The 273,376-nt window shown below is 40.5% G+C and overlaps 7 protein-coding genes, 3 long non-coding RNA genes and 1 other non-coding gene across 25 annotated transcripts; 4 read left to right on the plus strand and 7 right to left on the minus strand.

Annotated features, from left to right (window-relative positions):
* Positions 1–3,163: 3,163 nt before the first annotated feature.
* Trnam-cau (transfer RNA methionine (anticodon CAU)) lies at positions 3,164–3,236 on the minus strand. Its single transcript has one exon. It is a non-coding gene; the product is annotated as a tRNA-Met (tRNA).
* A 10,468-nt stretch (positions 3,237–13,704) lies between these two features.
* Positions 13,705–23,546, plus strand: LOC145458627 (CDC42 small effector protein 2-like). 6 transcript variants are annotated; one of them, XM_080337051.1, is made up of 5 exons: positions 13,705–13,876; positions 17,997–18,059; positions 18,127–18,225; positions 19,494–19,592; positions 20,650–23,546. In XM_080337051.1, exons 1-4 carry the CDS (start codon positions 13,874–13,876, stop codon positions 19,587–19,589), a joined length of 261 nt encoding a protein of 86 aa, XP_080193177.1. In that variant the 5' UTR covers positions 13,705–13,873; the 3' UTR covers positions 19,590–19,592; positions 20,650–23,546. The 6 variants fall into 6 exon arrangements, with proteins under 6 accessions (XP_080193177.1, XP_080193176.1, XP_080193175.1 ...); XM_080337050.1 differs by having other exon boundaries at positions 13,717–13,876; positions 17,994–18,059; XM_080337049.1 differs by having other exon boundaries at positions 13,725–13,876; positions 18,124–18,225.
* A 2,056-nt stretch (positions 23,547–25,602) lies between these two features.
* Positions 25,603–215,844, minus strand: LOC145458993 (uncharacterized). Its single transcript, XM_080337509.1, has 23 exons — positions 215,288–215,844; positions 43,622–43,764; positions 43,107–43,191; positions 41,865–41,961; positions 41,290–41,463; positions 40,208–40,351; positions 39,559–39,693; positions 39,174–39,276; positions 38,613–38,764; positions 37,998–38,110; positions 37,844–37,937; positions 36,733–36,901; positions 35,740–35,831; positions 34,746–35,097; positions 33,301–33,488; positions 32,651–32,812; positions 32,158–32,261; positions 31,653–31,830; positions 29,138–29,240; positions 28,976–29,072; positions 28,459–28,592; positions 26,329–26,472; positions 25,603–26,147 (listed from the first exon to the last, which is right to left on the minus strand). Exons 1-23 carry the CDS (start codon positions 215,320–215,322, stop codon positions 25,978–25,980), a joined length of 3,168 nt encoding a protein of 1,055 aa, XP_080193635.1. The 5' UTR covers positions 215,323–215,844; the 3' UTR covers positions 25,603–25,977.
* LOC145459036 (threonine synthase-like 2) lies at positions 44,284–53,646 on the plus strand. Its single transcript, XM_080337615.1, has 10 exons — positions 44,284–44,486; positions 44,741–44,851; positions 45,503–45,694; positions 46,267–46,419; positions 47,373–47,591; positions 48,175–48,323; positions 49,677–49,802; positions 51,031–51,170; positions 52,052–52,175; positions 53,411–53,646. The coding sequence occupies exons 1-10, from the start codon at positions 44,375–44,377 to the stop codon at positions 53,534–53,536; spliced, it is 1,452 nt and encodes a 483-aa protein (XP_080193741.1). The 5' UTR covers positions 44,284–44,374; the 3' UTR covers positions 53,537–53,646.
* On the minus strand, positions 60,761–63,822 carry LOC145459183 (uncharacterized). The gene is made up of 4 exons (XM_080337816.1): positions 63,482–63,822; positions 61,952–62,094; positions 61,762–61,887; positions 60,761–61,345 (listed from the first exon to the last, which is right to left on the minus strand). Exons 1-2 carry the CDS (start codon positions 63,737–63,739, stop codon positions 62,020–62,022), a joined length of 333 nt encoding a protein of 110 aa, XP_080193942.1. The 5' UTR covers positions 63,740–63,822; the 3' UTR covers positions 60,761–61,345; positions 61,762–61,887; positions 61,952–62,019.
* On the minus strand, positions 79,545–128,715 carry LOC145458997 (uncharacterized). 2 transcript variants are annotated; one of them, XM_080337513.1, is made up of 6 exons: positions 97,110–97,307; positions 90,033–90,227; positions 84,305–84,475; positions 83,377–83,457; positions 82,050–82,245; positions 79,545–80,499 (listed from the first exon to the last, which is right to left on the minus strand). In XM_080337513.1, the coding sequence occupies exons 1-6, from the start codon at positions 97,267–97,269 to the stop codon at positions 80,394–80,396; spliced, it is 909 nt and encodes a 302-aa protein (XP_080193639.1). In that variant the 5' UTR covers positions 97,270–97,307; the 3' UTR covers positions 79,545–80,393. The 2 variants fall into 2 exon arrangements, with proteins under 2 accessions (XP_080193639.1, XP_080193638.1); XM_080337512.1 differs by lacking the exon at positions 97,110–97,307 and adding an exon at positions 128,584–128,715 and having other exon boundaries at positions 79,547–80,499.
* On the minus strand, positions 136,925–140,622 carry LOC145458999 (uncharacterized). Its single transcript, XM_080337517.1, has 3 exons — positions 140,340–140,622; positions 138,994–139,183; positions 136,925–137,249 (listed from the first exon to the last, which is right to left on the minus strand). The coding sequence occupies exons 1-3, from the start codon at positions 140,407–140,409 to the stop codon at positions 137,144–137,146; spliced, it is 366 nt and encodes a 121-aa protein (XP_080193643.1). The 5' UTR covers positions 140,410–140,622; the 3' UTR covers positions 136,925–137,143.
* LOC145459023 (uncharacterized) lies at positions 185,583–193,915 on the minus strand. Of its 7 annotated transcripts, XR_013921257.1 has the most exons (7): positions 192,882–193,529; positions 192,219–192,346; positions 191,286–191,402; positions 190,581–190,687; positions 189,146–189,262; positions 188,829–188,935; positions 185,651–186,125 (listed from the first exon to the last, which is right to left on the minus strand). XR_013921257.1 is itself a non-coding variant. In XM_080337601.1 (5 exons), the coding sequence occupies exons 2-4, from the start codon at positions 192,236–192,238 to the stop codon at positions 188,872–188,874; spliced, it is 201 nt and encodes a 66-aa protein (XP_080193727.1). In that variant the 5' UTR covers positions 192,239–192,346; positions 192,882–193,912; the 3' UTR covers positions 185,583–186,125; positions 188,829–188,871. The 7 variants fall into 7 exon arrangements, 6 of the variants coding, with proteins under 6 accessions (XP_080193727.1, XP_080193723.1, XP_080193726.1 ...); XM_080337601.1 differs by lacking the exons at positions 190,581–190,687; positions 191,286–191,402 and having other exon boundaries at positions 185,583–186,125; positions 192,882–193,912; XM_080337600.1 differs by lacking the exons at positions 189,146–189,262; positions 190,581–190,687 and having other exon boundaries at positions 185,587–186,125; positions 192,882–193,564.
* Positions 215,845–220,546: 4,702 nt separating the features above from the next.
* On the plus strand, positions 220,547–228,749 carry LOC145459000 (uncharacterized). Of its 3 annotated transcripts, XR_013921253.1 has the most exons (5): positions 220,547–221,060; positions 221,191–221,338; positions 222,464–222,671; positions 224,505–226,230; positions 226,323–228,749. It is a non-coding gene; the product is annotated as an uncharacterized LOC145459000 (long non-coding RNA). The 3 variants fall into 3 exon arrangements; XR_013921251.1 differs by lacking the exon at positions 220,547–221,060 and having other exon boundaries at positions 221,096–221,338; XR_013921252.1 differs by lacking the exons at positions 220,547–221,060; positions 222,464–222,671 and having other exon boundaries at positions 221,096–221,338.
* Positions 228,750–243,969: 15,220 nt separating this feature from the next.
* On the plus strand, positions 243,970–245,902 carry LOC145459319 (uncharacterized). The gene is made up of 2 exons (XR_013921347.1): positions 243,970–244,811; positions 245,174–245,902. It is a non-coding gene; the product is annotated as an uncharacterized LOC145459319 (long non-coding RNA).
* Positions 245,903–254,279: 8,377 nt separating this feature from the next.
* LOC145459443 (uncharacterized) lies at positions 254,280–255,402 on the minus strand. The gene is made up of 2 exons (XR_013921419.1): positions 255,004–255,402; positions 254,280–254,573 (listed from the first exon to the last, which is right to left on the minus strand). It is a non-coding gene; the product is annotated as an uncharacterized LOC145459443 (long non-coding RNA).
* Positions 255,403–273,376: the final 17,974 nt, after the last annotated feature.

Raw genomic sequence — 273,376 nt, forward strand, 5'->3', positions numbered from 1 at the left:
CTATTTACGATGAATTGTTTACCTATGGTGAAGCTTGGCCCGTCCGCAGGCCTACCTCTCGTTTCGCGATTTATTTTCGAGCAATAAATATGCAAATAGTGTGATTTTCGGAGAAAAAAGATCATAATCTTGTCATTCATGAACTGAAAATCTATAAAAATTAGCCATAGTAAATGAACGTTTCACAAATTTCGTTTACTAATCCTGACGACAGGTGAGGTACTGCCTCACTTGCTTCTCCTGACGTCGCTGATGTATTACAGCTAAGAGTAGATATGGATATATACTACTGCAGAAAAATATGTTTGGATCCACCTGCCTACGCATGTGATCATGTGTTCTCGCATTTAAAGGAGCATAACGACGAACTTACGTTCTCGTAACACCAGTTTAAAGATCACGCTGAAATAATAGGCAACCAGCATGATTAATACGAGTTCTACAGTCAAAATGCGGCGCACACGACGAATCCCATATAGTTCGAATTAGTGCTACGATGACGTCACGTAATTTCAATTGTGACGTAACAGTTGATTGACATGTATGGCTCTTTGGAAATTAAAATCAAAAAAATAGGACCAATATGGCTCTTTAGACAAAAAAGGTTCCCGACCACTGCTCTAGATCTTTCGCTTTTAAAATACGCCCAATTTACAGAATTAAGTCTAACTGCATTCGCAATTATAAGCACAGTGGGTCAAAGTAGTCAAGAAAGCTACTCAGGTAGAAGTAAAAGTAGCGACGCAAAAATCTACTCAAGTACGAGTAGAATTAGTCCTTTTAAAAGCAGTCTTAAACTACTTGAAGTAGAATATTAGAATTGCCTGACTTTAAATCTACTCAAGTGAATAAGTAGGCTATACTTGTGAAAACGATCGTAATTCGTTGGTATGGACTGTCAAAAGCTGCAAATTGAGCTATGCGAAAGGTGCAGCGCTTGATTCATATTGATGCTTTCTAGGAGGTATGAATTTTCGACAGCAAGAGCATTCGTCCGCATCATGGGGTAATAATGATAGCATTGATATGGGGATGCGATACCAATCCTCTGTTTACTTGAACACCCAGATTTAGGAAATATCATGGTATGGCGCCCTCCCCCGTAGTTTAGTGGAAGAGCAATACGGAGACGCTCTGTCGGATACGGTGTCAAAACTTTGCGCGATTAGTAAACGTTATTAAAAAAATGGCTGATCGTAAAAATGCCATATAGTGTATCTTTATTTTCGGAAAATGCAGGCATTACTACACTTGCTTTTATACTTCAACATGTATGTTCTCCAGACAAAATAAACTAACTAGAACTCAAAGTATGATACTGGAAATTGAAAGAGAAATATAAATACTACTTCTAAAAAGCGAAAAATGTATTTCATGTTCTTTGTCCAGAAAGTTTCAATAGTGGTCTCCAAAAACATGTGTAAATTTTAAAAAAAAGTCATATTCCACTTTTCCAGATTAGTACACGCCATGGGCTGCTAGATTAGGATATGATAGGTAAATGCTAGATTGCGAAACGGTAGTTTCAAACGCTTGAACGCTTGATTGTGATGAAATGTTTCATATGAGCGACAATGCGGTGTGAGCGGAATCACGCAACCCGCTACCTAAATTATATTCACTGATACGCTCGTGAAATCATATTAGTCTACTGTGCCTTTCGTTTCACTGACATGCTATTTTAAAAATATTATGTCTATCCAATACGTACGCCATCATTGACTGCTTTTCATTTCTTACGCCATTATTGACCGACGGGCAAAAGACCAATAGATGATAAGCGCCAAAGTTTTCTTTTAATAAACAACAACAACAACAAGACTACTGTGCGCGAATCACGACGAAAATTCTGGCCTTTACTGAACTATTGTGTAAATGAAATGTTGATACTCCGTGAAAAAGCCCCGAAATTCCTCAGGCTATCTTTCTGATTGGAGGATTAAACTACTTCTACTTGACAAACTGAAAATAGTGAAAAGTAAGTAAGTAGGTCAGAAATCATTACGAAGTAGAAGTAGCGGGAAGTTATATCTACTTGAGTTATCACCCAAGTATTGGAAAACTACTTGAGTAATTCAAAAAAGTAGAAGTACTTCGTTACTGACCACCTCTGATTATAAGTTATAACATAATATTCCTGGTATCGTCTGAGGCCGTTGGGATGCTTCGGTCTAGTGCGCAGCACGGGGACCGCCATTTCGGCGGCAGCTTCTTCCGAGACAATAAGACTACACTATTTATATGATCTCGGACAACATGGGTTGTCCCAGAAGGATCATCGGCTATGAAACGTTGGCCTAAAATGATCGACGCATGTTGGCAGAAACCTTGGATATTGATATGACCACTGACCAGGCGCCGAATAGCCTACTCCTGCTTTAGCAATCCGAGCGTACAAAGCAAATGCGACAATATATTAGGCTTACCATATTTCGGAAATGAAAAAAGAGGACACTTTTTCAGAAATTTCAGACATGCAAAACTGGAGAAGAATTCTCAAAACCCGGTAAATTTTTCCCACTTCATGATCGGTTGACTAAAAAAAAAAAAAAGGTCATCACTTCCGCTCAGAGCTCAATAACACGTTTTTCACTCCACATTGCCAGGTGGATGACTAAAAAATAAATAAATAAAAAAAAAAAGGTCTTCATTTCGCTCAGACCTGAAATCACCGCTTTTCCCTCCGAAATACCCGCCGGAGCTTCACTTCTGCGCTAATTTGCGGCATATCACTCGCAATTTCCTCTATATCTGACCTAAATTTTCAAAAAAGAGGACAAAATCTCAAAAAAGAGGACAAAAGGGCGTCCTCCGAGGACACTTTCAAAAAAGTCAAAAAAGAGGACAAATCCTCTTAAAAGAGGACGTATGGTAAGCCTACAATATATGCAAGTAGCAATATTATTGACCGAGTTCATCCGTTTACTTTGAACCGTCTCGCGCACCTAGAAGACTGATTTTTCATGACATCGATTTTGGTACGTATATAGTGAGATAAGTCTCGCATTCACCGTAAACATAAACCGGCTCGCTCTTACCGGATGACTAAGAAGGTGATTAACATTCAAGTGGCTCGCGTAATGGTTTGCAACACCGCATATCGTCTTTTGGCCAAGGGTTGCCACTTGCCAAACTGCACTACGCCAGATCCCCAGCAAAATTTTGCCGCGAGTGAGGATCGAACTCACGACCTTGAGATTATGAGACTCACGCGCTGCCTACTGCGCCATCGAGGCCACATGCACTACGGGATGATTTTGATGAGTCGACCTCTGGGGGATGGGCCCCGCACGTGAAACCTCTAAATTTGAAAAATGATAAGTATAGGCTAACCTAATTTGTATTTTTCTTTTGAATTACGGAAAGAATGAGACAGTTTCTCTTCATGATTGCTCCAGGAATCACATCATTAGATAGTCGTCTGATATAAAATATCCTACTGTGCAAACTCATTTTAATTGCCCAATTTCCATAGGCTACTGAAATTCCTGAATTTTTTCCTATAATCTCTTCCGATGAAGGGATTGAAACCTCGCCACCAGGGCTTTGGAGCCGGAGCCCCGGAGCCGTGCATTTTTACCGGAGCTGGAGCCGGAGCCGGAGCTCTACATGAAATTCAGCCGGAGCCGGAGCTGGAGCTAGTTATTTGAGGGGTAGCTCCGGCTCCGATGTATTTTATAAGATGCTATTATATATGCAACTAAACCTTATTTGCTGAGTTCACATAATTCAACAGCAGGCCTTCGTGAAATTAAGAATCTTTTCCTCTTTGGCGCTACCTTTTCCGACTAACCATGTTCCTGGGGATTTAGGTGCAGAGCAGTCATATGTTTAATATTCATACATGAGTGCCGAACCTTGGTATGCTGGATATGCCTGTGAATATTGTGGGTATTCGGCATACCCGCAATTTCATCATCAGCACAACCTTGTAGGCCAATTGTACAGTTCTAAAATAATGATCACTATGTATTACACGAAATGGGAGAGAGGATAAAAACGTTATTTCGTTGCACATGTCGATATGACGAGCACGAGCCTAGAAATTCCATCTCATCGTTGCTATGAATCGGATGAGCAAATACTCGTTCTTTCGTGATATAGTTCTTTGGTCGGGCCGCGAAATTGGAAAGTGTTATTGAGTATGCAATTATGCACGCGAATTGGAATTCATTACTGCGCATGATCGTCATTAACTCCAGTAAGGATTTACGAGCGCGAATAGGGGATCGCAGAAGAGTAGCCCAAAACGCCGTTACACTCAGCGAACAATTGTCGTGGTGCGAGCTACTCAATGCGATGTCAGGACCCCATGGTATTTTATGCTGGAGACAAATTACTGATTTGATACGCGATTTCCAATTTGTAATCATCTGTTTCGCAAATTCATTCTTGATGTCTGCTTGATACTCCAGTATTCCCGGATTATCGCGCACAGTGACTTGTAAATGTGCAATGTGCATACTGCACAGTTTAATTCGTTATGGGCATGGAGCAATGTGCCCGGCACAGTGTTTAATTCGATAATTCGCTTCGTTTGATCGGGAAAATATTTTATTCCGATAAACTTGATCGACACCGGATGGATTGGTAACGAGTGCACCAAATATCGAACGTCAAACCATCGGCCATTTGCTACAAATCGAATTTCCATTGATCAGGTCGTGATGTCCGCCCATATTGCTCGTACTACCGTTACAATTGAATAATAATCGCTTATTTAAAGATTGAATTGAGCTGTATGGCTTAATGTTAACGAGTAGGGATGGTGTGAACGTGAGGTTCGCGTTCGCGTTCTGTGTGTGAACCTCAGAAATTTAAAGGTTCAGGTTCACAAACGAACCTTGGTAGGTTCTGCACTGTGAACCTTTTTCATATATTACCATTTTCACTTTATTATAACATCATTGGTTGAAATTTATTGCATTTCAACTTCGGGCTACTCCATCAATGGCGCTGGCAGCGTAAGAAATTACCACTAAACGAGCATGCACCTTGACAATCTCAAAAAATTTACGAGGTTTGTTACAAAAGTACGCACGAAATATCCAGTTTTCCGTTTGTGAATATTTAGTGAGTCTCTGCCTTGAGCTTGACCCGCAATCACACAACATCAAGAGTGATATAGTCAGCGAATGCAGATGCTTATTCAACCAATCAATGAAATTGATATAGTTGTCTGATGTAACAAGATGTAGCAGGCGTGCGGAGTCAATCCTAATTTCGTATTTTTATTGTATCATGAAAACCGAATCCATGCGATTGGGGTGTTAAGGGGGTAATATCGGTAGCAAGTATAGAAACCCGTTTTACACTTTGCTCAATATCAACGTAGTACAGACGCCAAATACATGGTCCGTCTGGCCTGGACCGCTAAGGCGTAAGCTTATATTCCCTTGCAAGCGACGGAAGATATTAGTTTTGTGAGACTATCATATCATTTGATTTTCCGACCTAGATGATACATTTGGCGACGTTTAAATCGTCGATAGGCTGAATACTCCAGCATTGTGGCATTATGTAGCCGGAGTCGTCACTAGGTATCGTGTACAGTACATTAATATAGGCTATCACTTCACTGAAATGTAGGGTTGGAATTAGCAATATGACGTCACGTGACGTCACGAGGTTCACGTTCGTGTTCAGTGTTCACACAGAACCTTTCAAAAAGGTTCGCGTTCACACGAACCTGAACCTTTCAGAGGTTCGCACCATCCCTATTAACGAGTACAGTGCCAGTGTTAAACGCCGCGTCAGAATTTTCATACTGTACAGAGCAATGGCATGGAGTAAAGTGCGGTCTGGTGCAACTATATGATGTTATCGACAATTGACAAGTATTCATTATGACGCCACAAGCCGACACGGTGGCACCTATGTCTTCGTTGCTGCATCCGATGTTACTGACGGCAGATAGACTCAAGATTAATATAGATAACTAACCTACGGGTAAATAAGTAATCTACTTAGACCAGGGGTCGCCAACCTTTTCAGCTAAAGGGCCACATGAAATGGACGAACGAGTGCGCTGCCCACTAGCCGCGTAAAATTTTCAAAGTTAATATTAATATTACTTGGGTAGCCTATATTGCGGGTCGACTGTATACCGCCCGCTGGGCTCAGTCTGCAAGGACAGGACTATTCGGCATCTGGACATATCGATGTCGAAGTTTCTGCTAATGTTCGAGAATCATTTTGTGCCTACATTTCATCGTCGACGATCTTTTTTCGAGCGCAAACACGAAAATACTTTCTCACGTAATTGCGAATATAGTTGGACTCAATCGGCTAAATCAGGCGTTTTTTTTTCATTTTCAGGAGGGGGTAGGCCTAGGCTACAAAGCAAGAAATAGAGTGACATTTAAACACGCAAAGCGGCAGGAAAAATATTGCTACTCTTTTAGTTTATTGTAATATACGACGATTTACTAAAAATGTGATTAGATCCTGGATCTGCCAATGAGTCGGAACTGATATTTTAGTCATCAACATCCCAAGTGTCGCGGCCAGACTAATCATATTTTTGGTTGGCCTTGCAAGTTCACAATCTGAGCAATTCAATTTCTATAATATAACAAGATTTCGATAATATAACGTGAAATTAGCTCGCGGGCTACTCAATCCTTCTCGCGAGTTGCCCACCCCTGATATAGACAGACACCTTCGATAGTTTTCAGAGCCGGAGCTGGAGCCGGAGCAGTGGTAATAATCCGGCTCCGGAGCTGGAGCCGGAGCTAGTGTATGCTAGAGGAAAGCTCCGGAGCTGGGGCAATGCAAATTTTCGGCTGCTCCGGAGCCCTGCTCGCCACGGAATACATCCTGTGATATAAACCTACATAATCACTATTTTAGAATAACTCCAATATGAGATGCTAGATAGAAATGACTAGGCTGAATATTATATGCTCATAAAATACTCTGTTTCTCAATATATGTTGCGACTTGCGTAAGTAGGCCCACATTCGCCAGCACCTATCTTCGTAGAAATATTTTCGGCACTCGTTCATATCAAATCGAAGATGCGGGTTTTCAACACAGTAAACACAGCTGCAAAATTCGCTTCGAAATAATAAAAGTCCACCCAATTTCTACATAATTATAGTATGATGCTATTTTCACGAACAGTCGTTTTATGGCTGTTTCTCACAAGCCTACAGTTAATATTTGCACAAGACACATGACCGTTGCACGACAATTGGGCTAATTTTGAACGAAAACATGAGGGGGTCCGCGGGGTCCGTGGAGATCCAAAATGGGCCCGTAAAGACAAAAAGGTTAGGAACCACTGATCTACACCAGTGTTTCTTAACCTTGTCGCCAGCGCCCCGAAGGGGGATTCGGATTTTGTAGTGGGCGGAAACCTCAGGGGGCGATATGGGGATCCCTGAAGAAAAATGGCGTCTCAGTAGAGCGTGCATTAGGGACATTAGAACAACAGTTCTACATATCCCTGAGTTCTCTGCGGTCGATAAATCTCGAAATTTTTCGTCACGCTGCGTGCGATATATATCTTGACAGGTTTGCAACGTATTTCCATAATTGCAAACAGGGCTTCGGAGCAGCCGTAAATTTGCATTGCTCCAGCTCCGGCTCCGGAGCTTTCTTCTATCATACATCAGCTCCGGCTCCAGCTCCGGAGCAGCATTATTATGGCTGCTCCGGCTCCAGCTCCGGCTCCGGCTCTGAAAACTATCGAAGGTGTCTGTCTATATCAGGAGTGAGCAACCCGCGGCCTGCGGGCCATATGTGGCCCGCGAGAAGGCTTTGAGTAGTCCGCGAGCTAATTTCCCATTATATTATCGAAATTATGTTATATTATATTATCGAAATTGAATTGATCAGATTGTGAACTCGCTAGGCCAACCAAAAATATGATTAGTCTGGCCGCGGCACTTGGGATGTTGATGATGGGACTAAGATATCAGTTTCGACGCATTGGCAGATCCAGGGTCCAGTCACATTTTTAGTAAATCGTCGTCTATTACAATAAACTAAAAAAGCACTCTACTTCGTGCCACAGCATTAAAATTCTGATGCGACGTTTAAACACTGGCACTGTACTCATTGCCATTAGGCCATACAGCTCAATTCAATCTTCAAATGTGCGATTATTATTGAACTGTAACTGTAGTAAGGCAAAATGGGCGGATATAACGACGTGATAAATAGAAATCCGATTTGTACCAAATGGCCAATGGTTTGACGCTCGATATTGGTGCGCTCGTTACCAGTCCATCCGGTGTCGATCAAGTTTATCGGAATAATATTTTCCCGTTGAAATGAATCGAATAATCGAAATAAACACTGTTTGTACATTTACAAGTTTACGAAACAGATGATTACAAATTGGAAATCGCGTATCAAATCTGTAGTTTGTCTCCAACATAGAATACCAACGGGTTTTGACCTATACTCTTCTGTCATTGTCTTCCCCTATTTAAGCTCGAAAATCCTTACTGGAGTGAATAACAATGATGAGCAGTAATGAATTGCAATTAGCATGCATAATTGCATACTCGCAATAACACTGTCCACTTTCGCGGCCCGACTAAGGGACCATCACGAAAAAACGAGTATTTGCTTATCCGATTCATAATAGCAACGATGAGATGGAATTTCTCGGCTCGTGCTCGTCATATCGAAATGTGCAACGAAATCACGTTTTTATAATCTCTCCCTTTTCGCGTAATACATAGTGATCATTATTTTCGAACCGTATACAATTGGCCAACATGGTTGTGCTGCGATGAAATTGCGGGTATGCCGAATACCCACAATATTGACAGGCATATGTCGCATACCGAGGTTCGGCTCTCATGTATGAAAATTGAACATTGAACATACGACTGCTCTACTATGAAATCCCCAGGAACATGGTTAGCGCCAAAGAGGAAAATATTCTTGATTTGGCGAAGGTTTGCTGTTGAATTCGGTGAACTCGGCAGATATGGTTGAAGCATATATAATAGCATCTTATGAAATACGTCGGAGCCGGAGCTACCGCTCAAATAACTGGCTCCAGCTCCGGCTCCGGCTCCGGCTGAATTTTATATAGAGCTCCGGCTCCGGCTCCAGCTCCGGTAAAAATGCACGGCTCCGGGGATCCGGCTCCGGGCTCCGGCTCCGGCTCCGAAGCCCTGATTTTTCTGGATTCCAGCCATTCAGTCATTAAATTGTCAGGTTACCCTAAAAACGCTGCACACCAAATTTGGTTCAATTCTAACAAGTGTAAGGCTCCGCAGAACTTCAACATCGGATCATCCGTATCATTGCCAAAGCCCGACGGGGGCCTGGATGTGCAACTGATAAATCGCTTCTCAAAAGATTTGGTGTTCTAAACTTAGAAGATATGAGGAAGCTAGAAATTGCCAAGTTTATGTATCAGTTCCATTGCGGTCAATGTCCCTCAAATTTCAAGGACTACTTCACCTCGGAGACAAAAGCGCACAAGTACAGCACACGCGCGTCAACGAAAAACAACTACCATATGATCCGGACTGAATACAAGAAAACGCATTGCTCTATCAAGTATGCCGGACCCCAATTGTGGAACAGCATCTCGCCGGCTATCCGACAGTCGTCGAGCATGTCCGCATTCTTGTCGAAATACAAGCAATTTCTTCTAAATCAATACGAGCCAGTCTTCAGGATTACCAGACCACGACCTAACATCGACCTCGCCCTCCGCCACATGCCACCCCATTTTGTCGCTTGCGTCTTATATTCTCTGCATTACTTTTCATTCAGTGTGCAATGTGCATGCCTCTTATTTACTTCGCCTAGGCTAAGGCTAGGTGGGTGTCTGATCTTAATGGCTACCCCAAGTTGTTTCGACACCTTCCTATCTTTTCATTGTATCGCAGTCTTGTGATGTTTTGAAACGATGAAAATATTAATAAACCTGACTGACTGACTGACTGACTGATCCAATAAAATTTGTAATTTATGCGGGAAATTTTTAAAAAAATTCAATTTTCTCTGTCAACCCCATGAAGTTGATGAGCTCTCTTCAGAGACGATGCAAAACAAATTTGACTCAATTTCAACTAGTAGAAGCGGAGTTATTGGAGTTTTTCGTTGATAATCCTCGAATTATCCACCAATCAAGGATACATCCGATCAGCTACATTTCGGAACAAATAGCACGCTGCACGCCACCGATGTTGCCTCTAGTGTCCAAATTGGACAGTGTTTATTTGTCGGCCTGGGCAAGAACTCGACACTCCTTGCTCGTGATTTTAGCCGCAATGCGGTATAGTAAGTGCAGGCATCATGTGCTGTCGTCATGGGTGTTGGAATCGGAGTTAGAGTTGGACCATTGAAAAATTTTGAGCTTTTTAAAATTAGATTTGGAAGTATAGCTACACAGTTCTTCCCAAATTAGATTACCGAATTATCACAAGCTTGGAAATTGTATTGAATTCCGTATTAGAAAGAAATGAGGCTACTCCAAAAATCAAGTTCAGCTTTAGCGATCATTTCAAATCAGCGTTGATTCTGATGAGCAGGTCAGCTGCACATTTGTAGCATTTTCGGGGAAACCAGAAATTAGATTGTAATTGACATTGAAGCATAAAAACATTTGACATATTAGATTAAGATTTTATTAGCCTATATGCATTTTTCTCGGATTAGATTACAAGAATTGTGACATAGTTGTCCAGGACCAGGTCTGGATAATCCTGGGTGGAGTCACATGACTCACATGACAGCTATTTCATTGTGTTAAATCTGGAAATACTGACCGACTGTGAAACTTTTACAATGCTTGAGTGGTGCTATTCCAACAAACAATGCATTCAAGTTGATAAAAGTCCCATCAGACCTTCAAAGCAATATATAGCCTACTGACTGCTGACCCTAGCCCTAATCAATTTGTAGCATAAGGGGTAAGCCAGACAACATTTTTCAGAACGTAATACAACAAAAATCATGTTCAGTTAATACCAAATCAGAGTTAATTCTTATCTATACTATATATATCTTTCCATGATGAATCTGATTGTGGTCACTAGTTTTCAGTTTCACGATTGGTTGGAAATCGTTATTGATATCAAAATATAACAAGCATTAAGCTCCTATCAAAGCTCTGCTCAAGATGGACAGTGCTAACTGCTAATAGTGAAGTGGGAATGTTTCAATGTTTATCCAGTATCATATCCTGTGACCTGTGAAATTGGTCTCCTGTGCAGTGTGCATGTGCCAATTCTATGTCGACTCGCCGCGGTAGCAGCTATTGAACGCTATGTTCCTATAAATGCAACCTACATCACAAGGATTAGTGCCATTTTATCAACCCTTGCAAGAATATAACACAAAGGAATCTCCTTCCTGGTGAGAATGAATTTACAACTTGCAACATGTGTTCAAACCTTGAAAGCATGTGCTGCTGGTAAAATAATAGTGAGTCCTGATAGTGACTTTATCAGGTCTGTAAATGTTTTGAGATTTTGACAATAATTAACAACTGAATCATTATATTCATATTGAAATTGTAAAATTATTTGTTTATGAATATATTCAATTGTAAACTGAAGTTCTGTGGCTTTTCAAATAACCAACAACCTTCAAAACATTGATTGTACTTGGTATTGGTGATACTTGTTTGTTTTATTGACTAACGCAGTGGTTCTCAACTCCGGTTCAGCGAAGCATTTCCAGGGGGTCCGCAAAACCAGGGGCGTAGCCAGCCGAGATAAAAAGGGGGTAGAACTGAATAAAGGGGGCAGAATGAGCCTCTATGCGTCATAACTTTAGCGATAGCGACTTCTGTATTCCGTACGCTTCTGAAAGCGCAACTAATTAGCGTATCTAATTACTGAAAGCGAGTTAGTAATCAACAGCTTGCACGGGATCGTGTTAGCAATCAACAACTTGCACGGGGATCATGTTACGATGCGCAGTTGCGCACGCCTGACAGTGCAGGAGATCTTATTTGTATTCAAATAAGTAATCGACCTTGAAACAATACCAGAACAACATTTCACGACGAACAATCTATACAGCGCAGAATCTGTTATATCTTCATTAATTTTGACATGATTCAATTCGTAACGTAACGTCTTCTCAGCGTTTTAATTCCATTCATTTCCAACATGGTGCATGTACTAATTGTACCGGCGTGTGAATAATGACTTATTCGCAAAGCGAGGGAATCTCAAATAAGTTTTGGCGCAGCTACTGAAGGCTGAATGCGTCCCGGTGGGATACCGATCACGAAAGGCATAATCTAGTATGACGTATAGATGGTCATTGAGGTCAAGACAGTGCACAATAATGGCGTCAAAAATAAAATGCGAATCGAATGTATTGTGTCTTCACGCTGTTTTGAGGAACAGGCTTGAGTTCGGCAAAGCACGAATCAGATGAGATTGATTTGAAACATGATTTCATTCAGTTATAAGTTGTTATTTTCATGTAATTAATATTCGTTAGCGTTTACAATGAACTGTTGATGAGAAAACAACGCGTGAACGACGCGAAAAATGTTGTTATTGCTCGACGACTGCATTCAGAATAAAGAGATTGAGCTGATCGCTAACCCTCTCCAAGAGAAAAATGTAACAATGCCCCTTTCACGCTTGCATAGACGCGCTTCCATAGACGAGAGATCGACGAGAAAACGGCATGTAATCAACGTCGGCGATCGGCGTCGCGCGCAGCAAAATGAAATTAGGCGATGACGTGAAGAAATGTTGTTATAGCAGTGGCGTTGACTTGGGATTTTCGGGATAGAATCGAGCCTGGAAGGGGGTAGAACGTTCTTCAATTCTACCCCCCTGTCTACGCCCCTGCGCAAAACCTCTAAATTTTTAAAATGATTGATAGCATAATTTGTATTTTTTTTAATTAGGGAAAGCATGAGACAGTTTCTCTTCAAAGCTGCTAAGAGTTTCGGACTCACATCATTAAAATGGTAGTCTGAGATGAAATATCCGACTGCAAACTCATTTTAATTGTCGAATTGCCAATAGCCTGTTGATGCTAACATATTGCTGTTTAGAGATGTTTTGTTGGGTTTGTAAAAAAATGAAATGTTGCAGATAGCACGGACAGGACTTTAAAATGTTTTCAAAACATTTTGGATTTGGAGTTGTCAGTCTCAGCAAATTAGTAAACAGTCATTTGAAATAGAAATTCCTGAATTTTTTTCCTGATCTGTTCCAATGAAGGAATTGAAACCTCGCCACTAAATCCATTTTCTCCTGTGATATAACCTCTAAATAACTCCGAGATGAGATGCTAGATAGAAATGACTAGCCTGGACGTGATATGTTCATGGAAAACTAACCCCAATAGCTGTCGTCGGAAGCGTTACCCGTTAATATTACATTTGCCACGACCTTATCTTTGTGGAAATGGATTTTTGGCACTCGTTAATATCAAATCGAAGACAAGGATTTTCAAGACAATAAATACAGCTTCCAAAGTCGCTTCGAAATAATAAAACTCTACCCGATTTCTACCTATAGTGTGATGTTATTTTCAGTAAAAGTCATTTTGTGGCTGCTATCACTAGCCTACGATTAATATTTTCACCAGACAGATGACGGTTGCGTGATTATTGAGCTAATTTTGAACGAAAACTTGATGGGGTCTACGGGGGTCAAAAAGGTTGAGAACTACTGGACTAACGGTAGTTCTCAGTATAATTGTTGTATTAACCTGATTTCTTCTCAATCATCACTTTTGTACTTCCTACTATAAACGTGTTTTTTGATATCTAAGTTTTATTAATGAATCGCGATACTTTTGCAGAATATTTATACGTGAATATTTAAGGAATATTCAAATTTTCTATCGCCCTACATGCATTCATCGGGATATTTATCACTGAAGCTGACGTTTTTCTATTATTAGAATCCTTTTTTTAATGGTGAGTATCGTACAATTATATGAGACATTTTGAAGTTATCTGTATTATTGTGTATACTCTTCTGCAACCAAATTTTCAATACCGTAGTTAGTTCAGTAACCTAAGTCATATCATTGAAATCTTGCGGACACAAAATAGATCATACCTTGGAGCCATGCGTACCGCTATCGGGCGATAGGCCTACCAGTCTATTATATATTGCCTGGTTCCAGATTAAATCTGCCACAAACCTATATTCAACGGCTTAGTGAGCTAAATATAGTTGAAGTTGAGATTCTTTGAGAATTTGTTGAATCTTGGCAAAATGTAAGACGAGCAACATGACGAGAAAAATATTTTTGTCACTTCTTTGGATAGGCTATTCTGTAATCTGTATGTGTACGCTAAGCTGCATCAATGTACGTGTATTGAATAGTTATATCTTACAAAATACAAAGGGTTAACTAGTATGATACTGTCAACAATGTGCGAGTCTTTTACAGTGCACAAAGAGTTTGATGATGTTCATCCATTGGTAGCAAATATTACCTACGTATATATACAAATACGCTGGAATACCGTTATTTGCCCTCCGTCATAATTTGTATCCCTAGGCCGTTTGACACTTGTTAGGTCCTCTATGATTTCATTGTGTTCTATTCCTTGTCATGAGTCAATAAATAGCCTGGCACAAAGTGAAAGTATACCCACTGTAAATATCTTGTAATCTTGTGAAATCCATTGCTATCTGCTTCCAGGATTGTTGTTGAATTTGTTGTTAGCTTGATCTATCATCGTAATGGCAATGTATTAAAGTTCATTTATATATATGATACAATGCAGTGTATCGTTCCGTAGTACCATTGTGAATTAATGAATATTTCTATATATTTCTGTCACGTGCAAGGCCTATATGCGTATGTGTTAAACTTGACACAATTTAGAAATATGTTACAAATTGTGACTGATTTGCTATTTGTAAGACTTTGTTTTTGAATATTAGTACATGATTCGTCATTGTATGTACTATGCATTGGCTAATTGTCTTCTGATGCTATCTTTGTTGCTCCTGAACATCACCTTCGGTTATTCAGAGGGTTTGAAATTAAGTTACTCCATATGAACTGTAAGCTGGTTATGATAGGTTATATTGTCACTCTACCTACATGCATTGGGATAATTTACAATTCCTGGAAGGGAAAAATTCATCACTATATTTGATTATCTACATCTCAAGTACATCTTGAGCAAGTATCTGAAATTATGCCCTGTTGTTCCTGACCAATACAGTGACCAACTGCTTTTAATTTACCATTACGTAGGTTGTGCTTGGAGTGCGGAATTTGTTCATGCTGTACTTTTATTAGACATGATTCACAAATTTTGTTTTGTATGTCTCAAGCTGGTGAAGCTTTTCCCTGTATTTTAACTAATTTGGTAATGCGTTATGCGTGGGATGATTATCAACAGTTTCGGACAACAAATTATATCAGTTGCACTCTCTCCAATTTACCTATTGGCTTCAGGCTGCTCGAACTCGGACAAGCGAATATTTTGCCTATAAATCTGTGAAATTTCGCAAATTGCGTGCCGCATTTCAAGAGAGAATGTCTATTATGGAAATGATTTCTAACTGGTGGTTACCACCTTAACATTCCCTTCATAATTATAGGTATTGATAATGCACAGCAGTCATTGTCATTTAGCCCGAGGCCATAACTTTGCCGGTATTCCAGATTTGAATGGTATGATGACTTTCACGAAATGGATAACTGACTAATCAGAGGTGACAGTGTATAACTGTATAAGACGTAGGCCAAACTTTTAGTTTCATTATCGTGCAAATGGCATTTAGGATGCTATGAAGCTTGGTCTGTTAATTGGTAAGTTATACTGCAGTTTTCATTTTTCTTCACCTCGAAAGTGTATAGAAATGGGAATAGGATGTTATACATTTTTGTCCTTGATGTTTTTGCTGTATATTCACCAACTCTGTGCATATGCATACCGTGAGTGCGTGATGGGCATATGTCAAGGGACATGGAAGGTACATGATATTTAGATATTTATGCAGTTTACTACAACAGCAGCTTTGAAAAGCAGTATGGCTATCATAAGTATTTGAGAAAGCAACATGCTTTAATCTGGATTTACATCACAACGAGGGCAGACTATTTTCAGCAGCAAATCATCAACGATGTTTATTCTTTATGCTGGGTCCATTAAATTATGACCGGTGCCGAGTTGACGTAATTCAACACACTGAAACTGCCTTACTATCTACCGAGGGCTTGTTTGCATTGAAAGGCCATGCACCATGCATCCATCCCAACAGGAAGCAATTGCTTCAACCATCTATTAACTGCGGACAGCTGTTACATATGCGTCTTGCGGTATATACGCCTTCTCTAGGATTTGTGTTATACTGTGATTGGATTTTGAATTTATGTTTGGCGGCCTATTGGTGTTCGTTTGTTATTCTTTGTGAATCAGTGTGTTCAACACAACTCATGTTGGGGGTGGGAAAACTCGAGTACGGAGTACCTGAGTGATTTGATTCTGAATACAGTCGAATTTCGAGTATCACTCGTTATGATGTCACGACAGTATGAATGACTTGGAAAGTTCAAATCTTTTGTACCTTCTATGCAACCGCAAAGAATATAACGGCAGTTCACATCACACTAAAGATTATTTGCTATTTACCTTTCCATATCTATTTCATTGCACTTTGTGACAATGCCGTGGGCTGATCATGACTTCTCAGATATGTCGTCCTCATTCTCACTAATGTATGTAGCTTTGTACTAAATAGTCGTACACTGGTTAACGACCAATGGAGGTCTTGAGGCTTCCACAGTGGAAAATAGAATCGAAACTCTAATTCCCGTTGATAAATCAACTCATAGTGACAAGGAGTGATCGGAAAAAGTCATCTCTCGTGACTTAAATCATTAGAATAATACTCGATTCAGATTCGAGTACTCGAATCATTGTGCTCCCAGCCCGACTCATGCATCTGTCATTATCATGTTTTTATTTAATAGTTTCACCTCGCCTGCATGATGCAAACACGAGGCCATTGATTTTCAGGTCTCTCAGTAGCTAGTAGTTGTATGTTAACTTGAACTATATTTTTTCCATATATCTCAAATAATATTTCCGAATATGCTTCCGCTATTTTGTACATCTTGAATTCTCGCGTATCCAGTCAGGTTTAGGTTTGTAACAGAGTGTGAGATCATTAATGGAATCCTATATAGACAGCAGTACGATGTGTTTGATACCAAGTTAGCATAGGCCTAAAGCATGGATATCTTATGTTTCCATCTCATCCTTTTGCTGTTACCTCAAGTTGCGTGACCGGGTATAGCCTAAACGAGGCAATTGAATAAGTATTTTGAATTTAAAACAGTAGGCTAATGAGCGTTTTGACTTGGTAATGACTTTTTGAAGTATAAGGTAAAGCTACTTCATATTTCATATTATATAGGCTTCCCTGGCTTACACAAAATATCTGGAGCTCCACCGATTATTGGTTTGGCGATAATATAATATCGATATCACACTTTGAAAGAAATATCGGTATCGGCCATTGTAGGTTAGAAAATATTAACCATTTTCGTGACGTCACAGCATGGTTTTAGGCAGTCAGATAACTGTAATCTGCGACTGGTAGACTGGGAATTCGATATATTTCGCATAGTTTACAGATGCCCGAATGTATCCTTTCTAGTTTATCTTATGTCAAACCGTAGCTGTGAAGCTGTTGAAATAAATGCTGTGAATTTTTGCATATGCGCCTCAAGCTAGATGCCCTAACTTTTGAATACATCAGGGCTGAAGTTGCTAGTTATCGTTTTTATTGGTCAGGCTCTAATTTTATCTCGTGTGATCATTGTTAACAATACTTTTTACCGAATTCAATACTTTAACCGAATTTAATGAACAAAGCATTTGTCCCTGTACATCTTGTTTTATTCGTTATCTTCCTTCTGTCATTAGCTGCTCGTTACATATATTTATGTTGAGTCAGAAATCGGCTGCCATGTTTGGTTCCGTTAGTCAAATCTGCTGCTTTAATGACGTCGGAATATAGGAACTTGAGTCATATCACCCTTCTATCATTGCTTTTCAGAAGACAGACATGGCAGAAATGTGGCTCTGCTTTCCGTGCTGTATGACAAGCGATAGAGGTGCTAATGTAAGTATTTTTTTTTATGATTTCATAGTTACAAATGGCAGATTGTAACCGGGTGTTTCTTTAGAAGCGACCAAGGCGAAAGAAATTGGATCCTAGCATGATCGGAGCGCCTTCAAATTTTGTTCATTTAAATCATATCGGATCCGGGGAGCCTACTGGAGCTGAAGTATGTTTTTAGAATTTGCAATCTACGTTGTGTGTATTGCTTATTTTTTGGGCTTGGCATAACCGAGTACTTGAGGAGTGATTTTGAGTAGTTGGAGTTATTTTTTCGACCATACCTATTTCATTGTACCATGTGACAGACGTGTGGGTTGATCGCAACTGCACAGATATGCCGTTTCCACTAACGAGTGTAGCTTTTAGTACATGTTTCTTATGCTGCAATACGACCAATCGAGGTATTACAGCCTTTAACAGTGGAAAACAGTATCGTTACTGGCAAGGAGTGTATAATTTTAGTACTAAAAATCGTTTCTACTCAACTGGAATGATAAGAATTAATACTCCAATCATTGTGCCCAGCCATTCTTCTTTTATGGTAGAGAAATCCACAATGTGCATGAGTACGTTGTTCCCCACGTTTCCTCTGTGTAATAATATGGAAACAACACTATTTCCTGTCTCATGGTATCATTCGAAAAGCATCCAAACGCAATTATGGTCACTGTCATACGATTTTAGATATTTAGCTGGATATTGAATTCAAACTGCTAGCGTTAGTATTGGTGGACATTGAAACTGCCAGTGTGTGTTGCTCAATATTATCACATCTCACGAGGCGAGATGCTGATGTGGTCATTTCTTTGCGTACGTAAGCCGATTTCATTGACATTTGGCCTACTGGTCATCTCGATAATAAAGTTGCAGTGGAAATATATCATTATGAGTATAGCTGGGCTAAATCAAGCACCCGAGTATATCTATTATGAATAGAGTATTAGGCTTTGGGTATTCGAGTAGGCTATCATTACGTTCTAACAGTCTGAAAGATGTGGTAATTTTAACTATGTACCTTTAATGCTAACACAAGGAATATAATGCCAGCTCTACAACACATTGAAGATAATTTGGTATTTTTTCGACCACGTCTGCTTCGTTACAGTTTGTGACAGTGCTGGGAGTTGATCACCTCTTCACAGATATATACATGTCATTTCGATCTGACGTGCATAGCTTTGTACTGCATGTTTCGTATGATGCGATATATATATATATATATACAATCAAAACTATAGTGTTCGCTGATAAATTAACTTCTTGTAATCGAATCATCGTGCTTAGCCTTAGATATCAGTTGATTACTTCTTGTAATCGAATCATCGTGCTTGGCCTTAGATATCAGTTCATTTCCTGTGAACTATTGAGAGTGTGTGTGTAATTCTGGCAGAATGTGTTGACATGAGGTATCAATGTTTGATGATTTTTTGCCAGATGCAGACGCATATGCAAAGTAAAGGAACTTATGAAGAAAAATCCGACGTTCACGTTCAAAGAAAATTGCAAAATGTTCACAGTGAAGGCTCTTAACAGGTAGGACGACTTGATTTCTCCTTTATTAGATAATTTTCTATGAACTGCCTTGTTTGATTGTCAATCAAGTATCACGTTATCAATACTGTTTTTGGAAGCAATGTCACGCAGTTAAAACTACATCTGTTCACTATAATGCATTGAACTATTGCGTCTATTATCGAAATCTGATAACATTTACATTATGTTTCTCATATTATAGCCTTCTTGTCTCATATTTGGGCATTGGCAGAATCTTGAAAGTGTTCCAGATTATCTAGTGACTACTGCGTAATTCTTTCTGCAAGTTGTGTAAGTGATTACACTTTTCTCGAGAGTATTGATCAACTCGAGCCGACAAAGACATTAATGATGTCATATGTTTGACCTGAATCTAATAGGTATTGTGAAGTTGTCAAGTACGATATATACATAAGCATGTTTTTGTCAGGTGACAATGTATGAGCTTTTAGTTAAGCTATTATAGATGTATATTACGACATGAAGATGTTAATGTCATGCAATACATTAGGTTTGACTGCGTTTATGTATAGCAAGTTTTCAGTCTGAATGTCATAACATACCCTATTTTTGCCCACCGCAATACAGCACTAGATATATGCTAATGTGGTCAAATTGGTCACTTGCAGCTTCTCAACTAAGTGAAATAGTTTGTGTTCCAGGCCTAGTTTTTCCTAAAAAATTAGAATTACTGAACTCACAAAAAATTGGTAATTGAAGTAAATAGGTACAAGGAAGAGATGCAACAAAAATCGAGTTCGTAGATTCTCATAAGCACAAGAATGGCAAATGTTTGTACACCAAGCTTCACTCATACAGTTCTCCTGTAGCATTTTCACGTAAACCAGAATTTGATTAGAATTAAAATTAGAGCATAGAAACATTTTACTGTCAGGATTAGAATTATATTACCTCACTGACTCACTCTAATTACTCTTATTAGAAAACTAGAATGATATCTATTATCTAGTTGCCCAAGTCTACGTCTGGGCCTAGTCTTGATTCAATACATATCAGTTCATCTGCGAGATTGTGAAGATTGCTTTTTATATTTCAGAACAAGACGCCCAGCACCGGACGAATGTATATTTATAATCATATGAAAATGGGTGTGCGCAAGAGCATGGTGCAATACAATAAAAGACAATTAACAAGCGAGCGCCCGCCTGGCTGAAGCGCCGTATTAATCCCATATAGAGTAATATGCATATGGAAGGACATAATGTTTCAACGAATTTGACGGTGAAATCTTGGATATACATCTGCAATCTGAATTATATATTCATATTGAAATGAACCCGAATATTCAATATGAATATATTATTCAATGGCATATTGAAGTTCTGCGCCTCCCAAGAAGCTCTCGAAATCTCGCAACGCGAATTTTAGTTTCGAGGTAAACGCTCGTATCATCAATCGGTACGATTCTGACGTGTTTCAAAAGATCATTGCACTATCGGATTTTAGACTTGCGGAGAGCGAGAAGAAAGACAATTCCGTTCTTTTTACTTGTCTATATTGTATTTTGTAGACGCGATGTCTTTCAAACGATCGATATGACACTGTTTTATGTGTTTTTTTGTCTCTAGTACCAAATTTACTGGTGCCTTCCATTCCGAGCGGGTATCAGCGTGGCTGTTATCTGATATTTTGATGACGCGTGACATGCATATTACCAAGTCGCATCATCTTGTTATTTGTTGCTCTTTCTATGCTGCAGTGCCTTTGGCCTTAATTAATATTGTCTTGGGGTTCCTGATTGTTGAAAATTGATAGTCTTGACTCGATAAGTTGTGGTGCGGCACTTGAAAATGGATGATTTTACAATGCTTGTCAACAGAGCTGGGCAAAATTAGGCTTCCGATCGAGAATCGGTCGTTCTGAAGTCGTAACAGTATAAATGATGTGTAAATAAGTACACACAAAGATCACAAAGCAAATAATGCCACTTCTACATCGCATTAGAGATGATCTGGTATTTTTTCGACCATGCCCTTCATTGCACTTTGTGACAATGTTGTCGCGAGTTTGAATTGACTTCACGCTTTGATTTTTATGTATCAAGACATGGTTTCCAATAGTAATTGTAGCTGCAGCTGCTCATGATTATGATTGCAATTTCTGCTCTCTATAAAATACTCTCACAAACCATTCTTGGTGTCTTCATGCAGCAACAATGTATTCCGGTAGAATCCTATTCAGAAGAAGCAATATATTGATCTTTGTTTCATTGTAGTAGCATCCGAAATTGAAATGATATTTTTGAAATTCACGACACACTCAAAGGCCATTTTTTGGTATCTTGATGCAGCAAAACTGTATTCTGCTAGATTCCATACGTATCAGAAGCAGTGTACTGGTATTTGTTACTTTAGTGGAGCATCCTAAATTGAAATGAAACTCTTGAAAAACAATGTTTTTACAGACTTGGGAGATGTTGAGTTGATGTAAAAAAGAGGGTGTCAAATCAATTCCACAATGTCACAGATATCTTAAGGTGTATCCTTGCAATCAAGAATACATATGATGATGGCTTTTGCTATTGTGTGTCGTGGTGATGATACCCCTAACAATTCTGTGATAATTACTGTAGTCCATCGCGTGGCTGCCATACATTGAATTATTGTTACTGATGCGCTGTCCCATGGGTTATTATTATCTGATCCTTTTTTGCTAATGTAAAATTCCTACGTCATTGAGTCACAAACAGTCTGTTGAGATGAAAGCTGGAAAATGAGTTTTGTTAACTAAGTGATATTGCTGATGTGTGAACATTACATTTTCGCTCATGACAACTGTGGGAGAATATATGAGTCATTTGAACAGGAAGTGTCAAGGGACTGTCTCAGTACCTGTTAAAAGGTATAGAAGTTATTTTTGTTTGCTCCTACCGGGATTGGGTTTTGTATCTGGAATACTTGACATAGTAGATGTTCAATTGGCATAAATTGATTCCACATTCTGTGACTTGTTCAAGCACTAATATGGCTTATCGCTGCTTTCTCAAATTAATACATCCTTTACTCTTTTACTGTTTTGTACTACGATAGCTCGCTACGCTGTAGATAATGTATACAAAATTTCAGTGCCTTATACAGCAGGATGACAACATCGGAATTAGCGATGCCTTTATACTGTCAAGCTTCTGCGTTGCCAATTTAATGTTATGCGACGTTTTTTTGCAAAAATGCGAGTGATCCTGTTCGGAATTAGTTACTGAAGCTCCATTGTTACCGATAAGAGATTATGTTATCATTTTTGGTATGATCTAATTCTTCCCATTTCTATTCCACGACCAAAACTGGCGGCTAACTTTGAATGACTTGCAGAAATGACAAATATTAGCTTATCAGTATTTATTCGCCTGCTTCCAATGACTATAATATCTTAAACTGCGTGCATTTGGAGGCTTTTCTAATACCTTAACAGTTGGAGTGATGTTGTGGTGTGTATTAGCGACCGTTAGACATGCTTAGCAGTGCTTCATGCATGTATTTAACACCGAGTACACTGTTGTGGTGTGACAATTTCAGCAGACCCCTCAATGCCATTTCGTTCATTTGAATAAGCAGTTTTCTACTTTAATCTTTCGTGTTTGAGCTTCTGACAATCCTCACTATTGAAGGTCCTATTACAACTTGCCACAAACATCCACATAAGCTTCGTTAATGTGTTTATTACTTGATATTATTCTAAAACTTTGATGTAATCCTTTCCGAGGCTTCGACTGCATTCTAATCGTCATATGCAATGGTAATTTGTGATATTTTTGCTGGAGTATGTATGTATCCCTGTTGCCTTGTGCCAATGTATGTCAGCATTTTCCGGCTTGCTGTTGGGTGTTCTTTGGACACGGCGCGCTGCATTTTATTTCGATTTGAGAACAGTATTTTTTGTTCACGGACCATTTTTTTCTTGCTAGCATATTCGGAATAAAAGATTATAGTGCGGAAACCGGTGTTGTGTGCTTTCTTACCTGAATTTCGGTTACAAACAGATAAATAGGTGGACAGAAGTACTTATAACCAGAGGTGGTCAAAGTAGTCACCGTGGCTACTCAAGTATAAGTAGAGCTAACGCCGTAATTTCTTCTCAAGTAGAAGTAGGAGTGGTGGTTCACAAGTAAGTAGGTAGGTATTCTATGCTTATCTTTGCCTACACAAATGAGGACTGTCAAGTAGAAGTACTCTAAAATCGTAACTACTTGATAAGTAGTGTGAGAAGGCAAAATCTACTTCAAAAAGTAAAAGTACTTCGTTACTGACCACCACCGTTTATAACCTATACGAGTACACAATCATCCAAGAGGCATGGTGTAGGTATGGCTACACTCATTGGGTCCCTCGACTTTGATTGCTTAATCTGCGGTCATACGGCGACGATCGAGATGTTCATTATATTCCTGACATTTCAACAGCTATTGGGGCCCACTTTTTCGGCTCGGCTTGTCTCATCTTTTGAAAGACGCCGCTCCCATGGATCGGATGGTGGGGCCCGAATAATCCACGGGTGCATTATATAGAATTAGTAGTGGTCAAACTTGGTAGGACATTTTATATTTCAGATCACAGTTGCAACTTTACAATCTCAGTTTGTTTGGTATTCATGGTGTTTCGACTACATCGGTCATTTTACACCAGGACGAATACTCCGTATTCACCGACTTGTAGCACGGCCTACTTGGCTTTTTGTAAGACACCGCCTACACGGATCACGTGGCGAGTACAAAGTCAATTGACCGCCCGGCGCTGAAGGGACGACTCGATTCAAGCTACTCGATATTTTGAGTCAAGTGAAGTCAAATTTTCGAAGTACCAGGCATGGTTCAAAGTCATTGCAATTTGCAAGATGACTGAAGTACAAATTGATTCACTTTTTATTCATCAAATAACGAAATTAGAGTTAATTATGATTGCAAAAGGGGGTTGTACTGGTCAGATACCGGGGCGAGGAGAATATGTAGCTTTTATTTCGCATCGAGTAGGGAGGATTTGTCCTCTTTTCTCAATAAACGTAAACTGTCCTCCGAGGATGCCCAAATGCCCTCCTTTTTGCTTGAATTTTAGGCGATTAGGCTGCGAAGATTGAAAAAGGTCCACCCGACACAAAATACTCGTGAAAATCATGTTTTTCTGGAACTGCCGCGAAGGTCGACAAAAAATAGGTTATTCCTAGCTTTGAGTCACGCCAAACTTCTGAAACGTCGAGTCGACTCATGTAAAAAAGTTGACCTGAGCCATCCGAACACTGGTCTATACCATGCTGATCCGCATATCCCGTTGTTGTTTTGCATGTTATCGATTTGCACGGTTCACAAATAAAATTTATCTCTTTCTCTCCTTAGTCTGTTGACTGGCTGTTACTAACGCAAGTCCAGTCTAAATAGAAAAATGAGGGATGCGAAAAGCTCGTCTCGTGCTTATTCTTCAACTAATTAGAAACAAATCTTCCGATTCCATAGACTACTCCTTGTCGCTTCGACATCTTCCTGTCTTTTCATTGTATCGCATTTTGTGGTGTATTGAACTGATAAAATTGCTAATAAACCAATGATGATGATGATTTATTCTAGTTTCATAATTCATATGCATCGTCCTCCAAACGACACCAGGATGGATAGCTGCACCTGGTCATACCACTTCACTCATGGGGTTCCTAAACCTTTTTAATAGTGGACCCCGTCATGCCTTGTAGGCAGTTGCGTTCGCCCTGGCATCCATGGATAGTAAGGAGAAAAAACGGGGATGAAGACTAGGTGTATTGTATCTCCGTCGTGAAAGCATCTCGATGGTTCAGGCGAAAAAGAATCTCATCTCTCTCTCTCTCTCTCAGCTGAGCACCACACCATTCCAAATTCGTAGACGTTACAAAATTTATATCCCGCCAATGAAGCTAAATTGACATCAATCTATCAAACAACACAACCTCCACTATATCAGTTTTTTTTGTGCTACTTTTCTTCAGATGTCCAAAACGTAGAGTAAAGTAAATTCAAGCAAGACAAGTCAAGCACTGATCACATTATTATACTGAAACCGTTCCTGTCGTAAAAGTCAAGTTTCTCATGCTATAATCAATTGCAAGCTGATATGATTTAGTGAGAAGGGCACGGCACCCATATATGGAATTGCAAACGGAATCGTACAATAAATAGCATCCCCATCCTATTAGCTACCAAGAACATCTTGTCAAATACTGAGACAACCCACCCAGTAGGTAGCTTTATTTGACATTGTTATCGATCTAGATAGAGCACTTGACATGAGAGTTTGAACGTAATGAACTTAGAAACATGAATCGAAGCAGGGTCAATCCAAGTCCTCGTATGCAGAAATTGAACATAGGCCTACCGTGTGGCAGTTGGTATCAACATAATCGAAATAATTCATATCGTATGATTGAGATTAGTAACAGGTTTGAAAACATCTCTTGGACCCTTGCGTTTGGAAGCTGCCGTCGACAGCCCTTCTAGTCGATGGCAAAGGTTTTCTTCATCAAAAGCAGGCTCATCTTCTGCGGCGCGTAGTTCATTGGCTCTCGAAGCATTCAAACTTCCTACAAGGTAGACAAGAAAAATTGAAATACGTTTGAGAAGTAGGCGTAATTGCCGATGGAATGACTTAGGTTTCATCATCTACTTAGGTGAAGTACACACATTTGTCTTGAGTCATGCGCAATGACTTGATACACAAAGTGACTCTAGATTAAAACTGTGACACTGACAACACCATCTTACCGACTGGGGTGATGACAATCTCCTTCCAGTGATACTCGTCAATATTAACGTGTTGGTTGATCCATTCCGATAGCAGCAAATCTTTCACAGTGTTCCTGCAATCGGGGTCCGGGTGTAATAGTCCTTGCAAAACCTTGGCGAGAGCTGTAGAATGATACAAGTGAGTTGAAATCACCCATCATAGCACAGTTGGATCAGTAGAGGATGTTCAGATTTTCCAACTTGGAATTGCAATTATAGCTACAAAGTTTCTTCCCGAATAACACCACAATTAGAATTACTAAATCCGCAAAAACTTGAAAATTGAATTCAATTCTGAATTAGTAGGCATGCAACAAAATCAAGTTCACATCATATCAAATAGAGCTCATTCTCCTAAGAACGAGGATGAAAAATGTCTGTACACCAAGCTTGGCTCGTTGCGCACTATACAGTTCCTCTTCAGCTTTTACAGGAAAACCAGAAATTAGACTATAATTAAAACGGGAGCATGGAAACGTTTGGCAAATTAGAACAGAATTAGATTACCAGCGCGATCTTCGAAAACATATCAAGTTAATGTGATACAGGATATCTTCTTACGAGTTGAAAAGAACTTTGTTTATAAACAATCTACCGACAGAAGGAGTTCGTGTACCATCTTAAAACAGTACATTGAGCTTGAGCGTTCTCTTGGCCCCGATTATTCGTAATTTCATGCGGGTGAAGTCATATTTCATGATACGATCGTTGATATACAACGTTCTTTCCAATTCTCTACTACAGCGGTCGGGAACCTTTTTTCGTCCGAAGAGCCATATTGGCCCTACATTTTCGATTTTAACCACCAAAGAGCGATACATGTCAATCCACTGTTACGTCACAATTGAAAATTTGTGACGTCCCCATAGCATCGAACTCACTACATGGGATTCGTAGTGGGCGTCACATTTTCGCTGTAAAAACTCATGATGGTTGCCTCATTAGAGCATGCAAAACTTGAGTTACATAGTTATTTTGCAAGTTAGTCTACATCTTTTCAATTGTATTACAGTGAAAGTCATATGATATGGCTCTAAACTTAAGATAATTACCATCTACAACAGATGTAGACAATAGTTAAAGTGTGAATACACTTTCGTCAGTTATACGAGATCGTAGGCTCGTCTTGATGCTCCTTTTTAATTTGAGGACCCATCATCACATGCGTACTGCGCAGGTGGAGCGAAACACGGTCACTACAGCAGTACATACCGATTGCAAGGTGTGATACGTCAGTGACGTGGGGTCAGAGACCGCAAGTGAGGAAGTGCATCACCTATTGCCAGGATGAGTAAACGAAAATTGTGAAACTTTTACTGAATATCGGTATTTTCTACCGATGTTTAAGTTGCTCCAAAAATTACGCAACTTGCATATTTATTGTTCGAAAATAAAGCGTGAAAGGAGATGTAAGGCACGTGTGAGGCCATGACGGCGCGATTCATCATAAATAGCTGAAAATTTTTAATAATCGAATGTAACGAAAATCTAAATATTGATCGACTTCTCAATTCTCAAATTATTCGACGCTACTTACTAATCAAGAACATGAACAGTGAATGTCACTTTTGCGGCAGCACATTTCTCGCCGTAGATCAGGAAGACAATATGTATTTGCAACCTGCCTTGTCATACCGGCATCGAGATGTCTGCTATTATCTTTGATCATTTGATCAATCAACGTTTCGTGCAGTTCGAAATTTCGAGGCGCGATGTCAGGTGCATTGAACTCGCGAGTGGTATTGGTAGCCGGCGCGAAAGCAACTGGAATTAGAGGATTTCGAAAAGAGGCCTCGAACCTCTATCCCTGAATACACCACTGGCTTGTCATGTTTATACAGCAACGACAACAATTATTCTTGCCCTGATAAAAATTTACTAAGCAGTTGCTGCAATATTGATAAATTAGGTACAAAAATAAAAATTTGGCAAAGAGCCATAAATTTTACCCAAAAGAGCCATAGGTTTCGGACCACTGCTCTACCAGTTGCTGACAATTACCTCTGACGAATGTCAGCCGAAAATATTCGGGTTCGTTTCAATATCAATATACTATTCGACTAGAAGTCTTTCATGATTGACCACCTGACCACTCGTCTGAAGACAAACCTTTTGTAACGCTGAACGGTGGATCGACTTGACAAGCAATGGTCTCTTCAACATCTTTGAACGGGTTTTCACCAAACACCACCGTGTACAGCGTCACTCCCAGCGACCACATTTCTAGTTCCGGCCCTCGGTACCTGCATAAATTTTCAAAAAAATTAAAAATACAAAAAATAAATAAAATTTTTTACCTAGTACAAGTATAAACAGCTATTTCCAAGACATGCCAAAACTACTCAGAGCTGAAGCCGAAAAGCAAAGGTCTGAAAATTATTCTAGTAAGCAGTTTTAACAAGTTGATATTCCAGGGGTTAGCAGGTAATCAAAGGTGGCTACTTTCAAAATAGCGATACATATTTTCGTGGTCAACGCAAAATGACTAATAATGACTAATAGGCGCAATCATCAACCATATATTTTTTTACGTGGTACAGGGGGGTATTTCGGCTATTTTCATGACAACCTCACTTATAAAAATCATGTCAACAACACTTCGACGGGTGCAAAATGATCATCATACTTATTCCCCAGCAACACTTCAGGCGAGCAATACTCCAAAGTCCCGCAAAACGTGGAGAAAACCTGCCCCGGCTTCATGAAAGTCGCACTGCCGAAATCTGCGACAATATATATTTTGATACAGGGATATTTGGGCACCGAGCCACCGAAAAAATCAAAGTACCGATTAGCTTGCAATGGAAGGTTTCATCGATAATGATGTTTTCATCTTTAACGTCTCGGTGTAGAATACATCGAGCGTGTAAATACGAGATTGCCGACACAATCTGAACAATAAGAATAACATGACATGAGAATCACATTTAGCACAGGAGTAGCAATCAGCAATGGAGTTGGATATGAATAACAGACACAACTTCCGGCAAACTCCATCAAAATATAAAACTATTTCTCACATATGCCTTAGTTAGTACTCAGACTCTACTGTTTTGTCTTTCGTTTGTCCTTATTTTCAGATCTTTAGCACTGAAGCAGTAATTAGAACTACACGAAAGTGTTATCAGCTTATCAAAAGTGCCTTGAACCGGTGGCACTTGGACTGGGCACAAGTGTTAACCTTTTCTTTAGTCATCAGGTTACTAACTTCGGGGTTTGTTTGGCTGTCCTTCGTTTTTTTGTCTGTGTCGATGGAAACTTTGCCTACAAAGGTAACTGTTAACATTGGAGCTGGATGTATGTGTGGTATTTTGAATCAATAAGCATTATTATGTGTCTGCTGGGTAGTCGCTGGTCTGCGGACTAGATTTATGGGGTCTGTGACGGGGCAGTACCGCATCAAGAAACTACAAAAACATATTATCCTTTGAGAATGACACTGTGGGTGGGACTACGACTTCCCCGTCTAGTCATTAGTAATTTTATTTTATGCATGGAATCGCCTAAATTAAGTCGAGCTCGATGTGATGACTAGGGCGATTTCTTTTGACATGTCAAAATAAGTAAAAATTAGGTCAAAATTGTAGCGTTAGGTAAAAATATGTCAAAACTGTTTACAAAGTTGAAAATTTTTCGCAACCTGCATTTCGTTTGTAGCGTAGATTTTGCCATGTCAGTGAACTTATCATTTGGCATTTTACAGCTTGTAGCCTACTTCACAGGCCTACCGTTGTATACGGCCCATTGTGGATCATAAACATTCGAATGAAACAAATAGGTTCATATGGTGTTATGCTCAACGTACCGCAATATCCCAACTGAAGGAAGACTGCGTGAGCATTGGAAGGTTCTTATATCAAGAAGCGCATAAAGAAAAATTGTGATGTAGACACCATTGTCAAAATGAACCAACACGGTGTGTCACCAGCAGTGCACGCACAACTTCGGTGTTGTCAGCCAACAACTGCTGCTGGCGAACGTTCTTTCTCCATTCTTGGCACTTACTAAGTAGGGACAGACACTTTCAACCCAAGAATGTAGGAAAGTATCTTTCGTTGTACTACATTTTTTTTCATGATTCCACCATAATGCGTAATTTAACTACTGGAATTCTTCATGGTGCTAGATTTTATTCGGTAAAAATTTGTCAGTTTTTGAGGCAAGAAAGTTTTTTTCAGGTCTAACTACTTCGCAAGGACAACCAAAAATGAAGACAAGTAGTGAAATTCCAACATTTTGTGGGGAAAACACCTAATTTGCATACGTTAGGTCAAATTTAAGATTTTTAAGGTAAAAAATGTCAATATTTTGATTTTTTAGGTAAAAAAAAAATCGCCCAAGTGACGGTCTAGCAGTCATCGACTTATGAAATTTTGGGGGTACGCACAACCAACCACCCACAAAACTTGAAGGGGTCCATGATCAAACAAGTTTAGGAGCCCTCGTGTTAACTGGTGTGTCTGATTGGAATATAACTCGCCGCAATAACATTTTTCCTCCAAATTTTGGATACAGCTACAACAATTATTATCTGTTTGCCGATAATATCACAATTTCGAAGAAATATTGGTAAAAAATTGTTATCAATTTTTTGCCGCTGCCAATGTTCTCTCAAATTTCAGACACAACCAGCGTATTAATTTGCAATAGAACTTGTCGCAATATCATTTAGCTTGCAATTTCAGACTTTTAGACTCGTGTTAACTGGTGTGTCTGATTGGAATATAACTCGCCGCAATAACATTTTTCCTCCAAATTTTGGATACAGCTACAACAATTATTATCTGTTTGCCGATAATATCACAATTTCGAAGAAATATTGGTAAAAAATTGTTATCAATTTTTTGCCGCTGCCAATGTTCTCTCAAATTTCGGACACAACCAGCGTATTAATTTGCAATAGAACTTGTCGCAATATCATTTAGCTTGCAATTTCAGACTTTTAGACTCGTGTTAACTGGTGTGTCTGATTGGAATATAACTCGCCGCAATAACATTTTTCCTCCAAATTTTGGATACAGCTACAACAATTATTATCTGTTTGCCGATAATATCACAATTTCGAAGAAATATTGGTAAAAAATTGTTATCAATTTTTTGCCGCTGCCAATGTTCTCTCAAATTTCGGACACAACCAGCGTATTAATTTGCAATAGAACTTGTCGCAATATCATTTAGCTTGCAATTTCAGACTTTTAGATATAGGTTAAGACGATTAAAAAGTATATGACGGGGAATCTAAATCTTAGGGTCAACCCTTACAACGTACAGACCGCTACAGTAAAGCAACATAACTTGCTAACCTGACGGAAAATATAACTAGACAAAGGCTCCCCGATACACCGATCGACCCCGTTGTTAGTCCGATCGATGAATTCAAACAAGTCCATCCCGTTGGTACCGTGTTTTGGCATCACCATACTGAAAAAGCTCTTGTTCTCGAAATAATCCACAACCTTGATGATATTTGGGTGCTCAAACCTGTGAGAGGAATGCGATTTAGTAACACCCCAAAATAAAACAATATAAACAAGTAGGGCTGAGAACAATGGTCCGAGTATTAATTCTAATGATTCGAGACGAGAGAGATGATTCTTGCAATTGATTCTTGATTGCAATGAGATGGGCATAGTCGAAAAACAACAAATTATCTTTAATATGATGTAGAACCGGTGTTATATTCTCTGCAGTCGCATTCAGGTACATATTTAAACTGAATACTTGACTTGAAGCCTAATACCTGATTCGGAATCAAATCACTCAGGCACTCGATAGTGCCCAGCACTATAGCATAGAATAGATAATTACTTTGAGAGAAAATCGATCTCCATCGGGATCATGGTTTCCAGCTCTTCGTCGTAGACCCAACATTCGTCCAAAACTTTCTCTTTCCTGATAAATTTCACGACAAACTGAAAAAAGGGACATCGTATAAATCAGAACTTGTCATGATTGTTTTAAATTTTTATTCAGTATAAGTAAAAGTTGTCTATCTCCAAGAATTAGTTAAAAAATCTAGTTGTGGTGTAGTGACAGTAGCTTATGTCCATTTTGCAAGTTTACAGAAAGTCAAGTTTGTTGTAAAATTTTAATTTTTTTCGTGCCATATCTTGACCATGTAATGTTTATCACGTTGTTATAAAATTTATGGCTTAAATATGGTCGACAGAAAATGAAAATTTTACACGAAGTTTTTCAACATGTGGAAAATGGACATCAGCAACTTCGATTCCGCAGCGACGATATCCCCAAATAAAACGCGCGGTAATCATTTCACTGTTGGAAAGCTTGTCCCACTCACCTCTTCCGAGGTGCAATTACATTTTGCGGTTTGCACAAAACCAAACGCCCCACTGCCAATCTGCTTTACAAGCGTGTATCTCGTACCAAATTCTCCCGCTGCCGCATACTCTTCAATTTGGTCTTCGAACGCCTCGATTGCTCTCGAATCGTTAAAAGAAGCCTGAATAGTGAATAGTAGAGACAGTTTGCCATGGAAATATGCCTGTAGTGTTGAGCCAGCATAACGGGAAATCATCTTTATTGATAGCGTTTACGCAGCCTTGGTCAGATTGCGTAAAGCACGACCTCAATGGGACGCGAAACCAACAAGTAACATACCGTTGAATTCAGAATTCCAACGCCTAACCAACTACGCCGCAAAGCTAGACGAGAGCCTTGTAGAGCCCACAACGTATACCTAGTGTGAATATGTACGTGCTATTCACTGCGACAGAGAGGACTTCTTTCAAACAAGCCACGTGTGACTGCTTTTGCTCAACTAAGTCGATCGATACTATCTAAACATGGTAGAGCGTTTCACCATGAACATGGAATCCTGGGTCGAGTTATGGCTTCTACAGTTCCATCGTTTATTTTCAGTCAAGTCAGAATCAAAACCCAATACTATCTACAGTATTGACGAAATCACAATAGTTGGATACTACTCACCGATTCATGTAATCCACTCCTGGCTGACGTGTTCAAAGATGGCAAGCTACTAACGCAGCTCATGACAGTGGAATTGAACCCGTCAAACGAACAATTACCAGTCGATATCGTCTGCGCGTATACTTTGATATACACCATCTGGTCCTGGCTATTTGCAGCGTTTGACTTGCACACCTCATAGCTGCAATCTGAAATTTGCACCAGTTGGTTTTTGAGCTAAACATCTATATTTTCTGTAATGCGTGTTGTCACCAACAGGGGTTAAGGGTAACTCCATCATCACGACGAATTTGACAAAAAAAAATTCAGCATTTCGTGGTAATGACAGAACAATCAGTGAGCCTAATTTTATAGAGATCCACCAACCTTGGTGATCATCGTAAAATAAACTGGTTCATTTGGTATGGAATTACTCTGTTAAAACTGAGGAAAATTACGATATTACAAAATGCGAGCCATTCTATATCACTCGAGCAGAGTTGAAGAAAGTGGGCTGAACCGGATAGCACTGAAAAATGACTTGAGTCAAAATACTATGACTCAGACTCGACCCTCTACTAGCTGACTTGGACTCGGACTTGACTAGGTGGTGAATTGAAAATGATTCGACTTGACTCGAGTCAGAACTATAAAAGTGAGATTGACTTGCGACTCGGAACCTTGTGACTTGGTCACAACCCTGGATCTAGGATTCACAGACTTTTTGCAGATAATACCAGTTGGTCACTTTTGAAATTGCAAGATTTATCTTCTTTACTAACGCAAAATGACAAATATTACTAAAAATAGATGGAATCTTCAAAAATATATATTCAGATACTGTGATGCCGAGGCTATTTCACTTGGTTCTGATCAAAACTGCACTCGTAAAAGTGACGCAAACTTGTCCTAAACTACTTTTCACATTACAAAACCCAAGTGTAAAAAGCAAATGAATTTGCCAAAAAACTATAAGGTATCTCAGTGGCATTTATGTAAGCAAAACTACAGCTTCACATCTTCACTATACAATTGAATAATTCACATAGAAATAAACCAAAATATTTTATGTCGACACCTATCAGCGATAATCGTCAGCAACTGAAGATTTCAACAGTCAGATCACCAAATATAACGTCACCCGCGTGAGATTTTGATTGATCAAGGCGAAGAGATCGCTTAAGCTCAACGTACTATTACCACTCCTACAAAAATAGTAGGCTACCTCTTCGCCTCCATTATTCAAATATTCGTGCCGGTGAAGTCATATTTGGTGTTATCATTGTTGATATATGATGTTCTTTCCAATTCGCTACCAGTTGCTGACGATTACCCCTGACGAGAGTCAGCCGAAAATATTTGAGGTTATTTTAATACGAATATATTATTCAATTGTTTAAGCAAAATTACTATTTAAAACTTTCCAGAAAAGCACGAGAACATTGTCGCCGATCTAATCTACTCACCAATAAGAGCTCCGTGCTTGTGTCGAAACTTGGAATGACACAGACCGTTTCGTAACCCATTACCAACAGCATTGCGGTCTGAAATTCTGGATGAAGTTCGAGCCTGTTCCAAAGGCGTGGAGGTCGACGCCACTTCCGTAATTCTCTTGAGCCTGTTCAATATCGGCGTTCCAGTGCCGAAACCCGCGGGCTTTTGAGCGTTTTGCTTTGGCGCGGCCGCGTTTTGTTCGGTCTCGTCCAGCACGACGACGTAGGAGCTTTCGTCGTGAGAGAAGGCACTTGCGTGACAGACTGTGAGGTGGTTGGTTTGGCTTTCGGTGCCGTCTCCAGAATGGTAGTCGGAGAATGAGGACTGAGTGAAAAGAAATACGGGTCGTGGACTCAAGTGGGATTTTCAACGTGACTCAACAAGACTCAAAATGGAGTCAACTTCTTCACATGACTCGAGTCATTTGACTTGAGTCAACCAAATCATATCCCTCAACTTGCTTTGAGTCACTTTGTAAAAATGACTGGACTCAACTGAAACTCAAAATTGAGTCAACTTTTTCACGACTCGAATCTGGATTGGAATATTTCACTTGACTTCACTCGAGTCACTTCGTAAAAATGATTCAACTTAACTCGGACTCCAGCTTGAGTTAGCGACTTTTTGCAAAGTGACTCTTCACAGGACTTGACTCGAGTCACTTGCCAATATGAGTTTACTTGACTCGAACTAAGACATGAGTCAACTAAATCATATAACTCGATATCACTTGATTTGAGTCAGAACCAAAAGCACCCTTATATTATTCTCTAATGGTCGAAATCTCACCGTGGGATTGAGCCAAATTTGGTGAGCAGCTTTTTCTAGCCAACCTAACAATTTTATCAAATAGTCTGGAAAAATTTCCAAGAAAAAAGTTATTTCTGAGCAAACTTATTGAACAGCCTTAGTGTACACTCATTTCAACAAACAATCAAAAATTTGAAACCACTCGTCTAGTCGTACCTGGTTGTTACGTTTGTATTTGTATAAACTGCACGAACTCGCGTGCGAATCGATGGCCGAATCCGAATTGGTGTTTCCCTCTTTATATTTGCCTGTAGAATAAATCATTGAGAATCTTAGAGGTACTGAACTTCAATACAGTATTGAATAATGCATTCACATTGAAATAAACCGAACATTTCCGACTATCACGCAAGTTTAAACTGCAGTACAAGTGATTTCCCAGTAAAATTTGGCATAACAAGCTAATACTGTTGCGTAGATGTATAAAAGTATTCTAAAAGCACTACCATTAAAGAACACTACAAATACTCAATTACTGACCACCTCCGTATATTCATGCGGGTGACGAATATATTCGGGTTTATTTCAATCTAATAAATCGTGTTCAAAATTGTTTTTTCATAACTCATGACTAGGGCAAGTTTTTGTTGCAGTCAAATCCATGGAAAGTTGCATTTATTTTTCACCAAAGCTGCAGTAAAAAGTTGCATTTGTGGACAAGTTCCTTGAAATTATTAGGGTATGAGATACTCGAATCGATCCGAATCCAAGGCACTGTAGCAAAACTCAGTGTTAGCGACGTCAAAAAAGTCTGAAAAATTGACCCAGTGAAAATATAATTTTCGGCGGTCTAGCCTGAATGTATACGTCAAATCAGAGAGGACCTCAAATTTTACCGACAGTGAAATAATTACTTGATCTATTTACATATAGTGCCAAATATTTCCAGTAAAAAGTTGGTTGCATGAAACATCAAAAAAAACTTGCAAAAAGTTTCATGAAAAAAATTGAGAAGTTGCAGTATAAGAATCCGCCAATCAGCTTAAAACACCATGCTACATAACTTCTGAGTATTTATGAAGCTGCCGGAAGCTGTAAAAAAAGTTGCAAAAGCTGCAAAAACTTGCCCTACTCGTGACACTTCAAAGTTATTACATTAAATAAATTTCAATGCATTAAAAAAAATTGAATAAAACTATAATATTTTACCATGCTCTGAAGACTGGTGTGTTTTTACGGTTGTATTTTCTTTGTCAGGCGAAGCACCGCTGCTGTTCAGGAGAGCGTTGATTTTATTCAAAAAATCGCTGTGAACCCGCGGAGATTCGTGACGATTATGCGCGTTTTCCGACGGGCCCGGATCGGCGATGGAATGATGCTGAAATAGAATATCGATTTCGCATTTCCGCTTCTTTTGGGCATATTTACTTTGCGCAATTTTTTTTGCGGCTTTGCACAAAATTGCAGATGCCATCCCAATATTCGAAAAGAATTCGGCACAACAAACCAGTGACCCTAACGTCTGAACCAGGGCTAGTCAATTGGCGGACCGAGAACCTTTTTCGTGTTGAATCTGGACTTCATCTGTGTCAGTACTTTGCGAAAAGAAAGTGCAAAAAATACTAATTGTCCCACTAGCTGTCCAACAAAGCAATCCCTACATATTGGTTATTGCATTTGCTGTTACCGCTTTACCGGATTTTCCATATAGTTATATTTGTATTACTGTAAATTATTTCATGAGTTTTACACATTTACACACATTACTTCACTGTTACACTTTCATCATTGTGCCTCACAGACCACAGCAATTTAATTACAGTAATGAGGCGTACGGTGCACAAAGGGTAAAAATCATAGATGCTTGACATCAATACCACAGGCAAAAGCTTAAAATGCTAAGTAAAACTTCTGAAAAGTTTAAACCTGCAGTTTGGATACGGCAGGTGTTTCAATACTATAGGAAAATGCTTGCTGCCTAATATTTTTCTGTACCAGTACTAGTACCTATATATCTTAAATGAAGACCACACCATGTTTAGAGAGCGCAGCGACCCTTTAACCATAGAATGGGCCGAACCTCAGGTAAATTACTTGATGTGTCTCGTTTTATCGTACTCTCCCAAACCCACACTAACATGTTAACATCAAAATATGAATGAAAATACATAAATTCATTGATACAATTACAGCATTGTTCGGACAAATTGAATCGAAGATATTGAACTACTAAGCGGGAATCACGGTAATTACAAGGCATTATTAAATAGACCCAGCATATTTGCGAGGAACATATCTTTTTCCAAAGTCTCACACATACCGATATGTCAGCAGCTTCATTACTAAGCAAAGACAGTTCCACCCATGATTCCGATGTGTCTACATTTGGACTCTTACACTTTGAATGATCTTCCCTGTCAACAAGTTATCGATTACAAAAATATACAATATATCTTTTTGTACAAAGAACTCACTCCTGACAAGAAAATTCAAGGCTCGAATCCATCTGAATGTGAGGCACCGTGGAGCTATACAAGGACCCGGCACCTGCATTCTCCAAAATACCAGGGATCAGATCAGGCAAGGACTGTAATTACAAGGGTTCGATTTACGAGTGAAAAAAGACACAAGACAAGAGCCTGGCCGACATCCGATTTTTGACGCAATGTTGTTTTAAGTAAAAAACTATCGCGTTCACCGACAACCCCGATAAACTTCAAAGCAGACTTGGACAATTAGCTAATTCTAGTTGTTCAATTAGAAAGAAATGCTATAATTCTAATTTCAATCTAATTTCGAAGATTCTGTGTAGATTTACTGCTAATTTTAGTACTTTGTTACCGACCACCTCCGTTTACAATTGTCCAGATGCAGTATTTCTCGTTTATTTCATGTCCAAGCGCAAGAATAGCTGTAAAGCTATTCAAATATATGCTCTGATGTTTTGGAAATGCGCCTTAAGCTAGATGCCGTATCTGCTGAATATCAGCTGAATATATCGAGTTTATCAGAGAAGCTTCTAGTTATCGGGTATAAAAATCCAATATCGGCCGGGCTATACATAAGACTACTCTTGGACTCGAACTTACTAATGCTCTCAATTCCTTTGAAGTATATCCAAACAAATGCCTGGAAAGATTGTCTTCGACATTGTGAATTTCTCCGCTGGATTTGCAGGTGATAACTCCGCTTATGTGAGGATAGACCCAAATTTTTGCTTTGTACAAGGTACATCTTGAAACTGAACATAAATCGGCAAGGTGACTTAACAGCAACTAGCAATTAGCGTACACGAAGAATTCCATAATATAGTATTTTAAAAAATTAGGTAACCTATCCCATGGTCTTGAGTTGGCTGATTGCTCCTTTGCCAAAACTTGAAACTAGAACATCTCTTCATTGTGCATGTGCCATAGCATCAAAACAACAGATATTCATGAAAATAATATTGCAGCTGTGCTGACGACTCGTTTTTCTTGATTGGCAACTATAACAAATACTTTTTTACATGGTTTGTCACCAAATATTTCGTTTGAACTCGCCTATGACAAACTTGAATAAACTGTTTGGGCCATTGCGAAAAAGGATGTCGATGAATATTTCAATTATATTGCATCACTGCAAACATACGGTAATGTGATGCATGTTACCTCCCGCCATTCGCTTGGTCTTTTGCTGGGTCGTGATGAAGACAGTTACAGGAAAGCGCGAGCCGTTTGCGAGTGTGCTGACAGTATATTGCATGCGGACATCCTGTAGAGAAGATTGTCAAAAACAGACTGAAATCCGCAAAAACTGAATTCAATTCTCGATAAGAAAGGAACACAACCAAAACCAAGCTCAGTTCATATCAAGTCAGAGACCATTCTCACAATCATGTACATCAGCTTGACACTTTTCGGACAGTATACAGTAGCATTTTCAGGAAAAACAGAAATATGACAATAATTAAAATGAGAGCTTAGCAACATTCCACAAATTGGCATACCGGTATTATGCTACAGAAACCAACATACGCGGAAAACAAAATATTACCTTTGAAATGGAACTCCCGTCAGGGGTAGGCAGAACATATCCTGGCATCAGTTTCTGAATAGGTATGGACGGCAAATCCGCCGCGTTCAAACCGTGGTACGCAACAAACCTTTCGTCGCAATAAATAATTTCGCCCTGAAAATAGATCTTTTTGAGCAAGAAGATTCCGTGATGTGTACCAGAATTCTTTGTCTCTATCGAGTAGCCTGTATCAGAAGCATGTCAGAGAGAAAACACATGTTGCCTTGCATGCAGCAAGCCTTGCATTTAGATGGGTCGGGCAAAATCGATTACTAGAGTGAGTCGACTATTATTATGACATCACAACAGTATGAATGATGTGAAAAGTTCTACTATGTACCTTTTATTCCACCACAAAGAATATTATGCCCATTCTGTAGGGTTACCATATGTCCTCCTTTTCCCCTATTATAAAATATGGTAGCCCAACGTTATGTGAATCATTGTGTACAGCCCTAATTTTAATACTCACTTAGATACAGTCAGGTAAGCACTGCTCCTAAGGGAAATAACTTCTAGAGAAATCAAGTCGGGTTACTGATATCCATGTAACAATTACTTATCGATGAGTGTATGACTCGGTAAGCAACAGCAATGTACAATATGAAAACAGTAAATGAAGACAAACCTGATCAGTAAAATCGAAGAAACAAGAGATTTGTTCTATTGGTTCAATGACGACAATGCGGCGTTTGGTCCCCGGCGGCTCTTCCACAATTTTCTGCCACATCGACGCAGACAAGCAAAATCCTTTCTTGTTCTTGAAATCGACCTAAGTATCACATTTGCCTTTTGTAGAGACTTGTGCAAATTACTCGATTTGGAAAACGCACAACTGGAACTAGAATAAGGTACTAATTGTTTACAAAACATGCAACGAGAACTAGAAATAACGACCAGGGTTGTAACCAAGTCAGTAGATTACGAGTCACAAGTCAATCTTACTTTGATAGTTTTGACTCGAGTCAAGTCAAGACATTTTCAATTCATCAACGAGTCAAGTCCCAGTCATAGTGTTAAGACTCGAGTCTGAGTCCAAGTAATTGTGTTCACTGTACAGTTACGAGTACAAGTATGTTCAAACCAATTACTTTACTACTCTGCTTGGTGATATCAAATGCATCGCATCAATTTCTGGGCCTAATCTTGATTTTCAAGTGATGATATCAATTATGTGGAACTGGAGTATACTTCGAAGTTAAAATGAAATGCCTTTCCTGGCCGTACGAGACTCGAGTCAATACACAAATTGACTCAAGTCAAGTCGAGTCATTTTCAGGATTCAAGAGACGGAAGTCGAGTCGAGTAACCGAAAAATACGCAACAACTAACAAAAACACAAATTAGATTCAATTGCGAAGCAACTTCTTCATTTATATGTTATCGGAATCGGCTTTCCGCATGAACATCAGTGCAAGTAATTCACTGAAGATCAAGAATTATTGGGGATAAAATCTGCATTTTCTAAGGATGGGGTCTCTAGTTTGAAATCAGGGGGTTTCGACTCCCAAACCCACTCCTTGGGTACGCTATTGACACTAGTGTGTTGACTCGTGAGCTAGCAATGGCTGCAAGATCGTCACACAACAGAACACCGGTAGGACTACTCAAAAACTCACTTGTTAGTTGACGGTTAACAAACTAGTTACATGCTTTCTACAAGTCTAATTTCTAAACATATTCCCGGAAGACAAGATAAGGAATACATACCATCCGGCCAGAACTGGTTTCAACCGCACTCCGATTGGAAGTGGACGAATCGCAAGACTCATCCTCGTGACAAGAAGGCTCGTCTTTATTCCATAGAGTTCTCAAATCAGTGCCGGGTAGTTCCGTCGGTGAGCAGCCAGACAATTCAATCGCCATTTTGTTGAAGGTGAGAATCTGATTTATGAAGGTGTTTAAATTGACTTCTTCAAAAATTGCGTTTGCAACAGAGCTGGACAACTGTAAACTTTCGGTGTATGGATTAGAGTTGGAATTACTGAATTCGTTAAAACTGGAAATTCCAAATCGGAAAGAAATAAAATCAAAATCAAGTGCAGTTCATATAAAATAAGATATCATTTTCATAAACATTGAAATAGCTAACATCTGTACACCGATCTTGGATCGTTTCATATTAACATAGTTCTGATGTGACATTTTCAGAAAAATTAGATTACACATAAATTTAGAGTGAGAAACATTTCACATATTATATTCGAATTAGAGTACCAGTAATTCGCTCTAATTAGTCTAATTAGACAATTAGAACTATCTTATTGTGCAATTACAAGCCTTACCTCCCATCCATCAACGGTGACAGTGAACAGTGCCTTCCGATTTTCTTTGGAGTGTGACATGCTGAGGTTGAGTCTCGGACTCTTGCTGCTTTCAAGACTGTATAATGAAATGAGATAAACAAATTTGCTAAAACTGGTATTGTCTGAAAAGCTAGTATGATGCCGATTACGAAAATAAAATGATATTCTGCCCTAGAACCCTCATGAAATCACAATACCGTAGGGCCTACACTTGTTCAAAATTGTTATTCAATTCTGTCAATTGCACTTGTGAAGCCCAGGGCTACTACCTCATCAAGGAGGTCCGTGTATACTTGACTTCAAATATATGATTTAAAATGTTTTGATGGGAAAAGCTAATGAATTAATGCATTGCTGCAGTCTACAATAGTGCTATCGATCGTGCAACGGTTTATTTCGTGGTCGACTATATCACTATATGGTCATATTGCATCAAGTATCAGTTTGGATATTCCAGAAAATCCCTCTAAAATCATGCTTTCAGTGTTGAGTTGATCAACAGAAATATGACATTAGCCTATAGGTCAAATGACTTATAGGTTCAGAAATACTGAAATCTCTCTACAAAATATATACGAAGTGTCACTGACAAAAGTTCCAAAGGAGAGGTGGTCATGGTATAAATATGCAGATTGCAAACTTTCTTGCAAACTTTCATAGCTACACTACAAAAAAAAATTAGACAAATTTGGTCTCAAATTTAAGAAATGAGGATGATTTGGTCTCATTTTACCCACTCACCATAAATGCTATTTTCGACTCAGACAACCATATATATATTGATCTGAATAGTACATGTGAGTAGTAAGTGGCATGTACCTTGATAACTATATCTAGTGAATATCTTGTAAACTTAGTACAGAATCATCTCAACACTGCAATTTCTGGTCTCTCTCGCCCTTCCCCTCCTCCGCTCAGACCCGTAACATTGAAAAGGATTCCCCCTAATGCACTGCTACTATTTTCGATCAATTTCTGGCTTACTTTTGAGACATAAAGTACTTGGTAAGACTAATTGGTCTTTAAGACATTTTTTCATAAAAAGTCACTTTAAGATAATAAGATAAAAAATGTCTTATTTTTTTTTGTAGTGTAGCTCATCCCAAATATTTCTATTGCCAATTGGGTTGGTTTTAGAAATGAATTAGGCTTGCACTCAACTCAAACCTCAATCCTTAAAATTCACAACATCACCAAACACATACTGCAAACCAAGCTTACCTGTCGTTCATTATACCAGACATATCTTTCTGGAAATAGTGATCAGACGCTGTCTTTTGGAATAATGGAGTACCAAGTTTATCCCCTGAATAAATGTGAATACGAAAATCATTTTCAAATATAAATCATCGCTCTCAACACAGGTATGCATCATAGCATCATTCAGTAAGTAAATCCCACCCAATATAGGCTACGGTACCAATTTTAGCAATAACTTAACCAGTTCGAAAGCTTCGATGGTGAAGATATTTGGTACCGAATGTGACTGGTAGCTTAAGCCTTGGGACGGTGTATTGTCTTATGAGATGCTGTTTAATTTTTTTTATAAGTGGCAACACAACACTCATGGTCATGGACCATGGACGTGGACGGTCAAGTTCCAAGTTTACTGTTCCTACTAAAGGGATTCCTAATTTAAATGGAAAGGCTTGTGTTATCTTAACCATAATCAGCGGCTCTTTATTAATTTAATAATATTTCTATCCGCCCATAGCTAAGGTTCAAGGCTGAAATACCTGCTTCTGCTAAGTTATCCATTCCACAGCTGTGCTTCTTCAATAATTTCCGAGTTGGTGGACATGATTGATTGTGTTCGAACGAGGATTCGGCGCTAGCCGTATTCTCCGTAAACGCTTCAGGTAAAGATAAATCCATTATACTGTAAAATTGAATCAGACTGTGATCACAAAGATGAATACGCAGAATACTTTTAAAATACCAGTGAGACTACAACAAGTGTTCAAGTTGAAGGTGCCGCCGGATTCTTTTCCGTTAGATGGGGTATTGAGTAAACAGAGTTTTGATCACTGGGCTATATCTATAGATAACTAATCTACTATATCAATGATATATTGATAGGGGGTCCTTTGTAAAATGCTATGATGTATGTTGTTCATATTAACCTATCCACAACCATGTACCTAACCCCATATAACGTTGTCGTAGCTTCGTAACCCATAGATTTTCTTATTAGTACAATCACCATAGTTTGTAATGAGGAGCTTGAAAAAACAAAGAAAATATACATCAACAATGATAATGATGGGTAATTTAAGACGGTTTCAAAAGACTCGTATATCCTAATCCGACCCAGATCAGGCAGAAATCTCTAAATCTTTAAAATCTGTAATACTTTGAAAAATCATTGGACCGCAGATTATTTTCTCCTCTCTTCGCATTTGCATTTTGCATATGATTGCCGATTCAGTACTGCAAATCTCCTGCACTCAGCAACGCAAAAGTCTCGTTATCAAAGGGGAAAGGTTAGAATGCGCTATTTAAGTACCCGAGGAGGTGTGGGATACAAGACATTTGAAGAAGCCTTATTTTCCGGCTACGCAAACGATGGTGGACTACTTGTACCAGAACACATCCCTCAAAGTACGTATACCGGTATCATTTTTCTCAACTCGGCCTCGGCCCTGATTGGAATCGCTGGCCTTTTTGCCTGATATATCAGGTGAGCAGCGATGATTTTCCAAGTTAAAGTAATTTAATAAAAATAATTAAAAAATAAAACGTAGTGTGAGCACAGGACACCGATTCCAAACATGGCCTCGGCATTACGTTATACTTGCATTGGTTGCATATAATTGACTGTAAAGTACAATCCAACGCTTATTTGTGAATTTCAGTTTCATTGGATGATCTTAAGAAGTGGAAGAACCTTTCATACCCATGCATTGTGGAGAAGATAGTTTCGTGTTTTGTAACTGAGGAGGAGCTTCCCCACAAAACTTTGCAAAGTAAGTTTTGGGTCGGCTGATTTTTACAGGTGATATCTGATATATGTTTTCGAGTCGACACTGAAAACTAGCACCTGCACCGATAGCCATTTTCCAAACTGCAAAGCATTTATTTGTACAGCTTTACAGCCTTTGCTACCATAACGCTTGGACTATGGACATAAATAAACTGGGACATAGGCCTATGCATCTGGACACCTGTAAGCTCTAAGAAACAGATCAATATTCTCAGGCCCAGATTATAGTTCTCTGACTCCCTTTCCATGCTCATTGCTCATGCTATGACGTCACGAAAATTGCCGATATTTTAAGTCTAATGGCTGATGCTAATGCCAATATTTCTTGCGATATGATTATTGCTGTTCTTTCTAATTCTCCACTAGTTGCTGACGATTACTCCTGACGAGTGTCAGCCGAAAATATCCAGTTTCATTTCAATATATATGTACTATACAACTGTATACTGAAGTTATGTACCCCTAAGAAGCTCTTCAATATTCCTTTCAAAATGTTTCATCTGCGAATGGATAATAGTCGTTCGGGCTCTATCGTCGCCAGTGTAAATTTAATGCTATATTTCTGCATTAAATTCAGTTTCAGCAAGCTGCCTTTCCAGCCTGACTAGGAATATAATGTCATCCCCTATTTCAGAACTGATATTCAGTGCGTTTTCACGGTTTGACACCGACAAGGTAATCGAAATCGCTTCATTCGGTGATCTGAACATCGCAGAATTATGGCACGGACCTAGTCTAGCTTTCAAAGATTTGGCGATGTCAGTTGTCGGCGAATTGTACAGTTACTTCTTGTCGAAACGGAAAAAGCATGTGAATATTGTTGTGGGTATGTATTCGCCACAAGGGAATGAATGTATCAGTGTTGTTGCATGCCATTAGCATTTAGCCTTAGTGCTTGAAAATTGTAGTCATTTACGTTTGCACAAGAATGGAATGTCAACTGATTGTTCTATATGTATGGACAACAATGGAATGCAGACTGATTGTTCTATTGTATATTTACATAATTACAAGCATAGTCGACAAAGTAGTCATCATTGATACTCAAGTATTATGCCGTAAATTTCTACTCTAGTTTCAGTAATAAGAAAAAAGTATGTATTCTTCTAAGCCTAGTTTTGCCTAAAAAACTGAAATCTGTTAAGTAGAGGGTAAAGTTCTATTCTAATTCAATTTATTATTAACAATTTCATCATTTCAACACAACACAAGACTGCGACACAACTTGAGTGAGTAGTACAAGTAGCTGAAACCTATTTGAGCACTACGGAAAAGTAGAGGTACTTCTTTACTGGCCACCTCTGCGTGCAAGTCCTTAGCAAGACGTGAAAGGTTCAGCCATTTATTATTACAAGATGTTGGATTATCATAACAGTTAAACCTTGTAATCTACTCCAGGTACTTCTGGAGACACGGGAAGCAGCGCTATAGAGGCCGTGCGAGGAAAAGATTGGATCGATATTATTGTGATACTTCCACACAAACGGATATCTAAAATACAGGAGTTGATGATGACCACAGCTCTGGATGGAAACGTTCACGTTTATGCTGGTATCGCGAATTAACCGACATTTTTAACTTATAAGCAGATTACATAGATACAGTCAAATTCAGTTAATTCGCACACCGGATAACCCAGACAACTGCTTTATTCAGCCGAAATGCTTGGGAACGGAACAAAAGTAAAAATTACACTTGAAAAAATCCACTCTTTTTGGTCATTCTCTGTTTAATTCGGACACAGGTTCACGATTCCTATCGGTAAGGTTACTATATTCATACAATAAAGAGTACTGTGTTCCTTTTAACTCGAGATGAGTGATGGTGAAACGACGGCAATCCGTGCAGTACTAAGTTTGACAATTAGCTCATAAGGTATTCCGGGGCACACTGAAGGATTTAGCCTTCAGTTAATGTTGTTAACTTTTCCTTGAATAATTGTCTGCCCAACAAAGCTTTTTTTGCTGTTAGTTCCTATTTCTTGTGTACTTTAATCAAATGGTTGGCTTTGTCACGTATTTGAAGAAATAATATTACCATTTTAACCCTACAATATGATGTGTGTGCTACGCAGCAATACACTGTACGGTACCGTATTTGTTGGCATCGAAATACAGTACAATACAACTAGCCTGAAGGTATAGCTTTTATGCGATTTATGCAAATCCCCGCAATATAGCCCAGCTGCAACAGTTGAGTATTTTTAATGTGTTGTCTGCCTTGTTTAATGACCATGGAACGAAAATTTGATTATCCGCTTAATTCGGCCAAAAGTGAGCGGAATTAGGTTACACCTCAACTAAGACATTTATAACTGGTTAGTGGCTGCATGTGTGTCACTTTGAAATCATCCCTTCAAGCCCAGAGGTTGGATGATAGTGATTTTAACACACAGTCTCATGTGTTAAGCTTGAGAACCTAGGCTTGGAATTTTTGTACGGTTTGCAAGCATTGAAGAAGGCGCCAGAAGTCAAGTTTGACTAATACAATGTCATCATTTGTAGCTGACGGTTTCTCGGACGAATTCGAAATCACTATCAAGAGTCTGTTTGCCGACGAGGAATTCGTCCGAACGCAAAACCTCTGCAGTATCAATTCCATCAACTGGGCGAGAGTCATGGTTCAGATTGCTCACCACGTGTATTTGTATCTGCGCACTGCAAATCCGATCGGGAGTCCTGTAGACATAGTCATACCGACTGGCGGCTGTGGGAATATTGCCTGTAAGCACTATGTTCGATATTGTATTATTGATTGATATTGATTGTGGATATGGTAGTCTTCAAGTTTCATCCTTTTTAGGTGATTCTTGTAACCTGATGCAGACATAAACAACTAGATAATTCAAGTTTTCTGATTTGACTAATTACAGCGAAATGCCGGTAATCTAATTCTAATCTAATTTGTGAAATTTTTAATTCCACCCTTATTTCCGGTTTTCCTGTAAATGCTACAGGAGGACTGCATAATGCGAAAAGATCCAAGCTTGATCTACAGACATTTTCTATGCTCATTCTCGTTAGAATTAACTCTAATTTGATTTGATATGAACTGAACTTGATTCAGCGTCCAAGTTTTCACAAATTCAGTAATTCTAATCTAATTAGGAAAAAACTATGTAGCTATAATTCTAATTTTAATCTAATTTGGAAAAAACTATATAGTTATAATAACAAATTCTAACACAGAATTGTCTGAAAAGTCTTCTGTTGTGGGCTAAACTGGATGGCGTTTCATAGGCCCCAGGTTCCGTACAAGTTATCCCAATGTTGTTGGGTGGAATAGTCATCAAACCTTTTCTTGCAGCCGGAGTGTTCGCGGAAGCCATGGGAGTTCCAGTTAAATTTGTCTGCGTCACGAACGAGAATGATATCATCCACAGAATAATAAGTTCAAACGACTTCACAGTTGCTCAAGAAGTCAAGCAGACTCTCGCCTGCTCGATGGACATACAGGTGCTCTCTGATTATTTGTGGTGGGCAAGATCGAGTTTCTGAGTGATTCGATTCTGAATCTTGTATTTGGCTTCAAGTCAAGTACTCTAGTATCTAGTGTAGTATCATTATGATGTGGAAAGTTCAAATATGTACCTTTTATGCGGCCACATAGAAAATAAGTGCCAGGTCCAAATCACATTTGAGACCAGGGTTGTAATGACTCGACTCGAGTCACGGTTTTCTAATGACTCGACTTGACTCGAGTCCTTTTTTTCAAAACACGGAAATGACTCTGTGCATTGACTCGACTTGGGTCATTTGCGCATGACTCGAACCAAGTCATATGACTCGAGACTCAGACGGCCAAATCCGACATTTCATTGTAATTTCGAAGAATTGTAAAGTAACCACCCTATTGGGATTTTTTCTATTGGTACTGGTACTTGTAAATGCGACCAGAAACTGTTAAAAGTGAGGAAAATTAGTATATTATCAATGCGAATCATTGGATATCATCAAACATAGTTATAAAAAGTGGGTTTCACAAGACTTTAACTGGAAACTGAGCAGTCCCCATAATGACTTGGACTCAGATTCGAGTCATAATATCATGACTCGGACTCGACCCTCTGCTCGATGACTTGGACTCGGACTTGACTAGGCGGTAAGTGGAAGATGACTCGACTTGACTCGAGTCAAGACTATAAAAGTAGGATTGACTTAGGACTTGGTTACAACCCAGTTTGGGACAATTTCGAATCTTTTTGACCTTACTAATTTCACAGCAGTTTGTGACAATGTCATTTCCGCCTTCGTAGCTTTGAACTAATTTTTCGTACGCTGTGATATGACCCTGACCAATCAGGATTATAGGATTCCACGGTGGGTAAATAGAATCAAAACTATAATTCACGTTGATAAATTAAGTCTTTGGTGGCAATGAGCGTGTTTGTATGTTTGTGTTATTCACGGTGTCTGCCGACTTGTAGCACCACCATCTTTTAAGACAGCGCTTACACGGATGAGATGGCAAGGAGGGGCCTAGATAAACCCCCAACATTTAGGTAGGAATTCTGGAGTCGCCCTCGAACCCGCCACCCATTGGTGCTACAGCCGTGAATTATACCGCTGTGCTATCTCGCCACTGCAATGAGCGTATAATTTCAGTACTAGAAAAATATCTTCTCTTGCTACTCGACTTCAATCACTATTATTAATACTCGAATGGTATTCGAGTAATCAAATCATTTTGCCCAGCCCTAGTGATGACGTCATATTTGAGATACCTGAGCTTTGAATGAAGACGTGAATATTAATATTATTCCGTCCAGTTCTGTAGGTGTTCAGGGTGGTTATGAGCATTTATTTCAGATTCCATCCAATTTCGAGAGGGTACTGTGGGTCTATTCTGGGTCGGATCCAGAATCGTGCAAACAGATCATGGGACAATTTGACAAATCAGGAAGGGCAGTGATACCGGAGGATCTGCATAAGAAAGTAAAGTTCTCTAATTCTAATCAATAGAAGTTGACCCGACTCGATTCATTACAACACTGAATTATATTTGTAGTAGTTAATGAGCTTCTTGAAGGTACGGAACTTCAATATACAGTAATAATAATCAATATTTGTCAGATTATATTTTCATCCGATCAAGACACACAATGTACAATGCGATAAGACACAATGCGGTGTAATGAACGGATAGGAGGATGGCGAACGACCAGTTGCGGTCTCTCAATCTGGCATCGACCTAGTGCCCGATGTCATAGTTCTTTTTCGATGTTCATCTATATCCCGCGGCTTTTCCTTGCTCTTACCATTCCTAGTGAGTGTGAGGGTCTTTTTTTTGGGGCTTTTTTGTTGCCGTAAGAACAGTGAAGTGAGGAAGAGGAGCCCAGATAAACCTCCATCGCAGAATCGAACCCTGGCCGTCCGAGTAGCAGGCGCTTATCGCCGCCACTACGCTAACTCCGCCGCATTGCATTTACGGGTTCATTTCAATATAGGCATACCTACCTACCTCTTCCATGAGGATTTTCCTTCTTTCTCAACAAAACGGACGCTCAAAAATGCCCAAATGTCCTCTTTTATTGCATTTTGAATTAGCTGCATATACTTTCAACAAGACTTCTAGGCGAGATGTTGTATTTATTTCCAAAAAATACTGTAGCCTCAAAACATACCGAACTTCTGGCGTACAAAAGGTTTTCCAACAAATTGCCATATTAGCCCTACCTTGTTGATTGTTATTGCAAACATTGTCCGACGCCCTCTGTAACATCTATCCCTTTTTACATATGAGAGAGTCTGTCGTAGTTTTTTCTGGCGCAAGTTTGAACGCAATGAACAGGCCTATTAGTTGGATCAGATTCGAGGATCGGGACGGATGTGCATAGTTTCAATGATATTTCGTGTAAACAATTTCACCGACTCGTTAGAAACGAATCGCGAAGTTTTCACGGGCTGAATATGAAAAATAGATTTTAATTGTTGTTTTTGGGTGTTTTTTGTAATTTTCGCCTGCAACTGCACAACATTATCAAACTCAAACGTAGCAATTTTACATTCGCTTTACTTCATGGCAAAAAATGTGGTGCGGAATACATAGAAGGCCTATTTCAATATGAATGTATTATTATTCATTTACGATAGTGCATATCGCATTTACTGGTTTTACGCTATGTTCTGCGTAACTGTGTTTTCTGCATGTTTGCACTTTCAGCTTTCCGGAATCCGTACTGCCGTTGCGACTGACAGGGAGGTTCTCTCCACCCAGAAGATTTGCTACGATGCTAATAAATATATTGCCTGTCCCCACACTAGTGCAGCGTTGACATATTACTATGAAACGTCTCTCAATGGGTGAGCTATTGATAGGTGATTATATCACTGTCAACAACTAGACTCGAGAGTTATACAACTGGAAAATTTTCAGCTTTTGCAAATTAGATTAGAACAGGGTTGCAATGACTCGAGTCATGACTCAACTCGAGTCACAATTTTTTGGTGACTCGATTTGACTCGAGTAATTTTTTCAAATTCGTACAATGACTCGACTTGTTATAAAGTTACCACATTATTGGCATTTCGTCTATCAGTCCTGATACTTGGAAAATAGGCCAGAAATAGGCCAAAAAATTACTATATTCTGAATGCGAGCCATTCTTATCACTCGAGCAAAGTTGAAAAATTGGGTTGAACCAGATTGAACTGAAAACTGAACAGTGAGCATTATGACTTGGACTCGGGCTAAAGTCAAAACACTATGACTCGGACTCGACCCTCTACTAGCAGACTTGGACTCGGACCTGACTCGGTGGTGGATAAAAATGACTCGAGTCAAAACTTTATAAGTGAGATTGACTTGTGACTCGGGACCTTGTGCCTTGGTTACAACCTTGGATCAGAATTATAGTTACACAGTACACAGTTTATTCCAAATTACATTAGCATTTGGATTATAGCTATACAGTTCCAAATTAGATTAGAATTACTGCGTTCACGAAAACTTGGAAATTGAATCAAGTTCCGTCAATACGGAATCAGAGTTCATTGTCATAAGCATGACAATACCAAGCTTGGCGCAGTTCGCACCTGCAGTTCTTTCTTAGCATGTTTTGGAAAACCAGCAATTAGCAAAGAGTTAAAATGGGAGCATCGCAACATTTCACAAATTTTATTAGAATTAGATTACCGACGTTTGACTCAAGAAAATTGATCATCACTTCTTTTCATAATATTAGGTCGAGGAAGTCCAGCGGAACGAGACTAGATAGCGGCGAGCTAGTACCCGTTGTAATATGCGGCACTGCTTCGATTGACAAATTTCCAGACACTTTGGGGAAATCGGGGATTCGAAATTATAAGGTAATATGACTGTAACGCCAAATGATGTACCTTTGATGCGCTTTCAATGATATTATTGGTAATTTACAATGTTCTTTCCAATTCTCTACTAGATGCTGACGATTACCCTATACTAGTCAGTAATGTATTCATAAATTATTTGGGTTTATGTCGATATGAACATGCATTTCAACTGCACATTGAAGTTCTGTGCCTCGAAGTGTCTCATTTATTGTGTTCATTCAAAATGATGCGTCATGATATATATTACGGATACATTTAACACACTTTTGACGAGCCTGGAAATATTTGACATTGCAGGGCCACTGGCCACCACTGCTCTGCATGGGTTATAAGCAGGGTTGCCATCGACATGGATTAAAAAATAAGGACAGTCGACAATTTAGATTAGCATTGAAAGAGATTTTGTGCATACTCTGTGTGAGTTGAAATAGCGGTCTTTCCTATGGCCTCCAGGTTAATATGTCACAATTGCAGGTATTGCAATGTGTGGAACACTCGCCCTTCAAGCTTCGTTTGATACCTTTGAATTTTCTCTCATAATCATCACGAATAACGTTTTTACGCTTGCTAATTTTAACTAATCAGATTTACCGTTATTTGTAGCTAAAACTAAATGTGCAACATATATTTATTGATGATATATAGATTTATACTTCTTAACCCAAGTGTTGACTGCACTGCTCCCTTTTTCGCTGCGCAATAAATGCTGTCTTCCCACAGCTTATATTCTGCTGTAGCTAAACAGCGGAAACCTGGTGCTGCTGTTTACTGCTAAATTGACGTCTGCTGCGATAGCTTGGTACATCCGAAACTGGTATACCACTCACTGTCGTCCTAGCTATCTCACCACTTACAAGCCAAATCCTGTGGTATATATTACACCACAGGTGTTCCTTTCATTCATGATGTCATGAAATCACGACGCAAAAGCATAATTTTAGAATATTTTGCAACACAGATACCAGAGGAAAACGATCGAAGTTCTGTAGATGTTGGAAATAAGACAAAATAAGGACGCAAGTCGAAAATAAGGACATTTCTTAAAAATAAGGACAGTTGAGTTTTGTAAGACCTGCCATTTCAACATAGGACAAATCTTAGAAATAAGGACGGTATGGCAACCCTGATTATAAGCATTACATTATAACATCCATCGCCCATTGTAATAGTTCCATCAGCACATCAAACATGCAATGATTGGTTGCTGACTAATACAATCATTCATCATCCAGACGCCTCGTAAAATCGCGGAGCTGTTCCAAAAAGTTTCCCGTTTCTGCATCATGAATAAGGACGAGGATTGGGAGAACACATTGCGCAATAAGATCGATCTGTTATCGCGACGGGCTGCGTATTGAACAGAGTGCTTTCACGCAATTGTGCAATTGTCATTATAGCTGCTACAAGAAGTGTTTAATTGTGATTTTAATACGGTAATCTTCTATGCAATAAAAGAAGATCATATATACGACTGCTGTGATATTTCAAATCATGTGCAATGGATGGAATATGGGATGATTCCTTGAACAAATTTGGTTGAAACTGAAGTCCGACCGAGTTTGCGGTTCGCCGGGAATATTACACCTTGAAAGAAATATTGGTATCAGCATGGTGTCCTATATGGTATGGATATAGAGGATGCAGTCTCTATAATGTGGACACAAGCAAAGGTCACGGCTCAGTGAAATTGCTCTCCGTCACACTTTCCATTTGGCTAAAGGCAATTTGCCGGTAACTTTTTACCGGTTTGCCGATCCTTAAATTTGATAAAACGGGTATCAATCGCAAGCTACCGTGGTACTGATTGCGAAAATATATATTTTATTCTGCTCGTGGCCCTGGAACCACCAAAATCCGCCTCAAATGTTGCATTGTAACGGAGTATGTTATCGTGACGCAACTATGCCGTCTGAGCAGCTCAGGAGCAAGTGCGCACGAGAGTGAGAGTATGAATGCTCAATCGGTAGCGCATCAATATTCAATGGCCAATACGATTGCAGTTGGGCTGCTCCCAGACGACATGGTTGCGTCACAGGCTCCGTTTCAATGCAGAATTTCGAGGCTGATTTTGGGGGGGTTCCTGGACCACGAGCAAAATAAAATTTATATTTTCGCAATCAGTACCGCAGAAGCTGTCGATTGATACCCGTTTTATCAAATTTCGCGCTCGGCAAGCCGGTCAAAAGTTCCCGTCTTATTGCCTTTGACCAAATGGAAACTGTGACGTGGACCAATTTTACTCAGCCGTGATATGTGCCTGTGTCCACACCATATAGGACACTATGGTAGGGTTGCCATACGTCCGGAATTTCCCGGACATGTCCGGAATTTCCCTGTTCAAACTAGCGTCCGGGAGGAATTTTGAAGCCTTTTCGTTAATCAGCATAAATAAAACAACATTTTTTGGGAATATTTATGCTGATGCATGATAATTTTCTTCGCGCTGCGCGCGATTTACCATCACATTTATTGATTTTAATATGGAGACTACCACCCTCGCAAAAACTGCAATAAAATATAAACAACCTTTATTTACTGGAATAAGCCTAATGGTAATCGCAGTTATAGGAGAACGGTATATTCCCAGAGATCGTTAAGGCCGTTTAAATGCTTTATTCAAAGATGGTGGTTCTAAGCCTGGGAGTCGCTTGACTTTATTCTCGGGTTTGCGAATATGTTGAACGTAATCAGCTTCCAAAGTAGCCCGTGAGTAAGTCTGGACAAATGTGCTGACTTCTTTTAGTAATCAGCTCGTCAAATTTTGATCTGGGCCACGGAACATTTTCAAATTGGAGATGGAGTCACGACCATAAAAGGTTGAAAACCACTGGATGTGGGGTGTTTATCAAGCTCCGTGGTGCGCACCGGCCTAAGGCTGATAAACAATCTTATCGGTAGGACATGAACATGACTTAACGATGTGCAATTACGCTCCCTGTATTTTCGAACTCATCATCTTCCACCAGCTCAACCGCTAACTCTGATCATGAGGGCGGAGAGTAGTATCTATATAGTATATGGAATGGAACAACCAATATTATTGACAGAATTCATTCAAATAATTTTACGACCAGACGCATATAGAAACCAGATTCATATAGCAAGCCCCTCCCCCAGAAGTTGAATCGATTGCCCTTTAGTGTGGGCTCAAAATCATTGTTCATTTGTGCGGGAAGGGGCTTAAAACATGCACACAACACACAGCCACATAGGGGAGATGTGGTACCGATGGATCACTGGGACCGAAAATACTTGAATAATTCTCCTTGATAATTCCGTGATTACACTTCGTGGATATGTCTACAATTACATGCTGACAGAATCTTTCCTCACGTGCAAAAAAATTCGACCTGCGTGAGTTATGGGGTCTGTGACGGATGATTTACGTTTTAGCGGTGTAAAGTAAATTTGGATCGACATTTGCATTTTTCTATATCACCTTTCAGACTAACAAACCCGCCATAATTTTTGATGTGATGTATAAGGCTTGTATCAGGGTATATTATAATGGCACATATTTTTAGAATCAATACCATCCTTGAGTGGACTATTTTCAAGTCAATTACAATATTTATGGGGTGGGGGACCTATGGTACCATAGCCAAATCAAGCAAAATAGATGGACCAACTAATCACTTAACAACAGAAACTCGCCTACATATATATCGGCTGTAAATCCTAGTTACATGTGGTGTTTTATCGCTATTACGAGGCATTTGAAAGTCAAAATGTCGATTTGCGGGTAATATGTATGTGGCATTAATTTTGTAAATTTAGGCGTAAATCAAAACATGATTTCATGCCAACATTTGAGTTAATATATGTGGTATTGTGATGTGCATCATGTGAACCATTGCACAAAGTAGTGTATGGCGGCGGCCTTTGGTCCAGTGATGAGCATCGGACGGACTCGGATAGCATTCGGACCGGATATTAGGCGATTTTGCGGTAGTCGGATAGGACTCGGATATTATCACAGATTTTTTTCCGGATATAGTCGGATAGTTGTAACTTTTGATAGGATATTTCCGGACAGTTGTAACCAGATGTGAGATTTGATTACAGGCCTATAGAAAGAATTCATCAATTCAATAACCAAACACAGACAGCTGACACCTTGCGATATGACTGGTAGCAGTCTAAAAATGTTTGTCAAGAGTCCAAGATAATATAGATCAACTATCGCCAAGATCAGCCATGATATCAAATTTATTAGCTAAAACACATCAAGTATACCATACTTGCCAGTCTAACGATATAATATGTGAACTGATAAAAGATGGTATGATTGGACATGGGCTCGCCTGACATGGTTTTATCATCAGTACGGTATTCTCGCAGAACAGTGTCTGAAGTTCGCAAAATTGAAAGTATTGTTTCAACATCAGTCACAGGATTGCGTTTGCTTCCCGCCTTGGCATGCAGTTTGTGAAACCATTGCTGATGAATGTCACAATTGGGCATACAATTTCTAGAATCCTCAACGTTGTTGTTGTGGCAGTCTTCTGTAGATTAATATACCGGTAAGTCAAATCCCTCTTTGCGTACTTTTAGCATGACTGACTTTCAGGCTGTCACAGTAGTTGTATGATACCTTTTCGATCGGGTAACCCTAAAAGGAGGGAACGCGGAAACTGCGGAAAACGCGGAACTCGCGGAAACGGCCCCTAAAACGCGGAAACTGCGGAAAAAGCGGGAAACCTCGATTCCTAAAGCGCTGAAACAAGAGGAAAACGCGGAACGCGGAACAGTCGGTCATTGACCTATATAGATCACAAAGTAGCCACTAAAACGAGGAAACAGAGGAAAAGGCGGAACGCGGGACAGTCGGTCATTGACATTTGTGGATCTCATAGAGGAACTCTAAAGTCTAAAACGACGAAACTGCGGGACACCAATGTTAGAGTGAGGCGAAGTAGAACTCATAAATGGCAGAGAACTGTTGATGGCGCTTCTTCGTTTTACAATACAAAAATTTATAAACGTCAAAATAAATTGTTTTTTCCTTGAGAGAGACGGATGAGGGTTGGCGGAGGGGGTATATTAGGGTTACGTGAGGGGGATATTAGGGTTGGGGGAGACGGGGATGTTAGGGTGAGGAGGGTTAGGGTTAGGTTAGGATTAGGGTTAGGTTAGGGTTATGATTAGGGTTAGGGGAGGTGGGATATTAGGGTTAGGGGAGGTGGAATATTAGGGTTAGGGGAGGTGGGATATTAGGGGAGGTGGATATTAGGGTTAGATTAGGGTTAGGGGAGGTGGGATATCATGTCCCTAACCCTCTTCTCCAACCCTAATATCACCCCTCTCCCCAACCCTAACATCTCCCTCTCTCCAACCCTATATCCCGCCTCCCCTAACATCACCCTCTCCCTCAACCCTAATATTCACGTCCCCTAACTCTAATATCCCACCTCACCTAACCCTAACCTAACCCTAATCATAACCCTAACCTAACCCTAACCCCTAACCCTAATATCCCACCTCCCCTAACCCTAATATTCCACCTCCCCTAACCCTAATATCCCACCTCCCCTAACCCTAATCATAACCCTAACCCAACCCTAACCCCTAACCCTAATATTCCACCTCCCCTAACCCTAATATCCCACCTCCCCCAACCCTAATATCCCACCTCCCCCAACCCTAATATCCCACCTCCCCCAACCCTAATATCCCACCTCCCCCAGCCCTAATATCCCACCTCCCCAACCCTAATATCCCACCTCGATGACCGACTGTCCCGCTTTTTCCGCTGTTTCCTCGTTTTAGTGCCTACTGTGTGATATATAAAGGTCAATGACCGACTGTTCCGCGTTCCGCGTTTCCCTCTATTTCAGCGCTTTAGGAATCGAGGTTTCCCGCTTTTTCCGCAGTTTCCGCGTTTTAGGGGCCGTTTCCGCGAGTTCCGCGTTTTCCGCAGTTTCCGCGTTCCCTCCTTTTAGGGTTACCCTTTTCGATCAGCACTATACAGCGGTGCTTGTGCTATGGCACAATCTTCAGCTACCATCAGCCTTCCAGCAGTTCATGAACGGAATATATCCTGATGACGTTCAACAATGTAATAACTCCATTCTGTGAGAAGGTATTCCCAGTGTGGACATGGACTTTGTGTCAGCTTGGCACGTTGAGTTAACAGCTATTCACACACTTGCAGCCTGGCCAATCAAATAAGAATATGCATACAAACATGTACAAGTAACTTTCTGGAGTCAGATAATTATATAGAAAAATATGTAAGAAGATATATACACAGATAAAATGTATGATAATTATTATAATGATGCCTTGACCATGACCATACAGTAGCCTACCAGCCTCTTTGAAATCATTCAAGAGACATGCATATAATACTGAAATCATTCAAGAGACATGCATATAATACTAAGGCAAACTAATAACATATAACAAAGCTATGAAAATCCAGAATTCCTATATATACCGTTATGATGAAAGCAAACCTATTCAACTTTCCCGATTACTCTTCCCTTCCTTTAGCAGCTATATTTTCTCCAATATGATTGACGGAATCAATCATCCAGAACCGTTGAGCCATACAAGAAAAAGCTGTTAGTTGTTTTTGTCAAGCATTGGTCTGTTCAAGTAAATTTGATTTCAGGTGAAGAATTGTGAAAAAAAGACTTTGGCGTGATTATGGTGCTTTTCCATATGATTTCAACGAGAGACCATGTAAACAGTTTGAAAGTCAACGCCAATGAGTGTTGCTCAGTGCGTTAGTCATGCGTCATGTCTCTTGGGTGGAGCTCCATCAACTAGTGTATTGTATTATTTGAAGAGTATGAAGACCTTGAATGTTGTCAAACTCCTCGTCTGAGTGTCGATTTGAGTGTGCTATGATTCCGTACTGTTGGAGTTTCGTTTCTCCATGATAATGGATTGAAGAAAGTAGACGTTTTGAGAAATAGCACAGCAAGAGTGAAGTGTGGAGAGATTGCATCCGGATTTATGGGACACTGGCTCTGCTGAATGCTATAATTACTATGTTCAAGTGAAACACCCCAAGTTTTCAAGTGGTACAATGAACGTTACAAACCATATCCGAAAGGCCAAGGATACAGCACAGTTGAAGATAAGTTTCTTCTCTTCCAATAAAGAAGTCGGCAAGTCAACTACTGACCAACTACTGGAGAGGAAATTTGGACAGGTAGAGGGACATTCAGGATGGTGCTATTATTGACATTTTGGGTGACTCGACTATAAGCGTCATGCTCGAAGCTTTGAACTGATTGACCAAAGGTATTATAAGCATCAGCAAGTTGCTATTAAACAGGCATTCACGCCTTCCAGCACTTGTGGGCAAAATGCGCATTATCTGCATCCACTATTGACCATCTCCGGATTGTAAAATTCCATGGTTACAACTTGCTACTATTACTTCTTGATATATATTGGGTAATATGGTTAAATGCCCGATTGTTATATATGGCCATGCCCTAATAATCTTTGTCATTTTTGATTTGCTTGTAATCCGAGATAGTACTTTCATTCGCACACTTACTTCAAATTAGTAGTGTTGTTTCATTGCGTTAACCTTCCTATAATTAAAATTCCAATTTTTGTTCATTCCATGAATACAATTCGTGATCTTCTAGTGCAGAACTGTAACTATAAGCTCAGCTGGAAAATTGATATTATGCGATATCATTATTCGATATGGATTTTCCGGATTCTTCTAAGAGATTTCCGGATATATTCGGATAGTTGGATGAGATTATCCGGAGTCGGACGGATAGTTCCGCAGACACCAAAACTGTCGGACGGATTCGGATTCTCAAAATTCAACATCCGCTCATCACTGCTTTGGTCGTGGTCGCCTCGGGGACAAAGTCACTCAACTATGACAAGTCGTCCGACTAATAAGCGTAATGTTATGAGAGTACTGGTACTGGAGCGCAAAATGTTGCACGAAGTCCGTCGGCGCTAACCTGCGGTAATGGAAATCCGTGCTTGCCGACCTTATATTTCGACTCTTAACGGTTATTTCTCAAAAATTATTTGGCTGTCTGTGATTTCAAGGATTGCAGTATGTATTTCAACGACATTAAAACGAAATATTTATAAATGGATGACCTTCAAACGAAATATACCTTATGCTGCAATATCAATCTTGGCATAGACCGAAAATATTACTAGTCGGGATGCAGGATTATTGCTGGTCATGGCCGTCGAGTTTTACAGTCCACCATAGCCGCAAGAATTCCATGACCTGGTATCATTGCCCAATGGAACTGGAGTACTCACTGACTAGACAACCAACCTGCAAGCAGACAACTACCACCCTTCACACCGGGATTTCTGACTAGCCTCCGCTTCTAAACACATGTCTGCAGCAACTTTTATGCAATAGATGAGAACTAACATGTAGAAACCTTATCCCCAAAAGTCCTCAGATGTAAAAATAAGTATTTTATTATTTTTCGTCTTATACCTGACCTTGCAGCACATTTCCAAGCATACTGGTTTCTCCCTCATACGATTCTTCGTTTCTCTTTAACAACTCTAAATCTGACAACAAATTTACGGGTGCTTTCTGTGATAGATACATGTATTTGGATGACACGAAATATAGGTAGTCCCAGCCATTTATTGAAATTTCCATCAGATCAAAACACCTCAAGATGGCAATATAAGGAAAACAATTGAACAGTGTCTAAATGATTTGGATCGGTCATTTTAATCAGTCCCGCACCTTGACCAAGAGCATGTAAATAAGAGGCATATACAATCCAGGGAAAGATAACATAAAAAGGACTAGCAATAAAAATGTCGACATATCATATCGCAGTCCTGCAGGCTGAATTGTATTCATTCAGTAGAAACAGCTTGCATGTAGACTTGGACATGCTTGACGACTGCCGGTAATGTCCATTCTCGGCAATGGTTTTCTCAGTATTGGTATAGGACCGGTTCATAGTGGGCTGGCTGCACGAACATCGACCAGTGCACCACGAAAAAAATGAACGATTGGCGAATTGTCCAACCCACCAGGGCCAGATAGTATAAGATACTTCTGAGAGCGATTCCATGCATTCATATTCCGAGTCATCAATTTGGGGTTTGCATGGAATATGGAATTGAGGTACCGTCATCATTTTCACAAGAAGCGACGAATTCCGTTGATGTTGCATGATCATTTCCCGCATGCAGACCTGAATAAAAATATAACATACTAAATGAATAAATACACTAAAATTGATCTCGTACCAAACTAAATAAATTTCGCGAGCGCACCCTTTGTGGACTGCCCAAACAAGAGAAAATCAAGGATGCGTTTTGCAGACAACAGCAACTGCTTATGGCTACATTACAAAGTATGCTCGATAGTCAAATGCCGGCTTCAACTGGTTTCCATGTCGGCTATTATTGGAAATTTCATTTATTGACAGATGTAATCATTTGAAAAATGCTCAAGGTCACTGATAATGACAAAGCACAACAATACGATGAAAATGATATTGCCACTTCAAGAAATTCAGGGTTTGTGAGAACCCCCGACACTGTTCCATTACCGAGGGATAAGGTTTCCAATGAGTAAAAGGTTGTGCAGCATCAAACAATGTCTTACCTGTGCAGTGTGCAGCTGTTCTCGCAACATCATATGGTATCGTGATTAGTGACGGATGGTTGAATATGCTTGACGGGTAACTCAAGGCTGATCTTAGATTATCAGCAGATGGTATTTCATTCCTATCTGCAAAAGGTATTATACAATGCTAAGCAATGGTACTCTTCAGCAGTATACAATGGAATCTTACCAGTCAGCCGCTTTCCACATCCGCACGAAGAGTAATCCGAAACAACATGAACCACCTTGACCGGTTTGTTAGCAAGCGAAAAATAATTTCAAGACTTCAAAGTCTTCTCTCCATTGGTGGAATTCTTCCAGTGAAATCATATGCTGCATAAAATATAACCCATGATTATGATAATATAAAGACACTGAGGATGAACCATGAACGTGTCATATCACTAGGCAATGATCAAAGCTGATGGTCACCTGAGACACTTCAAATTTGTATTTCAGTATTTTTATTACTCATAACAATAATGGGGTCTGGTCTACTTTCCTACCCACAAAGTCAGAGATCGTAAAGTGTTCACGATGATCACCAATGAATGTTTTCCATGACCACAAACAAAAATTTATAAACTTCAATATATGTTGTTTTTGCGTTTGGAGAGGGTTAGGGTCAAAGTTGAGTTTAGGGTATCCCAAGATTAGGGTTGGAGTATTAGGGTGGGAGGGGGGATATTAGGGTTGTGGGAGGGAAGATATTAGGGTTGTGGGAGGGGGGATATTAGGGTTGGGGTTAGGGGGATATTAGGGTTGGGGTTAGGGGGATATTAGGATTGCGAGAGAGAGATATTAGGGTTGTGGGAGGGAGGATATTAGGGTTGGGGTTAGGGGGATATTAGGGTTGGGGTTAGGGGGATATTAGGGTTGCGGGAGGGGGGATATTAGGGTTGTGGGAGGGGGGATATTAGGGTTGGGGTTAGGGGGATATTAGGGTTGTGGGAGAGGGGATATTAGGGTTGCGGGATGGGGTATTCGGGCTGGGGTTAGGGGATATTTAAGTTACGGGTGGGGATATTGGGTTGGGGTTAGGGGGATATTAGGGTTGCGGGAGGGGGAAATTAGGGTTGGGGTTAGGGGGTTGGTTAGGTTTAACCCACCTCCAATCTTCCTTTCCCCCACCCCTAATATCCCTTCTCCCACAGCCCTAATATCCCCCTAACCCCAACCCTAATACCCCCCTTCCCGCAACCCTAATATCCCTACTCCCACAACCCTAATATCTCCCGTCCCGTAACCCTAATATCCCCCCTCCCGCAACCCTGATATCCCCCCACTCGCAACCCTAATATCCCCCCTCTCACAACCCTAATATCCCCCTTCCCTAATCTTTGGATACCTAACCCCAACTTTGACCCCAAGCCACTTCCAATCTCCCTTTCCATCCACCCCAACCCTAATATACGTCTCTCTAAAGGCACAAAAAAAAACAATTCATTTTGGCATTTATAAATTTTTGTTTGTGTTCATGGTAAACATTTCTTGGTGTCCGTGGGGAACACTTTTCTTCGTGGGTAGGAAAGTAGACCAGACCCCAATAATGGACTGTATCAAGTAATTCAAGTTAACTTCACACCATATTAGTTTTGAGAAATTAACAGTTCACATTTCATTGTGTACCGTATGTGAAAGCTAAAGGTCTCTGTATTTGACGTTTTACGAACACTACATGTACTACAGTAGACTTACTACTAATACTACGGTACTGTACCTTTGATCCCACTTCTTCTGAAGTGACGACGTTGCGGATTGGATTTCTTGGGAAGCGAAATAGAACAGGACAGTCTCTGTCAGACACTATTTGGCTTCTTTCTTGAGCTATCCTTCCGTCATGCGTCATTTTCTTGAACTTCCACAGCACATCCAGCCATATTTGCGCCGCGAACTCCAAATAATCCAACCCACAACGACGTTCGCCGCAAGGCGCTATACTACAAAACATCAAGTTGTGCAACATTTCTCGCTCCATGAAAATACGTTCGGACGACTTGTCATAGTTGAGTGACTTTGGTCGGGGAGAAGCGGGAGAGCTGTGGGGGAGTGTGCACGTGCTGTGTAGGGCTGGGCAAAATCGAGTACCTGAATGATTCGATTCTGAATCACGAAATATGCTTCGAGTCGAGTCGAGTAATCGAGTATCACCCATTATGACGTCAGAACAGAATTTTATACGTCAACGTTTAAATATGTACCGTTTATGCCACCACAAAGAATATAATGCCTGTTTTCCATCTCATAAATAATACTTTGGTATTTTTTCGACCATACCGCTTTCATCCACTTGGTGACAATGTTGTGGGATAATCATGACTTCAAAAATGTGCTACATCCAGTAACCTTCGTAGCTTTGTACTATATGTTTCGTAGGCTACAATACCGCCAATCAAGGTTTCAAGGCTTCAACAGTGAAAATTAGTATCGAAACTTAATTCTCGTTGATAAATTAACTTTCAGTGGCGAGAAGCGTATAATTTCAGTACTCGAAAAAATTGTCTTTTACTACTCGACTCGAATCATTAAAATTAATACTCGATTCTGATTCGAGTACTCGAATCATTGTGCCCAGCCCTAGTGCTGTGTCAGTATAGAGGATGTAGGACCTACATCCTCTATAGTGTCAGTTGTCGTTGTTTTCTACTTTTGAATACATACATCTTTATTACAAGCTATCGTGGCCAAGATGGCAAACGTAAAGTTGACGGACATCGTTAAGAATTATATGGATTGGGAGACGTCAGGCGACTTTGCTGAATGAATAGAGAAATTGGAATTGGTTGCCGAACTGAAAAAGATGAAGGAGTCTCTTGTGACTACATTACCGTTATTGCTCGAAGGGCCGGCATTTGCGGTGTATAAACAATTGTCCGAGGATACCAGAAAAGACTACGAACTGCTGAAAGGAGAAATGTTGGCAGCTTTTGGAGTGGATTGCTATGTGGCATATGAACAATTCCGTAACAGGGTACTTCTAGCGGGGGAATCAGTTGATGTATTTTTGTCTGATTTGAAGAGGCTGGGAACGTTGATAGGGTTAAAAGGGGCTGCGGCAGAACCAATAATCAAGTGTGCATTCGTTGCTGGTCTTCATGCGGATGTCAAGATACAGCTTAAGTCTGTCGCCGAGGTGGAGAAATTGGAGTTGAGTGCTATTGCAAAAAGGGCACGTAAAAATATTATCAACAAGAGATGGTGAAAGTGTGTTCTGTGCTGCTGGGGCTCGACGTAGATTGGACGGCCCCTGTTACAGGTGTCGTAATGTGGGTCACATCGCCAGAGACTGCCCGAATGGAAATAATACTGGTGCTGTACGAGCCCAAGGATTTTATGACAGTGTTCAGCGGCAGTGCTTTGCATGTGGACAATGGGGACATATGGCCTGGCAATGTAGAGGATTGCCGGCTGCGGGAAAAGACCTAGGAGGGACGTTGGCACCGGACGTCCCCTCCGCATCGCACTAGGGGGAAGAAAGGTGCTACCATTTGTGCCTGTGGAGATTTGTGACACTACCCAGTGGCTGGATGGTTGAGAGTGGCATGCAGTTACGTGGAAAGACTAACCGACGAAGTTAAATGGGATGCAGTTGTTTCAGGACAAGTGAAGACTCTGGCTGGAGAGATAATGGCCAAGGTGCGGAGACAAGATCCAGTCAGTGGGAGTTGGCAAATGTCTCCAGGTGGTCGGGTGGAAGTGTGGTGTGACGCGAGCAATCTGGCGGTAGGATGCTGCGTGAGAGTAAATGGTGCCGTTGTAGAAGACGCGGCGTGGATGCGGAAGCAGGATGATTTTATGCATATCAATGTTGCGGAGTTGGAAGCTGTAGTGAAAGGTCTAAGCATGGTGCTGAAGTGGAACATGAAGAACATTGAAGTGGTTACGGACTCGGCTAGTGTGTACAATTGGGTAAAGTCGATACTGGAAAACAGCCACAGACCAAAAGTGGGTGGGCTAAGCGAGATGATCACAAAACGCCGTTTGGGAATAATCTCGCAGCTTATTGAAGAGAATAGTCTCAAAGTGACAATCCGTTTGGTTCCATCAGCCAAAAACATTGCTGATTCCTTGACAAGGGTCCCGAAGACCTGGCTGCAGCAGGTGGCAGTATGTAAAGACAGGATTTTTCTGAAATCAAGGAATGCAAAGCGTTTCACCCCGTGGAGAGAGGGAACCGTGACAGAAATAGTTGCAGACGCTGCGGTAGAAGTGGATGGAAGAAACGAGCATGTTGCTGATGTCAGGCACATGGTGGGGAAGCGACGGAAGGTTGCTGGTAGTAGTAATGTTCCTTCAAGAACTTTGGAACTGGTGTTCGATGAGGAAAATTTGGAGGATGACTGGAGGTATGACGAATTTGAACTGCTGGATGAACCTGAACCGCCTGATGACATCAGTCAAAGAGAAATGGTCTTCAACGAGGGGGGCAGGGAGTATTACAACCCTGAACCTCCTGATAAGAGTAATCAAACATCGGATGCCGATCAAGAAGCTGAATGTTCTATTCGAGATAGAGCCCCGCCAAGATGGTTGGCCGACTACCGTGTTGATTTATGATTGTTTGTTTTACCTTAGCTGGGGGGTTTATATGTTTGCTTGCTTGGTTATGTTGCTGTCGTTGGGTCACCATTGTAACTGTACGCTTATTGTGATCTTTAGATCAGGGGGGAATGTGGTATTGTGATGTGCATCATGTGAACCATTGCACAAAGTAGTGTATGGCGGCGGCCTTTGGTCGTGGTCGGGGAGAAGCGGGAGAGCTGTGGGGGAGTGTGCACGTGCTGTGTCAGTTGTCGTTGTTTTCTACTTTTGAATACATACATCTTTATTTCAATATAATCAATTTCATTCTTGAAGGTCGTGACGAAACATTCCTCATTGGCTTGCTGTAGCTTAGCTTATAGTACACAACAAAACAAGTTAACAAATTTGAGTTTTTGAACGTATGTCTCATAGGTCCCATGGTCGTGGGCCTTTGGACCCACTGGGTGGGGACCGATGACACGTTCGAGCAACAAATTTTAAACGTTCATAAATATTTTTTGAAAAGGCGGATATTCATGTAAATGTCCGCGATAGGTAGAGCTTGTATCGAAGTGTTGAGACAGCAAAAGATCTGCTATTCTCTGCTGAAGATTTGAGGGCCAGAGATCATTTTGCAATTTTTGATCCATCGGTACCACATCTCCCCTACTCCTGAACCGGATCGCGACCACCTCTGGTCTATGAGCAAAGCTTTACCAGTGTGACGTCATAACTCATTTTTAAATCCCCTAGTGGGCGCTAAAGAGTGTCCGGAATTTAGGTTGCAGAAATATGGTAACCCTACACCAGTGGTTCCCAACCGGTGTGCCGCGGCACACTAGTGTGCCAATTGGACTGCTCAGGTGTGCCGCGAGCAAATGCGGTAAACTGGGTCGAAGTATAACAAAAATCCAAATTTTGAGTGAGATTTTCTATTGAATTTACTGTATCAAGACACGCGATGTACAATCCGATGCAGTGAACATGTACAAGGATGTCGCGACTGCCATAGTAACGTTATCTCAATCAGGCATCCCCATCAGGTCATGGATTGGGTCTTTTTCTGGCTTTTTATTGTAAAGACGCTCTGAGCACAGCAACGTATAGTCGCGACGCTTCGTAACTTGCTACTTCACTGCCATGAATGAAACTGGGGCCTCCACCGTCAATGGGTGTGATACGCTAGTTTGCCCACATCTAGTAGCATTTAGGACGGTGATAGATAGATAACTGGACTCGGGCTATTGGACCGTGATGTTGAGGTGTGGCCGAAGGTGACCTTTAACTTGTCACCCCATCAGAACCGGAGGCAGAACAGGGACGTGACGTAAATGATGACCTTTTTCTGTTTCTATTTGTAGTCGTATTCTTGCCATGTCTTCGTTATCGATGATAATTTTATACCATGCCGATATAACATATTTTGATTCCTGAGATGCCAACTTATAGCACGGTCCACTTTTTGTAAAATACTGCTTTTGCAGATCCGAGGACGAGTAGGATCCAATATAAATCTCCAACACCTAGGAAGCCATTCCCGCCATCGAGAAATGTATACTCATTTGGAAGTGATGTTCACGTTTACAAATTAGAACTGCCGACATAGCCATTCACATTGCGATTGTTAGGTAGCGTGCCAGCATTGCAGGTAAAATGTAGGCTCAGGGCGCAACGAAATGTTGCAGGCGACAAATTTGAGAATTGAGAAGTAAAGTAATGTTGATCAAATTATATCAGTTAACAAATTTCACCGGTCCTGAGGTTTATCATTCCGGTTTGTTGGAACTGCAATTGAACAGCAGCTGGCTGCTAGTAAGACTCTTGACTGAGGTATTGCTATCCGCTCACAGAAGCGATTACACGATCTGCATGGAAACGCGTTTGGTTTCCAAGTATAGACATAGAGACACCTCTATACGCGTCTGTATTTGTTAGTGACGATCGCGATTGGACTCTTCCATGCGACGGTTAATTACATCGACAACGAGGTAGTGGGCAGACTTTGTTGTCAAGCCAATCTTATGAAATTAACCTCCGCCTGAAGTTTGAACGAGATCTTAGCAGGCAAGTTATGTGGCAACAGAGGTAATGGTTGATAATTCAAAACCTCACACGGATTGAGAGGAAGTCCTTATTCCTGCCTGCAATAAAATTGTAAAAAAAACAATTGAAAACGATCCCCATGTCAAATTATACCATTCGTAGACGTATTTGTGAAATGTCCGCAGAGATAAATAAGAAAAGAAAACTTAATTTCTTCTTTGAAGCAGCGAAAAGCCTACTTGAGTACACCGAAAAGGCAGAAGTACTTCGTCAGTGACCAGTGACCACCTATATAATACTGTCGTTGCTGCTATACGCATTCTGGTAGTTTGCTTTTGCCGTAAGCCAAAAGAGTTCAGAACCACTGTGCCAGTGTGCCGCGAACTCTTTTTCATTTTCAAAGTGTGCCGCGAGGTCAAAAAGGTTGGGAACCACTGCCCTACACTATGGTATCAGCCATTAGAGGTAAGATAATATCGGCAATTTTCGTGATGGCGTGACAATACTCAGAGAACTGTAATCTGCTAAGGTTAGACTACTAATATTGATTTAATGCTTTAATATATAGCGATCAATCTATGACTAGAGCCCAACCGGTAATGTCGAGTGGAAATTACACTTTGAAAGAAACATCGGGATAGGCCATAAGAGGTAACAAAATATCGGCAATTTTCGTGACATCACGACATCGTGGTAGGCAAATAGACCCACAAACATAATCTGCGAGTATTGAACACATGGACACTGGACAGTGATATATTTCTTATAGCTGACCCGCCTCCAGATGCAACCTTTCTAGTTTATTTTCATGTTCAAGAATAGGAATGACTAGAGAAGCTGATCAAATAAATATGCCTACTCTGAAGTTTTGGAAATGCACCTTTAAGCTTTTGAATATCGGGTGAATATATGTTGGGCTATCAGTCTTGGTGCAATTAATCGGTATCGGCTAATAAATCCCGAATGAGACGCCACCCTTGAAATGCTCGAGGGTGCCGAGAGATAATGAGGTAGGCCTATTATTACGTTACCACGGTTCCAATTCCAATCTGAAAACATTGACAAATTCTATGCGTCCCGTAATGAATCCAAGTTTTCCAACCTGAGAAAGATGGCCTTTAATCTATACTTGCTCTGTATGGATCGCATCTATAATATACAGTATACACTCGCCAGCCAACATTTTAGACCATGAACATTTACAGGACAAAGCTGCGTCCTAATCTAATAAATGTGTAGGCTACCTGTACGTGAAGTATTTACTAATGGTTTCTACATCCGACATACAGCCAGAGATAAATGTCTCATTGACTTCAACAGCTATTGAAGTAGGCTACATTCAGAGGTGGTCAAAGTAGTCAAAAAAGCTACTCAAGTAGAAGTAGAAGTACCGACCAAAAATCTACTCTGATAGGAGTAGAAGTACTTCTTCCATAAGCAATCTAAAACTACTTGAAGTAGAAGTAGAATTGACTGACTTCAAATCTACTCAAGTAAGTACGTAGTTGTGAAAACGATCGTCATTCGTTCGCATGGATTGTCAAAAGGTGCAAATTGAGCTATGCGAAAGGTGCCGAGCTTGATTCATATTGATGCATACCAGGAAGTATCCAATTGTAGACAGCATAAGCATTCGTTCACATCATGGGATGAAAATGATAGTATTGATATGAAAATGCGATACTAACCCTCTGTTTACTCGATATTATTATAAGGCCCGTAGTTTAGTCAAAGAGCAATACGGAAAAGTTGTAGAGAAAGGGTGTCAAACTCAACTGACGTCGCGGGTCGGATTCAACACTTCAGATCCCTTGCGGGCCGCACGAAAATTCCTCGATCCCAAGATTCCTCAAAATTCATGCTGTTATTTTTCATTTGAATAGTTAATTTACCAGCGTATATATTCAATAGTATATTACATTATATGACGGATCATAGGGCTCCTTTTTTCGCAAACAGTGGAATTGGCAATAATACGATGATTCGTCCGACTGAATACAGTTATAAGCCGATAAAACAGTGGCTCTAACAATGATATAAGTTGACATAAGTCTATGCTCCCTTCGTTTTAGTGATATATTGGCATCAACCCGCGCGTGCGCTGTGAGGAATGCAAAAGATGTAACTGCTGTAAACGCGACGTTGGAATATTATTATGTTGAGATGCGGGTTTATGTTGGGGCTGGAGACCTCTATTAGATTTTCTATGTAACCTACATACCAGGATTCTTGGCGTTTTCGCTTCTGTGAATAGCTAGTTTTTGGTCGGTGAAATGAATTCGCACTTTCTTGCCTTCTCGGAATTAGGTGTCAATGTCAGCGACCTGCTCCTAATGGTGACTAAACCACAACACCACAGTCGGGTGGTTACAATGTGGTCTGTGGACATACTCGAGATGTGATATCTTGAAGGACATGTATTTCTAACTAAAAATCTCAACATTTGTTAGAAATGTGCTGGATAATACAAGCATTTTTCAACTACTCAGAATTGCTTCGTGGGCAGGATGAAATCACCTGGCGGGCCGGATGCGGCCCGCGGGCCGTACGTTTGACACCCCTGTTGTAGAGGGGTGTAAACAGTTTGCGCGATTAGTAAACGTTATGAAAAATACGGCGGATCGTAAAAATGCCATATTGTGTAGCTTTATTCCTGGAAATTAAAGGCATTACCACACATGCTTTTATGTATGTTATCCAGACAACAAAAAAAACTTCTATGAATTAAAACTCAAAGTATATGATACTGGGAATTGAAAGTGAAATATAAATAGATGAGGTCAAAGTAGTCAAGAAAGCTACTCAAGTAGAAGTAGAAGTAGCGAAGAAAAAATCTACTCAAGTACGAGTAGAAGTACTTCTTTCATAAGCAAACTAAAACTACTTGAAGTAGAAGTAGAATTGACTGACTTTAAATCTACTCAAGTAAGTAAGTAAGTAAGTAGTTGTTAAAACGATCGTAATTCGTTCGCATGGAGTGTCAAAAGCTGCAAATGGAGCTATGCGGAAGATGTAGAGAGCTTGATTCATATTGATGCATCCCAGGAGGTGTGAATTTTGGACAGAATAAGCAGCCGTCCACATCATGGGGTGGAAATGATAGTATTGATATGGAAATGCCATACTAATCCTTTGTTTGCTCAAACATCCCGTTTTAGAGAATATCATGGCATGGCGCCCTCCCCCATATTATAAGGCCCATAGTCAAGTCGAAGAGCAATACGGAGAAGTTGTGTCGGATGCGACTTCAACACTTAAAGCGATTATATTATACTTCATTTAAAATATGACAGATAGTAAAACTGCCATATAGTGTATACTGTGTAGCTTTATATCCGGAAAATATAAGGCATTACCACACTTGCTTCTTTACTTCAGCATGTATGTTCTCCAGACAAAAGAACTGAAACTTTAATTAGAACTCAACGTATAATACTCGTAATTGAAAGAAAAGTACAAATACTACTTCTAAAAATCGGAAAATAAAGTCCAGAAAGTTTCTACGGTGGTTTGCTAAAACAGGTCTAACGTTAAAATAAGTCAAATTCCACTTTTCCAGATTAGAACACGTCATGGGCTGCTAGGTATGGTATAATAGGTAATTGCTAGATTGCAAAACGGTAGTTTCAAACGTTATAGGGGTCCATGCTTACTGTGATGAAATATTAGATGTAGGCGACAATGCGGGGTGAACGGAACCACGTAACCCGGTATCTAAATTATATTCAGCGATGCTTTCGTCAAAACATATTTGTCACACCACATCTAGTGTGCGCGAAGCGCAACGAAAATTCTGGGTATTACATGACTTTTATGAAAATAAAATGTTGGTACGACGTGAAAACAGCCCCGAAATTCCTTAGGCTATTTTTCTTATTGGGGGATTAAGTTACTTCTACTTGACAAACTGAAAATAGCGAAAAGTAGGTAAGTAGTTCACAAACTATTTCGAAGTAGAAGTAGCGAAAAAGAGATCTACTTGAGTAAGAACCAGAAGCAGAAGAAAACTACTTGAGTACTTCGAAAAAGTAGAAGTACTTCGTTACTGACCACCTCTGAATATGAATACTACTTCTAAGAGCAGAAAATGTATTTCATGTCTTTAGTCCAGAAAGTTTCAAAGGTGGTATGCTAAAACAGATCTAAAATTTAAAAAGTCGGAGTCCAGTTTCCAGATTAGGACACGCCGTGGACTGTTAGATTACGATATGATAAATAAGTGTTAGATTGTGAAGCATCAGTTTTAAACGTTATGATGAGCCATATATACTGTGATGAAATATTTCATTTGGGCGAATGGCAACAATGCGGTGTGAACGGAACCACGCCAACCCGCTACCTAAATTATATTTACCGATACTTTTGTGAAATCATACTGCTGGTTACTCCGTATCCACTGAGCACGAGGCGCGACGAATATTCTGGGCTTTACTCGACTTTTATGAAAATTAAATGTCGATACTCCGTGAAAACAGCCCCGAAATTCCTCAGGCTATCTTCCTGATTGGAGAATTAAACTACTTCTACTTGTCAAACTGAAAATAGCGAAAAGTAAGTAAATAGATCACAAAATATTGCGAAGTATAAGTAGAAGAAGCGAAAATCAGATCTACTTGAGTAAGTACCAGAAGTACAGGAGAACTACTTGAGTACTTCGAAAAAGTAGAATTACTTCGTTACTGACCACCTCTGGCTACATTACGGTAATAAATTCATTAAATACCGTTTTGGTCTCTATGCTTTAAACTTAAAGTTTACATTATATAGGGTTACCATACCATATTTTCAGATTCGAAAAAGAGGAGATTTTTTAAAAATTCTGATAGCTGTAATACCGGAAAAGAAAATGGTAAATTTGAATATGTTTAGACCAATAGTAGCCTACTGTGTTGGCTAAAAAGGTCATCACTTCGGCTCGACTCCCGAATTACCCGCTTTTTTACTATAATGTGTGGTTTATTACATGTATGGCTGTATAAATATGCGATTAAAGTATCGATTCAGGAGTCCGGCGTTCAATGGAGCATTCGGTCCTGTCGACGGAGCTCATATAGCGATCGACCAAGCACTGAGCTGGATCTCCAGAAACCTCGCCTCGTCAAACAAATTTTTCATTTTGTCAGACTGTTCAAGTGCCCTAGTTTGCAGGAAAAATTTCAACTTGTATCCTATTCATAGACTCGTTTATGAAATTTTGTCCTCTCTTAAGTTTAACTCAGAGAACGTGACCCCAGCGTGTCATTCCTCTCGATCCCTGACCACGTGGGCATTCACGGCAATGAAAAAGCGGACGGATTGGCGAAAACTGTTTCTGACACCCCGCCGAATTATCGGGATTTGCCGATGCTCGATCTCGGAACAAGAAGCTCGTCGAATCATACGTCGTCACTGCGTGACGTTTTGGGATCAGTAATACCGTATATCCAAAAAAGGACTACAATATTAATCCTTAAACACCTCGCAGTTTATGATTCTCCCCCTACTTGTGGAAGCCGGCTCATAGATGGCATCATTTTTAGTTTCAAATCTGGACATGGCCGAATAAACGCCAATGTGTTTGAAATTGGAGTAGTTGAATCTCCTTGTTGTAGTTACTGCCGCTACCCTGAAACCGCCGACCACTTTATAATCTGTTGTCCAAAATTTGCTTTTCCTCGGAAATTTCTTACAGATAAATGTGCTCAATGGGAAGTGAATTTTTGTATTGCCGATCTACTCCTTGATCCTCAAATAACTCCTTATATCGTTGAATTTGTGTTATCGTCCAATCGCAATTTATAACTTGTGAGTTCATCATACTATTCTGACATTTGTTTTGTGGTTTTGTGTAACCTCCTCATCGTGTTCTTGTGAAACCGCCTGTTATGGCCTGAGTGTTTCTACTTTTTTTCGCTATTCGTCATTATCCCTGTATATTGGTATTGACCGTGGTGCAAAAGGCCGCCAGGTGATAAACACCAAATATTTTTGTTAAAACAACAGCAACAACAACAACAGGAATCCGGCCCGCCAAGTTCTAGTAGCCTGGCCTAGGCCTACTTCATTTTACCATATCATGCCGGCCGACGCGCCGACTGGAGAAGTTGCCCGACCCTGGTCTGTCACTTAGTTAACGTCTGTACTCCGAGCTTGGCTCATTTTGTACTATACCAGTGGCCGGCAATCTTGTGATTTTGGAAGAACGCGAAATAAGGCATTTTGAAATGCTAAAATTGAATTCAGTTTAAAATTATTGTTGTTGTTTCAAAATAAGCTATTCGTATGTACCCAATCACACTATTACACACAATAGCTGAAGCGGCTTCAGCGATGGTAACAGCATTATATCGACGGAGAGTCAGCTGATATCAGTAAGCATATTGCCTTGGCGTGCTATGACCCAGACACTGCCAAGAAAGAGACGCTTAGAAAACGGCATAGAACGTCCCCACAAGATCAATCTCTGGGATGAGATAGTCTTTCAGCTATAGTAACATAGGTCTGGTTAGCCCCAATATGGATTCATTAGTCGTTGGGAAGCGTGGTCGGCCTGTCGGGTATCGTGTACACTGCGCAGCTCATATAGTTCAAAATAAAATGACGTTTATTATCATGATATTTCTTGATGTATTTGTACTACTTTAATAAAATATTACTTCTTTTGTGGTAACCATGAGCATCGCCCATATTAGTCAGCACAGCGTTGTACTAACTTGAAGTTTCAAAAACTTAAATTTTGTTCGCAGACTACAGGCTACTATATGCTAGCTGACTTTTATTCGTCACAATAACCACTATGACTGTTCGGTGAAAGTTAGGCGATGGCGGCTTTGGCACTAGATTTCCCTTGGCGAGAGGGATATTCTTGTTAACTAGGTTTACCATACGTCCTCTTTTTTGACTTTTTTGAAAGTGTCCTCGGAGGACGCCCATTTGTCCTCTTTTCTGAGATTTTGTCCTCTTTTTTGAGAATTTAGGTCAAATTTATAGCAAAATGCGACTGATATGCCGTAAATCAGCACCGACAGGACCGAGAAACGTATTCCGGGCTCTGAGTGAGAAAGTTAACCTTTTTTAGTCAACCGATCACAAAGTGGGAAAAATTCACCGATTTTTGAGAATTCTTCTCCGGTTTTGCAAGTCTCAAATTTCTGAAAAAGTGTCGTCTTTTTAGATTCCCAAAATATGGTAACCCTATTGTTAACTCGCTGCAAAATGCCCCGGACAAAGAAGCATTTTCAGGAAAATACAAAATTAGATTGGAATTAAAATTAGAGCAGAGGAACATTTTACAAATTAGATTGTATTAGAATTAGAGCATGAAAACATTTCTGAAATTAGATAAAAATTCTATTACTGGCATTTCGCTATAATTTAGTGAAATTAGACAACTAGAAATATCTAGTTGTCCAAGTCTGCTACGAGGCATCACCAGTGACGTGCCGATTTAAAGTAGTTAAAACTCGGTAACATTGCGATCAGTTATTGGAAAGACACTGACCGCTGCACCTCACTTTGCGACGTTTAATTAGTCGGGAAGCACCATTATAATGTATAACTTGTTTATTGGGTAATATCAGTAGCAAGTATATAGAAACCCTTTTTACACTCTGGTCAATATCAATGTAGCAATAGTCAGACGCCGAATACATTGTCTGGTCTGGCCAAACCGTTAAGGTGGAAACTTATATTCCCTTGGAAGTCCTCGTCGAAATTGTTGGCAAAGCGACGTAAAATATTGGTTATATGGTGTAACCGCAGAAATTGAAGCCTATTCTGGGTACACGACCACGTTGCACTGTCAGCTGTCTACGCTTCGGTTGTAAGTCAAGCACGCGTCTTCTTGGATGAAGTACGGTTTTTTGATGATACAAATTCCCAGCGATAAAACAACGGACCGAATTACTTATACCAAATTCTTAATACAATCAAATACAACAATTAAATACACATCAAAGCCAAATTAAACCCTAACTACAACAATACGGCCCTAACTAATACACATCAAATATCACTCAGGACTTTCAGTACAACGCGCTGTTCCAAATGAATCAAGCACGTGTAGTTGTGAAATACAATAAACCATTCATGCGTCACAATCAAGAAGCAGTGGCGTATGGCGAAATCATTAAAGGGTGAAATTTTGCAGCAACATATGGTATTATAGAATATAGATTGACTGTTCCTTGATACATTTTGGTGACGTTTAAAAAGTCAACATGTAGCCTAAGTCAGCATTGTGGCCCGAATCGTTGTTAGGTCTCGTGTACTTTAATAAATCACTTCACCGAAATGTAGGGTAGGAAGTAGCAATATGACGTCACGTGAGGTCATAGGTTTAGGTTCGCGTTTACACAGAACCTTTGAAAATAGGTCGCGTTCACACGAACCTGGACCTCTCAGGGGTTCGCACCATTCCTAATATGTAGGGTACTATATTTTGGAATCGGGAAAGGAGGACAATTTTCAAAATTTTCAAACTTACAATACCGGAGGAAAATCTTGAAAAAATGGTAAATTTTTCCCACCTCGTGGACTAAAAAAAGGTCAATTTTTTCGCATGATCAGTTGGTTGACTAAAAAAAGGCCAACTTTCCGGCTCGGCTCCCGAAATAGCCGCCGGAACGTAACTTCAGTGCTGATTCAATGTATCTCAGTCGAATTTTGCTCTATATTTAACCAAAATTCTCAAAAAAGTGGACAAAATCTCAAAAGGAAAAACATTTAGCGTCATCGGAGGACATTTTCAAAAACCTGAAAAATGCAGGACGTATGGTAAACCCTACTAATATGTCTTCTATGGCAGTGGTTCTCAACCTTTTTGGCTTCATTCCCCACTTGAGATTTATTCCGAGCCTTCATTCCCCACTGCCCAAAACTCCTGAATACCCTTTAAAAATTCCCCTCCATAACATTTAGCCAGAAGTTTAGAAGGAACTTGATATTGGAAAACCACACCTGTACGCAAGACAATCGCCTATATAACTGCAACATAATGCTATTGTGAACCGATACCGGTAACCCTCAAAACTTAGCGTAAGCGTTCTAGATGCGTTTGTAGCGCCATCATTGGTTATTATCCAGAGTTAAATAATGAGTTTTTGTGAACAACACGCAATATATCTTTTCGATATTTACATTCCAGAGCAGTTAACTGGTAACCATAATCGCGCACGTGTCTCCGTAAATATGTAGACTATCCCGTTTATAATGTTTAACAAATGCGTCTATTCCCCACCAGAAACTATTGAATTCTCCACCAGTGGGGTAGTCCCCATTGGTTGGGGACCACTGTTCCATGGTATTTGTGGTGATTGCTCAAGAGTCAAGACACTTGTGGCCTAGGCGCTGATTACTGCAATTAGTTTACTTAGTTCTTTGGATTCTGTTCGTTCCTCGGTTGCTTATGTCCAGACATGGGGTGATTACTTCATGAATGTAATCGATTGCGATTACGATTACTTCTAAATCACGCGATTACGATTACGATTACAGCAAAATCTCGAAGTAGTCGATTACGATTACGATTACATTGGAAAAGTAATCACGATTACTCACGATTACATTCATTTTGCTTTATAACTTATATTTCGCGATATATTGGATATCAATATTACGATTGCGATGAAAAAGCCTCATGAGAGTACATTTTTCGACGTAAATGTGATGCCATTTGCTTGTTACATCACGGTATACTCATTGCCAAACTCAATAGCTGACGATCTGTCGCACCCAGTGATTTCCATTCTAGTCAGGGCGCACCCTGAACCCTCAATTAGATGTATGGTGAGCTCGAAGGAGACCCCAAATTATTTCGTAAGTCATTATATTTTGTGGAGAAATTATTGGCAAAATTTTCTTCGCAATTTATTTTCGATAAATATGAAGAAGAAATGACAATGTATGGGTGCGTCTCACAAAATACGTGTTTCTTACTAATCACGATCACCCCATGTCTGCGTCTGTGCGTGATAGGTGCATATCTTATTTCCTTGTCGTTGCTGGTTGTAGCCGAATTTTAGTTAATAAAAAGGTTGCCAGTGAACCCGTCCCTCGGTGAACCCGTCCCGTGAACCCGTCCCTCGGTGAACCCGTCCCTCGGGGAACCCGGCCCTCGATGAACTCGGCCCTCGGTGAATTCCGCCCTCGGGAAATTTTGAAATTAAGTGTATTAACAAGTATTAATATGAATTATTAAACTAATAATGTTATTATCAACTGATTTGTCGATCTTGTAAGGAGGTCAGTGCATGCGTAGATCACGCAGTCACGGAGTGATCAGATCACGTGATCACGATTGCGTGGTCGGCTCATTGTTGAATTGACTTGGCGAGGGGCAGACGTGCGACGTTCGACATCCTCGTATCTGTTCATGACATCGCATTGGGTCTTTTCGCATTGTATATTGTGTGTGACTTGCTCAGATGAAAAATATATCCCAACGATTGTTATTGTTCACATATCAACCACGCGTGGTCTGCTCGTTATTGCAACTGTAGGTTGAGGTGGGGTGTTAGGGTTGGGTAATGGGTAGGGTAGGGGGGGGGAGACATTAGGGTTCGGGGAGTGGGACATTAGGGTTGGCGGAGGGGGATATTAATGTTGGGGTAGGATATTAGGGTTAGGGTTAGGATATTAGGGTTGCCGGAGTTGGGATATTAGGGTTAGGATATTAGGGTTACCGGAGGTGGGATATTAGGGTTGCCGGAGGTGGGATATTAGGGTTGCCGGTGGGGGGACATTAGGGTTGGGGGAGGGGGATATTAGGGTTGGGGGAGGGGGGATATTAGGGTTGGGGTAGGATATTAGGGTTGCCGGAGGTGGGATATTAGGGTTAGGGTTAGGGTTGCCGGAGGTGGGATATTAGGGTTACCGGTATGGGGGGATATTAGGGTTAGGGTTAGGATATTAGGGTTGCCGGAGGTGGGATATTTGGGTTGGGGGAGGGGGGATATTAGGGTTGGGGGAGGGGGGATATTAAGGTTGGGGTAGGATATTAGGGTTAGGGTTAGGATATTAGGGTTGCCGGAGGTGGGATATTAGGGTTGCCGGTGAATACAAAATTTCCCGAGGGCGGAATTCACCGAGGGCCGAGTACATCGAGGGACGGGTTCACCGAGGGACGGGTTCACCGAGGGACGGGTTCACTGGTAATCAATAAAAACCTAGAAATATATCTAGCTAAGCTTTTTCTCAAGGAGTCACTACAGTATTATTTTTATGGAGTCGACGAATACACAATGTATTGATCGGATAAGTTATTTATGCAGCAGAGGGACAGCATGAGTCTCCTAACAAGTATATGAGAGAAGTCCAGCATGAAAGTAGCTTACACGTCGAGTGATCAGCATCATATATACACGGCGAGGGTAGGCCTATATATTATATATATGCAGTAATGACGTAATGCTGGACGGATGGACGTCGTGAATCCGGTATTGAATGTCGAATGCACAATCGTTGACATCGGTATGGTAGTATAGACTAGGCCTACCATATTTTCAGCACCCAAAAAGAGGACATGTGTTTTGGGGAAAGTAAAACGTAAAAACGAACAGGGGGTGAACATGCGCACATATAATCCACGAATTTGTAAAGACGACATGTGGTGCTTTCGTTAAGTTCTGTTAAGCTCTGACTTGCGGTGAAAAATTGCGACAGATTTCGCATTTGAAAATACCCAGATGTTACAGAGAACGTCGATCAATGTTTGAAATAACACCCAAGAAGGTAGGGTTGGTAGGGAAACTTGTTGGAAAACCTTTCCTAAACCAACAATTCGGCATTTTTCACGACTGCAGCATTTTTTTGGAAATAAATACAAATTCTCGCTTAAAAGTATTGGTCAACGTATTAGCAAGTAACTCGAAATGGGAAAATACATGACATTTGGACATTTCGGAGCGTACTCGGAGGACCATTCACTTTTCTAGAGATTAAAGAGGAGAGGACAAATCCTCCTAAAAGAGGACATATGTTTGGTATAGTATAGACGGTAATGTGATGTGTCTTTATAAGACAACTCGTCGCTGTTTGTTGCAATTTGTCGCAACTCAACATAAGTTCTCAGATCAATGTTTTGAATCTCATTCCATGTTGTAAATGTCGTTTACAACAACTTCACCAACTTCCCGATCGCTCGCGGTATTGTTCGGGAGTTTAGCAGAATTCATCGACTTCTTTCTTTGATACCTGGATAGAAAATATAAAGGAAGCGTGAAGGAATCTTGAGCTTGAAGAAATCTCTAATTACCGAAAATGTTGTGGGGCCCACCACTAAACCACGGTGGCACAGCAGTAGTGAAGTATACTTATTTTATTTTGAAGTTGGTTTTGCCTACTTCTCTTACTGAAATTGTTATCTAGTTTTGCAGCACTTTTACTAACAGCATTTATTCGGGCCGAACTACAAAGACAGATTAGCATCATTTCTACAAGTGAAATCGTCATGACAACCACGCTGCCTAGCCCTTATTAGGGTTGCATTTAAAACAAAATTCAACTTAAAACAAACATGTTTAAAACAAGGCCCTAATTTAATACATTTTTTTATCGTTTTTCATTGTTTTTTTAAAGCCATGACGTCACGAATATTCCATTGTGACGTCATAGTGGATTGACCTTGACAATTGAAAATATAGGGTAAATATAGCTCCTTTGACGAAATATCTGTACTATTAATGTTAAACCGACTATTTTGAGCGTTCCGACCATACATTATCGACATACGTCGGCTACATCTGATGATAATTGTCCGTAGGCTCATACAACATGTTTTTGGAAAGTATTTACACAATTATGGCCTAATTTTACCGCTTAAAAAATTACAATTTTTTTTGCAAAGGCCTTTTTTAAAAACACTGTTTAAAACATGTTTTAAACGAAGTGTTTTAAAACACCGTTTGTTTCAAATGCAACCCTAGCCCCTATTATACAAGATACTTGGAAAACTAGATAATTGTAGTTGTCTAATTTGACCGAAATGACGGGAATCCAGTTCTAATTTAATTTGTGAAATGTTTCTTTGCTGTAATTTTAATTCTCATCTTATATGCGAAATGCGTCTGTCTATGCTCTGAATTTAATTCTGATCTAATTTATGGTTTTCCTGTAGATGCTATACAAGATAACTGTATAGTGCACGAGCCAGTTTGTACAGACATTTGTAATTCTCATGCTGCTCAACTCTGCTTTTAAAAGAACTGTGTTGCTAATATAATTATAGTTCTAGTCTAGTTTTGTGTAAATGTGCCGCTATAATTTTGATCTAATTTGGAAAAGCTCAAAATTTTCATATTGTCAAACTCTGCTTTACAACGATATAAATATAATAAATATAACGATATAATAGAATAACTTTTGGAGTACGGAACCGATGTTAGCGTTATATAGTAGTCTTCATTATATTCGCTAAGATGCATCTTACGCAATTTTGCAAGCTTCCGCCACCTAGTGACTGAGATTTCTCCTAGTAATTTTATGTGCATATTCTCAAAAAGTATATAAATTATATATAGCTTTCTTCATAAGCAGGCCAAAACTAATTCAATAAAAGTATATAATCGATTGAATAATTTCATATAATTACTTGTTACGGCAAACTGAGTCTTAATTTTCATTAACTCTAGAAATTAATTTCAAGATCTATCTCCATGACTACAGCAGTGCAACTACAGTGGTCTCTATAGTACAACTCACAGTAATTCATATCCAGCAAATGTTCAAATGTGAAGAAAAATTACCTCCACAGTAGAACGAGTACGATAGCAATTGTGATCGCTCCCAACGCGATCGGTAAAATGATTTTCCAGTGGTTCTGCTGAATCCACGCACTGTCGTCGGTTATGTATTCCGTGTGTGACATATTGGTTGGACTTTTGAAATGAGATGTCAACGTCATCAATCTCTGTGACGTCGTTGCTTGCGTTTTGGGATAACCTTGAAACGACAATTAGTCATCGTATGATTCATGCAACTTAGAGAATGATTGATAATGACCTAAGATTATATTAAACAATGAATCAAGTTCTATACAAAAATTGTTTGTATGGCTGGGCGCAGTTGTTCTCAAAATATGTGAGATGTTGTGAAGTAAGTGCTGCGCCAGACATGATGATGGCTAACCATTCCCTTATGTGTAGCGTTGTCCATTGCTCCACATTATTGTCAGTAGGGTTGCATTTAAAACAAAAAAGATTTTGAAACAATTATTTTAGAGTTTTGTTTTAGCCATGACGTCAAAAATCCTCAATTGTGACACCACAGTGGATTAACATTGACAATTGAAAATATTGGGTAAATATGGCTCCTTGAACAAAAAAGGCTCCGAATCGATATCAGTCATATTTACATGCTATAGCGGTTGAACCGACGACTATTTCGAGGGTTCGAGCCACCCCACATCGTAAACGTCAACTATATTGGGTGCGAATCGTCCGTGTGTTCATCCTACATGTTTTTTCAAAAGTATTTTCACAATTATGGCATAATTATGCAACGTTTGAAAAAAACGCAACTTTTTTTAAGGCATTTTTAAAACAATGTTTCAAACATGTTTGAAACAAAGTGTTCTAAAACTCCGCTTGTTTTAAATGCAACCCTAATCATGCTGCGTTATTGTCGAAAATGTATTCTGCAATTACAAAATACGTCACCGGCGGTCTGCGACATATCGGCCCAACCTATACCTCTTCAAACTTACTTGAGTCTTTCGCAGACCATTCGTTTCCTATACCTTCGCATCATATCTTGTACTTATAAATGAGTAAAAATCCGAGACTGTACTTCTGCTTGAGTGGCCTATCATCATTCATCAAGGACTTCTCTGATCGCCTCTAGCATCCTAATTTACATGGTTATTTGAGATTTAAAGTCACCAGAAATCATCTTGCTTAAGTTAATTCCATATTTGAAGCGATACCGTAGCAATTTTACATGACGTTCACAGGGCCACGGTTAAATCTCACACCAGTGATTTATCTCGGTATCTTGCGATTCGTTACGACCAATGCTGTTAATATCAAATTATAATATCTGAAAACTCGATCGCGTTCCTCTTGCATCTTATACCTGCTGTGTTGGTGGTGAAGTGATATACCGACGTCGTCACTTCATTACGTACTTGTCCAGAGTCTTGCCGTGACCGATCCTCTAAAAACGAATGGTATTCAACTTACGCCGGTTTCCTATCCCAACGATTCGCGTGTCTCAATCCAAGCAGGGTTGGATTTAGAATTAGAATTACAATTACTGAATTCGCAATAGCTTGGAAATTGAAGTATATTCCGAACCGGAAGAAAATCAAGTTCAGGTAATATCAAATAAGATTTCATTATCTTAAGCTGGAGAATGGCAAATGTATGCACACCAAACTTGACTCGCTGCGCCTACAGGGAGAATTTTCAGGAGAACCGGAAATTAAATTAGAAATGAAATGAGAGGATAGAAACATTTCACCAGTTAGATTACAATTACATTGACGACAATTCGCTCCAATTGGTCTTCTAGTTGCATCCTTAGTCTGTTTATAGTGAAATGCCGGTAATCTAATTCTATTCTAATTTACGAAATGTTTTTATGGTCCCATTTTAATTCTAACCTAATTTCCGGTTTTCCTGACAATACTAAAGTAAAACTGTATTGTGCAAAACGAGCCAAACTTAGTGTACAGAGATTTGCCCTTCTCGTTCTTATAAGAGAAAGAATTCTGATTTGATATGAAGCGAACCAGATTCCATTTCCAAGTTTTCGCGAATTCTCTAATTATATTTTAATTTGGAAAAAGGATAACTATTATTTTAATTCAAATCTAATTTCAAAAAGCTGAAAATAGTCTTGTTGTCCAACTCAGGTGCTGACATATCTTGAAAATTGATACTGATCGAGTATTATGACGACCGTTAACGAAACTGGTCTACACGTGTCGAGGACCATCGTATTCGTGTCGATCTATATATCGAAGAGTTTGACGTGCAGAATCTATGACTTTCGATCCTACCTTTCTCACACTGGCGAACGTCATTGAAGACATATTCGAATGCGAAATCAAGAGTGCAGCTGCAGCCAACCTTCTTTTTAGTTATTTGAGTGTATATCTTGAATTTTTTATTGTCGAATCGATGGGTATGATTGGTCGTGGTACGAAAGTATTTGATGACGTCTCCGTCATCTGAAATCACACGTTAGATATTGAATCGTACATTGGAGCAGGATCCAGGGCTGTGGCAGGGTTGTACTGACTCGAGTCATGACTCGACTCGAGTCCGACTCGAGTCACGTTTATCAGAATACTCGACTTGACTCGAGTCATTTTTTCAAAATATGGAAATGACTCGACTCGACTCGAGTCAATTTGTGTATTGACTCGACTTGGACTCGAGTCATTGCGCATGACTCGAACCAAGTCATATGACTCGAGACTCAGAAGGCCAAGGCCGACGTTTCAGTGTAATTTCGAGGAATAGTTAGATAATCACACTATTGGGATTTCGTCTATTGGTACTGGTACTTGAAAATGCGTCCAGAAACTGCTAAAAATGACGAACATTAGAATATTATAAATGCGAACCATTCGATATCACCAAACAGAGTTATATAGAGTGGATTTAACAAGCCTTTAACTGGAAACTGGGCAGTCAACACAATGACTTGGACTCGACCCTCTGCTCGGTGACTTGGACTCGGACTTGACTCGGTAGTGAATTGAAAATGACTCGAGTTGACTCGAGTCAAAACTATAAAAGTGAGATTGACTTGTGACTAGGAGCCTTGTGACTTGGTTACAACCCTGGGCTGCGGAGTCGGTAAATTTTGCCACCGACTCCTACTCCGACTCCACATATTTTCAATGGACTGACTCCGACTCCTGAGTCTTTAAACGTACCGACTCCGACTCCAGTCAGTATTTTTTCCACGACTCCGATTCTGACTCCAGCCACTACAGTTTTCGCGACTCCGACTCTGACTCCATCGAGCGAAAATCAGCCAAACTCCGAATCCGACTCCACCGACTCCGATTCCGACTCCACAGCCCTGGAAGGATCTCACCATTTCTTCGATCAATTGATGAGTGATGATTGCAGGGGTGTGATTAAAACCCGACCAATATCATATTTTTGAGCCGATACCGAAAATACCTTCACCGATAATCCTGATATATTCGGCCAATATTTAAAAGATCTGGAATCTAGTACTGCGAAACTTTAGAGCATTTATATGAACGACTTCACATCCGTTGCTACACTTGGACATGAAAGGCTGCATCTGGAAACCTGTAAGCAGAGGTGGTAACTTCTACCTGTACTAAAGTAGGTCTTTTCTACTTATACTGAACAGTGTCAGTTTCGTAGGCAAATCTAGGCGTAGAATACTTGGTTTTTACTTACTTATAAATCGCTACTTCCACTTGCAATTGAGTAAAGATTTACGACGTTACTTACTAATATTTCCACCTTAAAACACCGTAAATAGCGGAAAGTATAGGTCTGCCAGTCTCGAAGTATGGTAAAGCAGAAGTATAAGTAGCGGAAATCAGTATACTTGGGCAAGTGCTAGAAATAGAGCCGAACAATTCAAGCACTTCGAAATGGTAGAAGGACCTCGTTACTGACGAGTGACCATTTGATCGTGATCATATATAACAAATTGGCGAGGAGGAGGGGGTGAGCTCGTAAATTGTTTCAGCGCCTTACGGCAATTACTAGGGCAAGTTTTTGTTGCACTAAAAACCTGGGAAAGTTGCATTTATTTTTTTAATTTTAGCAAAAGTTGCAGAAGTCGCATTTTTACAATTTTTTGAAATCATGAGGGTATGAGATACTCGAAAGGTTCCAGCAGTTTAAAATTTGCACGGTGTCTGCTTGTTCCATTTCTTTCTTCGCCATTCAATCGATCATGGTTACATTTTTATTTACATAGGTTCGCACAATTTACCAGTTAGTTCAGTGAGTTCAGTTTCTGAGGGCAATGAATATATTTCAATATTATATATATAGATATATGAATATGAAGGCAGTTCATGTTGAATATATATAGCAGCATATATAAGATGGCGGTACAATTCTTGTTCATTGGGGTTGCATTTAAATCAAAAATCACTTCAAAACAAACATGTTTGAAACATGGCCGTTGTTTAAAACTTGTTTTTTATTGTTTTATTTTTTAATCATGACGTCACGAATATTCTATTTTCAATGTTAAATCTTCAATATCACCGGGACTACATCGTTATGTAGCATGCTTACGGTCGGCGGTCATCATCATCATCATCATCAGAAGGCCCATTTCATACCAATACGTGCTATAACTTTTGAACCGACGACGATTTCGCGGGTTACCGTCACTCCGCATCCTATAGATCGACTATATCGGGTGAAAATCGTCCGAAGGCTCATAGTGCATGTTTTTCGAAAGTATTTTGACAATTTTGGCATAATTATACAACATTTGTAAAAAAACAACAACATTTTTTTAAAAAAGCATTTTATTAAAACACTGTTTAGCACATGTTTGGACAAAGTGTGTTAAAAATATATTTGTTTTAAATGAAGCCCTAAGTGTCATAATAGTATAGAATCGAGTTACTGTCAGCTGCTGTACAATAGTACTTGATCGGCTGCTGCTCGAAGACGGGCATTGTAATGAATGTTCAATCTAGTTTTCCGCGAGTCTGCGCAAAGACATCAACTGACTGCAGGCGGTCCCACGGACGACAGTGCGTGACACCAGACGAGCGTGCATCCATTCACGCCACATGATTTATTGCTAGAATCAAATTACGACATTTACATTTTTTTTATTACACGACTCCAGATAATCACGTTACGAGCGAAAAGGGGGAACTCGCGTGCGCTCGAAACATGATGAGTCTCGACTTTAAGTTAAGCCATTGAAGCCATTTTCTTCAGAAAGACACCGTTTTTAAAAATATGCACCATAACACCCGTGCGACTTTGTGGTGTCGCAAAGTGTTTAGAACAATGGTTCTAAAGCGGCACACAGAACACGTCCGGTTTACATGATAATGTGGCCTGCAGGTCTTCATACATTTTCAACCATGAACGCTAAGGTTACCATATTTGGGAATCGGGAAAGGCGGACACTTTTTCCAGCTTTTCAGACTTACAATACTGGAGAAAAATTCGGAAAACGGCAAATTTGCCACAAAATTGTGGTTGGTTGACTAAAAATAAGGTCGTCGCCTACGTTCGAGCCACGAATCTCCTGTTTAGCGTCATTTATGCCCATTTCACTCGAAACTTTCCGTCATTTTAACTTTAAAGGCTGTAAAGGAGGACGAATGGCCAAAAATGAGGACATTTAGGTGTCTTCGGAGGACATTCTCAAAAACCTGAAAAAGGAGGACGTATGGTAACTCTAGTGTTGACAGCCGCAAAAATTTCCTTCTCCGACCGCAGGTTGGCCACCCCCGGTTAAAACACTGATGTGACGTCCTAATACCGGCAATGCACTCATTACTATCAAGATATACAGTCAGATTTAAAATACAATTATTCAAGTGCGACTGAAGCAAGAATGATATGAGCGCATGAGCTTATCATTTGAAGTTCGATTTCTGCCAAATGGGCACTTACTTGAAATTTGATATTGGTGCATATGTTACTAGTCTGCCCAACTCTGACCAAGTTAATTAGAATATAAGAGATCTACGTTCAATTGAATCGAATAAATTCACAATTTTGCTTCTGTGAAGCTGATGTAATTCAATGCCCTGTAGTGCACAGTTGCAGCGTTTCATGATCAACGTCTGCAAAGCCCTGTTGTGTAACTGTTATGCGCAACAATGAATTGCTATTCGCAGACACACACAATAACAGTAACCAGTGTTGGGATCAAGTCACTACCTTCGAGTCACGAGTCATTTCGAGTCATTGCACATTTTGACTCGAGTCAAGTCAAGTCAATCGATTTTCAAAGGTGACTCGAATCAAGTCAAGTCACTCGATTTTTGGAGGTGACTCGAGTCAAGTCAAGTCAAGTCAAGTCAAGTCACGAGTCAAGTCACATTTCAAGTCAAGTTGCCCTTTCGAAGTATGTATGAGGTATGAATACGTCATTGCAATTTGCTAGCTGTCTGAAATACAGTTCGAGTGGTCATTGATTCCGAACCGATAAACGAATATAGAGTTAAATATAAGCGCAAGAAGGTGCTGTATCGGTCACATATGCGTAGAACTGGTAAACTACGTAATTGCATAGCCTCAGTTTAGGGTTACCAGCCAAAATAGAGAATGAGAATCGGAATGATAATGATGCAATACATTGTAGCCTACCCAGTTACAAATAGATACGATACTATTGGAGCCTGCGACAATGGTCGAGGACTATACATAAACTATATTCGACTTGAATTTCAATAAAACAAGAGGTTTGGTTATGGTAAGAACAGATAACAGAAATATACATTTTGCTATTCTATTACTTTACTGCTTGAGTTACGACAACGTATACTGTAAGCTTCTATCACTTCGTTTGCGGTCAATTTATTTGTGAGAGAACAATCGAGGCTCAGTGAAACGCACGGTCATTGAATGATTGGTCGCTTTCACGGGTTACACAAGCGTCTCGCGAACAATCCGAACATATGCAAGATACTGTGATTTATATCGACACCGATTACTTGATGACTTGAAATTGACTCGTGAATTTTGCTCCGAGTCACGAGTCAATCCACATTTCTGATACGCCGAGTCAAGTCAAGTCAAGTCATTTTAGCAAAGTGACTCGAGTCAAGTCAAGTCATGCGAAAAAGGTGACTCGAGTCTGACTCGAGTCCAGTCATGACTCGAGTCATCCCAACACTGACAGTAACACACCGTCCAATTTCGAGCACCAATTAAATAGACTAACACGAAAATCAGTCACGAATTATTTGAACACGGTAATGCGACGCTTTCGGTTCCAGACTATTACCGAGAATGCTATTACCGAGATGGACATTATTGCCGAGAATACTATTACCGAGATTGGACATTGCCGAGAACGGACATTACCGAGAATGGCCAATGCCAAAAATCTAGCTTACTGAGACGGACGTTGTCGAGAAATTTTTACCTGAGAATCGATACCGAATGTGGCAACGCCGTGATGCACTCACACGACCTGTTCATATATGCATAATATGCCTGCATTGCATATATTGCATTCTCGGTAATGTCCATTCTCTGTGGTGTCCATTTTCGGTATTGTCCATTCTCGGTAATGTCCTTCTCCGTAATAGCATTATCGGTATTGACCGGACACCGACGCTCATCGGTGCAAATACAATATAATTTAGAAAAGAGGAACGTGAGCTTGCTCGTCCGATGGAGAGACGAGATGGTGTTTCTCAGGGCACTGGGGTTGAAATCGACGTTTCAACCGAGATGGCGTCGCTTCGTCTGATTACGAATTACTTACAAATTGTTGATGTACATTAATACATCTCAAGTTGTCGTCAGTTTGGTAAGATGAGCGTCAGTGCCTTCTGCGAAAGACATCGTGATCATTTTCTTTTCAAACCACGGGAGATTTTTATTGCGCGAGGCACAGATTTTCTGTGCGCGCAGCTTAGAGGGAACATTGATTGTAGTCAATTCTAGTCATGCATGTTCGCAGTGACGGCTCATAAGACAATAATATTTTGATGAATTCAACGATTGTCTGCAATAAAAAATTTGATAAGTAGTATTTTAGTACAGGCTGCAGAGTGTCGGCGAAAAACTCACGTTCAAACGCGCCACGGACGGTGCATCCGCTGTCGCATGATGTTCTGAATTTTCTGACCCTAACTAGAATGTTATTCATATATGTGCAGTTACGATTTTTGAATAGCCAATCTTGTTCAGATGATAAGGTCGTTTCTTCCACGCCACACATCTTTTCCCGCAGACAACGGATCTTTTCCGTCCGCGTACCAGAACCTGAGAAAGTATATGTATTTGAAGGGGTACGAAATCGTCCGGCGACATTTTTAGCTGGCTAGTCATCAATGCTCCCTCTAAGCTGCACACGTGTGCAAGTGCGCAGTGCTGACACGGTCTCTGCGCACAGAAAATATAAGCTGAGCACAAAAAGCCGAAGTGATGACCTTTTTTTAGTCGTTACGCACTGTTGTCCAAGAGACCGCGCAGTGAGTTGGTGAGTGCGCGCAGACTTGTGAAAAATTAGAGGGAACATTGCTGGTAATGACTCAACTCGAACCAAGTCATATGACTCGATAATCGTACATCCAAAACAGACATTTCATTGTAACATCGAAGAATAGTACAGTTTCACATTATTGATATTTAGTCTATCGGTACTCGCATAAGGAAATTAGGGCCAGAGACTCTTAAGAATGAGGATATGAATGCCAGACATGCGATATCACCTAAGCAGAATTGTAAAAAGTGGGGGGAACATTATTTGAGCTCGAAACCGAACAGTAAACACAATCAAGACTCCGACTCGAATCTTCACACTATCCCTCGGACTCGACCCTTCGCGTTTGGACTTGGACTCGGACTTGACTCGGTGGTGAATTGCAAATGACTTGACTTGACTCTAGTCAAAACTATAAAAGTAAGATTGAAATGTGACTCGGAACCTTGTGACTTGATTACAACCGTCATTTTTTGCTGCCCTAATTGGAATATAATTTATTGTAACTCATTTTATCCCAGGTAGGCCTATAAAGTAGGCAAGTCTCAAATGCGTCGACGAAATTTCGGATTCCCAAACATTGATTCTACCACCGAATCGCTCAGCAAAATAGCTTTGGGGGGGCGGTTTGCCGCCCCTAGACGTGACCACGAATAGCAACGAAAATAGCACAAGAATTCCCACACAATGAAAAGAGGGAAATGGCGTCGCAATGACTGTGTGAAGTCATTCAATCAAACGCCGAACTTGGCTCACAAATATAGTAATAGAAAATGGAGATCAATGAAAAAGAACCATGCGCTGTGCAGACTAAATGAGAAATGGCCCGCAGTCGATTCACCAACAACATCCCTTCATTTATTGAAATGGCAATGCAGCTGCAGCAGTACCATAACAATTGCGATAGAATGGCAAGAGAGAAGGGAGTCGAAGCGACTTGGTGATGCCAATTAATCAAACGCAGACCTAGTGCTAAAACAATGGTTCTTAACCGTTACTAACCTGCGGAACCCAAAATTTTCGCTGAGCCATAGAAACAAAACCTACCACAATTAGGGCTGCAGTTAAAACGAAAATAAATTTAAGACAAACATGTTTCAAACACAGCCCTTGTTTAAAACATGTTTTTATTGTGTGTTTTTAGTCGTGACGTCTCGAATCTTTAATTGTGACGTCACCGGGGAATGGCATTGGCAATTGAAAATATAGGGTAAATGTGGCTCCTTCGACGAAAAGGGCTTCTGACCACTGTCCAATAATATATTTAAGCAGGACTACATCGTTATGCAGCATTTTTCGATCGGCGGTCATCATCATCAGAGCACCCATTCCGTACCAATGACCTATACTTGGTATAACTGCCGAACCGACGACGATTTCGAGGGTTCCAGCCAAGTCATATCGTATGCGTCGACGATATTGGGCGCAAATCGTCTGTAGGCTCATACTACATGTTTTTCGAAAGTATTTACACAATTATTGCGTAATTATACAACGTTTCAAAAAAATGCAATATTGTTCTTTTAAAAAAGCCTTTTGCTAACATATTTTAAACAAAGTGTTTTAAAACACCATTTGTTTTAAATGCAACCCTAACCACAAATACGCATCCAACTACACATCTGATACATTACTTGCATTGTTGGCGAGCAAAATGAACTGTGCAACAACATAGTGTTAAAAGAACGAAACCATTAAAATATGATTTCCACACAAAACGAAAACATTAGAATAAATATTTATCGCAAATCTGCTGTTGCCAGTTCAGAAATGCGACGCTTCATCTTGGAAAGTATCGCTGTATTGTGCGATCGAAACGCAAGCGTGATACCAATTGCTTGATTACAAATGTACTTATAGTTCTTGGAGTTGGATTTGGCAATTTAAAGAGACTGGTAGCGATTACGAACACCAAACTCCCCTATGCTTACGCCATTGCGCACGACATATACCAGCACGTATGCGAGTGTTGACTGTGCGTCTTGACATCCAGGAAATCCCTGATACTCGCTCAACGAATCCCTAGTGTTACATAGGGAGACTGCATTGAACCACTGCAATTAATAACGGGCATGGAATCGGCATTTCAAAATGACTTGGTTTCGATTTTAAACCCACCGGCACCGCACGCGACCTGAAACCACTGCATTCACTATTCGGCTTCTGGTCGCGCCTGGTAGCCTGCAACCGATAATGGCGTGTCATCAGAAATCTTATTATGAATGGCTCGTGCAATGCATGATATTCCGCGGAACACCAGTTAAGAACGACACTCTCAGCGAAAAGCGTGTGTATTCCCACCCGTGTACCACGCTACCGCCCCTATGATGTACAGGTGTATGTATAGCTATAGCACATGAAACCAAAACCTACCTCAGACTTATATACTCTGGTATAAATCGAGAGCAACATTTTAATCCAAATTAGTCTTACACTCTAACTAGACAATGAATTATCTATAATTCTGCAATTTTGAACAGCTAGGATTGCTAGGCCCTGTGTAATACCAATTAACCTCATTGACCATTTATGGATGCGAACAAAGCTATCGTCTAGTAATAATTAGGGATGGTGTGAACCTCTAAAGCAGTGGTTCCCAACCTTTTTGTCTTCATTTCCCACTTCAGACTTATTTCGAGTCTTTATTCCGCACTACCCAAAACTCCTATATACCCTTTAAAATAGAGTTACCCTATCTTCAGATCCTAAAAAGAGGACACTTTTTATAAATTCTGAAAGCTCCAAGGAAACTGGTGACTAAAAAAAACGTCATCACTTTCGATACATACATTCCAGAGCAGTTAACTGGTAACGGTAATCACGCATGTGTCTCTGTAAATATGTAGACTATCATGTATATAATGTTTAACAAATGCGTCTATTCCCCACCTGGAACGACTGAATTCCGCACCAGTGGGGAATTCCCCACCGGTTGGGAACCACTGCTCTCAAGGCTCAGGTTCCAGAGATGAGCATGGATTAGGATTAGGTTTTAAAAAAACAGGATTTGTGAAATTTTGTCGGATTTGGATTGGATTTGGATTAGACATTTTTTTCAGAACGGATTAGGATTTGGATTGGATTTACCTATTTTCTGGGAGATTTAAATGTCGTGTGGCGAATGGCGACAAACTTTATTCAGATCAGTTATTAATGTACTTATGGTTACTAAGTTATCTTGAATCAAGTGAATCGTTGGTTGCGAAAGAAAATTTTCGAATCCCTCTATTGCATAAATTAGTATTTTTTCTGAATTTCCAGTGGGAATCGGATTAGGATTGGACATGGACTTGAATATGATAAAGTTATGGATTAGGATTAGGATTTGGATTTGAAGGTTCGGATTTGGATTGGATTAGGACATATAAATTTCAAATCCGCTCATCTCTGTCAGGTTCGTGTGAACGCGAACCTTTTTGTAAGGTTCTGTGTGAGCGCGAGCGTGAACCTCATGAGTCATGACGTCACCTGACGTCATATTGCTAATTACAACCCTACATTTCAGTGAAGTGATATGATAGCCTATATTGATGTGCACGATGCCTAGCAACGACTCGGGCCACATAATGCCGCAATGCTGGAAAGCTGGATATTTCGAGCGAACCTTTGTACCAAAGTAAGCAAAATTTTCGAGATTGTCAAGGTGCATGCTCGTTTAGTATCGCTGTTTTTTCATGCTGTCAGCGCCATGCATAGAGTATAGATAACTAACCTACGGATAGATGAGCAGCTCATGCTTCACGGTTGACTGATGCGACAACCGGCAAATTTGTTGTCGCTTCTTAGCATGAGACGGCTGGTTGTCGGCCAGATGGACTGTTAAAAATGCAGGTATGTTTGGTGTGGAGAGGATATAGGGCAATCAGAACAGGTTATTTATTGATACAGTACATCTAGCCACTGCGCGGCTATCAAAGCATTAATATCAGTAGGATATTTGATGAGCAGAACCGGTGCAGATGAAAAGTAATGATATTCACTCTATAATTATTAATGTATCAATTGGGTATTTCAATATTGACTTCAGCTGAGCCTTCCTTGGAATGTTATGTTTCTCATAATCATAGATAGGTTTTGGTATATATTGAAGTAGAGAAGACGTTGTTATGAAGTCAACAAGTTTCTGTGCACTGATGCAGCTACCACACCAGGATTTGGATACGTTATGTAAGGTAACAGCTATTTCGTAAATAGGTTATCAACTTATGTTAAGCCCTATTCGCAATGCACTTCTGGATTATTTTCAGAGGCTTGGATATTTACTGATCATGGTGCAGATCTTATAGTGGAGAAAAAAGAGAATATAGAAGAAAGCTTGGTGCCAAAACTAAGGTTATTAACTTAACAATTAGTTGAGTTTATCTCGATAATCATACTGTTCTTGCACAGAATTGTAATCAACAATGAAGTTAACATAAAAAGTGTTGCATGCTATGGTTGGCAGCTGGATTTCCACAATCTTCGACTATCAAAGATAATGCATACAGGGATACTGGAGTGGTTATGTAGGTTCAATCAGACAAGCGCTTAAAATTATATATTATATTATTGTTATTTTGTAATTTTCATACAGGTGAATTGGAAGAATTATCATTATGCTGTGGCTTGGAAGGCGACATTGGTGAAGCAGTACATCATCCTATTGTTGCCCTGGTGTTATATCAAGTGACTTGCTTGCATCCGCCATATGTTCTGGTGTAGAATCGCAACAAGTTCTGCTTCCTTTCGAACTCTTAGTAGTAGTGCTGCTGTCTTTAGATTTGTCATCCATATCTACATACAGTAACTCATGTATGATGTCCTCAGTCAGTAATTCGAAATCTAATTTCTCCATCTCAATTATGTCTGAATTATGAAAAAGTCTTCTCTTTAATCATCAATACATATTAAAACCTATCTATGATTATACAAATCAAAATATTTCAAGGAAACTTCATCTGAAGTCATATTGAAACCAATTGATAACATCTACACACACAGCAACTCATAAATTATATTCTCAGTCAGTAATTCGAAATCTATTTTTTCCGCATTAATTAGGTCTGAATCAGGATAACGTCTTCTCTACTTCAATATATACCAAACCCTATCTATGATTATAAAAACCATAACATTCCAAGGAAGGCTCAGCCGAAGTCAATATTGAAATACCCAATTGATACATTAATAATTATAGAGTGAATATCATTACTTTTCATCCGCACCGGTTATGCTCATCAAATATCATACTGATATTAATGCTTTGATAGCCGCGCAGTGGCTAGATGTACTGTATCAATAAATAACCTGTTCTGATTGCCCTATATCCTCTCCACACCAAACATACCTGCATTTTTAACAGTCCATCTGGCCGACAACCAGCCGTCTCATGCTAAGAAGCGACAACAAATTTGCCGGTTGTCGCATCAGTCAACCGTGAAGCATGAGCTGCTCATCTATCCGTAGGTTAGTTATCTATACATAGAGGGGCCTACAGTTGAAATGCCATAAATTTCAACCAATGATGGTACAATGAAGTGTAAATTGTAATACATGTAAAAGGTTCACAGGGCAGAACCTTCCGAGGTTCGTTTGTGAACGTGAACGTCCAAATTTCTGAGGTTCACACACAGAACGCGAACGTGAACCTCACGTTCACACCTTCCTAGTAGTAATACGACTTCGTAGCCAACGTGGAATCCCAATTAATAACAGTTGTCGTCCTGTTCTAGTCATCGTACTAATCATGTCAGTGGACTATATATTTTCACCCGTTCAAGACGCGCAATGTGAAATACGATACGCAAGACACGCGCCATTGTACAGTACAGGTAGGGGAATGCCGAATCGGTCAGCTATTATGCGATCTCCTAATCTAGCATCCACGTCGGCCGAGAGTCCGAAGTAACGGTGATAGAACTTGATCATCATTTGGTCGTCTTTTCTTTTAGACGCCTTTTTGCTTTTCTTCATTCGCTTCTAAACTGAACTAATTACCCTACATCAAATATAATTCCGCCTGAGTGTGTAGGGAGGCCTCAGGCCTACGTCCCGATTTGCCTGTACGCCCGATATTACTGAATGTCCTATTGAAGGTAACATCGCATATCACCATGCATGGTTGGTTATACTATGTATTGTATTGTTTCTGGTGATATTTTAGTGGATATTCTTCTCGTCGCTGTTAAGCTTCGTTCGTCATGTTTTACTAACAAGCCTATTCTATAGGTTTGCGTTGCAGCGATAGAATTCTGTTGACATTTCGACTTCACCTCATCGCGGCTATTGACGTTGGCCGATGATAAGAGTCAGCCGAAAACTAAAAATCGTATTACAAATAGCACTATATGTTCGCGGAAAGATAAACCAAACTTGTTACCAACTGCATAATTTTTCAATTTCAAATAGCTCTGTGGCCCTTCGGTCAAGATCCACTATGTCCTAGAGATCTGATCGATTCTTCGCAATTTAGAAAACTCTATTCTATTATCACACAAGAAACTTTTACCCCTGTATGTGACCTATTTACGTTAGTGACGATTGTAAGCATGGTTTCGGTACCTGCTTTGTTATTGAGAGACAACCGTAACAACGCGGGCCGCAGTAATCAGCATAGATTAGATGATCTAACTTCATATCAAATTGAAGGCATCCTAAATGCTATAGCTATAAGCTGAACTTACCTAATGTTGACATCACCGCCAACACGAAGAAACCATGACCAAGCAACATGTCCCGCTTCGTACGTCGGTGAAATTGACGCTTCCTAAAATGAAATGAATGAAACTTCCCTTCAAATTCGGCCAAGAATTGCCCGGGCGCAACTGCAGACGATGCAATCATACTAGGAAGTTGCACTCATCAGCAGTTGCGAGATGGCTTCGTCCGCATATTTGTGATAATAGATAGGGCTGGGCAAAATCGAGTACCTGAGTGATTCGATTCTGAATCATGCATTATGATTCGAGTCGAGTCGAGTATTCGAGTATCACTCATTATGACGTCATAACAGAATGTAATATGTCAAAGTTGAAATATGTACCTTTTATGCCACCACAAAGGATAAAATGCCTGTTATCCGTTACATTAAAAATACTTTCGTATTTTTTCGACCATACCGATTTCATTGCACTTCTTGCTTGACAATGTTGTGGGATGATCACGACTTCGAAAATATGCTATTCCAGTAATGTTCGTAGCTTTGTACTATGTCTCGTATGCTGCGACATGGCCAATCAAGGTTTCAAGGCCTCCTCAGTGATAAATAGCATGAAAACTATAATTCTCGTTGGTACTTTAACTTTCAGTTGCGAGAAGCGTATAATTTCAGTACTCGAAAACATCCTCTTTTACTACTCGACTCGAATCATTGAAATCAATACTCGAATCATTGTGCCCAGCCCTAATAATAGAACTTGAAAAAATGATCGACTTCATTTGTGAAATTGCAATAGATTAGCCTACATCTAATTCGCTATACAACATGTTGGAATATCCCAAGCAGGGCTGCACGACTATATACAATCTATATTGCAATTGCAATTGTATTGCTGCTAAATTTTTAATGATTATACTTAATAAAATTCCCTGAATTAGGCCTACGTACTACGTACATTACACCTACATGACTATACATTATGCTTAAATAATTATGTTCTCTTGCTTGTAAATGCCTTCAGATTCAAAGTAAATTTGGACGTCGGTGAATAGGCATAGAGGAGATATGATCGTATGGGTGAGAATCCCAGCATGTGTACTGAAATACCAATACGTGACGGGGTAGGCTACTAAACACAGTGCCGTTGCGAAAAAGTTAAATACACTTTTATCCTGTACATTCACACAATACGCCCCTAGCGCTCGAGTTTTTGAGGTATCAGAAAAATTGTAGTAGGAATTCATCCATTCAAATACAGTAAAATCGCGATACCATGAAACAAAAAAGCACCGAAGTAAATGACGTGGTGGAGATATTAATCAAACATCCGAACACATACTTGACGTTAGCGCTGGAAGAGATACATTCATAATATGGTATAGGTATCAATAGATGTGATCTTCGTATAGTGCTGTCCGGGTCTGCGGAATTTGAATTGAGTGTAGCAAGTTATGATAGGAATAAAGCGTAATACTTATAGCAGCGCCTATAGTGTAAGATCAAACTATCGCAAGGTCATAGCATCATGATCGCTTGAATCTGAAGAGCTGTTATCGAGTTTGTAACGTGCAGCTGCAGGAGTGGCGGCCGAGTCACATTCGAAGGTTGGCTGATATAAACTCAGCGACAATTATAGTATGGGCCACGGATAGGGTTTACCATATAGTAGTGGGCCATAGAGCTATTTGCAAAATTGTATAATTAATGAAATAAGTTTAGTTATATTTGTTATGTTATTCTCTCAAAAATACCATCGAATTATACGTAGGCTATATAAAGCTTTTCATCCAACTGTGATGAGACCTAGTAGCACGTATAGAGTCACAATGTACAAGTCGAAATAATAATAGCAATAACTGGAAGTTAATGCTGAAGTAACCAAGTCTTCCGACATGGTCACATGTCGTATGCCGTTGAAAAGGGTGCGCATTATACTATAGGTGTCAAGTGCAGAGGAGACGTGGTACCGATGAGACACTGGGACCGAAAATACTTCATCTCCATGATAATCCCCTGATTACACTCTGCGAATTTGCTTACAATTGCATGCTGGCAGAGTCTTTCCTCACATGCAAATAAACTCGACCTACGCGAGTTATGAGGTCTGTGACAGAAGTTTTCTGTTTTGGTGGGTATAAAGTAAATTTCGATAGACGAATACCTTTTCTTTGTAACCTTCAACAAGAACAAACCAGCATCCATTTTCGGAGTTTTTGCTATTTTGAAATCAAAATGTAGATTTACGGGCATTAAGTATGTGCCCCGAAATGTGTAAATTTCAGCCAAAATCGAGGCGTCATTTAATGCCAACATTTGAGTTCATATATATTCTATATTTCTAAAGTGGCGACCAAACAATCTTTTTAGGCTTTGCTGTAGCTTAAATTGGAGTACACATAGCAGGAAAAGTTGGGACATCTGAGTTCTAAAGCGTATGTTTCAAAGGTACCAAAGTCGTGTGTATCTGGCCCGACCCGGTGGGGATCGACAATAAGTTCGAGCAACAAATTTTGAACCTTCATAAATATTTTTTAAAGGCGGATATTCGTATATGTATCTCCGGTAGGGGGAGCTTGGATCAAAGTGCTGAGCGAGCAAAAGATTTGCTGTTATCGGCTGAACTTTTGGAGGCAGCAACCGCAGCGAATCGTAATGGATTGAAGGTTTAGAGCGTAATAGCGCGGCACATTTTAATCTTGGAGTCGATTTAAAATGTCCGCCTTGAAATCATTGTACATAATGTAAGAGTCACTTGATTTGATTGTTTCGTAGGATTGAATGTTCTGACTTCGCAACTTCGAAATTTTTTTATAAGTTTATAGGTCAATAATATTTTTGCTTGAGTATATTGAGGGTCTGCTGTCTATCGCTAGGCTCAGATTGCAAGTAAAGGACTATTCGGCGCCTGGACATATCGATATCGAAATCTTCGGCCAACAATCGCCAATGGTTTTGTTTTCATCGTCGTCGGTCTTTCTGCGAGCGCAAACGCAAGGGTCGCATGTTGGATGACACTTTCTCTCGTAATAGCGAATTTATTAGACTCAACCTGGTACATTTTCAGGAGTGGTCAACAATATTTCAAGCAAGAAATCGAGTGACAACATATTTCGCGAAGCATGAAGAAAATTTTTACTTTAGATGAATCCCACGCAAAATATTCAACTTTATTGTAATGCACGAAGATCTACCAAACATGTGACTGGCCCATGGATCTGCCAATGCGTCGGAACTGATCTTTTAGTTAACAACATCCCAAGTGTTGCGGCCAGACTAATCAAATTATCGGTTGGCCTTGCAAGATCACAATCTGAGCAATCCATTTTTGACAATATAACTAATTTCGGAAATTATCTCGCGGACCACACAAAACCTTCTCGCTTGACACGGGTTAGTCGCCCCTGATCCAGGATAACAGGTGGGCTACAGAACATTTTCAGACCGGAAAATGGGCCACGGCCTAAAAAGGTTGAGAACCCCTGGCCTAGGACCATACCTGCCGAACATCATCAATACAAACAACGAAATATCTGTCTGTAATGATTCTCGAGGAAACCATCGCGAGAGCTCTGAAATATTAAATTAGTGTTTTTTGCGAGATGCTTATAAATAGCGCAGTGCACATAATTGCAGGGGTGTAAGTACTTACTACTTAGATACAGGTAGGATTTCTCGGGGGCGTCGAGTTTGACAACCATCCGTGCCATCACGGGTGGGCAAACTTTCCAGCGCGCGGGCCACATTCAACATCTGAATACCTTCACGGGTTGTATTATGGTATAATCGGAATTATAAGCCACGACGCACACTCTTATTTGATTATATAGTAGCCATATGGTAACCGAAGACAATACACAAACAATTTAAACATTGATTTGATAAGTGGAGGCCTCAGGAAAAATTAAAGAGATTTTATAAGCTGGCTAGTTTCAATCAATTGGTCAAAATTGGGACGAAAACAGGTCGTGCCCATTCTTAGGATAGGGTGGAAATTTGAATACGGGAGCAGCGATCGGCCCATGGATATATACCGATTCCGCGTTTGGTCAACTTCATAACGCAAAATGCAGGCATCGCCAAAACCAGCTTATCATCTTTAAATACGTTTCAGTAAAAGGCTTACTAGGTTAAACTTGCCTCTTCACGTACTTCTGGGAGGACGACAAACACGACAAAATCTACTGTTGGCTCAAACATTTGATCAATTCGGTTAATATATTTTACACCTCATAATTTGAAAAATTGTGCCTGTAATTAGGATGGTCGGAATCAAATGGTATTTAAAATTGCAGCAACAAAACTTTTCGCTTTTTATATTGATTCGGGCATCTCATTATGAATGAATTGAGACCGAAGTGTGAATGAATTGCACTTAACTGCGCATAGAGAACGAATCTACAACAAATCAAACTCACATCAAGTCATTTCCGTTTTGCTTTTCTTGGATGTTTAGCAACCGAAACGTTTTCAAATACGTTGTCCTCGAGGACGGGCTGTCGCGACGGCAATAAAATATTTATCAAGATGCCTCCGCGGGCCGCACAAAATCCTGTCACGGCCGCATGCGGCCCGCGGGCCGTAGTTTTCCCACCCCTGTCCTAGATGGTTGTCCGGTAATCTCGAGCCCAGATTAGTACGTAGTATTAAAAATACGTTGAAGTCTTGTTCATCCTTATTTCAACAAGCCAGAGGTGGCCAATCTACAGTCGTTGCATGCAAGCCGTTACACAATAATTATGCGGCCCTTAACAGATAATAAATTAGCGTGTGTTGGCAACCGTCAGTATGCAATTTTAATTACCGAATTGGTTCCCAAATTTTAGAGAGATTATAAACTTCAAAACGTTATTCACGCTGGCCGCGATTCAGGATGACTTGGATTTTCTCGTTTTTATTATAATTGTGTAATCTGAGTCCCACTAATGCGAACCGTAGAGAAAATGATGTACCGCATGAAGAGATATCGAGTCGGAATCTCGTACCCTACGTTTGACTGATTCCAATATATATTTCGAGTTCACCTATGACCCAGGGGTGGCCAACCTGCGGCCGTAGAATGAAATTTGTGCGGCCGTGGACAGTGGCCACGTTGTTCAATTAATACGTGTTGGCGGCCGTCGACATGCAATTTGAACTTACGAATTGACTACCGATTTCTTGGGAGATTTCAATTAATCTTTTCAATTAATTTTTTCGCGCTGCGCGCGTCTCAATGTGTCATCGTTTTTCGATTATAATATAATAGCACCCCTTGCAATCAGAGCCACAAAGTACTGATTCGAACAACAGGGGAAATGATGCGCTCTACATAGAAATACTAACTAGGAATCGTGAGCTCCTCACTCCTGACGGGAGGTCAATAAATAACGGCATGTAACAAAGTGACTATTAACAATTTGGCCATCCGAAGATGCACCATCATTCATAACTTGCCCTAAATTTTCGAAAACACCCCTTGCAATACCTTTACCCGTGAATCTGATCACATGAGTCGAGAATTCATGAATGTTTCATAGTCATATGTAAAACTGCTAATATTAATGACGAAACTCATCAGTGAGTCTGAAAATTTTTTTGCGGATGGCGCAACTATCAACAATCTCATATCGTGACCAACTGACCATGCAGTGACCACTAGCGATTTGGGTGCGTATATTAAGCCCATATGCTTGAATATATTAATCCAGACTTCATCGGAAATTGCCACAGACACTTTATCATGATTATTTGGCGTCTAGCTAGGGATGGTGTGAACCTCTGAAAGGTTCAGGTTCGTGTGAACGCGAACCTTTTTGAAAGGTTCCGTGTGAACGTGAACCTCATGACGTCACGTGACGCAACCCTACATTTCAGTGAGGTGATAGCCTATATTAATGCGCACGATGCCTAGCGAAGACTCGGGCCACAATACTGACGTTTTAAACGTCGTCAAATGCATCAACTGGGGCAAGCAAATGATATAATAATCCCATAAAATCAATATCTTCCGTCGCTCTGCCAACAATTTCGACGAGGACATGCAAGCGGATATAAGCTTACGTCTTAACGGTCTATAGCAGGGGTGGGCAAACTACGGCCCGCGGGCCGCATGCGGCCCGCGACACCGTTCTGTGCGGCCCGCAAGAGTCTAAAGAAACTTATTAAAAATATTAATAAAATGCGTACTAAAAATCGAATTAATGCAGGAACTTGACTAAACTTTTTCTTAGTATATTTCATCATGATAATTCTAAAACAGTGGGTCTCAACCTGGGGGACGCGTGGCCCTTGAAGTCATGAAAGCATCTGAAAAGGATCGCGAAGCTGAGCTCAACTGAAATGTTTTTTCGCGCTTCGCGCGGTTTGCTTCCAATTAGTAATTATTGTTCTGTATTTAGTATGAATTTCATATTTAAAAACCTTTCATCAATAGTCGTAACCTCCCCTGCCACCAAACTATCCGTTAGGTTTGCTATAGCATCCTGGTTGCGTTTTGTGATATGACGATATGGGGGCGCGAAATCTACACATATGGTAGATGCGTGTTTGAATCTAACATGGTTATGTTGCTGTCAGCATTGTGCTCTGGAACTGAACCCAAAGCGGAATTAGTAAATCTATGAACAGATCACTGCTCACAGATTTAAATTTCAATCCTGTTCTAAGAACCGGGCAACAAACTTTCATCTCTATAGTTTTGACAGATTGGTTATTGAGGTCGACCAGCCTATGAAATCTCGCCATTGTTTCTGGCCCGTGTACGATATCATCATGATCATAGCAATGTTTGGTTTGTTTCAAATAAGCATATATATTATCTCAGTGGTTCTTAACCTTGGCGATGTTGAAGGGGGGCGGAAACGCTCAGGGGGCGATATGGGGGGCGCTGGGATCAGGGGGGCGGTATGGGGGGCGCTGGAGAAAAATGGCTTCGCAGTAGATGATGTGGTGATAGGACATATCCTTAATGAGTATTCAGAGCAAATTATCACTGAAAACTTCGTTACATATAGCCTTCAAAATACATATATGTTTAATTGTCCATGGGCGCCTAAATGACTGACACCGAATGTTACTGTCTTGGCAATCTGAACCCCAGAAGACGAATTCCATCTGCCAGGGAAAAATTATATGTCAGTGAAGAAATACCAATCTGAAATCGTGTGCGTCTTTTAGTTTAGCACGATTGGGCGACAGGGATATTCCTGTTGGGCGATATCCCCGTTGAGCGATTCTATATTTTTTGATATTGCAGACAGGGGGTCACGAAATAACATCATGCAACGAAGTCATACCAACGGGTTCGCTCGCCCGAATATGTTTAATTATTAGTAACGGGCCCTACAGTTTCAAAGAAACCTCACAAAGTTTTGATGAGTCTGCGCACACTCAACACACTGCGCTGACCCCTGGACAACAGTGCGTATCGACTAAAAAAAGGTAATAACTTCGGATTTGTTGTGCGCAACGTAGATTTTCTGTGCGCAGAGACCCAGGACCAACGTTTTTTGTTGGGGGGGAGGGGGCTGACGAAGTGCTGTTACGGCCCTGGTAACGAATAATTGTACCTGCGGGCACGCCCGAATATGTTTAATTATCAATTATACGTGCCCTTTATCTTCCTATACAACAGCTCACTCAGTTTATCGCGACTTATATATGTAATTACCACCTATTCATTCATGCATTATAGAAAATTTTGGTACCTAGGGTGACCAGGCCACACAAACTTTGCTGAACATCGAAATCACGATAGGGGGTTCGTGGGGGCGAAGCCCGCAGAAGTTCGGTTTATCACGCTATGGGTGCGCAAGGCAATCGTTTTAGGGGGTTGACGAAGTGCTGTAACGGCCCTCCCTCTTACTTATTGTTTTTATTACATTCCTTACATTATGAAGTTTGGGGGGGGCGCTGGAGCACGATATTTTTTGAAAGGGGCGCTGGAGGAAAAAAGGTTAAGAACCACTGTAATATCTCCATGTCCAGTGTCCACACTATATAATCAAATACCAGCAATATTGCGTTTTGGTATATATTCCCAATTTTATATAGTGCGGCCCGCGAATGCATTCAGATGTTGAATGCGGCCCGCGAGCTCAAAAGTTTGCCCACCCCTGGTCTATAGGCTAGACCGGACAATGCATTCGGCGTTTGAGTATTACTACGTTGATATTGAGCAGAGTGTAAAACGGGTTTCTATACTTGCTACCGATATCACCCCATTAACAAGTTATACAGCAGTAGCCATAACACCCCAATTGCACGAATTTGGTTTTTATGATACAATAAACATATGAAGTCAATATTGAGCCTGGCCCGGCATGCCTGCTAGATTTTCTAAATCAGACAACAATATCAATTCCATTGATTGGTTGAATAAGCATCATTCACTGACTACCTACATGTAGTGTATTTCGCTCTCAATGTTGTGTCATTTCGGGTCAAGCTCACAGCAGAGAGTCACTGAATATTCACAAACGGAAAGCTAGATATTTCGAGCAAACTGTTGTAGCAAAGCAAGTAAAATATTCGGAATTGTCAAGGTGCATGCTCGTTTAGTGTTGATATTGTTATGCTGCCAGCGCCATGCATAGAGTGGCCCGCAGTTGGAATGCAATAAATTTCAACCAAAGATGTCATAATGAAGTGGAAATATTAATATATGAAAAAGGTTCATGACGACTCTTCGCCGGAATATGGCCGTATGCTATTTATGTAATCAAAGCATGGCCGTGAATAGCAAGAAGGCTGAACACCCTTGGATTAGGCTCACTAGACGGAATCAGTGAGTCATGGGGTCAGGGGTGTACGAGTTTCGAGTAAATGTTAAAAGGGTGCACTACGACGAAAAAGGTTGAAGAGCACTGCAATAAAGACATATAGATAGGCTAAGTTTGTACTTTAGTCTTTATGATTGTCCACTAGTCTTTATTATTATATTGTTCACTGGTTAATCCTCACACAAACACTTTTATCTGGGATAATCTGACAGTTTGATCGAAAAATAAACTGCCAAATCATGAAATTCAGGGTATATTCGAGTGTGCTAATGACCAACTGCTGTCCAACTTTATCTCTCTGAGTGTCCCTGGTGGAAGTAAATATACTGAGCTAGCAACATGATATATTAGTCGGATCAACACCTGGTCTATAATCCGCGGCTGCAACACCAACGGGTTGCAAGTTCGACTTCAGAAGTCCTATACCTAGGTGTTGGAGGTTTGTCTAGGCTCCTCCTCGTCCCCTCATCCGAGTAAGCGGTGTCTTACAAAAAGAGTAGAAGTGGGCCGTGCTATAAGTCGGCAGTTACGGAATAAAAATTAAGAATATCGGCCTGGTGTAAATGACCATAGTAGTCGACAAACACCATGAATATCCCGAAACAAACAAAAACCGGGTCTATCAATGCGCCTTTGCATACTAATATATAGTTGCTTGTAATTTATTGATACACGGCGAATTTATTGGAGTGATACTGGTATTCAAGTCTTAAATCGGTAAAAATTGCAAGACAACGTGCGAATGAGTTGCCCTATCAACATGAATTTTTGCGACCTGGAAGTTAGTATTAAATGAAGCTTCTTCGCATCACACCGAGGCCTCGTATTTTAGTAGTGAAACAGTCTCTCAAGACTCTGCCGTTACAATGACAGCGAAATCCATCGACAATATGAGCTGAAGTGCATGCATTTTACGACATTATGATCTTATTAATCTAATAATTACTTTTTGAGAGTAAAATTGATCGGGCAGGCATGATGTTGGTACAGCATGAGACTCATAACATGTATATTGCATACTAGAGAGCCGCTATGTTCCCTTTAAGCTGCGCAAGTGCGCAATTGCGCAGTTCTGACACGGTCTCTGCGCACAGAAAATCCAAGCTGCCCACAAAAAATCAAAAGTGATTACCTTATATTTTAGTCGTTACGCACTGTGCTCCAAGGGACCGCGCAGGGAGTTGGAGAGTGCGCGCAGACTCGTGAAAATTTAACGAACATTGACAGAGGTAGTCTGAATTTACATGTTGAGTGATCACTAGCATATATACCGGTGTGGTTAGCCTATAGGCCTACATCTAATACAGTGGTTCTCAACCTGTTTGGCTTCGCGGACCCCTTTTGACCGTCACGGACTCTCGCGGACCCCCTCAAGTTTTAGTTCAATTTCAGCTCTATTATGGTGCAACCTTCATATCTGTCTTGTGCAAATATGAACTGTAGGCTTGTGATAAACAGACAAATAATGACTTTTCTTGAAAATATCATCATACTATTTATGTAGAAATTGGTAGACTTCTATTATTTCAAAGCTAATTTTTCTGCTGTATTTCTTGAAGTACGTGGTCGTGTCTTGAAAATCCGCGTCTTCGTTTTGATATGAACGAGGAGTGCCGAAAACCATTTCCGGAAAGATAGATGGATGCTAACGCATAACGCTTCCGACGATACTTTCGGTGTGATCGCAACATTTATGGCACCAAAATGAAGAAACATCTATTTTATGAACATACCACGTCCAGCATCTAGCGCAGGGACGGGCAACTTACAGACCGCGGGCCGGATTCGGCCCGCGACGGCATTTTGATCAGCCCGCAGAAAGTTTCTACCGTCAAAGTTAAGTCCTAATCTAAAAGTATAGGTAATTTTAAGTGCCAAAGAATGGATCCAAGTTTTCCCACCTGAGAAAGACTTTCATGGAACTACTTTTTCTGTTCTGGTTTACATTAACGAGAAAACATTTTCGACCATGAAAAATTGAACATTAACAAGACAAGGGTGCATACCAATATAACTGGTGATATGAATTTCAGGGTTGAAGCGTAATGCTTTGATAGCAACGAAACACTCCTTGTTCTTCAAAAAACCCGCCTTGTCGATAGGGCATCCGCAATAAGAATGCGCCAAATCTGATAGCCGAGCTTTAAGAGCAGGTATATCATTGTCCGATTTATGACGGATGTCAGCCGAAAATATTCGGGTTCATTTTAATATGAATATACTATTCAATTGTATATTGAAGTTCTGTACCTCCAAAAAGCTGTTCAAATAGTGGTTATATATACCACAGGATAAAATGGATTTCGTGGCGAGGTTTCAATACCTGCATTGGGACAAATTAAGGATATACTTCGGAAATTTTTATTTTAAACGACTGTACACTAATTTGATGAGACTGACAACTTCAAATCGAGAAGGTTTTGCAGACATTACGAAGTCACCCTGATTGACGTTACAATCTCCATATTTTTATTTTTTCCACAAACCCCTACAAAACGTCTCCAAACAGCAATATGTTTGTATCAGCAGGTTAATGGAAAATGGGCAATGAAAATGAATTTCCGCACTACGATGGTTCATGTCAGACGATTATTATGATGATATGAGTCATGAGGTTTTAGCAGTTGTGGTACGAAACTGCCTCATGCTTTCTCAAATTAAAAAATAAAATAAAAATTAGAATATCAACAATACTAAAAATTTAGAGGTCTCGCGGACCCCCTGAAATTGCTTCGCGGACCCCCGGTTGAGAAGCGCTGATCTAATATAAGATATAACGATTAACGGACGTCGTGAATTCTGTGTTCATTCACAATGGTTGATACATATATGGTAGTATAGGCGGGAATGTGATGTATCTTCAGACGGTAATCAGTCGCAACTCGACTCAATCTTCAGGTCGATATTTTGAATTTTATTGCATGTTGTAAATGTCGTTTACGACAACTTCAGCGACTTCCTGATCCGCCGAGGTATTGCTCGCGCGTTTGCCAGAATTCACCGACTTCTTTCTTCGACACCTCGATAGAAAATATAAAAGAATCGTGTATGAATCTTGAGCTTGAAGGAAGATAATTACTGATAATGCTGTAGGCTTCACCACTAAACCACGATGGCCCACCTGTAATTAGTACTTATTCCGTCCAGGAGCAGGTTTTGTCTACTTGTGTTTCTCCAGTTGCTATCTTGCTTTGCAGCACTTTTACTACGGCATTCATTCAAGCCAAGCTACAAGGACATACTAGCATAATTTCTAGAAGTGAAATCGTCATGGCAACCGCACTTCCCATCGCCTGTGCGTACAACTAGGGTTCCATTTAAAACACAAATCTATTCAAAACGAACATGTTTAAAACAAGGCCGTTGTATAAAACATGTTTTCTTATTTTTTTATAAAGACACGACGTCACGATTATTCAATTTTGTCGTCATAGTCGATTGGCATTGACAATTGAAAATATAGGGTAAATATAGCTCATTGACGAAATGGGGTTCCAAACCCTGTCATATGTGGATTAAAAATATTCTTAATCAGGACTACATCGTCGTGTAGCATTTTTACGGTCGGCGGTCATCATCATCGGAACATTCATTCTGTACCAATGATCTATATCGATATGTACTAGAGATGCTGAAAGTCCAACCACTCCATGTAGTATACGTCGGTTATATCTGGGTAAATCGTCCATAGGCTCATACGACATGTTTTTGGAGAAAGTATTCACACAATCATGGCGTAAATTCTTTTTTGTTTTCTTACAAGGGCCTTTGTTTTAAAAGCAACCCTATATACAACAGACTTGGACAACTACATAATAACAGTTGTCTAAGTAGACTGAAATGCCGGGAATCTATTTCTAATCTAATTTGTGAAGTTTCTTTGCTCCTATTTCAATACTAATATAATTTGCGAAATGTGTCTATGCCAATTTCAGGTCTTCCTGAAAATGCTACATGAGAACTGTATAGCGCAAAACAAGACAGGTTGTTGAACAGACAATTACCATTTTCATGCTTATAAAAATGAACTCTGATTTGATATGAACTGAACTCGATTCAATGTCCAAGTTTTCGCGAGTTCAGTAATTTAATTCGGATAGAACTGTCTAGTTTCAATTCTAATTCTAATCAAGTTTTAAAAAAACTGTTGCTATAATTCCACTTTTGGTGTCATTTGTAGCGAACTGTGCACCTATAATTCAAATAATAATCTAGTTTGGAAAAGCTGAAAATTTTCTTGTTGTCGAACTCTGCTTCACAACGATAATAGAAGACATTTTGCAGTACGGAGCCGCTATTAGCGTTATATTATAGTCTTCATTATATTCGCCAAAATGCAGCTTGAAATTTCCTAAGCTTCCATAGCCAAGTGGCTGGGATTTCTCCTATCAGTTTTATGTACCGCAATCGCAAACAGTATATATAGTTATTTCAAAGCAAGCCAAAACTAATTCAATAAAAGTACATAATCGAATGAATCATGTCAAATAGTCATTTGTGACCTCCAACTGAACCATAATTATCAATAATTGAATATTGTATTCATATTGAAATGAGCCCGAATATTTTCGACGGACACTCGTCAAGTTTATCAGCCGGGAATATTCGGGTTCAGTTCAATATGAAAATACTATTCAGTTTTGTATCGGTGTTCTGTACCTCCAAGAAGCTCTTCAAGTTATCAATAACTATCGAAATGTCGGGAGCTTTCTCCGAGACTACAACAGCACAACTCAGGGTAATTGGTATACAGCAAATTTTGAAATGTAAAAAGTTACCTCAACAACACAACCAGTACGATAACAATTACGATCGCTCCCAACACGATTGGTAAAATGATCTTCCAGTGGTCCTGCTGTATCCTCGTACTTTCGTCGGTTATGTATTCCGTGGGTGACTTATTTGTAGGACTTAGGGAATGAGATGTCGTCAAGCTCCGTGACGTCGCTGCTTGCGTTTTAGTGTCATCTTGAAAGGACAATCGGTGCTGGTGTGATTCATTCAAGAGAACAATGTATACTGGCATAAGATATAATATTAAACAATGAATCCCATTTCATGCAAAAATGTCTGTATAGTGTATATAGGCGCAGTGAGTCTAAGCATACGTGAGATTGTGTGCTCTCAATGATGCCCAAGAATTGATGACCAAGTCTTTGTGGCATTTGTCAGTAGATCAGCTGGTACGTAAGAAGGTATTTTACACTACTTATACGATGGATATCTACATCTAGTTCTAGATATGACTATAGCCACCGATATCAAATTACAGTATTTGAAAACTGAAATGCTTTCATTGTCATCAAACCAGGTTTTCGAAATATTATATATGTTGAATCTTTTCACTTTTTCAAGGTGCTCAAGTAGAGTTTGGCTACTTGCAGTACTTAAGGAAGTGGTAATGTTTCACAACTACTACTTCAACATCTACCTAAACAGTATTCTGGATGAACTAATTATGCTTGCAATTTGGTTTTTGTAAAGTAGAAAGTAGTTCAGGGATAATATTGCACCACTATCATGAGTTAAATTGTCTTTAGAAACGTGTGAAATAGCCTCTGAATCACGGTAACTGACAGTGGCGGCTCGTGACAATATCGGGCGGTGGGGCAAGGGCTGCGAGCGACTTTTATCAACATGACGTCACAATGGCGTTTTCCAACGTTAAAAAGTAACTTTAATATGATGGTCACATGAATTTCCCGACAACAGTGATTTTAACGTAGGTGCCGCGAGAGGTTTGCCGGTGAGCCGTGACTTGAAGTGTGGTAACAAATGTTTTATTCATTTTTTTTTAATCAAAGGATTATTTTACATAATGTACGTGAACTAAGAATCGTCCCTATGCCACGAATCAATTATCAGGTCATCCTTAGTAGCATGCGTTATGATTTCATGGTAGAGTCAGAGATTACGCAAATCGATAGGCCGTCCGAAAGTGTTTCGTACACGATCCTGGTGTGTTACGACCACTGAGCTGGTGGTTACGAGTTACGAACAGGTGATAGGCAACCAAAGCGGAGGTACCCGGCGTACGATTGGATCAACGGACTGGACAATTTCTAGACCTTTAATTTTCGCTCTAAAGGCAACTGCGTAAACTAGCCTACGTACGGAGCAAAGATTCAATACGATTCATGTTCGCACTTGACTTGACCAGACTAATTCCAATGACTAGAACTCGAGAGATTGCGTAAGCCTAACTGCAAAGGTCAACGACTTCGGACACATACGCAATTGTTATCTCATAGATTGGGCCTGTCATATTGAATCCAGAACATCAATTTGAATGGTCTTTGAAGAACTAAGGACAGCAGCCTCGGAACTTCGGTCTCGGAACAACATAGTACATTTTGGCCTTGAAACTGGAGATTGTGACGCAACACATACGGCTTACTGTCTATAAGTCTGCTGCGAAATAGCCGTTGGAAAATATATTAATCAATAAATACATGAATGAAAGCCGTAAACTTAGCATACTGTTACATGAAATCATCGAGAAGTAGCATTCGCAATCTCATAACCCATTCCGGCATGGTACACTGTCAAAATCAATACAAACAGACGAACACCGAACTTTGAGTAAAATAGATCGAGGAATAGGCTGATCGAATGATCAGCTGTTAGCCGACATCGAAAATGAAATAGCTATCGCATTTGACAGGGGATTGTAAGCAAATGGTTTGAAGGCCACAATTTCACAGTGAAATGCACATTGGCGAACATAAAATTATGTGAATATTTGAATGCAAACCGAGAAACTTAGTTAGCTGTTTCATGCGATCATCGAGATATACCATTGGAAATATCATCACCGATCTCGTTATGGAACGCAGACTAGATTAGCATAGACAGACACCGGCTTTTGCGTGAGATCCGCAATGATGTGGGTAGGCTAAGTATCAGATCAGCGCGCATCTCTACCAAACGCGACCTCGAAAACGAAATAACTGCCTCAATCATTGAGCGTCAACTTTAAGACTCGGCACCGCGTTCGATACTAAAATCAAGACATACCGTGCAAAAGCTCATGACAGATCTAGGTATGGAACATCGTTAAAATCAATAGAGACCAATAACGGCTTTTGCGTAAATCTGTTAGCGATAAATGAAGAGTCAGCTCTCACTCGACTTTGGAAACGAAATTGCCACCCACATAGTTCAGTGACAAACTTAAAACTTGTTACAGCGATCGATACTAACATTAAGACTTACTGTGCCAAATGTCATGACCGATCTCGGTATGGAACGTCAAAATCAATGGAGACCAATGCCGGCTTTTGAGTAAAATCTGTTTGCTGTACAATGTACATGATAGATCAGCACACACTGAACTTCGGAAACGAAATTACTACCCTTATCTTTTAAGTAGCAAGCCTGAAACTTGGAGCAGTGCTAAATACTACCCTCACGACATATCATACCAAGTTTCAAGAATTATCATGGTGCGAAACACCGTCAAAATCGACATATACCAGCAAAGGTCGACTCAACGCATATCATGGTAACCGAGTTCAGATATAGATACGATTGTTACATCACACCTTAAGGGCGACAGGCATAGTTGCCCCACTTGCTCGGCCATTTTACGAATAAGAGAGAGTAAATCACCGTTTCTTTATTGTGCGCGGCTTTGAGAGAATAGATAGTGAAAGCTTGTTATGAGCGCTACCGGGGCAAGCCCCGGCTAGGCATTCACAAAGCGAAAACACAGAAGAGAATTCGATTTTCGCAGAGACTTCGCTATGTATGGGCATTTGTTAGCGAAAGCACAAGAATAATTGCGTCTATAAATGGTTAAATTGTTATTGAACAGAATTTTAGGTGGGGCAATGCCCCAGTTGCCCTATAGGACGAGCCGCCACTGGTAACTGAATATATCTCTTCGAAGATTCTACCCATGGGTGGTGTCATTATAGTCGTTTTGCGTTAGCTGCGACGATACATCTTGCGATTACGTATGTAGCCACTTCCGACTAACTGTTGAAAGTCTGCGACCACCCTCTCCCCGACCAAATATACTTAGATATATATTGACTTTTAGTAATTCTCAGAACTTTCATTTCGTCTTCCACCATGGCCATGCTTCCACTTGAAATAGTTTTCACATGTCTTAGAAATTACTGCTTCTGCTTGTAATTGAAATGTAATAGAATGTTAGGCGTGTTCTACTTGAGTAGCAACGCCGATCAATTCGACCAACTCTAGTTCATAGTACAATATTACGGCAAATGAGAAACCGCCAAAAATGTAAAGCTTTTTGGTATTTAGAACTGGCGTTCAATCATGCAAAACCCTAACAAAAAGCCTCGAGGCCATTTAAGAACATCACTAGAAAAAAACCAATGGTCATATCTGGCTCTGTTCCATCATTGCAAACAGAGCATTTGGTGTAGGTCACAGAATGTCCTATGTCGAGAGGGGTAGACTGTCCTAGAACCGATGCATATTTATTGCTATTTTGAAGTAACCTCAGGTTTCGTGTTGAGCTGTTAGTAAGCAGTCTCCATTCATCTGGTTGTCTATAACAGACAATGCAAAAGAAGCCCTTTATATCATGGCAATAAACCAAAAGAAAACAGTTCAGAAACAGCCTTCCTCGATTCCGATAAAATGTGACAGTATATAGAACCTGGAGAAGAAAAATGAACATGATAAGTTCAAGCGGAGATTAATGATGATAATTTCTTTCAAGTTATCATGATAAGCACTTTTTGGTTTGGAATAGCAGACATCCTGCTTCTTTTAATGTTTCAAAACAAACCCAAAGGACCACATATTTGAGTCATCTACCAGAGTGAACAATTGTCTTCTGCATATTATACCAACAATACAATGTTTATTGTTTGCAAACTTTGACGTTTTACGAAAGAGCAGTGTGCTGTCACAAAATGCATTGACCGATTAAGTCTGCTGGGGAACGTAGAGGACTAAATTAGGTACGGAGCTACTATCACAAGCTTTAAACGAAGAGTGGTATATAAGGCTGATAACTGCTACCGACTAAAAATAGTTGCATCCACCTATAAATTTACGGGTCGAAAAGAGGTCCTATCGAAAGAAGATAGAGAACTCTGGATTCAAGTTCACCGAAAACTCAGTTATTCTGTTTTACAACAACCCAGTGGTTCATCATTATAGATTATTTCAATAGCACTATTTGATTTGTTGCTGTTGTACGCTGACCGTAATGTCACTAACGAAAGCCGAAATTTGATTCATTTACGAAAATGAGATAAATACATACCAAAAAAATCTGACGTGACAGAGAAATTCTGAGGACAGAATCAGATTCAGCAACCAGAAATTAGCCCTAATCAATCACTAAAATTTGTGAGGCTTAATAATTTTGAATTTGTAGACCAGTGTAATTTTATGGGTCGAAAAGAGGTCCTGATCGAACGAAGATAGAGAATCACTGGATTCAAGTTCACCGAAAACTCAATCCGTACTAAAACAACCCAGGTTTCATGATAGATGATTTCAATAACGATACTTGATCTGTTACTGTTGTATGCTTACCGTGATGTCACTAATGAAAGCCGAAATTATATTCATTTATGAAAATGAGGAAAATTCAAACGTAAAATATCTGTTGTGATAGAGAAATTTTGAGCGCAGTATCGGATTCAACAATCTTAAATTAGACTAAATCAATCATTAAAAGTTTTGGCGCAAACTTTTTTTCGAAATTTGTTGACCAGTGTAATCTTTGGCGATGTAGAGCTGATATTTTATTCTTAGTTGTCGCGTAAAACGTACATATTCAAACTTCCCACATCACTCATGCTGTTGTGAATTCAGAATGGAGACACTCGAATCAAAGCCTAACACTCGATTGGGAATCGAATTACTTAGATGCTCAATTCTGCCCAGCCCTGGTCAGTATTGAAGTCTTTAAGACGTAGGCCTACTTTGCATTTTGGAGATTTTCATCAGCGACGGATTATTATCTGCGACCAACTATAACCAATTATTTCTAAGCTATTGAGCGTTGACGTGCAGTCTTAAAAATCGCTACTACTGGAGTAAGCACTAAGAATGTACGGAAAAATCGCCATCGTTCGCGAAACTGGCGCAGGAGACAAGACCCGTCGTATTAGTGCCAACCAGACATGGGGTGATTACTTTATGAATGTAATCGATTGCGATTACGATTACTTCGGAATCACGCGATTACGATTACGATTACGATTACAGCAAAATCAGGAAGTAGTCGATTACGATTACGATTACATTGAAAAAGTAATCACGATTACTCACGATTACATTTGTTTTGCTTAGGACTATAATCTTAAATGATACATGGGAAGACAATACAAGGATTGCGATGAAAAGGCTTAATGAGATATCAACTTTCTTCATCATGCGTCATTTGCTTATTACGTCATAATATATCAATTGCCCAACTTTATAGTGGATGATTTATCGCATCCAACGATTTGCATTATTGCCAGGTCTTTACCTGCCGCGCCCCAAATTCCTTAATAGAGTGGGGAGCGTGCTCGAAGGGGACTCAAAAGTATTTCGTAAACCAACATATATTATAGAGCATTTTCGAGAATTTAATTAATTCTTGTAAATGTTTTTCGAGCTTTCGAGTGAAGAAATCCAACTGAACATGGATAAACGACGGGAGTACGAGGTAACCCGTCGGTCGTCACAATAATCAGTACACACTACACAAGAAGTAGCTTTTTGTTTCAAAACAGTTGGTGACCCCTGCTCCAGTAGATAGCTGGGTTTGAAATGCATGCCTCTTCCCCTCAAGAAAAAACATACATAGGCTATATTTTATGGGAACAGGCATTTCGTAGCCGGTCATTACCGCGCCACGATCCCACAACACACCAAAACACATATTCAGTTTCGGCCAACACGCAACTCCACGGGATGTGATACCAAAGAAATACCTTGGCCGAAACTTAGGGTATTCGTCCATTGTCAATAGCCGCGCTGAGTGGGGGGACTAATAACTCTTGTCCTTCCAATCTGGGCCCACAATGCAAATGTCACCCGGCGCATCCACATAAGAATAAAGCCATGACAATTTGTGTGTGCGTCTCACAAAAGATATTCTTTTAGTCTGCTACGTTTGGGCGAGTACAATATCTTGTGATTATACAACGGACTGGAGGTCGCGAATTAACAACATACAGTAATTATAACAACATACTAGATGCTATGAATATGAATTACGTGCCCCAGCTTTACGGGTAAATCTGACACTCGGGGCTCAGAGAGGTTATAAATGAATAGTAATATAATGCAATTACCAATATTATTGACGAAATTCATTTTTGAAAATTGACGAACGGTTTGACAGGGGAATTGCTGTTTTGGCTGAATTGCTGATTCTAGCTACAACCCACGCTAACAGGTCAGGCTATATAAACGGATGGTTATGGCGGCAGGTCCAAATGCTAAGTAACGAACTGTGAAATAACGATTGACGCCCGTTTCAAGTAGTTATATGAGAATAAGATATGGTTAACATAAAATTTCTGCCTTCAACTTAATACATATACAGCGAGCTGCTGTTACGAGAAACGGCTAAGCACGGCTCGGTTATGATATATATCAGCAGCTGTTTATTTGTAATGCTTCGTTGTGGAAACTGCAATGTCTTATTCGACGAGTACAAAATTCCGAATCTTCGTCAGGTGCGCGTGCGTACGTAGGCCTCCTGCTCGCCAAGCATCAATGATAAACTGCGTTTAACTAAGCACAACCAAACATTAATACATAAGTTACTATTTGAAACTATAGGCAGAGTGGTGATCAATATCCTGCTGCTCAAGTAGCGGCTTCTGTAGTGTATTGATAACCTGATACACACCACGGGAGGTGTTCTTACAATCACACTACAATGTCCATCGCATGTCTGTTTACTATGTGTGGATACTTGTTACGCAATGACGAGCGGAGCTAATACTTCTGACGTAATAATGAGTCAGTGGCGTTTGAAAACAGACGTTTGTGCTAACGCTAACGTGGTATATTATCTCATTCTTGTTCACGAATATTCAGTTTATGTCATAGTCCTTGTACAAACAAAAAGTAATCGTTCTTTCACAAACAAATCGATTAGATATGGGAAGTAGTCGATTACGATTACGATTACTTCGGACTTTTTTCGAATGTAATCGATTGCGATTACGATTACTTCAAAATGCTGTAATCGTCGTAATCGATTACGATTACTAATCGCGATTACCCCATGTCTGGTGCCAACCGATAACGGCCTTGATAAAAATCTTCAAGTTCAAACTATACGATTTAGATCCTACCTGTAATACATGGCGCTACATCAAAGTAATATTCAAATGTAAGATCGAGACTGCAGCTGCAACCCTCTTTCAGTTCGACGTAAACCTTGAATTTTGAACCGTTGAATTGATGAAAAAAGACTGCACAGTTCCAAAGAAAGAGGCTTTGCTGTTTTCTGAAATCATTAAAAAGACTTCTTGCAAAGCACGCGGTAGATATTGAGTCTAACATATTGAAGCGAGGCCGCATTATATCACTGATCATTTGATAAATGATCCTCCTCGTCACCTGATCCGCAATAAAGCGGTGTTTTAAACAGCCTAGGAAGGAGGGCCGCGTGACAAGTCTGCAGAGACAGAATCATAGTAAAGAATATCGGCCTGGCGCGGATGGCTTGTTGTCGAAAAACATCATGAACGCCAAACAAACAGCCACAGCAACAATCGATGAGTGGAGACGTTAGAAATCAATGATGGGTATGATGATCTTGTGCGCAATCGTGCTCAATCGATGTTCCATTGTCCAGCAAACTTATTCATCATGTTTCGGGGTCAGTTAATTGGAATAAAAATTGATGTTGGATTTCGAGTAAGCTAACATATACGTTGTTAAACGTAGGCTACCCGTGGAGCTACTTAAAAAGAGCATCTGCGTGAAAGAGCCAAACGCATTTGAACGCCTTGTATGTGTGACGCTGAATTCGGCAAAACTTGAACTTGAAAGTGACGCATTTTGAAGATATCAGTCGTAATCACGTGGCGTATTGGCGGGGTATGAGCTTATGATTCGCTTCAGCACGATAACGATAGTAATTAGTAAGGCATCTGTGCTGAGCGACCCATCAACTGCACATGACGTTGGATCTGATGTGGATAGAGGAAAATCTTATTTTGCAATCCAATAAATACAGATTAGAAAATAAATACTGGTCCATGACACCAGTAGAACTGCAATCGTTCGAACAACAAAACGAAGAACACAAAGAGAATAATACACAGGGAAAAATAATAATTGGCTATGGCAGTTTTTGAATACCATATATACATACACAAATATTTATCCCACGTGTGGGAGGGTGTGTAAATGAATATCACTTTAGTATAACAGCATATCTAAGATGTCGGTACAATATAGTGTCATAACATTATAAAATGTTGTACAATACAGCTGCTGTACAATACTGCTTGATCGGCTGCTGCTCTAAGAGAGGCATTGCAATCAATTCCAGTCGAGCATGTTCTCAGTAGTAGCTCATAAGGCTATAATATTTTGATGAACTATATGATTGGACGAAATAACAAATTTGCAACCACGATTCGGCGAGTCGGATTTCAGTATTTGAGAAGTGTTCGCAAAACTCACCTTCAAATGCGCCACGAATGTAGCAGTTGTTGTTTTTGGTACAGTTTTCTGATCTGCTGTATTTCGTGACATTAACTGTAATGTTATTCATAGACGTGCAGCTGTGATTTTGAAATATCCATTCCTGTGCAGATGATAAGTTCGTTTTTTTTGCTACACCGCACATCTTTCCTTGCGTACATTGGATCTCTTTTCTCAGGGTATCAGAATCTGAGAAAGTATGTATTTGAAGAGGTATGAAATCTTCGGCGGCATTTTAGCAGGATTGTAATGGCTCGAGTCAGTCGAGATTTTTCAGTGACCCGACTTTACTCAAGTCATTTTCTTGAATACTGAAAATAACTCGACTTGAGTAAATTTGCGTATTAACTCGACTTGTAGGCTACCTAAGTCATTGCGTATGACTCAACCAAGTCATGTGACTCGAGAATCGGACGGCCAAGACAGGCATTTCAATGTAACTTCGAAGAATAGCAAAGTTCAACATTATTGATATTTCGTCTATTTCAGTGCATAATCATATATGAAAACTACGGCCAGAAATTTGAAAGAATGCGGATATGAATGCCAGACATTTGGTACCACCTAAGTCAGTGGTTCTCAAACTTTTTTAGACACGCCTACTAGATTTTTTACATTAGACAACGATGTATTTTTATATCAATTTCATTGATTGTTTGAACAAGCATCATTCGCTGACAACCTACGTGTAGTTGGGTAAAGCTCAGAATTTTCGTCGCGCTTCGCGCGCAGTGGATACGGAGATACCAGCATGATTACACGAAATTATCGTTGAATATAATTTAGGTAGCGGGTTGGCGTGGCTCCGTTCACACCACATTGTCACTCTTCGCCCATATGAAATATTTCATCACAGTATATAGGGCTCATCACAACGTTTGAAACTGATGTTTCGCAAACTAGCATTTACTTATCATATCGTAATCCAGCATGTCCTTGTCCATTGGGTGTCCTAAACTCCTAATCTGGAAAAGTGGACTCTGACTTTTTTTAGTTTTGGAGCAGTTTCACCATACCACATTACCACATTTGAAACTTTCTGGACTAAAGACATGAAATACATGTTCCGCTTTTAGAAGTAGTATTTATAATTCACGTTCAATTCCCAGTATCATATACTTTGAGTTCTTATTAATATCAACTCTTTTGATTGGATAACATACATGTTGAAGTATAAAAGCAAGTGTAGTAATGCCGGTAATTTCTGGAAATAAAGCTACACAATATGGCATTTTTCCGGTTCACCATATTTTTTATTAACGTTTACTAATCGCGCAAAGTATTTGCACAGTACAACTTCTCCGTATTGCTCTATACGACTAAACTACGGGCCTTATAATATGGAGGAGAGCGCCATACCATGATGTTTACTAAAACGTGCTGTTCGAGAACACAGCATTTCCATATCAATACTCTCATTTTCATCCCATGATGCGGACGAATGCTTATGCTGTCGAAAATTGGATACCTCCTGGTATGCATCAACATGGATTGAGCTCGACACCTTTCGCATAGTTCAATTTGCACCCTTTGACAATCCATGTGAACGAATTATAGGATTGTTTTCACAACTACTTACTTACTTACTTGAGTAGATTTAAAGTCGGTCAATTCTACTTCTACTTCTACTTCAAGTAGTTTTAGGTTGCTTGTGGATGAAGTACTTCTACTCGTACTTGAGTAGATTTTCTCGTTGCTACTTCTACTTCTACTTGAGTAGCTTTCTGGACTACTTTGACCACCTCTGACAGTACATTGAACGCTCTCTCATTCGATATTTCATGCTGGTGACGTCATATTTTGTGATACGATTGTCGATATACAATGTTCTTTCCAATTCTCTACTAGTCGCTGACGATTACCCCTGACGAGTGTCAGCCAAAAATATTCGGGTTCATTTCAATAAGAATATACTATTCATCTGCATACTCATTGCAATTTCCAAATTGCCAATATAGCCTGCTAATACCAACATATTATTGCTGTTTAGAGATGTTTTGTGGGCGTGTTGGATAACATTTGTTTGCAAAAATCCATTTTCTCCTGTGATATGCATAACCGCTATTCCAGAATATCAATAGGACAAGCTGCTAGATAGAAATGACTATGGTGAACGTTATATGTTCACAAAAAATTTGTTTCTCAATTTTGATGTCTAATATGTTGCGATCATACCCTAGGCTTACCATATTTTGGAAATCTAAAAAAAGGACACTTTTTCAGAAATTTGAGACTTGCGAAACCGGAGAAGAATTCTCAAAAACCGGTGAATTTTTCCCACTTTGAGATCGGTTGACTAAAAAAATGGTCATCTTTCCGCTCAGAGCTAAAATCACCGTTTTTCACTCCGAAATACCCGCCGGAGCGTCACTTCTGTGTTAATTTACGGCATATCACTCGCAATTTTCTCTAAATCTGACCTACATTTTCAAAAAAGAGGACAAAATCTCAACAAATAGGACAAAAGGGCGTCCTCCGAGGACACTTTCAAAAAAGTCAAAAAAGAGGACAAATCCTCTTAAAAGGGGACGTATGGTAACCCTATCATACCCAAAGGTGCCGTAGGAAGCGGTGCGCGTTATTATTACATTCGCCACCAATCACCATCTATCTACCGCGTATTTTTCAGAAGCGACCGCGTTTCAAGAAATTTCGCCGCACAATTCGCTTTGAAATATTAAAAGTTTTCCCAATTTCCACATAAATAGTAGGATATGATGTTATTTTCAAGAATCGTCATATTGTTGATGTTTATCACTAGCCTACAGATGCGACGCTCCAGAAGGGGTACGCGAAGACAAAGAGGTTGAGAACCACTGGTCCAGTACTAATACGACTTCATCGCCAACCTGGAATCCCAATTAATAACAGTTGTCGTCCTGTTCTAGTCGTCGTAATAATCGTTGGACTATATATTTCACCTGTTCAAGACGCGCACTGTTCACTGCGATACACAAGACACGAGCGATTGTACACAGTACAGATAGGAGGATGCCGAACCGGCTAGTTACTAAGCGTCCACGTCGACCGAGCGCTCGAAGTAACGGTGATCGAACTTGATCATCATTTGGTCGTCTTTTCTTATAGACCCCTTTTTTGCTCTTCTTCATTCGCATCTAAAACTGAACTAATTACCCTCCATTAAATATAATTCAACCCGAGTGTACAAACTGTACAATACGTCCCGTTCCGATTTGCCTGTACGCCCGAGATTACTGAATATTGAACGGAGCATTGCATATGGCCATGGTTACTATATATTGTATTGTTTCCGGTATAATTATATTGGATATTCATCTCGTCGCTCTTAAGCTTCGTTCGTCATGTTTCACTAACGAGCCTGTTTACTTGGTTTGCGTCACAGCGATAGAATTTTGTCGATATATCGACTTCACCTCATCGCGGCTATTGACGTTGGCCGATGATAAGAGCAGACATGGGGTGATTACTTTATGAATGTAATCGATTGCGATTACGATTACTTCTGAATGACGCGATTACGATTACGATTACAGCAAAATCAGGAAGTAGTCGATTACGATTACGATTACATTTGAAAAGTAATCACGATTACTCACGATTACATTTATTTTGCATCTTAGAAGTTATATTAGAACACAATATATGGATTGCGCTGAAAAGGCCTAATGAGATAACAAACTTCCTTTAAAAAAGATGCATCATTTGATTGTTGCATCATAATGTAGCCTACCTATTGCCCATTTTTATAGAGGACGATTTATCGCACCCAACGATTTGCATTTCTGGCAGGTCCATGACTGCCGCACCCCACATTTCCCAATAGGGTGAGGAGCGAGCTCGAAAAGGGCTCAAAGTATTTCGTAGACCAACATAAATTATTGAGTATTTTCGAGAGATTAAATTGACTTGAAAATTCTCTCTAGATAAGCTTGATTTTGAAATGCACACGTCATCCCCTCAACGAAAAAGCATAGCCTACATTATTTATAGGAGGGCTGCATTTAAAACAAATGGTTGTTTGAAACACTTTGTTTAAAACATGTTTTGAACAAAGACTTAAAATAGAATGTGTTTTTTTAGGTTGCAAAATTATGCCATAATTGTGTAAATACTTTTCAAAAAACATGTTGTATGAGCCTATACGGACAATAACCACCCGATTTAGCCGACGTACATCGATATGGGATGGTTGCAACCCTCAAAATAGTCGATTCAGCAGTTATGGGACAGATATTTCGTCAAAGAAGCTATATTTACCCTAGATTTTTAATTGTCAATGTCAATCCACATTCTTGACGTCATGGCTTCAAAAAAACATGATTCAAACATGTCTGCTTTAAATTGATTTTTGTTTTAAATGCAACCCTAGTTTATAGTAATAGGCATTTAGGTTCCAGTCAATACCGTGCCACGAAACACCAAAAGACATGCAGTTTCGACCAACACGCGACTTCACGAAGTGTGCTACTAAAGAGAGACCTTGGCTGAAACTTAGGGTATGTGTCCATTGTCAATAGCCGCGCTGGGTGGGCGTGACTAACAGTCCACGGTCCTTCCAATCTGAGCCCACAATGAAAATGACACCCGGGCACCCACAGAGCATTAAAGACATGACAATTTATGTCTGCGTCTCTCGAAACTTTTTCTTTCAATCTGCTACGTTTGGGATACAATATCTTTTGATTATATAACAGACCGGATGTCGCGAATTAACGACATACACTAAAGTAAAACATGATACCAGACGTTATAATTATGAATTACGTGCCCCCAGCTCTACAGGTAAATCTGAACATCAGGGCAGAGAGAGGATTAAAAATTAATAATAATAAAATGCGATTACCAATATTATTGACGAAATTCAGTCTTCAACTTGAAAATATCACCCTATCAGGTCCAAAGACCAACGTTTGAACTGGGCGACGAATTGCTGTTTTGGTCCTCATTCTAGCTACAACCCACGGTAACATGATATATAAGCCCATGGCTATGACGGCAGGACCCAATGTTGAGTAAAAAATTGTGAAATGAGGATTGGCGCCCGTTTCAAGTAGATCAGTGCTCTTCAACCTTTTTCGACGTGGTACACCCGTTTAACGTTTGCTCAAAACTCGTACACCCCTGTTCACATAAAACACCCAAGTCGGTAATGGGCCTAATTATCATAAAGGATTAGCAAGCAATAGAAACTGCTAAATAGTAATTAGGGCTTGAGATTACCGTACTATCTGATATATCGATAAAGCGTAACGACACATGTCTGTTATGTCCCTTTAAATACATGTGTTGTACATGCTTTTTTTAATCTAAATTGTCCCCCTTGGGGGGGGGGGGAAGCTCGGAAGGGGGGCGCGAAGAAGCTGTCAACTGAAAATATATTTCGCGCTTTGCGCGATTTACCTACAATTCACGCGTGTTCTCTATGTTTCTCTCTCTCATCAACAGGTATAACCTTCCATGCCATCAAAAATTCTGTTGGAGTTGTTAGCATCTCGGTTGGATTTTGTGATATGACGATAAAGGGGGCGCGAAAGTTTTCACTATCATAAATGGCGTCGTGTCTAAAAAAGTTATGAACCACTGGTCTAGGCCAAGGGATCCCATTAAAAGACTACTCGCAATCTTCTGGCGTTTGTAATTGATGAAAATGATATTATAACGAACGAATTTGTGGACCACTGTACACTGTACAGTGTATATACAAATACAAAATACTGCACTACAAAATAATGCCAGACATTCAATGCGACCGTTGCAGCTGTATGTCGTCTGCCAGCTGCGCGAAGTTAGGCAGTAGCCTTTTTTCGAGTGCTCGCATAAGCCTAAGCATAAGCATATCAACATCCTTGATGCAATTTCTTTTTTTTTCGATTTAATTTGAACAAGTGCAGAAAATCCTTACTCGCAACGATATGTCGTAGGCATGCGAACAAGAATCGTAACCGCTTTTTGACTCAGATTTTGATACTCCGGAATTTTAAGAAGTGTTTTAGTAATAGCTCAAATCAAGTACGGGATTCAGAGTCTATTCGCAGTCAGTTAGGCCGCCCGCCACGCAAATTGGAATTTATTTCGTGTCAGCCCAAAAACGGCATGACTTTACGAACGATAATCAACCTAAATGTAACAGTATTGGGGAGAGAGCAGGTAAAAAGCTACTGCTGCAGAAGCGGTAATTCAGACCAGCGATGGTAGCAGGCACCCCAGCCTACTGCGTATCAGGCCTGCCCCACACACAGTCGATAGTAGCACACGGGCTGCAAGAGATGTCAGTAACCTCAGATCGTATGCCGCTATACACAGTCGATTACCGCTAATTTGCATCACTAATAACAAAATACTAAATTGCCAATGTATGGCGAAATATTGGACATAAAGTTGGCATTTTAAAACAATAGGGTTTCGATGTCAACATGAAAGCTGTATCGACCCTGGCTGGCTACGTCACTTTCATTTACGTGCATTGCGGCATTTATTAACGTCGGTGAGGAAGTACCGATTCAATAAGTCTGGCTATCGCGGCGGTTTCCTCAAGAATCACTAAAAGACAATCCGCTAGCTGCACACATGTTTGTTGACTGCATCCTTTCCAACACCGAACAGTACCATTGCCGACGGCTAAATGAATAGGAAAAAAATTTGCTTATGACATCACAATCAAGCGGTATACAGTATTACACTTGAGATAACATATTGCTCGTTAACCTAGGTGCGTCCAGTGGTGCCACTCCTAGTGTTTTAACACTAGATCTAGTGTTTTTTCGGTCGTCCTATAGTGTTCTAGTGTTTTTTTTCGCACAATTTTGCTAATCTAGTGTTTTTCTGCAATGTGCGAACTGCGAACAAGGAATATTCTAACATCAGACTTCCAAATTATACGCTAAATTTATCGCTAATAAGGCGATTTGATGTCTCTGGCTGTATTTGTTTTCAACAATTCCATGTGGTGGTGCAGTAAGAAGCAATTATTACGTAACATTGTGCGCAGTGAATCCGTATTTATGAGCGAATGTCTCGGAAAAAATGAAGAGCGATTTCGCTATAATGCTGTCGTTTCTTGTTGAACTCACTCTGCAGGTTCGGGACAGATTTTCATTTGCCGAGGACAGCATACTTTCGTACTCGAGTGTATTGAATCTGTTAACAGCCTTGTCAACACAAAGAAAAATAAATTCAATCGTTCCTCTAGCTGTGCAATTTCCCTCTATGATATTATTTGATGAGCTTAATGATTTATCGGAAGAATGGGCTGCTTTGGCAAATTCGCAAAATGAGCTGCAGGTTATCAGTCAATGCCATCCAACATAATTTTGGCAAAAATTGAAATATGTGCACAATGGATTCAGTGAATCAAAATTCCCTTTACTGGGGCTCATGACGAATCTCTTGGCATTGCCACATTCCGCTGCATGCATGGAAATGAAGTATGCTGCACATGGACACCTTCCCATTGTTTGGTTGAAGATGTACGGTAGTGAGCAAGATGCCACACAAAAGATACTTATGTTTGATCGATGGTGTACAATCGAAAGATAATATTTATGATGCCGTACAATTCGAAAGCGACAATATTTGATTTTTTCTTACTCTGTTGAATTCGTTTCATTAATTTTCGTTAAATAATCATGCAGTATATCAATTCGTTTCATAACTTTTTGTTGAATGATCATGCAGTATATCATAAATATGTGTTGAATTCATGTGCGGAACACTTCTTATCTATGGATTTGTACTTTGGTCATCATGATTACTTGGCAACGGCAAATTTTTCCTGCAATTTACTAATCTAGTGATTTTTTCGCTAATCTAGTGTTTTTTCACGACACGATCTTGTGTTTTTCTAGAAATCTAGAGTGGCAACGCTGGGTGCGTCAACCTGTACTGACGCATAAACCTGCCTTTGTGATAGCTAGCCACCGGCTCGCTCTAATTCGGATCTGGTACACCCCTGTACACCCCATCCCAGTAGTACACCCTTTGCAAATTCTGGTACACCCTAGGCCCTAGGGTGTACGAAAACCCCGGTTGAAGAGCACTGAAGTAGAGTCATATGAGAATAAGATGCACAGAACATAAAATTCTGCCTTCAACTTAATACAGATAATGTACTGCAAACTGCCGTTACGAGAAACGGCAAAAACGGCTCGGTTATGATGCAGCTGTTGATTTTTAATGCTTTGTTGTGGAAGCCGTAATGTTTTATTTGACGAGTACAAAATTTCAAATCTTTGTCCGGTGTACGTACGTACGTAACGTACTACATAGGCCTACTGCTCGCCAAGCAGCATCGTTCAAACTGCGTTTAACTATAAGCATAACCAAACATCAATACACAAGTTACTATTTTAAACTAGGCATAGTGGTATTAATTGTCCTGCTGCGATGTAGTGGCGTGTGGAACGTTTTGATAACCTGATTTAAAGCACGGCGGGTGTTCCTAGACTAATGTACGTCGATCGAATATATCTATTTGCTGTGGATACTTCTTACGCAATGACTAGCAAAGCTAATAGGCTACTTCTGACGTAATAATGAGCAATGGCATTTGAATATCAGACTTTTTGTGCTATCACGAGCCTGGTATAATATCTCTTCCTTGTTCACGAATGTTGAGTTTATGTCATAGTCCTTGTACAAATAAAAAGTAATCGTTCTTTCACAAAGAAATCGATTAGATATGGGAAGTAGTCGATTACGATTACGATTACTTCGGAATTTTTTCGAATGTAATCTAATGCGATTACGATTACTTGAAAATGCTGTAATCGTCGTAATCGATTACGATTACTAATCGCGATTACCCCATGTCTGGATAAGAGCCGGCCGAAAAGTCGAAAGCTTGAAGTACAATCGAATTAGCAATATCCATATATGTTCGCTGATAAACCAAACTTGTTACCGACTTCATAATTTTTCATATAGCTCTGTGGCCCACCAGTCAAGATTCACTGTCATAGAGTTCTGTTCGATTCTTCGCAATTTAGCATAATCTATTCTATTATAAAATAAAATATTTAACTCCTGTATGTGACCTGAAATCTGTATACAAAATCTAACTTCATAACAAATTGAAGGCAACCTAAATGCTATAATCTGAACTTATACCTACTGTTGACATCACCGCCAACACGAAGAAACAGTGAACAAGCAACATATCCCGCTCCGTGCGTCGGTGAAATTGTCGTTTCCTAAAATGAAATGAATGAAACTTCCCTTCAATTTCGGCCCGGACGCAACTGCAGACGATGCAACCATACGACGAAGTTGCATTCGTCAGCAGTTGCGAGATGGCTTCGTCCGCATTTTTGTGATAATAGAACTTGAAACAATGATCGACTGCATTTGTGAAATTGCAATAGATTTCATGTAATTTGCTATACAACATGTTGGAATATCCCAAGCAGGGCGTGGTATGAAAGTTTCAACGTGATTTGTTTTAGTCTACGAGTAACTAACTAATGCACGACGATAAAGTCTATCTTGCAATTACAATTGTATTGCTATTAGATTTTCAATGATTATACTTCATAAAATTCCTTGAATTAGGCCTACGTACATGACACCTACATGACTATACATTATGATTACATAATTATGTTCTCCTGCTTGTAAATGCTTTCAGATTCAAAGTAAATTGGGACGGCGGTTAATTGGCATAGAGGAGATATGATCGTATGGGCGAAAATATCAGCATGTACTGAAATACCAATTCGTTACAGGGTAGGCTACTAAACTCAGCGCCGTAATGAAAAAATTAAACAAACTTTTCCGCAGTACATTCACACAATGCACGCCTATAGCGCTCGAGTTTTTGAGATATCATAACATTCAAACTATAGTAAAATTGCGTTAGGCCTACAATGAAACAATAACAAGCACCGAGGTATATGAAGTGGTGGAGATATTAATCAAACATCCGAACACATACTTGGCGCAGGCGCTGGAAGAGGTAGCCTACCTTCAGAAGAACGTATAGGTATCAATAGATGTGATCTTCGCATAGTGCTGTCCAGGTCTACGGCAGTTGAATTGAGTGTGAAAAGTTACGGTAGGAATAAAGCGCTATACTTATAGCAGCGCCTATAGGTAATCAAATGATATAATATTCCAATAAAATCACTATCGCGTAAGCGGTGTTTACGAAAAGCCTGGAGGTGGGCCGTGCTATAAGTCGACAGTTACGGACAATAATGAAGAATATCGGCCTGCTGTAAATGACCATAGTAGTGGCGAATATTGATTGGACTCAACCTGGTACATTTTCAGGAGAGGTCAACAATATTACAAGCAAGAAATCGAGTGACAACATATTGCGCGAAGCATGCAGCAAATTTTTACTTTAGATAAATCTACCGCAAAATATTCTACTTTATTGTAATGTACGAAGATCTACCAAAAATGTGACTGGCCCATGGATCTGCCAATGTGTCGGAACTGATCTTTTACTCAACAACATCCCAACTGTTGCGGCCAGCCTAGCCAAACTTTCGGTTGGCCTTGCAAGTTCACAATCTGGGCAATCCATTTTTGACAATATAACTAATTTCGGAAATTATCTCGCGGACCACTCAAAACCTTCTCGCTTGACACGGGTTGGCCGACCCTGATCCAGGATAACAGGTGGGCCACATAACATTTTTAGACCGGAAAATGGGCCACGGCCTAAAAAGGTTGAGAACCCCTGGCATAGGACCATACCTTCCGAACATCATCAATACAAACAACGAAATATCTGTCTATATTGATTCTCGAGGAAACCACCGCGAGAGCTCTGAAATATTGTATTAGTGCTTTTTGCGAAATGCTTATAAATAGCGCAGTGCACATAATTGCAGGGGTGTAGGTACTTACTACTTAGATACAGGTAGGGTTTCTCGGGGGCGTCGAGTTTGACAACCACCGTGCCATCACGCGTGGGCAAACTTTCCATTGCGCGGGCCACATTCAACATCTGAATACCTTCGCGGGCTGTATTATGGTATAATCGAAATTATAAGCCACGACGCACACTTTTATTTGATTATATAGTATCTATATGGTAACCGAAGACAATACACAAACAATTTAAACATTGATTTGATAAGTGGAAGCCTCAGAAAAATTAACGAGATTTCGTAAGCTGACTATTTTCAATCAATTGGACAAAATTGGGACGAAAACAGGCCGTGCCCATTCTTAGGATAGGGTGGAAATTTGAATATGGGAGCAGCGATCGGCTCATAGATATATACAGATTCCGCGTTTGGTCAACTTCAGAACGCAAAATGCAGGCATCACCAAAACCAGCTTATCATCTTTAAATACGTTTCAGTAAAAGGCTTACCAGGTTAAACTTGCCTCTTCACGTACTTTTGGGAGGACGAGAAACACGACAAAATCTACTGTTGGCTCAAACATTTGAACAATTCGGTTAATATATTTTACACCTCATAATTTGAAAAATTGTGCCTGTAATTAGGATGGTCGGAATCAAATGGTATTTAAAATTGCAGCAACAAAACTTTTCGCTTTTTATATTGATTTGGGCATCTCATTATGAATGAATTGAGACCGAAGTTGTGAATGAATTGAACTTAACTGCGCATTGAGAACGAATCTACAACAAATCAAACTCACATCAAGTCATTTCCGTTTTGATTTTCTTGGATGTTTAGCAACCGAAACGTTTCCAAATACGTTGTCCTCGAAGACGGGCTATCGCGACGGCAATAAAATATTTATCAAGATGCCTCCGCGGGCCGCACAAAATCTTGTCACGGCCGCATGCGGCCCGCGGGCTGTAGTTTTCCCACCCCTGTCCTATTATGGTTATCCGGTAATCTAGAGCCCAGATTAGTACGTAGCATTACAAATACGTTGCAGCCTTGTTCATCCTTATTTCAACAAGCCATAAAGGTGGCCAATCTACAGTCGTTGCATGCAAGCCGTTACACAATAATTATGCGGCCCTTAACAGATAATAAATTAGCGTGTGTTGGCGACCGTCAATATGCAATTTTAATTACCGAATTGGTTCCCAAATTTTAGAGAGATTATAAACTTCAAAACTTTATTCACGCTGGCCGCGATTCAGGATGACTTGGATTTTTCGTTTTTATTATAATTTTGTAACCTGAGTCCCACTAATGCGAACCGTAGAGAAAATGATGTACCGCATAAAGAGATATCGAGTCGGAATCTCGCACGTTTGACTGATTCCAATATATATTTCGAGGTCGACTATGGCCCAGGGGTGGCCAACCTGCGGCCGTAGAAGGAAATTTGTGCGGCCGTGGACAGTGGACACGTTGTTCAATTAATATGTGTTGGCGGCCGTCGACATGCAATTTGAACTTACGAATTGACTACCGATTTCTTGGGAGATTTCAATTAATCTTTTCAATTAATTTTTTCGCGCTGCGCGCGTCTCAATGTGTCATCGCTTTTCGATTATAATATAATACATGATAGCACCCTTTGCAATCACAGCAACAAAGTACTGATTCGAACAACAGAAGAAATGATGCGCTCCATATAGAAATACCAACTCGGAATCGTGTGCTCCTCACTCCTGACGGGAGATCAAGAAATAACAGCATGTAACAAAGTGACTATTAATAATTAGCCCATCCGAAGATGCACCATCATTCATAACTTGCCCTAAATTTTCGAAAACACCCCCTCCATTACCTTTACCCGTGAATCTGATCACATGGGTCGAGAAAGGATGAATGTTTCGTATAGTAATATGTAAAACTACTAATATTAATGACGAAACTCATCAGTGAGTCTGAAAATTTTTTCGCGGATGGCGCAACTATCAACAATCTCATATCGTGACCAACTGACCATGCAGTGACCACTAGCGATTTGGGTGCGTATATTAAGCCCATATGCTTGAATATATTAATCCGCACTTCATCAGAAATTGCCACAGACACTTTAACATGGGTATTAGGCGTCTAGCTAGTTCATTACGACTATATGCCAAGGAATGCGGCCGTATGCTGTAGTCGAAATGTGGCCATGAATAGCAAAAAGGTTGGCCAATGGCCACCCCTCGTTCACTATGCCCACAATCTTGGTGGGAGGTCAAAAAACAACTATATGGAGCAGAGTGATTAATAAAACCCGGAAGATCCATCACCATTCATTTTATACTCAAAATTTTCGAAGATACCCCTTCCATCAGCTCTATCGGTTAATCTGATCACTTGAGCTAGGAATGTATAAATAAGTGACAGCAATATATGAAACAACCAATGTTATCAACGAAATTAATTTTCCGGATGAAAAAAATTTTCGCGCAAAGCGCGATCACAAATGCAATCCAGTTACTTTTTCATAACATTTATACTCACGATTTCGGTGATGAGATAGTAAGCCTGCGGAGTGTTCTGTCCAAGAAATCAGTGCGAAGTTCCCAGTAGCCAATTTAACGTGAGTATCAGTGATGAGCATCGGAGCGGAGTCGGAGTGGATTCGGAGCGGAGTTTTGCCGATTTTGTGACATTCGGAGCGGAGTCGGAGCTTACTACAGATATTTTTTCGGAGAAATTCGGAGAGTAAACAACACTATGAGGCCAACCATATTATCAATGTACCATGTTGTACCATGTGTACCATGTACCATGCTTGCCACTGTTTCGGATACTTGACGAGATTCACCGGAGTATCTTCGGAGTCTGGGATTGAGCTCTTCGGAGTCGGAGGGAGTTTTCCTCAGACACTAAAGTTGTCGGAGGGATTCGGAGTTTCGTAAAGCACTATCCGCTCATCACTAGTATATGACGTCCATGACGACTCGTCGCCGGAACATGGCCGCATGCTATTTATGTAATCGAAGCACGGCAGTGAATACCAAGAAGGCTGAACAGTGAACACCCCTGGATTAGGCTTACTAGACGGAATCAGTGAGTCATGGAGTCAGGGGTGTACGAGTTTCGATGTTGAATGTTGAAAGGGTGTAGGCCAGGGGCGGGCAACTTCTCCGGTCGGCGTGGCCGGATACATGATATTCAAGTACTTGGCGGGCCGGATGGCTAAATTGATACATTATTCACCCATTTATCGACATCCACATATACATTGAATAAATTGTATTTAATGAATGTATTTCAACGAAGGCAATGTAACTTTAAAGCCATTTCTCGCCAATAATGACGAAGACAATGTGAATTTGAGAACAGTATTGTCATACATGGGCCGCCATGTCTGCTCCTCTCTGATCAATCAACCCACTGTGCAATAATCAATGAAGATTTCAAGGCGTTCGATAAGCCCGGATCCCCAAATTGACCAAATATCAATTCATTAGGGTTTAGTAGGTGACGAGATAGCGTGGTTGTTCAACTGTGTGGGCTATTTTATCTCGATATTGAATTCATGCGGCCCGCGGCCTTGGAATTTGACAGTGGCCCGCGACCCGTTTTGAGCTGACGACCCCTGGCATAAGAAGTGTCATACAAAAGGCTAGAAGTGTGCCGTGCAAAAAGTCTACGCTTACAGAATCAAAAATAAGAAATATCGGCGTGGTGCAAATGATCATTGTAGTCGACAAGCACCATGATTACCACAAATGACATTAGGGTTGAGTACATCGTAAATGCCAATAATGAAAGTCTTCTCGCTTCGACGAACTTACGCGTAAGCTCCACCCTCGCTCGCTGCGCATGCATGTGTATATAACATACAGTCACTAAAATTTGATGCATGTAAGCAAGTAGTGTGGAATCTCGGAAGACTGGGGCCGAAGGCCACATTGTCATGTAAGACGGAAAACTGTCCGCGGGCCGGACAAAATCCCTTCGCGGGCCGTATGTTGCCCGCCCCTGGTGTAGGCCTACTACGACGAAAAAGGTTGAAGAGCACTGCAATAGAAGACATATAGATAAGTTTGTACATTAGTCTTTATGATTGTCCACTAGTCTTTATTATTATATTATTCACTGGTTAATCCTCAGACAAACACTTTTATCTGGGATAATCTGACAGGCATGTTTGATCGAAAAATAAACTGCCAAATCATGAAATTCAGGGTATATTCGAACGTGCTAATAACCAACTGCTGTCCAACTTTATTTCTCCGAGTGTCCCTGCTGGAAGTAAATATACTTAGCTAACAACATGATATATTAGTCGGATCAACACCTGGTCTATAATCCGCGGCTGCAACACCAACGGGTTGCAAGTACGACTGCGATTCCGACCGAGGTCGACGTCAGAAGTCCTATACCTAGGTGTTGGAGGTTTGTCTAGGCTCCTCCTCGTCACCTCATCCGAGTAAGCGGTGTCTTACAAAAAGAGTAGAAGTGGGCCGTGCTATAAGTCGGCAGTTACCAAATAAAAATGAAGAATATCGGCCTGGTGTAAATGACCATAGTAGTCGACAAACACCATGAATACCCCGGAACCAACAAAAACCTGGTCTATCAATGTGCCTTTGCATACTAATATACAGTTGCTTGTAATTTATTGATACACGGCGAATTTATTGGAGTGGCACAGGTATTCAAGTCTTAAATCGTTAAAAATTGTAAGACAGAGTGCGAATGAGTTGCCGTATCAACATGAATTTTTGTGACCTGTAAGTTAGTATTCAATGAAGCTTCATCGCATCACATCGAGGCCTCGAATTTTAGTAGTGAAACAGTCTCTCAAGACTCTGCCGTTACAATAACAGCGAAATCCATCGACAATATGAGCTGAAGTACATGCATTTTACGACATTATGATCTTATTAATCCAATAATTGATTTTTGAGAGTAAAATTGATCGGGCAGGCATGATGTTGGTACAGCTTGAGACTCATAACATGTATATTGCATAGTAGAGAGCCGCTATTTTCCCTTTAAGCTGCGTACAAAAAATCAAAAGTGACTACCATATTTTTAGTCGTTACGCACTGTTGTCCAAGGGACCGCGCAGAGAGTTGGAGAGTGCGCGCAGACTCGTGAAAAATTAACGAACATTGAGAGAGGTAGTATGAATTTACATGTCGAGTGATCACTAGCATATATACTGGTGTGGGTATCAGAGTTGGATAAATTGTAATTTGTAATTGAGCTGAATGTAATTCATTACATTTTTCATGTAATTGTAATTGTAATTTGATCAAAATTTTGCTCAAATACAATCTCAATTACATTTTCATGGAAACCTGACAATCTCAACATAAATAATAATTTAATCAATAATTTATTCGTCGCACCAGTGAAAATCCGGTACGAACCAGGATGACGACGAGGGGCTTTAAGGCCTTAGTAAACAGTCACCACATGTAATAGTTAGCCTATTTACATAGGTGTTCTATGCGTGCTGCGTTATACTTCAGTAGCAACAGAAAACTTTGTGAAGTACAATATAGGCTAAACCAGTGGTTTTCAAACTGGGGGGTCCCCCTCCCCCTTGGGCGGCGCGAAAGCATCTGAACGGGGCGCGAAGCTCCAGTGAACTGAAATCTTTTCCGGGCTTGGCCCGATTCATCTCCGTTTTATGGGTATTGCTCGGTGTATAGTCTGAATTTCGTATTGGAGAATTCTCTCATCAACAGTCATAACCTTCCATACCATCAAACTATACATAGGGATTGCTAGCTTTATGGTTTCATTGTGTGCTATGACGATAAGGGGGGGGGGGGGAGCACGAAATATTCACTGTCATAAAGGGGGGCGTGTCTAAAAAAGTTAGAGAACCAGCGGGCTAAACTAAATCTTAATATTTTAAAAATGAATGAACAGCAAATAAACTCTTCTGAAACCTGTGCTGAACCATTTCCTAAACCACGGTCAAAGTTTTTTTTAATCTCTGACCAGTACCGAGGCTTGTTGCATCAATAGCAAAAAAATTCAAGTTTCCAATCAAGGCTTCATCAAACTTGATAACGCATTTGGTCTTGGTCAAATTTACTTTGGCCAGAAACTTTTCGCACCCTAATGTTCATCAACTTCAATCTAACAGATTCCGAGCAAGTGAAAATGTAAATGCGAACCAAAATATTGTAATTCTTAGTTATCAGGAGGTTCTTTCCTTTTGCATTTATTTTAATTTTACGCACCTTATCGGTATCATCCTTATCGCTCACGCCTTACCAATTACATTTCATTATCCTGACTCAGCTCTACATTTCCTTGACTGTCCTGTAGCCTATTCCCTGTTAGTCGCTCAAACCTTTGGTTCTTAACAGTCGCTTGAAACATTTTTCTGTGCTTGTAGTTTTCAGTACTCATGATTAGGAATAGTTCGAATACGTTCGAGTTTTTTAATTAAAGGGGATTCTACATATCAGGAATGAAACATGAATAGCTTGAGATTGTTGCTAATTACGTCGCTACGGTTGTCAAAGAACACCTCTTTATTGAATCAATTACCTGTTTAATAGTAATTGTAATTGTAATTATAATTGTAATAATTACATATTTAACAGTAATTGTAATTGTAATTGTAATTTGATATTTTTAGCTTCGAGTAATTGTAATTGTTATTGTAATTGAATTAAAATATTGTAATTGATCCAACTCTGGTGGGTATACATCTAATATAAGATATAACGATTTACGGACGTCGTGAATTCTGTGTTTATTCACAATGGTTGATACTGGTACGGTAGTATAGGCGGGAATGTGATGTATCTTCAGACGGTAATCAGTCGCAACTCGACTCAATCTTCAGGTCGATATTTTGAATCTTATTGCATGTTGTAAATGTCGTTTACAACAACTTCAGCGACTTCCTGATCGGCCGAGGTATTGCTCGCGCGTTTGCAAGAATTCACCGACTTCTTTCTTCGATACCTTGATAGAAAATATAAAAGAATCGTGTATGAATCTTGAGCTTGAAGGAAGATAATTACTGATAATGCTGTAGGCTTCGCCACTAAATCACGATGGCCCACCTGTAATTAGTACTTATTCCGTCTATAGGAGCAGGTTTTGTCTACTTGTGTTTCTCCAGTTGCTATCTTGCTTTGCAGCACTTTTACTACGGCATTCATTCAAGCCAAGCTACAAGGACATACTAGCAAAATTTCTAGAAGTGAAATCGTCATGACAACCGCGCTGCCCATCGCCTGTGCGTACAACTAGGGTTGCATTTAAAACAAAAATCTATTCAAAACGAACATGTTTATAACAAGGCCCGTGTATAAAACATGTTTTTTGTTTTTTTATAAAGCCACGACGTCACGATTATTCAATTTTGTCGTCATAGTCGATTGGCATTGACAATTGAAAATACAGGGTAAATATAGCTCATTTGACGAAATAGGTTTCCAAACCCTGTCATATGCGGATTAAAAATATTCTTAATCAGGACTACATCGTCATGTAGCATTTTTACGGTCGGCGGTCATCATCATAGGAACATTCATTCTGTACCAATGATCTATATCAATATGTACTAGAGTGATGAGAGTCCAACCACTCCATGTATTATACGTCAGTTATATCGGGGTAAATCGTCCATAGGCACATACGACATGTTTTTGGGAGAAAGTATTTACACAATTATTTTTTTTACAAAGGCCTTTGTTTTAAATGCTACCCTGTATACAACAGACTTTGACAACTGCATAATAACAGATGTCTAATTAGACCGAAATGGCGGAAATCTATTTCTAATCTAATTTGTGAAATGTTTCTTCGCTCTAATTTTAATCCTAATCTAATTTGTGAAATGTGTCTATGCCAATTTCAGGTTTTCCTGAAAATGCTACAGGAGAACTGAACAGCGCGAAACAAGACCGGTTGTTGAACAGACATTTACCATTCTCATGCTTATAAGAATGGTCTCTGATTTGATGTGAACTGAACTCGATTCAATATCCATGTTTTTGCGAGCTCTGTAACTTAATTCGGATAGAACTGTCTAGCTTCAATTCTATTTCTAATCATGTTTAGAAAAAAAACTGTTGCTGTAATTCGAATTCTAGTGTCAATTGTAACGAACTGTGCAACTATAATTCAAATTATAATCTAGTTTGGAAAAGCTGGAAATTTTCTTGTTGTCAAACTCTGCTTCACAACGATAATAGAAGACATTTTGCAGTACAGAGCCGCTATTAGCGTTATATATAGTCTTCATTATATTCGCCAAATGCAGCTTGAAATTTCCTAAGCTTCCATAGCCAAGTGGCTGGGATTTCTCCTATCAGTTTTATGTACCGCAATTGCAAATCGTACGTATAGTTATTTCGAAGCAGGCCAAAACTAATTCAATAAAAGTACATAATCGGATGAATCATTTCAAATAGTCGTTTGTGGCGGCAACCTGAACCATAATTATCAATTATTGAATATTATATTCATATTGAAATGAGCCCGAATATTTTCGACGGACACTCGTCAAGTTTATCAGCCGGAAATATTCGGGTTCATTTCAATATGAAAATACTATTCAGTTGTATATTGGTTGTATATACTCCAAGAAGCTCTTCAAATTATCAATAACTATCGCAATTTCAGGAGCACTCTCCGCGACTACAACAGCACAACTCAGGGTAATTGGTGTGCAGCAAATTTTGAAATGTAAAAAAGTTACCTCAACAACACAACGAGTACGATAACAATTACGATCGCTCCCAACACGATTGGTAAAATGATCTTCCAGTGGTCCTGCTGTATCCTCGTACTTTCATCGGTTATGTATTCCGTGGGTGACTTATTTGTAGGACTTAGGAAATGAGATGTGGTCAAGCTCTGTGACGTCGCTGCTTGCGTTTTAGTGTCATCTTGAAAGGACAATCGGTGCTGGTGTGATCCATTCAAGAGAACAATGTAGGCCTATACTGGCATAGGATATAATATAAACAATTAATCCCATTTCATGCAAAAATGTTTGTATGGTGTATATAGGCGCAGTGATTCTAAGCCAGTGGTTCCCAACCTTTTTCCACCCACGTACCATTTCGAGGTTTGATGCAGTGCTCGCGTACCACCTACATGAATTCTACCATTTATGACGTCATAATCACGTATTTGACCTATTAGACGTGTAATAACAAAAACTAGACATTATCAGCCAAGGGTGATGGGATGCATGGAATTGTTTTTTCACCACCAGTCACAAGAAAAACAACATAATGAAAGAACAACATACAACAAAAGTCAATTTATTTAATGCGATGGCTGTATTTGTTTGTTCCGCTGGCTGTTCGATGCGTGGCATATACGTTGGCTAACAGCGCATCGAAAGTCATGCGTGGGCGAAACAAGTCGGTTTCGTTTCTTCGACTTGATAGACATCAGGGATGAAAATACTTGCTCGCACTCCCACATGGAAGGGAAAATTAGCAGCTGGGGAATAGTGCGAGAAGCTAGCATCGAGTTCGAGGAGGCCATGCAAAGCCAGACGTTTATTGGAGAACAATCTTTGTTTCTTCTTTGCTGTCCGGTCATCCTGGATATCTATGATCCCCTCTTTCTCCCAGTACCGACTTGTAGGTCGGCCGGATCAACAGAGAATGGATCGCTCATGTAGGCACACATGACATCCGCAAAGTAATGCCTCAACTCAGCATTGAACAGTGAGAGGGGATCAATGATTTCACCGGAAACTACTCGCGTACCACCTGGAATACCTTCGCGTACCACTAGTGGTACGCGTGCCACAGGTTGGGAACCACTGTTCTAAGCATATGTGAGATTGTGTGCTCTCAATGATGCCCAAGAATTGATGACCAAGTCTCTGTGGCATTTGTTGGTAGATCGGCTGGTACGTAAGAAGGTCTTTTACACTACTTAGACGATGGATATCTACATCTAGTTCTAGATATGACTATAGCCACCGATATCAAATTACAGTATTTGAAAACTGAAATGCTTTAATTGTTTTATCACGCAATGGGTGTGATTGGTGCAATTGGTTTCTCCTTTTATTCTACCGACCTGCTGTGTTGATGGATTTTCTGTTCTTCGCCTCCTCTGTAGCTATTGCTTGCGTCGGCTTTGAAGTCATAGAGTCCTCCGTTGACCGATCTTCTTTTTTTTCTTTTTCTTCTCCTCCTTTTTCTTCTCCTCCTCCTTCTCCTCCTCCTTCTTCTTCGTCTCCTTCTTCTTCTCCTCCTTCTCCTCCTCCTACTTCTTCTCCTTCTCGTTCTTCTTCTTCTTCTCCTCCTTCTCCTCCTCCCACTCCTTCTCCTTCTCGTTCTTCTTCTTCTTCTTCTTCTGAGAACGAATGGCAGAGCCAACTCACGCCATATCCAAAATCCTGTCTAGCTGCTGGTATTTTGCATGTAATTAACTCATGTTTAGTTAACTCTGATCGTAGCCATACGGGGTGGTTAGTATGAGGGGCTGGGCACAAGCATTCGAGTAGTCCAATCTGAAACGGGTATTTCTAATGATTCGAGTATTGAGGGATGATTTTTTCGAGTAATGAGACTATACACGCCTTGCCACTAGAGTTAATTAATCGTCGAGAATTATAGCTGCGATACTATTTTCCACTGTGGAATGTTGTAAGCCTCGATTCATCGAAAACCAAGCTATACATGTTAATGGAAGTGACACAGATGTGCAGTTGTGATCAAGTCGCAACATTGTCACAAAGTGTTATGAAATAGCTATGGCTGAAAAGTGCCAAATAATCTTTATGATGTAGAACTGGTATCATATCCTTTGTGGACGCGTAAAAAGTACGTAAATTAAACTTTCCACGTCATTCATGCTGTGGATACTTGGATAGATTCAACTCGAAGCCTAATACTATTTTCATAATCGAATTGCTCCGGTACTCGAGATTGTCCAGCCCTAGACAGTCTTGAAGTCTTCAAGATGTTCTTTGCATTTTGGAGGTTTTCATCAGCGACGGATTATTATTTGCGACAAGCTCCATAACCAACTTTTTCTAACCTATATACTTGAGTACCTTACGTTTTCATAGTGTTGACGTGTCTTGAAAATCGCTTCTACTGGTGTAAGAACTAAGAATGGACGGCATATCGCGACCATTCACGAAATTAGCCTAGGCGGCTAGGCCTATCTTATTCGCGTCAATCGATAAAGGTCTTGACGAAAAGTTCGAAGCGCAAAATAGAGAATTTCGATCATACCTGCATTACATTGGCCATTAAAGCAAAATTCAAATGTCAGATTAACACTACAGCTGCAATTCCCGACATTTTGAATGTAAACCTTGAATTGTGTACCGTCGAATCGTTGAAAAACACATTTCCCGAATTTCGTAAAGTAATCTCGAAAGTAAGAGGCTGTACCGTTACCTGAAATCAAAATAGGAAGTCTTGCAATACAGCTCACGCGGTAGATATTGAATCAAACACATGGAAAATTTATATATTGGGAACAACCGTATCCCGTCGATGTTCCGGGGCCGAAAGCACCTGTTCTGCATGTTTCTGAGTCATTTGATTGGATTATATATTGAATTATCACTGCCGAATCGGATGTCGTGTAGAAATTGATATAGAGACCATATAGTGATTCTCAACCTTTTTGGCCTTGCGGATCGGTATAACATCAAAATAAATGTGGCGGACCGGTGAACCTTCAATAATCAAACAAATGTATGCAACTAAACAGTAAAATTGGAAATGCTGTCTTCGGATATTAGACGTGTTTTTGTTCTATAGAAGTTTCTGCGAGGCGAAGTGCTGCTAAAAACCACTAACTTGAGTTAAATTGTTTGGTTTCGTTTGGAAGAAATGCAAGTTTGCTGTTTGCTGGTCTCTATATTGCCAAATGTCGCTAAATTGCACCGTAGAAAGTTAGCGACCTTTGTTTGAACGTATTCTTATTTCTTTCACATTTACGACCTACGACAAGAACAAAGCAGACCATGAACTCTATATTATAGTACCATGCATGCGTTTTAAATTTTCAAATCGAGTATAAATTTTATGTTTCATTTCTCTAATTAATGGACAAGGGTAAGGGTCTAACATCACGGATTTTAGGATTGAGATGTAAAAGTCTCTAATGTATTCGGCGGGCCGTCAAGAAACCTGCCACGGACAGGCGACTGAGAACCACAGTTTTACACTGTACGACAGACAGACAGAGCGGATTTGAACGCCTTGAGTCACACATGGCATTGAATTTGTCAATACTTGGATCAGGCAAAGTGAAAAACACCAATGAACTGCTGTGCGAAGCATGTGGTATTGAGGAAACCGTAGAGCATTATCTCATGAATTGTAGAAAATACTTCTATCAAAGAGAATGCTTACGACGCCATGCAGAGTCGAAGAATGTAAATTTCGACATGCGAACCCTACTGACTGATCCACAAGTACTGCGATATGTTGTTGAATATGTTAGATCGACTCGAGGAATATTGTAAAACCTTTTTATGTGCACATGTGTACCTATCTCAGTTATATATTATGAACTTTCTGTAGCGTTTAACTTGTTTCTGTCCGTGGCGCAAAAAGCCTTCAGTTGTGATAAGCGCCACTCATGCCAATGTTTTTACCTATAATAATAATAATACTGCAAACTCATTGCACAGGAAGACAAACAGCGCAAAACAAAATCTCTGAGCTATCGTCACGACAAGTACGCCAGAGAAGTCAACTTGGAAACAGCTAACCTGTACACTGCAGAAAACACTGTTGCTAAACCCACAACAATAGCAAAAGCAGCACGAGTCCGATACAAAAATGCAACGTTGAAAATGAGAGAAACGATATGGGAGTCGATGCCTCTTCATGGACAGCACTAGAAGTTAACTTCACAGCCCCATGTAGACGAGCTTTCATGGACCTGGCTATCCAGCTCTGGCCTGAAACCGGCAAGCGAAGGATTCATTTTCGCAGCACAAGACCAATCGCTTCCTACAAAATACTATCGCAAAAGAATTCTGAAGCAAAACACGGACGGCAAATTCAGAATGTGCCACAACCAAAATGAAACTGTAGCACATCTCATGTCCGGCTGTGGTGCACTTGCAGCTACCGAATACACATGGAGACACAATAGGATTGGTCACTACATTCATCTTGAATTATGCAAACATTTTAACATCACCACTTCGACAAAAAATTGGTACGATTACAGCCCAGCACCAGTGACAGAAAACGAACAAGTAAAAATTCTGTGGGATGTACCAGTTATAACTGACCGCGAAGTCAGGAGCAACCGCCCGGATATAATCGTCAAACTAAAAAAGAAAAGAGAATGCTTATTCATTGAACTGGCTGTCCCAGCTGATAACAACCTACTGCAAAAAGAATCAGAAAAATACTCCAAATACGCAGACCTCAAAATGGAATGTGAGAAAATGTGGCGATGCAAAATAAACATTGTACCGATAGTCATTGGTGCTACAGGGGTCGTGAGCAAAAAACTCATGAGACATATCCAACAAATTCCGGGTAACGTTCGATTCGACATGATCCAAAAGATCACATTATTGGGCACTGTGCACATTCTTCGGAAGGCCTTGAATGCACCACTGGACTAAAATTACGCTTGTGAATCACAGCATAATTTCTGTAATTTCGATTCTTCATCTTCAATCATCTCTACCTCTGCTCTGTAACCCTTGCCAATTCTTCATCTGCTGCAATTCTGTAATCTGACTTCTCCGTGTATTGCATAGGAATAACAATTTGAATGTATTACTGAAATTTTAAAAATTTACTCCAATCTCGCCATTTTCCTTTGGGGGCAGGTTGCTCCCCGGATTATGTGTGTATCTACCAGTTTTACTGTGAATAAAGAATATAAATAATAATAATAACCAATGAACGTTATAACATTCATGTTCTGGGCACAATTGACCAAATAGGCGATAAGTGCCAAATACTGTTTAACAAAAAGAAAACAAAAACTTGGATCGGAAAGTGACACACTTTCAAGTGATCAGCCGCGATGCCATGTGGCATATTGGTATGTATTGAGCTCACGATTGAATGAATGTATCAGCGCGATATGATATATTAAATAGAGTGAAGCAGATGTGGGAGCCAATTGTACATGACGTTGGATCTGATATGGATAAAGAAATAGTTTATTTCGGAATGCAATAAATACCGTAAAAACTGGTTCAGGACCCCAGCATGAACTGCAACCATGGCTATCAACGATCGATGTCCATAATTTATCGCTGAAATAAAAAATGAAGAACACAAAGAGAATAATACATAGCTAAAGAAAATAATAATAATATTAAGAATTAATTAATAATTAATTAATTACTTTAACTTAACCTAACTTCTGAACTGACGCATCACTGCTGTGAATGCCTGCGAAACGATCTGGATATATCGCACCTGGACGTACCCGCCGTGGGACCAAGCGGATGACCCCAGAGGACTCGTCAACTCCGACCACACAGGAACACCAAAGAGAAGATATTTCTCAACATGGCGCCTGTGCAACACCGAACTGTGGCTCACAAAACAGCTCTGCTGCAAAAGAAAAAAAGAAGAGACACAGATGGAGTAAAGAAGAGTATAAAGAAATAATGAGATGTTACTTCTTAGCCAAATTTGAAAACTCGGCAGGAGTAACCGAAGGAACTTTTCAAAAATGGAAAGAGAGAACGAACAACTCTCCAACCATGACTGCCAATACCCTGGCAACAATGAGACGTTGTGTAATAAAAAATAAAAAATTATCTGAACAAGAACTCGCAGAAATCGAGGGAGAAATGTGTAACAAAAACATAGAAAACTCTGAGGCAATGGAACTGCAATTCGGCCAAGATGACCTGAACCCACAACAATCACTTGATGACCCGAACATCGCAGAAGTAGAATTACAAAATACCACCGGGCACCCGAATGAATCAACAACACCTAACGATGGCGACATAGACACGGAATTAGAATTGGAGATCAAAAATCAAATCATCGACCGCATGAAATCCACATTGAATGTAAATGACAGAGTGCAGTTACCTGACTTACAAATTACAAAGAAACTGAAAACTGATATTGCAGTAGCGAACAAAATTTTGACAGAAACCATACTACCTGCAACTCTAAATGACAAACAAGGAGAAAGACCACAATGTCCCTTGACAACAATCAACAACCTCATTTACAGCACTGCGGCAGTTATCTCAGAAAGGCACTGCAAAATACCTAGAACTGTCAACAAAAAAAGGGGAAGGCATACGCCAGCTTGGCAACGCAGAATTGAAAACATAATCGCAAAACTAAGGTGTGACGTTGCGATACTCTCAGAACTAAAAAAAGGAAATGTTTCCCGCAAAGTAAAAAATAAAGTAAAAAGAATAGAACTGGAGCACCAAACCAAACTGATATAAAAAACGAGAAACACAATATCGCCAAAATTTGTTATTTGCTCGCAAACCTGGACAATTTTTTCGAATGATGAAACAAAAGTCAAAACAAAAAATTACCAGCAGCAAAATACCAGCCACTGCAGATGTGGAATCATTTTGGAAGAAAATATGGGAAACCAAAAAATTGCACAACTCAAATGCAAATTGGATACAAGACCTCCACACTGACCATCTACAAACACCAGAACAACAATGGTCAGAAATCACAAAACAAGAAATCAAGGAGGCCCTAAAGAGTTCACTGAACTGGAAAGCAGCTGGTCCTGACCAGATCAAAAACTTTTGGCTAAAAAAACTAACTGCAACACATAATTACCTAGCGGTGACCTACAATGAGCTTTTATCCTCAACCAGCTCGCACGAGATCCCAGCCTGGTTCACACAAGGGATCACCTATCTTATTCCAAAAAATGAAAACACCAGGGACCCCAAGAACTACAGGCCAATAACATGCCTGACAACCATGTACAAAACACTGACCAAAATCCTGGCAAAACGAAGCTACAAACACCTAGAAAATCTTCTACCGCCTGAGCAGAAAGGATGCAAGGAAGGCGCCCTTGGCTGTAAGGACCACCTGCTCCTTGACAAAACCATTCTTGAAAACTGCAAGAGGAGACACACTAACCTCAGCATGGCATGGATAGATTACAAAAAAGCTTTCGATTCAGTCCCTCACACGTGGATACTGAAAACAATGCGTATGTACAAAATGAATCCGATCATCATCAGATTTATTGAAAATTCAATGAAAAATTGGCATACAAAACTGTTGATCAAACATGACCAAGGTGAAACAGAAACCTGTACAATTCAGATATGCAATGGTATCTTCCAAGGCGACTCATTCTCACCACTTCTATTCTGCCTCAGCTTAGCTCCACTCAGTGAGTTGCTGAGAAAAAATGAAACAGGATACGTGATGAAAAAAGCAGCAAATTCTGAAGGTCAAAAGATTCATCACCTTTTGTTCATGGATGATCTGAACAGACATGGGGTAATCGCGATTAGTAATCGTAATCGATTACGACGATTACAGCATTTTCAAGTAATCGTAATCGCAATCGATTACATTCGAAAAAAATCCAAAGTAATCGTAATCGTAATCGACTACTTCACATATCTAATCGATTTCTTTGTGAAAGAACGATTACTTTTTATTTGTACAATGAATATGACATAACCGAACATTCGTGAACAAGGAAGAGATATTATACCAGGTTACTGATAGCCAGGCCGTGTTATTTTTGGCATATGCCAAAACTGCCAAAAATAACTTATTTTTGGCATTTTTCGATTTTTATTTTTGGCAGTTTTGGCATCGTCCTCTAAATAGATAGTTTCAGCCTCGAATTAGTCACAAAACGCTTTATTTGGGCTAGTTTGTCAAAAGACACCACTAAATGTGCAGCTCCCACGTATAATCAGTGCCAACAAACAATAATAAGAAGAAAAAACCTAACGATTTCATAGGTTAATAATATCAAACGAAACCACAAAATGTGCAGTATCCATCGGACTCGGTGCCAATAAGAAAGAAAAGCCTAACAAACACGCTGAACAGCTTACTGTTACAGCTGTTGAATAGACTTAAATCGTTTGCACTGTAACAGTGCTTCCAAACTCAGGTCAGCTAAGTTTCTCCTAAATTCATTTCTCGCCCAGCGAATCTGGGAAATATCAGCTTCAACAGTAGCCGTTGAGGGAAAGAATGTTGCCAGTCATCCACAAAAGGTTTTCAGAGCTTCAAAATCTTTGGAGGGCCGAACCGGCTTTCATGCATCATGAAGAGATCACTTCGCCAGTGCCATCGATCTCATCGCGGAAAGAATTTTCTTCCCGATCCTTTTTCAGGAGTTTCGTGTGTTGTCTCTCAACACATTCTATTTAGTAGCCCGACTATCATTTCTCCTTCAGTCTACCGATATATTTTCGGAGGACTTTGTCACTTCAGGTGGCTTTAATATTACCAACTCGCATGGAAGAGTCCTGGGAAGGTTAGCTTGTTTAAGAACATTGACGCAACAAGACTGTCTGGTAGGGACGGTGTGAACGTGAGGTTCAAGTTCGCGTTCTGTGTGTGAACCTCGGAAATTTTGAGGTTCGCGTTCACAACAGAACCTTGGTAGGTTCTGCACTGTGAACCTTTCTTCATATATTACAATTTTCAGTTCATTGTAACATATTTGATTCAAATTTATTGCATTTCAACTACGGGCCAATCTATGCATGGCGCTGACAGCATAAACAATCAACACTAAACGAGCATGCACGTTGACATTCTGAAAAATTTTACTTGCTTTGTTACAAAAGTTTGCTCGAAATATCCAGCCTTCCGCCTATCCAGCCTTCCTTACGAATATTTAGTGACTCTCTGCTGTGAGCTTGACCCGCAATCACACAATATCAAGAGCGAAATACACATGTAGTCAGCGAATGATGCTTATTCAATCAATCAATGAGATTGATATCGTTTTCTGATGTAAAAATCTAGCAAGCGTACGGGGTCAATCTTGAAATATAGGGTTGAAATTAGCAATGTGACGTCACGTGACGTCATGAGGTTCACGTTCGCGTTCACACAGAACCTTTCAAAAAGGTTCGCGTTCACACGAACCTGAACCTTTCAGAGGTTCACACCATCCCTACTGTCTGGCAAAACGAGACTATGCAGCTCAGAAATAGCCAGACAGTTTGTTGCGTCACAATGTTCAACTCGATCAAAATGCAAAAATCGTGGTTGATGTTGGGGGTTCCAGCTCCATGAGCAGAATATAATTTATATTTTAATAATCAGTACTGCGGCAGCTTCTCATTGATACCCGTTTTATCAAATTTAGTGCTCGACAAGCCGGTCAAAAATGGTCGTAAAATTGCCTTTGGACAAATGGAAAGTATGACGTAAACCAAATGCAGTCAGCCGTTCAATCACGCTGTGCCCACACCATTTAGGACACCATGCTTTCACCCCTAATGGGTGAGCTGGACCCAGATTAAGAAACCTGCCTTTCACAAACGCTCTTCTCGCTTGTAGCGCGGTCCTGTTAACACAACACCATGAACGAAATACACTATTTGGCAGGCCGCGTTATTTTTGGCATATGCCAAAAATTGCTTATTTCCGGCATTTTCAAATTTTTATTTTTGGCAGTTTTGGCATCTGGCTCCTGAAATGCCAAAAATAACACGGCCTGCTGATAGCGCAAACGGTTGATTTTCAAACGCCACTGCTCATTATTACGTCAGAAGTATTAACTTTGCTCGTCCTTGCGTAAGAAGTATCCACAGTCCGCACGTAGTAAATATATGTTCGATGTACATTGTTGTGTGATTGTTAGAACAATGTGTAAGTCATGCTGTATATCAGGTTATCAATACACTCCAGACGCCACTACCTTGCAGCAAGATAATATTCACCACTCTGCCTATAGCTTCAAATAGTAACTTATGTATTGATGTTTGGTTATGCTTAGTGAAACGCAGTTTGACCGTTGCTGCTTGGCGAGCAGTAGGCCTATCTAGGTAGTAGAATACGTATGTATTGTACGTATACCGGACAAAGATTTGAAATTTTGTACTCGTCAAATAAAACATTACGATGGTTAAAATCAACAGCTGCTGGTATTTATCATAACCTTTGCCGTTTCTCGTAAGGGCAATTTGCAGTATCTGTATTAAGTGGAAGGTAGAATTTTAAATTCACTTTATCTTATTCTCATATCACTCTACTTGAAACGGGCTCCAATCGTTATTTTACAATTCTTCACTCGACATTTATACCTGTCGCCATTGCCATCCCCACTTATACACCATGCTAGCGTGGGTTGTAGGTACAATCAGGACCAAAACAGCAATTCGTCCCCACTCCAAACGTTGGTATTGGTAAAGTTGTAACCAAGACACAATGTTCCGAGTCACAAGTCAATCTCACTTTTGTAGTTTTGACTCGAGTCAAGTCGAGTCATTTTCAATTCACCTCCGAGTCAAGTCTGAGTCCAAGTCAGCTAGCATAGCGTCGAGTCCGAGTGATAGTGTTTGACTCGAGTACGAGGCCAAGTCGTTATGTTTACAGATCTGTTTTCTGATCAATCCGGTTCAACCCAGTTTTTTCAACTCTGCTCGGGTGATATAGAATGGCTCGTATTCATATTATAATAATTTTCATCAGTTTTCACAGTTTACGGCCCTATTTCCAAGTATCAGGACTGATAGACGAAATACAAATAATGTGGTAACTTTACTATTCTTCGAAGTTACATGGAATGTCTGTCTTGGCCGTTTTAGTCTCGAGTCATATGACTTAGTTCGAGTCATGCAAAATGACTCGAGTACAAGTCGAGTCAATACAAAAATTGACTCGAGTCGAGTCAATTTACGCATTTAAAAAAATGACTCGAGTCAAGTCTAGTCACCAAAAAATCGCGACTCGAGTCATTACAACCCTGGGCATTGGAGACCTAATAGGGTGGTCAGTTTTCAAGTTGATGACTGAATTTCGTCAATAATATTGGTAATTGCATTACATTAGGGGGGGGCACGTAATTCATAATTATAGCTTCTGATAGGTTGTTATAATTACTTTATTGTATTTTGTTAATTCGTGACCTCCCGTCCTCTATATAATCAAAAGATACTGTGTAGTCGCCCAAACGTAGCAGACTAAAAGAAAAATTTTCGTGAGACGCACACATAAATTGTCATGTCTCCATTCCTCTGTGAGTGCCCCGGGTGGTATTTGCATTGTTGGGGCTTAGATTGGAAGGACCGGACTATTCGTCCACGCCCACAGAGTGCGGCTACTGACAATGGACACATACCCAAAGTTTTGGCCAAGGTCATTCTTTGGTAGCACACTTGTGGAATTGCATGTTGGCCGAAATTGCATACGTCTTTTGGAGTGTCGTGGCGGGGTAATGACCGCCACCGAAATGCATATCCCTATGAATTGTGCATGCTTTTTTTCTTGACGGGGAGAGGTGTGCATTTCAAAGTCAAGCTTTTTAGAGACATTAAATCCCGAAGCTCGACGAAAATTTTCAAGGCAATTAACTCTCTTGAAAATACTCAATAATAATTTATGTTGTTGTTACTTTTGAGTCCCCTTCGAGCTCGCTCCCGGTCTTCTTGGGGAGTTTGGGGTGTGGCAATTACGGACCTGGCAAAAATGCAAATCGTGGGGTGCGACAAATAGGCCTGTATTGAGTCGGGCAATGGGTGCATTATGACGTAACACGGAAATGACGTATGATTTATAAGGAAAGTTGTTATCTCATTAGACCTTTTCATCGCAAGCCTTATATTGTCTTCCAATATCTCTTCTAAAATTAGTTCTAAGAAGCAAAACAAATGTAATCGTGAGTAATCGTGATTACTTTTGAAATGTAATCGTAATCGTAATCGACTACTTCCTGATTTTGCTGTAATCGTAATCGTAATCGTAATCGCGGGATTCACAAGTAATCGTAATCGCAATCGATTACATTCGTGAAGTAATCACCCCATGTCTGGATCTGAAACTGTATGTGAAATCCGACACGGACCTGAATAACCAAATGAAAATTGTTCATGAGTTTTCGGAAGATATAAAAATGAAATTTGGCTTGGATAAATGCTCAAAACTTACCATACGACGCGGAAGAGCCACCAGCACTGGCGACATGAACTTCAAAATGGACGAAACCATAACAGAATTGAATGCCGAAGATCACTATAAATATCTAGGGATCTGTGAAAGCGACAACATTAAACATGCTGCAATGAAATCAAGTCTAAAAAAAGAATACATCAGCAGGCTCAAGTCAATTCTCAAAACTGAACTCAATTCCAAAAACAAAATCAATGCCATAAACAGTCTTGCAGTGCCTGTCTTGAGATATAGCTTTGGTGTGGTGAACTGGCGTAAAGATGAAATTAAAAAATTGGACACAAAGACGAGAAAACTGATGACAATGCACCACATGCATCACCCAAAATCTGATACACAAAGACTGTACATCCCCAGAAAAAAAGGTGGTCGAGGACTACAAGAAATTGAACAAACCTTCAAAACAGAAATCATCGGCTTGTCACAGTACATCAACAACAGCGATAACATTTACTGCAAACTCATTGCACAGGAAGACAAACAGCACAAAACAAAATCTCTGAGCTATCGTCACGACAAGTACGCCAGAGAAGTCAACTTGGAAACAGCTAACCTGTACACTGCAGAAAACACTGTTGCTAAACCCACAACAATAGCAAAAGCAGCACGAGTCCGATACAAAAATGCAACGCTGAAAATGAGAGAAACGATATGGGAGTCGATGCCTCTTCATGGACAGCACAAGAAGTTAACGTTACAGCCCCATGTAGACGAGCTTTCATGGACCTGGCTATCCAGCTCTGGCCTGAAACCAGCAAGCGAAGGATTCATTTTCGCAGCACAAGACCAATCGCTTCCTACAAAATACTATCGCAAAAGAATTCTGAAGCAAAACACGGACGGCAAATGCAGAATGTGCCACAACCAAAATGAAACTGTAGCACATCTCATGTCCGGCTGTGGTGCACTTGCAGCTACCGAATACACATGGAGACACAATAGGATTGGTCACTACATTCATCTTGAATTATGCAAACATTTTAACATCACCACTTCGACAAAAAATTGGTACGATTACAGCCCAGCACCAGTGACAGAAAACGAACAAGTAAAAATTCTGTGGGATGTACCAGTTATAACTGACCGCGAAATCAGGAGCAACCGCCCGGATATAATCGTCAAACTAAAAAAGAAAAGAGAATGCTTATTCATTGAACTGGCTGTCCCAGCTGATCACAACCTACTGCAAAAAGAATCAGAAAAATACTCCAAATACGCAGAGCTCAAAATGGAATGTGAGAAAATGTGGCGATGCAAAATAAACATTGTACCGATAGTCATTGGTGCTACAGGGGTCGTGAGCAAAAAACTCATGAGACATATCCAACAAATTCCGGATAACGTTCGATTCGACATGATCCAAAAGATCACATTATTGGGCACTGTGCACATTCTTCGGAAGGCCTTGAATGCACCACTGGACTAAAATTACGCTTGTGAATCACAGCATAATTTCTGTAATTTCGATTCTTCATCTTCAATCATCTCTACCTCTGCTCTGTAACCCTTGCCAATTCTTCATCTGCTGCAATTCTGTAATCTGACTTCTCCGTGTATTGCATAGGAATAACAATTTGAATGTATTACTGAAACTTTAAAAATTTACTCCAATCTCGCCATTTTCCTTTGGGGGCAGGTTGCTCCCCGGATTATGTGTGTATCTACCAGTTTTACTGTGAATAAAGAATATAATAATAATAGGAAGAGATAGCAGCCGGGGTTCAAGTCGGAGGTTATTCTGAGCTCCTCGTCCCCATGTCGCTGTTCTTACAGCGACAAAAAAGCCCAGGAAAGAATGCAGACCCGGTGAAGGATTAAACAAAGACGAGAGCAAGAAGGAGCGACTAAAAGGATCGACGAATATAGATTAACATCGAAAAGACTGACATCGGGCACTAGGCCTAGGCCTCTGTTAGTGTCTCGGACAGATGGATATATAATCTAACGATTATTAATTTGATTATAGGCTACTGCAGTTTCGGGGTACAATAAAAAATATATGAGTAGAGGGATGGTGTGAACCTCTGAAAGGTTCAGGTTCGTGTGAACGCGAACCTTTTTGAAAGGTTCTGTGTGAACACGAACGTGAACCTCATGACGTCACGTGACGTCATATTGCTAATTCCAACCCTATCTTTCAATGAAGTGATAGCCTACTAATGTACACGATACCTAGTGACGACTCGGGCCACATAATGCCACAATGCCGAATTACATATTGGTGTTTTAAACGTCGCTGAGGGCGGAGATAATTAAGTGTGCTGATCCGGGAGAATGCTAATCGTGTGATTAAATACTGCTAATCGCGACGCATGAAGGTGAAGAGGGTTACGCGCGATGGTTAGCAGACATGGGGTGATTACTTCATGAATGTAATCGATTGCGATTACGATTACTTCAGAATCACGCGATTACGATTACGATTACGATTACAGCAAAATCAGGAAGTAGTCGATTACGATTACGATTACATTGGAAAAGTAATCACGATTACTCACGATTACATTTGTTTTGCTTCTTAGTACTATAATCTTGAAGGATATATTGGAAGACAATACAAGGATTACGATGAAAAGGCTTAATGAGATATCAACTCTCTTCATACATCATGCGTAATTTGCTTATTACGACATAATATACGAATTGCCCAACTTTATTGGGGTGATTTATCGCACCCAGCGATTTGCATTATTGCCAGGTCTTTATACCTGCCGCACCCTAAATTCCTTAATAGGGTGGGGAGCGTGCTCGAAGGGGACTCAAAAGTATTTCGTAAACCAATGTAAATTATAGAGTACTTTCGAGAATTTAATTAATTCTTGAAAATGTTCTTCGTGCTTCGTGATTCATATGTCTCTAGTACAGGGGTCACCAAAGCGAACCAAATGAGTCGCCCGCGGTCGCTGTAGCAAATATTCAAATGAAAGATTTGAAAGTTGAAGCTGGTTTCATATGAGCAGCAGTTGAACATGGGTCGGCCGACCCCAAGGAATATACGAACGCAGTCGATCGGGGCATTGCTCGTCTTTGCCCACGCGGTGGCTCAACGGGAATCTATAGTTAATATTCCCGAGTCTAGACGCGGAGATTAGCGCTTTGGCGAGCACTGCAGCAACGCAACTGAGTCCGGAGGAGCTGGTGTGAGTCCCGGCGAGTGAGCGTTTTTTGTTCTTGGTAAGGGGCGGAAACCCGGCCCAGTGCTCTGATTGTCTTACATTAAGTGAATAGATCCAACTGAGCACGGATAAACGGCGGGAGTGAGTGGTAACCCGTCGGTCGTTGCAATAATCAGTACACACTACCAGACATGGGGTAATCGCGATTAGTAATCGTAATCGATTACGACGATTACAGCATTTTCAAGTAATCGTAATCGCAATCGATTACATTCGAAAAAATCCCGAAGTAATCGTAATCGTAATCGACTACTTCTCATATTTAATCGATTTCTTTGTGAAAGAACGATTACATTTTATTTTTGCATGGACTATGACATAAACTGAACATTCGTGAACAAGGAAGAGATATTATACCAGGCTCGTGACAGCACAAACGTCTGATTTTCAAACGCCACAGCTCATTATTACGTCAGAAGCAGCCTATTAGCTTTGCGCGTCATTGCGTAAGAAGTATCCACAGTAAACAGATATTCGATGTACAATTGTACGTACCAGTGTTGCCAACCTCGCGGTTTTCCCGCGAATTTGGGCTTGTCGTTTTCGCGATTCGCGGTTTATTTTCAGGAGTCGCGGGTTGCTTGTTTTATTTTTTATCAAACATGTATGGTGAGCATGTTAACAAGTTGTATTTGCAGTTTTTGACACCAATCTTGCAACAATTGAACAAAATCAACAAGCTTTTTCAGTCCGAATCTGGAGATCATCTAAAAATACAGGAATATCTGTTACTATTCTTTCGCTCGTTGGTGTCAAGGTACCCAAGTACCCTCGTACAAAATGTTTGCTGTACCGACTTCAAACCTACGAAATGCATGCTGGAGAGGTTTAATGAAAGCATGTATCAGGACACTGTGTATGATGGACAGGAAAATGACATCGTTTCACATGTTAGGCCTATATCTGAGTGAATTGTATTGTAAATACAATGTTTTGCATTATGAAAATTGTTGCTTGTTTTTGGGCTTGTCTCGGCTAAAAATTCGCTTGTTTTGGGCTTGTTTTTCAGAATTTTTTTTTTTGCTTGTTGTTGTAAAATAACCTGGCAACACTGGTACGTACATACGTCGCACATTAGTGTCATTGTAAGTACACCCGTCGGCCGTCGTGCTCTATATCAGGTTATCAACACGTTCCACACGCCACTACCTCGCAGCAGGATAATTTATCTCCGTTCTGCCTAGTTTAAAAGAGTAACTTATGGTTGATGTTTGGTTATGCGTATGCTCAGTTAAACGCAATTTGACCGTAGCTGCTTGGCGAGCAGTAGGCCTATCTAGTAGGCTACGTACGTACATCAAGGTTTGAAATTTTGTACTCGTCAAATAAAACATTGCGATTTCCACAACGAAGCGGTAAAAATCAACAACTGGTGATATATATATATCAAAACCGAGCCGGTTTTGCCGTTTCTCGTAACGGCAGCTTGCATTACAATATCTGTATTAAGTTGAAGGCAGACTTTTATATTCGCTTCATCTTATTCTCATATGACTCCACTTGAAACGGGCGCCAATCTTCACTCAACATTGGCGTGGCCATGGCCATGGGCCTATATATCATGTTAACATGAGATGTAGCTGGATTTAAGACCAAAACAGCAGTTCGTCCTCCATAGGGTGGTAATCTGAATTTCGTCAATAATTGCATTGTAATACTATTGATTTTTAATCCTCTCTCAGCCCCCGATGGTCAGATTCACCTGTAGAGTTTGTTTGTTTGAGGTAGCCTAATCTTGGTGTTTGTCAACTACAACGGTCAGTTACATCTGGCCGATTTCCTTCATTTTTGATTCCGTATTTGCCGACTTTTAGCACGGCCCACTTCTAGGCTTACTGTAAGACACCGCTTACGCGGATGAGGCGGCGAGGAGGAGCCTAGATAACCCTCCAACACTTAGAAAGGATTTCTGAAGTCTACCTCGGTCGGACTAGAACCCGCAACCCAATGACGTTGCAGCCGTGGATTATACTACTGCGCTATCTCGCCACAGAATTACCTACCTGTAGAGCTGGGGCACGTAATTCATAATTATAACCTCTGGTATCTTGTTATAATTACTTTAGTGTATGTTGTTAATTCGTGACCTCCGGTTTGTTATATAAACAAACGATACTGTAGTGGCCCAAGCGTAGCAGACTAGAAGAAATACTTTCGTGAGACGCACAAACAAGTGGTCATGTCATGTTTTTGTATCTGACTGCATGTCTAGCAACTCAAGTTGTAAATTAACAGGGTTAGTGGCCACTTTAACTACAATAGGACTGGAAAATATTTTCATCATGGGGAAAAAAGCATTCATTCCGTCAATACAGCCGTTGAACTTGACAATCAAGTCAAATAATCCATTGGTTTGATGGTCAGATAGCTTTGTAAAACGTGTTGCAACATCACCTGCACTTAATCAAGTCTGGTGATGAGCAGACTTAAATTTGAGTGACGATCCAAACGCATTTGAGTGTGAGCATACTTTCTGACGTGAGATGAGTAACGAAATCGTTGTTGAGTAGAGAATCGCTACTCGACAGCAAAGGAATTGGTCTCCACCCTTAATTATAAACTCCAGATTCCAAGCCAAGCAAGTGGCTAGCTCGGAGCCGCATGTGACTCTCAGAGCCGCGGTTGGGAATCACTGATCTAGAGAGGATTTTCAAGTTAATTAGATCTCTCAAAAATAGTCTATAACTGATGTTAGTTTACGAAATACTTTTTGAGAATTGGGCCACCATATTGGGAAATTTGGGGTGCAGTAATTATGGCCCTGACAAGAATGCAAATCATTGGGCGCGATAAATTGACCCCTATAAAAATGGGTAATGGGTACATTATGACGTAACAAGCAAATGACGCATCTCTTTTAAAGGGATGGCCTCTTTAGTGCAATCCATATATTGTCTTGCAACATAGCTTATAAGATGCAAAATAAATGTAATCGTGAGTAATCGTGATTACTTTTCCAATGTAATCGTAATCGTAATCGACTACTTCCTGATATTGCTGTAATCGTAATCGTAATCGTAATCGCGTCATTCTTAGGTAATCGTAATCGCAATCGATTACAATCATAAAGTAATCACCCCATGTCTGCACACTACACAAGAAGTAGTTTTTTGTTTCAAAACGGTTGGTGACCCCTGCTCCAGTAGATAGTTGGGTTTGAAATGCATACCTCTCCCCTTCAAGAAAAAAAACATGCATAGGATATTTTATGGGAACAGGCATTTCGGAGCAGGTCATTACCGCGTCACGATCCCACAACACACCCAAAGACATATCCAGTTTCAGCCAACACGCAACTCCACGGGATGCGATACCAAAGAAATACCTTGGCCGAAACTTAGGGTATTCGTCCATTGTCAATAGCCGCGCTGGGTGGGCGTGACTGTTAATAGTCCTGTCCTTCCGATCTGAGCCCACAATGCAAATGCCATCCGGCGCATCCACATAGGAATAAAGCCATGACAATTTGTGTGTGCGTCTCGCGAAAGATATTCTTTTAGTTTGCTACGTTTGGGCGAGTACAATATCTTTTGAATAATCAACAGACTGGAGGTCACGAATTAACAACCTACAATAAAGTAATTATAACAACATACCAGATGCTATAATTATGAATTACGTGCCCCAGCTCTACAGGTAAATCTGACACTCGGGGCTGAGAGAGGTTAAAAATGAATAGTAATCTAATGCAATGACCAATATTATTGACGAAATTCACTTTTGAAAATTGACCAACGGTCGGACTGGGGGACGAATTGCTGTTGGTTCTGATTCTAGCTACAATCCACGCCAACATGTCAGGCTACATAAGCGGATGGTTATGGCGGCAGGTCCAAATGCTGAGTAACGAAGTAGTTATATGAGAATAAGATATAGTGAACATAAAAATTCTGCCTTCAACTTAATACAGATACTGCGAACTGCTGTTACGAGAAACGGCTAAGCACGGCTCGGTTATGATATATATCAGCAGCTGTTTATTTGTAATGCTTCGTTGTGGAAACTGCAATGTTTTATTCGACGAGTACAAAATTCCGAATATTTGTCAGGTGTACGACTGTACGTGCGTACGTATAGGCCTACTGCTCGCCAAGCTGCAACGTTGAAACTGAGTTTAACTAAGCACAACCAAACATCAATACATAAGTTACTATTTGAAACTATAGGCAGAGTGGTGATCAATATCCTGCTGCGAGGTAGGGGCTTCTGTAGTGTCTTGATAACCTGATATACAGTATACACCACCGGGGGTGTTCTTACAATCATACTACAATGTCCATCGCATGCCTGTTTAGTGTTTACTATGTGTGGATACTTCTTACGCAATGACGAGCGGAGCTAATACTTCTGACGTAACAATGAGTAGTGGCGTTTGAAAATCAGATGTTTGTGCTATCGCTAACGTGGTATATCATCTCATTCTTGTTCACGAATATTCAGTTTATGTCATAGTCCTTGTACAAACAAAAAGTAATCGTTCTTTCACAAAGAAATCGATTAGATATGGGAAGTAGTCGATTACGATTACGATTACTTCGGATTTTTTTCGAATGTAATCGATTGCGATTACGATTATTTCAAAATGCTGTAATCGTCGTAATCGATTACGATTACTAATCGCGATTACCCCATGTCTGATGGTTAGTCGCGGTGTCCCGAGTTTTCAATCAAGTGGCGTTATCTGTTGCATCATAATGCGAAAATGCGTTATATATTGGCTGCTAGTTGGTGAATAAAACTAGAGATCCCACAATCTCCATAATGAAACAGCAGCCTGCTGACGACGATACTGCCACTGTAATAGGTAGAATTATCATCATCGTGAAATGAAAGTCGTGTTCAATTCGTACGGTACAGCTAAGAAACGGATATCGCTTTGCAATGGTGGGTAGTCCTACATAATTCGGTGATTGTTGTTTAGTGAAGCCATAACCTAGGAGACAATCGGCACGGTAATTATCGGGAATAATTAGACGTAGGAATGGTACGCAGTTTCTATACGTAACTAGAAATCTATAGTTGTTCCAGTTTGTTAAGGGGGCACTCCTAGTTAGAAATGAATTTTACAGGTGTTCACGTATATGGTCATATCTCCCACAAGGTAGATGCAAGCTCCATGATCCATATATTGTTTGAAAGGGCAGGAAATTTTCTTTCCGAATATGGCCTTTACATTCAACCATAGGCATACCCCCCAAGGGGACAAGAACTCAAAAAGATATGTAAATTTTCACCCCCCGTTCACCAAAATCCTAAAAAGTCGAAATGCTCTAGATTTATTACATTCAAAATTGGTGGAGGGATAGTACAGACATATATCTACAATCCCATGGAGGGATTTTCAAAAAAACCTTTCGTAACAAAATTTATGAAATTTTTGGCAGCGAACCCTAAATTTAGGCTTTTTCGCAATATTTTTTCCTCTATAAAAATCTCCACGGAAAAAAATTTGAGAAAGCGCTCCATCGGATTATTATATATGCCCAAACCATCATCATTCGTGCAAATTTTCAGAGGAATCTGATAAGCAGGTGCAGAGAAGATAGAATTTGTAGGCAGAAAAAGTAAGTTTTGAGAAAAACGCGTTTAAAAATTTACAACCACAATAACTCCGATAAACAAGGATATGAATGCTGATCATGATATCAATGGTCACGTTAGTTGATTTGCATCACACAGTGCACCATTTCTAACAGAAATTGAGCGTTAATACCCGCCAGGTACCTAGTCGGATGTGCCCAAGGACTCTCGAACTCTTTCAGTTTTTCGCTTTTGACAGTGAACGACTGTTAAGATGCATTTTTTTTCATTTTTTGTCCACTAAAACCAGTACTTCTTGTGGGAGTGTTAACTGGTAAGCTTTAGGCTATCAAAAACATCAAAAAACCACTACATCCAACATTCCAGTTGAGAACACACAGCGCCACGGCCCGCTTGACTGCTGCAGTTCCAAAGTATCCTTCTTTCAGATCCTTTGCCATAGGGTCATGATCAATGGCTCATTTTTATTATGGGCGAGTCCACTAATATATCTCCTCGATAAAGATTCATCTGACAACCTCTTACAGAGCCGAAGTGGCAGAATGTGTGGCAAAAATACTCTGGTAGCTGCTTTGCTTGCTTTTTCTTTCGGCCCAGTGCTGGATCATTTGGATGTATTTGCCTACTGCGAAGTGTGCACAAAATGTTTTTGGCTCCGGCTAAATTTCCTCATTCGACTCTTTCTAGGCATATTGAAAGCTATAGAAATGAAAAGCAATCCAACATAGTTATCCACAAACAGTAAATACTACCTAATATTGTCAGTGATCAGTCAACGAATAGAAAAATAAATAAAAAACACAGCCTTCATACCACCTGTTTTCGGTACTGAATTAGTCAAGCAGCCAGGTTTATGGAAGCAGCAGACTGGCTAGTAGTGGCTATAATACTTATTTCAAGCTCTGTTTAGTATAGAAATCACCAGATGGCGCTATTTCCTCCAATAAAAGTGAATATACACGGCTATATTCGAAATTTGACTGTAATTTTTTATTTTTATTTAAAATGCCCACCAAAATAAGGTAGATTTGATCAAGAACGAGTTGAACTACCAAAAAAGTAGTTACATATTCGGAATCAGCGTGAAATTTCCGTTCTAGATCGATAATAAAAGAAATTTCACAAAATTTTTATTTCTAACTAGGAGTGCCCCCTTAAATCATGAGATTAACACTAACTTTATGCGCCGCGATCAACCGGTTTCCTTAATCCTGGGTTGATAAATCCTGACGAACGCGCTAATCGACTTTATTGCTAATCCAACTTTATTATCTTCGCCCTAAATGTATCAACTGAGGCAATTAAAGGATTAAATACTCCCATAAAATCATATTTTCCGTCGCTTTGCCAACAATTTCGACGAGGACTTACCAGGGAACATAAACTTACGCCTTAACGGTCGAGACCAGACCGGACAATGTATTCGGCGCTGAGTATCGCTACATTGATATTGAGCTGAGTGTAAAATAGGTTTCTATACTTGCTACAAATATTACTCCATTAAGAAGTTAAACACTATACAGCAGTGGCCAACACTTCAATCGCACGGATTTGGTTTTAATGATGCAGTAAAGATACGAAGTCAAGATTGGCCCCGTACGCCTGCTAGATTTTTTTCATCAGAAAACGATATCAATTTCATTGATTGGTTGAATAAGCATCATTCGCTGACTACGTATTTTGCTCGTGATGTTTTTGATTGCGGGTCAAACTCACAACAGAGAGTCACAAACGGAAACCTGGATATTTCGAGCAAACTTTTGTAACAAAGCAAGTAAAACATTTGAGATGGTCAAGATGCATGCTCGTTTAGTGTTGATTTTAACAGGGTTGTAATGACTCGAGTCATGACTCGAGTCGAGTCAGACTCGAGTCACGATTTTTTTGTGACTCGACTTGACTCGAGTCATTTTCTTGAAATGGGAAAATGACTCGACTCGACTCGATTCAATATTTGGATTGACTCGACTTGTACTCGAGTCATTACGCATGACTTGACCCAAGTCATTTACTCGGCTTATTTTATATGACTTGAAAATGAAGAAATTTGCAAATCGTAATGGCTAGATCAACGCATCTGACGAATTCTGCCGCCATCGTTATTTGTCACCACCGCTTCCGATGAACTTGTCTGATATCAGATATGCCGCCGTAAAAACAACAGACAATGGTACATATTAGCAATGCATTGCACAAAATGATCCAGTAATGAAGGTGTAATAGATCCTCCGCAAGCAAAGTACTCAAGACTTTTCAATTATACAAGCAAACAATCGAAGCAAAGTTCAATTAGAGCCAATGCAATGACTCAGATGGTCAAGTGCTTGGAAGAGCTTGACTGATAATCTCTTGTGTAGATTTTAAGGCGATGATTCTTTGCATTTTTCGGCGACTAGAAGGAATGAGTATCTAATGCTCTTCAGTGTGGTTCAAAAATGCTTGTTCATGTCCATTCCTGCATCCATAGTGCACCAGTGGAACGTGTATTCAGTAGAGGTGGGTTTATTCTAATGTAGGGTTGCCAGCAGACATGGGGTAATCGCGATTAGTAATCGTAATCGATTACGACGATTACAGCATTTTCAGGTAATCGTAATCGCAATCGATTACATTCGAAAAAAATCGAAAGTAATCGTAATCGTAATCGACTACTTCCCACATCTAATCGATTTCTTTGTGAAAGAACGATTACTTTTTATTTGGACAAGGACTATGACATAAACTGAACATTCGTAAACAAGGAACAGGTCAATACCAGGTTATTGATAGCAGAAACGCCATGCCACTGCTCATTATTACGTCAGAACTATTAGCTTTGCTCGTCATTGCGTAAGAAGTATCCGCACATAGTGAATAGATATTCGATGTAGCCTACATTGCAGCGTGATTGTAAGAACAGCCTACCTGCTGTATATCAGGTTATCAATACACAACAGACGCCACTACCTCGCAGCAGGATAATAATCACCAATCTGCCTGGTTTCAAATAGTAACTTATGTATGATGTTTGGCTATGCTTAGGTAAACGCAGTTTGACCGTTGCTACTTGGCGAGCAGTAGGCCTATGTAGTACGTACGTACGTTCACCGGACAGAGATTTGAAATTTTGTACACATTACGGTTTCCACAACGAAGCATTAAAAATAAAAAGCGGCTGATATATATCATAATCGAGCCGTTCTTTGCCGTTTCTCGTAACGGCAGCTTGCAGTATCTGTATCAAGTTGAAGGCAGAATTTTATGTTCACTTTATCTTATTCCCATATGACTGTACTTGAAACGGGCGCCAATCATTAAATCACAATTTTTTACTCAACATTTGGACCTGCCGCCATAGCCATTCGCTTAGATACCATGAATCACGACCAAAACGGCAATCCGTGCCCCACTCTAAACGTTGGTGTTGGGCCCCCATAGGGTGGTAAATTTTCAAGTTGAAGACTGAATTTCGTCAATGATATTGGTAATTGCATTGAATTACTATTCATTTTTAATCCTCTCTCAGACCCCCACTGCTCCGATTTACCTGTAGAGCTGGGCCAAGTAATTCATAATTATAACAACATTTCGTATATTGTTATAATTACTTTATTGTGTGTTGTTAATTCGTGACCTCCGTCGCCCGAACGTAGCAGACTTAAAAAAAACATTCGTGAGACGCACACACAAATTGTCATGTCTTTATTCCTCGGTTGGTGCCCTGAGTGGCATTCGCATTGTGGGCTCAGATTGGAAGGACAGGACTTAGTCACGCCCACCCAGCACGGCTATTGACAATGGACACGTACATTAAGTTTCGCCAAGGTTTTTCTTTAGTACTGAGGTGGGCAACCTTTTTGCTATTCACGGCCGCATTTCGATTACTTATGTAGCCTACGGCCGCATTCTAGTGCATAAGCCGTAATGAACCAACTGGGCGTCAAATACCCATGTTAAACTATCCATGTCCATTTCCGGTGAACTCCAGACTAATCTACTTTCTCATATCACTATACACACCGAAATCGCGAGTGGCCATGTTTTGGATAACTACTAGGGAACGTGCAACGCGCAAAAATTTTTTCATATTCACAAATGAATTTCGTCATTATTATGAGTATATTCACATATTACAATCAAATATTTATCTGCCCATGTGATCAGATTCACTGGTGGAGTTGATGGAGGTAGTGTCTTCGGAAATTTAAGGCAAGTTGTACATGTACAATATACATTGTACATCTTCGGGTGGACCAATTGTTATTAGTCACTTTGTTGCATGCTATTATTTCTTGACCTCCCATCAGGATTGTCTGTAGCCTATAGCGGAAATATATTGGAATCGTCTAAACCAGTGACTCCCAACCCTTTAGGATGCCGGAACCGCATTTCAAACTTCAGAGTACGAATGGAGCCGCATGAAAACACTCGTGTATAGGCCACTTATAACGAAAATTTAAAGGTAGCTATAGCCTATACCTCTGCTCTCACCATCCAGCCAATACAAAAGCTTGCACATATTGCACATCGACTTCTCTAGATTCTATATAGGTTGTTAGAGCATTGATACAAGCAAATTGGCAAGTACTATTAATGATGGTTGGAACAGCCCTACTGTGCATGCATATTTTCTGTACCACCACCACTGCCGTGTGTTATGTATTTTGGTTGGATGAAAATAAAGACACTCTCTTTCTCTCTCTATCTCGCACAAGTTTGCGTGGAATTATATGTTGAGCAAAGTTGGACTCATCGTAATTTATACTTAACTAAGAGCCGTTATTTTGATGTTAGTAAAATTGTGTCGAAATTTACTCTTCACAGAGACGATATAAAAAGGTCTGTGACCAGCAGAACTCAAGATACATCCTTGTCGGACGGTTATTCATCCATGCGTTTGACGCTAATCTGCAGGAGTTCTCTTTCCCAGTTTTCAGAAGTGGCCTTGGACGGCTTTAGACATTACTAATATCCCTAATTTTAGCATTAATATACAGAAATTGACCATAGCTATTCATAGAAGCAAACAACAACTACTGTCGTCTATTATATTTTTGTGTCATATTCAGAGGCCAATCAGAGCCCCAAGAAAGCTAACTTGGAGCCACATGTGGCTCTGAGAGTCGCGGTTGGGAATCACTGGCCTCAACGTACCAGAAACAAATTTCTTTCGTGAGAAGCACACTATTCCAAGTTGCTATGTCTATATGGAGCGCATCATTTTTATCTGCTCTTCACGTTTGTATACTGTGGGGCTCAGATTGCGAAGTGCGCTACTATGAAGTATAGCATTGAATCGCGGCTATCGCGAAGAAAATTTCAAGATTAATTAAAATTCAATTAACCAAATATTCAATTTGCATGTTGACGGCCGCCAACACAGACTACTTAAATTACGTGCCATGGCCGCATAGGTTGCTCACCCCTGCTTTAGTAGCACACTTCGTGGAGTCGCATGCTAGCCGAAACTGAATAAGTATATATATGTCATTTGGTGTGTCGTGGCGCGGTAATGACCGGCAGCGAAATACCTATTCCTATAGATTACGTATGCTTTTTTCTTGAGGGGGAGAGGTATGCATTTCAAAATCAAGCTATCAAGAGACATTTAAACCGCCAAGCTCGAAGAAAATTTTCAAGTTGATTAAATCTCTCGGAAATTTGTGTTGGTTTACGAAATACTTTTGAGTCTCCTTCGAGCTCGCTCCCCACTCTATTGGGGAGTTTGGGGTGCGACAGTTACGGACCTGGGAAGAATGCAAATCGTTGGGTGCGATAAATCATCCCCTATAAAGTTAGGCAATGGGTGCATTATGACGAAACAAGTAAATGACGCATTATTTATAAAGAAAGTTGTTATCTCATTAGGCCTTTTCATCGCAATCCTTATATTGTCTTCCAGGATTATTTCTAAGAAGTAAAATGAATGTAATCGTGAGTAATCGTGATTACTTTTCCAATGTAATCGTAATCGTAATCGACTACTTCCTGATTTTGCTGTAATCGTAATCGTAATCGTAATCGCGTGATTCAGAAATAATCGTAATCGCAATCGATTACATTCATGAAGTAATCACCCCATGTCTGGTTGCCAGACGTCTGGAATTTCCCGGACATGTCCGCAATTTCACTGTTAAAACAGCGTCCCGGAAGAATTTCAAAAATATGCCGAAATGTCTGGGATTTTAAAGTAAGCTCATATTTTTTTCCTAAATCAACATAAACAATATTATATTTGGGTAGATTTATGCTACGTGAAATGTTTGTTCGCGCTACGTGCGATTTAGTATGTCAGCTTTAATATGGGGACTACCACCCTCGCAAAAACTGCGATCATACATAAATGAAAATAACATTCATTTACAGAAATAAGTCTAATTGTTATCGCAATTACAATTAAAAGATAACGGTATATTCGTAGAGTCGGTTTACGCCGTTTCGATGCGTTATTCAAAGATAGAGGTACTAAACCTGGGGGTAGTTTGCCTTTATTTGGGGGTTCGCGAAGATGTTGAATGCAATCAAATCAGTTTCCAAATTTGCCGTGGATAAGTCTGGGCAAATGTGCCGACTTTTAATTAGTAATCAGCCTACCAAATTTTGAGCTGGGCCACGGAACATTTTCATATTGGAAATGAAGTCGCGACCATAAACGGTTGGAAACCAGCAGGTGTGCGGTGTTTATATAGCTCAGTGATGCATTGAGCACGGGCATTAGGCTGATAAATAATCCTATCGATGTGACATGAGCATGACTTTACTATGTACAATTACTATGTACAATTTAAAGAAGTATTCGGAAAATTTGAAAAAATGATTTTGAGCAGCCCCGTTGTAAAATTATTTCTCCAATGCTGTAAATGCGATTTAGTCTGTAATGCAATCGAGAAAACCTTTAGTAATATCAAAAGGTATCTGTTTTTTGTTACTGCACATAGCTGCATGCACGGTTTTACAGCATGCTGGCCTGGTGAAAATACCTCTCCAGTCATAAACATGCATTTGTCGATTCTCTATTAGCTCTGACGCGAATTCGTTGGTTCTTTATCAGATATCACGTAGACGTGAATTCTTTGGTTCTCTATCAGCTATTTGTGAGCTGTCGTCGATGTGCTCGAAATAAAAACTGAATGCTTGTATTTGTGATGTATGTCGGACTGACAAGACAGATATTTGATTTTAAGTTCTAAGATTAGTACAGTTATCATATTGGCGGCCTGTCTTGTCTATTTGTAGCATCGGAATTCGATATCACCCAAGCAGGATTGAAAACATGAGTTGAACATGACTTCAATACTGTGACTTGGACTCGACTCGAGTCATAACACTATGACTCGGACTTGACCCTTTAAACGGTGACTTGGACTCGGACTCGACTCGGTGATGAACTGAAAATGACTCGACTTGACTCGAGTCAAAACCACAAAAGTAAGATTGACTCGTGACTCGGAACAATGTGACTTGGTTACAACCCTGATTTTTAATGCTGCCAGCGCCATGCATGGAGTGGCCCGCAGTTGAAATGCAATAAATATGAACCAAAGATGTTGTAATGAAGTGAAAATTGTAATATATGAAAAAGGTTCACAGTGTAGAACCCACCAAGGTTCTGTTGTGAACGCGAACCTCTAAATTTCCGAGGTTCACACACAGAACGCGAACGTGAACCTCGCGTTCACACCATCCCTGAGTACCATATACATACCTAAATATTTATTCCACATGTAGGAGGGTGTATAAATGAATATAACTGTAGTACAGCAGCATATATAAGATGGAACTACAATTCAGTGTCATAATATTATCAAAATGCTGTACAACACAGCTGCTGTACAATAAGGCTTGACCGGATTCTGATCCAAGCAAGGCATTGCAATCGATTCTAGTCGAGCATGTTCCCATTGATCATAAGTAAGGCAAGTTTTTGCTGCAGTCAAATCCGTGGAAAGTTGCATTTATTTTTCACAAAGTTACACTAAAAAGCTGCATTTATCGACAAATTCCTTGAAATTATTCGGGCACTGTAGCAAAACTCAGTGTTGACGACTTCAACAAAATCATTAGCCTGAAAAAAATTGACCCGTGAAAATATAATTTTCGGCGGTCTAGCCTGAATGTACGTCAAATCAGAATGGACCTCAAATTTCAACGACAGTGAAATATTTAAGCGATCCAACTACATATAGTGCCACTATTTCCAGTAAACAGTTGGTTGCATAAAAAATCGAAAAAACTTGCAAAAATTTGCATGAAAAAATGAAAAACGTTGCGAAATGTTTCATGAAAAATCGAAAAAGTTACAAAAAAATCCTCCAAACAGCTTAAAACACCATACCACATAACTTCTAAATATTTAGAAGCTTCCGGAAGCTGTAAAAAAAGTTGCAAAAGTTGCAAAAACTTGTCCTACTAATAAGACTATAATATTTGGATGAATTATATGATTGACTGCATTGAAAAAATTGCAACCACAATTTCACGAGTCGGATTTCGGTATGTTGAGAAGTGTTGGCAAAAACTCACGTTCAAATGCGCCACGAATGTAGCAGTCTCCGCCGCTGGCACATCTGTCTGGTCTGCTGTATTTCGTGACAATAATTGTAATGTTATTCATAGACGTGCAGTTGTCATTTTGGAATATCCATTCTGGTGAGGATGATAAGGTCGTGTATTTTTCTTCGCCGCACATCTTTTCTTGCCGACATTTGATCAGATTCTTCGTGGTGCCAGAATCTGAGAAAGTATGTATCCGAAGAGGTATGAAATCTTCCAGCGACATTTTCAGCAGGTTTGTAATGACTTGAGTCATGACCCGACTCCAGTCGAGATTTTTCAGTGACTCGACTTTACTCGAATCATTTTCTTAAATACTAAAAATGACTCGACTTAAGTAAATTTGTGTATTAACTCGACTTGTACTTGAGTCATTGCGCATGATTCGACCAAGTCATATGACTCGAGAATCGGACGGCCAAGACCGACATTTCATTACAACTCCGAAGAATAGTGAAGTTCTACAGAATTGATACTTCGCCGATTTCAGTGCGTACTCATTTTACTGTAGGTATAGAAGGCAAATATAAAATCCACCGTCGTAATTTCGGATTGCTGAGCATTGATTCTATCACCGAATCGGTCAGCAAAATGGTTTTGGTGAGCGGTTCACAACCCCTAGAATCGACTCAGGAATTAATAGGGTTGCATTTAAAACAATCATGTATAAAACATAGCCCTTGTTTAAAGCACGCGAACGCGAACGTTCGCACCATCGCTACCGAATAGTGAAAACCCTTTTGAACGGAACATTGCAGATGGCCTTGAGAGTCCATGGTTATTATGTATTGTTTCCGGTAGCACAATTGTAGTGGTAGCTCTATGGCGCCACTAGGGGGTGACGACATCGCAGGTGCTTCGGTGCTTGGCAGAGATGAGCATGGATTAGGATTAGGTTTTGAAAAAACAGGATTTGTGAAATTTTGTCGGATTTGGATTAGACATATTTTTCAGAACGGTTTAGGATTTGGATTGGATATACCTATTTTCTGGGAGATTGAAATGTCGTGTGGCGAAGGGCGACAAACTTTATTCAGATCAGTTATTAATGTACTTATGGTTACTAAGTTATCTTGAATCAAGTGAATCGTTGGTTGTGAAAGAAAATTTTCGAATCCCTCCATTGCATAAATTGGTATTTTTTCTGAATTTCCAGTTGGAATCGGATTAGGATTGGACATGGATTTGAATATGAAAAAGTTATGGATTAGGATTTGGATTTGAGGGTTCGGATTTGGATTGGATTAGGACATAGAAATTTCAAATCCGCTCATCTCTGGTGCTTGGTCGTCACTGAATACATGGCTGCTTGAGGACTCACGTCTCGTGTATTAGATAGGCTTACCATACGTCCTCTTTTAAGAGGATTTGTCCTCTTTTTTGACTTTTTTGAAAGTGTCCTCGGAGGACGCCCTTTTGTCCTCTTTTTTGAGATTTTGTCCTCTTTTTTGAAAATTTAGGTCAGATTTAGAGCAAATTGCGAGTGATATGCCGCAAATTAGCACAGAAGTGAAGCTCCGGCGGGTATTTCGGAGTGAAAAACGGTGATTTTAGCTCTGAGCGAAAAGATGACCTTTTTTTTTTAGTCATCCACCTGGCAATGTGGAGAGAAAAACGGTATTTTGAGCTATGAGCGGAAAAGATGACCTTTTTTTTAGTCAACCGATCACAAAGTGGGAAAAATTAACCGGTTTTTGAGAATTTTACTCCGATTTTGCAAGTTGCAAATTTCTGAAAAAGTGTCCTCTTTTTTGATTTCCAAAATATGGTAAGCCTAATATTAGACAGACCGTCAGTCACGTTACTACATGGTGGCAGCGTTATAAAAGCAGCTGATAGCAATTACTTAGCTACTCAGAATTATGGCTAGTGGATATACTGTCTTGCAAGGACTTCACCCGAAGCCATTGTCACTGGCTGGAAACAACCCACCTCAAAGTTGATTGGAAGGAAGACTTTGAAACGTATCTCTGTGCTGCAGAATTATCGCAAAAGGATGACTGCGTCAAGGTGGGACACCTCCCTGAGTCTTATTGGTCCGGAGGGAAAGTCAATTTATAAGAATCTCACGTGGCTTCCTGCTCGACGAGAAAATGATCAAGACATTCCTGCAGAAGATAAAAATGTCTACAAACTAGTCATTGACAAATTTGATGCGTGCTTTGAGCTTCGTGATGATCGCTTCAGAATGCGAAGGAAGTTTTGGCTATTCTTGAAACGGGAGGAGGACGAGTCTTTTTTGCAATGGTCACTCCGTGTTCGCGAAGCTGCAGCCAAGTGCTGCTATCATCCGCAGGGCGCAGAGGTGTCTTGAGGAAGTTATTATGGATAAACTCCTTCTGTGTTGTACGGACACCGGTACCTTGTCAGAACTCTTCGCCGAGGATCCAAAAACCTTGACACTGAGCAAAGTTGAATCGATCATCGATAAACGCGAATACGTCAAACAGGGTGTCGCGTCCTATGAATCTGCTACGATTGATGCAGTCACAAAGAAACCTCCACTAAAAACAGGATCTACTGCTCGACAGAAGGATGGAAAGGATGCTAAGACGTCGCTGATAAAATTCAAATACTGTGGTAAGAAGCACCAGTTTGGTAGATTTTTCTATCCTGCTGCCGATTACAATTGCTCGGTGTGTGAGAAAACAGGACATTTCGAAACTGTCTGCAGTGCTTCTGCTCGGACAAATATACGCTCCGTGGAATCCGATACTGTTGGTGAAGACGATGTGGACGGATGCTCAAGTCCCATCGCACCAGTCTTTGTGGGATCCGTGATTGCTGCTGTAGATTTGGATAGTGCTCCCAATACCGATACAGTTAACTTGGAGCCTGTAATCCCTCACCAGGGGCTGACCATTAGCACGGTGGAACCAGCGGAAGATATTGGCTGGTTTGTCAAGCTCAAGGTTGCCCTTGACCTGCTTACATGGTGCGTTGATACTGGCGCACAAGTATCAGTCATGCCCTTGCACATATACAAGCGTCAATATGGATCCATCAGACCCTCCGGGGAATAAGGAACTTTCCACCCTTGGCTATGTCGCTCGGGTTTGAGGATAACTCCGTTGTGGAAAAGGTCTACGTTGTCCGGGATACGCCTAAACTACTCTTGGGTATCCCAGGGGCATTCAAAATCGGACTCCTGCAAGATGTGCCGGGTACAGTTAGCATCCGTGCAGTAGACTGTGCAGTAACTCCCTCGCTTCGGTCTAAGGAAGAGGTCATGAAAGCTTACCCTGAACTCTTTCAAGGAGTGGCGAAAATGAAAGGACAGTACTCAATCAAACTGAAGGCGAATGCTAAACCGTTTAGCCTGAAAGTACCTCGCAGAGTTCCCATTCCATTGCTTGGTAGTTTGACTGCTGAGCTAAATAAATTGCAAAAGGCGGACATAATTGAGCCTGTCAACAAGCCAACAGACTGGTGCGCACCGATCGTTGTGGTACCTAAGAAAACTCTGAAATACACCTGTGTGTGGATCTAACGAAACTAAATGATTCTGTTGATAGGGAACTCTACCCTATGCCGACAGTTGAGAGCACCCTGGGGAAGATTGCTGAAGGAACTGTTTACACCAAACTGGATGCAAATAGTGGATTTTATCAAATATAACTTGAACGTGAGTGTCGTAAGTTAACTACATTCATCACCCCTGATGGGAGGTTCAGATTCAAGAGGCTTCCATACGGTATCGCCAGCGCACCCGAAGTCTACCAACGGAAAATGAATCAGGTGCTTGCTGGCATCCCCAATGTGATATGTCACATGGATGACATCATAATTGCTAGCTCACCACAGGATTACAATACCACCCTCGGACTTGTACTGGATAGACTCCGAGATGAGGGAATTACATTGAATAAAGACAAATGCGTCTTTTCAGCGACTAAACTGGAATACCTTGGACATGTTGTTGGTAAGGATGGCATCGGCAAGGATCCTTAAAAGGTTGAGGCGATTGCCAAGTTCTCCGCTCCCTCAGACGTTCCGGAACTGAGAAGGTTTCTGGGAATGACTAATCAACTCATGAAATTCTCACCCAACCTGGCTGAGCTTACAAAGCCTCTGAGGGATCTACTGAAGAAAAACACTTCGTGGCTCTGGGGTGCTGAACAACAGCTGGCCTTCGACCAGGTTAAGGCAGAGCTGTCCTCGGATGTGACTCTTGCTATGTATAGCCCGGATAAGGAAACTGTTATCTCTTCCGACTCCAGCAGTTATGGACTTGGAGCTGTGCTGATGCAACGCCAGATCGACAACTCTCTACGCCCTGTCGCTTATGCTAGCAGATCGCTGACTGAGACAGAGAGACGATACGCTCAAATCGAGAAGGAGACCCTTGCTATAACGTGGTCTATGGAGAGATGGAAGGAACTCCTGATCGGCTTGCATCAACTTCGCGTGGAGACTGATCACCAACCATTAGTTCCACTTTTGTCCACAAAGACTCTTGATGAGCTTCCACTCAGGGTGCAACGGTGCCGAATGCGGCTGATGAAGTTCAACTTCACCATATCTCATGTTCCGGGGAAACTGCTATATACTGCGGACGCATTGTCTCGTTGTCCGTTGCCAACTTTCGAGGACGTTGATGGCCTTCATAATGAGACAGAAGCCTATGTCAATGCCGTCACATCCAGCCTTCCTGCGTCTTGCAAACGGTTGGATGAAATTCGCTCAGAGGTCCAGAAAGATGACATATTGCGCACAGTGATGCAATTTGTATCCTCAGGGTGGCTGAAATGCATGAGACGCTGCATGGCCCACTTAGGCCATACTGGAACGATAGAGCCTGTTTATCTACTTATGACGGACTCCTGCTTAAAGGGAATCGCTTGGTGATCCCCTGTACGCTGAGACAAGACGTTTTAAGATACCTTCATAATGCTCACCAAGGGGTGACAAAGTCCCGACTCAATGCATCACAGTCATGCTGGTGGCCTGGAATTTCTAAGGACATTGAAGAAACCGTCAGAAATTGCGAAAAGTGCACGGAGCATCAGCGAGAAAGGGTGGAACCGATGCTGTCAGCATCCTTCCCAGAGAGACCCTGGTCCCGTGTTGGTGCCGACTTCTTTCAATACCAGAATTCCATGTACCTGCTAGCCGTTGACTATTTCTCCAGGGACATTGAGATTTGCATTGTCTCCAAAACAGTGAACGCAGCAGAGACGATTCTGAAATCCAAGAAGATTTTCAGTAGGCACGGCATCTGCGAGACTTTGGTCACAGATGGAGCACCTATGTTCTCTTCCCGTGACTTTGCGTCATTTTGCGGAAGCTGGAAAATTGAACATATCATGTCCTCACCTAGATATCCACATGGGGAACTCGGAGGCTGAGCGTGCCGTTCAGACCATCAAAAACCTTCTGCGAAAATGTGACGATGAATATCTGGCGCTACTCACATACCGCAACACGCCATTGGCTATCGGCTACTCGCCGGCAGAATTGAGCATGGGCCGCAAACTAAGAACAAGAGTACCGTGTCATCCAGACGATCTTCTGCCCAAGTCTGTCGACCGAACCGCCGTGAAGAAAGCCGAAGCAGATTACCGACGCAGAGTTACTCGTGATTACAACAAAAGACACAGAGTAGTACCTGGAGATGAGTTCAAGGTGGGAGATCGCGTCTGGATTCCGGACTGCAAATCGCAAGGTGTTATGGGAAAACTTGACACTGACACTCAACCCAGATCCTTGGTTATCAGAACTGGGCGTGGCACCTTCAAAAGAAATCGCCGAATGGGGCGAAGATACCAGACGGAGAATGCCCCGCAAGAAGGCGTCGACATTACCGCCAGTGAGGCAGCTGAATTCTTCAAATTTCAAGATCAGGGAGGAGATAGCAGTTCGAGCGCTACTAGTGTCGATCGCGATGACCATCATGAGGCGGCGATAGTCCGACGGTCGGATCGGAACAGAACCGCACCTCGCAGATACATCGAGGAGTACTGATGTAGTTGAAGGAGTAGCGTGTGTAAATATGTTGTGTCTTCATTCACCTCTTGCCTGCCAATTGCTTCATACCTTTGTACCGCTAACTGCCTCAATTCGGATTGTTTATTGTCTTCATTCTGTGCTTGCGTTGTATATGTTTGTGCTGCTCATAAGCTTTTGTGTTTGTCCCGAGAAGGGAGATGTAGTGGTAGCTCTATGGCGCCACAAGGGGGTGACGACATCGCAGGTGCTTCGGTGCTTGGTCGTCACTGAATACATGGCTGCTTGAGGACTCACGTCTCGTAAGTAGTTAGTATGATCGGTCGTGACCTGCAATGGGGTTCTTATGGGAGGGGTGGCATGGTGCCGAGAAACCGGGGGTGGCATGGTGACCCTTATGTCTTATGGCGGGGGTGGCATGGTGCCATTGTGTCTTATGGCTGCGGTGGCATGGTTACCTTTTCGGGTATAGGCTGCGGCGGCATGGTGACGTGAAAACTCGTGGTGGCATGGTTACCTTTTCGGGTATAGGCTGCGGCGGCACGGTGCCGTGAAAACTCGTGGTGGCATGGTTACCTTTCAGGTATAGGCTGTCGATGATTTGACTAACGTTGTGGGTATAGGCTGCGGTGGCGTGGTGTTGAATATGTATCGGGTATGGTAAATAGTCACGTGATTGGTCCTTAGTTAATGTGTATATCCCAAATTATTATATCTGACCGATTCGAGTTGATACCAACGTTTACGGTGAGTGCGACATTAATATATCGTTATTCTTATGGCCGCGGCGGTGATTCGTACTTTCGGGTATAGACTGCGACGGTGTGTCGTAATTTCAGTAAAAAGGTGTGAAATAGTTGGTTAAATCTAGGAATCAGCCGCATGGTAATGTTTTGGTAATTAGTTTGCCACAGAGCCGGCGTAGACGGCGATTCGAATACCAACAATATCCGCGTTCACAAACTAACACTCCAAAAAAAGGATGAAATATTTGTAAAATCCTACGAGCGCTCACAAGATAACACGTCAGACATAGCCATCTCTCGTGGTTTGATGTTACAAAGGTAGGAATTACGCACAAGTAATATTTTGGTAATTAGTTTGCCCCAGAGCCGGCGTAGACGGTGATTCGAATATCAACAATAGCCGCGTTCACAAACTAACACTTCAAAAACGTGTGAAATAGGTTACAAATCCCACGATCGCTCACAAGATAACACCAAAGACATAACCATTTCTCGCGTCTTGTCATTACATGCAGCCCAATCGCTACAGTGTAATACGTCGATGGTTGTTACTATCAAGTAATAAGTAATGAATAACAGTACCAGCGCAGACCGTGATTCGAAAACCAACAATTTGACACTTGCACGCGATCGCTATATGTTTTGACACTTCGGAACAGTCGTTGACTTTGCGTGATACAAATCATGAGAATATTCAATCAGTGTGTCAATTTGTCAACTTGAAATGAAACTTACTACACAGCTCAAGTTGATTCGTATCTGAATGTGTTAATTCGGTACAATTTTAATTATTTTGAGTAATCTTTTTAACGCGATCTTTTGATTCGACCGTAACCTGAATATTACTGACGCCGACTTTCAGCCACATCGAATTATTCGCACATTCCGCGCCGCTGTTTCACACCTATAGAATCAATACCAACTATAACTCTACAAGAATCAAGAATCACAAGTATGTGCATTATACAGTTATTGTCTTTATCAACATGAAATCAAACTCTTAACAAAAACACACAACTCATCATTTGCCAACTCTGGCATCACCAAAAAATTCAGGTATTGAGGATTGAAAATCCTTGAGTCCATATTATCAAAAATGTTATAGTGCGGCGTCGGAATCCATTCGCAGGATGTACTAAAGGTAAATTCAGATAAACCAATATGAAATATCTCGACTTTGACATAGTCTGAATTGAAATAGATTGACAAACATAACTACCAACTTTCACCCAGTCACATTTCGAAATGATACGCACATTGATTTGAAACATGTAATGAAACATTACAACTCTATTCGCGATCTGGCTTTCCGTTTGCCAAAGAGACATTTTACCATACTCAAAAGAATTATTCTCAACATTAACCGGTGTTACAAATCTACTTTTCACTTACTTGATCATATCACTGCAACTCGCAAACTTGAATTAATTCATCTGGTTGTATTCATATGACCGATAACTTTTATTCAACTGTAAAGGTCGTTACTATTCTGTAAGACAAAGTATTTACTAATCAGCGCATATACGACTTGACATAAACATATTATATTTGAGTATACGAGATTTGAATGTCCGAACAATAACTGAGAATTAAATTATCACAAGTGAATCCGTATATTACAGCGTAAAAGATATTGGAATGTCAGCAACTCTTTACGGTCATAGTTACAACCACTTTAACTAATTTACCCTGCCAACACGTCATGATCATTCCTGAAATCAACACAAACGCGGCCACTGACTTGAGTTAACCACAAAACGGCATCAAGTTTTTAATCCACTTGTAGCTGACAGATTATTCGAATACATCAATGGAGAATATTATTGAACTCGTCGATATTGTTACTTCAACAAATTATCGCTTACGCCGACTGCGAAAGTTAATATCGAATGGTAAGACTTGATCGCATATTTGTTGAACACAGACATGACAAAGAACATTACCGAGATTTTATAAACTAGTCATATTACTTTTCACATCTATCAATATCAGAATACAAGTCATCAAACTTTTTGTTACATGTAACATAGCACTTTTGGAATCGGATTCGTTATAGTCATACAAATTGTATTAAACCCAACACCAAAACAAAAGGACTTTTAAGTTCATTGAAATCAAATCATTCGTCTTCGACTTGCGCTTTATTAGATTGCACGCAACAATTAGTTACGAATGAGCCGTAACCAAAGTTAAGAAATCTTTGTGTCCGGCACAGATATGGAAGATGAATATAGCTAACACAATCACGAATCGACGTTTCAGAGTATTTCACGGATGTAATAAACTTGTTAGTGTCGCCTATCTAAAAGTATGCATGCGTTCGATTTCCAGACCGACTGTTGCGATGTTTAGGATTCGCTTACAATGACCAAGAGTGAGGATTTAACATCAACGTCGTTACTGTCAGAATTCGCAACAGAGAATCGAAACATTAAACAGTGTGAAAATATCTCTTTGATATCAAAGCACTATCCCAAGTACACGATTAATACTCAACTCCGTTCACACTTTCTATAGAACGTGCTAAATGTAAAATATCGCGAGGTTGCAAGACTTTGATCATTACAAAAGTAAATTGGAATATGTTTGCTAGATGCATTCAATTCAGCTAGAAATGGCTAGTGCACAACACTCGTAATATCAAGAAAGTACTTGCTACACTGTAATTTTCTAAACGTGTTTTGCATTGTTGGTCGTTTGTAGTATTGATTGAAATTGTTTTTGAACCCTCAAATAATAATTCCCGACATGAGACCAAGCCGCTGAAAGTCGTTACCGTAACAAAGAAACAATTTGTACGATGTTTGGCAAATGTGTCCTATAGTTAGGTGTACTAGAATTATTTGTGTAACACATACACCGACAATGCAATCGAAAATTTTTCCGTTGTCATTCGCTAAAGTAAATGTCATCACAATACTCTGTCGCTAAAAGACGTTACTTCTATGTGATTGAATCCCTAGCAACTCACTAAACCGAACTCCAAAGAAATTTTACTCACTCGACGGATATGAAACAGCGTCGCCTAATCGGTCTATATCGTTTTTCTAAATGCAAATCATATTCACCCAGCAGAAAACAATTTTCACTCGCTTGGTAATGAAACCGATTTGTAGGTCTTCATTCAATATTTTGTTTGTGTCAAATACTTTGCAATAAACACACTGGAGTGGTTGAGCTTTACATTATCAGGCTGTCATCTGTAAATCTAGCTTACATCCGATTTGTAACTGTATTGTTTAACTACCGGGTTGCATCAGTTTGATATTTTTGTTATTTAGTAATTGCTGAATATACTACTTCGAAATATTCCGTTGAACGTAATTTCCATCATCGTAATAATCGAAGTACATTTGTGTCGAATTCGTAACAACCGACTTTTCTATGACATGATAAATTTTTGACAAGTTATACTTGAAGGTTGGTGCATATCGCGAAAAATAATATACCACTCATATTGATACTGTTACTCCATTGATCGGTATTTTCAAACGAGTCGATTTCAAACGAGTAAAATTTATTACTTGAGTTGTTCTGCTTACTATATTTAAATGTAAACTCATCCATCTTTCAAAACCACAACGAACAACGATAAAAAGTATGCAATCAAACACAACATGTTTTACTTTTGTAGGACACTAATTATTATCTCATTTCATACTAAGTGTATAAGAAAGATATTCATGACACACGAAAATATTCGATATTCCCATGCTACGAACCTGTACAATGATTGGTGGCGCTTTCAAAATGTTTCGATGTCACAAGAACTTTATTGTCTGAATGGTTGTTCATGTATCTTAATAATCAAATAGTTCAACACAGAACTAGTACGAACAGAAACATCAGAGTTGTTTACACAAAAGTTTGTATGCGTGCAGTATGCGAATACCATGTGTAAGTCGAGCACAATTGCGGTATCCATCCAAGTTTAGTTAACACAAATTCATTACAACGTCGTATCGATATCACCAATGGTATTTGAACGAATAACCATCTTACGGTCAAAGAGTCGGTGCATGACGAGACTTCAGACGAATTTGTCACCCATGATGTTTGTAATGCTAGACACGATGTTATCCATGATGTATGTAATGTCATGCACCTCGTTTACGTGATTACTTGTGTGGGCAAATAATCGCGAAGTATACTTGATTTGTGCGATGTCTTGTTATTTTCATGGAGACACAGGTTGTGGCATGTTTACACTTGAATATGGTTTATCGATTCAGAGTTGATATCCGGATCCGGTTAATTCTTTCTCGGGGGTTCCCATTTCAAACTGAATGGTGTGGTATGTATTGATCAATAAAGAACGACACAACATAGTAAACACGTGTGAGATAAATCACAAGTAACCCGGAGTTGTTAGCCCGATGGAAACATAAATTCCTCGATTTCCGACCGCCGTTATCTGCGTGCCAAACATTTACCGAAGTCGAGGAGGTGTTTTATTCAGACATTTTGACTCTGGAAAATCCAAAGCACGAACCCGGACATCGCAGACATGTCGAAACCTATTGTCCAATTTCCAAAACATACACGTCGATGTACAAGAGCATATTGTTATTTCATGTGGCTAACCGATGATATTGATGTGATACGACCGACGCGGGTATACTCTGAAACCGGTTGTCCGTGTATATTTTCGTCACTGTTCGTTGTAATCAATTTCCAACTGTCGTCAATACAACAAATACCAAATTGCCGGGTGTGGTTGTCAGATTTCCAAGTGAAAACGGTATTGTTACTCTAGGAAAAGCTAGATGGCTAAGTGAAAACTGTATTGGTACTCAGGTAAATGATAGTTTTCCAAACGAAAAGGGTTTGTTACCCAGGGAGAAAATATATTTCTGAAAGAAAATGATTAGTTACTCTAGGTAAAAGTATTTTTCCAAGTGAAAATGATATTTTTACTCAGGTCAACGACAGACTACCAAGTGAAAATGGTTTGTTGCTCAGAGAAAAAATATATTTCCAAGTGAAAAAGGTTTGTAACCCAGGGAAAAAATATATTTTCAAGCGAACAAGGTTTGTTACCCAGGAAAAAATATATTTCCAAGTGAAAATTGTTTGTTGCCCAGGGAAAAAATATATTTCCAAGCGAAAAAGGTTTGTTACCCGGGGAAAAATATATTTCCAAGTGAAAAAAGGTTTGTTGCTCGGGGGAAAAAATATATTTCCAAGTGAAAATGTATTGTCACTCTGGGTAAACGTCAGATCTCCAAAGGAAAATGATATGTTTACCCAGGTAAACGACGGACTGCCACGTGAATGTGGTAATTTTACATAGGTAAACGTCGTGGGTTCGGTGTCGTTGGTCTTGTTAAACGTAGCTGTCGAGTTGTACAATATACTTGTCGTGAATATACAATTACGAAGGGAGAGAATGAAATTGCTATTATGAGTGCCAGAAGGTTGTTGTATGTAGATTTGACAGTAACCCTATCATTCGCATATGACAAACACAATCATGGCCATTAACTAACTGCTCGGTCTCGATCAATGCAAAAGAGATGATTCGTTTTTTGAAACCGTAGCGAAGACCACATGTAAATCTATGCGATAGACTTCTATCTCCTTACATTCAGTCGTGTCGTTTCCATTTTAATACGGACCCCACATGTATGACATGCACACAGTAACACCGTAAACAGAAGTCGATGATTTTGATTAATAAAAATATTTCTTGACTACATCGGAATGTCTATGTTGTAGAAAGTAAATACTATTATGGTGTTGTGTGTTTAATGAAAGCGATTGGTTACAAGTATGTTTTGGGAAAATAAAATTTATTTTTCTGTATGTGGCAGTTTGTGAGGAAATGAAAATAGATTCGTGGTTTTAATTGGATTGTGATTGCGCTGTTTTAATGTATGCTTCAACATGGAGACTTGACGCTGAACAACAACTCGATACACTAAACAATTTGTCACTGGTGTGCAAAGGGTTAGGAAAATTTTAATACAGCTCCATCTACTGGTTGTTTTGTTGTGAGGACAATCATGTGATGACTCAGCACTTTTCGGTAGCAAAGTAGATTGATCTATGTGAAAGATGTAAGGACCGTGACTAGAAAACATATGTACTCTGTTGTTGGAGTATCTGGTTTATTGTTATGACATTGACAGAACCCTCGGGAAGTGGGTATGCTTTTCTTTCACGAAAGTTTACGCGGTTCCGTTGTAATGAATTTGTGTTAACTAAACTTGGATGGATACCGCAATTGTGCTCGACTTACACATGGTATTCGCATACTGCACGCATACAAACTTTTGTGTAAACAACTCTGATGTTTCTGTTCGTACTAGTTCTGTGTTGAACTATTTGATTATTAAGATACATGAACAACCATTCAGACAATAAAGTTCTTGTGACATCGAAACATTTTGAAAGCGCCACCAATCATTGTACAGGTTCGTAGCATGGGAATATCGAATATTTTCGTGTGTCATGAATATCTTTCTTATACACTTAGTATGAAATGAGATAATAATTAGTGTCCTACAAAAGTAAAACATGTTGTGTTTGATTGCATACTTTTTATCGTTGTTCGTTGTGGTTTTGAAAGATGGATGAGTTTACATTTAAATATAGTAAGCAGAACAACTCAAGTAATAAATTTTACTCGTTTGAAATCGACTCGTTTGAAAATACCGATCAATGGAGTAACAGTATCAATATGAGTGGTATATTATTTTTCGCGATATGCACCAACCTTCAAGTATAACTTGTCAAAAATTTATCATGTCATAGAAAAGTCGGTTGTTACGAATTCGACACAAATGTACTTCGATTATTACGATGATGGAAATTACGTTCAACGGAATATTTCGAAGTAGTATATTCAGCAATTACTAAATAACAAAAATATCAAACTGATGCAACCCGGTAGTTAAACAATACAGTTACAAATCGGATGTAAGCTAGATTTACAGATGACAGCCTGATAATGTAAAGCTCAACCACTCCAGTGTGTTTATTGCAAAGTATTTGACACAAACAAAATATTGAATGAAGACCTACAAATCGGTTTCATTACCAAGCGAGTGAAAATTGTTTTCTGCTGGGTGAATATGATTTGCATTTAGAAAAACGATATAGACCGATTAGGCGACGCTGTTTCATATCCGTCGAGTGAGTAAAATTTCTTTGGAGTTCGGTTTAGTGAGTTGCTAGGGATTCAATCACATAGAAGTAACGTCTTTTAGCGACAGAGTATTGTGATGACATTTACTTTAGCGAATGACAACGGAAAAATTTTCGATTGCATTGTCGGTGTATGTGTTACACAAATAATTCTAGTACACCTAACTATAGGACACATTTGCCAAACATCGTACAAATTGTTTCTTTGTTACGGTAACGACTTTCAGCGGCTTGGTCTCATGTCGGGAATTATTATTTGAGGGTTCAAAAACAATTTCAATCAATACTACAAACGACCAACAATGCAAAACACGTTTAGAAAATTACAGTGTAGCAAGTACTTTCTTGATATTACGAGTGTTGTGCACTAGCCATTTCTAGCTGAATTGAATGCATCTAGCAAACATATTCCAATTTACTTTTGTAATGATCAAAGTCTTGCAACCTCGCGATATTTTACATTTAGCACGTTCTATAGAAAGTGTGAACGGAGTTGAGTATTAATCGTGTACTTGGGATAGTGCTTTGATATCAAAGAGATATTTTCACACTGTTTAATGTTTCGATTCTCTGTTGCGAATTCTGACAGTAACGACGTTGATGTTAAATCCTCACTCTTGGTCATTGTAAGCGAATCCTAAACATCGCAACAGTCGGTCTGGAAATCGAACGCATGCATACTTTTAGATAGGCGACACTAACAAGTTTATTACATCCGTGAAATACTCTGAAACGTCGATTCGTGATTGTGTTAGCTATATTCATCTTCCATATCTGTGCCGGACACAAAGATTTCTTAACTTTGGTTACGGCTCATTCGTAACTAATTGTTGCGTGCAATCTAATAAAGCGCAAGTCGAAGACGAATGATTTGATTTCAATGAACTTAAAAGTCCTTTTGTTTTGGTGTTGGGTTTAATACAATTTGTATGACTATAACGAATCCGATTCCAAAAGTGCTATGTTACATGTAACAAAAAGTTTGATGACTTGTATTCTGATATTGATAGATGTGAAAAGTAATATGACTAGTTTATAAAATCTCGGTAATGTTCTTTGTCATGTCTGTGTTCAACAAATATGCGATCAAGTCTTACCATTCGATATTAACTTTCGCAGTCGGCGTAAGCGATAATTTGTTGAAGTAACAATATCGACGAGTTCAATAATATTCTCCATTGATGTATTCGAATAATCTGTCAGCTACAAGTGGATTAAAAACTTGATGCCGTTTTGTGGTTAACTCAAGTCAGTGGCCGCGTTTGTGTTGATTTCAGGAATGATCATGACGTGTTGGCAGGGTAAATTAGTTAAAGTGGTTGTAACTATGACCGTAAAGAGTTGCTGACATTCCAATATCTTTTACGCTGTAATATACGGATTCACTTGTGATAATTTAATTCTCAGTTATTGTTCGGACATTCAAATCTCGTATACTCAAATATAATATGTTTATGTCAAGTCGTATATGCGCTGATTAGTAAATACTTTGTCTTACAGAATAGTAACGACCTTTACAGTTGAATAAAAATTATCGGTCATATGAATACAACCAGATGAATTAATTCAAGTTTGCGAGTTGCAGTGATATGATCAAGTAAGTGAAAAGTAGATTTGTAACACCGGTTAATGTTGAGAATAATTCTTTTGAGTATGGTAAAATGTCTCTTTGGCAAACGGAAAGCCAGATCGCGAATAGAGTTGTAATGTTTCATTACATGTTTCAAATCAATGTGCGTATCATTTCGAAATGTGACTGGGTGAAAGTTGGTAGTTATGTTTGTCAATCTATTTCAATTCAGACTATGTCAAAGTCGAGATATTTCATTTTGGATTATCTGAATTTACCTTTAGTACATCCTGCGAATGGATTCCGACGCCGCACTATAACATTTTTGATAATAAGGACTCAAGGATTTTCAATCCACAATACCTGAAATTTTTGGTGATGCCAGAGTTGGCAAATGATGAGTTGTGTGTTTTTGTTAAGAGTTTGATTTCATGTTGATAAAGACAATAACTGTATAATGCACATACTTGTGATTCTTGATTCTTGTAGAGTTATAGTTGGTATTGATTCTATAGGTGTGAAACAGCGGCGCGGAATGTGCGAATAATTCGATGTGGCTGATGAGCTGTGTAGTAAGTTTCATTTCAAGTTGACAAATTGACACACTGATTGAATATTCTCATGATTTGTATCACGCAAAGTCAACGACTGTTCCGAAGTGTCAAAACATATAGCGATCGCGTGCAAGTGTCAAATTGTTGGTTTTCGAATCACGGTCTGCGCTGGTACTGTTATTCATTACTTATTACTTGATAGTAACAACCATCGACGTATTACACTGTAGCGATTGGGCTGCATGTAATGACAAGACGCGAGAAATGGTTATGTCTTTGGTGTTATCTTGTGAGCGATCGTGGGATTTGTAACCTATTTCACACGTTTTTGAAGTGTTAGTTTGTGAACGCGGCTATTGTTGATATTCGAATCACCGTCTACGCCGGCTCTGTGGCAAACTAATTACCAAAATATTACTTGTGCGTAATTCCTACCTTTGTAACATCAAACCACGAGAGATGGCTATGTCTGACGTGTTATCTTGTGAGCGCTCGTCGGATTTTACAAATATTTCACACCTTTTTTGGAGTGTTAGTTTGTGAACGCGGATATTGTTGGTATTCGAATCGCCGTCTACGCCGGCTCTGTGGCAAACTAATTACCAAAACATTACCATGCGGCTGATTCCTAGATTTAACCAACTATTTCACACCTTTTTACTGAAATTACGACACACCGTCGCAGTCTATACCCGAAAGTACGAATCACCGCCGCGGCCATAAGAATAACGATATATTAAAGTCGCACTCACCGTAAACGTTGGGATCAACTCGAATCGGTCATATATAATAATTTGGGATATATACGTTAACTAAGGACCAATCACGTGACTATTTACCATACCTGATACATATTCAACACCACGCCACCGCAAGCCTATACCCACAACGTTAGTCAAATCATCGACAGCCTATACCTGAAAGGTAACCATGCCACCACGAGTTTTCACGGCACCGTGCCGCCGCAGCCTATACCCGAAAAGGTAACTATGCCACCACGAGTTTTCACGTCACCATGCCGCCGCAGCCTATACCCGAAAAGGTAACCATGCCACCGCAGCCATAAGACACAATGGCACCACACTCTTAGCGAAAAGAGTGGTTATACACACCCCAAAAGGTGGTACACGAAAACAGAACTTACGTAACCCTGCCGGTGTTAATGAACAGAATCCACCCCATTCCTTGCGGTGTATATCGGATATCTCACCCTAGCCATTAGAATTGATTGGGGCGGAATTTCAATATATACACCCCACTTGAAATCCTGCATCTTCTTCCAAATGGCACGCTATTGCAAATAAACTTTCTTGATTGCATATATTCTATATCAATTGAACCATAATAACATAAAATGGAAACATATTTCGTGAAATAACAAAAACAGAGATCCCAGCGACGGAGAAAAAATTCAACTGAAAATACTGCTCGAAGAACATCGCCCATGTAGTATTGGGAAGTCGCCTCCTCCAGGTTTCCGAAAAACACTCTTGTACGGCGAAGGCTGAGTCACTATCTTCAGCAAGAACTTGTGGCATCATCCTGAAATCAAAATGCATATTCACAACCCAAATAACAGGCACATATGCTAACATGCATAACTTAATGAAAGACCATAAAAATAGAAGCCATTACAAAGTATATATATTTTCACAAAGTACTTACAAAAACTCAGATGTTACACTTGCTAAGGAATTGCAGCACAGACTGTGGTCCGATAGGGTGAACTTACCGCTATAGGAAACATGTTCACACACGATCACTGTATGTGTGGGCAATTAGGCATCGACAAGATGGAAATTGATGGATGGTTTTCATGCAAACCGCATGTAACAGGCAGACTTGGACAACTAGAAAACGTTCCCTTTTTCCAAATTGGATTGGAATTATATTACAACTACAAGTTTTTTTTTCGAATTAGAGTAGAATTAAAATTTGAGCTACACAGTTGGAAATTAGATTAAAATTATAATTCTACCTAACAGTTTTTTTCAAATTAGATTAGAATTAGAATTACTGAAATCGCCAAAAGTTGAATCAAACTCCGTTATCATCAAATCACAGTTCATCTTATGAGCATGAGAATAGCAAATGTCTGCACACTGTACAGTAGGGGTGTTAAAAAATGACTTTTTCTTTCAAATCTACTGGCTACTTGATAAAATTGTTAGGTTACCTAATTGAAGCCTGCACACTAAATTTGGTTTGATTCCAACCAGTAGCCGCATTGCTACAGGAGAAGAAAGTTTTTTATTTATTAGATGAAAATGAACGAAAAAGATTTAAAATTTTCTGTTCACCCCATTAAATTGTTAGGTTGTCTATAGCAACAATGCTCAACCGATTTGGCTCAATTCCAACCAGTGGAAGCCGAGTTATTGCCGTCACAAAATTTTGGATTTGAATAAAATAGTATTTACGGTGAACGATTCTTGAATCATTTATGACTGTTGTGCCCACCGTAAATACTATTTTATTCAAATCCAAATTTTTCGAAATCAATAACTCCGCTTCGGCTGGTTTGATTTGAGGCAAATTTGGTGGGCATCGTTTCTATAGACAACCTTACAATTTCATTGGTGAACAGAAAATTTTGAATTTTTTTACTAATTTTCAAATAATAAATAAAATAACTTTCTTCTCCTGTAGCAAAGCGGCTACTGGTTGGAATTGAACCAAATTTGGTGTTTAGGCTTCAATTCCGTAATCCAACAATTTTACCAAGTAGCCAGAAGAATTTGAGAATAAAGATTCATTTTTAACACCCCTACTGTACAGCAAGCTTGGCTTGTTTCGCACTATACAGTTCTCCTGTAGCATTTCCAGGAAAACCAGACATTAGATTAGACTTAAAATTAGATCATAGAAAGATTTAATACATTCGATTAGAATTGGAATTAGAGCATAGAAACATTTCACAAATTAGAATAGCTTCAATTAGGATAATTAGACAACTAGAATACTAGCAACACCGCCTATATCAGAAATAACTGAATACATTTTTGAAGATTCTTTCTGTTAGTAGTGTCACATGCCATTAGTAATTTTATATTAGTCGCGAAGATTCATGTCGCAATTTTCAAGGTAGAATCCTCTGAAAATCTGCGTACCATACTTGACTATTTTTCCAACATTTCGTATTCTACTTCCACTTGGCGTAGTTTTGACTTGTATTGGGAACTGTTGCATCTACTTGTAATCGAGTATAAATTGAAGTTGGTATGTTTACATCGACTTGAGTAGCAACGCTGGTAACTTTGACCATCTCTGCTTCGGTTTACCTCATAGATGCGACTACGAAAGTTGACATCAGGTGTCATTACTAGGGCATTTTTTTTTTTGACATGTCAAAAAAAGTCAAAATTAGGTCAAAATTCAAGCGTTAGGTGAAAATTTGTCAAAATTGTTTACAAAATTTGTCAAAATTGTTTACAAAGTCAAACATTTTTTGACCTCTGCATTTCGTTTGTATCGTAGATTTTGCGCTGTCGGTGAACTTATCATTTGATATTTTACAGCTTGTAGCCTACTTTATAGGCCTACCGTTGTAAACGGACCATCGTCTGCTCATTGTGAATCATAAAGGGTCAAATGAAACAAATATGGACATGGTTTTATGGTCAACGTACCACAATATCCTAGCTGAAGCAAGAATGCTTGGACCTTGCATGGTTCTTATATCAAGAAGCGCAAGCTTAAAAATTGTGATATAGACAACATTGTCAGAATGAAGCAACACGGTTTGTCACCAGCAGTGTGCACACAACTTGAGTGTTGTCAGCCAACAAATGCTGCTGTTGAACGTTCTTTCTCCGTTCTTGGCAAGCTACGTAGTAAGGACAGACACTTTCTACCCGAGAATGTAGGAAAGGATCTTTCGTTGTACTACAACAAATTTTAATTATTTCCACCAGAATACGTAATGTAACTACTGGAATTCTTCATAGGGCCAGATTTCGTTAAAATACTAGTTTTTCATGTAAAAATCTGTCAGTTTTTGAGCCAAAAACGTTTTTTCAGGCCAATCTACTTTGTAAGGACAGACAGTTCCAACCAGAAATGAAGATAAGTAGTACAATTTTAACAATATATGCGAAAACACCTAATTTGCATACGTGAGGTCAAAATTTGGTCAAATTTCAGTTTTTTAAGTGAAAAAAGGTCAAAATTTAGATTTTTTAGGTCAAAATCTTCCATGTTTTAGGTAAAAAAAAATTGCCCTAGTCATTACCAAAGTTGTCATACCTGCTGGCTTGATAACGAGTCTTTCAGTTTTCGTAGCAAACTTCTAAACTCGGTTAGTTCCTATGATATAATCTTGCTCTTGCAGCATGCAGTCTTTAAGCAGCATCCTAAAATTAGAAGAAAATCAGAGAAAGAGATGCATGGACTTGATATAAATTTGACTACTTGGTATTAATGCAAAACACGAAACGTTTTCTAGTTGGGCAATATTGACTTTCAGAATGGATTCAAAGCGACCGCAGATACAGGTCTGATTAGAAAACCTTGACTTGCCTTATGCATGGAAATTAGCAAATTAGCTGGATGATAATGATTACCTTGCAATTTGTGCTGTTTGATAACGATCCATCACTGTTTCGCAGCATACGGTTTTATGGTTCAATGCGACGTCGACTTGGTTGAAATGCCCTGACATGATCTTGTATAGTAGCATCCTAAAATTGAAATAATAACCATGAGGTATAAACGTTTAGTTGGCAATTTGGATTGGATTCTAAACTCATCTGATATGTGCGCTGGGGGTCTTCAAAAATGGATTTTTTTCTCAAATCGTACTGGCTACTTGATAAAATTGTAAGGTTACCTAATTTAAGCCTGCACACCAAATTTGGTTCGATTCCAACCAGTAGCCGCATTGCTACAGGAGAAGAAAGTTTTTTATTTATTATATGAAAATGAATAAAAGAAGATTTGAAATTTTCTGTTCACCCCATTAAATTGTTAGGTTTTCTATAGAAACATTGCTCAACCGATTTGGCTCAATTCCAACTAGTGGAAGCGGAGTTATTGCCGTTGAAAAATATTGGATTTTAATATAATAGTATTTTTACGGTGACCGATTCTTTAATCAGTTATTACTGTTGTCCCCACCGTAAATACTATTTTATTCAAATCCAAATTTTTCGACATCAGTAACTCCGCTCCAGCTGGTTTGAATTGTGGCAAATTTGGTGGGCATCGTTTATAGACAACAATTTCATGGGTGAACAGAAAATTTTGACTCATTTTAATATAATAAATTAAAAAAACTTTCTTCTCCAGTAGCAATGCGGCTGCTGGTTGGAATCAAACAAAATTTAGTGTGCAAGCTTCAATAAGGTAACCTAACAATTTTATCAAGTAGCGAGTAGAATTTGAGAATAAAAAGTCATTTTTGAACACCCCTACTGCACCGCAAGCTTGGCTCGTTTCGCATTCTACAGTTCTCCTGTAGCCTTTTCAGGAAACCCAGACATTAGATTAGAATTAAAATTACCGTAGACCATAGAAAGATTTCATAAATTCGATTAGAATTAGAATTAGAGCATAGAAACATTTCACAAATTAGAATAGCTTCAATTAGTATAATTAGACAACTAGAATATCTAGTTGTCCAAGTCTAGCAACACCACCTGTACCAGGAATAACTGAATATATTTTTGAAGATTGTTCCTGATAGTAGTGTCATATGCCATTAGTAATTTTATATTAGTCGCGAAGATTCATATTGCAATTTTCAAAGTACAAACTTCCGAAAAACTACTTACCATACTTGACTATTTTTCCGACATTTCGTATTCTATTTCCACTTGACGTAGTTTTGACTTGTATTGGGAACTGTTGCATCTACTTGTAATCGAGTATAAATTGACGGGGTATTTCTACATAGACTTGAGTAGCAACGCTAGTAACTTTGACCATCTCTGCTTTGGTTTACTTCATATATGCGACTACGAAAGTTGACATCAGGTGTCGTTAACAAAGTTGTCATACCTGCTGGCTTGATAACGAGTCTTTCAGTTGTCGCAGCATACTCCTAAACTCGGTTAGTTCCAGTGATATAATCTTGCTCTTGGAGCATGCAGTCTTTAAGCAGCATCCTAAAATTTAAAAAATAATCAGAGAAAGAGATGCATGGACTTGATTTAAATTTGACTACTTGGTATTAATCCAAAACACGAAACGTTTTCTAGTTGGGCAATATTGACTTTCAGAATGGATTCAAAGCGACCGCAGACACAGGTCTGATTAGGAAACCTTGACTTGCCTTAGCCCAGTGGTTCCCAACCTTTTTCGACCCATCGCCCCCTTTTCAAGATCAACACCGATCTTCGCCCCCAAAATTTTGTGTACCGAAAATTGGGCATACAAACTGTATCACCGGCGGGTTGACTAAAAAAAAAAGGTCAAATTTTCGGCTCGATGTCTAATTTGACACACTTTTGTAACTAAATTTCCGTGGGTTGACTAAAAAAAAAGGTCAGCCGTTTTGACGCGTCATCGCCCCCCTATCGCCCCTTCCTATTTTCGCCCCCCGTCGCCCCCTTTGTCCATTTTCGCCCCCCTGTCGCCCCCTTCGTCATTTTCGCTCCCCTAGACTGCCAAATCGCCCCCTGGGGGGCGATATCGCCCACGTTGGGAACCACTGCCTTAGCCTATACATGGAAATTTGCAAATTAGCTGAATGATAATGATTACCTTGGAATATAAGCTGTTTGATAACGATCCTTTACTGTTTCGCAGCATACGCTTCTACCGTTAAATGTGACGTCGATTTGGTTGAAATTCCATGATATTAGCTTGTATAGCAGCATCCTAAAATTGAAAAAATAACCATGAGGCATACGGTAAACGTTTAGTAGACAATTTGGATTGGATTCGAAAGGCCCACGACATCCGAAATGTTTACTGATGTTGTAGCCTTGACTTGCTTTATGCTTGTAAATAAGCGAGTTAAAGTACAATTTTGTAACTATCCTACGCATAGTATATTACTCACCAACAACATATTTGATTTCACATTCACAGAGTAAGAGTCTGCTACTAATAGCAATCAGTCCTTGAATCTAACAAAAAGCAGATTTGTGCATATGCACAGATCGTGTGTATGTCATATCATGAGTCAAGAAGTGCATATATTATGATTTGTTTATATTGATCGAAAGGATAGTTTGATAAACTTTGGCAAGGCTATGTTTGCCTCTTCATATTGGTCAAAACATTGAAGACCCAGCTAATCCGTGGATTTTTGCACACCGAGTTGACCGCAGTAGTGCGCATTGCTACTCAAGCAATAGATGTCAATTTCTACTCAATGACAAGCATATAGAAGTGGTTATGTCAAATCCATGTCAAGCTGCTTCAAATTAAAACAAATATATGAACAGAACTCAGAGAAGTAGTTTCAAAAGAAGTAGTCTGGTTGATGGGTCACATACTCTTAACAGATAGTCTGAGTTGGCCACTGCAAAATATGTTCAATGAGGTAAGCCTGTTCCTAGTCAAGTCTCTCATATTCATAGTGATAGCAATATAGCATCGTCATATTTTCACCCATGTCATAATATCATTAACATTTACTGGCCCCAATTTACGGGTATCGAAAGCTTTCATCTAATGTCCATTGCTCACCTCAGATACCATTGCTTCATATGCTTCAGCCCTTTGCTGTTTGTATGTTACACTTGTTTTCTCATGAGGAGAAATCAATAATTTCATTCTTCAAGAGCCCCAAATTTGCGATCTTTGCCCATGCAAGTCTGAAGTAGAATAGATAATATGTTTACCTTCCTACCATAACATAACATAATATATAATGTGTATATAGCTCAGTGATAATGACAGGGTGATAGGCCTATAAACATAGCTCACCATAGTCAGTGGCTGCATAGTCAGTGGTAGGCTACCCTTTACACTTAAACAGGTCGTGATGTGCTTTGGTAATCAATATAACGACAATCGAGTCGATTTTTTTTTCAATGCACTTACAAACGATGTCGCTCAAACCCAAATTACCGTAGTTTATAATCATAGCTAATGCTGGACCTGTCAACAGTATCTCCATTAGAGACATTGAGCTACTGTGTCTTGGAGATTGGTATCGGTACTGGTGATACAACAATTTATGTGAATTCAATGTATCGTCACTACCGGTACGTTTAAAATTCCAACTTGCTACATATAATTCTGTTCAGTACAGCTGCGACACTGAGTAACAGGAATCGGATCTGTACTGGAAACGCAACGGAACAAATGTTCTTTACTACAATAGTACAGATACGAAATGTAACTCACCATCCAGATATTTTCAATCTCGAAAGAGGCTTTCTTCACAGATTCACGACGACTAATACGGTCAGTCGATAGCCAGTCTGGTCTCTTAAGCGCGGAAATACGGCACATAACGAAACATTTTACATAGCTGTAGCCAAACATAGCAGCAGCTGTTCTGGTGACGACGGTTTGCATATTCCATTATGATGTGACAATTGACTCACTGATGTAATAACTATATTGAAGTTAAGGATCTCCGGAATATTTGTATGTATACTATAATTGATTTATCGGAAATATGGATTTGATAGCTGTGAAGCTGCAGATTGCATCATAATAAGCTTCAAAAAGTCTTGCAGTACTAGATTTATCTTCATAGATCGAACCATTGATACGATCCGAAAGCTGTATGCGAATTGTCGGTTAGGCTTAGTGTGCAATTCATAAAGCCACCAAATAGTGAATAACACATCAATATAGATATGAAAATAACCAGGAAACTTTGCCCAATTTAGTCCCTCTTTCGCCCAATTCAATGATTGTTCCGTGACGTAACCTGGTGTTCCATTCTAATTTGAATTCTTGCTACGCCCATATTGCGTACTGCTCTTATAAGTTTGTGGCTGAAATTTAACTCCTTCTAGTATTCCCAGCTCTAAATACCCTTAACCTGCACTATATTGTGGTTATACACTAATGCTGTGCGGAATAGGCCCGACATATTTTGTACATATAGGCTACGTACAATGTACAATTGTGCATTTGACGTGACATGAAAGAAATTATAAACCAGTATCGTGACAACTTCATAGTGTGTCGTATTTTTGCCACACACTTGAGATACATCGGTCACACTATAGTAGACAGGGTGAAATTTCAGCCAAAGTACGAGTACCGCAGTGCACGATAAATGTGAATTACAATATGATATTGCGGACTTAGCTATTATTCATTCATGTCAATGTAGCACACGAATGTTATACAACGAATGCTTATTTGTCACTGAAGCTGAAACTATATGCGTAGGCGAATTTATTTGATCGAACCGGGTTAAATCCATAAAAACTGAACAATCGAACATTGCCGAAGCCTACCCAAGAAGCCTTAAAGACATGGACAACAATAAAGTGGGCGAAAACACGCATTTTCGGTGGATAATTCAACCCCAAAGAGAATATGTCCTACACGACCTACAGTTAGACACAGCAGAGAAGTTCTCAAGTGCCCATACAATGATCAGTACAGTGATTCGACTGAATTTTTAACAAGAATGCAGACTTGCCGCACCCCTGCCTGCTTAACCAGGCTTCTGACCGACACAGACTTAAAACTTCAACAGTCAAGTTTTGTGGAAGCGGCTAGCGCGGATTGAATCCCAAACTTCATATTTGTCTGACAAAAGGTGTAATCTTTAACAATTCACCCCAAATGCCAATGCTTGGGGTGTATATCTCATGGTATATGTGTGTAGGGGTGTGTTCGGCTCATTTCCACCAATAGCTTAGGTGTAAATGACAAATTTAGTACCCAATAGGTGTGATGACCCAAAACACACCCTACGTTAGGGTGTGAATTGCGAAAACACACCATTTTCGTTTACAGTGCATGCCACCCCCGCCATAAGACATAAGGGTCACCATGCCACCTCCCGGTTTCTCGGCACCATGCCACCCCGCCCATAAGAACCCCATTGCAGGTCGCGACCGATTATACTAACTACTCTCGTATATTAGACAGACCGTCAGTCACGTTACTACAACAATGATAGATTTTCATCTCGTTGCTGGTAAGCTTCGTTCATCATATGTTAGTAACAAGCATATGCACAAGGTTTGCGTCACATGGATAGAATACTGTCAATATTTCGACTTCACTTCGTCATCGCGTCAATTGACGTTGGCTGATGATAAGCCGAAAAGTTGAAAGCTTGAAGTACAATGGAATTAGCAATATGAAGATATGGTTGCTGAACGAGATAAACCAAACTTGTTATCAGCGTCATAAGTTTTTAAATAGCTCTGTGGCCCGCCGGTCGAGAAACACAGTCCAAGAGATCTGTTCGATTCTTCACAAATTAGTATAATCTATCTACTATCACCAAAAAAACAAAAAACCTGTTTACGTTAGTGACGATTGTAAGGAGAGTGGTTTGGGTACCTGCTTTGTTATTGGGAGACTACCTCAAGGCCGCGCACCGCAGTGATTAGTATAGGAGATCTAATTTCATATCAAATTGAAGGTATCCTAAATGCTAGAATCTGAACTTACCTATTGTTGACATCACCGCCAACACGAGGAAACAGCGTATAAGCAACATATCCCTCCTAGTACGTCGGTGAAATCGACGCTGCCTAATATGAAATGAATGAAATTTCCTTTTAAAATTCGACCAAGAATGGCCCGGGCGCAACTGTAGACGATGCAACCATATGAGGAAGTTGCATTCATCAGCAGTTGTGAGATGGCTTTTTCCGCATTTTTGCGAATATAGCACTTGAAAGAATGGTCGACTTTATTTCGGAAACTGCAATAGATTATGTCTACTGATTCGCTATGCAACATGTTGGAATATCCCAAGCGGGCGTCGTATGGAATTTTTAACGTGATTTGTTTTAGTATACGAGTAACTACCTGATGTACAACTATACAATCTATATTGGAATTACAATTGTATTGCTATTAGATGTTTAGTAAATATACCATAGCCTTAGTTAGGCCAATGATTATACTTTTAAAAATTCACAGAATTAGGCCTACGTATATACTTGTTAATGTTTTGAGATTTAAAGTATATTTGGAAGGTGGTTAATTGACACAGAGGAGATATGATCGTATGGGTGAGAATCCCAGCATGTGTAATAATACTGAAATACCAATTCGTTACGGAGTAGGCTATATTACACACAGTGCCGTCGTGAAAAAGTTAGACTATAACTATTCGCCAGTACATTGACGCAATACACGCTGAGCACTCGAGTTTTTCAGGCATCAGAATAAATTTTATGAGGAATTCACCCATTCGAAATACAATAGAATTGCGATACAATGACGCAAAAAAGGACCGAGGTAGATGATGTAGTGGATATATTATTCAAACATCTGAATGCTTGGCCTTAGTGCTGGAAGAGGTACCAGAATAAGGTATACGTGTATAGATATCAATAGATGCAGTGACGTGCGGTCCAATGAGGCAGGTGAGGCAGTGCCTCACCTGTCGTCTGGATGAGTAAGTGGAAATTGTGAAACCCCTCCATGAGTCGATGATTATATTGGTGTTACTCATCCACGTTCATAAATAACTAAATTTGAACATCTTTTTCATCCAACATCATCAATTTACATCATTATTATCAAAAATACACCGCGAAAAGAGAGGTGAGGCACAGGTGAGGCACGGGCGCATCGTGTCTCATCTGCAACAATGCAATTAATCATAACTAGCTCGGAATTCTTAATAACTGGTATCAATGAAACGCTATGGCCACACTGATTCCGGAAATCTAAATATTAACAGTGTCAGGGCACCAGAACCCCCAAAAATCGCCAAGGAAGGTGACCTTCGCCTTTATTACAGACAATGCCATCGTAGAGAAACAATGGATAGGTGAGGCACAAACGAATCTGCTTCATGCACTATTCGCTAACAATTGGACAATCGAAACATTTTGAAACGCGCTATCGATTTCGGAATCCAACAGTCTTGTAGAAATTATATAAGAAGCGACGGCCAATGCGTAATGCGAAGCTAATACATTCCCTTATACTTATGTAGCTGTTATGTATTTTGCATCCATAGCTACGTTAAGTTGTGGTATGTGATAGCTACTTGCATAGGCTTCATTGTCGTTGTTCGTGTCCTTTGTGCTGTGTTCGACTGCAATCCCTTTAATCCCTTATTGTGGTATGTGATAGCCATAGCCATATACCTACAAAGCCTGCGTTGTTGTTTGTGGTCAGTGGTGCCACTCCTAAACCAGGGCTTCGGAGCAGCCGTAAATTTGCATTGCTCCAGCTCCGGCTCCGGAGCTTTCTTCTATCATACATCAGCTCCGGCTCCAGCTCCGGAGCAGCATTATTACCGCTGCTCCGGCTCCAGCTCCGGCTCCGGCTCTGAAAACTATCGAAGGTGTCTGTCTATATCAGGGGTGAGCAACCCGCGGCCTGCAGGCCATATGTGGCCCGCGAGAAGGCTTTGAGTAGTCCGCGAGCTAATTTCCCATTATATTATCGAAATTATGTTATATTATCGAAATTGAATTGCTCAGATTGTGAACTCGCTAGGCCAACCAAAAATATGATTAGTCTGGCCGCGGCACTTGGGATGTTGATGACTGGACTAAGATATCAGTTTCGACGCATTGGCAGATCCAGGGTCCAGTCACATTTTTAGTAAATCGTCGTCTATTACAATAAACTAAAAAAGCACTTTACTCCGTGTCACAGCATTAAAATTCTGATGCGACGTTTTAACACTGGCACTGTACTCATTGCCATTAGGCCATACAGCTCAATTCAATCTTCAAATGTGCGATTATTATTGAACTGTAACTGTAGTAGGGGCAAAATGGGCGGATATAACGACGTGATAAATAGAAATTCGATTTGTACCAAATGGCCTATGGTTTGACGTTCGATATTGGTGCACTCGTTACCAGTCCATCCGGTGTCGATCAAGGTTATCGGAATAATATTTTCCCGTTGAAATGAATCGAATAATCGAAATAAACACTGTTTGTACATTTACAAGTTTACGAAACAGATGATTACAAATTGGAAATCGCGTATCAAGTCAGTAGTTTGTCTCCAACATAGAATACCATGGGGTTTTGGCCTACTCTTCTGTCATTGTCATCCTCTATTTAAGCTCGAAAATCCTTACTGGAGTGAATAACAATGATGCGCAGTAATGAATTGCAATTAGCATGCATAATTGTATACTCGCAATAACACTGTCCACTTTCGCGGCCCGACTAAAGGACTATCACGAAAAAACGAGTATTTGCTTATCCGATTCATATAATAGCAACGATGAGATGGAATTTCTCAGCTCGTGCTCGTCATATCGAAATGTGCAACGAAATCACGTTTTTGTAATCTCTCCCTTTTCGCGTAATACATAGTGATCATTATTTTCGAACCGTATACAATTGGCCAACAAGGTTGTGCTGCGATGAAATTGCGGGTATGCCGAATACCCACAATATTGACAGGCATATGTCGCATACCGAGGTTCGGCTCTCATGTATGAAAATTGAACATTGAACATACGACTGCTCTACTATGAAATGGACATGGTTAGCGCCAAAGAGGAAAAGATTCTTGATTTGGCGAAGGTTTGCTGTTGAATTCGGTGAACTCGGCAGATATGGTTATTGCATATATAATAGCATCTTATGAAATACGTCGGAGCCGGAGCTACCGCTCAAATGACTGGCTCCAGCTCCGGCTCCGGCTCCGGCTGAATTTTATATAGAGCTCCGGCTCCGGCTCCAGCTCCGGTCAAAATGCACGGCTCCGGGGCTCCGGCTCCGGGCTCCGGCTCCGGCTCCAAAGCCCTGTCCTAAACACTGGATCTAGTGTATTTTGACTTGACCTAGTGCATTTTCCTTCGAAATTCGGCAAATCTAGTGTTTTTTCACTGAAAAAAATTTAACTGAGGACGTTTTTTTGATGTTCTTCGAATAATTTATACTGGAAGGCCTACTTGAAGAGATAGTAATTATTATTTGTCTGAACTTGCCCATTTAGCACAATAGGACCAGTCCTACATGTATCATAGAATGTGGAATTGCAACGGCTATCAGTGTGCAAAGAAAATGCACTCTATACCCGCTGCTGTTGTTATTCACATTTTAGGTCTCTTTATCAGGTGCTTTACGTGCTTGCGTGCGTGTTGTGTATGTATTTTTTGGGGGGCGTGCCTCACCAGCCATGAACCTCACCGCACGTCACTGAATAAATGTGATCTCCGTATAGCCCTCTCCGGGTCTGCAGCAGTTAGGGTTGCATTTAAAACAAACAGTGTTTGAAAACTCTTTGTTTTTAAAACTTTTGTTTTAAACAATGTTTTAAACAAATGCCTTTTTAAAAAATGTGTTTTTTCAAACATTGCATAATCATGCCAAAATTATTTAAATACTTCCAGAAAGAATGTAGTATGAGCCTTCAGACGCTTTGCACCCAATGTAGTCGACGACGTAAATACGATATCGAGTGGCTGGAACCCTCGAAATCGTCGGCGGTTCGACGATTGTGTTCTAAGGTGGACCAGTGTGTTTCTATTAGAGTTTTTGGCGTGAACCGGTGATCGGGTGAATCACTGGCACAGTTTTGTGCTTTGGAAATTACATCGGCTTATTCTAGAACCTCTTGCCAGACTATTTCTTGACAATTGAACGCGAACGTGAACTTTACGTTCACACCATTCCCCAGGTGAACCTCAGAAATTTAGAGGTTCACGTTCACAAACGAACCTTGGTAGGTTCTGCACAATGAAACTTTTTCATATACTACAATTTTCACTTCATTACAACATCTTTGGTTGTAATTTATAGCATTTCAGCTGCGGGCCACACTATGCATGGCGCTGGCAGCATAAAAAAATCAACACTAAACTAGCATGCACCTTGACGATCTCGAAAATTTTGCTTGCTGTGTTACAAACGTTTGCTCGAAATATCCAGCTTTCCGTCCATGAATATCGATAGCGACTCTCTGCTGTGAGCTTGACCCGCAATCACACATCATCAAGAGCGAAATGCACTATACATGTAGGTAGTCAGCGAATGATGCATATTCAATCAATCAATGGAATTGATATCGTTGTCTAATGTAAAAAAACTAGCGGCCGTACGGAGTCAATCTTGATTTGATATGTTTATTGTTTCATAAAAACTACTGCTGTATAACTTGTCAATGGGGTAATATCAGTAGCAAGTACAGAAACCTGTTTTGTACTCTGCTCAATATCAGCAATACTCAGACGCCGAATGCATTGTCCGGCCTGGCCTAGACCGTTAAGGCATAAGCTGATATTCCCTTGCACGTCCTCGTCGAAATTGGTGGCAACGTGACGCGAGATATTGATTTTTATGGAATTATTATATCATTTGATTACCCCAGTTGAAACGTCAATGTGTAGGCCTACTTCAGCATTCTGACATTATGTAGCCAGAGTCGTCGCTAGGTATCGTGTAGGCCTACAATGTACATTGTACATTAATATAGAACACTTATGGTTATGACTTCTCTGAAATGTAAGGTTGAAATAAGCAATATGACGTCACCATGTTCAATTGTTCATGTTCTCGTTCAGACAGAACGTTTCAAAAAGGTTCGCGTTCACACGAACCTGAACCTTTCAGAGGTTCACACCATCCCTACGATCTACTACTCTCTTCTCGACACAAATAAAAAGAACTATAAATACCTGTACGTGAGTTATTTAGGTGAATGACGACTGTAAGGATCATGATTTTAGTACCTGCTTCGTTTGGGGAAACCACCGTAAAGACGCCGCAGTAATCAATAGAAAATCTAACTTCATATGTCTAATTAAAAGTATCCTGAGTGCTATTCTCTAAACGTACCTACTGTTCACATCACCGCCAGCACGAAGAAACAGTGAATAAGCAACATATCCAGCATCGTACGTCGATGAAATCGACGCTTCCTAAAATCAAATGAGTGAAACTTCCTTTAAAATTCAATCAATAGAAAGTCACGGCGCAACTGCAGACGATGCAGCCATATGAGGAAGTTGCATTCATCAGCAGTTGTGAGATGCTTTTGTCCGCATTTTTGCTAAAATGAAACAATGATCGACTCCATTTGGGAAATTGCAATAGATGATCAAATTCGATACGGAGTTGGTTGACTATGTGTTGGCTGCCGAATATATACATAATGGAATATTCCAAGCAAGACATCGTTTAAAATAGTATACGAGGAACTTCTCGATTGTCACTCAATTACGTTTACGATGCTTAGTGATACTACTTAATTAACTTCCCTGCGTTAGGCCTAGGTAGCCTACAAGACACCTTTATACAGTATAAAATACATATACGTATACACATACATGTTAAATGATTAAATATGTAGGACTATACAATAATACATGTTTATTGCTTATGTTTAGAGATTCAAAGTAATTTAATATAATATGGAATATATAATATAGAATGTGTGGATGAGAATCCCAGCATGTGTAATGTTACTGAAACACCAATTCGTTGCGGGGTAGGCAACTAAACGCAGTGTCATCGTGAAAAAGTTAGTTAGTAATAGTATTTGTCAATGCATTCACGCCGAGTGTTTATACCCTCGGGGTTTTGAGGTATCATAATCGTTTCTATAAGGAATTCATCCATTCACAATACAATAAAATTGCGATGCAATGAAACAATAAAGGACCGAAGTAGATGAAGTAATGGAGATATCAATCAAACACCCAAACACCTATACTTTGACCTCATTGCTTGTCAACATTTTGTGCACAATCCTCGCTTTATTTGTCAACAAAATTTCATCCGCATAATCCTACAGAAAATTGCTTTACAAAGAGAAATTGAAGATATGTAGCAACATTTTGTTCCGATATGCAACAGATAGGCCACGAGTTTTGGCCACCAAATGTCTCATTGAAAAGACACAACTTTTCTGTCGTTTTGATTTCAACTATAGTTTCACTTAAACCCTTTCGGCCAAATAAATGTGGGGTTTTGTACAAGATCTTCTGGTGCTTGCGTGGCCACTGGCCAGGTCTTTATAAGAACCATCCAGCACTCCTATTGAAAATACAGCGTATTTTCCGCAAGTCAAAAATGCTTGCTGGCAGCAATCCTCAAGATTACCGGACCACGACCTGACCTATCGATCTTGCCTTCCATGACATGCCACTCTATTTCTTGTCGCTTGCATTTTTTCATACTATCTTCTTTACTTTTCATTCAGTGTGCATTAGGGCTGTTCAACAATAAGTTTTTTTCTCGGATTTCAGCCATTCACTGATTAAATTGTCAGGTTGCCCTAAAAAACGCTGCATACCAATTTTGTTCAATTCTAACAAGCATACGACTCCGCGGATCCAATTAAAATTTTCAATTAATTAGAAAATATATTTTTTTAATTTTCAAATTTTTCTGTCAACCCCATGAAATTGTTGAGCTGTCTTCCAAGGCCATGCAAAACAAATTTGAGTCAATTCCAACTAGTAGAAGCGGAGTTATTTGAGTTTTTCGCTGATAATTCTCGGATTATCCCCCGATCGAGGACGATCGGCGACTGAAATTTCAACGACTACTTCACCTCGGAGTAAAAAGCGTACAAGTACGGCACACGCGCGTCAAGTCAACGAAGAACAAATACCAGGACGGAATACAAGAAAAAGCATTGCTCTATTAAGTATGCCGGAACCCAATTGTGGAACAGCATCTCGTAGGCTGCCCGACAGTCGTCAGACATGTCCTCATTCAAGTCTATATACAAGCAATTTCTTTCAAATGAATACCAGTAGGCCTTCCGGATTACCGGACCACGACCTTACATATCGATCTGGCCTCCCGCCACATGTCACCTCATTTTGTCGCTTGCCGTTTATATTCTCTGCTTTACTTTTCATTCAGTGTGCAATGTGCATGCCTCTTCTCTACTACGCCTATAGGCCAAGGGGGTCTCTGATTTCGAAGACTACTCCAAGTCGTTTCGACACCTTCTAACTTTTCATTGTATCGCAGTTTTGTGGTGTTTTGAAATGATGAAAATATTAATAAGCTGATACCGATACTGATACGCACGATCTGTGCATATGCATACCCTGAGTGCATGATGTGCATTTGCCGCTGGACAAGGAAGGTGCAGATATAGCCTTGTGCGAATTTCTAAGTCTTTCACCACCACTCCATGCCACCCCACTAGGCCTAATGCAGGGGTCGCCAACTCAAAATAGGTCGCGGGCCACTTTCCCAAATTCCTGGAGGCCGCGGGCCGCATGACATCAATATCGATATAAAAGTAGGCAACGCAGTTCAACAACCACGTCTGATAACTCTACGTTATTACAACGCTGTGCTTTCTAACATAGGCGACGGTTATAGTCACCACAAAAGAACTAATATTTTATTGAACAAACACAAATACAACAAAAAGTATCATGATCATGAATGTCATTATATTTTGAACTATGAGCTGTACACGATACCTGACAATGACAACACTCTTTAGCCGCTAAAACAGGGGTGGCCAACATTTTTGTAATTCACGGCCGCATTTCGCGTACTCATGTAGCCTGCGGCCGCATACCGGTGGTTAGTCGTGATAAACTAGCTGGGGCCAAATACCCACGTTATCATGTCCATGTCCATTGCCGGTACACTCCGAACTAATCTATATGCACATATCGGCTTACTATGCGCGCCAAATCGTTAGTAGTTATGTTGTAAAGAGCCACAGAGAACCAATCTGTAGTCGCGCCAAGCGCGAAAAATTTTTCATGTTCATGAGTGAATTTCGTCAATAAATATTAGTATAGTTTCACATATTACTATAAAATATTTATCCTTTCTCGGCCAATGTGATCAGATTCCCAGATACAGCTGATGCAGGGGGTATCTGTGAAAACTTAGGGTTGTTATTACAAGTGTCGACAGCCGCATAATTTTCCTTCTACTGCTGCAGATTGGCCACCCATGGATTGAAGAATCAATATTGGGGTTAGCTATACACGGTAGGCCTACTTGCTAGACAACTATCTCCTCGTAAAGCATGGTCTTTTGGAGCGCCCGAAGTCGTTTTGCAGGCGTCTCGGTCTTGGCAGTGGTGGGCCATTGCACGTCAAGGCAATATGCCCATTCGTACCAGCAAATTCTTCATCCATGGAATGATATTACCATGCCGAAGCCGTATCAACTAGTGAGTAATAGTGATAGTGGGCACATAGAATGGCTCACTTTGAAAAACAACAACATTATGTTTCAACTGAAATCAATTTTAGCGTTTCAACATGATTTACTAAGCGTTTTTCTGAATTTTTTTCAAATCAGGTCGCGGGCCGCAAAATAGGACCTCGCGGGCCGCATGCGGCCCGCGGGCCGCGTGTTGGAGACCCCTGCCCTAATGCATGAGCACCAAGCGGGGAAGTCAAGGACATCAGTGTTACTAACCAGGTTACCGGCCGGGGGTCGAACTTGCGACCAACCGATCAAGAAGCAGGACGCTTCACCATTGCGCTATCTTGTCGGTCAAAATGTTCGTCTGCGGGTCGCATTTCTAGGCTACTATAGGGTTGCCATACGTCCGGACTTTCCCGGACATGTCCGGAATTTCACTGTTCAAACTAGCGTCCGGGAGGAATTTCTAAAATAGGCCAAAAGTCCGGAATTTTGACGTAGGCTCATAATTTTTTTTCGTAAATCAGCATAAAACAATATTTTGGGGGGAATATATATGCTGATGTATGATGTTTTTCTTCGCGCTGCGCGCGATTTACTATCACATTTATTGATTTTTATATGGAGACTATCAACCTCGCAAAAACTGCCATAAAATATAAATAAAAACGACCTTCATTTACTGGAATAAGCCTAATTGTAATCGCAATTATAGGAGAACGGTATATTCCTAGAGATGGTTTAGGCCGTTCGAATGCTTTATTCAAAGATAGTGGTTCCAAACGGGGGGGGGGTCTTTTGCCTTTATTCTGGGGTTTGCGAATATGTTGAACGTAATCAGCTTCCAAAATAGCCCGTGAGTAAGTCTGGGCGAAGGTGCTGACTTCTTTTAGTAATCAGCTCGTAAAATTTTTATCTGGGCGACGGAACATTTTCACTACCGCTAACTCTGATCATGACGGCGGAGAGTAGTAGACTTATCTATATAGTAATATATGGAACGACCAATATTATTGACAAAATTTATTCAAATAATTTAACAACCAGATGCATATAGAAACCAGGTTCATATAGCAAGCACCCCCCCCCCCCCCTCCAGGCCTAGAAGTTGCATCGATTGTCCTATAGTGTAGGCTCAAAATCATTGTTTATTTGGGCGCGAGGGGGCTGAAAACATGTACTTCCGGTCCCGGTTACACAACACACAGCCACATAGTCCTGAACCTGACCGTGACCACCTCTGGTCTATGAGCAAAGCTTTGCTATTGTGCCGTCATAACTCAATTTGAAATCCACTAGTGGGCGCTAAAGAGTGTCCGGAATTTGGGTTGCTGAAATATGGTAACCCTTGGCTACTACTGTATAGCTTAGTCAGATTGCTAGGACGGGACTGTTCGGTGCCGATTGCCCACCATTTCGACGACCGAGGATATCAATGTCGAAAGTTACGGTCAAACAACGACGATCATTTTTGACCACCAAGGTTTTGTCGCCGCCGATCTTTTTAGCATCTCACTTTCCCAGATGTATATGCTGGCCAAAACTTCACGTCTTCCCATGTCCCGAACCAAAATGGGTGACCTCGAAATGAATGTGTCTAATAGGCTCGTACTTGCTCGTTGCACACCACTAGACTAATGTATTCCAACGGCCTTCGATGGTATTTTCCAGAGAAACTAGCAGTCGCGCAAATGGTATAATGACATTACAAAGGTCGGCACATTTTTATGACCAAGTCATATTTTCTGCGTGTCTCGCATATTGGCTACTGTACCAAACGCACTGACCTTGGATATGTAAAAAAACTACGCACAGGAAATCGGACGAATTGATTTGCAAGAAATTGAACAAATACTGTATACATATTAACATCACTCTGGTGCCTTATTGGCGACCCAAATTTACACACTTTGCGGCCCATACTTTAAGAACCCTTAAGAATTCTGTAATTATGGTATATACTACTATCTTCGTGCCTCGTGCTAATCGAGCCGGTATTACGAAAATATGATGATAGTTCAAAGAAAGCAAGCAGAAAGTCAATTTCAAGTCCTTTTTCCCGCTGTATGCCTGCCACTACACCCGCTTTCGAATCAGACTTTCGATTACGTAGTATATAGCAGAGTTGGATCAATTGTAATTTGTAATTGAGATGAATGTAATAATTACATTTTTTTCATGTAATTGTAATTGAAGCATTTCTATTTTGTGTAATTATAATTTGATAAAAATTTTCCTCAATTACAATTTCAATTACATTTTTATGGAAACCTGACAATCACAACATAAAATAATCAATCAATCAATGATTTATTTGTCACACCAGTGAAAATCCGCTACGGACCAGGATGACGACGAGGGGCCGCAAGGCCTTAAGGCCTCCGGTGCACAGTCACCACCTAAGACTATTTACATCGGTGTTCTGTGCGTGCCGCGTTATAACGAGATAATTCAGTCACGCTAAACTGTTTCCCATACTTCAGTATAGCAACAGAAAACTTTGTGAATTACAATATAGGCTAAACCAGGGGTTCTCAAACTGGGGGCCTGCCCCCTTGGGCATCTGAACGGGGCGCGACGCTCCAGTGAGCTGAAATCTTTTCCGCGCTTGGCCCGATTCACCTCTGTTTTATGCTTATTGCTCGGTGTATAGTCTGAATTTCGTATTGGAAAATTCTCTCATCAACAGTCATTCATAACCTTCCATACCATCAAACTATGTGTAAGGATTTCTAACTTTCTGGTTTCATTGTGTGCTATAACGATAAGGGTGGTACGAAATATTCACTGTCATAAAGAGGGGCGTGTCTAAAAAAGTTAGAGAACCAGTGGGCTAAATTAAATCTAAATATTTCAAAAATGGATGAACAGCAAATAAACTCTTCTGAAACCTGTGCTGAACCATTTCCTACACCATGGTCAAAGTTTTTTTTAATCTCTGACCACTACCGAGGCTTGTTGCAATTACACAGCAAAAAAATCAAGTTTCCAACTAAGGCTTCATCGAACTTGATCACGCATTTGTAGAGATGTTATCGCAGTCTTTCCTCCAATCTTGGCCAAATTTACTGGGGCTTGGCCCGATTCACCTCTGTTTTATGCTTATTGCTCGGTGTATATAGTCTGAATTTCGTATTGGAGAATTCTCTCATCAACAGTCATTCATAACCTTCCATACCATCAAACTATGTGTAAGGATTGCTAGCTTTCTGGTTTCATTGTGTTCTATACCGATAAGGGTGATACGAAATATTGACTGTCATAAAGAGGGGCGTGTCTAAAAAAAGTTAGAGAACCAGTGGGCTAAACTAAATCTAAATATTTCAAAAATGGATGAACAGCAAATAAACTCTTCTGAAACCTGTGCTGAACCATTTCCTACACCATGGTCAAAGTTTTTTTAATCTCTGACCAGTACCGAGGCTTGTTGCAACAACAGCAAAAAAAAAATCAAGTTTCCAACTAAGGCTTCATCGAACTTGATCACGCATTTGTAGAGATGTTATCCCAGTCTTACCTCCAATCTTGGCCAAATTTACTGGGGCCAGAAACTTTTCGCACCCTAATGTTCATCAAATGCAATCCAACAGTTTCCGAGCAAGTGGAAATGTAAATGCGAACCAAAATATTGTAATTCTTAATTATCAGGAGGTTCTTTCCTTTTGTATTTATTTTAATTTTACTCACCTTATCGGTATCATCCTTATCGCTGACGCCTTAACAATTACATGTCATTATCCTGACTCAGCTCTGAGTAGCCTAATCGTTTGATTACATTTCCTTCACTGTCCTGTAGCCTACTCGCTGTTAGTCGCTTAAACCTTTGGTTCTTAACAGTCGCTTGAAAAAATTTTCTGTGCTTGTAGTTTTCAGTAGTACTCATGATTAGGTATAGTTCGAATACACTCGAGTTTATTTTTTATATTAAAGAGTAATCTACATATCAGGAATGAAACATGAATAGCTTCAGATTGTTGCTAATTACGTCACTACGGTTTTCAAAGAACACCTCTTTACTGAATAGTAATTGTAATTGTAATTATAATTGTAATTAATTACATGTTTAACAGTAATTGTAATTGTAATATGATATGTTTAGCATTGAGTAATTGTAATTGTAATGTAATTACATTACAGTCGGTAGAGAGGTGTTCTTTGACAACCGTAGCGACGTAATTGGCAACAATCTCAAGCTATTCAATATTCCTGCTTCATTCATGATACGTAGAATACCCTTTAATTAAAAAAAAATCGAACATATTCGAACTATTCCTAATCATGAGTACTGAAAACTACAAACACAGAAAAATGTTTCAAGCGACCGTTAACAACCAAAAGTTAGAGCGACTAACAGCAAATAGGCTACAGGACAGTCAATGAAATGTAATCAAACGATTAGGCTACTCAGAGCTGAGTGAGGATAATGAAATGTAATTGGTAAGGCGTCGGCGAAATTAAAATAAATGCAGAAGGAAAGAACCTGCTGATAACTACGAATTACAACATTTTGTTTCGCATTTACAATTTCACTTGCTCGGAAACTATTGCATTCGATGAACATTATTAGGATGCGAAAATGTCTGGCCCTAGTAAATTTGCCCAAGATTGGAGGTAAGAATGGGATAACATCTCAACAAATGCGTGATCAAGTGTGATGAAGCCTTGATTGGAAACTTAAATTCATTTTTGCAATTGTTGCAGCAAGCCTCGGTACTGGTCAGAGATTTTAAAACAAAACTCTGACCGTGGTGTAGGAAATCGTTCAGCACAGGTTTCAGAAGAGTTTATTTGCTGTTCATTCATTTTTGATATAGTAAGATTTAGTTTAGCCCACTGGTTCTCTAACTTTTTTAGACACGCCCCCCCCCCCCCCCCTTTATGACAGTGAAATATTTCGTGACCCCCTTATCGTCATATCATACAATGAAACCAGAATGTTAGCAATCCTTACAGATAGTTTGATGGCATGGGAGGTTATGACTGTTGATGAGAGAATTCTCCAATATGAAATTCGGACTATACGCTGAGCAATAACTATGAAATGGAGGTGAATCGCGCCTAGCGCGGAAAAAATTTCAGTTTACCGGAGCTTCGCGCCCCCAGGCATGCCTCCCAGATTGAGAACCACTGGTTTAGCCTATATTGTAATTCACAAAGATTTCTGTTGCTACTCAAGTATGGGAAACAGTTTAGCATGGCTGAATTATCTATAGTTATAACGCGGCACGCATAGAACACCGATGTAAATAGGCTAATTATTACAGGTGTACTGAGGCCTCAAGGCCTTGCGGCCCCTCGTCGTCATCCTGGTTCGTAGCGGATTTTCACTGGTGTGACGAATAAATAATTGATTATTTGGAACACATATACTATACACCTGATTTCCCGGAACATGTGCAACACGTCCCATTTCATGTTTCCCCATGAAAAAATCGATTTCTTTCATGTGAAGCACTCTAACTTGAATCCTTTTTTTCCTCATCAATTATTCTCTCGTATTAAATGCACTCCTACTGATTCAGCATATATCTAATTACTGGGTTTAGATTTTGTCCGTTTGAATTCATTGTGCAGCCAAATTCCTCAAAGTTCAACACAATCACAACATCGGGATTTGGAGATTGTAGCAATTTCACCCCTTCAGTCTTCAGATACGCCGCATTCACGCTGATAACAATCTTCCGGCCTAGCATCTTTGTCGTCTTTGACTTGCTAGGATGAACAAACTTTCTGTTCATCCTTTTGATCTCCTCATTCATGAAAACTTTTGCGTTCAATTCAGTCGCCATGTGACATAGCATACCGTCACCTCCGTGCTCCTTGTAGGGGGGAGTCGATTCTTTCGTATGTCGGTGTGGCGCGGCCAGACCGTAGCTTGTGACTACAGCCCTATCGCAACTTATCAAGACGTCTTTTATTTCGGTCATTTCAAAATTTAATTTCAGTTTGCCTTGTACAATCGCATGGATGTTTTCCCATTGGTGGTATCCATTTGTCGAGTCTTGGCACTCTGCATGCCTGTAATGGTAAATCAATGTTCGTTGCACCCTTTCTTGTTGAGATTCACACAAAATATGGGTTACTTCTTTCCTTTTCGGATTAGCAGCACGGGGATCGTCATCTCCTACCGCCATTTCTACCCAATATGATCTGGACAATTCATCAGACGTGAATACTTGCATTGTTCCGAGAGAAATGTAGACCTCCATAGCTGTTGTATTTTTCCTATCAGCCCAGCCATGTTCTTTTATGTGCTGCTGGTACTTCTCCGTTATTGGCTTCATCACGCATGGCACCATATTTGCTGACCACACTGTTACAGCTTCTTGTAAATCCTTGGTATGGCTTCCCCCTTTCAAATTAGAGGGACCAGTGACAAATGGCTTAGTTGATGGGTATTCTAGTTCCCTGTCGCACTTGTACTTCATAGATTGGGGCACGCTAAGATGGCATCGCAGATCTTCCAGCTCAGTCGCAAAAGGTTTATAGACCTCTGACCATACGTTGTCAGCGATAATGGTATTTTCTGGCGTAGTCAAATCAAGGGGCGTATATGGCAATTTTGCTAGCTCAATTGATTGTGGGCGCAGGACCTCAAGTTCAGTATTTACCTCAGCACTGGTTCCCTCTTGTAGAACGTACGTGGTTACCAAACCGTTCATCCTTCTGTTTAGCTTATGCGATAATCGGGGTTTTTTAGTTGGTGGGGAGAGGACGAGGTTTTTTTCCGTCAGCGGGACTTCCCTACCTATTCGTGTTAACCTCTGATCTCGGCGCGTGCCCACGCCTAACGTCACGCCGCCGGAACTTTGATTCGACGGGGGCCCTTGTTCTGGAGAGACTTGCATCCTAAAATCTCCAGACTCCTCTTTAGTCTCCTCCGGACTCATATCCGGAAAATAAGTAGTAGCTGCGTTGGAACTATTGTTGAGTGAAGTAGGCATGACGGCAGCTGTCGTGGGATCATTCCGCACTGATGCCTTACCGTCATCTGGACAAGCAGCTTTGCCTACATCCTCGGGGTCTGCTTGATTAGTTTGACCCCCATTCGCGTCAGCGGGACTTCCTCGCTCGGCACGAATTAGACTGGTGTCAGCAGGACTTCCTTGCTCGGCACCTAAAGAGTCTCTTTGATTTCTTGTAACGCCAGCGGTGTTAACCGACCCAACGTTTGCGTCAGCGGCCCTTGCCAACTCGACGCTCATATTGCCTACATCATTGGAGCCTCCTTGATTAGTTTGAACTCCATTTGCGTCAGCGGGACTTCCTCGCTCGGCGCGATTTTGGCAGGTGTCAGCAGGCCTTCCTTGCTCGGCACCCAAAGAGTCTCTCTTTTCTATTGTAACGTCAGCGGTGTTTACCGACCCAACGTTTGCGTCAGCAGCCCTTGCCACTTCGACGCCAGCGCCAGCGGCCCTTGCCGTCTCGACGCTCTGCTGTTCTGCAGCTTTCACCAACCCATCCTTGGTCACAGTTTTGCAAGGACTGTTTCCAATTCCGGTTTCGTCCTTTTTATCGCGTAAAGTCATACTATGTAGTGTTGCCAATGACAATTCTTCATTATCAGTAGAGGGAGTTTTAAATTCAGTATCTATACTCGGTAATTGTTGTACTTTGTCAATCCATTTTAGCCCCTCTATATTAAGAGGAACTCCTTTACCAGTTGCAAATGGAACTTGCAATCCGTCAAGAGGTACTATTACTAGAGAGTCGACTCGGGACGAGCCTCCTATTCCGCGCAATTTCATATCAAGTGGCTGTCGTTCAGCCCAGCTTCTCGGATATTTATTTTTTACTACGCTTTTCATAATCAAATTGGGGATACTGCCAGTATCGGCTAGAAATTTAGTGTCTGTGTTTGTATCCACTAGGTATAAAAGTTGCCCACCGAATAATTCTGCGAAATACGGTTGTAGGGGGTTGTCCGGTGAATCAAGGAATGTAAACAAAGGTAACGAGGCATTATGTACAGTTTTAACATGTTGGGGTAATATTGTGTCAGGGAGCTGATTTACCGGATCAATCAGCGCCCCCAACCGTTTTTTGAAACGCGTAAGCCTTGTTCTAATTCCTCATCTGTCCAGAAAGAGGTGGCATATTGGCGCGGCTCTTGTCTATATGAAGGCGCAATCCAGTTTACTTGGCCGTTATTAGGAATTGGATTCGCGTGTGTCCCCCTGGGACCCCATTGGCCCCTATCGTGCCAGTGGGTTTTATCTCTGTTTTTAGGTCTACTATCATAATAGGCCTCACATAGATTCGTTCTTTCTGCCAACGGGGGAGAACCATGGGATATGAGATACCGATCAAGGTCTGAAATCGTCAATAATCCATGGGTAGTAAGGAACGGACGCCAGTTGCGTTCAGCGGATTCCTTAATACGCTGCGGTACCGGTCGGACCCGTTTACGGATTGCCCACCCCAATTCGCTATCTCTAGAGAGTACCTCATTGTTTAGCCAAAGGATAAACTTGGCAATGCAATTCCGGGATTGGTGTCCGGGAACCTTACAATAATAACATACCGAAAGGGCCTGGCCCTGGGAAGGATTCAAATACAAACCTAATGGGGCAAATATATTACCATTTCTAAGGAAATTGTACCTCTCACCTTGGCTTTCCGCGATGTGGCGAGCCTCCTGACTGTTTGACGGAGTGATTTGCGTATTATCTGGTCCCACTCCAGAATCTTGTGTTCCTTCCGTTCGTGGGCTTCTTTGGCTTGAAGTTCCTGGTTGTTGACCGGATTGTGCTGACCCTGAAATATGTAGAGGTACGTTAGTAGGGGGCCGGTTTAATCTTGCGTTGCGAACAGGATTTCGGCGTAGTTGTGTAACCTGTCCTATATTCTTGATAGGCTGTAAAGGGATGATTCTGGGAGGTCGAGGTGGCGTTGCGTCGAATTCCGGCGGAAGATGTGATGACGAGGAAGTAGGCTGTAGAGGTATTTCCCGTTGTCCATCTCCGTTAGGGTGAGTCGGATAGCTATGTACCACAGGCCCAGCTGGCTGTACACTATAGATATGTACAGGCGGCAAGGGCGACTCGTTCTTCTGCATTATTCGGGTTCTCTGAGACGTCGGACTCGATTCCTGTTCATCTTGGAATTCTGAATTCCAGAACAGTTGTAGTTCTTCTGCGACTTTCCGCCAGGTGTGTTCTTCCCACCCTCGAATAATCAACCTGAGCGCTTCCGGCAGCTGCTGTCTCAAATTGCGGAAGAGTCGCAGCCCGTCCGGATTATCCATAACTAGATCGTCCATGTCTATCTCTAATTGTTTCAGGGCGCTGTTAAGTAGAGGAAGGGGTTCATCTTCCCAATGATAATTTCTTCGGAAATCGTTGAGAATTCTTTCATTGTTCACAATTCCTTGCGGGTTGGAAAGTGATAGCGACCTCATAACGGATTCCCAGCTGGCGTTTCCTGAGTTTGTGTTGAAGAAGTTTCCAAGTTGATCAGCTTGTTTGTAACGCCCCGCATTCTTCAATTTCTTTTGCATTGCATTCATCAATATTATATCAGCATCAGTATTACCTTCACCGTGGTGAATTCGCCTCATTGTGTTCTCCATCCATTTGAGAAGAGGCATGTCCCCCGGATCCATTATCAACTGTATCATTTCCTTTTCGGACTGAAATCTAATAGGTGTAGTTAGCGTTGGGTTTACTATTACCTCCATCTGTCGCGAGAGCGGCTGAATTGGGCGGCCATTATCACTGTCATCTGGAGTAGATGCGAAACGCGGCATTCCAGGATTCCCCCGGACATTTGGAGGATAGCCCGCATCGTAATACTCAGGACCACGGAGAATTTCTCGGGAAGCGCCACTATCTTCAAGGAAAGCATTTCGAGTAGCTTTCCGGAGGGTGTCCTGTGTGGATTTCATTTGCTGTACAAGCCTCTGCAGTCGGGATGTCGTCGCACTTTCAGAATCAGAATCTTCTGGTTGACCCTCCGAGTCTCCTTCATCATACTCCTCCCTTTCTCCACGGAAAATGACGTGCTCAGCGTCGCTCGGCGACTTTCTTGCCCGACTACTTCGTGTCCCAACATCACCCAACTTGTCAATGTCCCGCCGCTGACCCTTCGCATCTCGAGATCTCGACACCAGCTTCCGGAATGAGGGCAGATGTTTACTGTCCAATTCAGAGTCTGTTTCGCGTTCCAGTCTCATCGGTCCTCCTGTCGCCACTCCCGTAGGTGTCCAATATGCCATGGGCGTGTTAGCAGCATCTTTGGTCTTCATCGCCGGGTGCATATTCCCTTTTGTTCTAAAGATTGGAGCCATCAGTGAACGGGCAACCGGTGTCGGTCGAGATGGGGCATCAGCCTTCGCGTCTGGGTGCGTAGGGTAGACCGCCGTGACTGTATGACAATGCAACCCCTTTTTCACGGAAAAGGTGGGCATAGGTTGAGTCTCCCTGACCATACGGATAGCTGGTGGATCATAGGCCGGGGGAGGCGCTGAGGGTACGACAGCCAGGGCGGGAGGAGGAGGCGGTTTCTCTCCTACCACCTGCGTATAGGCTTTACCCAGCTCGAATTCAGTCTGCAAGATCTCGTTTAATACGTCAGGGGAAACCTTTCCAGTAATTTTTGAAGTGGCGTCACAAACGGCCTTCAGGTCAGCTTGAGCCCGCCGGACGTCTTTTCTTGCTTTTTCCAGCTCCTTCACTGCCTCAGGCAGGGTCGTTTTGACCTCCTGTAGGACTCTTGTCTGGTCGGCCACATCTTTAGCGTATTGCCTCTCTTGGTCTCGCACATCTTCGTGACGCTTTTGGGTATATTTAAGCAGTCGGATTCTCTGCTTTAGCTCCGCCGATGCCTCCGTTGGTTTCTTCTTTTTAAATAGTTTCAAGATTCTTCGCATGGCAATAGTAATAGATTTGATTTATAGACCCGTAGTAGAGTTTTCGAGGGCCAGCTTTACGCTGGAGATGGTCGGGTCGTCCAAGGTAGGCCGCGGTGTTGTTCCGAGTGATGAGTTGTGGTCGTTAGTCTCGAACTCCAAAAGTTTAGAAAGCGAGTCTTTAGTAATGATAAATTGGCGTCATTCAGATATGTTTTGCGAGCCAATAAGAGTTGGGGACGATGTTGTAACTCCGTTGTTAGGTCTTCCGTTTCCAATCGGAACTGTAGTTGAAGAAAACCCCGGTACCAAATGTAGACATACTGGTGACAACGTAACTAACAATGAAATTACAGACGCAATCAGGGCCACGACCAATGCAGTTTTAACGATGGTCGTCTTTGAACACATTTATAGGTCAACGTGCTACACCGGAAGTAGTAATCCCAGTGGTGCCTCCAGTACGTTTATAGTGCAGCTCCAGCAACGCTTGTTACTGCGAGAGTCCACACTTGGTTCGATTTTACTTCACAGTGTTCGTTTTCCTTATCTGTGTTGTTGTTGTGACCTTGTAGCATCCACAAATGGTGATCGAAGCAATGGTAAGGGTAGCAGCAGCTGGATCCAATCAGGCAATGACCTCCAGGTCCAGAACTTAAAACTACACTGGTATAACTAGTAAGCTAAACCTTAATACAACCAAATACTCCAATAAATTAACCATGCAAACAGGAATGAGGTCTCCATGTGTAAAACCCGATAAAATTGGTAAACATGCTTCAATTATATTACAAGTTTTATCTGAACCTATTCATCATCATGCACGATTAATAAACATTTTCAATACTCCAAGGTTTGTTTACGCATATAATTCATGCGACGGCCTGTCCTGCCGAAAAGCAGCTCCAAGGTTGGTTTACACATATAATTCATGTGACGGCCTATCCTGCCGAAAAATTCATTCATGAAATATTGTGTCATTACACAACACTCAATTACAATAGTATTTTGATCACAATCTACTATATCTCTGGGTTCAATGGTGCTGGTGTTTTAAGCTTTTTATTCATTCGTATGTACCGTGTCTCACAGATCATAGATCTGATATACCACGAATCCTAAACTTCTATCCCGTTAGGGTGAAGGGTCCCGACACTAACATAAGGCGTGGTCGGTTATGACGCCTTACTGTACGAGACGGTACAATAGATATTATTATAAACACTCATTGTAACAGGTTTGACTTTGCAGAGAATCTGTGACGTTATTGTAGGGAGGGAGGGGTATTTATTTTAGTTACTTGTGACATTAAACAACGTGTCAAGGACAAGTAATTTCCTAATTTAATGTCGTTTACACATACACCCTGGTTATCCCTACAGGGCCCAGCTATTTACATATATGATAGTTAGTCACAAGTCTCACTTATCAAACCCTGCTATCGTCATGCACTATTATTGTTAGTTTACATCAATACGGTTAACACAAAACAAACAAATATAGATTAATCATGTACCACTCGATTAAACGGCGACCAAAATATGTGTGTGAACAACAATACACATACCAGTACATCACGCAATGATTCAATACGTAGTAATATGACCTCCCCATCAGTCAACTACAAATGTAATTATGCAGCGACAACTTACTATTCATATAATAAATGTCCATTAACTCTTAACTATGTTCAGGGCATGAAAATGTTAGCGCCATTTAAAGCAACCTGATAGTAATTATCAAGAACATAGTAATTATAGTATTTGAACATAATGAAGCGAACTAGCTTCACTACACAACTTTGTTTCCAGTCCACTAGACACAAATACGTTTGTCTTGCCTGCACCGTCAAGCTCCATACACTTTGATCTTTTGCGATATTTTCCCATTGCAGAATATGCAGCGCTCAGCATCGGACGAACATTCTTGACACAGACCCAGATGTCCACAGGGGATCAGGGTAATTTCACTCCTATTATTCTTGCATTGTTTGCAAAGTATGGTTTCTTGTATAACCATCAGATTCTCAGCAATTTCTTCAACATACGCAATTTCTAATATTGATGGCGTCCCCATTCTGTTTCTAGCATAAACAGAATTGCCCAGTCTACTCTTTGACTGTTGCGCAGTTTGTGTATTTGAATCGACTGACACTATATCGAGTAGTACCAAAGGGTCTTGTACGACATCGTTCACAGTGAAATGAATATTTGATCGTCTGCTGGTGGCTCTTTTCTGTGTGGCTTCTGCTAAATCGTATGCTGTCCAACTGCATCTTCTTGGCATCTTCCTCTGACAATCTGGTTCGAGCGACGCGTATTTGCGTTCCTATTTCGGCGGCCGGTGAAGGTTTTTTTGCTCGCTTTTCAGGCGTAGTCCATATTTACACCGCAGCTGAAACACTTCACTCTATCTTTGTATCCAGCCCAATAAAATCTCGCGGCTGCCATATCAGTTGGCAAAACTGAAGCTTCTTTTGATATGGACGAAATGTCACCAATCTATAAAATTCAGCTCGGCGATTGCAAGGTGGAATATAGCTGCCGTTTTTCCCGGGAGAATCGCGATATCGTGGAGTGGTGATTCCATTTTCTTGTATAACTCGTTGTCCTCTCGGTACAGTAGTGCTTGACGGAACAGGCTTTCGACAAAATCGTGCGGAATGAATTAATATGTACCGTCATCGATTCATACGATAGATTAACTACACGGGTGTGTAGAATATCTTGATATCGTATTTGATCTGTCTTATAGTTTCGAAAATGAGAATGACACTTGTACTTCATGACGCTATTTATGCCTGCGTCTATAGCACAAAATTAACTCGTTAAAATAACATTGTCCAAACTCTTGTACAGACATCGATATAACAAACGGTTGACACACCCGCTTCGTAAAACGTATGTGTCGACAGGGCGGACCTATGACTAACGTGGTTCTTGATCATCGACACATCTGTTTCGGAAAACAAATGTGTGGATGGGGCCAATTTATTTGCCATTTCCAAGTTCATATTATTTGTAGTACACCTTCCTATGTGTTCTATAGGGTATTTTCTAACCTAATTACCATACTATTTTATTCCCATTATATATACATCACTATTACTACACATATAGGCTATCATATACATCTATTTAGTCAGGTTATATATTATTTCTTCAATAAACATAGTTTAATTAAACCAGATAGGGATGCAAAATCATTGAGTGTACCGTAAGACTTTATCAGTCATACCTATCAATTTAGTTTTCTATGCTTCTCTGAAAAATCTAGCATTTTCAGTCCCGTGCCTATTAACTTAGTCTTCCAGGCTTCTCTGGATAATCTAGCATTTCCAGTCCTGTGCCTATTAATTTAGTTTTCCAGGCTTCTCTGGTTAATCTAGCATTCCAGTCCTGTGCCTATTAATTTAGTATTCCAGGCTTCTCTGGATAATTTAGCATTTCCAGTCCTGTGCCTATTAATTTAGTCTTCCAGGCTTCTCTGGATAATCTATCATTTCCAGTCCTGTGCCTATTAATTTAGTCTTCCAGGCTTCTCTGGATAATCTATCATTTCCAGTCCTGTGCCTATTAATTTAGTATTCCAGGCTTCTCTGGATAATTTAGCATTTCCAGTCCTGTGCCTATTAATTTAGTCTTCCAGGCTTCTCTGGATAATCTATCATTTCCAGTCCTGTGCCTATTAATTTAGTATTCCAGGCTTCTCTGGATAATTTAGCATTTCCAGTCCTGTGCCTATTAATTTAGTCTTCCAGGCTTCTCTGGATAATCTATCATTTCCAGTCCTGTGCCTATTAATTTAGTCTTCCAGGCTTCTCTGGATAATCTATCATTTCCAGTCCTGTGCTGTTCACCAGTGGCGAAGTCATATCATTGTTTCCAATGTCGGAGCTTAAATTAGACTCATCGGCCAATGTCACACAGATAATCTGATACTCCTGATAACGTATGTGTCATCATCAGGAATCTCAGTGATCTCAGCGATTTCAGTCCTTGATCGAGAGACATATATTTTTGTGGTACCCAGACTGAGTGCTCGATCTCGAATTCCTTGCAGCGTAATCGTGGACACATGTTATCACTACTAATATTTCATAATTGGTGTAAATTATTCATAAATTTATACACGAAAAGTTTTCAGATCACATGATTCAAGTCGGGGTCTGAATTCAATTCCGAGCCCAAATCCAATCCCAAGTCCGACTCCAACCTCATATCCTATCTAAGTTATGTTAGATAACAATTTGTTAACCCATAGGGTCATTTTATCATAATATATTCGTTTTATATATTAATATATATATACATGGCAAATTTCCTTATTGTATGTTTTATCCGCCGCAGGTGTTTAATTTTTTTCAAATTCTTTTATCAATTTTTTTCGTTGGTGCTTATATATACATACTGTAACATTTATACTTTATATACATTGTTTTGCGACGATATATTTGTCCCTCCTTCCTTCCTATCGCGGTTGAAATGCAGCGTCTACTCGCGTAACCATGGGTGTCAAAAAGTGAGATTTCCTCACAACCTACTTCATATATACCTCATTACTACATTACCAACCCCATAGGGTAGGGACAAACGTACGACTCACACAAATATATACCTTATATACATAATTACAATTTCACATCACTTTGCGGTTGGATGCTGTCCAACAAGGTAAGAATTCATTTTCATAGGTGATTCTTAAGATGTTCTACGGTTTTAATGAAAAAGGGTTACTATTGGGTCGCGCAATAGACGGTTCCGCTGGCCGACACCAGGCACTATCCCCAAGCAGCGAACACCGTAATATCGGCTCTATGCCCAAGGGTCCGTGGACATATGAGCATGCGACATTACAGCATGCGAGACTTGGGCATGCGACAATTTGGCATGCGACACATGAGCATGTGGGTTAAATTACGGGTTAGGGGTAGGTTAGGGTTGGATTTATGGTTGGGTTAGGGTTAGGCTTTAGGTTGGGTTAGGCTAGGTTAGGTTAGGTTAGGCTATGTTTCGGGTTAGGGTAAGTTTTTGGGTTATACAGTATCATGCTGAAGTGACGCATGCTGATGTGTTCCATGCTGAACTGTCGTTTTCTATTGTGTCGCATGCTCATATGTTGGGCAACCATGCCCAAGCTCAAGAAATATATTTATACAATAAAAAGAAATGCTTCAAAAAAACTTCATCATATCGAACAAGTTTCTATAGATAAATGAACAAATAAAGAAATAAAGTATTTTTTTAAAGATGATCACCATACCTTTTTATAATAAACACACGGCGGTTCTCTTACAACATAGGTGATCATTGTTTGGAGTTGGTCTTCACATCCGTTTACTTCTACTGGTAATTATTCATAGTGGGTCTAGAAAATAGTTGATAAATGCCACCATTTCGGTTCTCATCTCTCTCTCTCTCTCACACACACGCACTCAATATTATCTTAGTGGAAGGTTTTCAACCAAAACAGTCACTATCTATTATTTGTACATGTCATGTCTTCAAAAATGGCCTCACGTAATTGAACTATACTCAGCCAAGTTAGATTTGGCCCTAATGCCTATATGCCTACAACTCAGAAGGCCACTAGGGTTCAACAAAGTACTCTGGTGATTTCAAAACTCGTAATACTTGAAGATCCAGACCTCATTGCTTTAGTTTTTGGAGTTTGGGCCCATACTATTGAGTGATTTATGATCTACAATTGAAATAAACTGACTACCAATCATAACGAAACGAAAATACTCAGAAATTAGCAAAATTATCCAGTTATCTGCAATCTTTCGTCAGTTCTGAGTATTGTTAAGCATATTTTTAGCTTAAATGCAAAGACGTGTATTCATGACCATCGGTGGAACATCATATGCGTAAAATATTGTTTTTCCACTGTCAAAGGTTCAGTAATCCGCATGAGCATAGTCTTATCATAACAAATATCGTGAAGTATACTCTGTATCGCCATTATTGCTGTATTGTCTGCTACCTAGTCCAGACTGAGTTAAAATAAAATACTCTCTCCCCCCTCGAAAACACAGAGCCTGAGCAAATGTTGGCAGAAATACCTTCTGCAAATAGGTAACTTCACCAGTAACACTGAATAATTTACTGAAAATGAGATGAGCCCACCTTATTGTTTAGAATTTAAGACCTAATCTGCAAATTACTCTTATAATAGTGCAGAAAACTGACAAGGCAGTTGTCAACAGGCTACAGCATGCTGATCAGAAGGGTTATAAATTGTTGATGAGTGGGAGTTTGTCAATACATTTTCTTTTTAAGCCTATACCGGTCTTGTTACGGTTTAATCCAGATAGATACCACAGTATGGACGTCTATTCAGCTTGAGCTTGCATCTACTGGCATTCAGGCAAAGAAAATGGCTCTATATTTACCAATTAGGAGTGAGTTTCAACGCAGCTGAAAAAAGTGGCCGGACTTGATTTTCGAAACCTCAAGCCGGGTAAGTCATGGTTGGTGATACCATTGTTAATATAAACCCCGGTATTGGTATGAAGCAATCAATCACCGTGACTCAGTTTCAGCGTAAATTTAACCTTCCTCAGGAATTAATCAATGCTGAATGGTTGCAGATTTTCAAACAGCCGGGATTGCCAAGTGGTTATATGATCCAAAGTTCACCGAGTGTGTGATACCAGCATATATCACTGTTGCTGAGACGTTGCTTGGATTGGGCTGAATCCTTATGACGGTCTACTTGATCGGCAAAAAAAAATTCAGGTAAATTTCAACCTCACAGTCTCTACAGTGGCTTAACTATCTCGTATCGTTCTGTGGTAGATGCCTCAAAACTTATAAATCTGTCTGGTATACTGGCCTGGACAATTTCAATTAATGTACCAATGATGTGGATGCGTTAATACCACAAGGTCAGATAAAGATACATGTGCTTAATCGAGATTTTATATGACTCAACAGGCAATTACTTAGTATCGGCCACTCTTGAAATTGCGAGATGCACCATTAGACTAATGCAAAAATGACAGATTCACAGTTTCAATCGACGAAAATTTATTCAAGAAATTACTGATGACTATGTTATGCAATATTACTTGTGTGATTTTTTACTAAAATGGCGTAGTGCTATACCTAATCTTATGCCAACATTATACCAAACTATCCAGAAAGACTAGAAACTGTTCCGCTACGGAACCCCCTTGGGTGTTTTTTCGCCATCAGATCTAGCATCTAAGTCATTGTAATTTTGGACAACCACAATCTTCTATGCTCTGTGCCACCTGTAAACCAATCGGTGTCTATTAAACTTTAATTGGTTACCTAAAATAGGGAATGTAAATTTATCATTCAGGAGTTGGCAAGACCGCATTGCAGAACTACCCGTTTTGAAACTTGCCTTGACGGGAAGAAGTACCGAAGTATTACATCTATTCAAACTTTGTACAACTTATACCAGCAGTTAGAAATAGCTATTCTTATCGCGATACAAAATACTGTTTATCATTCTTGAGAAATAGCTAGGTTGGCTAACCCCGTTACGGTGATCCTACTGGCTCACTGATCATTGCTTACTAATAAGATTAGGTTTGGTGCCTTGGAATAGAGCTACACCGGTAATAAAAGATTATTTAGTGAACCTGCAATTCTGCCATAGCTAATAGTGTCGTTCATTGAACAGTAAACACATTTAGTATTGTCTATGATTCAACATTCATAGGTATAGCGACCCGCTGGACCCGTGTGAATTTTTCAAAATGAATTACTAGAACGAGAATTAAAATCAAATATCAATCAATATTAATATTAAAATAAAATTGTAAATTCAATCAATTATAGTTTCGCTAACGCGATGATTAATATACCTACAAGATGGTGCTTTTTCTTTAGACCGGTCAGTTCCCTAAATGTCACACGGATATTCTAAATCTGGATCTGGAGCATGTCTCGCGGTGGACATGTCTAGCAATCTTGATGTAAACATAACTCAGAACATAGCAGCCGCCAGCATTACGCATGAGGCAACTTGTACTCCATCAGTACCCCGCACTACACACCGACTTCAATGCTGCCAGTCAAATCACTACTTCTGCTAAAGGTTTGTTTTATCCTTCCCAAGCCACGTATAGCCAGTTTCAGACACAATATATAGTGCCCAATGGTCATCCTGCCACCGTATCGTAGTCGAAATCAGGATTGTATTACTTCTATACTGCATGACTACATGCCGTATATCATAATGAGTTGGTGTTTGCCTATATGGAATTATACAAGTACATTTTATTTTGCAACTTACAACACGAGCCATATACATACATCAGACTTTATAGCCTCAGAAGACAGTGATTTCAGTCATAATAAGCTACTTTCCCAAGTTCACAGTGGTCTTGTCATCACAGATTTTCATGGTCAGAGGATTATGGCCATAGCATCTAATGTTGAGTAGGGCCATGTGAGAATAATTCCTGTCGTAATTGAACAATGAGCATGCATGTGCGTAATGCCCACAATCAATTTGGCGCAGATATCGTAAGCTGCCTTTCAGCTATGGCAAACAAAATTTGAATTAGTTCTATCAGAAGCAGATGGGTTTTTTAATGCACCAATGTGAAAAAAAGGAACAATTTTGTGAAATTTTCAATGAATATATTACCAATAAATACAGGCATTTTCTAATAATTAAACGTTATCTTAGCTCTATCATAAATAATAATTATGCCACTTTATCAGAAACCCAATAAAATGGTCAAGCAGTGTGAAATTCGACTTTGTTACGTAGAATGACAGCTTCGACTAGAAACAATAGCCAGTTATCATATGCACTAGTCTGCTTATTCAATTATTTGCTGACAATTGACACTATCTCAGACCTTCACTGATTTAAGTATTAGGTATGCTCAATCCAACCCCTCTAACAGAGCCCACGGCTGAACAGTGTTACATAAAACGGAAACATAAATCAAATCAGTTAACATCCTGCTTAGACACACTCATAAATTTAATCCACAAGGGGTCAGTATTCATCAGCATCTGTCGCATCAATACAGATCCCCAGTGTAACAGCTAAAATTGTAGCGAGAATATGATTCTTACACAAAAAAGGCAAATATTATAATGGATTATCATTGCAATTATGTTTGACTTATACTGCTCTCTTCAGGTAACAGTCCAGAAATGCAATGCCACTTTAATAATAGCAGGAAATATAATTTCCGAGTAAGTGCCAAGTAAATTATTATCATCTGTGGAGGTATCAACTGTAACGAACTTGTTATAGGTTCCTTTCTTTATTATCAAAATTGCGCTCCCAAAGCACATTAACCAGCTATCATGAAATGGTTTAAATACTATCAATACGGTGTCCGAACGCAGAGCACTGATAACCTTGCTACTATGTATGCTTGGCTAAAAAAATTCTATGCATTCAGTGCTATCTGCAACCGTAGTTATTGGGAAACACTTACAACTCTCAGACCCCCGTAAAACACTACCTGTCCAACGCATAGACATTATCGAAGGCTACCGGAAAACTTGCTGGATAAAGAAACACCATTGAACCTGTGATTTCACCCTAGACTACGCTTCATGAGCTGATTACTCCGGCATTTACCCTAGATAACCCCTAATCAGATATTGATTTCCAGGTGCTACTATTGACATGTGGGTTTCACAGAAAATATATCCTGGACTTTGCCAGCCAATAAGCATTTAAAGCAATTCGCCTTGCGCACATGAAAACTTAATCGAACACCCAATGGCGAAAAGCGTCTAATTTTAATACTCGGCCCAAATCACCAAAATTATTGCTAAATTCAGATTTAGTACTGGAATCGCTGTGCCCATAGCCCCAAAGATTAATCCCCATATGATTGGGCCAGCATTTTAGTTGAAAGGGTATCACTGATATTTCAACCATTCATTTTTTCACTAGGTATCTCAGAATGGGACAGAACTTCTGCTGGGTCAACATCTTCAGATGGACGCGACCCCAATCTGAGAATTAAAAGAACCCTTGATTTCAACACTGATGAAAATTTTGGACCACAAATGGGCTTTGTGAGGAAAATCGAACCGTCCAGAGGACTATCACGCACTCTTGCGCACTCCACCTTTTAACCAAAACTAGCAGTTAAGACGGGTGAATACCTGACACATCATGTGCCCAATTCATATCATTCAATTCATGTAGTTGGGTATCCGGGCTTTGTACTTGACACTGTGTAAAACCTCTTCTGGGCAAACTATTTAGTTTTGCTGAAATACTGTTCGCGCCAAGACATGGACTTTTATTAGTGATCTGATACCACTTCAAAGTTTTAACAGCAGGGGTAATATCTTAATGTCAGATCTTTTTCATCACATTTGAGCTGTATTATCTCCATGCCCATGCCCATTTATGACTGATAACTAGGTCCTGTACCGACAAAAAAAAACAATTTCTCCTAATAATTATATTTATTTTCATGTTTGCCATATCCAAAAATTCCTTATATCATCTATGGGTGTGTAAATTTGCAATATCTCTTCTATAGTACGTTCGGTAAAAGTAGTAATTTGCCACAAGCCGAAGGGTTTGAGGACCCCTGGTGTTTGTGTCAGCTGATGCCCTTATAGGCTAATCGTCTGTTGACAAGAGTAGACAGTACACGAAGAACGTTGTAAGCTCATCAAGGGCTCAAATACTTCACTATTATACTGTATACAGGTCGTGAATTTGTCTTAGTCTATTGTCGGATAAGTTCGTCAAACATAGGCCTCAAATAGAGTAGGGGAGGTCGACTCCTCCAGTAGGTGGCGATGCCCAAATCGGTTCCTTGATCGCTTACTGATCCGCACATACAAGGAATAAATGTATTTGATACAATTTTTAGGTTCATGGCCTAGTAGCCGACATCCCACTCGCTACAGTTAGCCTACTTCAATATAGTTGTTGCCAGCTTGCATTGATTTAGTGATACACAAAAAGCACCTTACCATCACTGCCACGGCCCGATCCACAACGAACGATATGACGTAGCTTTTCTTACTCTGGTGGTCCTGCTGACATATCGGTTCATGCGAGGACAATGGAAAACAGAAGGCATTTGGCAATGTTGTTGTACAGTTTGCTCTTGGGGTAGCAAAAATACACCAGCCGTTCAAACTACCCATTTAGTCCTAGTTTTGGATTTCTGAAAATTTAACAATTCTAGTTGTGCGGAGCACAAGTCTGTGTGACGTAGTGAAAGATAAAGGTAAACTGTGGCTGTGAGCCACACTTATATCATGCAAGGCCGGAATCTGCTTACGGGGCGTTCAGAATTCAATAGTGGACCGTATGTTGCCCGTCCATGATACATACTAAATTATCGCCCATTTTACTGCTGAAACGAGTTAGCTTTTGGCGCCAGTTCATAAACGTTGCTTTGTCCGTGTAAGTGATGCCCTGAGTAGAAGTCGGTCGCGATATATATTGGTATATTATACGCGGGTATGTTGTCGGGCCTTTATCATAGACATTCGTGGACCCTAGACAGTGACAAGTTCCGTAGCGGAGGGAGATTATTAGAGATATCCTTTCGGTGTTATCGTCTGTGGCGGAAAAGCCCCGGCCTACTTGAGAAATATTTTGTCAAGTGCTAAAGCCTGTGTACTCCAATAATCATCACGTAAGTGGTGTAAAAATAAAACCCAATTGGTCATAAACACCTTCACCAATTATATTAAAGAGGGAGTGATGCTTATTCCAAACCGCGCACAAGGTAGGTAGAGTTCCCACTGTGCAGGGCCCCACTTTCTATTTCTTAGCTAGACTATTCCCAATGTAAGATTTAGATGGTAGCTATACCCCATTTCCGTATTCGCAATATCCATCAATGATATACTATATACATCAAAGGCCCCCCTTTCAACACGTCAGTATACATAAGTACCCTTTACCTACATTTTAGTTTTCTGAGTCCGATTCTAATGTCGGGCATAGCCTCCCCCTAACTTCTTATTAGCCTTGTATTGCTATCTCGACTTCCCTCCTTCTTCCGTAGATACCCAAGTGTTCTGATATTGACCATGCCAATGTTGGGGTTTATATACAGTTTTCATGGCGTGTAATAATCTATTATTCTACGATTTGTGTATGGGGGAAAGCTATTTTAAGGTTTTTTTCGGGGTACACTGAATAATTAATCACTTACGGACAGCCGGCCAAGGACCATTAATGGATTTATGCCATAAAATCAGGTTACATCAGAATTTTTTAACAGTTAGTGACGTCAAACAGCACTCTGAAAATGCTCTTAACAGAATTAATGTGGTTTTCCCACTGAGATGTCACTCTCTAATGGTTTTTCTTGACATTAAGTAACATTAAATCCCCTTAGCAGCCGTTAATGTTTTTTTTGCACTCTCCGAGTCTTAATGCACTTTGCGCATTAGATACTGTGTGTTCGCCATTTTGTGGTCTTTATGCCCGTGACATTGCTGCACTGTCAGTCCGCAAATGGTCAGTCCCACAGAGTCTGCTACATCACTGCCATACGTATGATCGATTTGCACAATGTGTGACCTATTTTTCATATTCATCGCACTTTAGCGGCCCGGGGTGCTACAACCCAATTACTGAGACTACATGACTAGTATCGCATCGTCAAGTAGCATGTACACGATGCTGCTGCCGTCGCGTTATGGGTCAAAGTAGACCTAACACATCCATAAACAGTTCGCCGCAAACAGATTTGTAGTATAATCCTGCTGCATCGGTATGATCGATCTTCTATCTCAATTGTCGACCGCCGTCGCTGAGTGCGCAATAAGTTGTTATAAGTTGCTTCAGTTACTGCTTGATTTGAATTTCCCGATTACCGTGGTGCACAAGGCCATAAATTGCGATAAGCACCACTCATGATTGCAATGATAGTCAATTAGTCATAATAATTATAATAACCATCATGATGATCATAAACTTCCTTTTCTATTATACTATGAGTTGGGCACGATACATAACAAAGACAACGCTTTTTCAGCGAATATTAGAGCGATATCGGGCCCAGCTAAACACGTCATTAAGCGCGAAGTATCTCATCCCAGAGGTCTAACATGTCACCTTGAAATCTGCGTTCTTGTACTGTTCGGGTAGGCCTATCTTACGAAACGGGAGTGATACTGCGGAGCGGCCGCAGATAGTGGAATTACATACCTTTGTGTAATTATTATGATCTTCTTACAAACTGCATATGACGGTTTCGTTTTGGCGGTGGATCGGTTTGCCGACTTTTCTCCTATACAGGAGTGGAGCCGCTTTAGGATGTATATTGGCTTAAAATTTCCACGCTAGGCCGGAGGTAATCGTCTGGCGGACCGGTGAACTGGCGGGCCGGCAGGAATGTCGTCGCGTACCGGCGGTTGAGAACCACTGCCATATGCCATAGGGGATCAATTGTATAAGCGCGGGCTCCCAACTGGATGTTCCGTATACCCTAATGTGTACGAAGACTTTTAGAGGGTGTGCCATGCTCGCATCATATATGGTCTGACGACTAAGCAAGTTTACGCTTCGGGACGGACCTATACCAGATTCACGATGTTATAAAATGTTACATTTCAACTGTAACAAGCTTTTAATGCACATCCCCCATTCTGCTGCGGTAACTAATTACCTCACCTAACAGATGTCAATGATCCTGGTCCCTTAGGAGTAGAGTATGGGAAAAAATAACATCTGTTCGGACCACGACATCTGTCCACCAATACCCTTGCGGAAACCGCAATGATGGCTCAGACATTGCTGAATTTTTGTATGACTAAATCAAAGACTATTAATTAAACAGGAAACCAGTTCACCTTGGAGCATGTTCATCAATATGCCAAGATTATGCTGTCCACGTACTTGGCACGCGTAATTAAGACTCAAAATAACGGCAATGTATTTGGCGAAGTTTGAGCAGCCTTGGAGTCATAAGAATTCACTCTTTCCATATAGTTCAGTTTAAACCTTCTGGTTGTCATTGTAACATTACGCATTGTAAGAATGGTTTTCAATTTGAGAAGGGATATGTTTCCAAATCGGTAATCAAGTGGATCAGTTCTCGTTCACAAACAATGTCATGATAAGCAATAAAAGCTGCGGTGGTTTGTAGTGGGCATGGAGCAGGTCTCAGAGCTCAATGAATATAATTTGGGTCGGCATTATGATAACAAATCTTGCAGTGAATACATACCCGCGGCTGATGCGCACCTGCTACCGAAACTTAGCAAAAGAGCAAGGCTACTTTACCAAGCCACACAGAGCTGGGGACGCAGCCCAATATTTAAGTATCCACTTCGCGACATGTGTTAACAATATAATTCTGTTTTCAATTTAGAGATGAAACTGCGCGCCGCGGACCATAGTCTGGACTTTTGTTACGGCCCACCAACGTTTTTTGCCGCTTTTGATTTGGCCCACGATGGAAAATAATTGCCCACACCCGGTCTAGCGTAAGGTTCTGGCTACTTTCTCGCGCCCCACTATATCAATACGTTTATGCGCAAACAACAGAATCTGCACACAATACGGCGATTTGCCAGGGAAATATAGTTATTGCATCCGCTAAAACGACGGCCCTGACAAAAGATACAAGGCAGTGATTTTTTTCCTAGATCGTAATATAGTTTTAGACAATCGCAACATGCTTTGTGATGAACACTGAAGGTTCAAATGCAAGCGATCCAGGAGCATTACAGAAGCATGACCACATAAATATCGCTGTATACTATTATGATATCCATGTGGTCCGCCGTAGCTCTTTGTTACTGATTTATCTTTTATACTAGAGCGAAACCGCTTTATCGCTGTTGGATTATGTTACTTCGATCTCAAATTCTAGCCACGAATATGCTCAACATATTGCTATCTTTAAGGGGTATTTTGGATTCAAGATATCAGTATTTTAGAAAAAAACCTACGTCGAATTGTGTAAACATTTTATAATACTCAAACTTGTTTCACGCATTGGAATAAATCATTCTGCGGATCGCATGTCTGACGCTTCTACGCGTTTTTCAAGCGTCTGGATCACTGAAATTCAAGCCTCATTCCATTGATGGAATAATCTCGCCCTCGTAGAAATCTATTTTGGGCATTATTGACTTATGTTATTTGGCGCAGGCGAGTAGTTTGCATTTATACAAACTTATACATATCAGATCCTAGGCCCCATGTGGTTTTAGTGCGCATGATACCATGGTATGGTGCAACATGAGTCGTATTTGGCGTAAAGGCGTAATAATTCCCCTGTTTGTGGATATGCACTGTATCTAGTTATTAACCGAGCTTGATTCTTCTCTTGTTGTAATATTATATGGGCCGGTAATAATCGTAGAATTAATATCCCCCAGCAATTGAGGAATTATATAATTCGTACTCCGTGTAAAGGCCTCAAATACAACGAAAATCACGATCATCACTGTGAGCAGTATATTCATTAATTATTTATAGCGATCCGACAGTAGCAAGCGCAAAATAACAGCCCATCCTGCAGCGCATATTGAGGAATTCGGATATTACAGTTTTGCAGCACGACGAAGCTTACGATCCTCACCGCGAACGGAATATTCATCAATTATTTATAACAATCGCTAGTAGCGAGCAAACTAGAAAACAAAAGATTATCGACACGCGATTATTGCTTGCGTGATTTCTGTGCTAATGTACCCCAATATTTTCAAGTCTCGCCGTTATTCTAGAATTTGCACAAGTTGGTGAGCAATATTCGCAATGGCCGATAAATTCCATCGGCTCATATTGCTCACACTCATAGTTATTCTTCCACTGCGGTCACTGCCGTCCCAAACACGTCAATGTCCCCTTCACCTCGGAATCAAAAGCGCACAAGCACAACACACGCGCGTCCAGCACGCCGCCCAAACATCACATGGTCGACCGAAAAGATCATCGCTCCATCAAGCATGCCGGACCTGACGTGCGGAATAGCATCCCGCCGGCCATCCGACACCCGACGAGCATGCCCGCACCCAAGTCGAAACACAAGCAATCACCACTAAATAAACACCAGTCCTGGTGCCGGCTACCTTTCGTATGCAGCATGCCAAAATATCTAAAAATGTAAAATATTACCAACTTGCGTGCCAACCATTTTATTTTGTCATATTCAATGTTTCAAGTAAGGAATCACACGGCCCACCTATCTGCAGCTGGTAACGGCATTGGTTTGCGCCAGTGATTCTTACAGTATTGGCCGTGAAAGGTATAAATTTTGGTCCTTACCGCACTAGACAGGCCGTCTAATGTACGTAATATGTGCATTGTGCAATTGTGCATCCTTTAAATTTAGTCGCGTAATGGTCGATCTTCAGTGGTTACCTTGATCGTTTCCAAGGCTACTGTGTTCGGTACCATAGCCAATAAGCGACAGGCCAATCAAAGATGTTATGAAGAGAAGGCCTGATGATAAAAAATGTCTCAACCCCTATACCATGCAAGTTGGTTTGATGTTACTATTGGTCTGACACTAGATTTGTCTGCAAAGCTCCAAAGATCGCGGTATAGCGGTAAAGGTTGTCTTTGCTCCAGACATATGAGAATTGCTTACACGTATCAGGCGAAACCAAAATAATATATCCTTTCGTGAGACCAACCCAATTTCAAATTCGCATTTCGACACGGGACTCATTATTTGTGTGGATCTCATATGGGACGTGCGGCTCAAGCTCCGCTTCGGTCATTTCAATGTCGAAAGTTTAGGCCAACATGCGGTGGTTATTATATTTCGATGCTTTATCGCCGCCAATCATTTGGCAACGCATACAGCACACGCAGCAGTCGCATTTCGCCCGAAACGTGCGTATCTTAACGTGAAAATGCCAAGCGCAAAAAATGCTGGTCCATATAAAATATTCGCGGTCCCACAGGCTGCACAGTGCACCCTCGCTGATTAAAGCATCAAAACAGTTTCATACGATATTAGGCTGCCGTATATATTTTCGTGGGTTTCGCAAAATCAAGTAACTATACGTCATGGTAAATCGCGAGAAGCGCAAAAAATATTATCTTTTCATTGTATCACATTTCCGCGGAGCATTGAACCGACAAAATTGCTAATAAATCAACGATGATGATGATTATATTCACCGCTGACCTCCTGCGAAATGAAATTATTGTGCCCCACATTCTCGCATTATTACGCACTAATATCACTCGCAAATATCTTGCGGAGAAAGCGGACTTATGCTTGCGATAACAATGCACGCAAACAAATATTATTATTAGTGAAATCAGACTTAGTATGACGGTTATAAATTTGTTCGCCTTACCTTATATGATCCCTCCATTATCAAATGTGCGCGCAAACGATCGGTATGATTAATTTCACCGTTGTCTTCCATAATATGAGGCAATTCAGTGTAATGTGAAGCCTACCTAGTTTTTGTTAGGCAATAGCTCGTTTCAGTTTTGGCTGATTGACGCCCCTTGTGAGAAGAGGTATTGCGCTTATGTCGTGATTGGTCCAGACCTAACGAAGTCCCGGATATCCTTCTTCAGATAGCTCACAATCAATGCACCCTCTCTCCTATCTCGGGTGTTAAGTTTATCTGTTCCGTATACAGTGCAAATATACTTACGCCCGGGCCAAATCGCAGCCCACGTGAAACACAAACCAACACATACTGCAACACCTGCCATCTCAAATCCCGTGTTCCCTACTGATACCGGCTTTCTCGGCCGGTGCTTAGTATACTTGACCCGATTATTTTATGTTGTGATTGTCAGGTTTCCATAAAAATGTAACTGAAAATGTAATTGAGCAAAATTTTTACCAAATTACAATGAACAATTACAATTACACAAACAGAAATGCTTCAATTACAATTACAATTACGTGAAAAAATGTAATTATTTACATTCAGCTGAATTACAAATTACAATTGATCCAACTCTGACTCTGACTCGACTCCCAAATGATGACCCTCTCGAACGTCCGCATTACATATTTCGCGTCATTTATATCGATTTTTAGTTGAACCTATCCCTTAGCCTAGATGTAAAAGCTGTAAAGGCGGGTGAATTTCCAAAATGGAAGACGTAGGCGTCCTCGGGGACATTTTCGAGTTCCTGAAAAACGTGGACATAGGTATAACCTAGGGTTGCCATACGTCCGGAATTTCTCGGACATGTCCGGAATTTCATTGTTCAAACTAGCGTCCGGGAGGGATTTCTAAAACATGCCAAATGTCCGGAATTTTGAAGACTTGACGTAGACTCATAATTGTTTTCGTAAATCAGCCTAAAAACAATAGTTTTTGTTAATATTTATGCTGATGCATGATATTTTTCTTCGCTCTGGGCGCGATTTACTATCACATTTATTGAATTTAATATGGTGATTACCACCCTCGCAAAAACTGAAATAAAAGTGGAGTCGCGACCATAAAAGGTTGGGAACCACTGGATGTGGGGTGTTCATAAAGCTCAGTGGTGCGCACCGGCACAAGGCTGATGAACAATCTTATCGAAAGGACATGAATATGACTTAACGATATGCAATTACGCTCCCTGTATTTTCGAACTCATCATCCTCCACCCGCTAACTGTGATCATGTGGGCGGAGAGTAGTATCTATATAGTAATATATGGAACAACCAATATTATTGACAGAATTCATTCAAATAATTTAACGACCAGATGCATATAGAAACCAGATTCATATAACAAACACCCCCCTCCCCGGAAGTTGCATCGACTACCCTATAGTGTGGGCTCAAAATCATTGTTTATTAGGGTGGGAAGGGGCTGAAAACATGTTCTTTCGGTCCCGATTACACAACACACAGCCACATACTCCTGAGCCGGATCGTGACCACCTCTGGTCTATGAGCAAAGCTTTGCAAGTGTGACGTCATAACTCATTCCGAAATCCACTAGTGGGCGCTAAAGATTAACCGGAATTTGGGTTGCAGAAATATGGTAACCCTAGTATAACCCTAAAATTGAAACATCTAATAAAACCCAAAATTCTGATTTTTCTGATCCGTTCAACTTTGGTGACGGTGGTCACCGTGGCATTTAAGAACGTCATTGCGGGGGACATAGCGTAGTGGTGACGATAAGCGCCTACCAATCTGGCGGACCCGAATTGTGTTTTATCGCATTGTACATTGTGTGTGAGTTGTTCAGATGAAAAATATAACTCAACGATTCAATTCGATATCACCTCAAAGTAAATCCATGACAACATGAGTCCTCGTCGCCCTAGTGTCCGAACGGAGAGATTATTGGTAGAGCGTCCGGTTTCGTGATGTGTGGGTTCTTAAACCCCCGACCCGACCAAAGACTTGGACGCAAAACTTGTATCCGCTAGGCGCTCCGCATTACGGGGACGCCTACCTAAATCAAGTGCAGGCTCTGAGGCTCAAATACCCAATAAAAATATTCTATCACATATGGTCTTCTAACCACCTATATGGATCGACGGATGCAGGCGAAAATAAAACCGATATTGCTAGAGGGCTGTGATTAGCGCGAAGGCCAGTGTTGGGTGTGTAGTGTGTACATTCTCTTGGGCCGAGCTAAGCTTTAAGTGGGATTAATAGTTTTTGATAGCCGTTACAAACACGCTAGAATCTTGTGCTAAACGAGCGATCAATAAATTTCACAACAATGTATTGTTGCGTCACAATTTCAAACTCCTTCACAATGCAACATTCGAGGCTGATGTTCGGGGTTCCAGTTCCAGGACCACGGACAGAATCAAATTTATATTTTCGCAATCAGTACCGCGGTAGCTTTCGATTGATACCAATTTTAGTGCTCGGCAAGCCGGTCAAAAATGACCATAAAATTGCCTTTGGCCAAAAGGAAAGTGTGACGTAGAGCGATCGCAGTGCACCGTGAGATTTGCTAATGTCCACTGTAGGACAATAATATTTTTCAAAGATCAAACTTCTCTCTTGGAAGGCCTAAAACTATACTATCAGAGGTTTTTACTGAGTTTGGATTACAAATTAATGAGTCGAAAACAAAAACTATGATATTTAACCACAATGAAGAACTGGCTTACCTGACTTCAATCTGCTCTCTGCATAATCATCATATTGAAACCTTTAAAACTTTCAAATAATTTGGGTGTATCATTCACTATAAGGATACAAATGTGGGATAGCCGAAATCAACAATAGGATCAGCTCGGCTCCTCCAGCTTTTCAAATCTATAAATATCTGGATTAGTACAAGAATAGAAATTTTAAATGCCTTTGTGAGAAGTCGACTCACATAAGGCCACAGCGTATGGTCTCTTTCAGAAATCATAGAAACGTCCTGGATATCTGCTACTATCGAATGTGATACCGCCGCAGACAATTTTTACGAAAAATGATACATGAAGGCTGCACTCGTAAGGGAACCGACCACGCCTTCAAAATTACTAATGAGAATCTTCATAAAATCCGTTGCACTAAAGACCAACAACAACAAGCTAAATTTCTTGCACATACAATTCGAAAACCTAATGACAGTGTCGTGAAGTCAATACCTTTGAAGATGAAAGGAGAACCAAAAAAGGAAGACCCTCTGCAACGCTTATGAACAAAGCCCATTTACATGGTCAAGTCGTCTTCAAGCCGATTCGTCTTGAAGTGACGTCATGAGACGGCTTGCCAAAGTGCTGTAAATCCGACCGAGTTTACATGGTAATGTTTGTCGCAGCTCAGGTGATACACAACACTTTGGAATTCAGCTCTGGAATCTGCTACGACAGTTGAAATATCCAGAAATACTTCAACGCAATTCTAGAATGGCCAAATACACCGTGTATATTATTTCTGATAGTGAGTTGTGCAAGTTGTATCGTTGGCTAGACTCGCTGCATAAGTTATGACGCTGAACAGATTAGACAATCGTGCATATTAGAAAAGCCGTATTATGAACGGATAGATGTTTCATTTTCACCCAGTTGAAATACGTGCCGGTTTCATGAAATATGAACATGAAATGTTGGTATGTAGCGGTAGTCTGGATTCGTTTTCAAATACCGGTACTGCTCAAGTAGTCTCTAAGCGACTCTGCCCGCAGTGTTGCCACTCTAAGTTACCGGAAAAACATATGATTATGTCATGAAAAAACACTAGATTGGCGAAAAGAACACTAGATTGGTAAATTGCAGGAAAAATTTGCCGTTGCCAAGTAATCATGATGAGCAAGGTACAAATACATAGATAAGAAGTGTTCCACACATGAATTCGATACATATGCTTGATATACTGCGTAATTATTCAACGAAAATTAATGAAACGAATTGATATGCTGCATGATTATTCGATGAAGATTAATGAAACGAATTCAACAGAGTAAGAAAAAAAATCAAATATTGTCGCTTTCGAACTGTACGGTATCATAAAAATCAGTGGCGGCTCGTCCTATAGGGCAACTGGGGCATTGCCCCACCTAAAATTCTGTTCAATAACAGTTCTTTACCATTTAGAGACGCACAGCAATCTATATATACCGAGATCACAGCGAAAATCGTATTCTTCTTGTCCTTTCGCTTGTAAATGCCCACATATAGCGAAGTCTCTGCGAAAATCGAATTCTCTTCCGTGTTTTCGCTTTGCGAATGCCTAGCCGGGGCATGCCCCGGTAGCGCTCATAACAAGCTTTCACTGTCTATTCTCTCAAAGCCGCGCACAATAAAGAAACAGTGATTTACTCTCTCCTATTCATAAAATTACCGAGCAACCGGGGCAACATAGCCTAGTCGCCCTTAAGGTGTGATGTAACAATCGTATCTATATCTGAACTCGGTTACCGTCATATGCGTTTAGTCGACCTTTGCTGGTATAGGTCGATTTTGATGGTGTTTCACACCATGATAATTCTTGAAACTTGGTATGTCATGTCGTGATGGTGGTATTTAACACTGTCCCAAGTTACAGGGTTTCTACTTAAAGTTTAGGGTAGTAATTCCGTTTCCGAAGTTGAGTGTGTGCTGACCGTCATGTATCGCAAACAGATTTTACTCAAAAGCCGGTATTGGTATCCATTGATTTTGACGATGTTCCATACCGAGATCGGTCATGACATTTGGTACGGTAAGTCTTAATGTTAGTATCGAACGCTGTACCAAGTTTCAAGTTTGTCACTGTACTGTGTTTGTGGTAATTTCGTTTCCTAAGTCGAGTGAGAGCTGACTCGTCATTTATCGCAAACATATTTTACGTAAAGTCTCCATTGATTTTAACGATGCTCCTTACCTATATCCGTCATGAGCTTTTGCATGGTATGTCTTGATTTTAGTATCGAACGCTGTACCTAGTCTCAAGGTTGGCACTCAATGATTAGGGCAGCAATTTCGTTATCAAGGTCGAGTATGGTAGAGATGTGCGCTGATCTGACACTTAGCCCACCTAACGCATTGCGGATTTCACGCAAAAGCCGGTGTATCTGCGGTAACGCTAACTGTGTTCCATACTGAGATAGGTGATGAGATGATGATATCATGAAACAGTTTACTAACATCCTCGGTTTGCATTCAAATATTTACTTTTATTTTATATTCTCCAATGTCAATTTCACCGTGAAATTGTGGCCTTCAGGCCATTTGCTTACAATTACAACCCCTGTCAAGCGCGATAGCTGTTTCGTTTTCGAAGGCGGCTAAGAGCTGATCGCTTGATCAGCCTATTCCTCAGTAAATTTTACGCAAAATTCGGTGTTGGTCTGTTCGTATTAATTTTGACAGTGTACCATACCGAAAACTGTCATGAGGCTATATTTCTCGATGATTTCATGTAACAGTGTACCAAGTTTTCGGCTTTCATCCACGTATTTATTCGGTAATATATTTTCCCAAGGCGATTTTGTAGCAGACATATAGACACTATATAGACCAGGGGTCACCAACCTTTTTGCAGCCGAGGGCTACTTTTGCGTAATGATTGAAGCGGCGGGCTACTATTTACTCCCGCCGTTTACCCTTGTCATACTGAATTTCCGCTTTGATATTCATAGCACTGGGCAGGACTGGACATCATGTTATATGTTTCTATAGCAGTCAATGGGAAGCCTGGCATTGTATGATATCAACTAGTGCGCTGTACTCTGGTATTCAACTTGACACTGTAATTCTTAGTGAGTGTTCCAGATGTGCATTAATTAGGCGTGTTTTGTGCAGAGGTGGTCAAAGTAGTCATCGTCGCTACTCAAGTAGAAGTAACACCGGAATTTCTACTCAAGTAGAAGTAGGAGTGGTGGTTCACAAGTAATTAAGTAAGTAGGTTTTCTAGGCTTATTTTTGCCTACAAAACTGAAAACTGTCAAGTAGAGGTAGAAGTAGTCTAAAATCATAACTACTTAAAAAGTTGTGTGAATAGGCAAAATCTACTTCAAGTAATTCAAAAAGTAGAAGTACTTCGTTACTGACCACCTCTGGTTTTGTGTTTGTTTTTGATGAGGTTCATGTCCGAAAAGGCTGATTCATAACGATAAGTTGAACCATAGACGTTTGCAACCTTCATAGCTGCTGCGCATACACCACTGTACTTTTCCGTATCAACAATGCACCAAACGTTTTCTGCAGACTGAGGTGGGGGTCATTTTGGAGTGTTACAATTTCAATCTCCAACTGTTCAGCATCCAGAAATGACGAGATTTCATTATACCGGACAGCAGCAACGATTACATAAAGTTAGAAACATGGTATATTAAAGTGCGTTGAGTGTAACAGAAACAAGCTGTGTCAAAAGATGCAATACGTGATGAATATACAGATATTGAAAATCTGCTAGTACTTCACGGCTATCTGACTCCGAATAGTAATATTGTTTACTACTTTGGCATTGTCCTGGTCGTCGAGCTGTCGTAACGGAACCCCCCACCATTTCAAGAAGACCGTGAACGGCATTCTGTCATATCGCCTTTATAGGCAATGCGCCGTATCTAGAATTTCTGGTGATTCTATCACAAACATCTATATATTACTAATTGTAATTGAAGATATTTGCAAGTGTTTATATATGTAAGTTACATATTAGTGTGTTTTAAACAAGAATAGCTGAATCAATCAATCTCTATATTTAAAAGCTCACTGGTAATGATCTGACGAATATTGGTAAATGCTGCTATTCCACATATTTTTAGAATGGGCACGCGGGCTACTCATCTAGTCCTCGCGGGCTACCTGGTGCCCGCGGGCACCGGGTTGGTGACCCCTGCTATAGACCGTAAGCCGTATGTGTCGTGTGACAGTCTCCAGCCTCAAGGCCAAAATCTCCTATGCTGTACCGCAGTGGTTCTTAACCTTTTTTCCTCCAGCGCCCCCTTTCAAAAATTATCGTGCTCCAGCGCCCCCCAACCTCATATTGTAAGGAATGTAATAAAGGCAATGACTAAGAGGGAGGGCCGTAACAGCACTTCGTCAACCCCCCTAAAAACGATTGCCTTGCGCACCCATAGCGTGATAAACCAGACTTCTGAGGGCATCGCCCCCTAGAACGCGGTAGCGTGATTTCGATGGTAGGCAAAGTATGTGTGGCCTGATCTCCCTAAGGTACCAAAATTTTCTATAATGCATGAATGAACAGGTGGTAATTACATATGTAAGTCGCAATGAACTTTTTATCCTCTCAGCCCACGTAATAAGATATACCAGTAGCGCTGAGTGAGCTGTTGTATGGGTAAATAAAGGGCACGTAATTATTAATTAAACATATTCGGGCGTTCCCGTAGGTACAATTAATTCGTTACCAGAGCCGTAACAGCACTTCGTCAGCCCCCCATAAAAACGTTGGTCTTGGTCCCCCATCGGGTGATAAGCCAGACTTCCGGGGGGCTTCGCCCTCCTTCGGCTATCCGCTATTTGCTGATACCAGTCATCTACATTGGGTGTCCATTTACTGAGCCAGCTATTCTCGCCTAGACGCGCGAAGCGCGAAAAACTTTTAATAATTAATGATTGAATTAGTCAATATGATCGGGAATTGCATGTATATTGATATTAGTTTCTATCCTCTCTCTGCTCACGTAAACAGATTTACCGGTAGAGCTGAATGATGTGTGATTGAAAAGGTAGGACCCCTCAATAATAATGATACATCTTCGGGCGTATACCCGTTTACAGGAACGAAGCGGCACTTCGTCAGGCCCCCCGAAAAAAACTTAGGTCTTGAGCTTCCATAGGTTGATAAACCGACAGCCCCCCATCACGTTGTTCGCTTTAGCCACGAAATCAGCTGTACTGTTTAGCGAGCCAGTGCGAAGCGCGAAAACTTTCGATAATTCATGATCAAATCGGTCAGTAAGATCGGGAATTGCATATATCTTGCAATCAATTTACCGTTAGAGCTGAGTGAGGTGCAATGTTCCCTCTAAGCTGTGCATGTGCGCTAGGGCTCTTCAAAAATGACTTTTTTTCTCAAATCGTACTGGCTACTTGATAAAATTGTTAGGTTACCTAATTTAAGCCTACACACAAAATTTGACTCAATTCCAGCCAGTAACCGCTTTGCTACACGAGAAGAAAGTTTCTATTTATTATATAAAAATAAATAATAAAAAATTTGAAAATTTTCTGTTCACCCCATGAAAGTGTTAGGCTGTCTATAGAAACGATGCTCACCAAGTTTGGTTCAATTCCAACCAGTGGAAGCGGAGTTATTGCCGTCGAAAAATTTGGATTTGAATAAAATAGTATTTACGGTGACCGATTCTTTGTTTATTCATTATAGTTGTGCTCACCGTAAATACTATTTTATTCAAATCCAAATTTTTCGACGGCAGTAACTCCGCTTGCACTGGTTGGAATTGAACCAAATTTGGTGAGCATCGTTTCTATAGACGGCCTAACACTTTCATGGGGTGAAAAGAAAATTTTCAAATTTTTTAATATTTATTTTTATATAATAAATAGAAACTTTCTTCTCGTGTAGCAAAGCGGTTACTGGCTGGAATTGAGTCAAATTTTGTGTGTAGGCTTAAATTAGGTAACCTAACAATTTTATCAAGTAGCCAGTACGATTTGAGAAAAAAAGTCATTTTTGAAGAGCCCTAATGTGCGCAGTGCTGACACGGTCTCTGCGCACAGAAAATCTACGTTGCGCACAGAAAATCTACGTTGCGCACAACAAATCCGAAGTTATGACCTTTTTTAGTTGTTACGCACTATTTTCCAAGGGTCTGCGCAGTGAGTTGTTGAGTGTGCGCAGGCTGCAGACTCGTCAAAACGTAGAGCGAACATTGTGAGGTGTCTTGGAAACTGTAGGGCCGTGACTAATAATTAAACATATTCGGGCGGGCGAACCCGTTGGTATGACTTCGTTGCATGATGTTATTTCGTGACCTCCTGTCTGCTATATCAAAAATATAGAATCGCCCAACAGGGATGTCGCCCAACAGGAATATCTAGCTTTAGATATTCCTGTCGCCCAATCGTACTAAACTAAAAGACGCACACGATTTCAAATTGGGATTTCTTCACTGGCATGTAATTTTTCCCTGCCAGATGAATTCGTCTTCTGGGGTTCAGATTGCCAAGACAGGAACTTTCGGTGCCAGTCATTTAGGCGCCCATGGACAATTAAACCTATATGTCAAAGTTTTCGATGTTAATTTGCTCTGATTACTCATTAGGGATATGTCCTACCATCACATCATCTATACTGCGAAGCCATTTTCTCCAGCGCCCCCCATACCGCCCCCCTGAGCCCAGCGCCCCCCATATCGCCCCCTGAGCGTTTCCGCCCCCTTCAAAATCGCCAGCGCCCCCTGGGGGGGCGCTGGAGGCAAGGTTAAGAACCACTGCTGTACCGGGACCGAATTTCCGAGGCCGCTATCCGTAGTTCTTCAGAATTATGTTTTGGATTCAATATGACATGTCCAATCTATGAGATAACAATTGCGTATGTGTCCGAACTCGTTCACCTTTCCAGTTAGGCTTACGCAATCTCTCGAGTTATAGTCATTTCCATTGCTGCAGATAATTAGTCAGGTATAGTGCGAACATGAACCGTGTCGAATCTTTGTTCCGTACGCCGTTTACGCAGTCACCACACTTCAAGTCACAGCTCACCGGCAGACCTCTCGCGGCACATACGTTAAAATCACTGTTGTCGGGAAGTTCGTGTTACCGTAGTCCGTACCACCAAGTTACTTGGAAAACGCCATTGTGACGTCATCTTGATAAAAAGTCGCTTGCAGCCCTTGCCCCACCACCCGATATTGTCACGAGCCGCCACTGATAAAAATTATCTTTCGATTGTATACCATACATCAAACATAAGTATCTTTTGTGTGGCATCTTGCTCTCTACCGTACATCGTCAGCCTAACAATAGGGAGGTGTCCAGCTGTCCATGTGCAGCATACTTCATTTATACGCATACAGTGGAATGTGGCAGTGCCAAGAGATTCGTCATGAGCTTCCCCAGTAAGAGGTATTTTGATTCACCGAATCCACTGAGCACAGATTTCAATTTTTGTCAAAAATCTGTTCGAGGGCATTGACTGATCACCTGCAGCTCATTTTTCGAATTTGCCAAAGCAGACCATTCTTCCGACAAATCCTCAAGTTCATCAAATAATATCACTGAGGGAAATTGCACAGCAAGATGAGTGATTGATTTTACTTTTCGTTGTGTTGATGAGACTGTTAACGGATTCAATGCACTCAAGAACGAAAGCAGGCCTATGCTGTAGGCTACTCGGCAAATGAAAATCTTGCCCGAATCTGCAGAGTGAGTTCAACCAGAAACGACAGACCATCGGAATATAGATAACTAACCTACCCGTAGGTCAGTTATCTATATTCAGACAGAGCATATTTTTCGAGACTTTCGTGCGGATTCACAGCGCACCCTGCTACGTAATAATTTCTTGTTACTACACCACCACATAGAATTTGAACAAGTGATTTGTGGTACAGAACTTCAGAATAACCCGAAACAATAACTCCATATTGTTAATTTATTCGCTAAAAGCTTTTCGACTGACTCTCATCAGTAGCAAACGTCAGTGATAGGGTGAATCAAATTCGAAATGTAATAACTATTTTGTCTGTATGACGTAATAATAACAAAAACAAACAACTACAGTAGACGGACAAGATACGGTAGTAAGCTAGTAACGGTACAAAACAAACGTTAACGAGTACATATTCGGTTATAAATAACCGAAAACACAACACATAACATTAATAAAATATTTCAAGAGTGTAGAGGCGTTCCTTCTGACGACAGAGAATCGGCTTTCGCAGCTTTATGATCGTAGATTCCAGGACCGTTAAATGAAAAAGAGAACGGCCACGAGCAACTATAGAAAATTGTCTGTCATTGTAATGATCAGCACATTTCTGGATGGGATAAGAGATGCTGTCCAATAGCTAAATTGCAAGCAGTAACTTGATCATAATCACGCTATGTGTCAACAGAGTGCGATGAAGGAGTTAAAGAAACAGTAACAATATGAACAATATGAATATGAATATAAGAACAGTATGAACAATATGAACAATATGAAGTTATTGCCACATAGAATTGTTGACAACAAAGACAGCCAGAGACATCAGGTCGCCTTTGTTAGCGATAAATTTAGCGTATAATTTAGTATTCAAATGTTAGAATTTTCATTATTCGCATAATTGCAGAAAAACACTAGATTAGCTAAATTGTGCAAAAAAAAACACTAGAACACTAGGACGACCGAAAAAACACCAGAGCTAGTGTTAAAACACTAGGAGTGGCACCAATAAGCCCATTTATGGTCAAGTCGTCTTGAGGCCAAGTCGTCTTGGAGTGACGTCACGGGACGGCTTGCCGAAGTGCTGTTAACCCTTTTGAAATTTGGTCAGTTTTCGCGAAACTGACCATCACTTTTCAAATTCATACCGTGACCTCAGCAAGACTTACATTTGAGCTGTTTCAGTTTAAAAGTGGGCGGACTATATCCCTCTACCGTTTCCGCCCTCGATCGACAACCCAAGACATGTCTAAGGTTTTTTATAAGACTAAATAAACAAACTTTTTCTCTAAAAAATCTCTTTCTTTCTCTCATTTTTCAAGACTGACCCACAGGAAGGCGCCAGAGAGCAAAAAATGATGCATGAGTGCGTAGCCACCGTTGCCTGGTTTCAAACAAGCCGTCAACCATGGCCGTAAACCACGCCGCTCGCCAGTTATCGAAAAATCAAAAATAATGAAAAATTTACATATGGGCGTGGTCAGTAAGTGGTCACAATGGTCAACTTCAAGATCAATACCGAATCGGACCCTTACCGCCCAGTTAATGGCATGAAACAACGTTGTATACTTTCTCTTGTCGTATCCAGCCATTTGCAGGCATAGTAAACCAGTTTATGACTCATATTCGTTCACGAACTCAACTATAGTTGAGTGACTTTGTTAACTATGTTCTGGAAAATCACCGAAGCGTGACCACAATTACCAAACCCCTTTAGAATGCACGATTTTCATTTTTGCTCACGAGCGCCGCCATTATGGTCAAGGGATGGCGGTCGGTGAATCTTGCTTCGTGCGCGCAGATGGCAGTTTTGGAGTTGGTTTCGCTATTTATCTCCGTGGGTTGTCGATATGATGCAGTTCAGGGTACCGATGCTAAATTAAGATAAACAGCATGTCTATTATTAGCATGGAATCTTTTTGTTAGCGAAAAACAGCCGATTTCAGCCGTCTTACGCAATGATATATATACAATGATTGGAAACTGCCACTCCCCCTAACGCTGTAAGGTTTACTCCCGCCGAAATCAGCGTGTGCGCGGATAAGGTTGACTGCATACACTTCATTGAGTAATGTTGACTGTGGTGGAGTGCTGCTATCACCTTTGCTGGCAGATATTTCACTGTTTTCTCGTTTGTTGGTTGATTGTAAACAAGTTTTGCGAGCATAGTGAGACAGTACTACATACTAAGGTCTAATCAAACTTCCGCCAATGCGCAATGTTCAGGTACTGACTAGCTGTTTATGTTTTTGCATTTGTATATGTGCGGAAAAAGCTTGAAAAATTATGACTGATTCAGATACTTATATGAGTGATCTTATTGCTGGTGGGTGGCCAACCTTAGAAGTCGATGAGACCCATTCTAACAGAAAGCAACCAGGCTACTTTATAACTTTTTCCCGGGTCAGGGGAATGGAACCTTTTCGCTTCTCTTAAATCATCGTTGAAAAGGAAAATTGGCATTTCGAAGAACAAGGTGCATGAGTGAAATAATGCAGCAATAATACAGGTGTCCGGTAGTCAGCATGATGTTCCGTTTGATGTAAGTTATATTTCAAGCAATATAACACCCCTCTGTAAAAATCTTACTCTGGAATATATTTGCACAGATTTTACATGTACATTGTACACTAGGGTTGTTCAAAATTCGGAAAATGTTTGGAATACTGCGTATCCATGACTTCTTGTGTGTAGATTATTGTTAGAAAACGATATTGGATGTGAAAGAAGCTTGCAGGAAAGCCGGCAAGATTTGTCTAAATGTGTACATTGTGCACACACGTGTTAGTTGAGAAGCTACTTGTTACCATATTGACTATTTATTTTGATCCAATGGTATGGTTGACTGGCAAAACTGACAAAACGAGTTTCGTATCTAATGTCTTATAATGTATTTGTTGACAGGGCGTATATTGAACAATTCCAACCTTGAATTTACCAGAAAAGAGTGCTCGTATGAAACACGCAGACACCACCTCCAACTGGGAGCAAGTAAGAACTGGCTGCATACTACAAGAAGTTGAAGGATATTGAAAAATGTGCAATTCGTTCCCAGTCTGGAACTGCCATCGGATCGATTGATGCGGGAAAACCACTATTGCTGGAATAATCTGTGTTTGCCAGGAAATCACATCTGTGACAATTATAGTTCAAAATATGCTGGTATTATCACGCACTAAAGGAATGTCATATGTAGGCTCAGGGGAAATGCTTACAGTTCCTCCCCCAACGTGTGTGGACATACTGACATTTATTGAAGGTTTTAGTATTCAAGTCATCGTTATCTCCTCCTGGCTCTTTTAACCTTGATATCATATACAGTTACAGAAAATGTTCCCCTTCCTACCAATGATTCGGGCAAGAGCAAGCTAACATCTAAACAAGGCAGGATATTTCATCACGAGTAAATAAGGCATCATTCAGGTCGTAATTGGCCACTTTTGAGCTAACGAAAGCAAGTGTACTATTGCATTTTTGAAGGAAATTTTCCCAAGTTGAAGATGACAAAAATTTATATCTAGCACTGCTATTGCTTAAAAGATCACACACAAACTGTTTTTGTTGTCCACATTGTTACTTTTGCATCGATCTATTTCTGTACCGTTGCATATTAGTGTTTGTTTTTCAAATGCATGCATCATTTCGTTTATATACGCATGAATTAGGGATTTGAAAATTCAATACTGCATTCGTAAATGTTACATCTGTGAAGTATATGTATCTTGTTTTATCATCATCATTGGTTTATTAGCAATTTTATCAGTTCAATACACCACAAAAATGCGATACAATGAAAAGACAGGAAGATGTCGAAGCGACAAGGAGTAGTCTATGGAATCTGACACCCACCTTGGCCTAGGCGATGTAAAGAGGAGGCATGCACACTGCATAACATGATGGGATCCTGAAAAGTCGACCTGGATTTTGTGGAATAATCAGGGATAGGCGACGTTTTGTCAGAGAAGATTGATGTATACAGCGTTGCTACTGAAGTATTGCTGCAATGATTTACTCAGGTTCAAATAGAAGTAGCGAAAATAGAAATCTGTGACGTACGCAGTTAGTTGGAGATAGTCACTTTTGACATTGGAGGGTGAAGCTTTTATGACTAGCACAAAATGACCATCCAATGAATATGTGGGTGCTATTTTCAAATACATTCAAAACCCAGGGATATCTAGATAACCCTGGCAAAAACCAAGTTGTGATGCTGTTGTTTGGTAAGTGGTATGGAAGCACAGCAATTACCCGAGGAAGTACTCAGAAAAACTAGAATTACTTCTCTAAAAACTACCTCCACTTGATATTTATTTATATATGATGTTATTGATGTACCAATATGATGGAAAAGTGACACCTCAATTTGGAATGAAGGTTGTGTCACTTGCAACAGTGGTTGAACGTCCGCGCCTGTGTGAATGTACGCCGCGTTGGCCGTCACAAGGCTACTGCGTTGTGATTGCGTATAACCGTGAGTCGTCAATGTGTGAATTGGATTTGCAATACGTGCATGACGTGCGAAATTCAACCTAACTTGATCGCGTTTATATGGCAGTAGTCCGCTAGCTTAATCAGAAAAAAATCCCAGCCGCGAGTAAGAAATGCGTTTCTAAAACTATTCAACACGTTAACGTTGTATTTCACTGATAAATATACCCAATGTATCATATATCATTGCTAGTTCCATAAAGAAGTATTGCTGAGGAAGCTCACCCTTAACTCATCCACTTAAGATTGATCCTGATCGATCAAAGGCAATTAATTCTGCCATCGGCAAACATCTGTTGGATAATCCGATTTGTGCGAATAATTATCGAGACGACCGATTTCGAATCGTAGGTCGAGGCCGTTCACAATTCCATTTGTGTGCCTTGGAATCAACTTTTATCAAAATACACCAACCAAAACTCTGTCAACAAAAGGAGTTCGTGTATCACCTAAAAATAGTACATTGAACGCTCTCTCATTCGAAATTTCATGCTGGTGACGTCATATTTTGTGATACGATTGTTGATATACAATGTTCTTTCCAATTCTCTACTAGTTGCTGACGATTACCCCTGACGAGTGTCAGCCGAAAATATTCGGGTTCATTTCAATATGAATATACTCTTTAAAAGCTTTTGTTTACAACACAACTGTGTATGCGATGAAGCGTGACCTGGTACACGCTGAAACGCAGACTCACGGTAGTTTCCAATCATTGTATATTAGGGTTGTTCAAAATTTGGAAAATGTTTGGAATTCTGCGTGTCCATCGCTCATTCTGTAGATTATTGTTAAAAAACAATAATGGGCTTGAAAGAAGCTCGCAGGAAAGCCGGTAATATTTGTCTAAATGCGTTTGAAAGTAGCCGTCGGCGAGTGGGCGGGGAATCGATGAAGTAGGCGGGCAAAGAGAAGCCATCAATCCTGATTGGTTGAAGCCGGTAATAATAAGCTAATGATTGGCTGAAAGACCGACTTTGTGAACACTGCAGGTAACGATTTTTGCGTGCTGTTGTGCAGTCGTTCCTGTTGGTGGCATTACAGACATGATATATTGCCTTTGTTAATGTTGTCATCAAGAGTCCATTGTACAACATCGCAACCGCCTAAGTTAATATATACCTGCAGAAAGTGCTATGTATTGCACAGGTGCTCTCGCTAGTTGAGATAAACTAGATGCATGCATATTGCTACCTTCAACCTTTCCAAAAGTTACTGACAGTGAGTGAAACTCAAAAATTTACCACCAGGAGTCAACATCTCAGTAGTAGCCTACTTGTTATGACTAGTCGACGTCTCACCCATAAACAAACGCATATTACACTTTTTATTCACAATTGAATGAAGGCGAAAAGCACTATTTACAAAAGACATTAAAAAAGTACGTTGCAGATCAATGTTGCATTGTCAGGCACAAGTTGCAGATTACAGGCTTTTGATTAGAGTTGACTTCCTGCTGTCTCCAACTGTCTTCCTATGCTGTTCCACAGCTTGAAGCAGACTGTCTCTTTGTTGTTCATTGTCAGTCAAGATTGCAGCATAGTCTGTGCTTAGCTTTACACCTCGTTCTGCGGCATCATTAACGACTTTGACAGAACTGATGTAGGAGCTCATTCTGGTGTAGGAATCAGATAAGTGCCAAACATCAACCGGTTGAGCTAGCCACGCCCCAGAGCATTCAAAAACATCAAATATGTAACACGACTGTGGCCCAATAAAATCAGACAAAGTAGTGTCCTTGTTGATGTGTACAGTTGCATTCAACGAGGGCGGGCCTCTCCTGAAACTTGAAGTTCGCTCTACCTGCAGGAGCGTCTTTGCCATATTTTCTCGGGTTTCATTGCTTTCACTGGGCGAAAACAAGGCATATACAGCGGTTTCCTCCACGATATACCAGTCATGCTTTCGAAGCTTTTGTGAAGCAGCTTTGGAAACTTGTTCATCATGTTCCTTGTAACTCAACATGTCCTGGATGAATCTCAAGTCATTACCGGCTGCATCACGACCGATGCTGGAAGCAACCCAGGCAGGGATATAAAAGAGAACTAAAAATAAATTGAAGCGATGCAGCAGTTCCACTTCTTCAGATCTGTAATGTAACTGATCAGCTCACATGAACATCTTCTGAGCATACAGAATTGTGCCCATCCACATTGCATGGTGTGTTGCACCAGGTTTGTGATGATGTATATCTCCATCTGCACTGAGAAGAGCAAGAGCATTAGTCACACATTGTTTGTAGTCATCCCGTGTGAAGAAATCTTTTCTGGCGAGTAGTAGCTTGAAGTTCTCAACTGTCATTGCTGCTCGTTCTTTAAAGCATATAGGAATAGTCAGAGTCTTGAATTGCTGTTTTCTGTCAAGACTGCTCCAGCTCTTCTTAAGGTGGGCAAACCATGTGTTCTCTGGCCCGGTTGTTGCTTTTCCAAATAAACATTTCCAGACGTCTTTGACTACTAGCTCATACACATGGTGCCGACACGCATGGTAAAAAACCTTCTTTCCTAGAAGGTCCTCAAGGATCTTCGCTGCACCCTTCTTCCAGCCGCTGTTGCTTGCTGTGGTGTCAAAAACCAAAGCTGTTACAGCATCTTGTATAACCACTTTTTAATTATGTCGAAAGTAGTTTCAGCTTGTGTCTGACCTGCCGCATTTTGTATCTTCTGAATTCCAATTAGTTTTCCTTCCGAGTATTGAGGTTGACAAGATAGAACAATTGACAAAGCTTCATATCGATTTCCTAATCTATCCTCTGTGAGCTTTCCATCCCAATGAATGGCAACATGCTGTGGTCTATTTTCGGCAAATTTTTCCAAAATGTCCTGAGATATTTCCAGGCGATTTGTTTCCCTGGCTCTCTTCGTTGAAGATCTTGACAGGGAGAACATGGCTATATCTCCTCCACAAGCCTTAATAAATGCTCCCATCAGCATCGTTGTCAGTTACTTGCAATCGATCCAGAGCTTGGGAAACATGCGTATTTTTCATAATATTTTTAGGTGCCATCAGTTTAATGGATTAGGTCGAGGTGCCAAGTCCAACATCAGCATCATAGTCAGAACTTGAACTCAAACTGTCACCCTCTTTTGAAGATGACGATGATGCTAAAACAACATAGTCACAACTTGAGTCGTGTGAAACGTTTTCAGCAGTTTGATCTGCAATGGCTACTGTTTTCTTTTTGAGGTCTTTAGCCAGAATTTGTTTTCTCTTCCCAACATTATTGACAGGCGAGATTGCAGTTGATCTTCATAAAATGCGATGTCTTCAAGCTTTCTTTCATGTGATAGATAAATGTCATTTTTTATTGTTGTTATGGCATCTCTACTTCCAATATCCCACAGCTTGTCCAAATCATCAGTGAATTTTCTCCTCTTACCCTTGGGATCACTTTCCTGTTTCGGATTCTTCTTCAGATCACGCCATCTTTCGTGCAGGTTTTGAAGTGATCGCACCACATGTGATTTCTGCATTGTCGCAATTGTCGCCATTTTCCACACTGTCATTACATCATCCACCACCACAGTACATAGTTCATGAGCACGGGTTGACTGAGGACAATGCTCTTTCAGATGCAGCAAGTAACTCATTACTTCTCTATAGTAGGTAATCTCGAGCCACAGATGTAATCGCAAGTATACCCGACCAAGTACTGCTCAGATTTGGATCTTGTTCTTCGCTGCGGCATGTGTGCAATCTTTCGCCGTTTTGCCTCTGCCATGACTGCACTATTGTTGCTCCAAAGCATAAACTACTGCTATCGACTCTGAAGCATTCAAAGAACACGTGTTACAGTATTACTAATGACTCATCAACCCACAACGCGCTTGTACAGAACCACAACCGCTACTAACAGACTTTACCTCAGCAAAACAGACTTTCAATTTAGTAAAGCGAAGCTCCCGAATCCGAGTCAGCTGTTGCAGTAATCAGTGAAGCTTAGCCGATTACCCAATCAAGAACCGTGGTTTCGTGATTGCCCGCCTCTGCTGTCGGTTGCCCGCCCACTCTTCAACAACGACTTTCAAACGCATTTAGACAAATGTTAGCGGCTTTCCTGGGAGCTTCTTTCAAGCCCATTATTGTTTTTTAACAATAATCTACAGAATAAGCGATGGACACGCAGAATTCCAAACATTTTCCAAATTTTGAACAACCCTATTGTATATATATCAGAGATGAGCATTGGATTGGACTTGGATTGGACAGGATCAGGATTATGGGTTATTTTCGTCTGGTCCGGATCGGACCGGATCGTGATTTTGAAAAAAATGTTTGGACCTGGATCGGACCGGATTGTGATTTTGAAAAATAAGGTTGGACTTGGACTTTGAGCATTCCAAAATCCGGACTCGGGCACGCTGGTTTCGTAACCAGAAGTGAGGGGCGGCGGAGAGAAGAATTATAGCTAGTGTTGACGCATTTAGAAGCCAAATTACGGAATTTTGGCACATTTTCATGCTGGTTAGCACCGCTGTTTCCGCTGTTCCGTCTTTTAGGGATGCCTGTATGGCACATTGGCACTTTCGAATTTCTTCAACCAGAGCAATCAATGTAAATTTGTAAACAGCACATTACCGTATATCTTATCAAGTGCTGTTTACACGAGGACCTGAGGAATTATTTGATGTTAGAATTGCAGAAATATGGAATTGATGTTCGCATATACAGGTGCATATCGAAATATTAGGTCCAGGTCACTTTATCTGCTGCCAAGGTGCCAAGTGCAAGTGGCGCAAGTGCAACAGCCTGTTTGTATAATGTTAACAATCCATCTGGGTACTACATATGTTTCTTTCTCGGAGACATGGATTTAGGTCGAGTCGAGATACTACTAGGTTTGCTGATCCATAGAAAAAGTTTGCCTAGTTCGTATGCTATATTCGCGCCACTTTCGCTGTTGTAGACTTCTTGATTTACCTTGAGTTGAATTCAACCCTATATTAGTAGAAGAGCACGAATTCTACCAAGTCGTCGTGGTACAATCCTCTCTCTGCAGCCTAAAGGACCAATTTCTTACAAAACTTCATAGGGACGGGCAGCCACTATAAAAATGTGTAAGCTTTTAGTATATTGAAAATTCTTGTGTTGTAATAACTTCGCTTCTACAAGCTGGAATTGAAACGAATTTGATGTGTAGTGTTTATAACCGACCTAACCTGTCCTTCTATTTTTTCAGTTTTAGAATTGTACTTTCGATTTTGAATTTTTTTTGGATCAGGATGGAGTTGGACTGAAAATCTGGCAAATATTTTTGGATCAGGATGGAGTAGGACTGAATTGAAAATTTTCAGGACTGGACTTGGACAGTAAATTTTGAAAATATTTTTGGATCAGGATGGACTAGGACTGAATTGAAAATTTTCGGGACTGGACTTGGACCGAAAAATATTACAGTCCGCTCATCACTGAATATATCATTGGTTATGACCAGCCATTTTACAAATATACATGCACTATTATTATCTTAGAAGTCATGCTGATATGCCAGGATGTTCTCGACTTCTCGTGAGTTGTCACATACCAGTACCGAAAAACTTCGTAAGACCAATGATATATATACATTGGTCATAACGGATATATTTATGTAATTTAAATTAGTGAATTTATTCCTATAATACAGTGTTATGTTTGATATGGACAGGTTGATTTCTTGCCAAGAACTTTTGCGATAAACAATCTATATATTATTATACTCTATTGCCTGTGAGATAACAGACATGAATGCAGATGCGGGATGTGGACTGTGACAGGAAGATCACACTATGATTGTTGCGTTCTGAAATGCAACAACGACTAAGAAAGGCCATGAAACTATCTTTTCGCATGAAGAAATGGATATAAAAAATTAGATCTGTAGTCGGGTTGAATTTTGAAGTGAGTAAATTACCAGAAGTGTCTCAATCCGATCATACTCTCTCCTGTTCTATCGTGATAATGTTGCTATTGACTTTTGTCTAGATAACTGGAAATACACGTGTTTGTGGGGAGCATTTTAATGACGAGGATTATAGACGGAAGTCTTGTGGACGTCACTATTTGAAAATTAGGGCAGTTCCTGGGATATTCAAGTGAACGAAGTCAACAACACCATCAAGAAGGGTGTTGCACAGGCATCAGAGGTGAGATCAAAGTAAACTGACATGATATGAGGCTACAAATTTCTTTCAATTCTTAACAATGACTGGTACATGGTAGATAGGTCTCTCATGTGTGAGAGATTCCAATATTATTTAAAACTATTTCGTGAACTCGGCACATCAACTGGGTGGAAGGGAAAGTCCAATAACTACATGATACTGCCTTTCCAACTATATGTAGAGTAGACTGTAGAGTGCATTGCTGCCAAAAATATAACTTGCACAACTCAGTATCAGGAAATATGTCCAAGGTGTTCTTGGCCATTCTCGAACCGCGTAAAAGTATTTCTGGTTATTATGATTCGTGCAGCAAAATCCCGAGCTCAATCCCAAGCTGCTGTATCACCTGAACAGCGACAAACATAATGACCGAACATTATTAGTGATATTAGTGTGTGGCAAGCTGACTGACATTTTATCCAATTCGGCTCATTTGTTATTTGGGTGATTGTTTACTTCAAATTTTTTTCTGCACTTGGTTATACCACCAGCACTAACTATTTAGTAAAAGGAACTCTATTACTTGAAAAACGTAGATGTACTTGAATAACTGCCATTGTTATTTGATCGTAAATATACCGAAAGTCCGTAACTATAAATGTTTTCATTTCTGTCGGCATGTTATTAATGCATCTAACTGTATTTGCAGTGGACATCATACTCCAGAAGAAATTCCTGGTCCAAGTAGCACTGATCAGATGCCACATCTAGGCTACAACAGCCATTGCTGGATCACGCGTATTGTGAAGAAAAATCATCTAAAACTAGGGAATAATTCGGGATTTAAGTAACGAGCTGGAGAAGCTGATTTTGTGCACGATTCAAGGCATCCGATGATATATGTTTCTGCATTATTCTGGATTTTCAAGTTATGGATTGGTTTTGAAGTTTTTGATATAGTCTCATCAACAGCTGCAACTGTTCCACTTTTATCAGCTGTTAAAAATTATCTCAAAAGTGGTATATTGAAGAATTTCAAGCAAAGGCAAATTCAAAAACTCTGCCATTGCAAGACAACTGTTTTCATTTGTTTGTCGGATTCACCAAGGCTTTGGAGTGAAAGACCTTGGTGTTCGATTCAACTTGTCTACTGCATCTGTTAGCGGGTTATCGATAACTTGGGCAAATTTTTCCCCGCTAACTTGGGCAAATTTTTCATATTACTCTTGGGAAATTGACAATTTGAGTGAGTAGAGAAAAAATTAGAGAGCATATGCCCCAATCCTTCAGATGATGAAATTATGGTAGCACACATGTTAATAATGCTCGATTGGTATCGCGCCACATGGCCAAAGTGGCTACATGAAGTCAAGTCTGCTTTATATCGCTAATCCTTTCATTTTTTATCTGCTCAATAAACATAACAAGTTAACATTCAACAGTTCTGTTGGGTATTGTATATTGACAAATTTATCCGCCATTTGCTAGGAGCTAGCCAGTTATGCACAAAGCTTATCCGGTACACAACTGGGAGTGAGCGGCTTGGTGTCCACCGTGGAGAACAAAGTCTAAACCCAGGTAAAATGAAAGATCTCCGGGTGGCCATGACCCTTTCATATCGCGCAAATGGGCAAGGTGTCCAAGACAGTTCTAGTTTTATCATCAGATTTCGAAATATCCTTGTCGATCATCGATGGTCCGTGTCGTTGTGGCTGGTCGATGAGGCACATCTGCACCTGGAACATAAAATACCGCAGCAGTATATGGTGCACTTGACAATCATCGAACTGGGGCAGTCAGACAGTGCAACTGGGAACATTGCAATGACAGCAATTTTTAGTCATAATGTAAAGCTTCGTATTTGTTTGTTATCAAACAATTTGTTGACTAGTTATTTGATTTTAGTTGCCAGCACATTTTTTTGTTTTGACAATATGCAATATTAAGCATTGACCCCAACAACACTGCTGATACTGACATGCTCAAACTCATCAGGATCACAGATGATACTTGCAAAGTCAAATTCTCAAAGCCAGTTAGGAGCCTATAATTTCAGTGCTTGAATAAATCTACCAAGGACCTCTGCTAGCATAAATTACAACATGCCTCTAAAATCACATATGTCATATTCAGCGAATAATTTATAGCCTTTGCTATTTCCATTACCTCTCGATTCACTGGCAATTCTGTCTACGTCGGCAAAACTGAACTCTGGTAGATCCGTCAACAACTAAGAAAATACAAGCTCCATACATTGCTGTGTAAATTGTTACCGTTACTAGTGACATCAGGAAAAGAAGTCAGCAACAGTTCAGTTAAAGCAAAAACACAATCCCACGCTAAGGCTTCTCAAACAGCTATAATGAAGAAGTAGGGTCTGTTTTTCACTAGCAATGACATGAAATCAGGCATTAGTGGTGTTGCAATAACCAACAACTCATGCATTCGCAGTAACGAGCCGCCATAAAGGAAAAAGTACTACAATATTTCTGCATACAATGGTAGCCTTATGGAGGCAAAATTACGACCGCCATCCCTTCATAGGTGGCGCTAGAGTGGTGAGAATCGTCCTTACTCCCAAGCAGGGCATGGTATGGTATGGTATGGAACAAGGATTTTCCATACTCCATACTTGCCTTCCTCTCTCCATACCATACTCGCGATTTTCCATACCATACCAACATTGTTCCATACCATACTTGATACATATTCCATACTTTCAAACATAGGCGCCGACTTACGCGGTTACGAGGTGGCGCAGCCACCTCGTGACCATATTTACGAGGTGACGGCCACCTCGTACAAAATTCCCCAACGTCCTAGTGATTTATGACCAATAATTATTAATCAGGCGAATCGACGCGACCTCGTTAGAGACGTCGTCGAGTTCGATACGCGCGTGTGCCAGGCGCGAAGCCAGGGGGCTTTCGGCGACCGAAACCTTTTGAAACGCGAAACCACGTCATTTTGAAACGACCATTCTAACTCTAATATTCAGTTGCAATTCAATAATTATAATATCATTGTTCCGAGGGGCCGAATTACGAGAAGCATGTTGTCAATTAGTGAGAAGATTCTGTGATGATCTCCCGCTGAGATTGTCGCAAAATTAGGTCATTCATTCCCGTGCGCGTGGCAATCGTCGCTAGCCCGATTTATCGCGTCTCGAACAAGCCTGCATCTGCAATAGGCCCAATTCACACTGTACCATCGCTTCCCTGCGCAATCGCATCTGTATTGGCGGCTTCGGCCAGCCGTACACGATATCATCGCTGGCATATACATGAGCATGAGCAATGAGCATCTGCGATAGGCCTAGTGCAAAAGATACCATTGCTGGCTTACCTATCGCGTCTCGGGCCTAGCATGCTTTGGCTTCTATCTCTCGCTGGTTTGGAGACAATGCGCTCGAGTTTACGCTAATTGGTGATTGCTTTATGTTACATTGATTAAAGAGCGACTTCGCAAAACTGAATAACATCGAATCGCCGCAAAGAGACTTCAGCGTGCGCAATTGATTCTCGCTAATACTTGAACGTAACGATCAGAAGAAGTGTATCATAGCTCAAGTTCTGAAAGACTACACAGGTCTGAACCACCTGAAATCAGTGCCGTCAAGTTCGGACATTTTGATTTGCCAAAACTGTCATTGAGGCTACGTAATACGCGCGCGTATTTAATTGTTCACCAGAGATCAGGGACTCTCTAATTGACAGCACTTCCGGACTCTTTATCAAGCTTATCATACGCGTAGAATCGTCAACATGAACACCATCCTAGATCTCCTCTCCCGACCATCCGCCCAAATAGACGATCTGCTTTTCTAAAATCTAAATGATGTGCGCCCACATTCGTTTACAAAACCATTCTTAAGCTAGCTAGCTTCGTGCGATAGTCTTCGTAATCGCAGCGCGAAATTGGCGGGTGCGTTGGTGTGTGCCTTCAAATTGGAATTCATTTCTGCCCATATTCGTTTCTCTTAAGAAGGCTTTGCCAGTGAGATTAATCGGGAAATGCAGCAATACAGCTTAAACACCGATATAATGAGAAAACAATTGACGCGACGAAAGCTACTCAATACTATGTCAAACTCAAAACCCATCCATATGTTTTGTTTTCTACTTGATACATTCGTACTCCGAAATTGTCGCACGATGTCATTTTTCAGTGTTCCTTTCGTTATTAACGTGCAGTAGGCGATGCCATGCCATTGTCAAATATTGACGCGTAACGAGATTCTAGGTGGCGCAAATTCTGATTTTATTCGATTCGTTTGAACATGGAACCTTTTATATTCCGATCAACTTGATTGCTGGATGTACTCGCATCGAGAACAACAATATCGAATATTAAACTATTGGGCATTTGGTAGCCGGTGAATTGCGATTGACAAGATCGCTGCATGCGCACGGAAGTGGAATTAGTTCTAGCCCAGGGGTAGCCAACCAGCGGCCGTAAAGGGAAATTTGTGCAGCCGTCAACACGTAAGTCAATTAGTATGTGTTGGTGGCCATCGACATGCAAATTGAATTTACGAATTGACCGATGTAATCCCAAAATGCTTCGCGAACGTAATTCGGAAATGTACCAATGCCGCCAAAATCGCCGTTTTAATCTGCAAACAATTGCCGCGATGCGAGCTAATCAACGCGAAGCCAGAAATCGCAAGAGACAACTATATTGATTGGCTGCGCGATTTCGCGTTTGTAATCATCATTATTGTCTGCTTTAAACCTCATGTTCGAGAGTTGTCATGTATTAATTGCGAACTTGCCAGGCCAGTGCGTAGCGTATTTTGTTACTTACACCACAGCGCATTGCGCGTGAATAACATTGATACAACTCCAAATTCTCAGTGACGTAAATTCTGATTTCTGTTCGGTGCATTCCGTCGTACAGACTAGTAGCGCAGTTATATTTTCGTACGATCGTACTCGTACCGTTTTAAGATTCCATTTAATTACTCGACTGCATGGTTTGATATTAATGATCACAGGGCCGGCATTAAAACGCCACGCGAATAGTTTAACGCTGCACGTAAACCAGCGGCATGTAGTAAAGTGCGTTTTAGTGCGACGATGACGTCATCGATATTGATCAATTATGACGTCACAAGACTTCGCCACCTCGTAAAAAATTAAAAGTCGGCGCCTATGCTTTCAAATACTTCAATATCATAAGTATAGTACCTTTTCTAGCACCTGTATTACCGGTATTGATATTTCGGATGTCATTATTGCTTAAACAAGCCATGATGCGGATCTAATTCCTGGTAATAGTTTTACAGAGTCTGTTGTGCTGAGGTGCCGTGTAGCCTACGTCTACTATACAGCTTCCGCGAGCAAAATGAGATAGTCAGCAGATTGTTATCTAGGACCGACCATAAAAGGGACGGGCAACATACCGCCTGCGGCCCGCGATGAGATTTTGTCCGGCCCGCGGACAGTTTCCAGTCTCACATGATAATGTGGCCCGCGACCCCGGTCTGCCGAGATTCCCCACTACCTGCCTTAACGTCAAATTTTAGTGACAGTATGTTATTATATACATGTGCGCACTGCACAGCGTGCAAGAGTGGAGTGTTAAATTTTGGGTACCGGGCTTACCAAACACTTTAAAATCTTAATTAAGGATTGCACCGTGAGTTAGCTGATCACAGAGAAGCAGACAGGGCGGCGCCTATGACAATACGGTACTCAAATCCACATTGTATTCGTCATTATCGGCGAGAAGTGCCTCTGAAGTGACATTGCTGTCGTTAAAATACATTAATTAAATACTATATATTCCTCGTATATAAGGGCGAATAATGTTTCGATTCAGCAGTCCAGCCCGTCGAGTACCTAATTTTCCTATATCCGGCCCGCCGACTGGAGAAGTTGTCCGTCCCTGCTCCATAAGAATATCATCGCATTTCCGGTACATTGGCATGAGACACATGCAAGTTTGAAATAAATATTCGCAAAATAATTTATAATACAGGCGCACCCATAAAATATCCCAGCTGCAGGCGATCAATACTGCAGCGATCAGCGTGATTATTAGTACAGTATTTGGTTGGGGTTAGCGTGGCGAGAATTTCAAACTATATCTACCTCACTCCCTGATCTATAATCTTAATGCGAAAGCGTTTGAAATATGACCAATCAGATATCTCGGTATGTGAATAGTGTAAATGTGCGGACAATATTTCAGAGGAAATGTAATTATCAATCAAATTGAGCAATTAGTTCGTTGCATCATGAGTGCTTGTAAGCTGTCGTCACTCAAGCAATGAGGTAGTTAGAGTATAGATAACTAACCTACGGTAGGTTAGTTATCTATAGTTAGAGTGGCCTACATTACCAATTCTTGCGTCACATGTTCGGAGACGTGATGTCTAGACTCAGTAGAATATCGGATCAACATTACTGTTGTCATTATTACATCACAAAACACGTCATCCAAGTGCTCTTATAAAACCGTGCGTGTATTTGTTTTGTTCCTACACAGCGTTCAATAGTTCTCATTCACACATAACAAAATCGATCGTATTCCGTGAACAGCGAACAACGTACGCTTCTTGAAGCTTGCACAGATCACGATAAAATGTATAAAATACCAAAGTATGGAAGTATGGAAATGTCGTTCCATACCATAGATTAAAATCTTCCATTCCATACCATACTTGCATTGTTCCATATTCCATACCAAAATATCGATCCATACCATACCATACTTCCATACCATACCATACCATACCATGCCCTGCTCCCAAGAACAAGTTTTGATGTTTGAAACGGTGAAAAATTACACAGAACACCGTACAAGTCGACTTCTGATGTTCTGGCAGAATGTCTGACAAGATTTCCCACTCGGAAAATATCTGGAAATTTTTGGTGATAACCACTTTTTTTTCATGCGTATTTTCGACCGAACTCCTTATGTAAGATCGTCGGTGCTCGAAAATTGTCATGCCTTATACCTTCGAATTAGGTATCATATAAATCAGAAGATTGCTAGCTTTCCCTACGAACAAAAATGAAGCCTCTAGGACATAGACAAATAAAGATATGGCCAGATGAAGTTGATCGATTGCGTTAACGCAATCCGATTTTAAAAGGGTTAATCCGATCGAGTTTACATGGTCATGTTTGTCGCAGCTCAAGTGATACACAGCACTGTGGGATTCAGCTCGGGAATAGGGTACGACAGTTGAAATATCCAGAAATGCTTTTATGCAATTCTAGAATGGCCGAATACACCGTGTATACTGTATAGTATACTATACTATGTATACTCTTTTTGATAGTGAGCTGGGCAAGTTAAATTGTTGGCTATACTCGCTTCATAAGTTGTGACGCTGAACAAATAACCACGTGTATATTAGAAAAGCAGTATTATGTACTGATAGAGCTTTCATTTTCACCCGGTTGAAATACTTGCCGGTCTCATGAAATATGAACATGAAATGTAGGTATGTAGCGGTGGTAACCTGGATCTGTTTTTAAGCACCTGTACTGTTCAAGTCGTCTCCAAGCGACTCTGCGGAACGGATTGAGCTCAAGACGGATTGAATTTGAAGCAGTCTGTTTTTTTCTCTTTTTCAAAAACGAGAGAGTCGGGTTGGCGAGTCAGCTTCGAAGCTGACCCAAATGGCCATGTAAATGGGCTTCTTTAATCGGAACGACACCGACATCAGGACATTCTCGAAAGAAGCACTTTCACGCGAAATTTAATTTATATTCGAAATCTGTGATGCTGTCTTTTTTCGATGGATACTTCCATCACCTCGGCGATAGTGCTTTTAGTCTGAACGAAGACAGAGCTAGACCTATATATATATGGATTCAGATTCCGAAAATTTTGATAGAATATGACCATCTCTGCTCTTTCCTCTTGTGACAAGAGTCTTCAGTTATAGAATGTAAACGTGGAATGGCAGCGAACGATTTTGCAGCATCGTTCCGCTTGGCTGAAGCTTTACTCGGACTTATTTTACGGCAGCTATTGTAGGATTTCTGGCCCTCCAAAAGTTGTTTTCCAGAGCTCATAATTTACTGAATCTGGTCTTCATCGAAAGCTACTGTCACACTGACTCCGAAAATGTAAATGAAAATATGATCAGGCGCTGAACCACTTAGAATTCGCCCTCCAAGTCTGAACAGATGTTGAGGGTGATTTTTCATCCAAGTACGGAGCCTGACCATATTGTAATTGATATTTTCGGAATCAGTGCAACAGTAGCTTTCGATGAAGACCAGATTCAGTGAATTCTGAGCTCTGGAAGACAACTTTTGGATTGCCAGAAATCCTACGGTAGCTGCCGTAAAATAAGTCTGAGTAAAGCTTCAGCGAAGCGGAACGAAGCTACGGCCGTAAACCAAAGTTTACGCTGATTGGTCGAGAGACAATGGCCATAGAAACGGCGCAGCAACGGAAGACGCTGCATTTACCAATCCTAGTTGGCACTACGATGTATTCCTATAGCCGTGTAGACTGTATAAAAACGACAAGATTACAGTTTTATATATTTCTTCATCAATAATAGAATTAGGAAAGGAAAGAAAATATTTAGTAACACCTACTAAAATATAATGCCGAAATGCTGCTGTATTTATAAATGCAATGTCACCAATGGCAATGAACTGGGGAAGAACAGATCCTTCCATTCATTTCCTTCCAACGCAAAAGACAGGAAGGATTGGGAATGCAGAGTAAGAAGGCATGACTTCAAGCCTACTTCCACAAGCTTCATTTGCTTCTGCCACTTTTGCAGGGAAGATTTTGCTGCTAGTGCATTAGATACACCAATACAGTTTCGAAAATTACACCAATACAGTTTCGAAAATTACGTCTATAGAGAGATGCGATTCCCAGTCACAATCTCCATGGTGAAGCAGAAGATACGCGCATTGTAAAAAGGCGGACCCTGAACTCCATGCCGTGTCAACTGCCTTCCTCCAATGTTGTGGATTATAGGGTCCGTGGACATATGAGCACGCGACATTACAGCATGCGAGACTTCGGCATGCGACAATTTGGCATGCGACACATGAGCATGTGGGTTAAATTACGGGTTAGGGGTAGGTTAGGGTTGGATTTATGGTTGGGTTAGGGTTAGGCTTTAGGTTAGGTTAGGCTAGGTTAGGTTAGGTTAGGCTATGTTTCGGGTTAGAGTAAGTTTTTGGGTTATACAGTCACATGCTGATGTGTTCCATGCTGAACTGTCGTTTTCCATTGTGTCGCATGCTCATATGTCGGGCAACCGGATTATAGCTATTCAGGAACTAGTTCTCTTCAAGATAGAGACATGTTAATCCAGTTCCGTTCCAAATAATAAATTGAATTTTTTGGGCAATAAAGAATAGAGAAATGCGAGTTGGAATTATGACTTGAGTACTTGGCTGAGCATCACATCCAGATAACATTGCTGGAGTTTGGGAATGTTTTGTTTCCAGTCAGGGTCTCTTGATACTTTGCAAATCCGCATTTGCTTTTTAGTCAAAACAACAAAATGTGCCCAGTCACTATTTGTGGCTGAATTTGATGCCAATAAGAGTGATTTTACTTATAATTATCCAGCAGCATTCAAATATAAAATCTTTTTCTGTGATATCTTTCCGAGTTCGAAGCTCATGAGCTCATCGACTGTTGTTACGATATCTCCATGGGCAGTTGGGCACTTTACCTCAAGCACACCAACTGCTGTTGCTGAGGTAGAATCACTCTATCAGATGAAGGACCCAGATATCCACATGGAAGAAGAACAAGATCAATCTTTGCTACATTCACATGAGTGATGCTACATAGTAGCCTTTGTAGAGAACGTAGCGTTGTCGGATAACCTGTAGCGGTGGCGAACGCCTGGCCCTGCGTTAGTCCTTGATCTGACAGCTCAACGATGCATGTGTAGCTGCACATAATACACCTACAAACTATATCCAAGCGATCGCGACTCACAAATGTATTACGCTTATTCCTGACGCGTTACCGTTCGAATATCCGGGCATTAGGACCACCAAGAATTTGGTAAGCGCCAAGTATGTGTGGAAGGGTCTTGCAAAAGACGTGAACCAGTGGAGCAGGTCTTACATCGCCTGCCAACAGTCGAAGGTCACCCAACACACGAAAACTGCTCTTGAAACGTTTCGTGTTCCGGAAAGGCGCTTCAGTCATCTGAACATCGACCTCGTAGGCCCCTTGCCTCACTCGCGGGGATACACGTATCTCCTTACAATTGTCGATAGGTTCACCAGGTGGCCCGAAGCCATACCGATTTCCGACATTTCCGCCGCCGGATGTGCCCGCGCACTGCTGTATAATTGGGTGGCGAGATTTGGCGTTCCGGCAGATATGTCATCTGACCGAGGGCCTCAGTTCACTTCCAGACTATGGGACGCAGTTTGTGAACTTCTTGGCACCAAACTTCACAGGACCACTTCGTACCATCCCCAAGCCAACGGACTGGTGGAACGCTTCCACCGTTCGATGAAGGCTGCCTTGCGTGCTCGATGCACGCATCCAGGCTGGGTAGACGAGCTACCGTGGGTTTTACTTGGACTTCGAACCACGCCAAAAGCGGACCTAGGGTCGACTTCGGCGGAGCTTGTGTACGGTGAGACAATAGCAGTGCCAGCAGATTTCATGACCACGCCTGAGACCTTTACAAACTACAATCCACTGCTTAACCGCCTCCGAGAAACTGCCGGAAGTTTGCGCCCAACCCCTACCTCGTCTCATGGAAACACATCAGCTCATGTGACTTCGGACTTATCAAACAGTAAATTCGTTTTCGTGCGAAGAGGCGCACATGGGCACCCGCTGACAAGACCGTATGACGGACCATACGAGGTAATTTCCCCAGGAGAGAAGGTCTTCAGACTGAGGATTGGCTTGCGCGAAGAGCTTGTTTCGGCGGACAGACTCAAGCCAGCCTACATTGACAAAGAGCATCCATTCGTGGCGGCGCAACCACCTACAAGAGGTAGACCGCCCTTGCGTGATCGTTCGATACCATCTCCAGATCATGAGCAACGATCACCCGAAAGCTCCCAACGTGAACAGGACGACACGACGTCTACGCGCAACAAGCAGATGAAGACTCGCTTCGGAAGAATGATTAACGTGCCCCCTCGATTCCGAGCATGAAAAGGCTAGTCACGATCTGGTGGAGGGTGGTGTAGCTGCACATAATACACCTACAAACTATATCCAAGCGATCGCGACTCACAAATGTATTACGCTTATTCCTGACGCGTTACCGTTCGAATATTAACATTCTGATACATTCGTACCGCTCTGACTTGCACGCTCAAAAGGTGCCAGTCAGATAGCATGTTCATATTATTGTTGTTGTGATTACAGATTGAGTGTAGCTGTACTTGTCTGGCGTTCTCAGTATCGAAATGAGAGTTACGTAGTTAGTTAACTACTCAGTAGGAAACGAGTTCCTACACATGCGACAATTGCCTCAGATAGATGTATTGGTCGAATGAACATTAACAGTAGTAGCGTGTGAGTCCCATGTGGGATATCTGAATGTACGCGTTTATATATGGCGCGATACAAGAAGAAGAGCGTGGTCACGTGATATACAGCGTTGTACAATGTGATATAATGGCGTGTTTTATATTATAGGGTGTATGAGCCGTAAGAGGGAGCAGGGCGTTGCACACCTAGAATAGCCCTTTCTTCGTGCTATAACCGCCACAATATTGAATCCCTGTTCATAATGCACTGTCCTTGAAGTGATTTGAAAAGAGATGGTGGATTTGGAGTACCTGCTGTCTTGTTCCTCTCAAAGCGGTCCAAAACCCTACCAAAATTGCTACATGTGAGTTGAAGAGCCCTGTATTTACCCAATTCTGCACATTCTCTCTGTACTGATGTCGTGTTGGCAAGGTAGCTAATCTGCATATGACTAACTTTGTTGGCTTCCAAACCCTAAGATTCAGGTGATGGCTTTGAAGATTCCATTTCAAGGCTAAACGATGGGGATTCTAAATCAGGATCACCAGATGATAATGTAGGAATTATATGTGTAGCATCCACAACATTGGAGGAAGACAGTTAATGACACCATAGTGTCCTATATGGTGTCGACACAAGCAAATCGCACGGTTCAATGAAATTGTATCACGTCACAGTTTCCATTTGGCTACAGGCAATTTGACGGTGATTTTTGACCGGCTTGCCGATCATTAAATTTGATGAATCGGGTATGAATCCAAAGCTGACGCTGTACTGCTTGCGAAAATATAAATTTTATTCCACTCATGGTCCTGGAACCCCCACAATCAGCCCCAAATTATTCATTGTCGAGTAGATTGGCAGTGTGACGCAACAATGCTATCTGGCGAAACGAGATACTAGCTCAAGAGCAAGGATGCGGCCGAGCGGCGAGAGTGGGATCAGCTGACGTCGCGGCAATAGCAATGTGCAACTGCGCCACAGAGAAACGCTGCGCTGTTGATACTTTTTCTATGCGCTTCGGTACAAGCGAGCACACACCAGCCTTTCCTTGATTTGTAAGGGTAGAACTGGGTCCACAGAATGTATTAGAACCCTACCAATTTTCGCGCAATATCCTTCAGCTGATAGAGATATGTAGGCTACGTCTAAGTAGTCTACATTGGATATGTCAGATTATTATGATATCGATTGCCTTAGCCCGCTTGTTGCGTAGGGCTCCAGAGATGCATGGCGCTGTTGATACTTTCTATAGGCGCTTCGCTAAAAGCGAGCACACACCAGCCTTTCCTTGACTTGTAAGGGTAGAACTGGGTCCACAGAATGTATTTGGTCCCTACCAATTTTCGCGCAATATCCTTCAGCTGATAGAGACATTTCTAGTAAGAAAAATATACTTTTAAGTTATAAGATTCACTCAAGACAGCAAATTTAGATAATGTAAATATATCATATTGTAGTAATACAACTACAGTGTTGAGTTTTCACTCTAGTCCCCATAAGCACCACGTCGGTGACCTTGACACCGAATTCCGAGAAGGCGAAAAAGTGCAAACTCTGTTGGGCCGAATGGACAATGGACATTCAGTTATTCACAGATGCGAAAAAATAGTGCAAATCCGTTTTACGTAAGTTACATTAGGAATATAAATACAGGCTACAGAATGAATATAATTCAAATATCTGTGATACCACTGTATTACTTTTGACGCAAAAGGTCCCCGGCATTAAAAAAAAAACTGTTTGGTGATTGAAAAATGCTAAACCAAATTCCAACGTCAACGTTTATAGTGACATCAGATATATTCCAGTGAAAAACAAAGGTATGAATTTGGTGGTAACATTTTGGAATCATTTGGCAGGTATGGCCCGCAAGCTTTCTAGTAACGGATTGAATCCGGACAGCGATACAAGTTTAATTCGACACTCCTGCTGTTGAACTTTATTCAACAATCAACATTTTACCTGCTGCATTCGCGGACCAAGTCCTACCGATACGGATAAAATAAAAGCTTGTAATGTATGCTCATTGCTCATGCTCGATGCTCCTTGCTCACACTTAACCATAAAAGCGACTATAGAAAGTATCGACACCCGCCATCAACAGCGCGACGTGTCTCTGGAGCCCTACGCAACAAGCGGGCTAAGGCAATCGATATCATAATAATCTGACATAGCCAATGTAGACTACTTAGACGTAGCCTACATATCTCTATCAGCTGAAGGATATTGCGCGAAAATTGGTAGGGCCCTAATACATTCTGTGGACCCAGTTCTACCCTTACAAATCAAGGAAAGGCTGGTGTGTGCTCGCTTGTACCGAAGCGCATAGAAAAAGTATCAACAGCGCAGCGTTTCTCTGTGGCGCGGTTGCACATGCACATTGCTATTGCCGCGACGTCAGCTGATCCCACTTTCGCCGCTCGGCCGCATCCTTGCTCTTGAGTTAGTCTCTCGTTTCGCCAGACAGCATTGTTGCGTCACACTGCCAATCTACTCGACAATGAATAATTTGGGGCTGATTGTGGGGGTTCCAGGACCATGAGTGGAATAAAATTTATATTTTCGCAAGCAGTACAGCGTCAGCTTTCGATTCATAACCGATTCAGCAAATTTAATGCTCGGCAAGCCGGTCAAAAATCACCGTCAAATTGCCTGTAGCCAAATGGAAACTGTGACGTGATACAATTTCATTGAACCGTGCGATTTGCTTGTGTCGACACCATATAGGACACTATTACTTCGTTTCCATGCTCGGCCGATGGGCCATTTTCGAGAGACTCGGCCGACGAACGAGAGAATTTTGTTGCGCATTTACAGTGATGCACACCCACGTCGGCCGACTCGTCGGCCATTTAGTAAATCCTTCGGCTTAGCCCTTCGGCCATGCTTGCGCTGTGTCTTCGATTAGCTAATTGGCATTCGCTACTTACAATACACTTTTCGTATCAAATTAACCATGGCTGCACTCCGGACGGATCTTGGACGCCTTGAGAAACCAAGAATTATGATCGCAACGGAATTTAGTAGTACCGGTACTGCTACGAATTACCCGTAGGCTACCGAAATCTTCGCGATCTGATCACATACGTTGCTGCCACAATTCGAAGGTTTGCGTTCTATGGTGCATGGATACAATACAAACTATACCGCTTGACCACAAACTAGGTGAACTTATTCACATTCCCCTGGTAAGCAAATCATCGACAGGACACTGGACATTCATGTCTGAATCATGACGACGAAACAGTAGTACCGGTAGACTACTGGAGAAGTTACTATTCTGTGCTCGAAATTATTGGACCACGATATCCCATATCTATATCCCCCACATACTAAGATATGCCACCAATTTTCATCTTTTATCCATCTTATTTTATCTTCTGTTAGTTTTAAGCAATTGGTTCATCGTGACCATTTTACATGTTGGATGCATTTCGTGTTCAAGGTCAAAGCGTGTTGTTTGATTGAATGACCGCTACAAGTCTTTTCGGCTCATCCCTACCGAGTCATTTATCGCAATCTTCCGATTATTATGAAATTGTTACTGAGTAAGTAAGCCAAAACGTCATCGCGATCGCTTCGCCCACCCAGTTCGGCCAAGTCACGGTTGGGTTACGTCTGCTCATGGAAACACGGCCGACATGTACAACGCATGCGTCATGGCCTTTCGGCCGACCGTCGGCCGAGCATGGAAACGAAGTATATGATGACACGACTGTTATATCCTGATTCTCGCTACAGCGAATTCACAAGTTTTGCCTCACAACATGTGTTGTGAAGACTGCTCATATATGCTGCCGCTCGCGCTCATAGTAGTGCAGTAATGTTGCTTTCTCGCATTGTTTCTTTCCTCAGATGTAGTTAGGATTATTAGCTTTAATCTAATAAATCTTCTGCTGGAATAGTCTGTCTGAAATCTCTCATCAGCATCAGAGGACGAGACTTATTATTGGCGACGAGTGAAAACACGGATTATCATCGATCAGAAGCAGCCGCGTGTATCTACTCTAATCCTCGCTCCTATAATCCTGACTACGAAAAATGCAAGCCAATTACGTAATGAAAGGGTCCATTGGCGAATTCGACCCTGAATTACATCGTAATAACGCTCATGACGCCTTCTGCGACTTCGTGAGTAGGTTCCGTTATGAATACGATGCCATCGCCGCCGACCCACCTACCGACGCAGAGGACAAGGCTAAGTGGGTTGAAATCAACATGCGCAAGGTTTTCCTCGGCAAATTCTCATCTCGAAGCTTTCAAAAGGACTATGAATCCACGGTCCCTGCAAATGAACGGGCCAATCTTCAATTCAAGGACTTTGTAATAAAAATGCAAGAAAGGTATGAGACAACTCGCAACTATACCTTAGCAAACTATCAGTTTCATCGACTTCACCAGGAACAAGGTGAGAGCTTTGACAATTTCGTCCATCGTCTCCGCAAAGAGGCGATGTCATGCAAATTTAGCTGTGCTAATGCCAATTGCGATGTCATAGATGTCATGATTCGTGATCAAATAATCGTGGGTACCGTACACAATGATATCCGTAAAAGCGCCCTCAAAAGCCAATGGAAACTGCGGGAACTCGTAGAAAATGGGCGTAGAATGGAAGCAGCAGCCCACACAGCGCAGAAAATTCAGTCAGAGCACAGCGACGACAGCGAGAAAATCTCGCGGGTCAAGCCCAAGAAGTACAGCAAAAGCCGGAAGAAACCGGCACGCACATGCAGAACATGCTCAGATCCATCATGCCACGGGGAACAAGATTGTCGAGCAACCGATCGTGAATGCTTCGCATGTGGGCGCAAGGGCCATTTCAAGGGGTCCAAGGCCTGCAGATCTACGAAACGCGTACAGCATGACCCCGAAGAGAGCCATCGAAGCTCTATCGAGCCTAGACGCAAATCGATCTCATCGAGAGAAAGTTCCGCCTCTAGCAGTGACTCAGAGTCACAAGCACCGCCCAGGCAAAGACGTGTCCTGAGATTGCATCATCAGCCTCAACCGGAACACAAGAAAATGTTAAAGAAGCCTGATCAATACCTTCGAAGCAAACCACCCAAATCAAAACGGGTTCACAAAGTGCAAAATAAAAAGAGAATGCCTCCAAGAGACTCTCGTCACAAAGCGCATAGTAAACAGTCAGCCCTCCAGCCAGCAAATCCGCACAACTGGGCTGTTATTCGGCGCATCTCAAAACCAAAATACACAGTCAAGGTCATCGTGGCTGAAAAACGACTGACTGGCTTTGCTGACACAGGCGCCGACCTGAATGTCATGTCAGAAAGGAAAGCCGAGAAGCTAGGACTGACGCTACGCAAAACCAAAACGAGGATTCGGCCGTTTGGTTCTAAGCCCATAAAATGCGTTGGCTACTACAAAGGGTTCGTCACCTACAACGAGCACAGTTGCTTGGCACGCTTCTACATAGTACCACTGGAAGTCGAGACGTTACTGAGTGGGAAACTCTGCGAGGAACTCGGAATCATCAAGTTCAATCCTCTAACGAGAAGGCAATTCGCGCCCTTTCTAAGAATCAGTTCACCTCGGATATTGCCGATCGGTATCCCAGCATCTTCAGAGGGATAGGCACTCTCAAGGGCCACAAGGTACACTTTTACACCGATAAGAAAGTTCCGCCTGTGGCACAAAGCTCACGCCCGATTCCGCATCACCTGCGCTCAAAATTCGACAATGCCATTAATCAAATGGAAAACGACGGAATTATTGCGGAGCATCACGGCCCGGCTCCATGGGTCTCAAACGTAGTCCTCACTCCAAAGGACGACGGCAACATTCGGGTCACTGTTGACATGCGAGAAGTAAACAAGTGCATCAAGCCAACCAACATACCCATCCCACGTGTCGAAGACATCAAAGCCAAACTTTCAGGTTGCAAAACCTTCAGCAAGCTGGACTTCAAGTCTGCCTTCCACCAGCTCGAACTAGACGAAGAATCCCGCACACTCACAGTGTTCCACGCAGGGCACCGCCTGATGCGTTACCGAAGGCTTACAATGGGTGCGAAACCCGCCTCCGGCGAGCTTACCAAAGCTCTCATCCCTATCTTCAATAACATGTCAGGTATCCATGTCATCCATGACGACATCATAATTGCTGGGAAAAGCAAGGAAGAGCATGATGAATCCCTCTATGCAGCTCTCCGGAAAATCGAAGCCGCTGGTATGACTCTAAATCCTGACAAATGCATCTTCAGGCAGAAAGAAATCCCATTCTGGGGGATGATTGTAACAAAGCACGGGGTGAAACCCGATCCAGCCAAGATTGACGCTCTCAGACACGCATCGCCACCAAAATCAAAGGATGAAGTCATGTCTTTCTTGTGCTTTGTGCAATCATTTGGGGAATTCATACCCCTGTTATCTCGCAAGACATCAGCCCTACGCCAGCTCACAAAGAAGCACAAAGAGTTCAGATGGTCAGACAAATGCAAGAAGGAATTCAACGACCTCCGACATTGCCTGCAGGAAGACGCTCTCCTGCGCTACTTCGACACACATCTGAGCACGTATATTTTTGTGGATGCTCACGTCTCAGGAATATCAGCAATTCTTGCCCAAGGCAACAGCTCTTCTGACTGCAAACCAATCACGTTTGCTAGTCGAGCCACAAGACAAGAGGAACAACGTTACCCACAGCTAGACCTGGAGGCCATCGACTTCGGCCTCAGACGCTTCCGCAATTTCATTGTGGGCGGTCCTCAAGTACATGTCATAACGGACCACAAGCCTCTTGTCAGCATCTTCAGTAACACGCGAAAAGGATCGATCCGGACGGATAGAATCAGACTCCGTCATCAAGATATCCCATTTGAGGTCATATGGGAGGCAGGGAAACATAACCCAGCCGACTACCTCTCCCGCCATGCGCAGCCACTGGATCAAGTTCCCTCGTCGTGGCAGGATGAAGCTAATGAACTCGAGCGCACAGTGTTCTGGCTCCGCCATAGCCCATACACAGAAGCTATATCTTTGGACAATATTCGGGAGGAAACCAGACATGACCGAGTGCTCCGCAAGCTCACTAAATACATCAGAAAGGGTTACATACCCAAATCAGAGCCGACTCTCCAGCCCTATCGCAAATTCCAGGATCAGCTCACCCTGTCAAAAGGCTTTGTCCTGAAACAGGACAAAATCATACTGCCTGAATCACTGTGGAGCAAAGCCATAGATAAGGCCCACCAAGGCCATCACCCGGGTATAACAATACTGAAAGCCCGTATCCGAGAACATTTTTGGATGCCAAACCTCAACAAAATGGCTGAAAATAAGGTGAAACAATGTAAGATGTGCCAGCTCTTCACCAACCCAGGGTCGAAACAACCGCAAAAGATCCTGACACCACCTGAGCGCCCCTGGGAACAAGTCAGTGTCGATCTTTTTGGCCCAATGCCAGATGGCAGACATATTGTGGTGGTTCAAGATATGATGACTCGGTTTCCCGATGCCAAAATACTGAAAAGTACTGCAGCGAGATATGTCATTCCCGCAATGATTGACATCTACAGACAATATGGACGGCCAGAATCGCATAAAACTGACAACGGCCCACCGTTCAATGGACTCGAATTCAAGGAATTCTCAGAGTCGTACGGTATTAAACACAAGACTGCCTACCCCCGCCATCCGCAAGCCAATCCAGTTGAAACCTTCATGAAAATTCTCGGAAAATCGATGAAGATCTGCCATGAACAGGGGCAAAACAAACAGGAAGCCTTAAATCAACTGCTCAGCAGCTACCGGTCATCACCACAAGCCGCAACCGGCCAATCCCCAGGTAACCTGATGTTTCACGGGGGCTACCGACAAGAATTCCCTGAGAAAATCTTGACAACGCAGGATGTTATAGCGGCCAGAGAACTAGACACAGAAACTAAGATCAACCGTCAAACATTCGTGAATAGCTCAGTCCGTCGGCAACCATCAAGCATCGAAAAAGGTGACTACGTCATAATCAGAAACTACAACAAGAGGAAATTCGAACCGATCTTTGGACCAGAAGAGTACGAGGTAGTTGCTGTGCTTGATGATGGTGTGAAACTGCGAAAATTAATTGATGGGAGATACAACACCCGTCACATGAACGACGTCAAAGTTGTAACGTACCCAAGTGACAGAAGTCATGAACAATTGGTCAAGCAAAGGAATTTATACAATGATGACTGGGACTTCGAAATGACACAAACCACTGACAATACGGACTATCCTGCAGCCGAACCTCTACAACACGAGGAGGACGACACGCCTCACGTACAGGAGAATGCCTCCAACACGCTACCGAGAATGTTGAGTCGCCTAGCGGACTATAACTCACCTGGCTATTCCGAACTCGGCCTGTGAACTTTTCGAAATCCCAAAAGGGGGGATTGTTGTTATATCCTGATTCTCGCTACAGCGAATTCACAAGTTTTGCCTCACAACATGTGTTGTGAAGACTGCTCATATATGCTGCCGCTCGCGCTCATAGTAGTGCAGTAATGTTGCTTTCTCGCATTGTTTCTTTCCTCAGATGTAGTTAGGATTATTAGCTTTAATCTAATAAATCTTCTGCTGGAATAGTCTGTCTGAAATCTCTCATCAGCATCAGAGGACGAGACTTATTAACGACGTGGTAGTGGTAGGAGCAAATGAAGCTTATCGAAGTAGGGTTGAATTCCTGCCTTCTTACTCTGCATTCCCAAGCCTTCCTTTGAAGGAAATGAACGGAAAGAACTGTTGTTCCTCCGTTTATTGCCATTGGTGGCACTGCATTTATAAACACAGGAGTGTTTCGGCATTATATTTGAGTATATGTTACTAAATATTTTGTTTCCTTTCCTAATTCCAATATTGATGAATAAATAAACAGTTAACTGTAATCTTGTCGTTTTTATACCGTCAGCACGGCTATAGGAATACACCGTAGTGCCAACTATAGGCTTAGGTAAATGCAGCGTCCTCTGTTGCTGCGCCATTTCTATGACCGTTCTCTGCAATGAACTCTGACCTAAGCCACGGCTCACTGCGGTTGTACATCCGCCGTGGTTGAGTGGTTTCAGTATAGGTTTCAATATAGAAAT

The sequence above is a fragment of the Botryllus schlosseri genome, chromosome 16 (assembly GCF_051294905.1).
Source record: "Botryllus schlosseri isolate E-star chromosome 16, Bs_hap1, whole genome shotgun sequence".
In the NCBI taxonomy this organism is placed as follows: Eukaryota; Metazoa; Chordata; class Ascidiacea; order Stolidobranchia; family Styelidae; genus Botryllus; species Botryllus schlosseri.

Excerpts from the sequence above, each read along its gene's own strand:
- LOC145458627 (XM_080337048.1), top strand. Across the intron at positions 18,060-18,123 it reads CAAGCGATAGAGGTGCTAAT|AAGCGACCAAGGCGAAAGAA; the intron begins GTAAGTATTTTT and ends GTGTTTCTTTAG. Across the intron at positions 18,226-19,493 it reads GGGAGCCTACTGGAGCTGAA|ATGCAGACGCATATGCAAAG; the intron begins GTATGTTTTTAG and ends ATTTTTTGCCAG.
- LOC145459036 (XM_080337615.1), top strand. The coding sequence starts at position 44,375 with ATGCGCTATTTAAGTACCCGAGGAGGTGTGGGATACAAGACATTTGAA. Across the intron at positions 49,803-51,030 it reads CGGAGGATCTGCATAAGAAA|CTTTCCGGAATCCGTACTGC; the intron begins GTAAAGTTCTCT and ends TTGCACTTTCAG. Across the intron at positions 51,171-52,051 it reads TATGAAACGTCTCTCAATGG|GTCGAGGAAGTCCAGCGGAA; the intron begins GTGAGCTATTGA and ends TCATAATATTAG.
- LOC145459183 (XM_080337816.1), bottom strand. The coding sequence starts at position 63,739 with ATGGAGCGAGAAATGTTGCACAACTTGATGTTTTGTAGTATAGCGCCT. Across the intron at positions 62,095-63,481 it reads CAGAAGAAGTGGGATCAAAG|CATATGATTTCACTGGAAGA; the intron begins GTACAGTACCGT and ends TATTTTATGCAG.
- LOC145458997 (XM_080337513.1), bottom strand. The coding sequence starts at position 97,269 with ATGATTGCATCGTCTGCAGTTGCGCCCGGGCAATTCTTGGCCGAATTT. Across the intron at positions 83,458-84,304 it reads CGTTCGCCAGTGTGAGAAAG|AGGATCGGTCACGGCAAGAC; the intron begins GTAGGATCGAAA and ends ATTCGTTTTTAG. Across the intron at positions 82,246-83,376 it reads CTTCACCACCAACACAGCAG|GTTATCCCAAAACGCAAGCA; the intron begins GTATAAGATGCA and ends TGTCGTTTCAAG.
- LOC145458999 (XM_080337517.1), bottom strand. The coding sequence starts at position 140,409 with ATGACTTCAAAGCCGACGCAAGCAATAGCTACAGAGGAGGCGAAGAAC. Across the intron at positions 139,184-140,339 it reads AAAATCCATCAACACAGCAG|ATGACACTAAAACGCAAGCA; the intron begins GTCGGTAGAATA and ends TGTCCTTTCAAG. Across the intron at positions 137,250-138,993 it reads GTACTCGTTGTGTTGTTGAG|GTATCGAAGAAAGAAGTCGG; the intron begins GTAACTTTTTTA and ends TTTTCTATCAAG.
- LOC145459023 (XM_080337597.1), bottom strand. The coding sequence starts at position 192,238 with ATGAAGCAATGGTATCTGAG. Across the intron at positions 191,403-192,218 it reads ATGAAGCAATGGTATCTGAG|GATGCTGCTATACAAGCTAA; the intron begins GTGAGCAATGGA and ends TTTCAATTTTAG. Across the intron at positions 186,126-191,285 it reads CAAACAGCTTATATTCCAAG|GATGATGCCACAAGTTCTTG; the intron begins GTAATCATTATC and ends TTTTGATTTCAG.
- LOC145458993 (XM_080337509.1), bottom strand. The coding sequence starts at position 215,322 with ATGGTTAATTTATTGGAGTATTTGGTTGTATTAAG. Across the intron at positions 32,262-32,650 it reads GTAATTGCACCTCGGAAGAG|TTTGTCGTGAAATTTATCAG; the intron begins GTGAGTGGGACA and ends CCCTTTTTTCAG. Across the intron at positions 26,473-28,458 it reads ACCGTTCAGCGTTACAAAAG|CTCTCGCCAAGGTTTTGCAA; the intron begins GTTTGTCTTCAG and ends ATCATTCTACAG.